The 257,662-nt window shown below is 37.6% G+C and overlaps 1 protein-coding gene and 1 long non-coding RNA gene across 5 annotated transcripts; one reads left to right on the top strand and one right to left on the bottom strand.

The window, feature by feature from the left end:
• Positions 1–44,072: 44,072 nt before the first annotated feature.
• LOC148093266 (uncharacterized) lies at positions 44,073–47,296 on the bottom strand. The gene is made up of 2 exons (XR_015714365.1): positions 47,096–47,296; positions 44,073–46,784 (listed from the first exon to the last, which is right to left on the bottom strand). It is a non-coding gene; the product is annotated as an uncharacterized LOC148093266 (long non-coding RNA).
• Positions 47,297–48,473: 1,177 nt separating this feature from the next.
• FBXW7 (F-box and WD repeat domain containing 7) lies at positions 48,474–202,733 on the top strand. 4 transcript variants are annotated; one of them, XM_016197789.2, is made up of 14 exons: positions 48,474–48,656; positions 82,038–82,085; positions 120,249–120,298; positions 120,916–121,476; positions 175,773–175,855; positions 178,787–178,928; positions 187,558–187,692; positions 192,387–192,510; positions 194,289–194,425; positions 195,366–195,479; positions 196,651–196,832; positions 198,794–199,019; positions 200,572–200,782; positions 201,890–202,733. In XM_016197789.2, the coding sequence occupies exons 4-14, from the start codon at positions 120,985–120,987 to the stop codon at positions 202,156–202,158; spliced, it is 2,115 nt and encodes a 704-aa protein (XP_016053275.1). In that variant the 5' UTR covers positions 48,474–48,656; positions 82,038–82,085; positions 120,249–120,298; positions 120,916–120,984; the 3' UTR covers positions 202,159–202,733. The 4 variants fall into 4 exon arrangements, with proteins under 4 accessions (XP_016053275.1, XP_016053279.1, XP_016053278.1 ...); XM_016197792.2 differs by lacking the exon at positions 120,249–120,298 and having other exon boundaries at positions 48,477–48,656; XM_016197793.2 differs by lacking the exons at positions 82,038–82,085; positions 120,249–120,298.
• Positions 202,734–257,662: the final 54,929 nt, after the last annotated feature.

Genomic DNA, 257,662 nt, shown 5'->3' with positions numbered 1-257,662 from the left:
CTTTGAAGGAATATTGCTAAACGATGAAATTCTATCTCCTGCAAGAAATTATTTCTGCTGGCTGTGCAAACGTCAGGCTGGAGCCTGCCCTTGGAGAGGTGGCTGCATTACTACGCATTTGTAAAATCAGCAGAGCCTATGCATGAACAGTCACAGTGGTTGGTTTTACAAGCTACTCATGACAGGCATCTGCACATGGAAAATCATAGCTCTGAGTAGGTTTAACCTATTGTGATTCCTTCTTATTTCGTGTTTTGCCATTTTGAAAGGGTGTTGTTTTACCTAAGAGAAAATGTTCTTTGTGTAAAATGAGTTCATAGACACACAAAATGACAATATATTAACATAACTTGGTACAATCTGGCCTACCTGTGATACCTTGTTGAACCACTCCTCCCCCTTGGGCCACTCACACTCCGGGGCAACCAGCGACCTGCTCATCAGGAATATCAGGTGTGTGCAGGAATGTGTGTTTCCAGGAGGAACTGAGCGGTGCTTAGAATGACAGCTTTGGAAGGCCTGCTCTTTGAATGTTGACCACAATTCTCTCAAGGCTTCAGGAGTCCTCCCTAGAAAAGGGACTCCTGCACAGGTCAGAGACCCTGCTGAGTCTGCTCAGTGCTAGGCCTCTACACTTAAGACAGCATGTTAGTGACAAGGGTCAAGCCAGTATTGGGTGACACAGAAGCACCTGTCTGCTGCTGGCTTCACAACATGTTATTGCATAAAGTCAGCAGATGGTAGGAGTTTTTAACCCATACAGACTGTGCTCCCTTCAAATTGAAACTTGGTGAAGTCTCCAAACTTTTCATTCCATCTGCCTTTCCCCAAGTATCATTTACTGTCAGCTTTATTCTTCAAATCATCTGCGGCAGTTGTGATGTTTTAACCAGGGAAATTAGTTTTGCCATTAGTGAAATCAATACAACCTTACAAAAAATGACGAGAGTGCTTGAAATTCCTAAAAATTAGAATACAGCCTTGGCCAGTGTGGCTCAGTTGGTTGGGCATTGTCCCGTGCACTCAAAGGTTGCCAGTTCAATTCCTAATCGGGGCACATGCCCGAGTTCAATGTCTTGCTCTCACATCAATGTTTCTCTCTATCTCTCTCTCCCTTCCTCTCTCTAAAAATCTTCACAGCTACATAGTACTCCATGGTGTAAATGTGCCACAGCTTTTTTATACATTCATCTACTGATGGACACTTGGGCTGTTTCCAAATCTTAGCTATTGTGAATTGTGTTGCAATGAACATAGGGGTGCATAAGTTCTTTTGCTTTTGGCACAGCATGGAGGGAACTAGAGAGTATTATGCTAAGTGAAATAAGCCAGTCAGAGAAGGACAAGTACCAAATGACCTCACTTATATGTGGAATATAATAAACAAAGTAAACTGATGAACAAAGTAGATCCAGTAACATAGACTCTTGGAACAAACTGAGGGATCTCAGAGGGAAGGCGGGGAGGGGTGTGTGGGTGAGGAGAGATTAATCAGGAAACTTGCATGTTTATGGGCATGGCCCATGGATGGGGACATTGGTGTGGGGTGGGCCTGGGGGTGGGATGGATGTGGGGTGGAGGGGATCAGTGGGGTTAAAAGGGGGACATCTGTAATGGTCTCAACAATAAAGATAAAGAAACATTAAAAAAATAAAAAATTATAAAAAAGAATGAAATAATTTAAACTGAAAAAAAATCAATTTAAAATCTTTTTAAAAATTAGAATACAAATATGAACCATAGGGAGAAGTCATTCTTCACCAATTAGGATAGACACAGCAGAAGAACCTGTGCAGCCTTTCAACACACTGCTTGGTCACATCCCAAAAGATTCTGACCTAGTAGGTCTTGGGTAGAGACTGTACATCTGTATACTGAAAATGCTCCACTTAAGAGTGATTGCATTAGGAAAATTACTGGATAAATGAGACAATTCTAATGGCACTAATTGTAAGTATATTTTTTTCTTTTATACTTGGTTGCATTCACTCAAGGAGATATTTACCGACTGTGTATTCTTGTCCAGGACTACCGACTTAAGATTTGAGTGAGATTGAAGAAGACAGCCACCTTAATGTAAAGCAGAAGGATTACTGTCCTGTATTAACAATGTCTTTCACAACTGAGCGGTTCACTTTCCCCACAGCTTTCCAAGTTATGCCTGAGAGCTCCCTGGTCTGAAGCCAGACTGAGAAGGAATGCATATTTCTTAATGACTAATATGACATTATTTCTAGAGAGAAATTAAGTGAGAGCATATATAACTTGGCCAAGTGTACAAAAGATGAAGGCAGACATATCTGCAGATGCCCAAAAATGAAGAACATAATACTGTGGTTGCATTTGACTCTAAATCCCATAGAGGAAGATGGATTTTTTTAATCAGTATTGGCCAAAAACTTCATTATTCTTTCTGCTTCTTCCTCTCCTTCTCCTTCTCCTTCTCCTTCTCCTTCTCCTTCTCCTTCTCCTTCTCCTTCTCCTTCTCCTTCTCCTTCTCCTTCTCCTTCTCCTTCTCCTTCCCCTACATAAATGTATCACTCTATTGAAGTTATCAAAACAAGTGTCAGGCAAGGCCAGAAAGGGAGGCAAGGCTGTCTAGGCCTTTTATGGGTGTGACCAGAGTTCTTAAAAAGCTGTTAAACTGCCACACCAGGTAGTCAGCGTTCAATGAACACAAAGGAAAGTGTTGCAATCAAAGAATCATTTCTTTATTAGCTTAAAAACACAGAGTGGTAATTGTATGTTACTATTACTTCATGGCCAATTATTCCATCAGTCTGGTTTGAGCCCTCAGAAAAGGTCTTGATAGTGCTGCCGCGAAGGAAAGGACACAGATTCACTTTCAAGGAAAGGACACAGGCTCGTTTTCAAGCGGCAATGCTCTAAAAAACAATGACTCTTTGTGGGCTTTCTGCAAATACAAAGTGATCCATACAAAAGGAGCTGGATATTGATTTATACTCCCAGAAAAAGAGATATTACCAGCTTGAATGAACCCTTCAGAATTTCTCAGATGGTTTAGGATTTCTGTCCCCTCAGTTATTAGGCATAAGTTAGAAGGACAAACATCCAAACACTATCTGGGATGAAATAATAATAATAGCTGGACAAGAAATGTCCTTGGAGATGACACTGAGATGGATTTGTGAGCGGAGCTCCCCTGCAGCCCTGATTTGGAGGGCTCCCCTGTAAGCATGCCGCTGTTATCTGGGATTTTATGCTTGAAGCTCTGCAGCGTCTGCCCTAAATCTTTCCAGAGAAAGGATTGTTAAGCAGGAGCCGAATGATCACATCATTCACACTTGAACTCCATGCGATGAGCACATTTGTTTGTCCTCATTAAGTGTGGCGCAGCAGGCACTAGCCGACATGCCAAGGCAGCGAGCTGGGCAGGGCCAGGGAGCCGGGCGCTGGGCAGGAGAGCCGGGCTCTGCCCACAGCCTGTCCACGATGAGCTCTGCAACCTGGGGACATCAGCTGCTTCTCTGAGGTCTGGGGTAACTGTCAATCAGAAGAGGCACTTAGGCAGAGGTTTCTCAGAAGCCCCTGGGGTCCCAGGAAATGCCTACGGCCACCTCAGGGGTTCAGAGGAAGGCCAAACAGGTGCAATGCCTACAGGCCCTTGTCCCCATTTTGAGCAGGTCTTCTCTGATTGGCTCTTTTTTTTATATGAGTTCTAAGTAAGACTGATTTTTAAAGGTGTGAAAGCCACAGAACTAGCTGACCCTCACATAAAAAGGCAGTGAGAGCCTGATGCCTTTCCTCATGGTTGGGCATAACAGTGCTTAGAAGCATAGATCTGGAGCCAGCTTGCTGAGTTCAGCCCTCATCTCTTCTGTCTAGAGTTGTGTGGCCTTGGGTAAGTTTCTTAACTTTGCCTCAGTTTCCTCATCTGTAACTTAAGTATAATAACAGTACTTACCTTCTAGTGAGGATTAGATGAGGTAATACAGATGAATCCCTCAGAACAGTGCCTGGCACATGAACAACTGTTTCTTATTATTATTGGCGCCAGCGAGCAGTGAGCTTCTGGGCCAGCATCGTTAATAAAGCCACAAAAGGAAATGCAGAAGAGTTCACTCATTCCCTATAAAGGTGCTTGGGGAGCATAATTGGATTGGTTGAAAGTACCTTTTTAAACGGTCCTGTTGATTTCTGATTCACATTTGGGAAGAAAAGCAGAACAGAAGGTGATAAATTCCTTTATGGGAGAGCTTGGCAGGCAAGGCAGATGCAACTGTAACGTTAATTGGTGAACGGGAGGTGGGATTCCTGGGCCAAGGCAGGCTGGCGGCCTGAGCACATTCCCCTCTCCGCTCGGGTTTATGGTGATTAATTCATTAGGGATTCTGAAAGGCCAGTCTTGGGTGGCTGCTGGCCCTGTTTTTGCCCAGACAGGGATGATGTCAGCATATAGTTTATGGAGTTCTGCAATCCTCCGGAGGATTCCAGGAGCTTATAGAGCGTCTCCAGGCTGCTGGCCAGCACGATGAAATCTGAATCCCACTTGAGTCTTGTGTATCCCAACTCGCTTATCTCTATCATGATTTTTGTTGCTCTCTGTATAAGCACTGGGGCATGAGAAGTAACCTCAAACGTTCCTTGTGTAAGACTCATTTTTCTAGCCTTGCTGGCTCAAATCTCTGAGAATTCGGGTGCATTTTTCAGCCCCTTTTCCAATTCACAAAGGACGTGGAATGAGATACACCAGGGATATGCCAAATTTAAGATGTAGAATTTGAGGTTGTAAAATGTATCATGATTTAATTACCACTAAGAAAGAAACAAATGCCTGCTAATTAAACTCTAACACAAGATTTCCTTAAAAAAAAAATCAGTTTGAAAATGCTCCTTCAGATTTTGACACAGATTTTTAAAAATCACATATTCCTCTTGTGCAAACATAAAGAGGAACGTATCAGCTTATGACCTTCTTAAAATGTTTTTGCATGCAGAGTCTGAGTCTTCAGGATTACTTTTTAACCCTCAGTCAACAATATCTGTGTTTCTTCACATATCATCTTTTGTGCCATCAGGAGCAATGGGCATGTAGAATGTCGATGTCAAATCATAACGTAAGTTTCTGAAGACATTGTAAGTGGCCTGGGGACTCAGCACAGGTGGTGTCAACCAGGCACACATCTCAACTGAAATACCCTATGAACAGCTATGATGGTTTATGCTTGTTCCAGCAATGACAACTCCTCTGTGACAGCCACCAGGTCAGCAGTGACTGTAAAAAGTATCCCTATTGAGGGAACATTCACATGTGAAAAAAATGTGCATTTTAGAATCCATGAAGCTGGTAATGAGAGGATGAATTTAATTCTCAGGGCACTTTTCAAGAATTGCTGAAAAATAATAGCACCTCATCCTATCAGTGAGAGGATACATAGCAAATCTTTGGCCTTTACCAAGAACTTGGTCATTTCTCCCATCAGGGTCTGCTGCCTCCAGCAGATGCTAGAGGGGAGAGCCAGCCTTGGGAGGGAACAACTGCTCCCTGACATGTTTTACACTCTTCCAAAATGTCCTCCCCTGAAGTAAGAGTCATTTATTTGTATGATAGAATTGTTATTTACTGGGAAAATACCCTTAAAAAGGTCACTCAGTGTTCCTCCTGTCTGATGAACGATTTCCCCCTTCCAGAGTGGATTTTGCAAGAGGTTTATTTAAAGGAGCTAACCTTTTAAAAAGAAAAATCTCTGAATGTCTCAATAGCATAAAGCTTAGATCACAAAAGACCACATATTGTACAATTTCATTTACGTAGATGTCCATAATTGGTAAATCTATAGAACAGAAAGTACATTAGTAGTTGCCAGGGGCTTAGGGGGGGCTGGTAGAATGGGAATGACTGTTAATGGGGACAGGGTTTGCTTTTGGAAGGACAACATTGTTCTAAAATTAGACTGTAGTGATGGTTGCACAACCTTCACGAAAAACATTGAATTTTCCACTGGGCAAATTGTATAGCATGTGAATTCTCTCTCAACAAAAGAGTTTTAAGAGACACATAACTATGAGTTGCACGTGTACTAAGTAACCTAAACAGAAGTTCTTTTGCACTTATCCTGGTAATATTTATTCAATAAGAACTTAGAAGTATTTTGTTCAAAGCGATTCAACAGACTCAACAAAGCAAAAAGCAGGAGTTGTGACAAAGAAGAGTTGATCCCTCCTTTGAGTTCTCCACAATCGAGGAGGAACAGGAGGGACATATACATAAATAACGATGGAGGAAGAGGAAATATTTTGAAAGACTTTGAGGATGGCTCTTGAGTGGAGCAGAGAATGTCTCAGATCTTCTGCAACCTCAGTGAGCAGTGCTGGTGCTGACTTTTAATCCCTCCTCACTGAGTATTAATGTGATTCTTAACCAGATTTCACTGAAGTCAGTGTGTCAGTGTTGGCCTGTCAGGATCTTCTGCTTTTTTTGCATGGACAAGTAATTCCCCACTAGACTGCATGCTGTTCCTCACCGATGCCTGTTGTCATCCAAAGGGTTATTTCTTTATATGCAGGCTTTTCATTAATTTTCCTTCTCCACCAGCAGTTGCCCAAAGTGCTCCTTTTAGGAACAGAAGTGCTCCTTTTCATCAACTGTATTGCTGTTGTGGGTCAGAAATGTGGGTGGAGTAGAAGGCAAGTGTTTCCCCCATCAAAACACACGCTCAAGGGCCTGCTGTGGCCACCTGTTATCCAGAAAAGTCTCCTTCCCCTCGCACCCCCCTCCATTGATTCTTTGCTCTGGGTTGAGCTGTTCCTATTAGCTCTCTGAGAGGATGTTTATAACTTCTAGTTTTAGAACTATTTTTAGAAAGTCTCCTATCCTGCCTAGAAGTCATTCGCTGATATAAACACTCTGGTTTCTGCCGTTCAACCTTCTCCATGTAAGCTCTGCTCAGCTTCTGTTCTTAGTATGGGCATCTTTGCTCCCTGGGGTGGTAACCTTGCACACACACACAAACACGCACACAGGCAAACAGGCACACATGCCACCTGCTGCGGGGGTTAGTCCATTTAAAGGAAAAGCTGGGAGGCTCTGGAAAGGTCCGCTTGGCCTCTCAGTTTAGCTCTTCTTAGCCATGACTTTGCATCTGAACCATTTCCTTTCTTCATCAATTGATACAGGCCAGTATAATGCTATACCCAAAGATACAGAATTCATTCAAACAATAAATATTTCTACCCCTCTCTACCATCAATAATTCACACTTATTTTATAGGTAAAAATTAAAAAAAAAGAATAGTATGAAATTAACTTGCTTTCTAGTTCCATAATGCCCCTCACTGAAGTGTGCTTTCCTTAAAATATTTGAATACACTGGCTAGTTCAGACTGTGATATTTTAAACTGCTCACCAAATTAACAAGTGAAAGGAATCCAAGCCAGATGTTTTTTAAAATGCATTTTTTCATAAGCCAGGAAAGGATCCCAGACTCTGAGGGAATCCTACATGTTTGAATGTTTCAATGAACCAGTTCCATGATGATAAAACCCTCTTGTCACTTTTTAAAAAACATTTATCTTTATTGTTGAAAGTATTACAGATATCCCCCTTTTTCCCCCATTGATCCTCTCCACCCTGCATCCACACCACTCCCCTCCCACCCCACCCCAGGCCTTCACCACACTATTGTCTGTGTCCATGGGTTATGCACATATGCATATAAATTCTTTGGTTAATCTCTCCCCACCCCCGCCTTCCCACTGAGATTCGTCACTCTGTTCCATGTCTCTATGTCTCCGGATCTATTTTGTTCCTCAGTCTATTTTGTTTATTTGTTTCCACATATGAGTGAGATCATATAAAACTGAATCAGGAAGAATCAGAAAAGATAAATAGGCTAAAAACAACTGATGAAATCAAAACAGTAATAAAAAAAAAACTCCCAGCAAACAAAGGCCCTGGTCTGGATGGCTTCACAGTGGAGCTTTCTAATTTTTTAAATTATAGGGTTAGATAGTTTGCTAAAAATTTTTCTTGCTTTTTGAGGTAGGCCTGTAGTGCTATGAACTTCCCTCTTAGGACTGCTTTTGCTGTGTCCCATAGATTTTCGGTTGTTGTGTGTTCATTTTCATTTGTTTCCAGGAAGTTTTTTATTTCTTTCTTGATCTTATTGGTAACCCATGCATTGTTTAATAACATGCTATTTAGCCTCCATGTGTTTGAATGTTTTAGAGTGTTTTTACTGTAGTTGATTTCTAATTTCATGCCATTGTGATCTGTGATGCTTGATATGATTTCAATCTTCTTGAACTTGTGGAGACTTGTTTTGTGTCCTAACATGTGGTCTATCTTTGAGCATGACCCATGTGCACTTGAGAGGAATGTATATTCTGCAGCTTTGGGGTGAAATGTTCTGTAAATATCAATAAAATCCATCTGGTCTAGTGTACCATTTAGAGTCTCTGTTTCTGGGTTGACTTTTTGTCTAGAAGATCTATCCAGTGAAGTCAGTGGGATGTTAAAATTCATGACTATGACTGTATTGCTGTTGCCCTTTCCCTTAAAATCCTTAAGGTTATTATTGATAGGTCTTTATTTATTGCCATTTTAATTCTTTATGTCTATGTCTCTCTCTCTCTCTGTTTCTTCTTATTATTACAGCACTCCCTTTAACATTTCCTGCAATGCTGGTTCGGTGGTGATAAATTTCTTTAGCCTTTTTTTGTCTTTGAAGCTCTTTATTTCACCAGGTATTCTGAATGATACCCTTGCTGGATAGAGTCGTCTTGGTTTCAGATTCTTGTTTTGCATTACCTTGAATACTTCATGCCATTCCCTTCTGGCCTGTAGAGTTTCTGATGAGAAGTCAGCTGACACAGCCTTATGGGGGCTCCTTTGTAGCTAACAGTTTGCTTTTTACTTGCTGCCTTTAATATTCTCTGTCTTGAATTTGGGGCATTTTAATTATGATGTGTCTGGGTGTGGGCCTCTTTGGATTCTTCTTGCTTAGGACTTTCTGTGCCTCCTGAATTTGAGTGACTTTTTCCTTGACAAGGTTAGGAAAGTTTTCTAACATTATTTCTTCAAACAGGTTCTCTAGCCCTTGCTTACTTTTGAGCTCTTCTGGCATTCCTATGATGTGAGTATTATTATGTTTCATGTTGTCCCACAGCTACCTTAGACTGTCCTGTTTTTTAATTATTTTTTCTTTTTGGGTCTCTGATTGAGTGATTTTTTTCTACCCTGTCTTCTAATTTGCTGATCTAATCCTCAGATTTCTCTAATCTGCTATTTATTCCTTCTAATGTATTCTTTATTTCTGTTATGTCATTCGTCATTTCTCACTGGTCATTTTTAATAGTTTCCATATCTTTTTCATGCTGTTGAGCATCTTTACAATCAGTATTCTGAACTCTGTATCTGATAGATTGCTTATCTCCATTTCATTTAGCTCTGTTTCTGGAGACTTCTCTTGTTCTTTCATTTGGGGCTTGTTTTTTGTCTCCCTATTATGGCTGCCTGTTTGGGTTTGTTTCTATGTATTAAGTAGGCCTGCTAGGACTCTCAGTCTTTTTGGATGGTCTCTGGTGCAGGCCAATGTCAGACACTGTTTGTGACTGGCCTTGAGTACCCTGTTTGGGGCTATCAACAACCCACGGCTTGAGATCCCCTCTGTTGGGGCTGGGTGCATTTGGACAGGACCAGGATGCACACCAAAGTCTGCTTTTCCAAGGCCTGGGTCCAGAAGCAAATCAGAGACTCAAAGCACTCTGAGGTCTGCCTCTGCCTGCAGGCTGATTAATCTTATTCTATTAATGAGCCTCAGGCTTTAGAAACTCCACAGGGTAGGGCGAGAAGTTTTCCAGAAGAGTGGGGCAATTGCTTCCCCTCAGGTAAAAGCTACTTGGAAGGTAAATGTATGCCTCTGCTTTATGGGGGAATGACACAGCACAGAAATCCAGAGAGGTGCTCTCTGAGCTCTATCACCAGAACCCACAACCCTAGATTCTCCTCACACAGCTCCAGTCCACTCTGCCCTCCTTCTGCTGGAGCCAAGGGTGAGAGGCTGCACACAAAACTTTGTGTGTTGACCCTTTAAGAGGGTGCTTGCATTTCCAGCCATCTCTCCCTGGCAGACAGAAACCCAGCTGCTTTTCACAGCCAGATGTTATGTGGGCACCTTTCAGGTCCTGCATTCTTTCATTCCATTCCTCAGGTTCTCAGGAGAGCAGTTCTGGACTGCAGAAGGTGAATGTTTTCATTCCAACCATCCATGATTTTCTTTTGAAGGTGTTGAACGTTGTTCTTAGATGTCTTCAAGATGTGTTCTGCATTGGTTACTTGTGATTGGTGGTGGTCTGATGTCTCCTTGTGACCATATCCTTTGTTGAAGGCTAGCCATCATCAACCCATGAAATGAAGGTCTAGGGGGCCCACTTTTCTGTCCTTTCTCAAGGAAGCCTTCCATGGCAAGTCACAACCTCTTCAGGTTTTTATTCAATGTCACCAAGCACACGGTTTGTAACCAAGGAGCACTGGCCTCCACCATAGGAGCCTTGAGGGCTTTGTATGAGTCCAATCTTCTCCCTGACTTTTCCATAGAGTTCACCTGGTCAGAGCACCTCACCAGCTCTCTTTCTCGTCTTACTATAAAAAAAGAGCCCACTTTTTTATAGTAAAATTATGTTGGTTCTCTGCTATAAAAACCACCAAAACAGCACAGAACAGGATCTTCTAGGGAAATCCCAAGAGACCTGGGCCTTGTCTTAAAGTTTTGGACACCAACAGGAGGACATCTCATAGCTGCCCCAGGACCAGTGGTGAAGGCGTTTTGGTGGCAAGCAGCAAGCCCTCCCTGGCTCCACAAGCAACACAGCTCTGCCCCGACCACCAGTGTCCTCTGGACCACAACTGACCACACAGAACCCTGCAGAGTGTTCCGTCGCTAACACAAACAAGTACCAGGTCTTCCTCAGTAGTGTGTAAAATTCTTTTCTCATTGTTTCTTTAGAATTAGAAAATAATCATTCCCTGTAACTCTAAAATCCGTTTCTTATCTTACTCCCTAACTTTGTGACAAGACTAGAGTTGGCCATCGAAGCAACATTATTTATCTGCAGTTTTCCACTTTGATTTTTACACCTAAACACGGTTCTGTGGGTTTGTTTCTCTGGGGGCTGGATCACCATGGTTTCCTTGGCAGCTGTCCAAACCCCAGATGTACTGGCTGCAGACGGAAATCAAGGGGGTAGTTGCCTTAATGTTGTCAGCTAATTGTTTGTTACCTAACTATTGGCACCTTCCCACCATGAGCCAGCAAAAAGAATCTCAATCTAGTTCCTGAGGTCAAAGATGGGACTGGGCAAGGGAAGAGAATGGGCAGCAGGAAGTAGAAGAGGTAACAGGTTATGTTCACTGACCTCTCGGGATTGGCTTGCTGAGGTCAGTCTTCACACCAGTTTTTACTGACTAAGCACCTATTGAGTGCTTTGGGTGGTCACTGTGTTTGCTGCTGGCCAGATTTTTAAAGGAGCTCACTTTGATGATCAATTATGAGATTTTTTTAAAAATTAGAATATGTGTCTTTTTGATATTCAAGTAATTCTGAGAAAAGTAAAAAAAAAAAAAAAAAAAAAAAAAAAGCCATTGCTTTTGTATAATTCAGAGAACTCAGGCCGTGATCCTTGGAACCTCTTTTAACACCTTTTGCGCATTCTACCTGCTCAAGTAGAGGAAAGCGACAAGATGAGAGGCATAGGACTTTCAGATTAAAATAAATCTCAAGAACTCTTTCCAAGTTCCAGAGAAGAAATTATTCATAGGATTACAGATGAACAAAATCTCCCTTTTAATTTAAAAAACTATTTAGAGCACCTTGAAAACTATACCCAAATTATTATTTTTTATTCCTCATTTTTAAATGTGTTTTATTTTTAAAACTTCTCCTTCACTCGGTTACTGACACATCCACTTATAATTTAAAGACTATGAACTAAAATCAGGCAATAGTAGTGCTACTTGAAAGGTTGGTCATTTACTTGCATTGAGAAAAGACGGATTTTTTAAATGGCTTGTTCAAAATGTGTGTAAACATCTTTAAGGAGCCACCCCATTATGACGTTACACATTCTTTTTTGGAATAACCTGATTTTAAAGTTCATTCATTCTTCTATAACATTTCTTAATGATCCCTTCCTACAGAAGATCCAGGAATGGAGAGAAAATACACTTTTTAAGAAAGATAACAAGATGTTTCTGTTGTGAGCGAGAGGGTATCCCCAAAAGAAGTCACATGCGCACGTTTGTGTCTCTCCACAAGGCCGGGTTTATTAGGGGAGACCTCCCCAACAGGCCAGTAGAGCCACACGTAGGTCACACCCAGAGAAGGAGAGCTTACTTCACAGAAGCAAGCAAAGTGAGCATCCAGTGTGAAGCCCTGGTCACTGGCAACTTCCACAGGTGGAGAGGGAGGTGTCAGTCCCAACCCCGGCGGCTGCAGCAGCAACACCCCTGTGGAGGGGTGCAAGTCCAGCAGGGCTCCCAGCATGACCATGGCACGGCCAAGCTCAAGTGTTGGGTGGTCAGAGCTCTGAGCTCTTATAGCCCATCAGGGGCGGAGGCCCTGCTCATATCAGTGTCCAGATGGAGTCCCTTTCCAAGTGTCCAGACTTGTAGTTTTGGGAGTTCCAGGCCCCTCCTAAGGGCATTCCTATTATACCCTATTACCCCACTCTTGACATAATTATCCTGGTTGACAGTGACTCCATATTGGTTTTCAAAGGTGTGCAGAGTCTGCTCTGCTCTTGCTCTATACAGTTTCATGAAAAGGTAGCATGAAAGCAAAATGGCATAGAATCTAAAGACCTAGATTAAGCCTTTTTGAGCCTCAGTGTCTTCTTCTGTATAATGCGGAATAATAATAGTACCCACTTCCTAGAGTTATTGTGAGGTGTTCAATAGATGGCAGCTATTAGGATTAGAAAGCTACCTTTGGGGCTAGTTGCTGATCTGTATTGAGAGTATTATACCCCAATTGGAATCCTAAAGATAACTCAAGCCCGTAGAGCTGTATGTCTATTTTTTTGATTCAGTGACCAATTCGCATTCACTGTTCTGGTTTATAAGACATGAGAGAAAGTTCAAAGCCTTTGTGGGAAAAAAGAAATCTTACCAAGTCTTCTTAAAGGAAACATTCATTTACTCATTCAGCAAATATTTATTGAAACCTGCTATATACTGAGCACTACAGTTTCTCATAGAACTTGTAATTAATCAAATAACCACAAATAAATAATACAAATTATAATCAAAGCGAAGAAGAAAAATTCTGATGGTTTTTAAATATTGAAGAATAAAATAGCCATTGAAAAATATTAAAATATACTTGGGAAGTGTAATTTTGCCATTTCTCAATCTCAGCCTCTTTCATAATTGACAATGATGTTAGTACTTGGGCTCAGTTGTTTGTGTGTGGCGCTATTTATTAAGACAAACTGTACCAAATACTTCTTGAATGTTCAAAATTGGATTCAGACCTAGAATCATTAAAGTGGAAAACTGATGAATCATTGAAGCTACAACTTTATATCATGGCCATGCCCACATTTTCAAGGAGCAGGAAACTCTGGGCAGGAAGCCTGGGGTGGAGCTGGGAAGGGTTGGCCTAAAGAAGGCAAGGACAAGGTTCCCAAAGCAGCTGTCAAGGTCCTCGATCAGAAAACCCTGAGTCAGAACAACAAAAGGAGTAAGTCAGGACCAGAAAAACCAGGTCATGGCACCTGGGAAAGCAAGCCTCAGGAGGGCCCATTTTTACGTTTTCATTTGTATTAGAAGAATTGATTGAGAAATCTTCTCTGAGAAATACTTTTCAAAGAGTGGGTCATGACCCATTCGTGGCTCACAAAATAAATGTAGTGAGTACCCACGGGCTTTTTTCTTGTTTTTAAATATGTTTTTATTGATTTCAGAGAGAGGAAGGGAGAGGGAGAGAGAGATAGAAACATCAATGATGAGGGAGAGTCATTGCTCGGCTGCCTCCTGCACGCCCCCCGCCGGGAATCAAGCCAGCAAGCTGGGCACGTACCCTGACCAGGAACCGAACCACCATCTCCTGGATCTTAGGTCAATGTTCAACTGCTGAGACAAGCCAGCTGGGCATACCCACAGGCATTTTTTAATAAAATAGAAAAATTAAAATAGAAAACGTCACCTATGCTTTGGGGTGTGTCTATGTGTGCATTAAGTGAGCCTGTGGGGCCCAGAGCCTGTTCCATTGTGGGAATTCTTCAAGGTACATCCTGTACCTGACTTTTGTCAGGATTTGGTCCTTCTAAAGTAAACCCCTCTTCCTAGCAAGTAAGGCAGGGACAGGGGCCACAGAGCAGAGCTCATAACCAGGCTGAAGTTCAAGGATCTGATGATGTCTGGATGTGGGGGCAGGCACTGCAAAGGAACAATCTAGAAGAGATGTCCCTTAAAAGTGAATGAGGTGAAGACCAAGTTCAAAGCAGAAGTGTCACCTCCTATGATGGGAGAGAAATGGACAGGTTAGAATTGCTGGTATTTGGCCATTTTTGACTTGCAGAAATGGCATTCTCATATATTGAAACTAATAGAGGGATTAGCCCAGCCCTAGAAGTGTCTCCTGAGGACTGCGGCTTCCTTTAGGGCTTCAGTGTGAGTGTGAAAGGTGCTGATAAGCAGAAACAATTGAGAGTGGGATTTAACCTAGAGTTTCCATTCACATCTTCTTTGCTCGTCTCTTTGCCCCTGAGCAACTGCTCTGAGCACCTGTCAGCTGTCTGAAACTAAAGCGATTGTGTTTTAAACAAGGCCTGCTTAGAGGTAGCTTCCTTCTGTCCTTAGCACCTTTATGACTAAGACTGCATTTCAAATACTGTAAACGCTTTCAGCTTTATTTCTTCACTTAATAAGATACTTTTTTTACTGCATTAAAAAAATTAAGTTAATTTATATAAGAACTTTTCAGAAGACCAGCAGTTGATCATTTTATTTGCAGATATAATTTCTAACTTCTCACATTCTGACTTCCCGCATTGTTTTTGGATCACAGAATTCTCAAGGAGAATGGTAGTTTGTCTTCCTTAGAGCTTTTAGAGCATTCCAAAGAGGACGCCTGGATGATAAAAGGGGAATAAAGGCAGGGGTGACTTTGTCCAAGTTTGGCAAACAGCATGGTCACTTTTGCTGAGAGTTAAGAGTTGATGGAGAGGTTAGTGAGAGAACAGGCTCTTAGCTGGGGCTGTGGACAGATAAGCTGTGGGGAAAAGTAGTGAAAGATGCCAGCTCTGGGCATGCGTGGTAAGGGCCAGGGGTGGATACCTGCAGAGGCAGAGGAAGCATCTCGATCCAGGGACCCCAAGAATTCGGCATAAACTGTTAAGACAAATATGACAATCTCTAGGATAACCATTTATTTCTTAGAAATGGTCCACACTGTAGTTACTACCTTAGCTCAAGTCTCTGGCCTACTCTTTAAGAATTGGAGTTCTTCCATCGTTTTTCTTGGTCAACTCTGAAGGCCTCTTTATTTCACATGTAGGAAGAGAGAGATGTTTCTTTAAAACTCTAACCTAGCCCGGCCGGGCGTGGCTCAGCCGTTGAGCGTCGACCTAGGATCCAGGCGATCGGGGTTCGATTCCCGGTCAGGGCACATGCCCGGGTTGTGGGCATGATCCCCAGCGGGAGGCATGTGGGAGGCGGCCAATCAATGACTCTCTCATCATTGATGTTTCTGTCTCTCTCTCCCTCTCCCTTCCTCTTCCTGAAATCAATAAAGATATATTTAAAAATAAATAAATAAATAAAATAAAATAAAAAATAAATAAAACTCTAACATAAACTTTTATGTTGTAGGAAAAATGTGTGCTTAGAAATGAGAAAGACCTGGATAACAATTTTTTTTTTTTTTTAAATGCTTACCACAGACTAACTGTGAGCCCTTGGGTAAGATAGTTAGCAAGTTAGGAAACGCAAAAAGCTGCAGTTTCTTAACCTGAAAATAGGGGAAATAATACCTGTCTTTTAGGTTGTTTGAGGATAACATAAGATACAGTTTATCAAGTGCAAGACCATTTCTGGGCACTCAATAAATGAAGTTAACATGTGTGTTACTATCTTTCCATTCCAACAAGCAGTTGAAGGACAAGAGCCACAGAATTTGCAACTCTTTTAGAACAACAGTGTTGGTCATAATATAAACACGTGGGGCCCATTTACAGAGTTTATCATTCAAGATGGGTTTTTTAAAGGCTTTTGTGAAAGTGCTGCATGAGGTTGCTTAGACAGTTAGGTGAAAATTCGACGTCAAAATCAAAGGAAATGTATTCGATTTTAATTCTTGAGTGATTATCAAGCCTAAGAATTATCCAAACACTTTGCTTTACTTTCTTTGCTCTTCTGCTGTTTAACCTTCCTCAGTTTTATTCTATTTTGGCTTCTCTATTATGGTTAATATGAGCAAGATTTGGAACAAAGGCTTAAAAATTATAGACATTTTAGACTTAGAGCTAAAACATACTTTAGGGATTATCCAGTCTAATAGTTTGCAGATATTACTCATTCAAAAATATGTCACTATTTTGTCATATCCTCATATCATTTACTTAATACTTTATGTTGACTGGCTTTTAAAAAAACAGTACTCACTTTACTTCTAAGCAGTAGTATTCATAAACATGCATGGGCTAGTGAAATAAATGCATAACTTAAAACAGTTGTCCACGTATCACCTAAAATCATCTCATGGACTACGAAGGGCGTGGGTGGCAAACTAATCACATACACCTCTCATTTTATACATGAGAACACAGACCCAAGAAAGTGAGTGCTTTGCCCTGTCTGAGTCTCTCTGTGATTGTATCTCCAGTAAGTTTTCATATATATTGAAGAACTGGTCATTTAAAAATATACAGATATTTCAGTTGTACCAACTCTCCCTTTCCATGTTCCCCATATACTTCCTAAGATCCAAATTAATAAGCAAAATAGGGATTGGCCTTATTGAGAGATAAAACACTCCTTATATACAGCTCCTTCAAAAACAGCAACAACAGAAAACACACTTCGAGATGGGTCAAAGGACGGAAAACTATTTGTTGCTCTCTTAAAACAATCTTTAACAATCATCTGAACACATCCAGAAGTTGAAACACATTTACTTTTTTTGCTTATACAAAAAGGAGTTGACTCTTACTGACCAGACTTAGGTGGGCACTATTGGCCTTCTCCTGACCCTAAAGGCCTTGCTCATTGAAACCCAAGTGCTAGGTCCTGTTTGTTCCATTGTACCTTGTTAGAGAAGGTGTTTCTAGTCTCTAGAGAGTGAACAATAAGCTACTGTATGTTTGGTCATTTCTTCATTTCTTTATGTTTTCATTAGTTTTTTTCATAAGTTTATTCATAAGATTCTATTAAGGTCAATTGTTAAATTGCTGGAAATGTTCCCAACAAAGGACAAAAAGTTCTTCTATAAAATAAGGACAGCCTATCCCCTGCTCAGACTTGAAGGACCATAGATTAGTGTAATAAACTGCAGAGTATAAGCAAGTAACTTTTTTCCTACTCTCCTAGGAGCTGGGATTTGTGAGTCCACATCTGAAACTAGGTCAGTAGCATAGAAAAAAAAAAAAATCTTACTAAATACAAGTTGGAGTTCACTGCCTTGAAAAGTTAGAGTCCCATCTAGTTAAATCAGAGCCCAGATATTTTCAGATTATCATACAAAGTCTGATATAATTGAAATAATTTTTATAGTTGTTAAAAACATCTCATTTGAAGCACTTCTCTTTTTAAAAAAATTCTCCTTCCACTTCTAGAGTTTATGGTGAGAAGAACATTCTTCAGTTTACTCTGGCAGTTTCCTTTGACACAGTTCCATTGCCGAGTCACATTTCCCTAGTGTTTTGAAGATCCTAGAATTCCTTTCTCTCTATTTTGAATTTAAGGAAGCATTTGAATATAAATCTATTTTGACTCACTATTACAAAAAGCACATTATCCAAAAAGGTGCAAAATTTGAGAGTGTGCCCAGTCGTGGAATTTCTAGCCAAGAACACAAAAGCAAATACATCACTTAATATTCATTAAGAATTAAGTACGCAGAGGGGGTTAGTCACTAACAAAGACAGAAGCACATACAATTCTGTGTCAAATGAGAATTGAGCATATTCATTGGAGCAAGCCCTTAATCTTCTATGAATTGTGCAATTTTAAATAAAGCAACATGGGAGGAAATTACAATAGAGTGATGAAAAGAGGCAATTTGGGGGAATTATAATGTATTGAAAAAACATTCCAAATATTCTCTCAATACTTATGAGTGGGATCAAGCCATATTCTATCTGAGCTTCACATTGTTTTTCGATCCTACTTTCTAGCAAAGTCTGAGAACAGAAATGTAAGGAGTCAAGGATAGAAATGTTGCAAAACTATTTGTTTTATAGTACAATGGCTGTTTATCTTATTTTGAATTAAATGTTCCCTAATGACAGCTGCTTCCTGGCCCTCACGCGCTCCTCTTCTCCCTCCTCTTCTATAATTTTTGCCCACAGCTTTCCCCCAAAACTACCAGAGTGGCTTTTGATATTCTTTGAATTCTTTAAAACAAATGGCCAACCACCTCTCTAACACACTGGAAGTGTTCCCAGAACAGTTATAAGTCCCTCTATTACACATTAATGGCTTGTTCATTCTATGAACTCCAAGACAATTTCCCAACTACTTATTTGCTTTTAGCACTTTTTCCTGCAAACTCAGAAACCAGCTGCCATCCCCTTTGTATGCTTAAAATTGGGTGGGAGTGTGTAAAACAATGAAAGATATAAGGAAAGGCCCTCTTTCCTCCCCGCGTACCTGTGGAGCAGCTCCTTTAGGAACCGAGGAGCCCTCCAGGGGACACTTGCCCTGACGGGGCTGCAGCCCCAGCCGGTGACACCTGCACAGTCTCAACGTGCTGTGGCCCAGAGCACACCCGCCCGGTTATGCCAGCCCTCATCGCCTACCTTTAAAAATAAAGCAGAGGGTGAGAACTTGACTTAGAGTCAAGAGTCACGCTCTGACAGTGCTTTTGTGAATTGTACAATTTTAAATAAGCAACATGGGACTTTACAATACAGTGAAGAAAAAAACGGCAATTTGGGGAATTATAATTGAAATTATAATTGAAAACATAGAAAATGCTGTCCTCAATGCTGCTGTACGGAATCAGGTCTCTCTGGCTGTCCTTCTGGTTCCTTGAGCTGAGCATGTTTATCCTCTGCTCCTTGGACCTTGGCCTTGGACCCCAAGCCTCCCTTTGCCTTCTTGCCCAATCAGGACCCTTATTTTCAGGAGCTAGTTTGCCAGCTCCGAGGCCACACTTGCCCGTTTCCTCCCGGTCGGTCAGATGCCCCATCGCATCCTGGCTGGTTCCTCGCTCTCTCTTCCTGCATGTGGCCTCTTTCAGGGTCTACTGCGCTAGGTCCCCCAGCACATAGTCGCCCTGGGGCATCCTCCCCCGGTTCCCTCCAGCCAGCGCTTCCTCCACTGCCTTCGACGTTGTACTGAATTCTGCCAATTCCCAAACACATGAGCTGAGGAATCCAGAGGCAGAGTAAAATTCTGGCCCCAAGTGAAAAAGAGCAATGTAATTTTGTTAGAAATGTTGAAAATGTAAAATACTTAAGTGATCAACATCCTTGAAAGTTATCATTGACTCAAAGGGATCAATAGTTTAAACCGATGATGTTATAGAAATAGTTTATTCAAGTTAGAAACATAAGACTGAAGTGTGTATTCGACTTGACATAAGGAACTCCATTTTGAATCATAGGCTTCATTTGGTGTGACTGAGTGTAACTTTGAAGTAAACAGCCTGCACCCTGGCCTGCGAGTCCCCGATAAGATGAACACCTTGTACCCCCGGCTCTCAGCCAAGGCGCCCTGCGGGACCCCGATAAGACACACTGCAGACGACAACGCCCTGCTCGCACCACATAAGAGCAGGAGCTCCCGGCCACATCTTCAGACGCTCGTCTGCCCTCCACGGACCTCGTCCCCAGCTCCGGGAAAGCTGACCCCTGCTCTGTCCTGCATCCCCGCAGAAGGACTGCAGTGACCACGCCGTCGGGGCCGCATCCCTGGGCCCCGTGCGTGTCTTTCGGCGGATCCTCCGGGTGGCCCGCTGGCGCCGAGAACCATCGGAAGCCGGTAATAAACCCTGTGTGATTTGCTCTATGTTTGTCTCTGTCTCTTTCCTGAAATATTAAGTTATTGGCTCTGTCTCATTAAAGCGTCTCTCGCCCCTCACGGTGGTATATCCAGGTGTTGGGAGTTAGGCCACTGCGTCTACGTCCCCAGAGAAACTGGGACAGATGAGTACTCCTTAGTGCTGTAGTCTGGAGGGCAAGTGTTCAGATCCTAAACCTGTGACAAGGGTTGGAAAATGGGAGGATGTGGGGTATTTATTTGTGAGAAGACATAAATCTGCTACTTAATTAACTCTCTTAAGAATGTGATGTCACTGCGTAAGCATTGGATTGGATTGTCCTCTCATTTCCTCTGCTCAGTAAATACTGAAAAGAAAGAAAAAAGAAAGAAAACAGAAAGGAGAGAAAAAAGGAATGCAAAGAGAGTGTATTCATTCTAGTGCTTTCCTAGGGTGAAAACAGGCAATGACTTCAAAGGCATGGCATGGAGATAAGGGAGAGTTTCTTCAGAGTTGCCAGACCAGTATTTCCCAACGCCCTTATTTCCTCTCCTGTCCTCAGCGTGGGACAGCTCACGTTGTCCAAGGATAAGTCAGGAACTCTTCCTACTCTGAGACCCAGTAATTCCACATTGAAGAACATACCCCAAAGACAAAGAAAAAAAGCCATTTCCACAAACCTGTTCATAGTAGCATTATTCAAATTGTAGTGACCTCTTTTAGGGGTCAGCCCAACCCATGAGCCACCACCCCCCCCCCCCCCCCCCCCGTCACCCACAGGGATGAGGCGCTGGCAGCCAGGTTGATGCTGGATAATCTCACCTCCTGAACTACGGGTCAACCAGAGATGGATCTAATGCAAGCTAGGGTGTGGAACTGGGACAGAGAACTGCAGGTTGCTCTTTTGTATATGATTAGGGTGGTAAGATAAACTAGTGCTGTGGGGTAACTCTATTCCCCGACAAGGAGAGACCATCAGGTTCAAGAAAAGAGGAAGGAAGCAGATTCACCAAGAAAAACAGAAATAAACAAAAAATGGACCAATAGCTTTCTGGCTCCTTCCAGATGCAACTGCATTTCTGCTTATCGACTTCATGGCACATCCCTCTATCTTAAAGTAACCTGAATCACTTTTTGTTGCTTATAATGAGAGTCTTCACTGAGACGCAATAATAAAAAATCAGAAACAACTCAACCCAAGATAAGAAAATAATCAAATAATTATTATTTTAGCATGATTGAACATCTTTTAAAGTGATGAGGTTTCAAACTGTCTGCATGAAAAATGCAGGCCATAAAGCAGAATGAACATACAGTTTGCAACTTTTAAATTGTAGATTTAGTCAACAAGGACTGGAAGAGTATACAAAGTCATATAAACAGTTACTAGGTGCTTGGGATTTTTTGAAACGTTGTTTATACAATAACTTTAAATTTCAGAATACTGGTATTTTGAAATAGAGATTTAATATCCCACTTCAGATCTTTCTGAGAATATTCCTTATTCTGATATTGATATTCCCCATCAGCCTTCACCCTAACTTGTAAGTTGTTCTTTAGTCTTTTTTTCTCTCCAAGGAGCCTTTTATTGGGAGATGGTATTTTGAAGTTACAATTCTGGGTGTGATTTAAAATCATCTTTGCTTTTATAGAGAGAATGGAATAAGAGCAAGTGGATTGGAACTGAAGAAGCAGATTAGGAGATGGTGTGGTAGTCCACCTACCTGGACTACAAATGAAAGGAGTCAGGGCTCCTTGGAAAATAAGCTGATTACAGGCCTGGGGTAAGAAATGTAAAAGACTGGCCTGGAAAGTCCTGCCACACTAGATAGCAGTGAAGGAATCCAGAACCACTGAGGATATTTCAGAAGTTCTCAAGAATCTACTTCAAGAGACTCCCAAAGGCTCCATATGGGATAGTTATATATTGATAAAAATGATCATTGCAAGAGATTGAAACAAATTAAAATGTTTAAATCCACGAAGTCATAATGGTGTATATATTTCAAAACCTTTGAAGGATACTAAATTATTATCTATGTAGAAAATCCCAAAGAATCATTTAAACTCCTAAAACTAGTTAGCAATTATAGAAAAGTTATAGGACACAAGGTTAATATACAAAAGTCAGTTGCTTTCTTATATATTGGCAATGAATTTGAAATTAAAAACACAATGCCATTTACATTAATACCAAAAGAAACTCTTAGGTATAAATCTACAAAATATGTTCAAGATCTATATAAGGAAAAGTACAGGACTCTGAATGAAAGACATCAAAGATCCAAATACAAGGAGGGGTATTCCACCTTCACGAATGAGAAGACTCAATATTGTTAAGATATCAGTTCATCTCAACTTAGTCTATAGATTTAACATGGTCTCAATCAAAATCTCAAGCCAGTTATTTTGTGAATATCAACAAACTTATTATAAAGTTTATGTCCTTTAGATACTAAAGAACCTACTCATTATTTTGAAAACAAGTAAATAAAGGGAAAGAATGAAGCAAAAACAAAAGTAAATCAGATATGTCACTTTTTGGATTAAAACCTTTCAACTGTTTCAAATTTCATTTTAAATAAAAGCCAATCTATTAGGCCATGCTTGATTCTAACCACACTCCTTTTATTTTATGGTGCTTCACCCCTCGCTTATGATATTCCAGCCATATAAACCTTCAAATAAACCATGTTTTTTCCTACCCTAGGCTGACTTCCTCCTCATGCTTGAGATCTCAATTTACCTTTTCAGAAGGACTCTCCCTGACCATCTTTGCAGGAGATCCTATGTGTTTCCTCCCTACAACTTAACCAAATTTTGTATACATTTTGTTTGTTCACTTGTCTTTGCTTGTTTCTCCCAGAAAACTGTAAGTTTCAATGGGATAAAATGTCTCGTCTCTGCCCAAGATCTACAACATGTGGGTATTTCATAACTATTTGTTAAAAAAAAAAAAAAGAGTGAATGAAGTTATCCGTCAAGTAGAGACTTAGGTGGTTGAAAAATAGCTGAAACTCTCATATAAACCAGTGAGGGCAATTGTGGGATTGTGGGACCTCTGGGAGGGCAGAAGAGCCAAGGTCCCTGTGTGTGAAAGAGCCAGGAGAGGACTGAGGAAAAAGAGAAATGTGATTTCAAAGAGGAAGAAGAAGGTCACTGTGGATTTTAAGACACAGATGTGACCACCTTAGGCTTTGGGGTATTTTCATAAAGAGTTAAATTTTTAAAAATCATACATACCACTTTAAACATAAAGTTTGTAGAATTTCTAGGCCTTAGCCTTTTTATTCACAATTAACTACTCCCATGTTGCAGATAATAAATAATGGATCCTTTTCATTATGCGCTTGACCATGGTATTGGGACAAATGAGTCTAAGAACTTTTATTATTGTGTCTGATTTTTGTGTGTCTTGATATGAGCTTATGTGTACATACAGAAAACCCATCATGGTTATATTTTGTGCTTTGGCGTTTTAAATAATGAGCCAATACAAGTTTATCCTTTGTGATTTGAAGCACTCATACCAAATGCTCCTTTTCGTGTCCTTCTTTTGTTAACCAAGAGATTTTTCTGAGGATAGTTGTTGGCAGGACCTGCCATTATAGTTTCTAAAGATTAAGGCTGGGGTAACTAAAAACGCCAAGAAACTAGTGTTTTCTGAAGAGCGTATGACTTCTTCTATTTGTATCTTAATTGATTAAGCATGTAATACATTATAGAAAATATGGAAAAAAAATTTAAAAATACGAAATAAATCAGACATAATCAATCAGTCCCCATCCCCCCAGTGTTATAAATATATCTTTTCTCATATGCTTGCTTACTCTTTCCTAGTCGTAATCTCAGTGTACATACATGTTTTTATCCTAAATTTTTTCTTTGTTCTAAAACAAAAAGAAACAATTAAGATAATTTAAGATAGACATAGGTAAGGTGAAGTAAATCAAGGAGAGTAATGTAGAGAGATCTTGCAGAACTGCTATTTGAGATGAAACCTGACCGACAAGAAAGAATCAGACTTGTGAAGGTCTGGGCCAGGGCATTCCTCATACATGAGACAGGAAGCCCAAGGACCCAGGACACCAGGACAGGAATGGCCTTTGTTTGAGGAACAGAAAGGTGGCCAATGTGATAGAGTAAATGAGCAAGAGGAGCATGGAGGGAGCTAAGTTGAGAGAGGGAGGGTGTGTGGGGGGGAGGGAGACACTGTGTGACCTCATAGGGCATGGTAAGGGATTCTTTCTGGTCCAACAGCAATGTGAAGCTATTGTAAGATTTTAAGCATGGCGGTGACATGTCTGATCTAGATTTTTAAGAACACTCTGGTCACCATAACCACTGTATAGGAATTATTTCTGCACAAGTAAGGACCCAGATACTAAGGATGGAATCCCAACTCATACTGGCTTAACTATTCCAAACACGTGCTCATGCAAGGGAGAGGTGTAGGGAATTTAGGTAGAGCTCTGTGCAGGGGTCCAGGGAACGTCCTGGGATTTTTCATCTCTTTCACTCTCTTCCCACGTTGCCTCCATCTTCTTTTTCTGCACTTCTGAACCCAACCAGCAGGGGGCACAGCTGCCAATAGCCCAACGTCATCCTAAAGGAAGAGAGAACATCTGTCTACTTTCACTATGGAAAAATCTGTGAAAGGACTCAAATTAATTAGCCCCCCTGCCCCCCAAAAAAGTATTCTTCCTTTGACCAATTACCATGCACAAGAGTGTGTTTCATTGTCACTAGTCCAATCTGAGTCATATGCTCACCAGTTAACAGAACAGAGATGAGGTTGGGCCACCCGGATAACACAAGGTTGGGAGAGATTCTCCAAAGGAAAGGGATGTTGTTATCAGAAGGAAATTGGTAAGCATGCTGGACAAAGGAGGGGAAAAACTCAAAACAATAGCTGTACTGTGTGGTCATTTGATTTACGCAGTGATCTTATTTTTTTGCTCAATAATATTCCACCACATGTGTTCCATTCTTTCATTAATTTTTGTTCAAGCCACCATTTGACAAGTTCTGAACCAATTCCTTATTGTTATATAATTGGTTGCTTCCGATCTTTTATAATTATACATAATATTCTATCAGTGTCCTAGTGCATGTGGCTTTTTCCTTGTACTTTCCTCATCTCCACAGTAAGGACTCTAGATAAAAGGGCATGAGATATTTTTTCTTCTTGATATAGATTATCAAATTTATTACTCTCTAAAAACTTGTGTCACTACAGCATATTTACTTTTTTTGTCCCTTCCAAATTAATTATATCAAAACTCTTTAATATTGCCAATTTAATAGGTGAAAATGATATATTTTGTTTTATTTGTTGCTTTTAAAAATCACAACTGCAGGTGAAAATTTTTGTTTAAACCTGGTTATAGTGGGTCTTCTGTAAACGTCCTAAACATGTCCTTCATTGATTTATCTATAAGGATCTTAGTTGTTTTTATATCTATTTATCTGAACTCTTTAGAGGCAATAGTTCCTTCCCTTCAATGACTATTTCTTAACTTGCTTTTTGCTTTTATAATTTAATTTTCAAAATTATGGTTGTTCTTATGTTGTCAGATTTTTATTTCTTCTCTTGTTCTCAAGCTTAGAAATTCATACTTTCCCAGAGGCTTGAGAAATATTTAATTCTCTCTCCTTTTAGCTCATCTAAAACTTGGTTTTTCTCTTTCATCTCTTCACATATTCTAAAATTTATTTTTTATTCATGATGTGAGGTGAAGATATGAATTGACTTTTCTCCCAATGGCTAGCTCCTCAGCCCATTACAATTTATGGAATGAGCCTTCCTTCCCAATTGTTGTGTGATATGACTCTTGACCCATATTTTACAAATCCTAGAATCCATTTGCAGACAGGTGTTCCATTGAGAGGTTTGTCCATTCAATCCCCTTACTAGTACCACAGACTTTTAACTCTTGTTGCTTTATAATGTATCTGGCAGGGTTAGCTCCCTACCTCATTTCTCTTTAGACTATCCATGTTGTTTTCATTTGTTCATTCTTTCAGATGAAAATTAGGATAACTTCCAAGTTTAAAAAAAAAAAAAAAAGATCTTATTGAGCTGTTGATTGGAACTGTATAAACTTTGAAAATTTTTCTGGAAAATACACAAAGCCTAGGACCATGGTTCCCCACCGTCAAGTAGATCAGGGTTCTAGTACCTGTTCTCTGTCCAGTTCACTCTCTCTCGTTTTGAAAGCAAACTTTATTTGCACAGGGAAGAAACTTCCTGTTCTCATAGAGGTGTTTAAAATCTGTATTTTAGGAGACACTTCTTTTGTGGCTGATCTCAGAATTGAAGGTAAGACTTAAATACGTGAGGTTTGGGGAAGCTTTAATTCTTACACATTCTGTTGTCCCTTTTTAGTTTTAGTATTTGTATATATCTTTTATCACTGAAAAAAAAAAAAGACTTAGAGCTTCAGGGTGGAAATTCCTTTCATTCGTTAAGTGTATTAAACTTCTCAAATTTATTTGAAAATGTGAGGTCCATGTGCCACTTGTTTGAATAGGTAGCTATCTGGTTTGCTGACTCAGCTGTGAGTGTGTTATAGAGTGGGATCTGAAATCTTTACCTACTAATCCTTAGTTTTCAGCTACAGGTCATGAATTATATAAGTGGTGCCCCCTGGAGTTGTGCAGTGCATAACTCACATGGCCATATGGTACAGCCCTGGTGATAACAGTCCGCTGAACTTGAAAGTGTATAATTGCTCGTCTTCCAGGGTCACACCAAGGGTTAAATTATACCCTAAAAGCTTTGGGGCACTTTCCTGGTTACCTTTTGGGCAAACTATAACTTTCCAAAGAAGTAAGGAATAATGACAATGATAACTTTTGCTTTCATTATCTCATTTTATCTTAATTGTCTGTCATGAGGGAACTTTTACAGTCTCTGCAGTCTTCCCTTTTCCAGAATGACATACAGTTGGAATCATGCAGTATGTACCCTTTTCAAACTGTCTTCTTTCACTTAACAAAATCCATTTAAGATTCCTCCATATATTTTCAGGGCTATAGACTTTTATTTTTTATTAAATTTATTGGGGTGACATTGGTTAATAAAATTATATAGGTTTCAAGTATACAATTCTATGATACCTCATCCGTATATTGTATTGTGCATTTACCACTTGAAGTCAAACCTTCAAGGTTATAGACTTTTAAAAATTCATCAACAATATGCATTAAATACCTACTACATGCCTGGCCTGGTACTAGGTGCTGTGTGTACTGCGGTAGACAAGACAGGCAAGATCACAGTCCTTGATCAAAGCTTCGAAACTGTCGGGTGCTCAGTACCCAGCAACGACAGCTTTCCCTAGGCAACAGGTACGACTGTGCCTATTATTTTGAAGGTCTTTTCTTTCTTCCCTGAGGAAATCATTTGCTTATGCATCAACTATGAGGAGACCAATGTACCCAAAAGTGATTTACCCTGTTCCTGATCGAGGTCCTTCTCCTTAGTGTAACAGCAATGAGCACTTCTGGTTCACAGTGCAGGTCCTCTTTCAGCTCTTCATGATAAAACCTGATGAAGCCAGAGAAAGGCAGCTGCCCCCAAAGGTGGTCTCCACCTGTGTTTCCAACCTGGAGCATATCTGGATCTTCCTCCCTGCCAAATGACTAGCATGTATACATTTATTCCTGCCCATGATCAGTAGTAAAATGTAAAATTGTAAACTTTCAAAAGATAACTTATGAATCATCAGTGATATTGATGCAAATGAAAATATAAGGCATCCTCCAAGCCATTAGCTGCTCTCTTTCCCTGATATAGGCAAGATACATTTCTCTATGTGTTAGTGTTGTTTTTTTAAAATATGTTTTTATTGATTTCAGAGAGAGGAAGGGAAAGGGAGAGAGAGTGAGAAACATCAGTAATGAAAGAGAATCATTGATCAGCTGCCTCCTGCACACCCCCTGTGGGGATCGAGCCCCCAACCCCAGCATGTGCCCTGACCAGGAATTGAACCTCGATCTCCTGGATCCTAGGTCGATGCTCAACTGCTGAGCCTCGCTGGCTGGGCTGTATGTGTTAGTTTTAATTGGATTAACAAAATGGAGAAATCTAGTTCCATGCTCAAATGAGTTCTGTGTCATTAAACAATATTTCACATTTTAAGGGTTTTTGTTGTTGTGTAATGTCTATTCTTAAGGTGGAACTAAATCCTCATTATAGTAGTACTTTTAAGTTTTAAGTGAATATGGATCATAATTTACCCTAATTTAAGAAGCAAGAATTTATTCTTTTACACAGGGAGTAACACAATGATAGTACTGAGATACCCTGCTGGTCACCTAATACTTTCATAGATTTTATTTTAAAGTCATCGGCCCACAAAAGCGGAATGTCAAAATGACTTTCCAATTACAAAGAACGTGAATGCCTACAAACATACAATTCTTTCATGCCTAGGGTAAGAAAGAAATCTAGAACTGAGAGCTAAGACAATCGGGAAAGGGGCTTTATGTAATATATTAATCTTATATCAAGAATGTGCATCTGTTTATGACAAAAAAATCTACGTGAAGGACAGGAAGGGGCTGATGATTTTGATTATTCAGGATGATTTACTATTGGTATAAAAAGAGAATCTTACAATGAGAACTACCTAAGGTAACTTGGTTTTGCAGTTGTGGCCCATTTTCACATGGGAATGCAGCTGAAGTTCTTTGACTTTGGAGCCAATCTGTACTCTCTTTGATTACAAACCTGTCATATTTTTTCTTTCATTAGTCTTCTATCCATAGACGTCTTAGTCATGGCTGCTGTTTGTTTTTTGTTTTTCCCCTTCCTTTAATGAGGGAAGCAATACATGGAAGAAGCAGAAAACTGTGGTCAGATGACTGGGTGCCTAGGACTTGCCAAGCCCTAGGATAGGTGCTGCGGAGGGTGCAGGATGAGTGAGTCCTTTCGTTCAGGCAGGTGGGAACCAGCCAGTGCAGCCTAGAGCCTAAGCCTGAGGCTCAGGGAAAGTCAGTCATACTAATCTTGTCTTGATTTAAAATTTTGATTTCATCAAATGTCATCATGTGTATTTTGCACTAATTTCGACTTTTAAAAATGTTAATTTAAGATATTATATAAATATAAAATGGAGCTATTCAATATGTACTGGATATGGTATGATCGGTAAGCTACATTCTTTAAAAGATAGTGGGAATATTCTAAATTTAAAAAGACTAAGAAGACCTAGCTGGTTTGTCTCAGTGGTTAGAGTGTCGGCCTGCAGACTGAAGGGTCCCAGGTTCGATTCCAGCCAAGGGCACATACCTCAGTTGCAGGCTCCATCCCTGGCCCCAGGTTGGGGACCGTGCAGGAGGTGGCCAATCAGTATGTCTCTCTTACATTGATGTTTCTCTCTCTCTTTCTCCTTTCTACACTCTGAAAAGCCATGGAAAAAATATCCTTAGGTGAGGATTAAAAAAAAAAAATTAAAAATAAATAATAATAAAAAAACTAAGAAAACATAATCAAATGCAGAGTGTGCAACTTGATCAGGTGCTGATTTGAAAACTCATTTGAAAGTGAGTTCATTTGGTACTCCTTAAAATTTGCATGTCAGGCGAGTGCCTCCCTGGCCCTACCCTAGTCCCTGCCCTGGAAAGGGCAACAGGGACAGTATAAACCAAGGGCTCCGTAGTCTCACCCATCTGGTTAAGGCAAAGTTTCTAGAAGGAGCTTTAAAGGATGAGGGAGGTTTCTGCCCATCAGAAGCAGTCAGAGAAGGGGCACAAGTGAAAAGCAGGCGTCTCGAGCAGAAAGAACAACAGGTACGAGAGCAGGTGCGAGGCCTGCAAATAGCAGGCAGGCCAGCCAACCCTGGAGTGGGAATCAGGTGAGAACAAGCCGAAGGAGAGAGGTAGAGCCTCTATGCTTAATTCAGGAGGCAAGGAGGAGCTAAAGTTTTGTTGTTGTTTTTTTAATTAAAATGCATTCTCAATGTTTCCCTAAATTATTCTCAAGCACTTTCATAGAAGTAGTTTAAAACTTAAAATGTATTTTTGCTATTGTTTTAGATATATGCCTCCTCTAAATTTAGAAGTAAGTAGGATAAAGACTTGGTGATTAATAATAAGCACAATTACTACGCAACCTGCATTTTCCAGGACAATCCCAGTTTAAAGTTTTCTGTCCTCTTATTTTCCTTTTAAAAAATATATCTTTATTGATTTCAGAGAGAGGAAAGGAGAGGGAGAGAGAGAGATAGAAACATCAATGAGGAGAGAGTCACTGATCCGCTGCAGCCCGCAACCCGGGCATGTGCCCTGACCGGGAATCGAACCCCGATCGCCTGGATCCTAGGTCGATGCTCAACCGCTGGGCCACGGCCAGCCGGGCGTGTCCTCTTATTTTCATTAGTACATTTTGCCCCCTCTTCAATCTTTTACAGCATTGTTGAATTGTAATTGATGTACAATAAATAGCACATGCTTAAAATGTACAGTTTATCGGGGGCTTTTAAATCCTCATCTGAGGACAGTAGAGAGAGAAAGGGTGTGAGAGAGAGAGAAACGTCAATCTACATGTGCTCCGACCAAGTATGTGCCCTGATGGGAAATCGAACCAGCAACCTTTCAGCTGGGCCGGTTTATCAGTTTTGACATATTTTTACAACTGTGAAGCCATCACCACAATCAAAGGTTGCACATACAATCACCCTGAAAGTTTCCTCAGAGTCTTTTGCAATCCGTCCCTCCTTCCTTTCACCCTCTGCCCTACCCCCAGGTAATGACTGACCTGCTTCCCATCACCATAAATTAGTTTGCACTTTCAGAATTTTATACTAGTAGAATTATGCAATATGAATTGAATACGGTACATTCTATAAGACTCATTTTAGAAAGGTGGAGTAATGTTCTACATTAAAAGAGACCAAAGAGACATAACAACCAAATGCAATGAGTAAAACCTGTTTGGATACTGGTTTGAAAACACTAGAGACAACACTAGGGAAAATTGAAATAGGACTGGATACTACAAAACAATGGGAAAACTTAATTTTCTTAGGTGTGAAAATATTATTTTCATGTAGAATATTGTAACATTGTATGTTGTAGCATTTAGGTGTAAAGTGCCATGGCTTCTGCAATTTTCATTAAAGTGATTCAGAAAGAGATTAAGTAAAGCAGTATGAAACGCTTAACAATTGTTTTATCTACGTGGTAGATACATATGGGTACTTATAAAAGTTCTTTTCAACTTCTCTACATATTCAAATTTTTTAATAATAAAACTTAGAGGGTAAGGGGAAGTACAGAAAATTAAAAATTGGGGCTCTCCCAGAAAATCTAGGCTACTTCCTACTTCTAAATCTCTTACCGATATCCTCTCATAGTTAATCTCATGACCCATACCTGATTTAGAATAAGCATACATCTTAACCAAGAGCAACAGTGAATCTTTTTTTTTAATTAAAAATTTTTTTGTTTTCAATTACAGTTTGCATTCAATATTATTTTGTATTAGTTTCAGGTGTACAGTATAGTGGTTAGACAATCATATACTTTGCAAAGTGCCCCCCTTGATATTTCCAGTACCCATCTGGCACCATACATAGTTATTACAATATTATTGACTGTATTTCCTATGCTGTACTTTACATCCCCACGAATATTTTGTAACTCCCAATTGCAACAGTGATCTTAACCTTCACCTCACATCATTTATAAAAACTATCTTAAATTTGATCATAGGCCTAAATGGAAGAGCTAAAACTATAACATTTCTAGGAGAAAATGGAAAATCATAGTACCCTTGGGTTTAGCAAATATTTCTTAAATACAACACAAAACCCCTAACTTACAAAAGAAATAAATTAATAAATTAGGCTTTATAAAAATTAAAATGCAAATTAAAACCACAATGAAATAATATTACACACCTGATAGAATGGATAAGATTAAAAAGACTAATGATGCCAAGTTTTAAAGAGGGTGTGGAGCAACTGGAACTCTCATGTACTGATAGTGGGAATGTTAAATGATATAACCATTTTGGAAAACAGTTAAGCTGTTTCTTAAAAAGTTAAACATATACCAACTAAATGACCCAGCCATTCAACCCTTAGATATTGACCCCACAGAAAATTGAAAACATATACATTAGCAGCAAGTGAATATCTTGTCTGCTGCCATTAACTTTCTACTAATAGTTTTAGCAACCATTGATAATCCTGGCCTGAGTTGATTATTTCAGTAGGCTTTTTAAAAAGCTGGTTTTTAAAAATCTAATCATCTTTCTCAATGAATTAGCTGGCTTTCTTCTTAATCAACTGAGAAAGAAAAGGTTTTGAATGGAACAACTTATCCATGCTCGTTTCCGTGGACAAACTCACACTCATCCTTCAGGGCTCTGCTCAATGAGCCCCTCTTCTGAAACCCAAACCTCCTTCTCCTTCCTAACTTCCTAACCACTGAGGCTGTTTTCAACCCATATTGCAAATATTACCTTTTTTTCATTTAATCTTTTATCCAGAAATAATTATTGTGTCCATGCCATGTTTTAGGTACTGTTTTGGGCATGGGGTACATAGGCGTGGATAAATCAGATGAAGTCTTCGGCCTATATTCTAGTGCATGTGTGGGAAGGAGATATGAATACAGGAATACATGTAAGTAAACTTAGAATGCCAGGTAGAACTACTACCGTGAAGAAAACAGAAAGCCATGGAAGAGAAAAGGGTGGTGATGGGGTATGTGTTACTTGAGACAGGAAGTCAAGGAAGGAATAGCTGAAAGTCACTGGTGACCTGCCCACATCCCCTAGACATTCTGGAATGATCCAGTACAAGCCAACCTTACTGGAAACACCTGTGACTCCCTGCCTGCGCCTTAGGGCTTCTCTCTATCTGCATGTGGGCAGGCCCACCCTTGGGAACAGCCTCAGCCAATGGCAAATGGCAGTGGAAGGACAAGCATCCCGGCTTCCCTGCTTCCTTGGGTGGGACAACTTTGATGCCTTCTGCTTGTCTCCCAGAGGTCCCCGGTGGGATTGAGCCCCAGTTGTCCTCAGCGATATCCTGCTCATGAAAGTCTCTTTCCTTCTGTATTGTTTCCTGCTCTGTGTTGTCTCCTTCCCTTTGCTGGCTCACTTCTCCCTTCCTCTAGTACTTCCTGGTATCACATTTTACATTTCAAATGCAACACTCATTCTCACATCCTGTTCTGGAGGAACCCAGCCTAAGTCAGTAGGTCCTAGAAGTGATGCCAGGAAGGAGACCCTTAGAATGGGATTCTAGAACTGGATCACTTGCTGGTCAGATGGCAACAAAGACTCCATTGTAATTGGTCAGGGAGGCCGTGATCATCTCGGGCAGGCTGAGAGTCTTACCCGTGGTGAATTGGGTTGGGTGCCTAGGGTAGAGTCTTACCCGTGGTGAATTGGGTTGGGGTGCCTAGGGTAGAGTCTTACCTGTGGTGAATTGGGTTGCGTGCCTAGGGTAGAGTCTTACCCGTGGTGAATTGGGTTGGGGTGCCTAGGGTAGAGTCTTACCCGTGGTGAATTGGGTTGGGGTGCCTAGGGTAGAGTCTTACCCGTGGTGAATTGGGTTGCGTGCCTAGGGTAGAGTCTTACCTGTGGTGAATTGGGTTGCGTGCCTAGGGTAGAGTCTTACCCGTGGTGAATTGGGTTGGGGTGCAGGTGCAAGAAAACGCTCTGGCCTAGGGTAGTAGCTCTTGAACTGAAAGATACGGGAAGTGGGGGCAGTGGTAATTATTAGAATTTTGGAGTTGTTTTGTTGTTGTTAGCTGTTAGAGGAGCCGTGAAGGAAGAAAATGACAGGCTCAGCTCAGGTAGCCATTAATTTAGAACATGGGTTGAAAAAAAGCCAGAAATCTTCCATTGCATCTTTTAAAAGGAGTCTCATCTCCTGTAGACGGAGACTGGGTTAGATCTTAAGTACAGCAGACTTAAAAAAGAGGTTGAATTCACAGCGCAGAAGGTTTCTTACGATGAAGCCACAGAACTGAAAGGGAAGGAGAGGAGCCCCGCTACCTCCGATGGAGATGTTTGGGTGGTGGGATTGAGGACTTAACTCCCCTGATCCTTCTGCATACTCCGGGCCAGCACTCTCTGGAGCTCTTCCTCTTGCTAGAGGAAACCAGTCTCCAGTTGCCTGGAGATGGTGCAAAGGCCTTAGCAAGGGCAGATGCCACGCAAGATGATGCTTGTCTGTGAGATTTTTCCCTGCCTCTCTTTATTGCCTCTAGACCAGTAATTAAAAGCCTTATTATGAGCCAGGCAGAGAAATACTGCTATGTGAAGAAAGGGATTATTCACCAAAGCACCACAGAACCTGGCAAATAGGTGCCAGCAGGAACTGGAAGAATTTGCCTGGATCTTGGAGGTGCTAGATTATGGAGGACAGACTATAAGGCTGGGTCAGGGAGAGTTTATTAATATGGGTGCATTGTCCAGTGACTTAAGACTTAATATCCTGGTAGAATGCCTAGAACTGTACTTAGTTCACTCTAGGAATGGCTCCTTGAAACTTGAAAATGACAATGAGAGGGAGATGCTGGAATTACTTAGAAGAAAAAGGAGGGAGGGGATTAAAAAGTTCAAAGAGTTTAGAATCAAGAATGCATTTATTATGAAATATAAGAGAAACTACCAGCTAAGAATGTTCCTTGGTAGGGCTCAGAGGACACTCTCTTCACTGAAGTGATAAGGAATGTCTAGTACATTCTGAGAAACTCAGAACTGCTTGTCCTCTAGATAGAGACTGATAGTAAGAGATGCCCCCGAGTCAGTGGGAATAATAGGATTCCAGAGGCCAGACTGGCAGCAATAGACCATCCGAGGAAATGAGGTGTAATTATGGCCACTTACATCAACCTGAATACATCTTAAGGACCTATTGTTGATGGGGGGGAAATGAGTCCCAGAAGAACACATGATTTATTTAGATTTTTAAACATGCAAAATAAAAATGTGTGGGTGTGTGTGTGCAAATATTCCCTAGTTCTGTCCGTCAAGAGCTGAGAGCTGTGGACTCAAATGGCAACCAGCAGGCATACCCAGATTGTGGCTTCTACATACCATTTGCCACTTAAAGGTACAAGGGCTCCTCCGTAGGATGCCAGACATATAAAAATACAGCAAATAATTAGCAAATAAAAAACTGCATGGGACATATTTATACTTCAGTTTTTTTTGTTTTTGTTTTTTAGCTTTTATTTTTAGGTAAAATTTACATTTAATAAAATGCATAAGTGTTAATTTAATGAGTCTCCACAAGTGCATACACCTGTGTAAACCAAGCCTTTATCAAGAGATGCAACTCTACAAGGCCTATTTACAATTCATATCGTATCACTACACATAAAATGTAAAAACTTTGTAAACACATAGGCATGTTTACCTCATTACCCTATCTGTTATCTTATAGTTGTCATGTCTTACAAAAAGCATATGTTATAAACTCCACAATAAAATGGTATAGTTTGCTTTGTACAGGCATATACATATTTTAAGTAAATTAAGAAAAAATACTCTTATATTTACCCAGTCTGTCACTTCTAATGCTATTATTCCTTTCTCTTCAGTAGTATCAGTCATTTCAGCCTGTAAACTTTAATATCTATTCCAGTTCAGGTTTTCTGGCAATTGTTAAGTGTTATAGTTTTCCTTTATATAAAAATGTCTTTATTTTGTTTTCCTTCTTGAATAATACTTCTGGTGAATATATTTCTGTGTCGACAGTTCCCCCCCCTTGGCACTTTAAAGACATTGTTCCATTGTTTCTGACCCCTATTGTTTTTTTCTTTTAATTTTGTTCAAAATATTACAGATGTCCCCTTTTCTCCCCAATGACCCATTCCACCCTGCGTCACCCCCTTCCCCAGTCCCTCTCCACACCATTGTCCCTCTCTTTGGGTTGTGCATTGATGCACATAAATTCTTTGGTTACTCTCTCCCCCTCCCCCCACCCACCCTCCTCCATCCCTCTGACATTCGTCAATCTGATCTATGCTTCCATGTCATTGAATCTATTCCATTCATCAGTTTATTAAGTTCTTTAGATTTCACATATAAGCAAGATCATGTGATGTTTGTCTTTCTCTGCCTGGCTTATTTCACTTAGCATAATATTCTCCAGGTCCATCCATACTGTACCAAAGGGTACGAGATCCTTATTCTTTACGGCGGCGTAGTATTCCATGGTGTAAATGTCCCACAGCTTTTTTATCCACTCAGCTACTGATGGGCACTTGGGCTGTTTCCAGATCTTAGCTATTGTAAACTGTGCTGCTATGAACATAGGGGTGCGTATATTCTTTCTGATTAGTGTTTCAGGTTTCTTAGGATATAGTCCTAGAAGTGGGATCACTGGGTCAAAAGGCAGCTCCATTTTTAATATTTTGAGGAACCTCCACACTGTTTTCCATAGTGGCTGCCCCAGTCTGCATTCCCACCAGCAGTGTACTAGGGTTCCCCTTTCTCCACACCCCCAGCACATGTCGTTTGTTGATTTGTTGATGGAGCCATTCTGACAGCTGTGAAGTGACACCTCATTGTGGTTTTAATTTGCATCTCTCTGATGATTAGTGACCTCGAGCATTTTCTCATGTGTCTCTTGGCCATCTGTGTGTCCTCTTTGGAGAAGTGTCTATTCAGGTCCTTTGCCCATTTCTTAATTGGGTTGTTTGTCTTCCTCTTGCTGAGTGCTATGAGTTCTTTGTACACTTTGGAAATTAGCCTCTTATCAGATTCATCCTTGGCAAATATGTTTTCCCAGACCGTGGGGTTCCTTTGTATTTTGAGGCTGCTTTCTTTTGCTATGCAGAAGCTTTTTAGTTTGACGTAGTCCCATATGTTTATTTTTTCTTTTGTTTCTCTTGCCCTAGGAGATGTATCAGTGAAAATTCCACTACGTGGATGTCTGTGACTTTACTGCCTTTTTTTTCTTCTAGGATTTTTATAGTTTCGCGACTTATATTTAAGGCTTTTATCCGTTTTGAGTTTATTTTTGTGTATGGTGAAAGTTGGTGGTCTAGTTTCATTTTTTTTTTTTTGCATGTACCTGTCTAATTTTTATACCTCAGTGTTAATCTGAAATTCAAATTTAACTGCTTAACCTCTGTTTTATTTGGTAACACTATTCCTTGGAGAAATGGCCGATTTTAACACTGAGGCAAGGAAAGTGCAACATCAGCTCGGAACATTTCATTGTGCTGGAGAAAAAACTCGAAGAATGACGAGACAAAATGACATAGAAGCCACTGTGGCCTCCTGCCAAATATGAGACAACTTAAGCATCAAAATAAATAATAGTAAGAGATTATAACCCATCGAACAAAATAGGAAACCAGGAGCTCACCGAATTAAAGTTTGATGAGAAATGATTTTTATTTAGATTTAAAGTATCTCCTCACAAAATTAATACTTATTAATTTTAAATAGAAAAAAAATCATAACTTCATTTTGGATTTACCTCATTGTGAAGCTGCCTGGCAGACACCACTTTAACCAAGAGATTAAAGTGAACATCAGCACTAACAGGACAAACTGAAAGTGAGCACCACCTGATGAGACACAAGGAACACAGAATCAGTTTGGTGATACTCCTGCTAAACACAAACACACCAAAATTGAGGGATAGTCCATAGAATAACTAGCTGTCATCTTCAAAAGTATCAGGGTCATGAAAGTTAAAGATTGAGGAAGCATTTCCGACTGAAGAGATGTGACAATTCAGTGCAACACACATTCTTAAGTGTATCCTTTATTTTGCTATAGAGGATATCATTGAGACAATTGATGAAATTTAATGGGGGGCCTCAGGATTAGGTAGTATGGATTATCAATGTTAATTTCTTGATTTTGATAGTTGTACTGTGATTTTGTGGGAGAATGTCCTACATATACCCCCTTAAGTATTTGAGGGTGATGGGCCATCAGGTTGGCAACATACTCTCAAATAGTTCAAGACAAAAGGAGTTCTTTAATACTATCTTTGCAAATTTTCTGTAAGTTTCAGATTGTTTTAAAAATAAATAAAAATAATACTTATTTTTGTTTTAAAGAGGAAATGAGTATTTAATCATTCGTATACAGGGGTCTATAAACGAGCTTAAAATACCACAAATAAGATGTGTTTTGCAATGATAACATAAGAGACTAACACCAATCATCTGGAGATCACACATTTATATATTAAAAAATGTTCCTGAAATTAAGTTGCTAGAACTTTTAAACTACAAGAAGCAAAAAAGAGGCTTCTATATATTACTGATATTTGTATGCAAAACAATGGGGAAAATTGTAACTTGAAACAAAAACCAATGGTAGCTATTTTTGGGATTTAGACAGCGACATTTTATCTCTGGGGTAGATGGTCATTTTAAGAAAAATATCCTTAAGGGTATTATGGTCTGAATGTTCATATGTTGAAATCCTATCTCCACCCCCACCCCCATGTGATGGCACTAAGAGGTGAGGCCTTTGGGAGGTGATTAGGCTTCGATGAGGTCATGAGGGTGGAGTTCTCACCAGTGAGATTAGTGCCCTTATGAATTAGGAGGTTGCTAGTTTTTGCTCTCTATCATGTGAGGATACAAAAAACAGTCAGCAGTCTGACTCAGACCCAGACTCGACCCTGCTGGCATCCTGATGTCAGACTTCCAGCCTCCAGAACTGTGAAAAATTAATTTCTGTTGTTTGTAAGCCACCCAGTCTATGGTATTTTCTTATAGCTGTCACACAAGACTGAGACACTGTATCAGATACTGCTGATATCCTGCTCCTTATATATTTTCCCACTCACTTTGAGCAACAGTGGCCAGCTAAAATACTTCTCATCCTTCTATAGATCTTAGTGTGTCCCCAAGGCACCACTCCATAAATAAGACCTAAACAGAAGTGCCTGGAAACATTGGGAAAGGAACCTGCTTTTCCTCCTACGGGCACTGCCCTTTCCCCTTCCTTCTAGTCTGCATTGTGGATGTGACTCCTGAGGATCAGCAGCCTATTTGTGACTCATTAGGCCACAAGCTTGATGATAAAAGTCAGCATGGCATGGATGGTAATAAGGGTGGCAAAGAAAGAAAAGTAGCCTGGGCACTTGATGGTCTAACTGAGCTGCTGTGCCAATCTTGGGCTCCCTGCTAGTGTATTCTTTTTTTAACCTTCACCTGAGGATATTTTTTCCATTGCTTTTCAGAGTGAATGGAGGTAGGGGGAGAGACACACACCCTGACAGGGGCTGGGATTGAGCCTACAATCGAGGTATGTGACCTTGGCTGGAATTGAACCAGGGAGCCCTCAGTCCATGGGCTGATGCTCTAACCACTGAACCAAACTGGCTAGGGCCCTACTAGTGTTTTCTTTATTAAGGGAAATAGTGAGGCCGCCACATGTTTATGCCACTTGGATTATCTGTTATTTGCACCTGTATACATTATTAACAACAAATTTGATGAGCTTTTTTCGTAAAAGGTTGAGAACCGAGGGAGTTGAATTAAGCAATAAAGTAAAAGGAATCTGGAGCTTAAGGAGGTTGCTCTGGAGATGCGTGAGGCTGTCAGGCTGAGAAGCAATTAGAGAGCGACAGGGAGAGACTTAAGACATAATCAGTGAGAAATTCCCTAAGGCTGCAACTGGCCAACAATTTTAGCAAAAGTAACATCTGACATTGAATTTAGTTTCCTCTGATATAAATTGGTTCTTATACTATAACAATTTGTAACCTCTCTACCTAAAAGTCCACTACATAGAACAGTTTTATGTTGGTGAAATGAAATCATAGTGTCTAGTGTGGGGCAAGGTATTACAATTATTTGAGGATGCCAGCCACAGTGGAGAGAGCTGGCTTTGAACTTTGTATAACATATAAGATGGTAGGTCATGACATTTTATTTGCTTATTAAAAGAAATGTCAACCCTGGAATGAAAGGCTGGAGAACCTGAGGATATCTTCGTCTTTGAAATGGAAGCCTATTTGTTGAAAAGGAAGCCTTAAACAAAACCCCGGAGGGTGCTGATGCTCTAACGGGTGGTAATTCTTCCATAGAAGAGTTTGTCCCTAGAAGTTCTTATATCATTTCGATTAGAACCCAGAACTTATGTGTCTATAAAACCAGTATAACAAAAAGGGGTTGCATTCTCATATCTAGTCACAACAGCTTATATAACCCAACCTTACTAGATTAGAAAACTGACATAATGACTTGCTATTCTTTATGTTTCTAAATGCAAACTTGGTACTAAACTCAACAATTTAACACACTACAACTTTATATATTTCGCTCCGGTCACTGTCTGATGGAGGTCGGATAGCATTCCTTCAAGCAGCAACTGAGGAATCTGGACTCCTAGCATGTGATCCAATTATCTTAGCATCTTTGCTTCTGAGCATTGTTGACAGGTTAGAAATCACAAGCTGATTATCTCATGGGAGACTTTAGGGATCAAGCCTGGGAGTGACACACATTATTTTCTGCCCACATTCTAAGAATCACATGGCCCTGGCCTCACTGCAAGGAAGGCTGTGAAATACAGTCTTCCTACGTGTCCAGGAAGAAGAAAAAGCAATGTGGGCATCTTGCACCTACTCTGCAAGGTTTTGTGGAGATGAAATAACTGCACATTCTAGGTTCTTGACAGATGGTATGTTCTTTCCTTCCTTTGGGCTCAGCTAAATACACTGTAGTGGTGGCAGGGTGCAGTGGTGGTGGGTTCTGGTGCAAAGGACTCCTAGAGAAAAGGTTTTGGTAAAGGAAATCAAGTGCAGATTCTGGTGGGGCTCAGCCGAGGTCGTGGGTAGAGAATAAGAGAAGATAAGAAATGCAAAGTTGGATGCTCTTGAATGGGTTCCTAGAAAGTTAGGAGAGGGGAAAGAGGTAACAGGGATTTGCCTGGGAGAAAGGTGATGGCATGGTGGGGCAAAGGTGGAAGGAGGCAGTGTCTAAGAAAATGCACAGGTTGCTTTTGGAAAATAGTGGAATGATGAGTATCTCAGTCAGTGACTCCCCCAACTACTAAAGCTGCATTAAGGGATGTCAAAGGTGAGTGGAAAAGCTACAGAAGAAGAGAGACCATTCTTTACTAAAAAACACGTGATGTTCTTAGTAGACTTAAAATATAACATTTTTTAAAAGAGAGAAAGGATATCATGTAAAGCAATTACTTTCAAATATTGGAGAGTCCAGTTTTTCGTTTCTCTAAAAATATTTACATTTAAATATGATTGAAGAATACAATATGTGAACCTTGACTGGATCCAGGTTGGGGTTGGGGGAACAGATATCAAGAATATTCTTGGTATTTTATACTTGAAATTTGCTGAGAGAGTAGATCTTAAATGTCATCAAATAACAACAAAAAAAGTAACTATGTTAACTACCCTAATTGTGGTAATCATCATGTGGTATACCTTAAACTTATCCAATGTTGTTTGCAAATTTTATACCAATAAAGATGGAAAGTAATAATTTAAATATGAGCTATATTTACATAAAGATTTTTGTTGATTTTCTTAAGCTGATTAAAGATTAATCAGGGTTAGGCATATCCTTTTTCTTAGGTTATACCTGCTAAAGCACTTGGAAGTAAAGTATCATGATGCCTGCAACTTAGTTTCAAATAGCTCAGAAAAATTTCAGAGCAAATATAGCAAAATCTAGGTGAAAGCTGTATGGACACACATCATACTACTCTTTGAATGTTTCTGTATTTTTCAAAATGATCATGATAATCTGACAAATGGCAATAGGGTTGAAGGTTTCTAGCATGTGATCATTTATTTGCTTATCAAGAGAGTAAAAGCAGTCACTCATTTATTCATTGACTATACCACCAGATATATTCAAATAGTTCTAGATGACAGTAACTGGTGTGAAGCATCAAGCCCGGCATGTACTAGGCTCTACATGATAAGCTCCATGAAGCTAGGGACAGGTCTGTTGTCTTTTCACCATTATATGTCCAGCAAGCACTTAGTTGGGTGATAAGATTTTGTTCACTGAATGGTGAAGTAAATGTGAAAATTCTGTGCTTATGATAGATATTCTAATCCTTTTTATGTTTCCTATAGATCATTGCTTTTTGGAAGTTAGCACAAAAAACATACAATTAATATTTATGTATTTGGTACCTTTGGCAACTCTCTGTTCTTAATGCAATAACTCAACTTTAAAAGTCAAGCCAGAACATTGTAAAGCCTTTGCTCTTCAGTTAAGTTACACCCAAACATACCTTAATATTTTTATGAAGTTATTTCTTTAAGGCTGTTTTTACTCAATATTTAATTTAAAATGTAATAGCTAGATTTTATTAGATAAAAAATACTTTGTGACTACTAATACTTTGTGACAAAACCAAATGAAAGATTCTTCTGAAAACTTTAAGTTTAAATTATCAAAGATTTCATGTGATTCAGTTATTTATTTTCTGTTAAACTAGAAGTCATCTATCATTCATTTTTAGAATCAATATTTTTACAAACCTGGATGATAATAAAGGTAACACAGGGGCAATCTCATCAAACAGTTGGTAAGTTTTCTAGGTTGACTTGTCCTTGTATTTAAAAATGTTCTGGTATCCTCCAGTATAATTAATCACATTATGAAATTATTGGGAGCTGATCATTATCATCAAGGGCCTTTCCCACATCATTTGACATTGATAACCACAATCTTTTTTGTAACTCTTTTCTCAGATAGCGAGGAAGTATGGTAATTCTTTGTACAGGCAACAGGGCCTAGTGACAGATAGGCTATAAAGGGGAGTAAAGAAACCTTATTTTTTTAAAGCAAGTTTCCATGAAATACCTTTAAGCACCATCATTTATATTAACCTTTAAAATATTTAGTTTATCAATCTTAATCTGATCCTAAACTGTTAGGCTTCACATAACCTTATTCAATTGTAGACTAAGAGGCTTGCCACGTGGAAGTGAGCAATATTCTGTAGACCATGGGAACTGATTTACCTTACTGCTCCAGGAGACTGAGAGTGGTGTGAGACAATGGCATGCATACTCTATTTGAAGACTTGGGGTGGAGTATAGGCTTCCTATTTACTTGCTCTTTTGACCTGGGTAAGTCATTTAATTTCTCTGCGTCTCACCTTCCTTCAGTTTTAAAGTATCACTGACTGTAAACCAAGAATTGACTGATAAGAAAATGATAAAAACAATCTAACAATATGTTGGGACAATTTGCCAGGTAGAAACATGGGTGGTGTGTATTTGATATTAATGAGTGAAATTAAAAAATAAATACCCAAACAAACCATGTATTTTAGCAAGAAGTTTAGGAAGAAAAAGAAAAGCCATTGTGACTTTTATAAAATGAATGAAACTTGGAAATGAAAAAAAGCCTGTGCCGGGGGAAACAAGTTGTTACATAGTTGCCTATAAAATACAAAGCAGCAAAGAATAGGGTTTAGTTACATAGATTTAAGGAAGCTAAATCACAACAAATAACTATATTCCATTGGGCATCTCAGAGATTAGGCATGAAAAGGCAGTAACACACTTGATAAAAGAAATCCAAATGGCTAGTTTATATATGAAAAGGTCCTCGACAGCATCAGTAATCGGGGGATGCATGTTAAAACCACAATGACATACGCCCTAGCTGGTGTGGCTCAGTGGTTAGTGTTCAATTCCTCATCAAGGGTCCGTAGCTGGGTTGCAGGTTCCATCCTGGCCCCAGTTGGGGCACATATGGGAGGCAACCAATTGATGTGTCTCTCTCACATTGATGTTTCTCTCTCTTCCCCCTCCCTCCCCCTCTCTCTAAAAATCAATAAAATAAAAGCACAGTAGCATAGTACAACACACGCACCAAACGGGCAGAACTGAAAAGAACTACCAATACCCAGTGTGGCTGAGGATGTGCAGCAATGGGGCTCAAACATGGCTGGTGTGATTACAACACTTTAAAAACAGCTTGACATTATTTATTCAAGTTTATGACACACATATCCACTTCCAGGTATATACCATACAGAAACTGATATAGACAGGATGGAATACATATGAAGAATGTTCACAGCAGCATTTTTAACAGCTCCAAACTAGAAACAAGCCAGATACCCATCAACAAAAGAATCACTAATTATGGCATATGCTAAAATGGAACACTGTAATATTCAGCAATTAAAATGAACAAATTAAAGCTAGTATATAAACAACCCAAACAACATATGGATTAAAAACAATGTTGAGCTACAGTGGTAAATATAATAGATTATGTATTATAATTGTTTCATTTAATGAAGTTCAAAAGAAAGGGCAAAACCAAACAATATATTGTTTAGGGATACATACTTGTGATAAAACAACTGAGAAAAGCAAGGAAATAATTATCACAAAAGATAGAATAATGTTACCTCTAAAAAAGAGGGAAAGAGTTGTGTTCAGGAAGGTCAGCAGGGGGAATTTTGGGGTGCTGGCAATGTTCCATTTCTTGACCTGGTTGGTCACATGGAAGTTTCTTTTATAATTACTCATTATACTGAATAACTGCTTTATGCATTTCAATGTATTTTTCACAATAAAAATTCTAAAAGTAATTGAATACTGTAAAATGGTATTTGTAGAAAGAAATTTTGCCAGATAATTTACCTTATAAAATCTTTAATAGTAAAAAACCCCTGATGTGGGATAATAAAACACTGATTAGTTTCCCATAAGTGCTCACTTTCAAGTGTAGGAGAATAGAGCCCTATACAAATATCCCTTTGTTATATTTTAACATGCAAATCTCTATCAGAAAAAAATTGACAAACCAGGGAAAAAACTGTTACCTAAAACTTCAAAGATTTTTGAATTTTGAATGAACTGTTTTCTCCAGTGGATAAAAAAAGAAAAAAAAAAAAGAAAAACAGAAACAACTAAAAAGTTGCAGGCCAAGTTGGACATGTATGAACTTCCTCTTCTCCAGTTGCCAGTTCCAGCTGTTTCCTCCAGTTATCATGCTGGGTGGTGAGGTGGGTGGATCTTGCCCAGTAAGTTTAGTGCAGCTGTTACTTCTTATTTAGGTGGTGGAGCACTCTCTGGGGTGCCATTCTGTCTTCAGCATTAAGGTTTTAAGGTGGAGCCACAGATAAGGCTGCTGAAAAAGTCTGTCTGGTACACACTTTCCTTGAGGCATCCTTTGTTGGGCTGCACTCTTTTTATTCAAAACCCAAAGAACTGCCCTGGCCAGTGTGGTTCAGTTGGTTGGAGCGTCCTCTGTCCGGTACGCCAGAAGGTGGCGGGTTTGATTCCCAGGAGGGCACATAAGTAAGTTTCTGGTTCAGTCATGGCAACGGATTGATGTTTCTCTCTAAAATTAATGAAAAAAAAAATTATGCCCGGCCGGGTGTGGCTCAGCGGTTGAGTGTCGACCTAGGATCCAGGCGACCGTGGTTCGATTCCTGGTCAGGGCACATGCCTGGGTTGCGGGCTCGATCAATGACTTTCTCATCATTGATGTTTCTATCTCTCTCTCCTTCTCCTTTCCTCTCTCTCAAATCAATAAAGATATATTTAAAAAAAAATTAAAAAAAATAAAATGAAAAAATTAAATATTATAAAATCCCCACAGAACTTAAAATCTAAGGTTCTCAGTTTCACAAAATCCCCTAAATCTGTGTACTTTACTCCTTCAACTTCTTTCAGGAAATCAGGAAGACAGGCAAAACCTAAAAAGATTTGTTTTGTAACCATATGGGGCCATCACTTGATGGTCTGATTCCCTGTGAGTCTTATTTGGAAGAACATAGACATGTCAGGTTATGAAGAGGCGGTCAAATCCAGGGTAGTTTAAGCAGGATAGTTAGCCTGGCTCTTGGAATTTAGGATCCAGGGTGGTTAGGCAGGTGCTACTTTGTGTCTTCTTGCTTCTGCAACGTCCCATCCCCCCTTCCATCACCTTTTCTGCAGCATGTTAATAAAAATAAGCCTTTGGGTTTATCTAGTTAGAAGTTTCCTTGGTCTGCTGTTTGCATATGGTGGTGGCAGTAGTGGCAGAAACCCAAGCTTCCCAAGCCTGCCTATAAAAAACGTGCTCTTTATCCCCTGAGGTGGAGACTTGCAATACCCAGTGCTGCCCCTTCCAGATGAGGCGGGGATGCCAGGTCCCACCACAGAACTGTAGAATCTGCTTCCTTTCATCATTGCTTCTGCTTTTACCTCATTCTCACACTATTCACCAGGACAGGTGCAATCTGGGGATTCTGGTCCTTTTTCCTTTTATTGTAAAAAATTTTTTTTTTCCCCTAGAGAACTACACTTGCAACTTTGTAAGTTTTTTTCTTGAATTTACTTTCCAGGATAACATCGGTAGGAAAAGCTGCACAACAGTAATGCTATTTATTTTAGAAAGGAAATAGCCTTTGAGTCAGACTTGAAACACAGGCTACAATTTCTTGATGACGGTAATGTACACCGATTCACAACCAAGGTCAGGTCCCCAAAGCTTCAAACTACAAGCACGAATGATTACCAGGAGTGAAGCACTATTAAATTCTCCCACTAAAAAACTGTCAAAAAATCCTTCCGCAATCTCCGGGAGGACGGCTCCTCTCCCTCGCCCGGGGAATGCGCCTCCTTTTCCACTAGGAAGACTCGGGGTGTGACTGTACTCCAGGCGCGTTCTTATTTCCTTTGGGGGGGGGGGAAGAGGGGAAAGAAGGGATGTATTTTACATCTCTCATCTTTGCAAGGCTATGCAGTTTACAAAGCGCTAGCACTTCATCCACTCCGAGCTCCGCGAGTGTTCATTCATTCCCTCACTCATTCACTCAACATTTACTGGGTGCGACGACACTTTACCCCGCGCTGGGTCTCGCCCCGCAACACGGGAAGGGTGGGGCGCTCGCTCCCTGGAACAGGTGCGGCGAGCGGACCCGGCTGTAGGACAACTTCTCGCTCAGTACAGCTTTTCAAAGGCCTGTCTGGGGCCAAATGCCTCACCTTCAGGTGGTGCGCGCCCGAGCATGGCCGCGCGGCCCGGGCCTCCTCCTTGCTCCCAAAGGAGCAGTCACCACCTGCCTGAAGGAAACCACTAATGGGCAAAGCCCTCTCCGCCGCCCTCGGGTCGTGGGTAAGACGAGGCGGCAGCTTAGGCTCCACTCGGCTCCTCCCCTTCCTCTCTTCAGTTCTGACGCGGCCGCAGAGGCGGCGGAGGCGGCGGCGGCGGCGAGTCCCGCGGCCCTAGGCGCACCCACCCGCTCGCCGAGCCGCGACTTCCTCTTCCTTTGGGGCGTCATCAGAGCGCGCCAGAGTCGCCCAGGGCGGGGTGGTTGGAAAGGGGAGAAAAAGGCCAGCAGAGGAAGCCTCGGAGCGGAAAGCGCAGGGAGGGGGGAGGAGAGCGGTTGCTAGGTGACTTGCGTCATCGCTCCGCGACGCTTTCCTCCCGCCCCTCTCTCTGGAGTGAGGCGAGAGCCCCGCACAGAGCGAGCGAGACAGCGAGCTGAGCTCCGGGCGCTGCCGCCGCTGCCGCCGCTGCCGCCGGGAGCGTGAGAGACTGGGAGCATCCGAAAGACCCCGCCCCCGTGCGCTGGCTGCCGCCACGACCTCCGCCCTAACCTGGGCCAGCGGGAGCCGCGGCCACCGCTTTTCTCCCCCCCTCACCTTCCCGGCCGGCAGCAGCGGCTGCACACGCCGGAGCCGGAGCCCGAGCCGGAGCCGGCGGCAGGGGGGCAGGGAGGCGGCTACCTCGGGCCGGGGCTAGTCAGCAGCTCCGCGGTGAGAGGACGCCGAGGAGGGGCCGGAGCTTCTATCTGGCCCCGGGGCGCGGGCGAGGGACCCCCAAGGTGTAGGGAGGGGGTCCCAGCCGCAGCGACACATGCAGGAGCCGGGAGCGGGGGCGGCGCCTTGCGGAGCCGGCCGGGTCCCCCACCTCGCGGCCGCCTCGGCCACCCGCCCGGGGCCTTAGCATCTCGCCCCGGAGTGTATGATCCGGGGTCCCAAGCTCAGCAATCACCCCCGGCCGGGGGGCGGGGACCCCGATGTGAAGCGGCGGCCCGGGCGGCGGGGAGAGCAGGACCGGCGCCGCTGCCCCTTCCTTACCTTCCCCCTGCCCTTAGCCCCCTCGGGGGTCTTTTCCCTCGGCCAGTCGCCGGCCCCCCGGCTCCTCGGCTGGACTCCGGGAGGAGTTCTTAGAGCCCCCTCCCCCGCCCCAGCCCCGAGGGCGGCGGGGCCGGGGGGACTCGGGGGGCCGGCCGCTGCCTCCGCCCAGAGGAAACTTTATAAAAACAAAACCCGGAGCCTCCGGAACGAGACTGTCCCGGTAGAAGTGGCCTAGGACGGGCAGGAGACAGCCTGAAGAGACCCAGGAAGAGGAGAAGAGGAGATAAGCGGGCCGAAGCCGCCTCTGCTCCGGCGGCGCGGAAGAGACCCGGGGGGCCGCCGGGTTGAGCGACACGAGCGCCGCTGCCCTGCGACGCGCGGTCGGAGCCTCGCAGCTGCAGCCTCAGCCCGGAGCAGGAAGGGAACCAGCCCACTTTCTCCGCGCCACGGCTCTTCTCTGAGTGTGAGTGGCCCGGGGAAAGGGATGGAGGGGTCGGGAGTGGGAAGATGCCGGTGCGACCTCCTGGAGTTGGGTGATGTTTTCCGGGAGTGTTGGGAGTGAGCGCATGGGTGAGAGGAGGTACCTTTATTCCTCCCGGCGGGAGAAGGTGTTAGGTAGTTCTGTGCTTTAAGCTTTCAGCTCTTTACGTGGAATACGCAAGCTTCCAGGCTTCTCTTAGAGGAGTTCTGTCTTTCTCCAGAGTGGACGCTTGCACCTTTCTGGACAGTAATTGACCAGAGGAAATTGAGGAAGCCGGAGCGTTTGTGCATACAAAGGACATCTCTGTAATATACCTTTTCCTGGTACACCAGGTGTGAAAAACTGCGGTGTAGTTTTTGTTTCTGGTGCGACTCTTATTTGGGTTCTCAAGTGGGAACCTCTTACCCTGTGGATCCTTGAAAGTAACCCCCCCCCCCTTCCTTGAAGAGATTTTCATTTGAGTACCTCTCGGTGCAGGAGGAGTTTTTACCTTCTCATTTTCTGGGTCCAATTCCTGTGTATCAGGAGGACACTAACATTTCAATTACTCAGGAAATTCTGAGTTTTTATGAATCACAAGTTAACTGGGGGAGAGCATTCAGTACTTTTCTTTAACCAGTTTATAGACGTTGTTATTCTTCACCCAAATGTTTTTTTGGGGGGAAGTAGCGTGTGTCTTAATTGCCAGCCCCTTTTTATTTCGCAGAGTGACTCGAGAGGCTTTGCTTATTTGAGTTTCTTCACTTCTCTATCTAATGAGAAACTTTTGATATTTAATATTTTGCAGGATGATTTTTTTCCTTCCATTATTTTAGAGGTGAAGTCTTTAAAATCTTTGATTTGTATTTTAGGTATCCTCTGAGAGTGCCAAATTTAGGTGCAGGAAAGTAATTTGTACAGACCTTAAGGCTTCAGCGTAGGGTGGAATTTTATATGACAACATAAGGGAGTACTGTACCAAGAATTATGGTCCCTCCAGACAGCTGTGTGGTCTTACTCTCTCTGAAGCCACTGCTGAGAGAAGCTTTGTGGGAATGGATATGTCTGAGGTTATCTGTGGTAACTTCTCCATTCAGGATCTTGGTTAAATTTATTTAAAACTTTCACAAACAATGTTTCCATCCCATACTTTTTGCCTTTTGAAGTAATGAGTTGCAGTTTGTTAGCTCCTGAATTATGTATCAATTCATTCATTTATTCCAAACCTGTCTCTTTAATGTTCCAGGACACCTGCAGAGTTTGTGTTTTGAGAAATGCTATAATAAGCTGGAGTTCTTTTTCTGGTTTTACAGATTTTGATTGTTTCTCTTTACCATTTTTCCTGACTCTTTGTATGTCTTAGACTAATTTCTTTAATTGCTTTGATCACTTTGCTCACCTCTGGAATGTCTCCACCCGTTTTGTTTTTCTTTATATGCCTTGTTCTTGTTATGCTTTTTAAAGGAACTTTAAATTCCATCTATTTTAAATGGGTACTGACATGAAAATATTGAGTAGTGGATGTAATGTTAGATGCGAAATCAGAAATAACTGTCTCTGGTTCTGTTATCTTATTTTGTGACCTTGAGGAATTCATGTATCCCATGTTTTACAGAAATAGGAGGAAGAGAAGTCTAGTTTTTCATAGCTGTTTTTGGGGGGAGGAAGGAAGGACAAACCAACAAACTGTAGCTTAAGTGTAGATTGTACTCCATCAAAGTTGTTTACTTACTTTAAAACTTACTTTTTATTGCTTTGACTATGGTGATGTTTTATTGCATATTTGGGTATCAAAGAAACAACAAAGTATTTGGGATCCCTGCCTTTGAGATGCTTTTACTTGCGGGTGGCAAAGGCAATGAATTACAAATTGCACAAAATAGTAGGACAGTGAGAATGGACCACTGTTTATCTTCTGCCACCAGATGTCAGATACTGTGTTTGGTACCTTGTAGATCCAAATGTATTTGCACATTTTTCTTAGGGAAATGATGGTGTTGAACTATGCAGGACTAACTGGAATGTCCGAACCAAATCTGGGAAGTCTTTTTTTGGGAAGAAAAGTGTTTAAGACTTTTGGAATTGGAGGGTGTGAGGGATCAATGTAATTAGGAAGTTAGCTTGATGGGAATACAGTAGGAAGTTGTTGAATAGGCTTAGAGTCAGTCCCTGTTTGTCTAGATACATGTTTACACATCCAAGAAGCAATTGAGAACAATGTTCCTGAGACAGTAGTTTCAGATGATTGAGGAGAAACTGTATTTTAGGCCAAGAGGCATTATACCTTTTTCTAGGTAACCAACATTTTTGTATACTATGATCCCTGAAGAGCTGTAAAGATAGAGTGAAAAAGAAGGCCTTCCAGTGTTGTGGTATGGTGCTAGTGGTTTCTTGTAAAAAATAATTCAGAAATGAGGCATTGTTTTGGACCTTAAATTTTAGGGTAAACGTTGGATACAGATGCAAACTCAAGACAATAAAATAGTTAAATTAGTGCTGAAAATGTAGAGCTGGGAGTCATTTTCAAAGTATTAAGGTTTCTTGAGAGTGCTGATATAGAATGAAAAATGGGTATTTTTACTTGAGGTCAGGGGGAGGAAAATCTGTTAAAGTTAGCAAAGATATAGTAAGAACAGAGAATGGATGACCTTTCCCTAAAATAAATGTTTTACAACTGGATGAGAGTTGAAGTTGAAAAGAGAGGAACAGCCTTAAAACATGGCATCCATTCAGTCTTAGGGCATATGATTCTATATTTTTGAAATAGCTATGTAGAGTATATAGGCCCCCTGAGGTTAAGTTTGGAAGAATATATAGGATTTTACTGTTAAGGAACTTTTACATAAGAGGACAGATTTCTTTCACCATATTTGTGTTTTTAAAGTTTGCCCAGAGTTATTATCCTAAGTTTGGTCTTTAACATGACGAAGTGGGGCTAAAAATAGCTGGCAGAGATGGCTGCTTCCCTTGCTCGCAGTTGGTGTGTGTCTTTGTGTCCTGTACAATGGAGGGGAATATCCCTGTGTTGGCACACAAGTCCTGAAAATTCTTATTTGAAAAAACCCTTTTATTAAAAAAGAAACACAAAGCAACTTGGCACTTAAAAAAATACAGACATCTTTGAGGTATGAGACACTGGAATTTTTTTTTTTCTTGTGAAACCTGCAGCTAGTGTGGCTCTAGCATTTAGTGTTGACTATATCAAGGATTAAGGATTGTGAGGGAGGGAATACATATATTCCCTCTTTTGCGATGCTTAGTTTGAATTCTCCACCTTCCTAGTAGCTTCTTTGGCCTTCTTCTAACGAGTGATCATTGCCCAGCTGGGGGTGGCTCAGCAGTTGAGCTTTGACCTAGGATCCAGGTGATCGAGCTTCGAGCTTCGACTCCTGGTTAGGGCGCATGCTTGGGTTGCAGGCTGGATTGCCAGTGGGGACCGTGCAGGAGGCGGCCGATCAATGACTCATCATTGATGTTTCTGTCTCTCTCTCTCCCTCTCCTTTCCTCTCTCTGAAATCAATAAAGATATATTTAAAAAAAAATAATAAAGAGTGATCATTGAAATGGCAGAACCCTCTGGGGAAGAGAGGTTTAGACAAGAAGCTTAAATCTGGGATGATTCCAGGATGAGAGTACAGGGACAAGCATATGCCATATGGATGCCTGCTCTCTTGACCCCTACTTTCCACTTATGCAGATGAAACCGTGTTGTGATGAACTTAAAGGGCAGCTTTTTTAGGTTAATACGGTTTACTAGTAAAGACAGTGGGAAAGGTGTGACTCTGGTTGTCGGGAGTCCTCACCCCATGTGCTTTGCTTCAGCAACTTTGTGATTGGTATGGGAACAGTGAAGAGCCTTGTGGGTGTTCATTGTGTGATTTAGCACCAGATAACTGACTGCAAAGCCCACACTTAGGCTAGCAGCAGCCCAATTCATGTATTTTGGAGATGGTTCTTGGAAAAGCCTTCTGTTTCCTCTGCTATCTCATTGTGTAGAGGAGGGGTTGACTAACTTCTCTTTGTAAAGGGTCAATAAATATTTTAGATTTTATGGACCACATAGTCTCTGGCTCAGTGATTCAGTTCTGTTCTTGAAGCGTGAAAGCAGCCATAGACAATATGTAAGTGAATGAGTGTAACTGTTCATTATACATAAAAAACCTTATACATAAAAACAGGAGGTAGGTTGGGTTTGGCATGCAGTTTATGGACCCTTGGTATAGACATCTGCCAAATCTACCAACAATACAGTATGAGCTTCATCTGTTGCAGATCTGGATTGGCTATTTTAGGTGGTCTGTTTTCTAAATGTGTTCTAGATGTGTTCCTTGGGAGTTGTCTTAATATGATTCTGCATAAAAGCGTAGAGTCTACTGTACAAGATAGTGGTGAAAACTGTGGATTAAGGAGCAGTGGCAGTGCCATCTCTAAACGGATGCAGCAAAAAGTGGGGACTACTTTTGTTTCTTATCTGTAGATGACCATAGTTGGCATATCCTGGCTATGTGTTGTGGCCACAAGATTAAGGAAATTATGGATATAATTTTGAAAGGTTGTGAAAATAAATTATAAATCATTTTCTTTAGATATAAAATTAGAAGTGTTTATGGTTGACTTGAATCATATGAAAGTATTAGCCAAATTATAAGAACATTACGACTTGATACTTGTCTCATAAAGTCTTAATCTCTTCTAGTTACCAATTCAGTGTGTACATTTATTGGCTCCACAATTTTTGTTTTGTTAATTTCAAGTATTAAATCTTAAAAAATCACTTAAATCATTTAAAAGTATACTTTAAAAAGCTTTGCTGTATTTTTAACAGTAAATGCCCCATGGTCTAATTTCTTGAGTCTGTCTCCAATGTGTTGTTTAGAAAGGATAATTCATCCTGTGTAGTTTTACATTGTAGCTAATATGAAAACATTTGTTTCATATGTCAACAAATACCTGCATTTGATAATGGTATGTTTTTGCCCTGGTTTCATAAATCTTATTTATTTCAGGATTCTCCTGTTTACAGTAGGGAAGGGTGTTACTATTACAATAGTGATCAGCTTTTAGTTAGTTTCAAACATGCTTTTATTTTATGTAGTTTTTGTACACTTGTAATTGGTTCTTCAATCCCTCTTCCTTAAAAAAAAAAAAGAGTTTATATAATCTGACAGTTTCAGTATACCTTTTACAGGGTCACTGTAAAACTGCTTTCATATTCATTAGGAGAGGCCTCTTTATTCTTTTAAAAAATCTTCAGTTTAATTTTTGCCTTTTCAAGTAATTTTTATCATTTTCTCAAGCTTTAGGATGGGTGGCAATTTAAGAGATACCAGGTATTCATCTCATATCTGCAAATATTCCAAATAGAAATAGTCTATATTGATGACACTTTCTGTGGACCAGAGAAAAGAGTGGTGTGTTTTGTTTTTTTTTAAGTGTAGCTGAATTGTCATTACAAACAGATATCTAAAGTAACTTTCAAATTATGAACTCTTGCTGTTAAACCTTTCTGCTTTGAGACTTTTTCCCACTATGTATAAAGTCACTCTGTCTTATGCCTTAATGAGCTTTTAGATTTTTGTCATTTTCTTCTGATACATCACTGATACTTTCTCACTATACCTTTCACAATGAGTTTAGAGTATATTTTCTAAATATATATGACATTTCCTGAACGCTAGGGGATATATATTTTCTAATAATTATACTTTTGCACACAAGTATATTTACTGTTTCCTCCTATTCCACTTTCAGAATTGTGAAATATTTGAGGAAACATCTGTACTTGATCTGGATAGTGAACGACAAATTAATAAATATATAACAATTTTTCTAAAATGTTCATTTAAAATTTTTGAGTAACACTTGATTTCTTTAAAGCAGAAAGCTAATACAAGAAAATATGAGAGCCTACATTTGTGTTGCAGCTGCAATGCAGATAGCGGAAAGATAATAAACAAGAATGCACAAGAGACCTAATTTGCTGGAGTATCTTATCTTTTGCTCTTTCCCCATCATCAGGGATAGTGTGTGGATCAGTCAGCTATCATGCAGTTTTTGTTGCTATGCTGTGTCTCTTATGCTCTTTCCAGCTGAAAGATAGCTATTGGAAACCTGGGCGGAGTTGGGAAGGAGGTAGCATGTTGTGAGTGTGTCTGTGTGTGCATGTACCTGGTGTATTGTGCCAAGTGCTCCTTTGTGCGTGACCGCTCTGGAATTTAGGAAATACTAAAACATACAGTGCAGAGTATTTTTAATGTCACTTAGCCTTTCCTCTGAGAGGCTCACCATTGGATAAGATACTGTTTTCTTTTGGTATATTCATCATCACACAGCACCTTGAATGAACCCATCAATAAACAGGCAGTCCCTGCCTCACAGCGGTTTGTCTTAGACCTTTTTACTTTACGATGGTGCAAAAACGATATGCATTCAGCAGTGGTCAGTTTTCAAATTTTGAATTTTGATATTTTTCTGGGCTAACTAGCGATAAGTAATGGTATGATGCTCTCTTACTGCGCTGGACAGCGGCAACAAGATGATTTTGCCACACTGTGGGCTGATGTAAGTAAGTGTTCTGAGCATGTTTAAGGTAGGCTAGGCTAAGTTGCGATGTTTGGTAGGTTAGGTGTAGTAAATGCATTTCTGACTTAATGATAAGTTTATTGGGACATAACCCCACCATAAGTCAAGGAGCATCTGTATGTTAGTGCCAAATGTCAAATCCCACGGCAAATTGCTTGTTTGATTTTGGAAGAATGTATTTATCTTATCAGACTTGTAGGATTGCATTTTTTTTTAGGGCAGTTTAAGGGGCAATAAATAATGGCCCTTTGAATGATGTTCTCTATATCTGAGAAGGAGTTGCTTCACTAATAATAATGACATAACTATCTAATGGTTGACAATATTGTCCATACCTGCAGCCAGCAACATCCTGCTAATCCATTTCTCGTTTACCTAATAATATGTAGTCATACTATGGAGGCAGAAGACTCCTTTGTTAGGCAGTTCATTTCTTAGCTACATGGCTTTGGACATGCTATTTATCCTTCTAATATTAGCTTTATCACCTATTGATGGGGGAATACCATGTCCTTCATATGGTTATTGTTAGGATTAAATGAGATGATATAAAACATATGGAAAGCTCCTAGTCCAGTGCCTGGCATATAGTAATGTGACCAATCACTGTTAACTTGTTAAGTTAAACATCTTTCAAAGTGTGACATAGACAGAAGGCTAAAGTCAGGCTTTATGTTGCCAAACGTTTAAATTCAACCCTTGAGTTTGACATATAATACCGAAGTAATCCTGCAGTGTTTTCAAAAGCATCTAAACCAGTGTATGATTCATTAACATTTTATTTAACATTAAAAAAAAAAAAAACAACTAGAGAAATAGAACTACTGTGGTTATTATTTATAGAAAATAAAGACTGATAGAAACATAACTGGAATTTGAATTCATTTCCAAAGACCTCAGTAGTGTTTAGATCAGAAGGGACTTTTAAAAATAATTTGCTGATTATCTCTGAAAGTGGCTGTGGTTTAAATTGTAAATTTAGAAATGTCAGGATGTAATTCAGTTATCAAGTCTTTTAACTGTCCATCTCCTTAACTGTTGGGAATGCAAAGCTTTAAAGAAATCATGAAGTTTAATAAGTTTTATTTGTATTATTACATCTCATCTCAAAATAAGATGGAAGGAATTTTATTTAGGTGATTCTATTTTAATTAAATTTTAGTTTTTCCCTTTTCTGAAAATGATTAGAGGGAGAGTGTTAGCTGTGTTAGTGTTTGATATTTCCCTTTCATGCTTAGTATTTATTAAATATAAGATCAGTTTCAGAAATAACATTTCCTTCAAGCTTGGCATAATCAGTGTCCTATTGGCTAATACAAGAAATAAATGCTTCTGGGTCATTTTTGTATTTGGAAAGTATTTCTATTTTGAGAACAATTTGGCTATGCCTTCATAGTCTGTTTATTTAATAGCACTGTATAAGATAAGTGTATGAAAAAAATCAAAAGCAGAAAGGCAAGATTGAGATATGTTTCTTAGCACTGATTTTCTTGCCAGCTCTTGTCCTCACTCTCTAACTTCTTCTTTTAAGGCAAATTTGCTTTAGATTTTGGTGTAAGTTCAGAAATTAGATTGATGTAAATATTAGTGGATATCTGGTTAAGCAGTTAATTTAGTGAATATTCTAGTTTTTAAAAAATTCAGTATTTTAAGTATTTTTCTTTGTTGGTAGTGATTGGAGTTACACTTCTTTCCATTTTAGAGATTTTCAAAAAAGAGTTTTATAATTATGTCTAGGTTACTGGATAGATGGGAGAAGAACATAGTCTCTCTAATGAGTTTAATTTCTTCCTGTTTATTTAGTATGTGGGCAATAATATCAGAAGGCTAGATAAGTATGTGTGTCATTAGTTTTCTTTTGCATGATTGGTGGTTCTAAATTGACTACTGTGAATTTGGTAATAGAAACGTTGGAATGCTGCTATAATGAGTGGGGAACCTTTTTTCTATTGAGTATTACACAGGTAGAATTTTTTCATTAGAGAAACATTCAAATTTTAATTTACTAGATTAGAAAATTAGCAGGAAACACAAAATTTCAGGTTTTTTGTGAAGGCCATTTAGTAGCAGAGATGGGGTGTACAGAGGAGGGGAGAGACACACAGCAAAAGAGGGAGGGGAGAGGCAGACACCTAGGAGAGTGCTTCCGGAAGTTTTGAGGTCAGTCTTAGTCAGAGGTCACACCCTGTTATTTCTTTGGGTTGTGGACGTGGGGTGTTACCACTTGTTATCTACCACCCTTTGAAATGTTGATTAGATGATTGACTCTAGTTCTTAGCTTTTCAGCATCTGGATTCTTTAAAACCATTGAAATTTTAATCTGTGTGGGATAGTCAATGTGTGGGAAAATTTCCACAATACTTGCTAGGAGAAGGAACCCACAAAGGATTTTTAACTACATTGGAGTTTTGTTTTTTTGTCTTGTTTTATTGTCTTTTTTCCTCCTTGGCCACATTTCTCAGCTTTGCCTAAGAGATGTTTGTAATTCTCTGTATGCGACATAGCTGTTGAGAGGAAAGCTTTGGGGTTGATAGACTACGGTTCCAGCTGTGCTGCTTTGTGAGGTTGGACTAGTTGTTTATTCTATGTGTGTTTCCTGTGAAACTGGGATGATAATGTACCTCATCACAGAGTCTGGCTGAGGATTAGTGCTCAATAAGTGTTAGCTGGTGCAATAATAATAAATACTACGATATTCAATTATTGTTACTTCTCGTTAGGTTGCTGTTTTTTTGTTTTGTTTTGTTTTGTTTTTTAATGCTGAGGGCATCTGTGGTCTTTGCTTCTGAGTATGTCACTAGACTACTACTGCCTTTATTCAGCAGCAGATATTAACTGAGCACCTGCTGTGCCAGGCACTGATCTAACTGAATACTACATAAAAATCTCTGCCCTCTTCAGACTTACTGTCTGGTTGGGGGAGATAAAATAAACCAAACCAAATAGGTGACCCATGACTGATGGAATTTGGTGTTTGACTTCTTATGTCTAAGCCTGTGTTAACCACCCTATCAGTCTTCATCTTCACATCTTTTATATTTTTCCCTCTTGCCCTGCTTGAGTGTGTTTGGTGGCAGGAGCACTCTAAAATCATTGAACCAGTTTCATTGTCTCCAGCTAAGCTTGATCTTAATTTTAGGGTAGCCTTATACTCCTCATCATTTCCATGATTTACCACTTAAATTGGCGATCACAGAACTTTCCTTTCAGTCCCCAGACTTCTGTTTTACGTAGTTTACAGAAGTGTGGCTCCTCCCCAGCTTATCACCTTTTGCTCATCAGTGTAATTTCTTAAGAGAGGGGATACAAGAAACCTCTTTTAAGAAGTATTCCCTGACTAACTGTGTACTTTCCCATCACCTATTTTCTATTTTGCATGTTCTGTGTATTGCTAAATGAGGTATTTAACTTGCTTATTCTTTCTTTTTTTAAAAAAATCCTTTTTCTGGTCTCTTTAATGAAATTGTAACCCCTTTTAGGTCAGGGACCACTTTTCTATTCCAAGCCTTAGTTTCCTCACTTGAAAAGAAGATAATGCCGACCTCACAGGAATGTTGTAAGATTTCAGAGAGATAATGTATGAAAAAGGTTCTGAGCCAAATCCTTAATAAATGGCACTTTCCTTTTCTTTGAACCACCCTGGTTCTTAAAGTTGGTACTGGGCATATAGTTAGTACTTAAAAATTAAGTACTTGTTAATTTATCCTGAATTGAGGTTGGGAGCCTTTTAACTTCCACTTGTGTTGATAATTTTAGTTTTTATTTCCAGATAAGATTAAAAATGCTACTTTCCAATATCAGATGATAAAGGCTGAGGCATTAATAAGAAATGGCATAATAGTGATTAGAGCAGGAGCTCAAGCCACCATTGTGTGGGTTCAAATACAGACTACTGCACTTATGGGTTGTATGACTTTTGGCAAGTTTTTGTCTCTTTTGGCTTCACTTTCTTAATTTGTAAGATGGGGAAAACAACTACTACCTGTGGATACTATGTTGTTAGGTTAAATGAAATAATAAATAAGAAGCACAAAGCAGCGCCTGTCGCATAATGGCCCTAGGGAACATTTGGCAATATCTGGAGATGTTTTTGAGGGTCACAACTTGGGGGAGGTATATTTGGGGGGTACTACTAGTATCTAGTGGGTAGAGGCCAGGCAAAAACAATGTACAGGACAGCACCCCACAACAAAGGATTGTCTGGTCCAAAATGTCAATAGTGCCAGGGTTGGGAGACCCTGCTCTCAGTTTCTTATTTGAATATTTTCTTTGTGTTGGAACTTTTCCAGTTAGATTCTGTATAAATACTGATGATTGATAAAAATAAGTCATAGATATGGAATAGGCCTCATTTAATGTTCATTTTAAAAGACAGACATAGGAAATTAATAGATTTCATGATTTTAAAAAAAAGTTATATCACAGTTACTCCAAATGTAACCTAAGAGTGCTTACACTTACTCAGACTAGGAAAGGTTTCCAGGTGGGTTTCCCTGGATTTTTTAAATGTATTTTTTTACAGTGGCAAACTATTCATGTAAAAGTATATCAAGGGTAGGGGGCTGAAGAGATGTGAGTGCCATAGTGTAAATATTCATAAAGTCAAATATATGTAAATGGAAAAAGCAAGAACGTTTGGATTATGTCTTATTTCCCTCACACCTTTTATGTTTTATTACTCACCAAGTCCAGTGCTCTTTAACTTAGGACCTTTTCCCCCTCTCCTCAGTGTTTAAAATTGGACCCTTCCCATTCCCTGTCCATTTTAGGAGCTTCTAAATTGATTTCTTTGCTACTATCTTTTATATTCCTACCTGAAGTGACACTGCTTAAGGGAGAGCCTTCATAATCCAGGATTTCTTCTACCATTCAAACCTCCCTGCACTAGCCCTTTATTTATGAGAGAAAATTAAATGCTGTTAGTTGTACACCATCTTTGGGAGAAATGGGAAAATAGTCAATCACATTATTTTCTGTATTGTATAGTTCAGATGACTTCCTTCACTTGCATTGAAACACTGTATATCCATGTATATGCAGCATGTAGATACTTTAATGTATATTTGTGTGTGTGTGTATGTTCATATATATACCTTCATGTATAATTTGTCTCTACACCTTGTTATTTCCCCTGTCTGGAATATTTTTTTCCTTTCATTTGTGAAATATTTATCTCTTAAGACCATACTTAAATACCATTTCCTCTAGGAAGACTCTCCTGATTTATGTAAGTGGAGTGTATTTTCCTCTGGTTACCCACAGTATCTGTGTGGCTTTTATAACACTTAACATAATTATTTGTATTTTTCTCTTACACTGGTCTGTCAGTTCTTTGAGGACAAGGGTTATGTCTTATTTATCTTTTCAGTTAATATCTCCACCCTCCAAGTGCCTAACATTTCCTGCTACACAGTAGGCATGTACTATGGTAACAAGTGAATGGAAAAGAGGAAAAAACCAAAAAAAACTGGGAAGGTTTTTTTAATAGGCTCTATAAGAGGAGGATATTATCTTTTTTTAAAAATTGATTTTTAGAGAGGAGGGGGAGAGAAAGAAGCATCAGTTTATTGTTCCACTTATTTATGCATTCACTGGTTGATTCTTGATGTGCCCTGACCAGGGATTGAACCTTGGCATATCAGGACAATGGTCCAACAAACAACTACAGGGTCAGGGCGAGGAGAATATTATCTTGTCACCTTTGTTTCCAAGTGCTTAGTGTACTGCCTCGCCGTAATTGAATGAATTAGAAGCCAGTTCCAGTAGTTGACAGAGATTCCATGTGAACTTTTCCCCTTCTGCATTCCTAGAAAGCACATCCTAGAAGTAAAACAGCCTAGATGTTTGGTACATCTGATGCATTAGGTAGACCTTTTTCTTGATTCAGTAATGAGACTTTTGATCCAATGATACTTTTTGAAAGATGTTTTTTCACTTATGGGCCCATTCTAGTATTGAGCTTATTGGAAAGATGAATGTTTAGTATTAGTCTTACATCTTGGATGAGCTGTCATTAAGTAAAATTGTTAAGTAAAGCCTCTGTACATTTGGGCCCAAACAGAGTGAGTATGTATTTACTCTCAAGTGTGGATAATGACTGATGCTATTGAAGCATGGGAGAAAAGGGGGCAATTGAAGGTGAGGAAGATGCCTGCTAGGTTAGGTCTCTTTTTCTTTTGATGATAATTGGTTTTATCGGAGAGCTGCCCCAGTTATTTTATTTTATTTTTTAAATCCTCACCCAAGGACATGCATTGATTTGAGAGAAAGAGAGAGAGAGAAACTTTGATAAGAAACATGGATTGGTTGCCTCCCTTATATGCCCTGACTGAGGATCAAACCTGCAACCTAGGTATGTGCCCCAGCCAGGAATCAAACCCAAAACCTTCCAGTGCACGGAACAATGCTCTAACCAACTGAGCCACACTGGCCAGGGCTGCCCCAGTTATTAATAAAGAATTATCTAGGAGGGAGAGGGATGTGAATCTAGAGGATAAGAATATTGATTTGATAATTGATAAATTAATAATTTGATAATTATTGTTTTGATCAGGGTCGTCTTCTTCCAGGCTCACTGGTGGTTTGCAGAATTCAGTTCCTGTGTTTGTAGGAATGGTGTCCTTGTTTTTCTTGCTGGCTCTAAGTCAGGGACCACTCTCTTAGAGGCTCCAAGGGGCCACCCTTGGGTTCTCACCGTGTTATCCTCCCTGTGGGCAGACCAACATGGTCGTTTGTTACTTCAAAGATAGTAGGAGAGTTGCCCTTGGAATCTCTCTGTCTTCTTTTAAGAACTTATCTCTCTGGATCAGGCCTACCCACAGTAATCTCCCTCATTTAAAGTAAATTGATTAGGGATTTTAAGTATATCTATAAAGTATTCCTTTCTTTATTAGGTCTTAGGTTTATTCCTTCAGCGTGGGGGTAAAATGATTCTCCTTGAAGCTTTCTAAACACAGTTCTGTAATGTTCTTGACCTCTATTTTGTCTATATACATTTTTCTATCATATTCAAAGTTGGCTCTCCTAACCCTTTTATATACTTGTATAATTTCCTATCTACTTTTCTACTTACTGTCTTTGTAGGGTCATAAACAGAAATAATTTTCAACTAGAAATTCCAAGCTCCTAAAAAATTTCATGTTGTTATTATGAGACTTTTCACCTTTCACTTAAGATAGTTGTAACCTCTAAGACAATCTCAAAATGTACTCATCTCAGGTTTTCTTGTTAAGATCCACAGTACAGTTTGAATTTTAGGAAACATGAAAGATCTCCCTCCTAGTCACTTCCTATGGTTATTGCTTGGTGTGTGCAGGAAACACTCTGGGAAAAGCCTTCCTGGAGCATAAGAAAAAGGGGACCATGGGAGGACTCAAGTGGAGCTCTCAAAAGACTCATCTAGCTGCCATTTAATGCAGCATAGTCCAATAGAAATACAATGCAAGCCAGATAGCTAAATTTAAGTGATTTTGTAGCTACATTAAAAAACTAAAAGAGAACAGGTGAAAAAATTTTAATAGTATATTATATTTAACACAATATATCCAAAATATTATTTCAACGTGAAATCAGTTTGAAAACTGAAAATTTATTAATGAGGTTTTATATTCTTATTTTAGCACTAATTTTGAGATCTGATGCACACTTTATACTTAATAGCACATCTCAATGTGGACTTGGCCATATTGCAAGTGTTTGCTAGCTAGTGGTTACCATATTTGGACAGTGCAAAGGTAGACTATGAACTTTTTAAAAAAAATTAGGGACAGTAGTATATGAACTCCTCCAGAAATTGGCTTTAACAATGTTTGCCTCTTTAATAGTTTAGGGTATTGGTGTTTTTGAATGGTTTCTGTGGTTGAGATATAAAGTTTTTTGTTTATAAAGTTAAATACATTTTTATACATTTTCCTCATTATATAAATAATGTCATTGTTGAAAATTTGGAAAAGTCTGGAAAAGAAACTACACATTAACCTTATTTCCTCAGCCCCAAGGTAACAAATGTTAACTTCTGTTGAATTTCTGCTTTGTGAATGTTTCATTTTCAAAGAGAAAATAGATTTCTATTTTTGGTCTTAATTCCTTCCTCTTTATATTCAGATACTTATTAAGTATTATTGGCATTCCTTTTTGCCTCTCTTAAATTTATTGTTTCTGTTTGCCAGGCTATATCCAGTCTACAGGGTATCTGTGAGGGTGCTCTCTGGAGCACAATACTCTGAATGGTGCTTCCTGGATTGGGATTAACAGTAGAAGCCTTGATAGCTTTTATGTACTCATTGCTAAACCAATATAGTTGCTTTTTATTTTTCCTGCCTGCAGTCTTTTATAAGTACCCTCAACTTTCTTTGTTATTGACATAATTTGCATACCAGAAAAGTTACCCTTTTGAAGTAAACAATTTAGTGGGTTTTAGTATATTCACGACATTTTGCAAGCATCACTGCTGTCTAATTCTATATTATTTTCATCACCCCAGGAAGAAACCCATATCCATTAACAGTCACTTCCCATTTCTCCTCCATTGAGTTCTCAGGCAACCGCCAATCTACTTTCTATCTTTATGGATTTGCCTATTTTGAACATTTTATATAAATGGAATCACGCAATATATGACCTTTTGTGTTTGGTTTATTTCACTTAGCATAATGTTTTCAAGATTCTTCCTTGTTATGCCATGTACCAGTACTGCATTCTTTTTTATGGCTGAATAGTATTCCATTGTATAGAGATGCCACATTTTGTATACCTATTCATCACTTGATGGACTTTTGGATTGCTTCCAATTTTTGGCTAGTATAAACATTCTTTCTTCATATCATGCCTCATTGTTGTTCAAATTTTCAGTGGCTACCTATTGCTGATACAACATAATAGAAAATACTTAGTTTGCATTAAAAGTCTTACAAAGTGTAGCCTCAAGCTATTTTTCTTTACACTCTTCTTTTCCATTGTGTTGTTTCTTAGTATTTCTAAAATATGTGCTATATATGAATAATAAATTATGTAGACAATATAGATAAAATTTGTGAATTCAATTCATTTTAAAATGATCTACAATTTAAAAAAATGTATCTTTGTTGTTGAAAGTATTACAGATATCCCCTTTTTCCCCCCATTGGTCCCCTCTATGCCCCTCCCCCCAAGCCTTCACCCCCCTATTGTTTGTGTCTATGGGTTATGCATATGTGCATGTAAGTTCTTTGATTAATCTCCCCCCCACACTCCTCCTGTCCCTCTGAGATCCCTCATTCTGTTCCATGCTTCTATGTCTCTGGATCTATTTTGTTCATCAGTTTATTTTGTTCATTAGATTCCATATATGAGTGAGCTCATGTGATACTTGTCTTTCTCTGACTGGCTTATTTCCCTCAACATAATACTCTCTAGGTTCTTCCATGCTGTCTCAAAAGGTAATGAATATGTATAAATATTGTATATGTATGTATTCTGGAGACTTTTAGAAAGGCAAGTATTAGAACAGATTAAAGAGAAACACTGTAGTAGAACAAAGAGGATTTTTTTTTCTGGACTTGTTCATTATGTCAAACAGAGACCTATTCATTTTTTTTCCATATAATGTGAAAAAACACCTTATTTGAATCACCCTTTGATACATGGGACTCATTCATATCATTCATTTTCTGGTTAACACTATTAGCAGTTTGTTTATTCTGGGGCTTCAGTTTTATTTTTCCTCTTATCCAGATAGAGTCGGTCTTTTTCTCCTTTTAACATGCCTGAAATAGTAAAAATGAAATATTTTAATACATACAGTACTTAAAATTTTTTCCAGAATGTCTTTATGTGCGCACACACGCGCTTTCTCTCTCACACACACACTCACAGAAATATATAGTGATATTCTCTTCCATTTTACAGAAAAGAGAGCATAGTATACAGATGTTTTTTATTTCACAGTATATCTTAAAGATCTTTTCATAATAATAGCACATTGAGAACTTTCTTATTTATTTTCTGCAGGATACTTTCTCCAAAGTGAAATTACTGGATCAAAAGGTATATCCACTTGAAATTTGATTACCTATACTGGTAAGCATAAAAAAAAGAGATAAGGGAATATAAACAGGAAAAAGGAAACTAGCTTTTTGGACTTCGTTATAGATAAAAAATGTGGAGGATCAGAAATTTTGAGTAATTGCCCATGGTCATGCTACCAGTGTAGGGTCAGGATGCTAATCCAGGTATTTCTGATTTTGAATAAGCTCCTGTTCTTTCTGTTATATCCATCTATATTGCATTTGATGAACAAAAGGGAAGAGAAGGCATGCCAACTTCTTTATGGAGAGAAATAATAAAGAATTTCAAACTTTATGTTCTGTATTAGTACTTTAGGAAGCTTTGTGTTTTTCTAATAATGAATGATGTTAAGCATTTTTCATGTGCTTATTGGCCATTTATATATCTTTGGAGAAATGTTTATCCAGTTCTTTGGCCATTTTTAAATTGGGTTTATCTTTTTATTCTTGTGTTGTAGGAATTTTTTATATATTCTGAATATTAAGCCCTTATCAGATATATGGTTTACAAATACTTTCACCCATTTGATAGGTTGTCTTACTTTCTTGGTAATGTCTCAGTGCACAAAAGTTTTAAATTTTGATAAAGTCCAATTTATCTGTTTTTTCTTTGATTGCTCATACTTTGGTGTCATATCCAAGAATCCATTGCCATGATCACGGCAACCCAAAATCGTGAAGATTTACCCCTGTGTTTTTTGTGGAAGAGGTTTGTGATTTTAGCTCATATTTAGATAGCTTATTCAGTTTGAATTTACTTTTGTATATGGTGTATTCCTTCCTTTGTATGTGGAATTGCAGTAATCCCAGAATTATTTGAAAAACTATTTTTTCTTCATTGAGTGGACTTGGCACTTCGCTTAAAGTCAGTTGGCCACAGATGTATGGTTTAATGTCTGTACTTTCAGTACTATTCCATTGGTGTGTATGTCTATCCTTATGTGTCATGGTGTTTAAAATATACATTTCTTATGTTTATTTACTTTAAAAACTCTTTAGGCACTTTATGTGCTATTTTTACTCTTTGTTCTTAATAAAACCAAAATTATAAGTTACTTTAAGCATTTAACATACTACACTTAGTAAATTCTAAAGAAACAAATTTAGTACGTGACGGGTGCTCTCTACGGTTTCTGTGGAAAGCATGAGGATGCACAAGACTTGGTTCTGTTTTCCGACAAATTATAATTCACTAACTTTAAAAAGTGCTATTTTTTTGCTATGCCATTCTAATTTTTGTGTGAGATGCCTATCCTTGTTGCAGCAAAATTGGAATGTTTAGCTGTTATAGTATCACTGCTTTTTGCTTTCATATGGTTTGCGTTTTTACTCTTAGTAAGCACCCAATTTTACCACTCTTCTTGTCTTTATATAATTTGCTGCTGTTATATTCTGCAACTAGTTTCCTAGAGAATGGGTTTCCTCTGTTTTAGTTTTTATAAAAGACCAAGCTATTGTAACACCGAGGTTGCATATGCTGCAAAACATAGTATATCATTGAATCTTCCTTTGGCAAATTTATATTCTGCTGCTGAGTCTTGTTCACTGTGTGTTGTGCGTTATAATATGATGGGCAATCGTAATGTGAACTTTCAAGGTGATTTTTTTTGTAGTTGATAGCAATGTTCTAAAGAAATGTGCTCTTCTCATAAGAACTTAATTATGTTCATCCTTAGTTAATCTTGCCCAGAACATCACTGTGTGACAGAAATATAATTTGAGCCACATATGTAATTAAAAAATTTCCAGTAGCCTTATTAAAAAAGCAAAAAATGGCTAAATTAGTTTGAATATTTTTTACCAATATTCAAAATACATCATTCTAACTGATAAACAATATAAGAATATTGAGATATTTTAGATTTCTTTTTTTGTACCAATTCTTCAAAACCTGGTAGATACTTTACATCTCAATTTGGTCACTAAATTTTCATCAGAAATACTTGATCCTCATTTAGATTTCATAATTTATGGTTGAAAACATAGATTCACGTACCTAAGTTGTTTCTAACATACTTAGGATTTTCAGTATTTGAATTAAATACCAAAAAATAATTTTCTTTTAATATTTGCACTCAAATTGATAAAACTGGTTCATGTTTTTTTTAGTAGAATTTACTAGACTCTGAAGTAAAAGCTTATCAGTTTCAAAATTGCGCTACTCAAATTAAACAAATTCACTAACTCTTGTGTCAACTCAGTATTATTAACAACAAATTCCAGAGGATATTGCTTAAGTTGAAAAGCAACTCTAAATTTTATCAACTATTTCTTGTCATTTTTGCAGCCAATTTGCATAACACTGTCCATTATAATTAAATTCTTCTGTGTGTTGCTTTATGTTAGGGAAAGGTATAAAATTTTTGTTACTGATTTATATTATGAAATCTTCTATTTTCAACATAAATTTCCATAACTGTGTTGCTAGGTCATAAATAAACTTTTCCTTTCTTAGATGCTTCAGATTAAGCTTGTTTACATGTAGTGAGATACCAGTGAGAAATGTAAAGAATACTGCCTTTTCTGTCTTTGATTACTGAATATTGAAAAGAAACCCTTGCTTGAATCAGAGTTAACAGTACAGTAAATCTTTGTGAAATTCTTGCACTATTTAACCAATGAGCAAAAACACAAAATTATGAAATGTATTGTCTTCTCTTTTTTTCCAACAGTTTCATGAAATGCCTAGGATTCGTAAAATTTGCTGTACATGCTTGACAATTTAAACAACTTAATCCATGATGTTTTGTTGTTGTGTTTTGAAAGGGAGACCCTTTCTTTTTTCTTTTTTAAATATATCTTTATTGATTTCAGAGAGAGAAAGGGAGAGGGAGAGGGAGAGAGAGAGATAGAAACATCAATAATGAAACAATCGTCATTGATCTGCTGCTTCCTGCACTCCCCAGACTGGGGATGGAGCCTGCGACCTCAGTGATGTGCCCTGACCTGAATCGAACCTCATTCTCCTGAATCCTAGGTCGGTGCTCAACCACTGAGCCACACCCGGCTGGGCCATGATGTTTTTCATAGTTTGCTTTAGAATTTTGACCACAAACCTTTTTAATGTGTGTCATAGAGTGGAACAAAACAGTAAGAGAAATATCACTTCTTTCTTTAAAACTCCATTATGTGTGGATTTTTTACCTAACACAGCTGGATCTCTCTGTTGTGATAAAAAAAAAAAAAAAAAAGAATTTTAAATATGTATAGCTGAAATTCTTTGACAGATGTAAAAGATGAAAACATATCTATGTCATCATTTTGATCTTTAAGCTACATATTGACATTTCTTCTTAAATTTGGAAGTTTTTGTCAAACAAAATGTTCCTAAATTTTTAATTTGGGAGCGTCTCTTGAATCACATGGCTATTTAAAGCTAAAAGAAAGTAGTAATTTCTCAAATTTTTAATCTCTTGATTTTTGATACTGTTAGTGTTCATATGATGGGCAATTGTTTGGTGGCTTAACTAAAGGTCGTCTACTTTTTGCAAAATAGCCTTATAAAATTCACTGTGTTTGCCAAAAATGTCTCTAAATATTGTCTACATTTTTATTTGAAAAAAATTTTTACGTAAGAAAGAGCTTTTTAATTTTGCTCTGCCACAGCTAATTGTAATTGCCGTTAATAGTAAAATTTGTGGAATACCTTCTTCCAGGTTCACTTCACTGTTCCGGTGGTAGTACTACTAGTTTCTCTATCTCCACTTGATGCTGCATAGATAGAATACTTTCATTTTAATTTTTAAAATTTGTCTACCACCCTCTTTGTCCATTTATTTTTATAGTTAAAGGAAGTAACTTAATTATATTCAAAATAATAAAATATAAAAAGCAAGTGAAAATTATAATGAAAAACTAGTTACCAATTTTGATTTACATAGACATCACTGCAACTTATTTGCAAAAAAGAAATTTAAGTAAACATTGCACCATTATTACATTGTTGTGTAGAAAAAAAAGCATTTCAGCCGAATAGTTAATTGGTAGTGACTAGATCAGTTTTATTTCTATGTGTAATACTAGAAATGATTCACTGTAATACTACATGCACAGTGTAGTATGCAGTGCAGTAGTTACAGTGAAATGTAGTATTACCAGTAAGTAAAATTATCTTTAGTAGAAGGACATTTTACACTGTTTCAGTTTTTATGTTTAGATAAAATTAATTATAATTAAATAAAAATTCAATTTTCTTTTAACACTAGCCACATTTAAAGGGTTCACTAGTCACATGCAGCTACTGGTGTGAATGTATTGGAAATTAAACCTTTGATTGTTAGTTACGTACTGTACTTCCAGGTCTGGAAATTAAAAGTTTGAGAGTTAGTTATATACTTTCTTAAAGTATTTTGATGACTTGATACTAGGGATTAGAGTCTTTTTTTGATAATGCTAATGCCATAGGCAGAGTACTAAGAAGACTTCTGAATCAAGAACTCTGGAAAGAGCTACTTAGAATGACATGCATTTCCTTTGTGGTGTGCCTCATAATCCTGAAGCATTAAAAAGAAACATTTCAAACATTGTTTATGGGTAAAGTGGTATTTAGTAATAAAAACACATTTGGACACACGTTTTATTTGAATACATGGTTTGATCTCCTGTTATTAGAATACTTGGAGGCTGGAAAAATGTCTATATTTTAAAAACTTTTTATCATTTTGGTGAAAGACCAAAAATAAAGGGGTGGGGAGTAATTTCGCTTAAATTTTCTCGCAAATAAAATTAAGAATTTTATCTATAGAGATCTATAGAGATCTTATCAGGTTTACAATAGATCTTTAGATTTGGAAACTGTATTTCAGTTGACATGAATTGTGGAAAGATTGTTAATATGCTCAAATATTTAATATTCTGAGTTTGGATAAATATGAAAATGTTTTATTAAGTATACTTCAACTCCATTTTAGTTTTTAAGTTTAAGAGGGTCCATATCTCAACTATTTATAACACCAAACTTTTATTTACAGGATTGGGCAAAAGTAGATAAATACAGTTACTCATATGGAAAAATGTGTAATACAAGAATAAATAATACAAGAATAAACTCTGTGTTTTTTGTACTCACAAATGTAAAACTACTTTTGCCAACCCCTGTATTTGCTGTTGTCCTTTGAGTAAGCCAAGCAATAAGTTCTCTATGTTTCTGATTTCCACAAAATAAATGAATGCCCTTGCCAGGTTTTGGTGCATCCCCAGTCATGATCTGTGACTACAGGGAGATGTCTGAAGACCTGTTTTAAAAATTAGAAGAGTAAGTCCATGAATAAAGAAGGAAGTAAAACTTGTTTTGAGAAAATGTGTCCACTACATTGTTTTCAAAATGCATTCTGTAGAAGTAGTCACTAGAGATGGTCCTTGATGAAGGGGTTCTGTGATTAAATAAATTTGAAGGAACGCTATGCTGTAATAATGGCCTATTAAAGATTCACCGTGCACAATGATGTATTAAAGACAGGCATCTTACAAGAAAGAAATTTGCTAAAACTTGCTTATCCTATATTTCTTAAATGTCTTGGACAGTAGAGTTCCTTTTTTATGAAAATCAGACCTGTCTCTCCTATGAGAAATGCTGCCCTCTAGAGGCTTAAATTTAATTGCTCTTGCGTTTGAGTACCATCATGCTGCGTCATTTTAGTGTGTAGAAGTTCTGAGAGTTAATATTACATAACATATTAACCAAACAGAAAAATCTTGTATTGTCTAATTTTAAGAAAATTTGGGGAGATGCAAAGCAATGTAATAAATGCCCCTCCTTATGGGACATAGGCCGTATTTATGGCTGCTAATAACCTTTTGAATAAATTTACTTTATATAGGACATTATGGAAACATAGTACAAGTCTGCAAACTCTGTGAAGTCTCTTCATGGTAGAAACTGTCTTTCCTTGTTTTCTTTGAGGACCTGTAACAATCTTGCTATGGCAGTTACCATTCAAGGGAAGCTAGTTTCCTGATACCCCTTCCCACAATCCTCATTGTTTCCAGATCTGTAAATGGACTCATATTGGAGCATGCTTTACCTTTGCATTGTCAAAGTAGGAAGAAATGCATCATCTATCAACATTAAAAGATTTTTGCTAACATCTTAGCAAAAACTTTAGGAATATGTGGAGAAATGGGTTCTGATGAGGAGAGGGAAACATGCTTTTTGCATTTGGTTTAGTATATTGGCACAGTGCAGTTCCCGGAGATTCTGGATTCAGTATTCTTTCTCAGGCAACTAGGAGAAGTTGTATTGTTTGCTCCTTTGATGGGTTTCAGCATGAATCTGGACTAAATGAAGCTGGATGCCTACAAACTCGTGGTATAGTTAGTGCAAGAAGTCAAAAGACTAAGGGAAATGGGACTGATGGGATGGATTTTTCATTGAGACCATTCCCACTTCCCCTATTTCCTGTCTACCATTATCCACAAAGAGGTCTAGAACATACTTCACTCACCAAGGTAATGAGAAGTACTTTGATAACAGTTCCAACATCTATGGAAAGCAGTACACAGTAGTCCCCCTTTATTCCTGGTTTTACTTTTTTGCAGTTTCAGTTATCCACACTCAACTGAGATTTGAAAATATAAATCAAAAATTCTGGAAATAAAAAATTCAGAAATTTTAAATTGTGCACCATTTTGAGTAGCATGATGAAATCATGGGTTATCCTGCTCTGTCCACTGGGGGCGTGAATCATCCCTTTGTCCAGCATATCCATGTTGTATACACTACCCTTCTGTTAGGCACTTAGTAGGATTAAGTTATCCAGTCGACTGTTGTGGTATCACAGTGCTTGTCTTCCAGTAACTCATTTTACTTAATAATGGCCCCAAAGCCCAAGAGTAGTAATGCTGGCAATTTGGTTATGCCAAGAGAAGCTGTAAAGTGCTTCCTTAAGTGAAAGGGTGAAAGTTCCTGACTAAAGGAAAGGACAACAAATTGTATGCTGAAGTTGCTAAAGTCTATGGTTAGAAAGAATTTTCTGTCTGTGAAATGACAAAGAAGATAAAAGAAATTCTTGCTAGTTTTGCTGTTGTACCTCAAACTCTAAAAGTTACGGCTACAGTGGCTGTTAAGTACTTTATAAATTAGGCACAGTATGAGATTAACAACAATAACTAATAATAAAATAAAACAATTATAAAAATATACTGTAATAAAAGTTATGTGTGTCCTCCCCTGTGAACCACATCTTAATTCCACAACCCCTTCCCCTTCTGAATCACTCTCCTGAATCCCTCCTCACTTTTAAACATTCTTCAAATATCATTCTAAAGGTCATTTCCTTGAAAGAAAGCCTTTTCTGACTCAAAACACTCACTAGGTTAAATGCCTCTCTTATGTGCATTCATGGTTTTTATCACATTTGTGATTTATTTGTTTGATTATTTCATATCAGTCTCTCCAGTAGACTGAGTTTTCAGAGGGCAAGGTGTGTGACCTGCTGTGTGATTGATCAAGTGACTTAGCTGCTTTGTGGATATGAAATTATTGAAAATGGAAGCTTTTGGACATTCAGGTACTTCAGGAGTGACTTTTCTTAAAAAACAAACAAAAAACAAAAACAGACCTGAACACCACATACCTTTTCTTATAAGTTTTTCATGAGTTACCATTGCATGGAATAAAGTCCAAATTCTAGAGCAATGCAAATGTGGCTTTTCAAGAACCCACATTTTCTATTGATTACTTACATGCATGATACATTCCAGCCTTACTAAATTAATTTAAAAAATTTTGAATTTACCATGGTGTTTTATGTATCTTGTTTTGTCTATAAGCTATTCTCTAAGCCTAAAATATACTTTCCTTTATTTAGCTTCACAAAAAATCTCCTCATTGAAGATTTTTAATCTTGTCTCAGTTCAATTAATTATATCCTCATGCCGACTATTATATTAATTAGTTAACACTATTAAAAGCTACCTTATAGTCATTTTTTTAAGATGCCCATCTTTTTTCTTAAATTGAGTTGGTTGAGGGCAAGGACTATGTATTAATCTTCACAGTATCTTCCATGACTTGCTTACTGTAGTTGATCGATTAATGCTGATTGGGTAAATGAACATTTTTGATTTTCATTTTGAGAATATTATAGGGGTTGCTCCTTTAGTAGTTTATTTGAAGATGGCCCAGATTTCTAGACAGATTGGCTCTATGGAAAAACAGAAGAGAATAATAAAGTAAAATATAAGTAGTTTTATCTAGAAACAGTTTTCTGAAGTTGGAACTAATGTGTTAGGTTATTAAATTACCTAGAGTGAAAGGTCAAATTTCTAGAATGATTCTGTTTTAGTTGTTAAAGTAAATGGCACGTAAGAGAACTTTTAAGTTCATATGGCAAAAACAAGGAAAAATTTCAAAGTTAGAGTCTCTGAGGTTTCTGATGTTTCATAGACTAACAAAAGGTTGCTTTATTAGCAGTATTAATGAACGAATCGCTTTATTGGCTTAGACATACTGGTAGCTTTGTGAGTCTAAAGAGCTAAGAGTTCTTATTTCAATTCATGATTATGTTAGAGTAGTGAAGTGAAAGCCGTTGACCTTCTCTTAAGCAGAAAATAGAAAGTTTTTACAAATAGATTAAAGCATTAAAGGGAATGTGATAAAGAACTAATTTATTATCAAATCACTTAAAATCTGAGTTTTTAAAAAATATTTTTGTGTACCAATTTTACATCAGTAGTAGGTTTTCAAAATAGACTTATTAATTGGAATTAAAATAATAACTTTAATAGGATGGTTTTGTAGAGTTAGGTCTAAATGATTGAAAAACCTGAATTATTAGAATGGATGAACTTTTAATTCTCCAAATGGTGATATATTAACAATATGAGATACAGGAAATATTAAACTTTAGGGAAGGTGTAATGCCACGCACTCGTATGGCATACCTTCCAAGTTATTTTTTTACTTAAGTAAATGAAATGCATTTTGCTTATCAGAATCATTTTGGAAGTGTTGATTAGCTTCTGCTCATTTACATTAGAGATTAAAGTAGATGAGGTTACTGGCAGTCTGCTTCTAAATTAAAGTTCTTCAAAGCAATAGTTTTAAACACCAGGAATTAAGGTTTATATAGCAGCAATTCACTTTAAAAATTAAATTCTAAATGATGGAATATTTAAAAATATAAAAAATACAAAGAATATAAGATGCTCATGTATCCATACTGTCAAAATGAGCAATTATGAACATTTTGCTATACTTGTTTCAGAACTTTTAAACTAAATTAAAAATATACTTTAATATTACTAATCTAATTCTTTTGCCTCCTGAGAGATAGGAGGTATCCTTTACGTTTTTATATTTTTATGCACACATCTGTAAAAAGAGTAAATAATATTGATTTGGTTTTAAAATGTAAATAAATAGTATTATATTGTTTACATACCTTTGTAACTTGCTTTTGTCACTCAGAGTTCATTTCAAGATTTATCTATATTGATACATGTTTGTACTTAAAATTTTGGTTATTTTAATCTCTGTATTACTAATTGGTTCAATTATTTGTGATGTTAAGTTGGATTTTTTGGTTTAGCTGGTGCTGCCAAATTTCTTCATTGTAAGGTATCTTTTTCCCTTTGGTAATTAATCCATGCCTTGAGGCTGAATAAATAGTTTCTCAGCAGCGTTTCACTCAGTGATTGTAACACTTATTGTTGATTTTTGCCTGAATCATTGGTTACAGTGATGCTTGCAAAGTGATGATTTTATAGTTCTAATACTTTTCACACATATTAGCTGGCATTCTTCTGTAAGGAAGAGCTTCGTCTCCCTTCCTTTTTTCATTATCATTGTGGGCTGACGGATTCTTCTACTATTCAGTGGGCTAAGATCCATTATTGTTATATTTCTTTTGAAGGCTCAAATTATTAAAATTTAGCCAGTAGGAACTCTTTCAATCTGGTTTTTATGTATCTTTGATATATATCCCATAATTTTTAGAGCACTTACTTGCTTTTGGCACAGCAGATGTTCCATTCTCACGGTGTGCTTCGCCTACCCTGCACCAGGAAATGGCCATTTCTCTATATTGGATGTGTTCTGTATTACTGTATGTTGTTGCCTCTGTAGGGGTTCTTTACCTTGGATAGAGCAAGGAAATCTACTTAAAAACCCCCACTATCTGTAATTCCAGTCCAGTACCGCAGGTCTTTTCAGTGTTCTTCTCTCCTCCCGTTGTATGTTTGGATCTCTGTTCTTCCACAGTGAGGATCCTGGTTAAGAGTAACATCAATATATGTTTATTCATTTGCTTTGTCCTACAATATACATGACATAATATTGGAATTGCCACACTAATACCACTGCAAATAATAAGCACAATAAGTAACAAAAGTTTAAGATTTCTGAGTAGTTTTTTCACGTAATATATCTCAGTGAAGGTATGTAGTAAGAGTACTATGCTCATAAGTTATTTTAATTATATTTTTTTATGTCACCACTTTGATAAACACTTAGGTTCACTTGATTTTGTTTGTATTTTAACTGCCCCCATTATTGATTTTGTTTTATTTCTTTTTTAGTATTGTAAAACAGTAAAATGGTTAAAAGTCAAAACTATATGAAAAGGCATTCTCAAAAGTCTTACTCCCTTCTTTTCTATTTGTAATGTAGGCATTTAATGCTATAAAATTTCCTTCTAAACACTACTTTGCATCCTACTAATTTTGATATATTGTATTTATTTTTAGTTCAAAATATTTTCTTATTTCTTTTGAGCCTTCTTTGATCCATAGGGTATTTAGATGTACTGTTGAATTTCTATATTTGGGATTTTGGGGTATCTTTCTGTTACTCATTTCTAGCTTAGTTCTATTATGTAATATATTTTATATTATGTTATTTTAATTCTTTTAAATTTGTTAAGGTTTGTTTTATTTTGGTGAATGTTTCATGTACACTTGAAACATATGGTTGGTTGGAATAATGTGTTTTTGAATGAAAAGGGAAAATGTTTTAACCTTCTTGTAAGATTAAACCTTAAGTCCTAATTACTTTGTATTCAGTGGGGTAATAGAAAAGGAGATTGGGATTCTGAACACTTTGTTCTAGATAGGCCTGCCTTTACTATCTATATTTTTTCAAATCTTTTGGGCTTTTGTTTTCCCCATTTGTTAAATAGTATTGATAGATTTGATTTTGTGGAAGCGTTCTTTTCTTTAGACTAGAATGCGTTAGATTTTATAGCATAGGTTTAAGAGTTAATATGTTTACTTTTCTCTGTTATTGTAACATTATTCCCCCCCCCTTTTTTAAAAAACCCCACAAAACTCAGTTTGAATAGTATCAGGAATTATGTGATATCTTAGGACTCCATAAAGTTCCAATTTATTGCAGAATCTGCCAGTTGCAGATATCAAGGTAGGTAGCAGTTTACGTTTCTAGATAAAGTTTATTTTTTGGAAGGGGATTAGTATTCTCACAGTGGTTGTATGTCACTAATAAACTGATAATTGGGGCTTGTATTGACTTAAGGAGTGTGAAGATGGCAGTGAAAGATATATAAGGCCTAGGCATCATAAGAAGTATGTTGTAAAATTGGCAAATGACAAGAACTGTGAGAAATTTAGAAATACTTTTAAGATTTGTGGAAATGTTGAAGAAAACGGTGAGGGTATAACTTGATGAAGATGTAATTGTGTAGTGAAAAGGATTGTAAAAGTACATGAAGTTGTACTGAAACTTACATTTGCAGTCTTTTGACAACTGGGACAATCAGGTGTTTGAAAAGTACCATGAATTTATTTTTCATATTTGTTGGTAGTGTCTATGAGAATGTCATCAGAACATTGAGGGATTCCTTTCAAACTGTTGGAGGTATTGTGTAAGCATTCCTTTGCAGTGTTGTAGCAATCAGGCAAGATGCTTGAAAATATAAAAACCGAGTGCTGTGCCTTCTTTGTTAAGGAAATAGAAATGCAATATGAGATTTTTAGAGTAAAAATTTACATCTTCTAAAAATTATTATGGTGCGAGGTTCTTTGAAGACATTTGAAAGATACAATAGGATTCAGTTATGTAGAAGGTGGAGATAACCTCTTGCTTTGCACTGGGTTGGTTTGTGAAATACTGTAATTTGGCCAAGTGAATGGGTCATGAGTAATTTGAGAAATTATTTCTAATGCTTAGTTCCAGGTAATTCAAAATCTGATATCTATGCAACTACTTAAAACTTTTGACTGAGGCCCTGATTTTTTATATTCTTCACCAGTCTAGTTTTAACTTTTTTTTTTACCTCCAAAATTGAAATAGAAAACAACAAAATAACAGTATCCTAGGAAAGTATATTATCAGCACTATTTTAAGATGCTAGATTTTGAAATGCCAGTATTTATATGGTTATAATTTATGAACAATCTTCATTACATTCAGTGCTTGAATGAATAGTGTGTGGTCACTAAATTTACTGTGCATCTTTTGTTTTGGGGGTAGGGTAGACTGTTCTTCCTTTTCTTCCTCTCTGGGATCTTTAGTATTACTAGAAATCATAAAGTTAGGTAACTGTCCTAATAAACCCGTGTCTAGTTCTGTAGACTATAGATTTGGGATGGGATCTGCTGGCTCTCAGCTTCATAGTGGACCCTAGACTAGATCCTGGTCCTTCTTCTAGTATTTGTCTGTCTTGTCTTGCTGAAGTGTTTGAACTCTGAGGAGGTCTCCCTTAGGTTTACTAAAGTTGATCTTTCTCTTTTAGGAAGATAAGACAAACTTCTCTTGATAGGTGGGTTGGGAGGGGGTGTCCCTTTTTTGTTCTGAGGTGCCTCTTAAATTAACAGTTGTGTTTATATCAAAAATTACCCAAAGAGGGAACTGTAAGTTTTAAGCATTCTTGGTGAAAATACACCATTTAGAAAGATAAGTGCCAAAAAAAAAAAAGAAAAAAAAGAAAAGTGCCAGAATTAGGAGAAGCAGGTGTCTGGCTTGAGGGCCGGGAGTGGGGTGGAGTGGTTAGACTGATTAAAAAAATAAGTTTTGTGAAAGTGTTGCTTGTGAGCCTTATATCTCAGAACTACAACCCAGTAGTTGGCTAACTTCAAGTAGAAACTGGGCGGCCAAGGTTCCTGGCCGATTGAAGGTTTGGACAGATCTGTACCAGGGCAGGATCTTAGAGATAAAACAACTCAAAACTGAGGTAAGTTATTGTGTAAGGTATTGATGAGTTGTCTAAAGTAAAGTTTGTCCAAAGGATGCTCAGCCTCTGGGAGTTGTTCTGGGAACTGGCTTTTTGGGGCCTATGCCATCCTGTTCCTCTGACTGTTGTCTTAGAGACTCATACAACAAAAAAGTCCCACAGCTCAAGACAAATAGGTTGTGTAAGTAACAAGACGGGTTTCCATCAGGATAAAAGTTTTCAAATCTGATCAAATAATGATGTTATTTAATTTAGAGAGAGGAAAAAGAAGTTGGTTAGTTTAAAAAAACATAGTTTTTAGGTACATATAACAGATAAAATAGGATAAAAGGAAATACAGATAGAACTGTTTATATTTCGAATAAAGGTACCATTGTAAATATTAACCTAAAAGTTTTTCAGATATATAAGAATATTTATTGGCAAGGTTTTTCTTCAAAAGGTTATTGGTTTTAAAAAGTCTAAGATTTTCTAAGCAACAGGGCCAAGTAGTTTGCCTTAAAATTTTTATGAATGCCTGACTTGCCATCTGATTGCTTTTGAAATCAATTTCTGAGTTAGTTATCAATACTTTTAATATGTGTATGAAATTACACATTTGTAAACCTAACTTGAGCCTTTGAAGATCAGGTATTAGCAAGATTTCATGTAAAACATTCTCTGCTGTTAAAGAAAATCATAAGAAACCTCTTGCTGGTAAAATTTATATTTATATTGAAACTATTCTTAAAACTTTAATGCAAAATGACCAGACATATTTAATTTACCTTTATACAGTCAGTAGAAATAAATTAAAATATATTATTAGGAAATTTAGATTTTCAAATTAGTGAGCTTTGTATCATTAGCATGGTAACCTGAAGTTATTTCACTGAGAAGTACTTTTTTATCTGGATTGACTCCATAAAAGAAGTCATAGGCATGAGTCTATAGGAGCTGAGCAGGGCTTTTGAGGACAGGACATTGTAGACATCACTCATTCATAGGGTTGCCAGGAGTTGGAACTGAGTCAGTGGCACATAACATAATTTTTCATCTATTCTATTAAAACTTTTTTTAAATAAAATTTTAGAGTAATTGAAGTAAAATTTACTTACAAAAACTGATTGATAAACTTTTCTATATTGATGAACTTTTACACATTGAAGGTACATTTAACTATAGCCTAGATCAACATATCAACTCCTCCGAGGCCTCCCTGTGTCCTGTGCTAGTCAAATAATCCCTTCATCCCAAAGGTAACTGCTGTTCTGACTTTGTGATCAGACATTAGTTTGGCTTGTTTTTGAATTTAATTAAAAAAAAAAAAAATTCACGTCATCCCCTCCGGCTTCTTTCACACAGTACTGTGTTTGTGAGATGTGTCCTATTTTGTGTGTCACATCAGTTTTCTCATTTTCACTGAGATTTAGGAAGCCATTGTATGAATATACTAGCTTATTTCTCCCTTCTACTGCTGATGGACATTTAGGTTCTGTTCAGTTCTGGGCTCTTTACGTACTGCTGCTATGATAAATCTTGTACATACCATTTTGTGCACATGTGTGTACATAACTATTGATTGCATACACAGGGGTAGTAGTACTTAGTCATAGGCTATATGTATTTTCACCTTTAGTAGATACTTCCAAATAGTTGTCTATAATGGTTATACCAATTTACATTTCTACTGCAGTGTATGATTATGCCAGTTACTGCAGATTCTTACTTACACTTGATATTATCTGTTTTTGTTTTTTTTCCAGTAAAAAGTTGCCATTTTGGTGGGTAATAGTACCTAATTATGTTTTTATCTGTATTTTCCTTATGATTAGAGGCATTGAGCACCTTGTCAATATGTTTTGAAATTATCTTTTGTGAATTTTTGTTTGGTCTTTAGTCTATCTTAAAAATTAGGTTGTCTTTTTCCTAGTAATATAAGGTTTTTAAAAAATATTTTGCATACGAATTCTTTGTTGGACATGTGCATTGATATTTTTTCTATTCTGTAGTTTTCATTTTTACTTTTTACAGAACAACTTTTTATGCTAATAAAGTCCAGTTTTTTTCTTTTGATATTTCTGTCTTTAAAAACCTGTGCCTACCTCAAAATTTTGATGATACTTTCCTCTCATCTTATAGAAACTTTGTCTTAAACTTTATTGTTTTAAACTATTGTTTAGGTCTCTAATATACTTTTTCTTCCCCCCTTTTCCATGGCTTGTGGATATAGATATAATTCATTTGACTGGTTTTGATTTTAGCAGTAGTGGTGATAGAAATCTTATTGGTGTGGTTTACTCATTAGAAAATGTTTTTATTTTAATTTTACATATGCCATTGTAATTTTGAGTATGGTAGCATTTTATGCTAGTTAAGATAGGTGATTTTTTTTCTTTTCTAAAAATATATCTTTATTGAGGGCGAGAGCGATAGAAACATCAATGATGAGAGAGTCATTGATTGGCCTCCTCATGCATGTCCCCCACTGGGGATCATGCTGGCAGCCGGGCATGTGCCCTGGCCGGAAATCGAACCCTGATCTCGTGGATCATAGATCAGTGCTCAACCACTGAGCCATGCCTGGTCGGGCCAGATAGATGACTTTTTATTCTGAAGATTCTTTAAAAGGAATTTAAAAACATCTGTTTTGTTTTTTTCTGACTTTAAAAAAGGCACTCAGTTTTACTTCTCATTATTTCATGTTCTGTTTTACTTGTTTGTTTTTGAGGAGTCATAGTATAGTGCCTTAAAGACATGGGATTTGCAGTCAAAGGCAGCTGCTATATTTAAGCAGATGACTTAATCTCTATAAGGCTTGGCTTTTTTGTCTATAATATGGCGAGTTAAATGAGTTGATTTAAAAAATGTGTATAAGTATTTTTCCAGTCCTGAGGAACGTGCCTGACAAAGAATAAGACCTCTAAAATATTTAGGGCTTTATTACTGAATTTTTGAACTTTATTTTGAAGGTTGTTTTGACTTGAGACTTGTACTGTGTTTATTATAAAATTATTTATAGCTAACTTTGGTAAATAGTAAAATTAATTTGTCAGTTTATACATTTCTTTTTATTGTGGTTAAAATATTTTAATTTTTTTTTTTAGTACTCACATAGGGTGGATTTTAAAATGCTTTCTCATGTTAATTTTTAAATGAAAATAAACACTTTGTAAAATATCTTTCCAAGACATTGGCTCTGCTTTAACTCTGTAGATGTTAGTTAGATTGTGTGGGTACCACTTCAAAGGTGGTAACTAATACTGGAATGTAGACTATAACATTGTATATTGATAGCCAAGAATTCAGCATATGAATGCTTCTCTAAGACATTGTTAGGATGCTGTTATCTTGGTTTGTAATTTTTAAAATCTGGTTTATTATAGCAATCACTGTTTTGGTAATCTAGTAAATTCTACTAACATCTTAATAATTTGTTAGTTTTTTTTATATTATACTATTAAATCTCAATTATTTACAAGATTAGAAAAACATTTTATATTTATCATGTGTCAAAGTTTCAGCATGTGATTTGGGTTTTAAAGTGTTGTGAAAAAGACTTTGCTCTCATAAATGGGATTCTTGGCTAGATTTTACAGAGTAGGGTTAACTTTTGAAGTTGAAAAATTGTTTCTTCTTATTTTTTTATTTAGGGAGTTTCAACCATCAGCGGGATTTTTACAAGGCTATTTAAATATTTGGTAAGTACATACTTTTCATATTAAATAGTTTGCATGTTACTTAAGTTTACATGTGTGTAACATTAATGACACTTTCAATAGCCACTGTAAATGATAATTATAATTTATATTTTTAAAATTTTTACCTGGCACTGGGAATTTCTTCTCTTTATATTTATTCTGCTCTCCTTCTGATTCTTTCTACACATTGTATTCAGAAAATTCTTTTAGTGTGCAGCCTATGTATTTAAAAGAGTTCAGAGAAAGAAATAGTCTTATTAGCAGAAATGCTAATACTTTGTGAATGAAACAGGATTTTTCCTGCCTAAGATTTTTGTAGCAGTTTTCTGTTAGCTGTTGATACTAGTATACATTTCTTCTATAGCTCTGCAGTACTTCAGTCCTCCTTACGTTAGGTTCTGTTCACCACAATAAGCCAGTATGAAGACCAGTACTCTTGTCAAGTCCTATGCTGTTTCCTATCTGGACTAGTCCAGTTTCTTTGTGATAACATTATAATATGATAAATTTGATAGATGTCTGTAGTTAAGAATATCAAAAGCTTATGATTTTACTAGATAAGGTTTTTACTTTTTTATTTTTGAGTAAAAGTAGGAGAGTTGATCTCAATGTGTTCTGCTTCAACTATATAGTATTTATGTAGATACAACAATGCCTTGGTTAATCATGATAGATGTTAAAATTATTAAATATACTCCAACAGTGGGGGAGAGGTGCAAGTATTGAGGCATTGGTTAATCAAATGTTATAATAAAGTTTTTTGATTGTTTTAATGTCAATAAAATATTTTAAAAGATGACTACACCTGTTTGATTAGCTGAAGGAAATTTCCTAGCTACATGAAAAAATATTTAAAAATAAACATTGATTTCTTTTATTATACTTTTTAATGTGTTTGAAACAATAAATATTCAACCAAATGATGTTTCTAAAGTTCTGTAATAATCATAGTTGATGCTTAAATATTCAACAGTTATATTACTCTGCTTACTGTATATTTATAATAAATGTAACAAGTTTAGGAGCAAATGATGTTACAAGAATTTTTTAAACAAATTTTTACTACTTTAAAATTTGGTAACTGATATCTGGAGATGTGTATTAAGTAAAAAAGAGTAACTTAATGACATTTCCCTCCTCAGTCGATACATATATTCGAATTAGTCTGAGGGAAGAAACCACCTTTGCGTTGTATATGTTTGTGACATATATTTCCCTTTTGCAGATTTATTCATTTATGTTTAGTGACTGCTGCCCTGAAATAAGCTCACATACCAGAAAAGTCATCCCTAAGTGTACAGTTCAATGATTTTTAGTGTATTCAGTGTTGTATAATAATCCTTACAATCTAATTTTAAGATACTTTTATAATCCCCCAACCCCTTTATCTTTTAGCAATAACTGTTTTCCGTAAACCCTCTTTCCCTATTGCCCTAGACAATGTACTCTCAGTTTTTATGGGTTTGTCTATTCTGGGCATTTCATATTAATTGGAATCATACAATATTTGTTCTTTTGTATCGATTTTTTTCATTTAGCAAAGTATTTTCAAGATTTATTCATGTTTTAGCATGTATCATTCATTTTTATGGCCAAAAACTATTCCATTGTATATTACATTTTGACTATCCATTCATCAGTTGATGGCTTGTATCTACTTTTTGTCTATTTAGGAATGTTGCTGCAGTGAGCATTTTTGTATAAGTTTTTGTGTTGGCATACGTTTTCATTCTTTTAGGTGTGTACTTATAGGAGTGGAATTGCAGGGTAATATAGTAACTGTGTTTAGCTCTGTGGAACTGTTAAAAATGGCTGCAATATTTTCCCGTCCTACCGACAGTGTATGAGGATTGCAGTTACTTCACACCCTCACAGGGACTTGTTCTTGTCAGTCGTCTTTGGATTTTCACCATCCTAATAGATGTGAAGTGGTATTTCATTGTGGTTTTGATTTTCATTTCCATAATAACTAATCATTAGCATTATTTCATGTGTTTATTGACCATTTACGTAAGTTCTTAGAAGAATTGTCTGTTCAGATCTTTTGCCCATTTTTTAATTTGGTTGTCTTTTTATTGTTGAATTGTAATCATTCTTTATATATTCTGGAAACTTAGTCTCTTATGAAATACATAATTTGTAAACACTTTCTCCCCTTTTGTGGATTGTCTTTTCACTTTCTGGTATATTTTGAAGCACAAAAGTTTTTTTTCTTTTGTTGCTGTGCTTCTGGTGTCATATTGAAAATTTATGTTTAAATAAATATTTGTTGATAGTTTAGGTCTGTGACAAGGTTTAATTATCACAGGACTATAAAGCATTGGCATTTCCTGTGTTTGACAGCCAAAGCCCAAAGGAAGCAATTATTCTTGTATTTGTACTTAGATTCCTCAGCTAATTGTTTTAAGCAAAATGTTATGTTTTGATCCCCTGTGTTACCATGAAAATGTTAGCTGTATATGGCATATTTATTTAGTCTTGTGAATTCTTATTTTTTTGGACTGGAGAAGAATTTAATACTTTATCGTGGCACTTACTGTATATTAGCTTTTTAGGCTAAGCATAGTAACAGTTCTTTTAACTCTTTCCTATAAAGAGACAATAGATTTTGAGAATCTTAATGATTTTAATCTTGTATAGGTTATTTGTAGGCAATAAAATTTCAATGTTTTTAATAAGCCTATTTTCCTCTGCTTTATTTAGTATATGTCTTTTAAATTTTTATGGGACCATTTTAGTTTATCATAATGTGGCTTTTTTTAATCAATTGAAGGTGTATTTCAGGATATATTGGTCTATAATGTTGTCTAATTTAGTTTTTTAGATAAATGGCATTTAACAGTAGCATGTGACCACTCTTAGTAGCATTGGCTTTCTGTGTAAGGGCAGAAGGGTTGTAATATAGTGTAGTAAATGTATTTTTATTAGGAAAATTTACTTTTGTGTCTTTCTTTTGTATTGTTTAACAGTATTCTGTGTTAACTTATAATAACCAAAATCTATTTTAATGAAATTTTACAGAGCTAAGATTATTGCTGTTCTTCTTGTTAGTTGATTTTAAATCATGGTGTCCATTGGTTAACAGTCACTTAAGTGCCCCTTTTATAGGCAACTTTGCTCTTCATGTTGATGTTCTTGTAATTTGTATTATACTCTCCATGGACATTTTGCAATAGAAAAGGAAATGAAAATTGATGTTATTGCCATTCATTTTGGTGTTAAATTTCCATTGTGATAAAAAATAAGATAAGTAAAAGATTTAGTTGAGCGAGTTATGTCCTTGTCTGGTGTGTGTCAGATGTGGAAGTTACCAGGATCTTGGTGACCTATTTAAGGCTGAATTAAGGCAAAAGGGCGTTTGTGCATTCTTTCCGTTTTCCCTTCTCTTGTTCTCTATGCTTATTAACATAATTACTGAGTATATATTCATTCTCTTTGAGTATTTATATTTGAAATGGGGGTTTAATATTAGTGGAGGCCCCTTTTTCTGACAAGGTAAGGATTACTCTTCAGTTAAACCACTGATTTCATTAAAGTCAATAAGGGCTGCCTTAGACTCTAGGTAGCAGCTTCTCAGCACGTGCTCCAGAGTTTGCTACTCTGCTGATCAATTAGAGATGTTGGTCAGGGTTGGTGAGGGTTGTGCGGATAGAAATAGTCTTCCTCAGAAGCATCTTTCAGTATTCACTAATCTTTATTGTAAATGTCGCACTGTGTTTGCACAAATGTCTGAAAACCATTGAAAAGTGGTATTGATGCCCTTTACTCCCAGTATAGTTACTGTAGTAACCACATCATGCAATGAAGTTTTCCTAAAAGCTTTTTTCTTCTGAAATCACTTTTTAAGTGAAAAACTTAATCCAGAATAACCCACATTCAATCTAGTAGCCATTTAATGTTATTCTTGTTCATTCCCAGGATTTCCTTCTCCTGATTGTCACAAATTTCCCAGGCTATTAATCTAAATAATTACAGCTGCCCATTTCTTCTGTGCTGTTCCCTTCCCTGTGCATGGACTAGCTTTGCTAGAGTTGTGTCAGTTCACTCTCTGAGAGGGTCCCAATGCAGATTCACGTTGCCCCCCACGGCTCGGCCTCAGTGCTTCCTGGTGAGCCGCATCTCTTTTTGATCTATTTCATTCTGAATATTAGTTATTTGGAACCTTTTCTCTGTCCTCAAACAATTAGTCCTGTACCTGTTTACCTTTCTCCTTTTTCATTTCATATTCTGTCCTGTCTCTTTCTTTAGTCTATCTTTACTCAAAGAACAGAATGTTTTTATTTCCTTAGAGAGGGAACGTCTGTATTCTTCATCTGACCTTTCTTCCCGTCTCTCGAACTTGGCTATTTTCCGTATATTCCTCCTTATGCTGTGTACTGGGTGGTTTGCCTTATCGCACGTAATCTTGAAAAACACCTTCTACTCTTATCCTCCCCAGCATCACCAAGCTTGTTTGATTTACAGCCTGAGTGTCCAATTTCTTAACTCGTATGTAACCACCTTCTGTCCTTTGACTATTGTTTCTGCTGGAGTTCTGCTTTCTCGAGTGAAAGTAAACCACTTTTCTCACAATACCAGGTAGATAGGCATTGGTTAAGCTGTTGAAATGCTCTGTATCACCCCTAAGATAAGATTGACCCCCAAGTTGCTAAATGTGTGTCTTTTCATTTCTCATCCTACCTTACCCTTTTCAGCACTTGGTATTTTGCTTCTTAACAGCCACTTCTCCCTTGTCTTTTGTGATACTGTACTTCAGTGACTTTCTACCACCTCTCGGACTACACGTTTGCTTTCTTTGTTATTGCTTTTCATTCACATATCCCTTAAGTGTACACTGGGTTGAAGCTTTGCTCTTTGCCCCTGCTAGTTATATAGTATATTGCTAGGATATGGTCTCTGTTTTCATTATGTGAATTAACACAAATATTGATGACTCACAGATGCCACATTTTCCTTCATTACTTGTTTTACCTCAGTCATTAAGTTCTCAGCTCCCCCAAATTATTATTTCTTAACCTGAAAAATTTGCTTTGTACAATACTTGATATGTTGTTGGAACTCAGTCAATGCTTGTTGAATCAGTGAATGAATTCATTATCTGAGTTCCCCAGTCTGTTCATTTTGTTCTTTTTCAGATAACGATGTTAACCATTCTCCTAGTCTCATGTCACAAGCCCTGTAACATCTGTGGCAGACTCTTGTCTACACTTGTTAACATTAGTCACAATATTTTGGCCCTAAGCTTAACTAATGAGGCAGATGATATTCTTATTTGCAGAGAGTAGAAATAAGGGTCAGAGAGATTGTGATTTGCTTATGGTTTAACAGGTAGTGGTGGAGTTGAAAATTAAAATGAAGTTTCTCATGACATGTTTCCTGGTTTTCACAGAAAACACTCTTTCTAAGGACAGGAGGAGTATACTGGCAAGAAACCACCTTCTGTGTACTGACTGTATGTAAGGCAGAGAAGACCGGAAGGTGCTGGTACTTTAAATTCTTGTGTGATGAGATGAAGGCCCTAATTCAGTGGGAGGAATGGAAATCAAGACTTAGTTTTTCAATTCACATTAATAGAATTTTGAGACCCTGTAATGATGCAGGGATGCCAGTAAAGTAGTTTATCATATAACAGTGATAAAATCTGGATAAAATATTGGAAGAAAACTTCCAACTATTTAAAAGCAGTGGAAAATGATCAAAAGGAGGCAGAAGCCAGATGAGGTTATTCTTTAAAGCCTGCAACTGCAATATGTAAGAATTGGATATTTGTGGCTTTCTTGTCTTAGGGGGCACCCCAGCCTCCTATAGTTGCAGTGGCATATGACAGAATGTAGGGTTAGCCAAGCAGCTGGAAATTTACTGAGGGAAATCCTGGAAGCAACAGAACCATCAAAGAGGTAAACAAAAACATGGAATTATTTGTCAGTTCACTATTATTACTATTATTATAAGAAGTTCTAAAGGAAGTAACATTTCATTTGGAAAGAGTTCTGTTGGGGGAAAATGGTTGAATATCACTATCTTACACTATTAATAATATAAACTAAAAGCTTTCTGTTTGTTTGGTATTGTTACTTGCCATGGATGACTGGCTATTTCTTTAACTCAGAGTGAGTATAGTACATCTTTATTTATACAGTAATGTATATTTATATATAGTACATCCCCAGACCTTGCTTTTGAGAATTTCTGACTTGTCTGAATCCATTTGTTATGGAAATTAGCAATTCTAGCTCCAATATGATTAAAAACATTATGATAAAATATAAACTCTATAGAATATATACTGGATAGTAAAATAAATTGAAAATATTTTTTGATGTAACCATTTAAAAAAAAATAAGTTTTTATTGATTTTAGAGATAGAAGAAGGGAGAGGAATAGACAGATAGGAACATCAGTGATGAGAGAGAAACATTGACTGGCTGCCTCCTGCACGCCCCTTAATGGGGATCGAGCCCGCAACCTGGGCATGTGCCCCGACTGGGAATCAAACCAGTGACTTCTTTGTTCATGGGTTGATGCTAAACCATTTAGCCACACCAGCTGGGCTGTTGTAACTGTTTTAATAATGTATCATATACTTGGACCTGGAGCCCAGATGTGTTGATTTCCTAATAGTGTCCCTGTGGTATGCTGGATCACTCACATCTGGATCATTCTTCTTAGCTGACTTAAGTTGATATATATATCTTTTACCTTTGAGAGTTAAAAATGTCAAAATGCTTGTGAAAAATTTATTAGAAACTCTCTTAGAAGAGAAAGTAAATGTACCTTATCACTCGTATAGTTTATTTTTGACTACTCTGTCAGTCTGCTTAGAAAGTTTATCTTAAACATCAAATTACAAGTTTCCTGAACTTTCTCTTTCTTATTGCATTGGGGAGGATAGATGTGGTGAAATCCATTGGAAACTGAGTAACACCACCCTTTACCTTATAACCAGAAATCTTTCCTGAATTGCACAGTTAATATCTATGTTCCTACAGCACATCCCTTACAACAACTGGGTGCCTACAATTCAGTTCAGTGCAATGCAATTTGGACACTAACTCTACCCGTAGTTAGTGTGATATCCTACAAGTTAAAGGGCAAGGTGCCCAGTAAGAGTGCCTTTACTTTGGATGCCAGCCACAAGTGGGGTCTCCCAGAAACCTCTACTTCTGTCTGACTTGGCTACAAATTTAGAGGTTTCTACAAGTACCCTTCACGTTGGATAATTTGCTTGAATGACTCACAGAACTCACAGAAATCTCTATACTTACAATTACACTTTTATTATAAAGGATACAACTTAGGCACAGACAAATGCAAGAGAGGAATAGGGTGAGGTGCGGGGTGGGGCCACACAGGTTCCATCCCCTCTCCTCCTGGTATCCATGCATGCCACCCTCCCATCATCAGTGCAGAAAGAAAGACATGGGAGACTGAAGTAGAGGTTAGAGTGATGGCACTTTGAGGATTGAGGAAAGGACCCGAGCTAAGGAATTCAGGCAGCTTTCTAAAAGTTGGAAAAGACACGGAAACAGATTCTCTTCTAGTGCCTCTGAAAAGAACACTGGCCTGCCAACACCTTGATTTTAGCCCAGTGAAACTGATTTTGGACTTCACTTCAAGAACTATAAGATAATAAATTCATGTTGTATGCCACCAAGTTTACAGTATTATTATTGCAGCTTTAGGAAGAGAATACAGATTTTGGTTTCTTGGAAATGGGGTTGCTGCTGTAACAAATACCAAAAAACATAGAAGTGGCTTTGAAATTAGGTAATGGGTAAAATTTTGAGGAGCGTGATAGAAAAACTCTAGATTGCCCTGAATGTACTGTTGGTAGAAATATAGATGTAAAGACTGCTGGTGAGGTCCCAGAAGGAAGTGAGGAGCACAGCAGAGAGAACATATCATCTTAGAGAATACTTAAATCATTATAAATAAAATTGGTAGAAATGGGTGCTAAAGATGCTGAAGATGACAACTCAGAAGAAAGTAAGGAGCATGGTAAAGAAAGCCTATAGCTTCTTAGAAAAATACCCAAATGGTCATAAGTAGAATTTTGGTGGAAATTTGAATGTTAAAGTGCTGCTGGTGAGGACTCCAAAAGAAATGAAGAACATGTTATGGGAAACTGGAGTAAAGGAGATCCTTCTTAGATAGTAACAGAAAGCTTACCTGAATTCTGTCCTATAGTTACATGGTAACTCTTCCATCTTGCCTTGGTATAGTCATTTGTGTACTGCAGACTTGCTCTTCTATTATGTCCTTGCATAAAATACTTTAGTTTTAATTAAAGTGGTAGGTTTGCATTTCTATATAAATTAAGTTTATGCTTAAAAAATGTCAGTATTCTCCAGAACAGAAACCTTAGTAGACTATGTATACTTATCCCTGAGATGTCATTATTACTAAAATCTTTTTGTAGTTTACCTTAGAAAAAATGAGTATGTAAAAACAATTTGCTATACATTTTCCTGATGACTTTTTTAAAAAAACATTGTAAACAAAAATAGTTATTTAAAAAACACATACATTGGTTTTATTTGGGTATCCTTATTTATTATTGATTATTGAAGAAATTATTTAGAAAAGGGAAGTGCATTGTTAGATTATAGTTGACCCTTGAACAACATGGGTTTGAACTGCGTGGGTCCCCTTACACATGGAGTTTTTTTTTTTTGATAAATGCCTGCACTGTTTTCAGTCAGCAGGTGTGGATGTGAAGGGCCAACTTTATGCATTGATCCATGCCGTTTTATATAGGGCACTTAAACATGCTTGGATTTTGGTATCCACCTGGGGTCCTGAAACCAATCCCCTATGGATACTGGAAGACAACTTAAGTTTTTTGGACTCAGAAGTTATATGCAGATTTTCAGGTGCACAAGGGTTGCAACCCCTAACCCCTGCATTGTTCAAGGGTCAACTGGAACTTTAAGTGATGGCTTTTGTTAGTGGTTATAATTTATTAGTGTGATACAACTTATAAATATCTGTGTATTCTTCCAAATCTTTTTCTTTGTTCTAGGATTTTTGTTTGTATTTTTAGGAGAAAAAAGTATATAAAACAATCATTACTATATTTTTAACCACTGCAAAGTTGAAAATCATTGTTTAAATTTAAAACAAAATTTAGTGCTATTTAAGTGTGGAATTCCTAAATATTATAGTTCCCTCTTCTGTCTTTTCAGAGCTATTGCACCATGTTAAAATTTTCAAATTAATTTCAACAGGTGTTCAAAAATTTCCAGTAGACTTGAATTGCTATTTGATTATTTGGAGTTAGAGGGATTTTTATGTAGGCTATCTACCTCTAGTATTTCTTGTAGGAAATAGGAGAGATTAGGGTGCAAAGTGGGTAACAATGAAGAAGCATGCAGTTTCAGAATGTAGGACAGCTAACATGGATTCTGTAAGTCAATGGCATAAAAAGAGCATGTAAGTAAGAAAGAAAGGAAACATAATAGCTACATACAAAGAGTGGTTCTTGTTTGGATTCTGTTTAGATCAAATTTCCTAGAAAAGACACAATCTTGGAAATTCAAATATTGACTGGTATTAGTAAATACCAGGAACACTGTTATTTAAAAAAATGTAGTAGTGTCAGTTATGGATAAGTTTCTATTTGATACATTTTACTTTAGGGAAACTGTTGAAGTTAGCTTGTGCTTATGCATATAAATTTGAGCGTTGTGTTTGTAGATTACACATCTTTTAGACTATAGTGTAATAGAATGGTTATCTTATTTCTTAGAGAAGTAGAAATTAATTCAATAGAAATAGGTTGTTAACTTAAAAAAAAGTTTTTGATATTTAGAGTAACATGCAATTAAGGAGTAAGGTACAACTTTAAAATGCAGTTTATTTTTAAAATAATCATGATTCTTAATTGTCATTAGTGAGCAAATATTAATGTTGTATCTTTTTAAACATATCTGTAGCTAGACAATTAAAGATAAATATTATCTGTTTTTCCTAAACAGCACTATGGGTGTGTTGTTTTTTTTTAGTGTGTGTTTTTCTCCCTGATAGTTTTTAAAGCTTTATCTTTGTTGGTTTACCTTCTTCCTCCATCTGTATGCAACCTAAGAATCAATAGTCCATTAAATTAGCTGACATGGAAGGAAAAATAATAAATAATGAAGATAGCCCTTATTGCTTACTTTCTATTTTAGTTATAACTAATATAAGATCCAGAGACTATTGGTGGGGGAATGAGGGGGATAAAGCGTTACATGTCAAATTATTTCATAAGTAATCTATACTTTGGATATTTTATTTCATGGTTTTGTTTAAAAACAACATTGATTTTGAGTAGCTAGTAAAATAACTTTCATTAATAGCATTAATACCATTTTTATTGATGCTTGCCAATAGTATTAGACACAATGGTTTAGTTGCAGGTTTTTCTTAATTATAAAGCTAATCAAAATCTCAAATTACTATGGGTATGTTATATATTTGTTGATAATATAAATCATATGGGTTTTAATGCACAGTACGTTAGAATGTTGTATTAATATTTTCATTCCTCTCTTGGCTTTCTGGTCTTGCACATTTGCTAGGAGCAGTACATCAGCAGCAATAAGACCTTTCCCCAGTGTGTCTGACATGCATCTGAAAATGTGACCGAGCAAGAGCTACAGCTAGATTTTAGAAGTTCTTTTGTTAAATCATATAAGAAACTTAAACTGGTAATACTTCATATTTTCCACATAATGTGCTCTTTCGATGAATAGCTGTAGCAAGCAGCACACAGGAAAGGCAGAGTTTCTCAATTGCATCTGCAGAGAGGATTTAAAATCCTGTGCAGCAGGCAGTACCTCCAGCAGGCGAGTAAAAGGTTACTGCGTTATTTTGCTTGTTTCCATAGCCTGAATCTACAAAAGATGTTTTTGTGTTTTTTAATTCAATGTGAAGTGCATGCCTGTTTTTAGATATTCTAGAAATTGATTTATGTATAATATGACTATCAAAAGGGCAGTGCAAGGTGAAGGAAGAGACAATCCTGCCTCTTTTTAGCTTTAAACCGAGGAAGAAATTGAGCATGAGGCACACACAAATAAAGAACCTTTCAGTGCCACAGAAAGGAGGAAGTTTTAAAAATACACGTTTTAATTCAAGGTTTCTTACAACATTTAATTTTTAGACTATCTTCCTCAAAAAGGGTGCTGTTTGAAGAGATTGATAATCACTGGTCTGTGTATGTTTCTATTTGAAGTATTATTTGTGAAGACTATAAAGTATTTGTATTAATGTATCTTCTCTTGTCCTGGAAATAATAACGTGGATTATAACTACATGCTATACTTAAATATCTTTATAGGCAAAATAGGATGCTTAAGTATAAAAGGTACTAGAGTATGGCTAACATACTTAATACTATTGCTTATGTTTTTAGGGTGGTTTGTGTTTTTTGACTCTCTTTAATGAGATGCAAATAACTGGGAGAAGATTTAGTATCAAAACAACCAGGTTTTTGATGGCTTTTTACTTATTGTCAATACCTGCCTATAGCCACATACTCTTTTCTTCTCATTAAAACTCCTCTAACATTTATGATAGCAGTGCCTCCCTAGATTATCTTGCTTATTTAGCCCATCATTATCTATACCACTGTTTTTGCTATAGAGTTTTATTGCCACATATTTCTCAAGTTTAAGTACAATATTTAGAGGTAATATTTTACTTTGCACACCAGCCACCATCCTGCCCCCTCCCAGCAATACTCAAAGATTGTTTTAATAGCTAGTCTAAATTTTGTTAAAAAATACTTATGCTTGTTTCCATATTTTAGGTTGAATAAGATTGAAAATCATCCAGTAAATTAATCTCTAAAATACAAGTAAAATCAGTTGATTATTCTTACTTGTGAGGGTTTGGCAGGCTTCTTGAATCGTAGAGTCATGAAAGGTCAGCAGTTCTGATTGGTAAGTTAAAGAATCCGTCCAGTAATTTGCTCCCTGTTGTTTCTCAAAGCAATGCAGCAGCAGTTCTTTTCCAGATATTGAGCGGTTCTTGCACAGTGTGTATGGGGACAGGGAGGGGTGGGGCTCTTTCCTGTTGGTTGCTGAAATAGTGTGCATTTACAGAGGGAACAGGTTGGATAGGCTGAGCTGAGGAGTAGGCAAACAGATCTAAACTGATGGAGGACAGAAAGAGTGGTTAGTATAATTTTGGGGTGTATTATCTTGAGTTTGCTCCTTTGCTAAGTACTTGGGTTTTAATATAAAACAGTTGGAAATATTAAAGCACCTTACCTTCTTTCTAAAGAGTAGCCGGGAGACTTCTGTTTTTAATATCGAGTTTTTCTTGGAGATGAGTTTGTGGCTGGTATCTTCTGTAGGGAAGCTGTTGTTTTATTTTTTTTTAACAGTGTTTCTTTCAGCCAGAAAGCTGCAGAATGAGGCATTTAGCCAATTTTGAGCATATATGGGACATTACCAGTTCTGATCTTTTTAGTTAAATTCTCATCTAATGAGCAAGTCAATGTGTGGCTGTGGCTGCAGCATTATTTCTTCTTTAATGAAGAGGTTGAGCCGTTCGACCTGCTGCTCCGATCTGTTCTCTTGTAGTCATACATCAGACCAGTTGCAGAGATTATCCATCGAATGTCCCAGGCAACCAAAGGTAACTACAGAGATTTATTTCAAATAAAAATATACAATTAAAATGGATGCATTATAACTAGGACCAAATGATTAAAAATAAAAGTCCAATTAAAGATGTTCTTAGCAGTTTTCTTGACCTTGCAGTAGCTATCCAATATCATTTTGTCATCATCAGATTGTGTAGCAATGGAAATGCACTGCAGTAATTGATTTTGTAATAGGATCAGGTGATTTACTAGCTGTGCTGACAACCACTTGCTTGCTCGCTCTGAGCTGTGGAGCACTCTAATGGATGTTGTGATTGCAGCCTGGAGTTGATGTGAGGCCGCTGGCCACTTAAAGCAGCAGCACTTATTTTTAAAATTAGAATACTAGGTTTCTCTTTTGTTTTCTTCGCTTGAAGTTTTGGGTAGCCTCAGTAATTTTAGTTAATTTGAGTACCCTCATGAAATTTTAGAGACTGTATATTATTTCATTCATCAATTCATAAAAAACTCCATTGGTACTACTAGCCTTGAATTTAATGAAATATAATCTCTCTGCTCCCTACTCTCAGCTCAGTATCAACATATGTATCAGCATACTCTGGTATTGATCACAGAACATATCTTGAAAATATAAGAATTTATTTAACTATTCTATGTTATCTAAATGAAACAGAATATTCTTAACATTTCCAAATTTCATCAGTTTCAAACTCTAGCTGTAATTATAATAATGGAATTATGCTAAGTTCTTGCACTAGTGAATTAATTTCGCAAGAGTTGTTTTATATCCTTTTTTGGTCCTTTGCTTTTTTATGGTTTCATAGATATAACAAGATTTAGGAAATCTGAGTTGGACCAATGCTAGGGATTATTGATGAAAACATAGTAGCTATTTTAAAGTAATGTTTAAGGATATAGAAAATTAAAACCTTAATATCCCAGATTATGAATTTCCAGTGATTATATTTTAATAATCTTTGTTTTCATCTTTATGTCTTTTAAACAAATAATTGGTTACAAATATAGAAGCATAGGACTAAAGTTTAAAGTAGAATAGAATAGTGTTGCAGAAACAAAAGTGAGACTCAGATGCTCAAGACTTTGTCTACATTCAAGTTTTGCTGAGTGCTTTGCATTAAGGAAGCAAAATTATCTCCCTCTCTCCCTTCCTCACTAGCTCTTCTGCCTCTTTAACTACCTAGTGTATAGAGTGTTTAGTACAGAACTGACATATAAAAATACTGTTCTTCCCTAATTTATGTTCTTTAATCAAGTTTCTGTTCTTGCCATGATACAGTTTCTTCCAATGACATTCAAAAACATTTATATTAATTAAATGTTAATAATCTGCTATAGAAGAAATTGAGCATAAAATTACCATTATAAATACTATTCAAACCACTGTGTGAAGAAAGCTTTTCTTTTTGGGGTAAACACTTGCCCTTAGTGTTTGAAGCCTTAGTGTTTCTTGAAAGATGTAAGTATTACCAATATCATTTTGTACTTTATCCTGAATTCCAATACTTAAAACATTAATTAAGGAAAACTGTAATATCATAAATACTGGTGTTTGTAATATTTTATTATTCATTAGGTAACAGGTTTATTCCCTCACTCCCCACCCCAAAAAACCCTCTGTGAACACTGATAATATAAACATAAATATATTAATAGCATTTGAGACTTGGTCAGGGATGTGTCTAAATTTCATGTATATTGAAGTGTTAATGGTGGATAACCAACAAGTCTTAGTGGAGTGGGGTGCATTAAAGCTTTTTTGCAGCACGCTGAGCAAGTAGGAGGAAAGGGGCATTCCAGAAATATCGATTGCTTTTGAAAAAGGACTGGTTATAAAAGATAGAAGATACTATGATTATTCTGTATTTAGACAATATTTTGTGTAAAAAAAATAGGCAATATACTTTGTGAAGTTCTAGCCCCAGTGGAACTGCCTGTTCTTTTTTTAAAAAGCCTACTTGTACTTGATTTAATCAGGCTCTGCCACTAATCTACTTGATGACTTTGATCAAATTTATGTATAAACATTTTTAAGGTTCCTTAAACGCAGCCTTAAAATTTCCATTAAAAAGAAATCAATTTGTTCATGCTGCTGTGAGATGTTATAATAGTTGGTGTAGAAGCTATAGAAGTTGGAGATAGGAGGAAAGAGGAAATTGCTTAAAAAATCAGTTTCTAGGTAGTAATGAAATGTCTCCTTTCACTTTTCATGTCTTTTTCTTTTTCTGTGCGTGTGTGTGTGCACGTGCGCATGATTTTGCCAAGAGCACTGCTTTATCTTTTTGATATCCAATATTCTCTAAATAGCCTAGTTATTCTGGATAATTATCCTAGTTCTTAAGAGAACAAATTTGGGATTAAATTCTGGCACTGCCATTTTTTCCTATGCTCTGTATGAAAGATAATGTTAAAGAATTTATTTCCGTACCTAGCATATTTTGTGGTAACATTTCTTTTTAAGGTAGCCTTTATGTTAGTAGTGCTCATGTCCATGGCCTGTTATAAGCTGAATATAGTACTTTTTTGTTGCCTAGGCAAAGTGGTTTGTGGGTTGATTGAATTAGGTGCTTTTGAGGTGATGATCATGTCAGAATAATTATAACAAACATTTATAGAACCCTTAATTGGACCAGATGCTATACTAAGTGCTTCTATATTCATTATGTCATTTATGAGATGAGCATTCTTATTGTCATTTTTCAAGATGAGGGAACTGAGGCTCAGATTATGTGACTTACCTTCAATCACACAGCTAGGAAATAGAACCAATTTTCAAACTTTTACTTTAAAAAATTATATATATATACATATATATGTATATATGTATATATATATATGTATATATATGTATACACACACACAGTGTTCCAAAAGTATACACACTCTTTGAATAATTATGAAGGCAATGTTTATTAAAATACATTTTATTTTAAAAATTGAGCTATCGGCTGTTAAAGTATGTATACATTTTTTTGGGACACCCTGTATATTTTAAAAATTGTAGTAAAATGCTGTACTTTAATATACTTTTAAAGTATTCGCAGTTTTAATTAAGCAGCGACTATAGATATGAAGCCAAGTTTTGGTCTGAAGACCTTATATGATTACCTAATTTTTGTGTCTTGAATAAAAAGTAACTGATTCATTCACCTCTTACTCAGCTATTTGGAATATGCTTTTCATTGTTGCAGTAATTATTCATATAAAATGCTTGTTCTCTGCCGTAATGTTTCTCAAAGTGTGGTTCAGAGATCACTTGCATCTGTGTCATTCAGGGTGGTAGTTGAAAGCACAAATCTGTATCAGAACCTATTGACAGAGTCACTGAAATGGGAGGCAGGGAGTTTCATTTTTAACAAACCTCTCAGATGATTCTTATACATAACAAATTTTGAGAACCATCAGTGTTGATAATGGGCTCCTAGTTTACCTTTTGGTATACATTGTCTGCCAGCTTCCTCTTCTCTAAGAATTGATTTATAAACCACAGTTGATTTGTAAAGTCACCTATCAGACTGTTAAAGTTAAGGAGTTTTGAGATGGAATGAGCAGTTTCATACACTAAGGGTGAAATGTAAATTGGTACTGTAAATTCTTTTTTGGTAGGCATTTTAAGAACATGTTTGAATAGTATTTAAAGTGTTTATCAACTTTGACCTAGTAAGCCTTCTTCTAGTAAGTAATTCTAAGGAAGGAAATCTGAGATTTACTTAGGTACAAGGATGTTCCATACCAGCATCATTTGTAATGGCGAAAAACTGGAAATAATTCAGTGTCAAACATCAGGGAAATGGTTAAATGAGTTTATTATATCCATTTGTTTGAGCCACTATCCAGCCTTAAAACGTCATATTGGGAAGAATATTGAAGACCAGGGAAATGCTCATGATTTAATGTAAAGTCTCAGAAGAAGAGTGTAAAATTGTACTTGTACATACACCTGTAGTGATTATGGTATTAGGTTGAACTATATGAAATTGCTGTTTTTGTAGGTCAGTGGAGTGGTTGAATACCACATTTTCATGGAGTATAACCTAAAATGACTTTAGTTTTGAATAGCACACAGTAGAGAGGGAGACTGAAAGGAGATAGAGCACATTTACTAAGTGATTATAATGGATGATGAGATTTTAGATAATTTAAAATATTTCTTTTTATATATCTATATTCTTCAAAATTTCTAAGTCTACTGTAATGCAGCTTTGTCATTGGATCAAGATACCATGAGAGCAGATTAATGTGACTGTTAAAATTAGTATATAATAAGTGATCTCTTTTAGAGCTTATGGATAGAATTGGACATGACTTAGAGTTTGTGTAAGTTCAAAATAATTGGGAAAGTAATTGGGGAAAAAGCGATTTAAGCTGGAATAAGAAGAGAGTGACAGTGAAGGAAAGTTATGAGTTATAGGTGTATCCTTTTCGCTTTTCTCGTGCTTAAACATTTATAAATTTCTTAATTTTATAAACTTTTCCACCAATCTGTATAAGTTGTAAACCTGTAAAATCACACACTTTGCAGGAAAAGCCTCCGAATTCTGATTGAGATTACAGTATTTAGGGGGGAAATGTTACTCTTTACCCCCAAACCTATGATTACTAGTAAATAAAAATCACAATGGTAACTTTTCAAACATAATGTTTAAGAATCCTATTTGTTTAATTTTTAAAAGCAAGAGCAAAATTTTGTAATATTTTGTTTTTATATAGGAAATTAATTCCTACCTTTTGGAGTTGACTTGTTGAAAGTCATAGCAGTTCATCCTCTAAAGAAACCTTTTAAAATTTATTTCTTAGAATTGTGTCTGTGATAATTTTTATATATATTTATCATAACAAAGAAGCCCTTAGTGCTGAAAAATAAAGATGAGAAGTCATTGCCATGTAGCCTTTGCTTATGACATATTTTATGATAATGACTTTTGCTTCCTCCTTTATTTTCATTCTATAACCAGAGCTTTATTAAAGAGTGAAATGAAAAAAATACTGAACTTCATTATTTTTTAAATCTGTCGAGTTGGATTAGGACGACTCCCTTCCTATTTATAAGGTTTCACCTCATTTACATCGTTTTGCACCCGAGGATGAATGTCATACTTGTGAATGTTCACAGAAAGAGAGACAAGAACGAGACTGAAGAAAGTGAATCCTTAAGTAGGAGGGGGGTGATCAAGGTGTAGGGACAGAATTTTAGAAATGAGAGGAATCACTTGTTATTTTCATCCCCACCCGAGGTCATTGATTTTTCCTCATGTGCCCCTACTGGGGATTGAACCCACAACTAGGTATGCGGCCTGACTAGGAATTGATCCCGGGACCTTTTGGTGTACAGGACAGCACTCCTAACAAATGAGCTACCCCTGCCAGGGCCGGAGCACTTTTTTCTTAAGAGACGAGTGAGAAGGAAGGAGGAGGAAAGAAACAGAACCTTTGAGATTGAGATGTTGAAAATTCACACAGCAAAGTTCTGAAAGCTTCACTCCTCTCGATAAGGAAAGGAAAGTACTTATTAGGAAGTATATAAACTCTATTTGTTTATAAACATTTTATGTGGGACTGTGTAGTTTTGATACATGTTTTCTGTCTTATCATAGTGGAAATTGTTTTTGATCAGTATTTTTATTTTAGTAAGATAAACTTGCCATTTCCGTCTTGAAAATTTTGCACAGAGGAGACATGTTCCGTAGTGAAACTTTTAGAGAACAACTCATCTAACCTTAGGCAATGAAGAAAGAAAAATAGACTTTCAGAGCTGTTACTGACCTTTTGATAAATCCCTGAGCCAGAATTTGATTCAGAATGTTATAGTAATAGGCACTAATTGGTAGAAAGAATAGAAGGTGGTGTGAACCATCAAGGACCAAATGACGTTTGATATAAAGTGGATAGGATGTGATTTGGGGTTGTGGAGATCACTTAGGTTACATTTACCAGGTTGGTATCCTTGTTCTGTTCAAGATACCATTTTCTCCCCTTTTCTGCCAGCTCCTATATTCTTTCCTCCCATTTTTAAAGTGGTACAAGGCATACTCTCCTGGTATTTCTAATTTTAGTGAGTTGATATTTCTGGATGCACCTATTTCAAAACATCATAAAAAGTGCTTTAAATAATGTAACAACATTTCAGGTAAAACATTTAATAACTTTCCATTTTTAATAACTTATATTACCAAAAATTAAATTTTGATTAGGATTTGACATTCTTAAAATGTTAGAAATATCTTAGACGCATATTGCAAAGATTTAAATGCTGAAGTCATTTTTTGTAGTTTTTCAACTTAGAAAAGAAATGTATTCTGTATGACCAAGGTAGGTAGAGATTGCTTTCTCTGTAATAATAAAGAAAATAATTTCAAGTGTGCTAGGCTGTAAACTGAAACAATCTGTCCTAAGGGAAAAGCCTGTATCATTCTAATGAATGTCGTCCTTCTTGTGGCATTAATATAAAATTAAAGAAACTGACTCACAATATTGGTTTTTAAAAATACATAGTATATTCTACAATTTAAATTTAATTTAGCATAATTTTGAGGTGATATGTTTTACCTCTATTATAACCTGTATTTTTAAATGTTATTATCTAATTTTTATTTATTTCCAGTATTTCATGTCAACTTTTAGAATTAGTATTTCTTTTTTTTATTTATTAATATATCTTTATTGGTTTCAGAGAGAGGAAGGGAGAGGGAGAGAGAGAGAGATAGAAAAATCAATGATGAGAGAGTCATTGATCGGCTGCAGCCCGCAACCCGGGCATGTGCCCCGACCGGGAATCGAACCCCAATCGCCTGGATCCTAGGTCGATGCTCAACTGCTGAGCCATGCTCGGCTGGGCTAAAATTAGTATTTCTTAAAACAAAAACAAAAATAGGTAGTGTTTCAGTTTAACACAGTAATTCTTAAGTGTTGAGCAGCAATAAAGTTTAACCTCTCAGTGCAGATTGGTTTTACCCCATAATATGAAACACTGAAGAAGTTAGGCTGGGTCTAAATGAAGCAGGTTGATGCTGGATTTCCTTCACTACCCTAACACAGGCAGTTCTGTTATAAAGCAATACATATATCTCTGGGAAAAACCTAAAGTTCTGCAAAATCACTCTAAAAATAGAGACAATCCATTCAGAACCTATGCAGCTTTGTAATCTATGTACTAACAAAACCAGTAACAATTCTAATAAAAATATTGGTACAGCTTAAACATTTGTACCCAACATCAGTCAGCCAATTCTAAGTCCTAGGGTTTATGCTTGCCTTCTTCTTTGAGATGTAGGTCCATGAGAGTATTCAGTTTCACTTAAGATAAATTGTCAAAATTAAAAATTTTGTTTTAGGGTGTAGCCTTCTTTATTAGTCTTCCCTACCTTTAACCCCTTGAGTAAAATAAACATGGAGGAAATATTTCCATGGCTTCTTTATCTGTACTCCCAGCTTGACCAGATAGTGGAAACAATGTGGAAAGCCACAGGATTTTCAGTTTTTTTCTTAGGGCCATCACGTATTACTAAGCACTTCCCGTGAGAAAGCTTGTCCCTGATGGCTTTAAAGCATTACTGGGATGGAGAAAATGCTTTGTGGACCAATGTGACTTTCACATTATACTGACCTCATCCTTTAGGATGAACAAATGAACTAATTGCCATTACAGAGAAGTGTTTTGTAGAAAAGTAGACTGTTGTCTCATTGTTTTGTCATTAATACTTCATGCATTGAGCTGTATTTGTGTGCAGGGATGTGTCTTGTTTTTGGCCATATAAGATTTCTTCCTTCTTGGAACTTCATCTAGACCATAACACCAAACCAAGTAATTGTACGATAATACAAAGTACTTATATCTTCAACTAGATTTCAAGCTATCTTAGGGCAAGAGTGTTGTTTTTTATATGTCATGTTATCTGCTTCATTGACTAGCACATAGTTGGTAATTCATTGTGATTTCTTGGTTAATTAACTTTTGTTCAAAGTGGTAGGAAAAAGAAGTAGAGCATATACCTCAAGAGAATCTATATGAGTATGCTATAATGTAGTAGGAGTTTTGAATTTCAGAAAAATACAATTGAATTTGTAATTCTAAAATGAGATATCAAAGAGTTCTTCAGATTGCTGATTGAAATTAGGTGACTTTGCAAGTATGGTCTAGTATTTATGTATGCACACATACTTATCTTAATTTTTAAAGAGATATGAAAGTCTTGTGTTTATATAGTGAAAGTGACATCCTGGTACCTTATAGTTTGAATTCTTATGGCATCTTTGACCTTAGAAGAAATCCAGAGAAGATTGTTTTGCAGCTACACACGCGAATTACTATTTTGAACACTGGTTGTGTAATAGTGGAATGAAGAAGTGTCCAAAAGTGAATATTAACTGGCTTCAAGCTATGTGTTGTATTCCTAAATTTGTGGAATTTGCCATATTTGGTGAAAGCAATGAGTCTGAATATTGTACTGAATAGTTTCATCAGAACCATTAAGACATGTATCAGGCATTTTAAAATACTTTCTGAAATTGTGTATCTCTTTCTGCTTTATTTTGAGATGATACTGTGATTGGAATGAAAATGATTTTTGAAAATAACCCAGATGACACTGGTCCATTGCTAAGGACTCTTTCGGGGAGTTCTTGGATTAGTAGATCTTATCTATAATTTCTTAATTTTTAATACTATTTTTTTTTATCCTCAACAGAGGATATTTTTTCCAGTGCTTTTCAGAGAAAATGGAAAGAGGTGGGGGTGGGAGGAGAGAAACATGGAAGTGAGAGAGACACATCAATTGGTTGCCTCCCACTCGCGCACTGACCCTGGCCGGGCATTGAACCTGCAACCTACGTGTCCTTGGCCAGAATCAAACCCCGGATGCTTCAGTCTGCCAGCCGATGCTCTACCCACTGAGCCAAACTGGCTAGGGCTAACTGTTTTCTTTTTTTTATAAAATAAACTGCAGATACAGAAACTATACGCAATAAATGTTGATCTTAGTGTATTAAGGTGAACATTCTTGTAACCACCACGCAGCTCAATACATAGAAGTTTGCCAACTATCCCAGAAGCTCCTCCATGTGTCCTGACTCAATTATATTCCCTTCGCTTCCTTTAAGTAACTTCCTTTCTCTAGGGTACTCGTGCAGTCATCACTTCCTTGTGTTTATGATCCTCTCAGCCAAGTAAGTCTCTCTAAATAGTTTTGTTAATCTGAACCATTTTAAAAGAAGAGTTGGTATTTCTTATGTCTCCTAATCTACAGATTTATTTTCCATACCTTTCTTTTCCTTAAAATGTATTTGTTTGACTTGTTTTTCATAGTCTGGATTTGGCTAGTTGCATACACATAATGCAGTTGAACACAGTCATCTGTCCCTTTTACTTCCTCAAACTGGCAGCTGGATCTAGAGGCTTTATTAGACCTGTTTGACCTCTCTGTCCTGGGAGTGGTGTGTTATACCATTAGGAGTCAGCTATGTCTGGTGCCCCTCGTTTTGTGATGTTAGCAGTTGTTGCTATTCAGTGCCTCCACCCATTAAGTTATCGGAGGTTACAAAATGGTGATGTTTTAATTCTCTCATTTCTTTTTCATTTACTAACAGAAATAATGTTATAAAGAAATGGCTTTTCTTATTTGCTATTTGATTCCTTAGTGTTGTAGCTCATTTAGGGAAGGTAGTATAAACTAATTGAGCTATTAGGATCATATTTGAAAACCAAAATCCTGTAAATTATCAATGGTAATTAAACAACTGTAATTTTTAAATTAGAGAAATAAAAACTTCCCAAACATATCAGGAGTACAGATTTTCCCAAATAAATTGTTAGAACATATAACAAATTTGACTGTTAGAACATATAAGTGGTATTTTTACCATTGGTATTTTTACACAATAGAAACTATATAGCGTTAAGAATGAAAATGAACCAGTACAGATAACAGTATAGAGAAATTTTAAAGTTATAATGCTGAGGGAAAAAAATACTCCCAAACAGACACAAGAGCATCGTTTCATTTGTATAGAGTTTAAAAACAGGCAAAATTAACCTGTTGTGTTAAGTAATGATGGTGGTTACCCTTGTGGATGAAGAGGGCTAGTTTCTAGAAAGAGTCACTAGAAGGGTTCTGACGTATCAGAATATTCTCTCTCTTTTTAAAAATCCTAGCTTTACTGAGGTATAATTAACATAAAATTATAAGATATTTGAAGTGTACACATGGTATTATATAGGTATACATTGTGAAAGGATTCCCCCCCCATCTAGTTAATTAACACATCTTTCACCTCATTTATCTTTTTTGGGGGTGGGCATTGAGTACATTTAACTTTTATTCTCGTAGCAAATTTCAGTTATATAATACAGTGATATCACCATGTTTCACATTAAATCCTCAGACACTATTCATTTTATAGCTGAAAGTTTGTACCCTCTTACTAACCTCTCCCTGCCTCCCCCACCCAGCTCCTGGCTACCACTTTTCTACTTTGTTTCTATGAATTTGATTTTTTTTTTTTTTTTTTTAAGATTCCATGTATAAGTGATACCATACAGTATTTGTCATCTTCTGTCTGGTGTATTTCACTTAGCATAATGCCCTCAAGGTCCATTCATATTGTCATAAATAGCAGGATTCCTTCTTTCTCATGGCTGAATAATATTTCATTGTGTATATATTTATACCATGTCTTCTTTATCAATTCATCCATTGGTAGACACATATGTTGTTTCCATATCTTGGCTATTGTGAGTAATGCTGCAATGAACATGAGAGTGCAGATATCTCTTTGAGATCCTGTTTTCATTTCCATTGAATGTATAGCCCTTTGCGGTCATTTGTCTACTCTCAGCCACCAAAGCTTTTTTACCGTTCTGGTCGTATGTCTGCGCTCAGCCACCACAGCAAGGAACCGTACGAATCTTAACTCTATTCATTCATGTATCAGTTCATAATTTCTCTGAAAGCTCTTAATTCCGACCAGTACGACACCCATGTCCAAATTTAATATGACCGCAAAGGGTTAAACCCAGAAGTGGGATTGCTATATCATATGATAATTCTATTTTTAATATTTTGAGGAACCCCCATACTATTTCCCATAGTGGCTTGTACCAGTTTACATTCCCACCGACAGTGCACAAGGGTTCCCTTTTCTCCACATCCTCACTAACACTATCTTTTGTCTTTTCATCAAAAGACAAGATATTCTATCTGTTATTCTAACAGATATACAGTGATATCTCATTGTAGTTTTGATTTGTGTTTTCATAATGATTAGTGATGTTGAGCGCCTTTTCATGCTCCTGTTTGCCATTTGTATATTGTCTGTGGAAAAAAGTATATTCAGTTCTCTTTCCATTTTTAATTGGACTTTTTTTTTTTTTTTGCTTTGAGTTATATGAGTTCTTTATATATTTTGGGTATTAACTCACAGATATATGATTTATAAATATTTTATCCCATTCTGTAGGTTGCCTTTTCATTTTGTTGATGGTTTTCTTCGCTATGTGGAAGCTTTTTAGTTAGACGCTGTCTCACTTCTTTATTTTTGCTTTTGTTGCTTTTACTTTTGGTGTCAAATCCAAAAAAAGTCATTGCTAAGACATGTCAAGGCGCTTACGCCCAGTGTTTTCTTTTAGGAGTTTTAGCTCTTATGGTCAAGTCTTTAATTCATTTTGAGTTGATTTTTGTATGTGGTATAAGGTAGGGGTCCAGTTTCATTGTTTTGCATGTGGCTTTCCAGTTTTAGTGAAGAGACTGTATTTTCCCCATTGTATATTCTAATTCCTAGAATTAGAATGTTCTATTTTTTTTAACTGGGTGCTGGCACTTTTGTGTGTGTGCATATTATATTCAAATAAAAAGGTAAAAAAGAGGAACAATAATGGTTTCCAGATTTGAAAACAACATACATGTGCACATAATTACATGGAAGCTGGTTATTAAAAAATGTGGATTGTGATTCTATGGATCTAGGGTAGACTACAGCCCAGTTTCTGCTTTTAACACCTCTTTCCTCACCCCCTGCAATAACTTTGATGCAGTGTTCTTTGAGAAAACACTGTTTTAAAGAAGCATCCTCTGAAACTTAGACTCATATAACAATATTTGTTAAATTTAATAAATAAAATGGTTCAAATATGTTATGCACTTGACATTAACAGGAACATAGCTAGAACATTAAATGAAACATCCAAAATACAGAATAGCTCTACAGCTTAGAACTCTCTCTATCCCTTATAATTTTTTATTTAAAAGCATCAGATTCTTAGACCTTTTCACTTCTATCACTAAATAGGAAGGGTTTCCCTACCCAACTTTTTTAACCTAGAGAGTTACCACGTATGAACAGTGCATGGAGAACTAAAAACCTGCTCTGATGCTGATTAGTCTCCTGGGCTTACTAAACAGTTTGCTCTTAGACAGCAGCATGTTAATGGACTCAAATTTATGTCACAACTAAATAACAAATCACTATATAGCATAGGTCTTAGTGCCAGTGCCAAAGCCTCAAAATATTAAATCTAACAATGTTAACAGTCAGTTCATGTTAACAGGCAAACAAAGCAAGTTTAAACCACCAAATGAATGTCATGTATTCTAGAATAATTCAATTTTTTTTTTTAAATTTAAAATAAAGCTAATGTTCATTGACTTCGCAGATCATTGTTTTGGCATCAGTTGACTGTGTAGATGATTTACCTAGTGTTCTTGTTTAAAATGAGCATTATGATCAGGTAGATCTGGAGTGGGATTTTGTATTTCTAACAAACTCCTGGGTGATGCCAGTATTGCTGGTGGAAGACCAAATTTTGAATAGCAAGACTGTACTCCCTTGTCTCTTCTAATTGCTTTTTTTCATTTCTGCCAGAATAATCTTTTTAATGCATTGATATGACAGTGTCAGCTGTCTGCTTATAGCCCTGTGGTGGTGACTCTCAGTCTCAAGTTCATGTTTCTTATCATGACACATCAAGATTTTCAAGAGTTGGACCCTCTCTGTCTTTAGCCTGATCTTATAGTCCATCATCAGTCTTATTTCTAGCAATTCTATATCCTAAAAATAATTTAAGCCCAGCAAAACAATGATCTGAATCTTAACTATTTCTTTAATTTGCTACTTTTGTAATGTGTTTTCCTACTCCACCCCAGGTTGCCACCTAATAGTACTTCAATACTCATTTAAACTATTCTTTGTAAAATTATCCAAGGCCTCACTGCAAAGAGTTAATTATGACGTTTGTTCCATCAGTATGGTGGAATACCAAATAGGTACTATGTAAAACCCTCTCAAATGAAACAACTAAAATGTCAGGTAAAATAAAGAAATAAATGGCTTGCTACCTAGCTGGATAGATTTATTTAACCACGGTGTTAAAATGAAAAGAAAAAACTCACAGTGACTAAGGAGAAGAGACCCTGGAAGCTAAGAGTGGGGAAAGCCAACTTTTGCATGATACATGGTGGGGTGGGATGGGAGAGACAAAACTTGGGAGACCTAGGGTTTTTAATTTAAGGGCTGCCTCAAGTGCTGGAGAAAAAGAAGTTAGAAGGCCACACACCATAAGGTATCTAATATGAGATCCCTACATGAAGTTGGGAGTCCAAAGCTTATCTCTCTAATCCTCACAATAATCCTGCAAGATAGAGGTATCATTTAAAATCCCCTTTTGCAGATGAGGTAACAAGATTTAAAGACACTGAGTAATTTGCCCCAGGGTACATAACTAGGTAGCGATAGAATTAGAATTTGTACTGTTATCTAGCTACTGAACCTGGGCTCTTAACCACTGGTTTTTATGCTCTTAATTTTTTATTCTCAGTTTGACTTTGATATTGTGCTGAAATGGTCTATTTCCTAATGTGCTTCATTGATATTATTCCTTATTCTTACCTTGGATATAAAACCATTGGCTTTGCTGGAGCCATCAGGAATGGTTTGTCTTAGATCGCAGTGCTATGGGATTTCTGCTGCCCTGGGAGTATGATTCAGAAGTAAAAGTTCAGAGGGACAATTACTTTGTAAAGATGTGTGGTGCTTGAGAAGCAATTTAGCACAGTTTCTGAACCGCATTTCTTCATCTATAAAACAGAATCTATATCATAACTTTGTTTTGACAGTGAAATCAGGTTTCATATGTAAAACATTTAGCAAGGCCTGGCACAAAGTAAGATTCAATAAATATATAATACTTATTATTTTGCAGTTGTGTTGAGAATTGATAAAGAAGCAAGATGATAAACTTGGATAATTTCTTTGGGTTAGAGTCTGTAGAATTCAACTTCATTGTTTTGCCTAAAATCAGTTATCAGTTGAAACCATCAAAATACTTGTAATCATATGTAAGTACAGAGCTACATTTACAGATTTGGATATAGCTTTAAGAGCGCTTTGTAACTAGTAAGCAAAAGCAATTTAGAGTATGTGCATGAGTTGTTGGGTATGGGGTACTGGCACAAATTACTGAGGACAGATCTCATAATTTCTTTTCTTTTTTTAAATTTTCCTTGTCAATCTTTTTTTTTCTTCATATAATTTTTTACTTTGCTAGGGGGAACCTAAAAGCTCCCACCCTCGACCCCTGCCCTGAGGGCGTACACCCCTATTTTCTGTGGCCCCAGTGGGAAGAAAGCAGTATTTAGTGGTCTGAGGAACGAGAGTGGTCTCTTTCTTAAGAAGGGGATTTTATATGAAAAAGATAGTTGCAGTGGTGTCATGTTACTGTCACCTGTGCCTTTCATTTCTCTTGCTGCTGCAAGATCCTTATGCCGTGTTAGAAGACAGGTTGGCTTGGTGGAATGAACTTAAACCTTGGCTAAGACATATCTGAATTTCAGACGTGTTACTAAATCTTACTAACTATAAACTTTGAGCAAGTGACCTCAATCCAAGCCTGTTTCCTGTTTTGTAAAATGGGAATAATGATCTCAGAGTTCTGGATTGAATGAATATGCTGTAACTATCATAGTGTTGGTCTCTAGTGGGCACTCTGTGTTTGCTGGCTACATGAATGCAGTGGAAGCATCTTACTTAACCTATAAGATTGTCTGCTCATATTTTGGTTTTTGTATCTTGAGTCTGGTTTCTGAATTCCTGCAGTAGAAGGCATATTTTTTATAACCTCCAGTTCATTATTATTATTCTTTTGAGTTAGCACTCTGTTTTTTCTGGGTAAGAGAAATAACTTCAGAATGAAGGAATCCTCTCCAGAAACTTGAAGATCTAGGAAGTATTTCTTCTAACAAATCTAGAAACCAGGAGTTTCGGAGAACAGTGAGCATCGTTGCTGTCTTCCCATTTATTTGAATGGCTGAGTTCAGTGGTAAGATCCTAGGCAGTCCTCATTGTGATAAGGAATTTGAGTTGTGACCAACCCACAATGCTTCCTCTTAGTGTTAGATTGAGTGTACAACACAGCATTGTTTGTACTGAAATTGAGGGTGTTTAGAAGTTTGAGAGTGTTTTACAACTACTGCCTTGTTAGGTTTGTCCAGAAATACTGTTCTATAACCTGAAAAATTTTAAAAATTTCTTGTCTGAAAAATGACAGATCATTACATAAGGGATCTAGTTAAATGATTTAATCATTGTGACAGTGTTGCTTTATTTTTACATATATAGAGATCTTTGTCAGAAAAATCATGATACTTCTTACCATTTAAAAAATAATAACTCTCAGTCTTTACTAAGAAAGAAAGAGTAAAAGACAGAAAGAAAAAAATTGTTTTAAGTGGATTATAAATGTTTCTTGGTATTAGAATTATGTTTTAGATGGTTTGTTTTGGGGGATTTTCTTGGTGGTGGTGATGGTGTGTGTGTGTGTGCACGTGTGTTTGTCAGTTACCATAGTATTGACAGATAAGGGTATTGGTAGGCAGTAATGGAGCCAGGCTAGAATGAAATTTATTTTACCTGGATTCTACTATAATTATATAACTTATACAGTGGTACCTTGGTTTTCAAACTTCTCCATTGATGAACATTTCGGTTTACGAACGCCATAAACCTGGAAGTAAATGTGTCGATTTTCGAACACACCTCAGAAATTAAGCATGCCACACGGCTTCCGCTGAGGGCAAGATGCTGAGGCCTAGCTGTCAGCTGTTGATCCCTCGGTTTTCGAACATTTCAGAACTAGAACAGTCTTCCGGAGCAGATTACATTAAAAAACCAAGGTACCACTGTAATTGCATATTTAAAGATTTTTTTCTCATAATTTTTTAGGATACAGGACTATGTCTTTGGTCAGCATTGTATTCCCAGTGCCTGGCACATCGTATTTCTCTTTTGCCGTTTAAATACATATTTTCTGAAATCACACTGAGTGCAGTACAGTGAGGCAGTATCTTCCCCCAGTGTGTCCACTCGGCCTTCTTGCCAGGAATTTGAAGAGGAAGATGGAAGTCTGTCTGTGCATATTGATTCTCTGGCATATTCATCTAAATGAGGTAATTGTTTTGCCTCCGAGAACAAGAAGGGAAATCTGGGCAGGTGTTACCTGAATTCTAGTAGCACACATACTGACTGAAACCTCCCAGGAACCCAGGCAAGAGGGCATCAGCAGTAGCAAATGAGAATAGGATTCCTAAATTTAAAAAGCAGGTAGCAAGAAGACAGTTTTTTCCCATGCGCTTTACAGTGGTTGCCTTGCTAAAATATGCTTATTAAGATGGGAACCCTATTTTTAAATAAAGACTCACTAGTTTTCTACAAATAGTAATTTTCTATATTACAGTAGTGTGCCTTTTCTGAAGCTCAAAACCTTTTTGTAAAATGATAGAATAGAGGCCAAAGCTGAAGGTATTTGAGTCAGTACTTGCTCATTGTGATGGTGTTCAGGCTTTCCTTAAAGATGCTAAATTATTCCTGAAATTTATCAGATTCTGTTTTCTTTGGGCCTGTGGTTATCGGCTCCTTATTAAGGTAGTAGCTGCAGATATTGTTCCTTCTAGTGCAGCTGTTTATGTGGCCCTGCCATATTCTTCATTCAAAATTCTACCTGCTATGGAACGTTTCACAGGGCTGACTCCTCAGTACCAAGAGTTGTGGGCTCTGGGAAAACTGCCCCCTTGTCTGTTGAAGTGGAAAAATCAGTATTTCTGGGCTTTTATCCTAGCTCTCTGATGTGATTGTATCTGGTGTTTTCTACTTTTTTGGTAAGCAGAAGGGGGAAGTCCTTGTATTCAAGACCTGTACTTGCCAATTTCAGCAAGTTCTGTGACACAAAGGAATAGAAGAGTGAGGGAAGGTTACTTACATAGCCAGATAGGGTTACTAAATGGTGAATAAAGAAATATGTCAAAGAGAAGGAAGCATCATTTGCAAAGGTATAGACATATGAGAGCATATAGCATATTGGTAGAATACAAGTAGATCAATATTGTTGGGTAATGTACAGTTTTAGATAAACCAGTGGGTATTGAGGAAGGATAGAGGTGAGACCAGGTTAGGAACATCTTTTGTGTGCTGTGTTTAGGAGTTTAGGCTTTATCCTGTAAAATACTAGTTTTCTAAAGTTCTGCAGAGTCACTCAGGGGTTGCCAGTTCTCTGTGCAAACTGTCTTTCTTCTCTGTGCCTCCCTCCCTCTCTCTCTTTAACTGCTTGGTATTTTGTTTTCATTGAGCAAATGGGTCAGCATGTAAAAAGTTTGGAAATTGCCACTGAGGTGTTGATATTTCGTGTTCTTGCAGCAGTATAGAGAGTAGATGAGAGTGTGGGGAACAAAAATAGGGGAAATACTAGGGATGCAAATAGTTTGGCTGAGAGACTGATGGTATCTGCTTATTAAAGATTACCAGAGAAGTGAGATTGGTTGTAGAGCTACGTAAGATTTAGGAGCATTAGTGATGATATGAGTGACTGACAGAAGTGTGGGAACAAGGCAGAGGTAGTTTGATGGGAACAGATGATGGGAACCAGAACAACTCCTGATTTCTTCCTCTCCTTCCTTTTCTAACTTTCAGAAAAGTTCCAAGTATAGTACTAAGAAATTATATTGCCCCAGAACCATTTGATAAGTTGCTAACATGATGCACTATCTTTCTCAAACACTTGAGTATGCATTTCTTGTAAACAAGGACATTCTCCTGCATAATCATAATATAGCCATTAAAATCAGGACATTGGCATTGATATATTAGATTATTTATCCTCAGGCTCCATATGAATTTCACCAGTTGTTCAAATAATATTTCATATATCAATGATCTCATTCATGGGTTGCATTTAGTTATGTATCTGGAACAGTTCCTTGATCTTTAATTCCTTTTCACACCTTTGAAGATTATAGGCTGGTCATTTTGAATAAGGAACCTTAATTTGGGTTTGTCTGATGTTTCCTTATTAGTGGATTAAGGTTAGCCATTGTTCGCAGGAATATCACAGAAGTGGTGCTATGTTACTCTCATTGTTTACTGTTGGGTAAACATAATTTCAGTGATCCCATCACCGATGTTTACTTTCAGCCTCTATCAGTCTTTTTATACTGGGGGAACACTTAAAATAATTTTTGATCTTGAGAAGCCATACGTAAAAATTATATCTACAGCTCATGCTACCTTAGCTCTATCAGTAAATTGTAGATATAATAATTCATTGATAATTGTCAGTGCTCTTTTGAGTAGAGAATACTCTTTTTCTGTGGATCTGTTTATGTTGGCAAATTCATTAGCCTCGTTTTTAAAAAAAATATATTTTTATTGATTTTTAGAGAGAGAGAGGAAGAGAGAGGGATAGAGAGAGAAACATCTATGAGAAAGAAGCATGGATTTGCTTCCTCCTGCGCCGCCCCCCCCCCCCCCCCCCCCCATCAAGCCTGCAACCTGGGCATGTGCCCTGATCAGGAATCGAACCTTGACCCCTTGGTTACTAAGTTGATGTCCAACCACTAAGCCACACCAGCTGGGCTAGCCTCATTTTTTGCCTGGTTCCCCTTCCCATAAAGGATGCCAGCTGTAATATAAGTTAGTAGAGCAAGTAGAGGAAACTCCAGTTCTTTTTTTCTTACTTTACTACTTGATCTCTTTTGCCTTTTCCAAATAGACCTTACCACAAATTTCTACTATATGAGATCCAAGTGAGATACGATAAATGTAAGAGTAGTTTCCCCCCAATATTTAAAACTAAAAATGACATTTTAGCCAACTTTTCTTGGGGGAAAATATAGTCCCCTGGTAATTAAGCTAGACTTACTTCTCTTGAAATTAATCTTTGTGATATTTTCATAAATTTTGCAAACTCATGAGAAATGTAACAAGTTTGCATAACTAGCTCCAGCCAAACAGAACTTAACTTTTCTTAATGTAGCCTCAGCAGATTTAATTTAAATAAAGATTTGAATTGATTTTAATTAATGTTATTTATATAAAAAATTTATTGACACTACCAAAACCATAATCCAAAGCAATATGAATAAAAATATTACCTAGGTATCGTTTTATGCAAGATTTTGAAAAAATATTTTCTAATATAGTCAATAATATTGTAATAACTATGTATGGTACCAGGTGGGGACTAGAATTATCAGGGGATCAGTTTGTAAATTATATAATTGTCTAACCTCTATGCTATACTCCTGAAACTAATATAAAATGATATTGAATGCCAACTGTAATTTAAAAATAAAAGAAAACCATTTTCTTACTCGATACGATCAGGCTCAAATGTAGTCCTAGCAATTAGAAGATTACTTCTTTTATAGGCTCATATATACATAACATGTTTTTGAACCTTAATAAAACAATTGTATTTACCTCATTAGTGCAAATTTACCTCTTTAATATAAATATTATATTTACCTCCCGTGCTTGTTCTTTACTTTACAAATATCAATTCAGGGTCAAACATGAGATAAGGGAACAAGTACAAATTTCCTTTTCTATTGAGACCATTTCTTAGCTTGCTCTTGATGTTCATTGAATAAGAGAAAGATTGCTCAAATGTGTGAGGAGTTAAAAATTGCAGCATACTGTTCATTGTTTTCCTATGAATAGCAGGATATTCTTTTCTTCACAGAAATCCAGAACTTGTCTGGGGCAGATCAGTAAAACTCATCTTGACTGTATAAGACTGCAGCTCTTCTTCCTTTTTTCTGACGTCCAGTTCTTACAATCAGAAGATTCAGAAAGAGTTCACTGGTGATACACTTGTATTGAAAGGGAAGGAAAATCTGTCCATTTCTGTTCTGCAACTTCTCCAGGTGGTTTCCAATAAGATTTGAGACTTGCTGATGTCTTTCTACACTCAAGCCCAAGCAGCAGAGGACACATTCCAAGATTTCTTTTTGTAACATCTTGTTTTCCAAAAGTGCATTTTCCTTTTAAATCCAAGAATCTTGTCCCTTGAAGTCAAAAACATTTTCTTCATACTTTACAGGGACAGAAGAGTAAGTGCTACACTGGCTAGTTTCTGCAGCCATTCTTCATCTTCAAAGTAGTCTACAAAAATCTAGCCTTCTACTGTCTTAAAAGGACCCCGTATCAGCTCAGATACCCTGTTGAGAACTTTTCCTCTGCTAAGCCCCAGGATTTCTTTATGTAGTAGGAGATGTTCTTTAAACATTCTGGAATGAAATGACCTTTGTTTAATGAAGTTAACCATTTTGTAGCATCTTCCAGAACTTTTTTATTTTATCCCAAGAGTTTTTGACACCATAGTACATGGATGCCTTCTGAGTCAGTTCAGGTCCCCAGAGAAACATGTCAACTTAAGATTCGATGTGCAGAAAGCCCCCCATCCGGAGTTGGCTATTGTAGTATTATCACCACGTTCAGTCATTTGCTGGGTGAAGCCTAGAGGAAGCATGGCAAGGTGTGAATGTTGCAGTGGATTCCAAGGTGAGGGAGCTGGGGCCTGTCAAGCAGCTCTGCTCCTCAGCAGGTTCTGTCAAAGGGATATTGAGCAGGACACTATTATGGCAAACCATACCTTCCTCATCCCACTTGGGCTTTGACATCTCATACTGTGGACACCTTTCTTACCCTGCTCACGTTTGACACCCCAACTTGAACAGACATTTTTCATTCTTCTCTGCCTTTGACCCACTGGACTTGTCCACTATATGAACCACTTCTCTCATGGTGAGGCTTTGTTACCCCATGCTGGCCTACCTTTTCTTCCCCCATCCCCCACATACATGAAGTCGTCCTCACTCTTTTTGGACTGACTTCCCTCTGCTGGACTGTTACCCTACTTCCCACACATATATCTAACTTGCTTGGCTTCACCTAATGGCTTTAGCACTAAATTGTTGAGGGAGGGCATAGTAGGAGGGAATGGAAGAGCCATCTGGGTTTTTAGAATCTGTAACTTGCTAGAATATGGTTTTATTTAGTGATGTAGAGAAAATAGTAGGAGGATCTAAGAAAAAATTTGGGAGGGGCGAGAGAGAGAGAGAGCCTGTGTGTGTAAACAGGAGTTTGGATTTTACAATAGTGAATTTAGGGTGACTATGGGACATGCTGGCAAAAGTAATAGGCTCAATAGAGGAGTTTGTCTGGAGATAATAGAATTGGTTGTCATTAGCTTCTATGTGATAGTTGAAACTGTTGGTTTGAAAGAAACTGCAGAGAAGGAAAGGAGCTGGCACTGGAGAACCACAACACTGCCTGAGGGGATGGTACATGAAAAGGATGATATCAAGGAAACTCTGGGACCAAGAGAGTTGTAAAGAAGAGAGGGTGCTTGTTCAACAATGTAAAAAGCTACAAAAATGGTGAAAGATCCATTGGGATTTAGCAACCAGTTAAAATTCAGTTATAGTGGAGTAAACCCCGATTGCAGTTAGTGAAGTTGAATGGAAATGAAGAATTAAATTTGGCCAATACAAAAATATGTACTATAAGTAAAAAATAGGTACTGTCATGTGGACTGAGAAATAGTGTTGTTTTGTGTCCTTTCTAGCAAAGATAGATGTATATGATGGATGAGGCATGTGAATTTAAAATTTTCAGTTCAAACTCTCAAAACTTGAATACTTGCTGTTTGTATGACAGTATTCTCCATATTGTTCATTTTGTGTTGATTTTGTAAATGCATTTCTAAGGATTTGTTCATCCAATTTTGCAGTCTCTGGAAGATTTTCACCATAAGTTACATATATGACTTCCCAGTTATCTACAGTATAGGAACTGTGGAACTAGAATTACTCAAAGTATGTGCTTTAAAAGTGTTAAATTTTAAAATCACATATTTTTTTTATAGCCTGTGCTGAAAATACCAAGATAAAAATGCTTTTAATGACTTAGAAGATAATTTATAAATAAATGTTGATATATTTATACCTTATTCGTTTCAAACGTACTACAAATGACTTGTTTAGTGCAGATTCTAACTTTTAAAAATGTGTTTTAAGTAATTGATATATTTGTGGCGTGCTTTGAAGTTCTTCTTTGGTAGAGAAAGAATGCTCAGCACATGGCTGACTTTAAAAAGATTTAATTATTATTTACTCACTAAACAAATGTTTTGAGGACCTACTGAGCCAAGCATTTTTGTAGGTACTGAAGTTAACAGTGGTGAAAAGGAGTCTTTCTTTATGGAGCTTAAATTCTAGTGGGAAGAGGCCTCCCGTAAGCACCCTGACTGGGGGATACAGGAGGACTTTCCAGCCAACTGAGCCACACAGCCAGGGCCTAGAAATACTGTTTTTGTTTAATTTTAAATTTATGAATATCAACAGAAAATGAAAATTTATATATTCATTTCCACTGCCAAAATAGGTTAGAGAAATTCAACCCAATATATATACTACTTGAAAAAATTTTTATATGCTTTTCGATTAGATATATTCAGCCTCTTCTAATATTCCGGAATTCCTGTCTCCTGACTTTTAGCTGTGTTATTTATTTTACATTAGCTATGATTTAAATTTGTTTTTTCTGCTTGGATTTACGAGTTTTGACCAGGTTTATTTATAAGAATCTGTATTATTTTGAAAGATATTTACATGTCATACTGTAAATATGAGAGTCAGTTTAATGGCTTAAATTAAGGCACTTTATTTTCTGTTCCCCCCAATATAACACTAAGGTTACACAGTGATAAAGCTTTGAATTTTTATTATTTATAATTGGTAACAGAATTATTCATTGATGACCAGTTCTGGTACTATTTTAGAAATGCCAATAATAAATTTTCTGTTTGTTGATAGGCTAACTGCTATTCTTTATGACTTGTTTTATGACCTTTGTTCTTTCATCTTTTCACTTTGTAAATTACTCTTAATATGTCATTAAACCTGTTTCAGTCTTGTAAAAATATGCCTGTTAGATTGGGCACACAAAGGGCAATTTGTTTGGGGCCTGCATAATCCCAGGCATCCCTGATTTCATATTTCTACGCATAAACGTGCAAATGAAAATGTCCTTGTCAGTGTTAGGAAAGCTAGCTTTAGATATAGTTACTAAAGCAAGATTTTGATTCTCTCTTTGAAAAAAACCTGTGTACAAGAGATTTACCTTTACATAATTGGGATATTATATATATTTCCTTGTGATTTAGGCCAGTGTTTTTCAATATCTTATTTTTAACCTACTCTCCTGTGATGGTTTTCAGTTTGTCTTTGACATATATTAGCTAGTAAGATTTTGATGACCTTTATTTTCTGGAGTTTATCTTCTGAACACAGTGGATATATTTAATGTACTTTTTCTAAGGAACTCTGCTTCTAACCCTTGTTCAAAACTGATATAGTTATTTACATTTGATGGTTTCAGTCTCTGTCAAATAGAAGTTTTATATTGTGCTAGCCTGAGTTGTAAATAAGAACCACTTGACTTTTAAAAGCCACATTTAATGTATATTGCATCATGGTTTATTGATTACATTTGATCATCAAAGTCACATGCACCAAGGAAGGTTCCCTTGCTCTCTTCCTAGAGGACTATTTCATATCTCCCTCTTCAAATTTTGAATACCTCCTCTCCCAAGATCACTCTCAGCTGATGACCTTGCTTCCTACTTTAACACTTAAAAAAAAGAAGGAATGAGAAAGGAACTTCCAAAGACTCCCACCTATTTTTAACTGTTTCCATATTGAGAAATATAGTAACAAAATAAATTTAAAGTACCTGTAATACCACTCTGCTTTTTCATCTGGTACCATAAATGATGTATCTATTTTCCTAACTAAAACTAGTTCTTCCAGTTTTGAATTCTTTCTCATCCCCTTTTAACAACTAAATATCACCATTTCTTCTCTTTCTTGCTTACATTATCAACTTTTTGTTTTGTATGGGGCCATTCTTGTCATTATACAGATATGCTACTAATTCTTCAATCTTAAAGAATCAAAAATCTTCCCTAACAATTAATTACCTGTTCCCCCTACCAATTACCACTCCCTTGTTTGTTCCCTTTTGCAGCAGACTTCTCACTTGTCCGTATCCACCATTTCTATTCTTTTTTCCCAGTATCTTTACTCTAACAAAACTTCAACTATCAAAAATTGCTCCCATTACTAGTAACTTCTGAGTTGCTAAATCCAGTGTTCAGCACTTTGTCTTCATTCCATTGACCTATCACAGTGGTTGTTATTATTTACTTTCTCCTCTTGGATATGCTTTATGTGGTTTCAAGGATACCACTTGTTCCTGATTTTCTTTCTTAATTATCTTTGTTGGTTACTCTTCTTTCAGAATGTTGAGTGCCTCAGGGATCAATTTTTGGAACTCTTCTTTTTCTACACTTATCTTTTCTAGTAATAATTAGAATTCAGAATTTCCCCTGCCCCACACTATAGCTTAATTCTTGGAAAGTGTAGATTATAGAAAATAAAATGAAATATCGCTATTTTCAAACTATCTTTCAGACTTTCTTGACCCTGTTTCAAAGCTTGCAATGAGAATTGGACCTTTGGGGGATCAACCATCTAGTGCCAAGGGTTGGAAAAGTAAATAAGACTGTTTTATCCAAATACCATTATGATTTGATTAGTTACCCTTAAGGTGTGATAGAAATGGATATTTATTTCTTATATCTTACAAACTTTAAAGATATTTAAAGTAATTTTATATGAACTTGTGTAATGTGTTGTCATTATTTGAACATGTCCACATACCTTCAAAGAATGAAATTTAAGAATAAACATTATGGAAAGTTTCTGTCAGATCAAATTTTAGAATCTATGTTAAATATAAAGTAAATATGCTTGATATATAAAATTTGAGAAATAGGTAAAAAATAAATTTAAAGCACCTATAACCACTGCCTGAATGCAGTTTACATTTTGAAATATTGTCTTCTAATCTTTCTGTAGTTTAAAAATCGTGCTGTGATCATATAATTTCCTGCATTTTGCTCTTAGCATAATATAATATTATAATTATATTATAATATAATATAATTATAATATGATATGATATGATGTAATATAATATGCATTCATGTTTTCACAGTTTTTAAAATGAACATTATGTTTAGGAATTGCACTCTATCCTATCTCATGGATTCCTTTGTCTTGAACATTGAGGTTTTGCTTATTTTTATTGACATTTATTATTATTATTTTTTTTTGCTTTTGTGGATAAAGCTGCAGTGAGTATCCTATGCATAATTTTTTTTTCTGTTTTAGGATTACTTCCTTAGGATAGATTGCCAGAAGTGGAGTTACTGGGTCAGAGGGTATGGTCTTATGAACTTTTTTCCTTTTTTAAAAATAATTTTTTTTAGTTTATTTGCTATCCATTTGATTTGTATTCATTGTGAAAAGTAAAACTCATAATGACTGTATTTGGTACCTGGCAGAAAATTGTGTCTAAAGGCAAGGTTCTGTAATCAGAGAAGTTTGGGAAATTCCTAGGGTGAAAAAGCCTTTTTAACTTGGCTTACCTCAGCATTTCCTGAACTTAACTGAGCATTGGATGGTTTTTTTGCGATATACTTTGTAACATTTTGTGGAAGTTTTACAAAAGATAAAGTTTATGAACCACTGATCCAGAATTTCAAATTGCTTTTAGTGATCAAAGCAACCCAATCTTCATTCTAAAATTATTTTTAGAAAGGAGATTAAAATAAAGCTGTTTACTATGTGATTTTTGGGTATGTCTTTATAAAGTCTCATAAGTTTTTACAATTTAAATTTTCTATATCGGTTCCTAAGCAATACGTTAATGCCTCAGTAGAATCCAATACTTTTTATAATATTTAATAAAATTTGTAATATAGACATAAAACATAAAAGTAGAAGATAAAGTATATTGTACAAACCTTTTTTTGTCCCCCTTCGTTTTCCCCTACAGAATGTGAAAACCTTTGCATCTTCTGATAGTCTAGCCAAGGTCCAAGAAGTAGCAAGCTGGCTTTTGGAAATGAATCAGGAACTGCTCTCTGTGGGCAGCAAAAGACGACGAACTGCAGGCTCTCTGAGAGGTAACCCTTCCTCAAGCCAGGCGGATGAGGAGCAGATGAATCGCGTGGTGGAGGAGCAGCAGCTAAGGCAGCAGGAGGAGGAGCACGCCGCGAGGAACGGCGAGGTCGTCGGAGCAGAGCCTAGGCCTGGAGACCAGAATGATTCCCATCAAGGACCATTGGAAGAGAACAATAACCGCTTTATTTCAGTAGATGAGGACTCCTCAGGAAACCAGGAAGAACCAGAGGAAGATGAAGAGCACGCTGGGGAGCAAGAGGAGGAGGAGGAGGAGGAGGAGGAGATGGACCAGGAGAGTGATGATTTTGATCAGTCTGATGACAGTAGCAGGGAAGAAGAACATACGCACAGTAACAGCGTCACAAACTCCAGTAGTATCGTGGACCTGCCTATTCACCAACTCTCCTCCCCATTCTATACAAAGACAACAAAAGTGAGTATATTTAGTCTGCTGTGCACTCAAGAAATTTTACATATCTATACTAATTGTAATAAAACTTCTCAACCTTTGTATTATTGCAAAATTATTCTTCAGATGTGTAATAATAAAATGAACTAATTCTTATTTTACAGAAGGTATTAGAAAATATGAGAAATAGAAATACTGATAATGGGACAGTCTTATTACAAATGGAGGGAAGGTAATTGATCATTTATTATGATGAAAAATCATCAATATCAAATTTTACTACAAATTTTTTTCCTGGGACAGAGGTTAGTAGGTTGTGTGCAGTGGAGAGGGTTGGGGTGAAACATGATTTGTGTAAATCAAGTAGTAAGAATCTTTTTTTATCTGCAAAATGCAGCCCGTGAGGTGGCTGTATATTCACAGGTGTTACTCCAAGGCACGAGTTACTGGAAGTTACCTCAAATTCACTTTCTTATTATGATGATTAAAACTTATCCTTTGTAAATAGTCTTCTCTTTATTATCTATTAAGCAAAGTGAGACTACAGCCTGAATATAAATATTCAGTTGTTGGTGAAACCTGAGTTGGCATTTATAAAAGTTATAAAGTACTAGACACCAACATTTAAGGTTAATCATTTTTGCTACGTTATGAAACGACAAGAATTCATGGTGCTATCTTCACTGCTTGCTTCCCTCCAGATTTTATTATAATTTCATGATTCAGGAACACCAGAATCACTGGTTTTTCTTTCTGCCTCCATTTCAGTGGAACACTTTTTATTTCTCAAAGGGATTTGAATATTGACCATTGGGTAACAAATCATTTTGGTTGATATTTGACCGTGAGAGGTAGGAGGAGATGATTTGAAGAGGTTGAGATTTCCAACTTCCTGTCGAGTTTCTGCCACTCCTTCCCTTGCCTGCAGTGTTACTTTCCCTTCCCATTCCTGGGAGTTAGTCTCTGTTGTATCTGCCTCATCTCATTTAGCTAGTGGTAGCACCTGGAGTTAACCGTAGACATATATCAAAAGATGGACAGTTAGACTCCGCACTAAACTGGAGGAATCTTATCAACTCAGGGACCTGGTGATTAGTCTAGGCTGAGAAAAACAGTTCCATTGGATACAGTCCTTTGAGGCTCTGCCAGAGATCAGGGCCTGGAATACACTAACCAGTCATATTGTCACTGCTACTGGATAGGTAGGGAGGTGCTGAAATGTTGAAGTCTGTCTGAGCTGGAGGGAGGAAGTGATTGGGCGGCTGCAGTAAATTTGGTCTTCCCAGTGCTTGTTCTTTGGGGTTCTTTCCTCAGAACATTTCCAGATACTGTATCACTTAAAATTGTGGTTATGACCAGGGGTGGGAGTTGTGGAAAGAAAGCAGCAGCATTATTTGTCTCACCACCCAGTCTTTCTGTTGTACCCTCCCTTCCCATCCCCATCAACATACAGTCAAAATGAAATTGCATGGTGTCTGGGCTTTGCTTCAGAGTAGTACTGAAGGGGGGAGAAAAAGGGGAGAGGTTTAGATTGGTTGTGAGTTGCTGGTTGTTGGAGAGGGATTACAGGGACAGGAGGGTTCATGGGTATTATTCTCTGTAGTTTTTCAAGTTTGTTTAAAGTTTCCCATAATAATAAAATATGTTTGTTGTAAAGAAAGTGAATACACAGACACACAGACACACACACACACCCCCCAATCATAACCAAAACTGAAATGGGAGTTTTCTTTATATACCTTGGTCTTACTGACTAGCTCTTAAGTAAGTGCTGACTTTACCTCTGCATTGAATTTTATTTTCTCTGAATTTTGATGTTGTTGAGATTATAGGAAATTTAATAAGACATTGTGTATTTTTCGCTGGAGTTAGAATTTATTTATTTTCTGTTTTTTGAAATCTATCTTTATTGTTGAAAGTATTACACATATTCCCTCTTTTCCCCCCATTGATCCCCTCCACCCCACATCTGCCTCCCCCCCCCTGACCTTCCCCATACTGTTGTCAGTATTTTAGGCAGTGTTGTTATCTATCTAATGGTTTATTCAAAGAGGAGAGAAAGTAAAATGAATTATACTCAATGAATGAGGTATGTAACAACTTCTGTCCTACCTCCGCCCCGCTGGCCTTCAGTGCCCATAGATCTTTATGTTTGCATGCTTTCTGGTTCTTTTATCATTTGAAAATTAGATAAAAATCATGAATATCCATGTAGAGTAGACTTATGAGTTAAACAATTCTTTGGAAAGGAACATTATAACTTGAATAATAGCTTACTTATTTTATAGACATTAAAATAAGTAACATCGGTAGTAGTTTCTCCATTTTTTAAAAAATCCTCAGCCTAGGATATGTTTATTGATTTTTTTAGAGAGAGAGAAACATTAATGTAAGAGAGAAACATTGATCACCTGCCTCCCACATGTGCCCTGACTGGGATCAAACCCTTAACCTAGGTATGTGCCCTGACCAGGAGTCTAACCCACAACCTTTTTGGTGTAAGAGATGACGCTCCAAGCAACTAAGCCTCCCGGCCAGGGCTGTAGTTTATCTCCTATTTGCTTATCTTTAAATTTTACAGTGAACCATTGTTTTAGCCCATAAACAATATACAAACAGATTTAACATCATCTCTTTTAACCTTACTTGACCTGGAATGATATATCTTAGACACTTAATTTAATACTTTGAATTGCTATGTCATTTTTTCATCAGCATGTGAAACTAAAACTTCTAAAACATGTTTATCCCCAATTTCCCTAGCCTTTCTGCAAGTTCAGATATTATTTAGATGGTTTGATCTAAGAAGGAACTACCTGAAGGCATTTTATCATCCCCCTCTCCAGGTGTTGAAGCAGTGCTTTGAATCTCAGCCCCACGGCTCTAACACTAACAGCTGTAGCCCTGCTTTGTTGGTAAGGTTCAGACCTTTCATAGTGCAGATTGCCCAGCTTTTAGCCCCAACTCTTGATCTCTCTCCTTCAAGGTTACTATGCCAAAGAGGGAGTTTATATCGTTCCTCTTTTTTCTGAGGGTTCAGTTGAAGGAATGGGGGTTTAGTATTTAATTGCATTATCTTATTTAAGAAAAATTTAATGAAAACTAAGCCTTGTTGAACAGTGCAAAGCCACCAATGATTTCTGCTACATTTTAAATTACAAACAAGAAAGCCAGCTAGACAAAATAGATCTTTTTCTAAATGGAGAAGTTGTCATAGAGTTCAGTGGGAAAACTTCAAGCACACAGGTTTGACAGATGCTTTCTTTATTTTTCCCCCTGAAACTGTAAATGGAACTTTTAGATATGTATTAGAACCTCCTTAAAAACAAACTGTGCTGAACTTAAGTCATTTTGGTGACTCTTGAGTTGTGAATACAAATTATTGTTTTATACATACAAGCTCACAGGCGTATACTGAATACTGAGAGCAGAGATAGATGTGTGTATGCATTTATATGTCGTGTACATATACACATACACATGAACGTGTGTATATATGCTTTTGATTTATTGTGTATCTTGAGGTCATTTGCCTCCACAAATATGGCAAGAAGAATATAAAAACTATTTGATTGTTAAGGCAGCAGTGCCCTTCTATGTAGGTAGGATTTTCATCTGAAATTGGCCTGTTTTTGTCCATTCCCGAAACTTCTTCATATCATTCCTAGAGTACTTTATTTTTTTTAACAACATTTAAAAAATAATACTTATGATTGTGTTGCTTAAAAAGAAAATGTTAGTCACCCATGTGTATAAATATGTTTAATATAGTAAATAGGGAAAAGCTCACTCTATTTCAAATGCTTTATTTTGAAGCAGCTTTAAATTCTTGATCATTATATACATAAGACACTTCTACAAACAGTACCCTAAGCCAGTTTTAAGGCTTTAAACTGACTTTTGAGAAGAGTACATGTATAATAATTATTTTTTAAATCCCATTTTTAAGGTTACTATGGGATTGGCCTTCTACTGTTTCACCCAGTGTTCCTTTCAAATTTTATTTTTTGGCAGTTTTCTAAACATACCCTGTGGACAGCTAGACTGATTTGTCATTCCTGAACATGCCATATATGCAAATATGATATTAATGAAAAAATCATTTTTGGTTCTTCTTTGCATTGTCTGTTTCTTTGAAAACTATCAAAACTCTTAGGACAATCTTTTTTTCCTTAGTCACCAAAGATTTGTTCTTATGGGAGCTTATGGTAATAATATACATTAGAAAGTTCAGACTGTCTTAATGTTAAAAGTCAAGGGTAGTATCAGTCAAGAATTGGTGTTTATTAAGCCCATACTGTTTGAAAGTTCCTATGACAGGTAAGGAAGTAGAAGTTATAGAGGGACCAAATTATTTACCCCCAAATCACAGTGACAAGAGATTTAATCTAGATCTGCTTAATTTTTTAAAACACACACCCTTTCTTTCCATGTGCTATGCTGCCCCCTAGGTAGAATTTGGCAAACATTACTAAGATTTTCAGCAGAACTACAAGTAAGTCTATATAGGCTCTAGATTCTGGAGTACAGTGGCTTTCTAATATGTCACACTTGAAATCACCAAGCTACCCTCTAGAAAATACAGAGCTCAGTTAAGTGCTTTTCTTTGTGTACTGGACAAACAGTATTGAAGATATGAGGGCTCAAGGCTCAAGTTGTAACAGGAAGATATGATAATGGAATTTGAGACTGGATAACAGATATCACTCTCTCTAGAGTTTATCAAATGTGCTTTTTAACTAGGGGTTGTATGCTGGCTTTTTCTGTCATTTGATTAGTCTGCCTATAAATTCTAAAGTCAATTTGCTTCCCCAGATAGGAAGGCCCATCTCATCAGTTTTAACTCCCTCTGTCAACAGCCTTATCACATTAAAGAATAAATAAATAAATAAAACTTGTTTTCTGAAGAGATGCCTAGCCCATACTAAAGACTCATTTTATATGTTTAATGCAGAGTAACAATTCATTTTCACTAAAATGAAAAGCAAATGAGATTACCATTATACTAGGCCTTCTTATCCTTCTGATCTTTTCATGAAGAGAACCCCGTGTTTGAGCACTGATTTTTGCTTCTTCCATAACTGCCTTAGTGCCTTCCATCTGTCCCTTACACAACTTCATCCCTGATCTTGAATCAGTCTGTTTTTCCCCCAGCCTAAAACTAATCAGTTTTTAAATATTTTTTGCCTCAAATAAGAAATAAATGTTTAGTGTTTCTTGTCCACCAACCTCCAATCACTCCCTTGAACCACAGCTACTGGGAAACTTTGTAGGACAATGTGGCTAACTTCTGAAATCTAACAGGGCACTAAAATCTACTCTGTTAGCAGTAGAAACCTAGAGAGTGTTGGCTGCTCCAGGACGTCCCTGGTCTTGTCTTGTTCTTGTGAGAGAAAGAACTTAAGTTCAAATTCTGTTTGGTGTAGCTCTGCCGGTATGACTCAGTGGTGAGCATTGACCCATGAACCTGGAGGTCACAGGTTCAATTCCTGGTCAGGGCACATCCCAGGTTGTGGGCTCAGTCCCCAGTAGGAGGTGTGCAGAAGGCAGCTGATCGATGTTTCTCTCTCTAAAGTCAATTAAAAAAATTCTGTTAGGTGTAGATATGTCCAGAGAACAAAAAGTGCTATGTAAGGCAGTCATCTTGAATAATATCCATTGATAAACATAGCCCAACTAATAACCATGCCTCCTACTTTTGTGTGAAGGAGGAAAAACTGGAAACATTCACTCAGCTTAGTTTAACCTAATTTTAAATATGTGAGGAGGACAGAAGTGGAGGAAAGGGGGTACACTGGAGACGGTAGATTTTCCCCCTAATGTAGTAGAGTGATAAGAGCTTTTCAGATTTGAGCTTGAATTCTGATTTTGCCACTCATTGTATGACCCTAAGTATGTAATCTCATTGAACTGTTTATTTATCTACAAAATAAGAGACAGTATCTACTTCCCAGAGTTTTGTAAGGATTAAGTGAAATAACATGTAAAGCAAGTAGTGTAGTGCCTGGGACACTGGTAGTTTACAGATGTAGGCTTGCATCCTCATTTAGTCTGTCTTTCTCTTATCCCTCACCCCTAATCTTCATTCCCCACAGCAGATATCAGTTTATCTACATGTTTTTTATGATCTTTACAGTTAAGTCATTATATCACCCTCTAGTGGAAAAAGATATAGATAGAGGAATAGATAAATACTTTTAAAAGGATATACAGAAGAATTGGGAATACTAAAATAAGCCAGGCCCGTATCTAATAAAAATAAAATATGATGTAAATTTTTAAGGGGATGCTATTCACAGATCTTCCCAGTTGACAGGTATGTATCATTCCCTTTCATTAGAATTTAAGTCAGTTTCTTTATACTTTCTTCTTCTAAAACATCTGTAGATTTAAAATGCTTGAATCTTACAGTTGAATGCCAACATGAATTTTACTTTATGGTCAATTTCTTTTTCTTGTTAATGCAGTTTAAAAAATATTTGTTAACGTTATTTTAAACCATAATAGCTCTAAATGTTGATTGTGTTTAAATCTGTATCTGTTCCACTGCAAACAATTAAAGGTTACTTTGATTATGGGTTTTCATCCTAAAAAAAAAGAAGTTTCCCCACAGAATGGAGCATTAAACAAAATTTTAAGTGTTTCATTGGTTTGTGCACAGAGAAGATAAACATCTCTGACGTATCCACAAATACCACAAATAGCTATCCTCAGAATGTTCCTGAGGCAGATTGTTTCGTGTGTGTATAATTTCAGTGACCTGATCTGTGTCAGTGTTGTTCTTGGTGCAGGGAAGATGGTAGAAAAGGGTAAAGAGTATGTCATAGTGGGCTCTGTTTCCCACTTTGGTAGACAACTTCAAAATGATGTCGCAAGCTCCCAGCATTCACCCAGGCCCCAGTGCTGCACTTCTGTCGTTACTGGGCATCATCACCTGAGTAGTCCACTTAAAACGCCTGTTTTGTTCTTCATACCAATTTTTTATTTTCCTCCCCAGATTTACAGTCTTTGTTAATATCCTGGTCGTCTGGTCATATGGTGGAAAAATAGTTTGACTTTGTCTTATCATCTAATCCTATGGGACTGCTGAAAATTTAACAAAGTTGAACATTTGAACTTCCTTTTTCTTACCCCCAGGTACTTACAAAAAAAAAAAAATTGGAGCGTCAATGTTTAAAAATGTTAGGAGCATCTTTGCTTAGGTTTCTGTTTGCATTAGGCCGTAATGTCATGTCCTTGATGATAAGTTGGCAGTGTGGATGATTGGATGCATTTTTAAAAATGGATTTTTACCTCCATATAGATCTGTAACCTCAGTCTAAATATCCTGATGAAGCCATATCCCTAAGTGAGCATTTGAAGTCTTATAATCTTACCGCAGTTTCTTGCAAGCTGATTTCATCTCCATGCCTCCACTTGCTTTTAATGACTTTGCTCCCCTCCAGTTAGCCAGATGCTTTAAAACCCAGGCCAAATTCCATCTCTATCTTTGCACCTTCCTAGAATTAGTAATTTTAATTCTTTGAACCCATCGTTGGTTTTCTATGCTGCGCAGTTCATTTGGTATTACCTTGTGATTTTTTATAAGTTTTGTTTTGGGTTACTGAATTCTTTTATTTTTTTTGAACAGAAGAAATTTGATATATTTTTCTCTAGTGCTGATTCAGGTTGAGAGTTGAAGATTTACAAATTGTAATGTGAACAATTCTCATTTCAGCTGTTACAATGTACTCAAGCTAGGCTATAAATTATAAATAGGCATGCCATTTATGTCTAGTTTAAAATTCAAGTATTCAGTATAAAGATGGTTATATTAAAGAGTATTATAATGCAATTAGTACTTCCAAAGTAAGAGTCCCCAAGAAGTTAAAATTGCAATTTAAGAACCGTGTGGCTAAGGTGCAGAAATCAATTGCAGGTAACTCATACAGCCATTAAAAACCATATTCTAAAAGAAAATTTAATAACAGAAAAATGTATAAACAATGTTTACTAAAAATGTAGAACTCAAAAACTGTATACAGTATGATCCTAATTATGAAGCAGACATGCATTAATCTATATATATGCATGGGAAAAGATCAGAAATAATTAAACCAAATGTTAGGAATTATCTCTGAGTATGGTTGAATTATTTCTATTTTTTCTTATCTAGGGTCAACTTACCACATTTTAATTTCTATTTTTTCTTACATAAGGCCCACATACCACATGCTATAGTAATAGTATAGCATGGTATCCTTCCTTGTTTTTAAGTCATTTATTTAATATATGGTTTCTTACAAGAGTTACTTAGAGTAGTCTTGATCACACTTTTGGCTGTCCATGAAACATGAATATCTTTCATTTTAAAATCTTTCTGTGAGCAGTTCAGAGTCTGTCATTTAAAATACAATTCTAGAATGCTTTACCAGAAAGTCACCAGTGCTTTTCCTCCCCTCCCCTATTCCCAATGCCCCATTTCTTCACACTAATTAATAAATTTAAACTGCTTAGGTTTTCCATCCTAATTTTAAGTCTCCTGAGATAGAATCTAAGTCCAACCTGTGCCCAGCAGCGTTGGCAATAGACTTGGACTTGAAAATGAAATCATCTCTAGAGAATACTATAGTATAAAGTAACATTATATTTTTACATAGTTGTTGACATTATTACTCTTCTTTGGTCCTTGTTCTTCCATTTAGAGATGATAGCCCTTCTTCTAGGAGAACACTGCTGTCATACTCATCGGTAATCTCTCCAGACTAAATACCATCAGCGTGTTTTCCAGGATCACCATCCTGGTTGCTCCTCTGGACAAATTACTCTTGAAGTGTTGTGTCCTGTAGTCAACATTGTGCTGCTGAGGTGCAGTAGAGCCAGACTATCACTCGTTTCTATTCTGAACCTCATCAGTGCAATTGAAAAAGCATTGACAATGATGATATTAGTAATATAATAAGCCATTGAACACTATAATTCATCTATGGTCAGAGAGCTGGTAAGTGGTAAAGCTAGGATTTGAACCCAGATCTCATTCTAGGTCCTGGTTGCATTTTTGTTAAAATTTGTTAGTAATTTTGAGTAGAGGTGGCCTGTGGAATAACCCATAAAGCCACCAGTTTAACCTCTGTTCTCATGTCCTTCCCAACTTAATCTTTGTTCCCATGATATATTTACTGTGATTCATACTACATTGTATTAAAATTGTTTTTCTGCCTCTCATTCAAGTCCTGTGATTTCTTATCTTGCCTAATAATATTTATTGTGTATAAAGCACCCCAATGCCTAATAGATTGTCAATAAATAGTGAATTCATTTTTACATATTACTAGCCAGTCTATGACCACATGGATATTATTTTGCATAGCTAGGATCAACGCATATACTATTTTGCATCCTGTTTGTAACATCCATGTGCAGATTTTTGTGTAGGCAGAAATTTTCAACTTCTTTTTGTAAATACCAACAAGTGCAGTTGTTGGGTTGAAAGTTAAGAGCATGCTTAATTTTGTAAGAAACTGCCAAACTGTCTTCTAGACGGTTTCTTCTAGAGTGCCTATACCATTCTGCATTCCCACGAGCAATGGAGGAGAGTTCTTGTTGCCAGCATTTGATGATGTCAGTGTTTTTGGCTTTTGACTACTTTAATAGGTATGTAGTGGCATCTTGTTTTCATATGAAATTCCCTAATGACATATGATGTTCAGTATCTTTTTATATGCTTACTTCCCATCTGTATATCTTTTTTGCTGAGATGTCTGTTCAGATCTTTTGCCTCATTTTTTCATCCGGTTGGTTATTTTTTATTGTTGCGTTTTAAGAGTTCTTCATCTGTTTTGGATAACAGGCCTCTATGATATTGCCTCTGGCGAATATTTTCTCCCAGCCAGTCTCGTATCTTCGTATTCTTTTGACATTGTCTTTTATAGAGTAGAAGTTTTTAATTTTAATGTTCAGATTATCAGTTATTTCTTCTATAGATTATACCTTTGGTGTTATATCTAAAAAGTCATTGCCATACCCAAGATATTTTAGATTTTCTTCTATGTTATCTTCTAGGAGTTTTATATTTTATATTTAGGTGTATAATCCATTTTGAGTTAATTTTTGAATGTGCATGTTCAGTTTTTCCAGGATCATTTGTTGAATAGACAATCTTCGCTCCATTGTATTGCCTTTGCTCCTTTGTTTCTTTGTCAAAGATTAGTTGACTATATTCATGTAGGTTTATTTCTGGCTCTTTATTTTGTTCCTTTTTTTCCTTTGTATTCACATTTTCCCCCCTAGGGTGACCTGTGGAAGTCATTGTGGGATACCTTTTTTCCTGTTGAATCATAACCCTGTTGTTATAGATTGGGCAGATAATATTAGGTAGAATTGTGGTAGTTGTACTAAGCTTTTTAGTTTTAGTTTTCCCCCAAATTTAGATTGCCGACACACCTGCTTCTCTAAGATTCTACTGTGTCTTACAGGACCTTGTACTTTATGCATACAAAAAATGCTTAAAAAACTGAATTGAACTTTTAGGAAACAAAATCTTTAAGTATTTTTATAAACACTGTCTGGTTTAATCCTGTTCTGCTTAAATGTGAACGTTCATAGGTTTTTGAAACTAAATACAAAACTTTAAATTTTTCCCTATTGGATTTTCTGTTGTTATTTGACAAGGTGCCTCTATCCTCACCCAGTTTCCATTTTGGCTCCTTCCTTACCAGGCTCCTCCTTACTAAGGTGAGCTTCTATCAAGATTCTGTCTTCCAGCATTTTCACTGTCCCCCCAGTTTTGTAGTTTTCAGTGCATATGTATCCACATCCAAATAATTAAATCAGTGATATCTTCATTGAGGAGATGGAAGCCTTGTTGAGACCTAAAGGATAAATAGGATTAGACAGTGTTGGGAAGCCGTAAAGAAAGTAAAGTAAAGAGTAGAACTTTTTTCAGTAGTGACAGAATTTTTAGAAATAAGTACATAGCCTCCCTAGGTGAGTATTTGAATATATTCTAGATATCTATATATGTTTATATTAGGCAGATTTGTTTAAATTTTCTGTTTATATCCTATCTCTTTCTTAATGGTTTGCTGATGGCTAAGTGGTACTTTGAAGGGTTGTTTGCAGAGTTTCCATGCCATAGGTACTTACCTTTCCTTGACATTCCAATGATTAATCTTAATGCCAAGTATAGGAACTTCACAAAATCTTGTAGTTTCTAAAGTTTTAACTTAGTAATATTATTAGCTTCAGATTACAGAAAATGAATGACAACTGGAAGTGTAATTTAGATCTTGCGCATATACCACTCCCCCCTATCATGGTCTAAAATATAACAAATATATTTCACCAACTTTAATTAAATGGTAATATTGATTTTTAAACCTTTTCACCAGTGATTACAATCTTAGGAATCTTCCTAACAAGATTCTTTTCTGTTTGTGAGTATACTGTTTACTTGACTCCTGTCCTAAAGTCTCAGTCCCATCTTTTATCTTCCTTCTGGGGGAACACAATTTTTATGTAGTTTATTGCTTTGGTTGCAGTAATGAATCTTTATTATCTATAAGTTATGATAAAGAGAAAAAACAAGTTGAATGAATTACAGAAGTAGAACACAGAGAAAAGAAAATATGCTTGGAGAATTTAAGTGTATTTTAAATACCTAATTTCCTTAAATTCAATATAGTTTTAATTGAAAACTGCTGTTCCTTTTCCCTTTAGTATAAGGATTAAAAAATTTTTAATTGAATTTATTGGGGTGACATTGGTTAATAAAATTATATAGGTTCCAGGTATACAATTCTACAGACATCATGTCTATATTGTATTGTGTGTTTACCATCCCAAGTCAAGTCTCCTTCCATCACCGTTTATTCCCCCATACCTTCTTCTACCTCCCCCCACATCCCCTTCCCTCTGGCAGTCACCATTCTGTTGTCTGTGCCCATGAGTCTTTCTTTTCTTTGCTTAATCCTTTCACCCTTCTCACCCAGCCACTTTTTAATGGGAAAACTTTAAAAGCATTTTAGAATTCTCTAAGTAGATACTCTAAATATGGGTAGTAGTTCAAAAGAAGGCATAGAGAAATAAAGTCACAGGAGCTACAACATATTTAGATTTTTGTAGAAGTCATACATGAGCTTGTTTAGCATATTTAGTAAATCAGGAAGTATTATTTTCACTATGAAGTGTCATATGTCAGACTCATTTAAGAATTCATCTATTTCTTCATTGAACACTAGAGGGCCATATAGTACTTTACTGCTTTTGATAGAGCTGCTTTTAATGTATTTAAATAGATTTAGTAACTGCTTGTCTCTCTTCTTTGTGTTCCAGTACACTATTTTTTGCTCGGAATTTGAAATTAATATTTGGAGTAGTTATGTGTATTGCCATATAATATATGAGATACCTGGGGTTTTTTAAAAACCAGAAATGAGCATATCTTCATTTTGCTATTTTAAAGCAGCAGTGCAACAAAAGTCAAGAAAGAGAGCTTAAGAATAAATGTACACATCTGCACAAACTTACTGTGCTTTGGGAATATAAGTATGCTTTTTGAAACTTCTTCAAGTATTTGCATATAAACTCGTTAAAACAAAAGTTCTTTTCATTGTTAGTTGCTCTGGGCTTCCTCGGCATGTATGTGAGAAAAGAATGATCCCTCTAAATTCGTGTTTAAATTTTCTCTTGTGTTATTAGCATAGAAGGTAATATTGCAGGTTGTTACTGCCTCACCATCCTGAACTAAAGAATATTTGAACAGATGATTCTTCATCCTTAATTTCTTTTGGTTGCTTGGGGTAAAGAATTGAGATACATAACCGACAGGGCCTAAATAGGTAGTGTGGGTGAGTGAAGAAAGTCATGATTACCCGGTAAGATTATGAACTTCAGGGTAATAGATCTTTCCTAAAAGGTGTTAGTTAGCATTCAGTTAAAAAAGAAAAAGAAAAACATTGTTCAGGCTCCAAAAAACTGTCTTTGAGGGCTACATTTGACCTATGGGTTACTATTGATTTTTCTAAAGACGAAGTTCAACATCGTAAGTACAGTCTTAGTTAAATTTTTATTCTCCCTTAGACATACTTCAGAGAGCACTTTGCATTATTAATTTCTGTATTATGTTTTGGGGGGAAATGACATTTTCTCTTCAGCTAGTGTTTATGTTTCACTTTTTGTGAAAGAAGATTGGGATGAATGTAGGGAAACACATTGTTTACACCTGGAGGAGAGCATGAAAGGATCTTGTAACAGAAAGAGCAATAATACATATGAAGACTTAAAAGAACCTTATCTTTTGAGTTTTTCTTCCTTAGATTTGTTTATTTTAGTATCTTAAGTTATTTCTTCAAATTAATTCCTATAATGAAGTGACAAAACTTTGATCTTTAGTTCTAAATTTTACTGTGGACTTAGCCCTCTTGTTACTGGGGAGATGATGAGGAGACCTCAGTTCTTGTCTTCTTGAGGGAAAGATTTCAATCAAGAGACAAAGTGTAGAAAAGAAAGCAAGGATTTATTGGCTGCAGCAAAAATATACTTGGGACAATGAAACAAGGAGAAGGGAATAAAAGAAACAACAGGAGAGCCCAGACTGGGCTGCTTTGGCTCCCTGAGAAGTCAGAGAGAGAAGGGGCCTTGGAGACAGGTTCAGGAGGTAAGCCTGGGACAAGCTGCTGCTGCCTATTGCTCCCCTGGTTGCAAGTCTCGTGGGTTCCCCTCAGAGGGGAGGAAGGTGAAGGAGATAGCGCTGATGTGCTCCCCTGGGGGGAGGGGTACACCCTGGGTCCTCTGTAGTGAGTGCATTTATCTCTTTCTAGCAGGTGGGAAATCTTAGGGGAGGTCTCAGGGGAGTGTCTAATAGAATATTCATCAGCTTTATGCTGATATACCAAAATGAGGTTCATTCCTAATTTGTCCTCAGGTGGGGTTGGCAAATGGCACTAACTGGATTTTCTGTTATGTGTCTCCCTGAGTAGGGTGATTTAAGCTGTCTACCCTCTGGCTGGGGAGGAGAAATGCAAACCATTCACTCTTAAGTGTCCTTGAGTTAGGGAAGATAGGATTAACTAGGTGTCTGAAAACTACAGTTTAACATCTGTCTCAGGTTCCCTATTCCACTTGTCCTGGAATTTTCCTAGCTTCATACTATACTATAACGTTCTTGAATATTGATGAACTTCTTAATTTAAAGTCATTGCTATAATAAGTGGTATTCTCTAACTGATAGTTACATTTTGTGTGTGTGTGTTTTCGTGTCACTACCATTTGCTGTATTTTGACAGATTAACATGAGTTTAAGTGATTAAACACTGAGCTTGAATTCTGATCTTTTTGTGCAGGTAGTGAGATTAGCTATTAATGGCACAGTCTATTTGGTGAGTGAATGTTAAATGGTCAAGTGTAAAACAACTAAAAGAGATCAGTATTGGATATGGTGAAAAATACTGTAAGTGCTCTTTTCTCAAGGAGAGATATTAGATGCTTTTGATGGATTGAAGACATTAAAAGTGTTGTCTTTTTAACATGTATCTGGAGAAAACATTAACTTACTAGTTAAAATTTGGTTCAGTTTAGCAATATCATTGAGTGCTGAAAGAATGGCCATTCTCTTTTAAGATGCGCCACAATTTAATACTAGCTTCTTTGGGAGCAGGAGGAAGAAGGGTGTGGAGCACATTACTCTGCTAAATGCATACATCTACTCTAAGGGCATTTCATTTCAGAAAGGTTAACGGGGGGAGGTGCGAGAGCAGAATTGAGGGCATGTGGTATTTTACAGAGGTAGAAAGATCACTTAGCTTCCCTCAAAAGTCAGAGGATTTGGGGAAATCAGGTTAGTATGAGTACTAGAGATATTTCTAAAATACTACTTGTATTGTAACTAATTTCTATCAGTGATTCCTTTTGTACACTGAAATGATTTTCAACCAGAAAAACTTCTTAACCTCACTTCTTCGTATCACAGATTATAGGAGAAACAAACTCAGTAGGCAATGCATGAATGAAGTGGACTAAACATAAGACCCAGGGAGCCAAAGCCTCGCTAAAGGAGGTGACTGAACATTGTGATCCTGATATTGCCATATTTTCTAATTTCTCAAAAGTAACTGGGATTCCTGATTTTTAGATAATAATTTCTCAGTTTTTTATATGTTTCTCTCCAAATTTTTCAAAAGCATTTCTGTGGGCTGGTTTGACCTATGGACCACCCATTTTCACTAGACATCATCTATAGAAGAAAAGTGTCCAATTCATTACTCATTGCAAAATGAAAATAGTTTGTATCCAGTACAGATCCAAGAAGGGCACTGAGTTGTTTGGAGTGTAAGTGCAGCATATACATGGCATACAAAGTGTCTTAAAGACTTCCATGACCTAAGGACTTTTTTCTTTATGAATTTAATATATTGATTTTAGGTGCTGAACTGCCACATGAATTGGCCTCATTTGAAAGAAATGTGTCTCATAACTCCCACAAGGAATTTGAGGTGGCATATATGTAGGAGAAACAAATTTAGTAAAATGATCAAGTGTATCTGAAAATCAGAACCAGGGAAAATACTGGAGTAGACTATGAAGACAAGGCCATGAGAACAGTAAAGAGTTGAGTTATGATGAGTTGGAGTAAGGTGTTAGTAGGATACAGGTTGGCCACTCCTAAGGGCCTACACCAGTATTCTTCAAAGTGTGACCCTAGACCAGATGCATCAGAAACATCTGGCGTGCTTATTAAAAATGCAAGTTTCAGGGTTGTGCCTAACCAAATCTCTAGGGTTGGGATGTACATTTTTATTAAGCTCCCACATGCTTCTGATATAAAGTTTGCAAAATATTGGCCTATTATTTTGTCTCTGCTTCCTTGTGAAGATGTGCCAACTCCTCTCAGAAAGAGAAAACACATCAGTCACACAGATCCACATACACACACACAACCCCCTTTTCTAATTTATATAAAAGGAATTTCTCACATGGGGCTTCATAAGTGATCCAATAGGCTGTGCTCCCAGTAGCATAACAGCTATAATGAATGCACCAATGCTTATAAACAGTGGTAAGTAGAGGGTATGATCTCTGAAGTCGCTGAGGTTTTCAGATACTAGCAGCTCTATCCCTTGACCTTGGGCAAACTATTAACCTTTCTTGTAGAGTTATCTTAAGGATGGTAGTAGTATCAACAATAGTACTATTGAGAGGATTCACTGAGATAATATATGTAAAGTACTTAGAAAAGTGAATGGCAGATAGTAAATCCTTAATAAGTGTTAGCTATTACAGTTCATAAGATTTATTATTATAATGTTACAAGACTGTACTGAAATTAGCTTAACTAACTATTCCAGGCTAGACAATATGCTGTGCAAAATATTTTTAGTTCCAAAGATACCTACTTTCTTAGATGGGTTGAAACAATTCCATTGATTCTTTTGTCCTAAATTATTGTGATTTTCAGCATCAAGTTCAGTTATTTGATATTGTAAATTTTGTTAGTGCTAACCTTGAAGCACTTTTGCTTTCTGACAGGCATTTCCTCCCTAATTGGTTATTAATGCTGAACCTAGGAATTTCAAAGAGAACCTAAAAGTAAATTTTGGTAGTCTTGGGGCTTTGAGTTCTCACATGAATGTGTTCAGAAGAGGTGAAAATGCTAGTTCTGTTCTATAATGATACTTGAGTGTTCTTGACCTAAATAGCTGGAACTAGGATACATGCAAGGGAAGATTCTCTTTGGTACTCCTGTAGAAATTCTAGAATTGCTGCTTGATACTATAGAAAATACTTAAATTTTTCACAGTTAAGAGATGGTTATAAACAAATAAAAACAGTCATTACAAATGAAAAGAATACGTTTCAGTCGGGTTGAAATTATGTCTATTTAGGATGTATTTTAGAGAACATGTTTTGAAGAATGTTGATATAGCTACTAGCTGTGTATCTGATCTAGAATATTAGCCTGATTCCTACTAGTAGAGAATTGTCAGGGTAGCATCTTGCTTGCAAACTTAAACCTCTAATTATATGAAATGTAAATAATGATGATTGTTTTCATAGATCTCTGGGGCTAAAAATAATATATAAGATTTTTTTGTGTCTAGAAAATGATTTACTTTGTTCAAATGTATCATGTCCTTTTCAGTTGGTCTTTGCTGATGATGTTATTAAGGATAGCGTCTCTGTTTTCGAAATAATGGCTGCTTTTAAGAGATGCTTTATTTTCAAAGTGAAAATGCTTCAATTTTTTATGTTTCTGGTTGGTCTTAAGTGGCAATTTCTGGTTATTGAAATTAGATGCAATGAGGAATTAAAGTATGAAGAAAGTACTGGTGAATTTGGGAAGTAAATGTAGAGAGTTATTCATTTCCTTAGCTACAGATGTTGGTTTTATGTCTACATTATACATTTAATTTTCTAGAAGGAATTACTTGTACTTTACCAATATGCTGCCATCTGTCTTAGGGTCTAATGAGTGAAAATTGTAAATATGCTGAGGTACTTCTGTAATGTTTATGACAGTTTTAGTTTTTTGGGTTTATTTCTTATTACTGTTTCACTCTGTTAATTGGTATATAAGATTAAAACTTTTAGAATCGTTATTCTGTATCATTTAGGTGTCAATAATCGTATATTTTATTTAGACCTTATTTTTATGCTTCTTTACTCCAGAAAGAAACAAAGCAGAGCTTACAGACTGATGTCTTATATAGTATTTTTAAAAACACATTTAAATTTGTTTTTAAAAACACATTAAAAATTTGGAAAGTTCACATAAAAATATGGATTTTTTTTCACCTTCTTTTGCAAATGTGGAATATCTGGCCTTATTGGGCTCATGTGCTTCCATGACAATAATCAATTGCATCTTTTAAATGGACTTTTCCAGGTGTTAAACTTGATATGTTTCTCTCTTTTATTTTACTTGCCTGCTCCTCTAGTCATTTGAGTTAGCTTGGAATAAAAACAAAATTGTAGGAAATCCAAAAGTTGATTTTTCTTTTGTTTATCACATATCAAACTAGTTTGAATATAAATCCAAGTCAATGTAATATGTGTTTGTCAAGTTGATTATTAAAATAGCCAGAGACTTGCTAAACACGTCATTTCCAGTGGGTATTTTACTTTTTAACATTGTCAACACTTAAATATTGTATATTTTCATAGTGAAGTTTAGCTTTGTATTTTTCATAGGATAAATTCCTATAAGGTGTTAAACCATCACTTTGGTGAACTTCCTGCATTATAACTTAATTTTTTTTTTAAGCTATATAGGAAAACCACCTGCTGTACTTTAAAAGAAGTATTAGTATTATACCCTTATTTATGATTCACTGGCCTGTAAACACTCTTTAGAATTTTTACAGGAGAAATAAATAATTGATAAGTAACATTTAGTTTAAGTGAAGTTAATGACCCTTTTATGCTTAAACTTGCACATAAAAGTAACTTAGATGAAGAAACTTAAAAAGCTGATATTAAAGAAGTTTTTGTGTTCTTTTTTACACTTAAATTATATTTTGAGAATTGTGGAAAATTAAATTGCTTTAAATCACTTACTCCGTCATCACATAAGGCTTTTGCATGACTGAAATACTTATAATTACTATGTCATTTTTGTCATAGTTGACTTAAAGGTGTAACTATAATAATCATCAACTAAATTCTTGGTGAGCAGCTGTGTAAGACCAATTAACAGCTGGGGTAACCCAGCACAGACTGTAAGAGTTAAACTTATGTTACAGTTATTGAGACTCTATACTGGGCATTTCTGAAATACTTAAAAAAAAATTCAGTCCAATAGTTAGATTTTTGTTTTATCTCAAATATTTCTTTAAATGCTTAATGAAAGAATGAGGAAAAATGTCTTTTAATGTTAACAAGTTCTTAGGCACAAATATGGGAATAGAATCCAAAGTTTACTAAAAAAGAACTTAAATGTACTCTGTATGTCACTGTTTGGGTGACTGTGGTAGGTAGGAAAGGAAATACATGTAATGATATAGTATGGAATAAAAAATTGTGAGTTTTTACAATTTTCATCTTTTAAAATTATTAAAAAAATCATTTATGTCTATAACTTTTTTCCAAATAAAAATGTTTTCTTATTAAATAACAATAATATTCACAACAGAGGAATAGAGGCCTATTTTTAGAAGTTATACACAAATGAATTGAAGCAGTGAATTTTCTTTACACTTTGTAAAACTATACTATTAACAACTATAATAAAGGAAGGCTCACCCAATTGACAATCCAACACGTTAAAACAAGGCTCTATAATTGGAACTATTAGAACTGTAATATACTTTTTAAAAATTTATCTTTATTGTTAAAAGTATTACAGATGTCTCCTTTTTTTTCCCCATTGATCCCCTCCACCCTCTACAACCATCTGGCCCAGACTCCTTATTCTAGAAATCTGAAACCTGACGCAAGTTAAGAGACTTATCTAAGGTCACTGGTTAGTGGAGGAGCTGAAACTAGAACTTAAAATTCACCTAGTATTTTTTGAATACTGATAAGTTTATCTGGAGTGTGAACTCCAGGTAATTTGGTTGAAAACGGATTGAGGCAACAGTTCAATCAAGACTAGTTTTGTTGTAAATAAACTTGTAAGTATGCAAATAGTTGGTTTTGGTGTTTTTTTTGAATCATGGAATTTCTAGTGCACCATATGGTGTTTTTGTTATTTTTAAGGACTTTTTTGGTTGATTTTTCTATATTTTACTTTTTGACTCAACCTTATTCTTAGCCAATTACTTAGAAATAGCTGGAAATTATCAGGAGAATTCAGAAACAATCTAAATGTCCAGCAGCCAGACCTGGATTATATATCACAGCAATGATAATACTTGATTAACCTGGCATTGTGGCAGTTTTATTTTGAAAATGCTATATATACATGTATATGTGTAATACTTTTATTTGCAAATATCTAATTACCAGCTCGCATTTTTATAGCACTTACATAAACTGTTTGTGCTGTTTCAGCACCCAAGCTTATTTCTCTTATGTAGTTAGGGGCAACCTTTTTGCCTGGAAAAAGAAAATTACCAGGGAAATACAATACTATGTTCCACCCATTAAATACTTACATGGATGTAATAAATATTTCAAATACACTATAATTGAAGGTTGTAATCCTTCTTAGTGAACACTCTGAGTGTTTAAATGTCTTTTAGAACTTTTTAAGGAATCATTTTGAATATGATTTTAATTTTTATCAAAGATTTCTATTTTTTTGCCTTAAGCCTTTTATGAATAATAAAACTTTAAATGGAATGTCATATTTTCACTTTTCTTTTGATACTAAGTCTAATTTTTCTTTTGTTTCTACAATTCAAGTAATGATGTAGTGTTTGCAACTTGTTACTAATGCAAACTTGACAGTTCATTTATCATTAAGCAAAGAACTTAACTTCTTGATTTATATTGTTTTCCTGTGTTTAATTGCTCTGTCTTTGTACATGAATTGCTTAGACTTAGGGAGATACTTTAACACTCTGGTATCTTAGGTGTTAGCAAAGACTGAAACAATGACTTAGGTGTAGAGAATAATCTGTTTCACTCTGTATTCCTGAATAAATGAGTAGTATGCTTTATAATACCATATTCTCATCTCAAAAAGATATTGACTCTAATTAATTTCTTTTAGTAGTAGTGTAATTTTAGCATCTGGATTTTTCTTTTTTTCTTTTTCTATAAAAGAGTAAATTGAGCACTGCTTAAATTCAGTCATAATGAATAATACCGAGTTTAACTGGCATATGCTGGTATTCTCCCTGACATAAGTTTTTGATGTGAGCCTTTGAAATCTCTTGACTTAAAGTCATTCATACTTGTTGGTAAACTTGTGCCTTCCAAGTGATTTGTTTTAGCTGATTCAAAAATAGTTTATGAAAAATAGAAAATCTTTATGTCATTCATATGCTGTGGCCTTTGGACAGGAGCAGTTAAATCTTAGCTTTCTGTATAATAATGAATGAAAGTGAAGGTCAAGATCTGGAATAAACTGCTGTAAATCTTGTTGTTGTTGTTGTTGTTGTAAGAGAATTGGAATGTATGGGACTGTAATATATTTTAGAAATACCATTCTGATGATGTTTTATTGCATGTAGCATTTATATATAATCGCCTTTGACCAATGCAAATTTTTAGAAGAAAAATCAGAAAGCAGTAAGTGAGCAAAATACCTCTTCACCATAAGGCCTCCAGTGTTGAGTTCTTGGATGGATAGTCAGTGATGTTTGGCATCTTAAAATTTCAAGACACTGCAGCTAAGATACTACAGCTTCTTTTAGGTAAAAATTTTGACAGAATTGTGGAAATCTTTCTAAAAGTTGCTAATGATTATGTGTTAAAATATTCTGCTGTCAGTTATTACAGGTAGATTTAAAAATCTCTGCTTGTTTTCTTGTGACTTTTAAGTTGAAATGTAATCTATAAAGCACTTAACTACATGTGAAGCGTTATTCTAGGCACTTCACTTATATTAACTGATTTAATCCCAAAATCCTGTGAGGTGGGTTCTGTGTAGATGAAATTGAGGGACAGAGGCATCAATTTAAGGTCATACCATTGGTAAGTGGTAGAACCAGGCTTTGGACTAAGGCAGTTGGGCCCAGCTGTCGCTGCTCCTACCTACTATATTATACTTCCTCAGTATTTGTTGGCATCATCTCAAAAAGAGCTTGTCTGTTTTGAAGAGTCTTAGTTTGGGATGACGGTTTAATAATTAAGACTATTTTAAATGTTTTTAAAAGTATAATTAAAACCACAACTTTGTTTTTTCTTGAATACATGGAACTAGCTGCATTTTAAAGTACTAACAATTGGGGTTCTCTGTGATTTCCCTCACTGACTAAGGTTTTCTTCTGTGTTTGAAGATTTGGTATTTTGAATGTTTCCATGCTGATTGAGAACACTTCTTTAGAAGTACTGAACGTTCCAAAAAAGATGAGACATGATAGTACAGACATTTGGAAATTAGCATGCACTTTGTACAATCACTCATAATGTCTCCTTTTTACAAAAATATATTGTTGTAGGCATAGTTTGATTTAGTGTTTGGTTTGCTAGAGTTGCAATGCTCTGTACTCTCCAGTTGAGGGCAGCTATTTACTGATTTTTAAAAAATGATGTTGAATTAGAGTGTCACCGCTTTGTGTTTGCCAGAATTTGGCATCTAGAGTAAAACACAGCATTTGATATACAGACAGCCTTAGTTTTCACTACTGTTATCATTGTAAACAATTTCTTGACAATGAAAAACTTATTTTACTTTTTAATAATATCTGCCTTCTTATAAGCAGAAAAACGAACACTTGATTTTAGTTTCAATTTTCCCAGTCCACACCCTTGCCAACACTTTTTATTTTCTCTCCTCCCCTCCCTCCCCATTTGTTTGCTTTTTAATACTAGCCATCCTAATGGGTGTTCTTTGGTGGTTTATTGGGGTTCATTAATGGGTGGGCATTGGTGGTTTATTCTGGTTTTGATTTTAAATTTTCCTAATGATTAGTGACACTAAAAATCTTTTACATGTGCTTATTGGTCATTTGTATATCTTTGGAGAAATTCAATTGTTTATTTTTGTGTAGCTAAAAAAATGTCATCTCTGCTAATGGTTTTGCATTTTTAACTACATTTTAAATTGTGGTATAAGAGAAAGTAGTATCATGGTAGGATTGGGAGTAATTCTTGTTTATGTATTGACCTCCTAGCAGCACACTTTATATTTAGTAAGACAGATCTCTCCAAAGTTAGAAAGGAAATCACCCACTCTGACATTCTCCTTTTTAATTCTCTTCATATCACTTTCTAAATGCCCACTATAAAGATCCATAAAAGCTCTTAGAAGGAGAGATAAATGAGATGAGTGGCTATTGAAAGAAGAACATAGAATAGAAGGAGAAAACAAACTGTTAACAGCATTCTGAAAGATGGTTTACATCTGTTATCTGCCATCTATTAAAACTATGTATTCTCACACGGAGCTTTTATTCTTATCATCTTTGTAGCTGTTTAGTTCATGGGTTTGAATATGAAATGTAGTATAAAGGTTAATTAACACTGACATAAGTGATTAATTTAGGTAAATATTTGAAATAATGCTGGAAAGATTCATTTGGGGCCATTTAGAGGAGAGTCTTCATATCCAGATTCTATATTAGGCATTGGGAACCGCTGAAAGTTCTTGAGGAGCAGATTCCCTCTCTATGTTTTAGCAAGGTTTACATGGAGAAACTAGGCACTAAGGATTGGCAATTAACTGGTTAGTTATTATTCATTTTACTACATTTACTTCTCATCACAGGTTACATTTATAAATATTTGTTTTTTAAATATTCTTAATGAATCACAACACATGCCTGTTATACTTTCAAGTTGAATCACTGAGTTTTTCAGAATTATAGAGTTTGAACTGAAATTTGCAAACAACTAAGATATCTGCTGTTAAGATTAACCTGAAATGCATATTAATAATTATAGAGAGCTTGTGTCGATTTCATGTCTTAGTGAGTATGAGAGAGAATGGTATGTATGAGAAAGGAAAAGAGCATGCTTAAGACAAACACTTGAAAATATAGGGCTCATTCTGAATATATCTAGGATAGAACAAATGTGTATATATATATTTTGAGCATGCATAAGCACTGTCCTTTCATTTGAAGCATAATCCAAAACATTCCTAAAATATTAATATTGATATTTCGGTAAGGAAGACTTAGATATTCATGAGAAAAGACAATGTTTATTTTTTAATTTTTGTAAAGAAAACTTTACTTTCACTTTCTAGGGAATGAATACCTACATTAGTAGTTGGAGAACTTTTAAAAGGGCCTTTACAGCATAGCCCTGCTTCGGTGGTATTCACATTACTGACTTTGTATGGGAGGTTCACCAGCTGTTTGACTGGCAGGAGCAGGAGCTTTCACTTCAGTAGTTTATAATTCCTGGCTATTCTAGGATAGTTTGCACTTCACCAAGCCTCAGACAGGTCAGGACATTTGCTAGGAGAAGGTTGAAAGACAAAAGCAGCAGGCCTTGGGTTCTCAGCCTTTCTTTTTTTAAATAAAAAATTAATATTTGAATTTGGTAGTAAGAGTTTTTAGTAATGTGCCTGTATTACATGTAGAGAGTATTCATCAACAAAGAAGAGCTTTAAAATGTCTAAACTGGGGAAAGCTACTGTAAACCATGGCTTGGTTCCTGTTGATTTTAAAAGTGCAAAGGAGCCTCTACCACACCAAACTGTGATGAAGATATTTAGCATTAGCATCATTGCCCAAGGCCTCCCCTTTTGTCGAAGACGGGTAAGTCTTACACATTTGAAACATAGGAATATTTATTTAAATGAAGTATTTCTGTCTCCTTTAGTAAAGAAATGCCTCAATTTTCAATTTATTTTTATAACTAAAACTCTCAGTGCATTATGTAGCCAGCAAAAACCTATATAAGTGTTAGTTTTAATTATGATAGAGAGCTTTGAGGGCCAGGTTGCCCAATCCACCTTTTTCTCTCTTTTGTTTATATTTTATGATATTAAAATCCTTATTTTAAATTGTTTAATATAAAAAGTACATTTTTGAAATATGTTGGTAAATATTAAAATCCAAAATTTGCAGTTTTTATTTTGTGGGGAAAGCAAAAAGCTGGTGGTGTTCTCCTTATAGGTGGAAATTACCATATTTAGCTCTTGTAAAGAGTATTCCAAGTTCCCAAGATTTATCTGACACGTTAAACTGCATTATTTTTAAATTGCTATTTTTTAAACTCAAACTTAACATAACAGAGATAGTACTTTTTGCTGTTATGTAAAATAAAAATAACATGCCATTGTGTGGCAGTTACGATAACAGTTTATATATAGACGATCCTGAACTAACAATGATCTTGTAGAACTTATGCTAATATATAATCAACTTTTGGATGTTTTTCAGGATGTTTTGCCCACTCTCCTCCCCCAAATTTTGATCCTGTTAATATTAGCAGTTTTGTTGTATTTTCTGAGTTACTTGGTATTGCCATGTTGAATTATTAACTAGAGTGATGTATTTTTAGATCTAAAATATGTTTATGATTCTGAACACATTAAGCCAAAGAAGAAACAACCCCAAAAAACCTGTCTGAGATTAAATGAGTGTTTGCATATATCAGTGCTATTAGTGTTTTAATACCCTTTTTAACCTTTTTTTAAAATTAAAGGGAAAATATTCTATTAAACAAGTAGATTAACTCATAACACCTGAAAAATATTTTTTCTCCTTAGTAAGGAGGATCTTCTATCTGCTGGGACTTAAATAACCTTTGTAAAATATGTTTTTTATTGTCTTAGTTCCTTTTGATTAGTTTCCACTTCTACTCCAAACAAGTAGTAGCCATGTTGAAAAACATTTCAAGTGGCGTTTAAATGTAATATACTTTTAAACATTGAAAATGGAATACAAATATCTCCATCACTCTTTTATCTTCTCTACTGTTTGCAGAAAGTGTTTCTTTTATTTTCTCTTCTTTCACTTTGTCACATTTGTAACTTTTGAATGAGGTCACTGCTTTGATTTAAGCATTTCCACAGAGTCCTCTAATAGCTTTAAAGTCATTAATAAATTAGCTTCTTACTTTAATACTCTGTAAAAGAAAATAACAACACAAGTAAGTTTTTTAATTGAGGAAAAGAAGTGTGGGTTTTCTTTAAAGGATTAAGGTATTAACAATCAAGATATATTGTTCTAAAAATTAATAGAGAACTTCAAGGCTTTCCCTGAGGGCTTCCTAGGGTCACTATTCAGTTTGACTTTTCTAGGTTACTATGTTATGTTAAATTATAGTCTTTGCTTTTTAATAATAGAAGGGGACTAACTTTGAAAAATAAAGTTTATACTAGAACATTTTTCAGAAATAGTTAAAAAACAGAATTAACACATTCAGTTTTAGACTGCCTGCCTGCCAATAACTTACTATTGCATAACTCATTGACTCTGACTATTAGAAATATTAGAGGGTAGTGTAATCATATCCTCCCTCCTTTTTGCAGTGGGTTTATTTAGGTAGCTTTAAATTGATTCTCATGCTCTTTGTTACTTAATTTACTAACTCTCTGTTGGTAAAGGTAATGATAAATATTTTTAAACTGTATTTTTCTTTATCAGATTTAAAAAAGACTTTTGGCATGATATGTAATTAATCATATTTTGTGTCTAGCATCCAGTTTATCTTTTACAAAATAAGGAGTAGCTTCTTTCAAGCAAATAGTTATACATAAAATACACAAAGCAGATAGATTACTGCATCTTGTAAGCCATTATTTCCCTTCTAAGTAGTGAACTAATGGAAAGTACGGTGACCTCGTATAAGACTGTATGCAGCCTTGACCTATGAAAATTTGAAAAACATGATATTTTCCTTCCATCATAGACATTGGTCCTCTTAATGTTTGCACAATAATATAACTTTGAAAATTGTGAAAAATCTTTAAAGTAGTTTTTATAAGTACAACTTCAGTTTATATCTCTTGTTTTCAGGAAATTTATTAGTCTCATTATTAAGTATAATATTAGTACTGGTAGTCTAATTATTATTGTTTGAATTATTCTAGTTTCTTATGAGAGGCACTTTGGACTTAATACTAACAGTAATAAAGAAATAGCAGTCTAGCTGTTAATCAGTTAACCTAAAATCAAAATGTTTTTAGTATTAAGATCCTCATTTATATTTGCTCAGAAGTTTTTGATTATAAGTATCACCTAGAATACTTGTTAAAAACACTGAATCTAGGGTTCCCTCTTTTGGATAGTCTTATTTAAAAGATCTGGATTAAGGCTCAGGGTTCTGTATATTTTTTGAAGTCCTATAGGTAAGTCTCAGATTCAGGAAAATTGGAGAATACTGGTTCAGTACATAACTTTTTATTCTAAAAAGAATTGATTGTCCTTTAAGGAAGAGAAATTTTACAGGAAAAACTTATTTAGTCTATAAAATCTCTGAAAAATTATTACTTTTGAAATTGGAATGCCTAATTGTGGTAATAGTGTATTTCTTAAATCTTAAGACACATTATTTTTCTACATTTTAAACATATATAAGGATACAGCTTGATGGAATTTAATAGCTTATCGGGCAGCAGTTTTTTTAAGTAATAAGAGAAATAATGCTGTCTTATAATTAAAAATAGTATGTTGAATGCAAATGCACTCCAATGCTTAAATCTCATTTCTTAACTCATTTTGTTTTTGTTTGGAGACTTTAAAGCATTTAGGATATTCTCGTAAGGTTATTCTTCAATGTCACTATTTTGGTGGAAATTTCTAAGTGACATGCACTTGTTGGTTTATACAAGACTTTTTAAGATACCTGGTTGACTATGCTGTTTTATAGACAAATACTGTTTTTAGAGTGCCTTACACAGTCTTGGGTTTGAACCACGTACTGATTGTGTGTCCCATAAGCATCCGCAACACAGCTGACTAAGAGAACAGGGTAGAGCTGCTGCTGGAGTAGCAGGGAGGTGAGGTGGGGACAATGTGGGACAAGGACTTGTTCACCTGAAACCCAAGAGCTCAGGCAGTAATGAAATATATGACTGGAATTTCTATTAGTTGGAAATCATTTTGTAATAATTGTATTCCATAACAAATACCTATTTAAATTTTTTCTTTAAATGAAAATAGGAATAAAATTAAAATCAGATATTTGTGTCATTTCAAGAAATGTTAATCTCATTCCTGTGTGTTGTCATCATTGGGGATTAACTTAAATCGAGTCCACAAACTTTTTCTGCAAAGGGCCATTAAATATTTTTAGGCTTTATGAACCTCATAAGTTACTATTAAAACTACTACTCAGCTCTGCCATTGTAGCATGAAAGCAGCTGTAGACAAATTGGTGAATGGACGTGACTGTTTTAATAAAACTTTATTTACAGAACAGGGACACAGGTTTTTACAAATACAGTAATACTGCAGTAACTCTTGTGCATATGTCCTTTTGCTTGTATGTAAGTTTCAGCTTATGGTAAATTTTTTAGAATGAGATTGATAGGGTCTTAAGCCTTTCATTTCCTTTAAAACCCTCATCTGCTCTTCTTATTCTTTTGTAGTTAAGTAGAGAAAAATCTTTGTCTTATCACTAGGATTTGAACATTTGCTTATTATTTCTCTTCTTAATGTACAGTATTAGTATAATAATGCTATTAATATTGCTGTCATTTAAAAAGAACCTACTATGTATCCTACCCACTGTCCCAGCTATTTTGTATATTTTAACTCACTTAATCCTTAAATAATTTAAATGTTTGTTAAGTAGTGTAAGTTAGGTAATATCTCTCTTTATTAGACCAAAAAACTGAGGCTCAAACAAATTAACTTTCCCCAGTGTTCTTGGTAGATAATAAAGCCTTTATTTAACCCCAGGATTTTCTAATACTGCAGGTAATAGTCATTCTCTTTCTACTGTATAACCTTTATACATTTTTTTCTTGTAAACTTAATACTTTTTAACCACTGTTACATTAGTATTTGGGAGGGTAATCCTGGGAGCCTATCACTGTTGACATTGCTTCTATGAGAAAATACATTCAAAAATTCGAACAGTTGACTGACAAATAACTTTTAGTAGCATAGTCCATTATAAATTTAGGGTTTTTGTGTCTGTGTGTGTATAATCTCTTTTAAGATATTTCACTTAAAAAGTTACTCCATGGATTATGCAATAATTATAGTCATAAAAAATTGGAAATATTTAACAGTATGCATGTTTATTGTCTTTTTTTAAGCTGAGGAATGATACCAGTTAAACAAAAAATGATTCATGACACTTGTTAAAACAGTAAGACAGACTTTATTTGGGGGACTATTGCCATAGGTATAGTGATTATTACAAGGAGTTTTGGTGGTGGGGTGGTGGGGAAGAGAGATTGGACTCAACTCCAAATACAATGAGCAAAAGTGAGAATTTATAGCCAAGGAACAGGGTGAGAGTTAGTGGATAAAAAATCACCTGGAGAAGGATGGCGGAGGAGGAGCCCTGTGGATGCGGAGGGCGACCCCGTATGGAGGGTGGTCAGATACCAAGGTTGGGGATTCTGGTTAAACTGACTTACAGGATTCTTGCTAAAATTTGGCTCTTGAGAACATGCCCAAGGACAGGGCCTCATTGAAAAAGAAATCAGAGGAGCCTCACTGGAGTTTGGTCAAGGAATGAATCTGTCATACTTCAGGGTCTGTGCTTGGCAGGCAACAGCTGAGAACAGGGTGTCTGACAGATTAATCATTAAGCGTGCAGTGAGGTCTCATTTTCATCAGTTATCAGTTAGTACTTTTGATAATGGTGACGAAAGGTAAAAACAGTATTATACCTCTCTTAGCTTCAGTACTCTTTTGGGTTCAAGATTTTTCTTCATTGTTTATTTAGTGATGGTGACAGTAGACAAACCTGTAGTCAAAATTTTAATCTCACTATATGTATAATCTAATTTGTTTTTGTATGTATAATCTTCAGTTAGTTTGAGCTATATATAATTTTAATCTGTTATGCTCCTTTAATAGATTGTTGTTGAGCCCATTAGTATCTTTCAACAAAGGTGCCAGTTTTATCAAAGTTGTATTGTCTTTGTTTCAGAAAACAGCATCTCTATTTAAAGTGTGTATTTGTATGAAGATTTTGTATGTGGCCCAAAAATAGATTATAAACTCAGTTGGTAAAGCAAATTTGTGAGTTATTACCCTCCTGAATTTAATAAATTTTAATTCCCCAACTTCTCTGAGTTGCATGGTGATATAGGGAATTTTTATTTTCTTCCAGTAGTTAATATCTTTTCCTTCTTGATAAAATAAATGCTCACTATGTAAATTTAGAAGAAAATATTTTCTTTACAATTTTCTAAATTGTCAGTAATTCCACTGCTCAGAAATAACCACCATAATAATTTTAAGTAAATAATTTGTTTAAAAACAAAATTGGTACTTTAATCCATTTTTAATATATTACTGATAGTTCCCCATGGCAGTTACTCATATGTGCATAATCTGCCATGTAAATGTATCATAATTTTCCTACTGTGGTTGATTTGGACAGTGACCTGCTTTGAACTCTTCTATACATAAATCTTTAACATCTCTGTACACAGATTCCTATAAGTAGAATTATTGGGTCAAGAAGTATGAACTTTTTTATTCTAGCTAAAGGCTGATAAATTGTTTTCCAGAAAGATTGTACCAATTAAAAACCAGTATGAGGGACTTCTAATGTTGCTTAAAGAGAAAGAGATCATATTCTAGGCCAGTTTATTCCTACCATGGCAAAGTTCTGTGGATTTTGCTTAGTGGATACTTTATTGTTGTATTTCCTTTATTATTCTAGGTTTTCTATCAGAGGAATGTTTTTCATTGTAAGAGAATAATATGTGTTTATACTTAAAGTTTCATGAGGAAAATATGTAAACAGATAAGAAATTATTTGTTGCTCATGGTGATTTTATTTTTTATTCTTTATAGAAAATAATATTTATCATAGACTTGTCACCTGTATTAGTTTTAACTATAATTTTCTTCTCTTCCTATAGTTTTAAAACTATTTCTTTGTTTTCATCTAAAAAGATGATCCACGATTTATCATTTATTTAACATTATTTTTACTGCAAGTCTTATGATTATCTCAAATTTTATTTGTCACCTTAGTTTATCCTTTTACATTTCTAGGTTTTAGTGTCATATTTGTAAGTACAAATGACAGCCTCTCTCAAAGTATATTGCTATTAATAATCTCTACTACAAGAGTACTTTTCATGCTAGCAAGAGCAGCTGCCAGAAATACTTGCCTTTTCTTATAGCACTACTACTTAGTCTTACATTTCTGACATAGCTTTGCCTTTAGCCCCAATCCAGGTTTGCCTTTTTTTTTAAAAAAAAAAATTCTGGTCTAGCCATGATTAATTCTCATTTAAAGTGGTTGTAGCAAGTCTGCTCTTCTAAAATGTCTTAATGCCTGAAAGACATTTCATGAAACTCACTATCCATTTCATGGAACTCTTAGCCAAGTAGAAATATTAGATGGATATTTTTTTTAACGTACAGAAATATGAAACCTTTAAAAAGCCAGCATCATGCTCTCCTTCCTCACACTAGTCTGTTCAATATCCACGTTACATTTGTGCCTCTGTCTCTCCAGACTTTTTCCATGACTTCACAGTCTAGCTTCCTTCTCTGGTTGGAACCTTTCTCCTGACACTGATTGCATCCATCATTGTTGTCATCCTTTAATGGAACATTCTGTCATCTTTGGCCCTTAGACATATATGTACTGCTAGGTGGTATTATTTGACAGCCTCAAACCTGTCTCAATTAGGCTGTAAACTCAGAGAGTTTAATATCTTTTAATGCTCACAGTGATATGAAGGGAAACGTGAGTTAAATATTTATGTGATCAGTTCATTGAAGCATGTGTTAAACTTGGAAAATTTTTTAAGGAGTTTTTGGTACTATAAAACTTATGGTGTGTTTTTGTTTACTAAATGTTTTTAAATGACTGTGCAGCTGTGATTTTGAATATTTCACTTTCTAAATTTAACTAAACTCAGATACAGTTTGACATTTAATTTTAAAAGTAATTACTAACCAATTTTGAAAACGGAGAAACAAACATAGGATATAGTCATTTAGGTGATACTTTTGAGCGTCGACAATAGCCCCAAATGTCAGAAAATGCTGAAGTAAAGCAGAATTATGATAGTACTACGGCAAGTAAGAAGAACAGTGTGGTGATGTGAGCAAGTTTGCAGAGAAACTGCAGTGGGGTACCAGATTTGTTTTTTAAATGCGACTTCCTAAGTTTTCCCCCCTACACATATATTCCATCAGAACTTGAGGGAAAATTGGCATTTTCAGACCATTTAATATCCTTTATTGTCACTACTTATTTATCAATAAAGGAATTAATTAATTAGATACTATCAATCTTTTTCTTCTTAAGAATGTTTCATGCCTCGCCCTGCCGGGTGTGGCTCAGGGATTGAGCGTCGACCTAGGATCCAGGCGATCAGGGTTCAATCCCTGGTCAGGGCACATGCCCGGTTTGTGGGCTCAATCAATGACTCTCTCATCACTGATGTTTCTATCTCTCTCTCCCTCTCCTTTCCTCTCTCTAAAATCAATAAAGATATATTTTAAAAAAAGAATAAAGAATGTTTCACGCCTCAAGCAGGAATATGAGTAAACAGAATATAAACTGTACGTTTCTTACCGTCTTATTCTCTGCACTGTGGAAGTTAATGCTTATAAATAAAAGGTGATAATCCTTCATCTCATCTATCTGTGGATTTGCAAAAAATCAAAAAATCACAATGCATTTTATAGCCTAGTGGTAAAACCATAAAAAAACCTTATAGTACAAAAGGATACTTGCTTAAATGGGCCCATGTACAAAGTACTGGCGGGAGCATGAGCAGGTCATCCAAGTCTCAATGCAAATGGTTCAGGAAAGCCTTCACTCTTAACATGAAGGAAGTTTGCTAAGCAGATGATCAGAGAAATGATGGACAAAAGGAACTTGGGCTCATATCTTTTTTTTCATGTTAATTGTACTGCTGCAAATTATTCACTTATTTCTTCACATGAAATGTATTAATTTTAATACCAGTCCCAAAATATGTATCGAGCACTTAGAACAGTTAGGAATTTTTCTAGAACCTGTGAACTTATATCATGGTGAGCTTGGATTCTAATTTAGGGGAACAGAAAAGTAACTGTTAATGTTTTGTTGACAATAAAATAGGGTAATAGCATAGTCTAACTTGGGATGTAAGGGAGGCACTATTCTAAGTACTTTATACATATGAACTCATTTAATCCTTAAAATAACCTATTTTACAGATGAGGAATATGAGGCATAGGAAGGTTAAATAACTTGTCCAAAGCTAGTAAGTGATGGAGTTGAGATTCTAAGTCGGGCATCTGGCTCCAGCATCATGAACACTGCTATACTGACCTGGGTAAGCATTTGTTGAGTAAATGGATCCTTAGTTTCCAGATGTTTTAAGGGTTAACTTTTGCCATGTAATCCTGTGTTTTTAAATATGGAATTCTCACTTTGTTCCCACACTTTATGATGGCCTCAGTATCTAATTACTGAAAACACTGCTTTCTAGTTGTTTTTGTCATCAGATAATTAGGTTGTGCCTCAGTTGTCAGATATGAATGTAAAACAAATTATAACATGATTTATAAATCTACAACTACATCATAGAAATAACTGCCATGAATTGTTATCCCTTTTGTTGATAGATAACAATCTGTACAAATGGCTTAGTAATTTTAACATCACAGGGCAAGGCTATTTAAATTTGTAGATTATGCTTAACAGAAACTAACTTAATATTAAGATTTGTAGTATGGGAGACAGGTGAAAAATATGTTAAATAGACTACTAAGCTCCTGGCAAGGTAGACAAGTATGAAATAATAAATTCAGTTACTTGTCTGCAGACCACAAATTCAAAAGCCCTGAAAACTAAAAAAAAAAACCCTCACACCAAAAACAAAAAAACGTTTAAAGTTAGCCAAATCTGACCGTAGAACAAGAAAGTCCCTTTTATTATTTACCTTAACATTCTTATATTTTGCTATAAAAATATTGATGTGTAATGTACTGAGAATGTTCTATAATACGCTCTATATGCACCATATTACTTTTCTAAACTCCAAAAAGTTCTGAAGTCAGAAACGCAGTTTTCTCTAAAGTTGTGGAAATAACTCCACAGACCTTTGAGTGTTACAGCTATCACCCACATGAAAAATGGAATACACTTTGAAATGTCAGAGTAGTCTAAGCCTTATCTTAAGTCTCTGAGCATGCATATTTAAATGCTTTAAAACATACATTATATAAATGAATTCCTAAATTTGATTGACCTAGTTATAGACAGCTCCATGTAATATAATGATAGTTTGGAGCTCATATATTATTTTTTTCAGTGATTAACTGCAACTCCTGCTAGCATATTTACACTTAAAATGAGGGATGGGAACCCTGACCACATTTTACTTCTCCCAGTATTTCGATGGAAAATTAACAGCACTAAATTAATTATAATTCTGCTAATATATATTAGGCATACTCCCTGTGTGTGTTGCTAGTGTAACAAAGGTGAGTAAGGCAGAGACCTTCCCTTAAGAAGGCCACGGATGCTTTTCTGTCTCTGAGAGACTTATCTCATTGCCCCCATTCTGTAGTCACATATCAAAATCAGAGGAACATTGATTACTTAATTAATTCAACAAATAAGTATCTACTAATTGCCAGGCACAGGTCTAGGTGCTTGAGTTGCATTAGTGAACAAAGCAGAAAAAAATCCTACTTTTTATAATTCAACATTTTAGTGATTCAGAATTCTGCTGAGGCATGGGCAGCATGTTTGGTCTGCTCCAGTATAGTGTGTCACCAGGCTCCTTTATTAAATTATTCACATTTCATTTCTAAACCAGTGGATGATCATTTGTGTTATAGTTTCTCCACATGTATATACGGATACTAAGTACACGTGCATAAATACACAGGCACACTCTTACCCTGACTTGATAGGATTATGTTGGTATGGTATGTAGAATCCACTGGCCTTCAAATACTGTTAGATAGTATCTAGTATAGAATATTATTTTGAGGCTCTGAAAGATTAAGTATTATTCCATCTTATTCCATTTTTCATGTTCTTGCAAAGAAACTTCAGGCTCACAATTGTCATTTCTTTCTGGGTTGTTCCTGGACCACACTTGTAGTTCTTGGTCTTCCCTGGCTTGTAGAAAGTTGTATAACTAAATCTGTGTCTCACATATAAACCAATTCTGTAGTGATAGATATAACTTATGGTAGATATAAATAATGATAGATCTAATTTAAGATTTTTTTAATATGTAAATTTTACTGTAGGAGTAATACTAGTAGGACTACCATTTGTGGTAAAGCCAGTGACACTCCTAATGTTAGAAATTACAATTCAGTTATTTCCTTTTACCAGTACCTACTCATGCAGCACATCTCTTTATTTGCATATACAGTATTTTATTCATAAATGTGAAAGATAAAATAATTAAAATTTTTAAAGTAAATCTGGTATTACTTTAATAAAGGTTTGTGACTTTCATAGTGTCTATATATGTAAGTGTTTATGTATATATTTATAAACTTGATTGACATTTATTTAGGTCTAGAGGGGAAACGATCAACAGTAAGTATTTCTCAAACATTAATACATTAATATTAACCCCAAAAGACATGGCTAGTTAGCCATTTATTTATGGTTATTTTATGTTATCTTCATGTAATGATGAGGAAATCTGTTTTTGAGAGAAAAAAATATATAATAATGTTGGGTGAAGTCCTCTTAAATTTCTTCTTCATGAGAGTATTGAAAATGAAAATTGAAACTTATAGGTTATTCCTATATTTAATTATATTTTTATGTGTGGATGATTTCATATAGTTCACTTGGGAACAATTTAAGCTTAAACAGTTTTTCAGTAATCCACAGAAATCTCTGCATTATCACTTCAGATTTTAAAATGCCATTGTTACTACGAGTTTGAACATGTAGGGGCAGTATAGTACTGTTTTTGTAAATCTCTTCTGAATTTGTTGGTGTGTTTTTTTTAACCTGTAAGTGTTAAAAGTTTGCTGTTCTCTGAGAAAATGCGACTGTACATCTTTTTAAAGGATAACTGACACTATTCCATTAAGTTGGAACTATTATTCTCATATATATATTATATAAAAGATTTCATATTATGGAAACTCATGGCCTTGATTTGTATTTGAAGTCAAGGACTACATTAAACTAATTTACAGGAAAACTGCATTTTTATATTTTAATAGTAAAAATGAGGACAAGTGAATTCATGAAAATATGCAAAATACTAAAATTAGTGCAATTTTGTTCTTATTCAATCTGTACTAACCTTTCAAAATGAATGTTTAATTATGATAATTTTTTAAAATAAAGTCTTAATTTTTCAAACTGACAAGTGAACAAAATTTAGGTTACTAAACAGCCAATTTTAAGACTCTTTAGTCAGTAAGTGCTGTTTTCAATATCAAAACAATGAGAGTTACTACAAAATTTATAGCAGAATTTTTTCACTTAAAGTGATTTACACTTAAAAGAAAACAACTGAGTAGATCTCTTCCATCTATTCATTCAGTCTCTTCAACTCCTGTGAATCAAGAATGGCTTTAGGCATGTGGAGCACAACCTGAAGAAACAGACCCAAATCCGTGTCCTGCTGGAGTTTATCTCAGAAGCAGAGTGCTTAAGAGCATAGGCGCTAGAACCAGTTAGACCTGGGCTTAGGTTCTTAGCCCCACCACTTTAGTTCCATCTGTCAAGTGGAGATAATAGTATCTGCTTCATAGGGTTGTTGTAAGGATAAAATGAAATAGCCTATAGATAGTATGGTTATGTAATAAGGACTTATTAATAACTGTTATGAAGTCCACGTAATACTTCTTTTCTGTGTTGGTAAAAATTATAATTAATTGTCCTGATATATTTGTACTTATTTCTTTTACCTACCTACGATTCGTATTTTCAATATTTTTTCATTTTTAGTTTCTTCAAATTGTGAAGAAATGCACAGCATCAATTTTGAATAGTCATTTTTCTCAGACTGTTTCCTTAATGATTGTTAATCTCTAAATGGAAAGATACTGAACATAAAAAATTAATGTGATTTTTGTTCTACTTACATTATGTAGATTCATTCATTGTGAATATCATATATGTAAAATTAACCCCATTTTGTCTTCCTCAATTAAGAAGGTAACAGGTGCCACTTTAGTATTTTGTTTAGAGTTTCTCATATGTTCAGAATAAATGTGCTGGCTTCAAATACCATTAAATTAAGACATTTAAATGGCTGTATAAGAATTAAAAACATAGAATTTATTGATTCACACATTATGTTAGCTGCTAAGACGTCTAGCAAGTAGTTGCCATTATGATTTTAAGTTCTGACTCCATTTCTTTCCCTAAAGGCCCCAAATAAGTTAATTAGGAAATGGAACATACTTGTTAACATCTTTGAAAACTAGCTTGTCAAAATGGTACCTGATATATCATCACTATAAAACAATTGAGACTTGAAAAACATTTAAAGAATTGATTCACAAGTCTTAACAAAAGTATTTAGAAATTTAGATTTTTTTTTGTACCCTGTGCTACTCTTGCTTTTTTTTATTTTTAATTATGTGGAAACCCCATATTTAACATACACACATGAACAAATACCCTACCCCCAGTACACACAAATAAAATTCTCACCCCCCACCTCTTTTTATTAGCTTATCTGCTATGTTCATGCTGCAAGTGCTTCATTGAGGGGAAGTGTTGTTCTGCTGTTTTCATATTAGCTTTGTTATCAGGCAGTATTTTCAGCTGCTCATACTCATTACCATACAGCTGGTATGTAGAGAAGAGAAGGAAACAGGCAGAAGTTGTACTGTCTACAAGAATAAGAAGCTCTCTTGCAGATGGGGTGCTGGCAGATGGGGCATGTGTTTGAACAGGTTTTACTAATAACAGAGTACATTAAAAATCATTCTGAGAAAGTCTAAGGTCAGTGCCATGAATTCAGAGCTTGAGAGGTTGTTCAGCCTTTTGTAGACCTTTTTAGAATATTAATTAACTGTAATACAGAAAAAGTAATAAATGGCCAACCACAGCCTCTTCCAAAATTTTTTATCAGTTTTTCTTTTAGTGTATTTTGTTTCTCTTTAATTTCGAAAGCATTGATACAGTTAGCTTGCATCTTTCATAATCTTGCACTGCATTTTGTAGTCTTCAATATATTTACCTAAAATTTCCAACTATGTTTATATACAAAAATGTATATGCTTTTAGCAATGTAACATTCTTCAGTTTGGATATATAACATTAGAATGTTTATTAGAAGTTGAAAGCCAAAGAGGATTTTGAAACCCATATGTATAGTGTTGACTACTTTGAAGGTTAAGATGAGGCATGTTCTGTCTACATTCAGAGCTGGAAGTGAATGGTATGTCCAAAGTATATCTATTGTTAAAATTATTACTTGCATATTTTTCATATTCCCCAAAACAAAATGGTTATAAACAAAATTGAAATAACATTTTTTTTTTTTTAAAAAGGTAGTTCAGTGGGATATTAACCCTTTGGCCCTTTTCATTAAGTGTAGTGTTTCTTGATATGCTCGGTCTCAGTGAAACATGGTGATAAAAAGCAGCTGAAGTAAAATAAAGCCAGGCAAGTACATGTAAGCTTATGTAGTGTTCATTTTAATGGAAATGGAACTCAGCCTGTTACTCTGTTCATAGAGATTAAAATGTATATTGCCAAAGGTGTTTCTGTTTAGCTAAAATTAGTTATAATACTTTTGGTAATTTTCAGAAACTTTCTTGTCAGTAAAATGGAGGTGCAAAAAAATGCTATTTTTTAGATTAATACCTGCAAATAAATAATACTTTAAGATCTGTGGGAAGTGGTGTGCATTAAGTGTTGTTAAAACTGTATATTTCTTTTAATAGAAAAGTTTATATTCTGTTGGGCGTTTTTAAAGATACAGGAAGAGCTAAATGAGGTTGTCTTTTAATAACAAAATTACATTTTCATCGCATATCAAACTGTGTTTTCTTCCAGTTTAATTTATGCTTAAATTGCATAACTGATAAATATCTAGAAAATTTTACTACTTTTCCCAAGGGGGTGGGAAATATATAAATATATAAAATATTATAAATACTATATATAAGACATTAATACTAAATGATAAAAATATAAAATGTATTTTTCTACAATTTCTACCTACATTGCCTTACCTTATTCTGAAAATAATGAGTCAAATTATGCTGAAAATAATATTTCAGTTATTATTTCTGTAGTTCTGTCATTGTTGATTAGAGTATGTCTTACATTGCTAATTATAAGTGTTATTTTTGATATCCTAATATGTGCAGAAACTGTGAGGAGCTGAGGCATGACAAGGATCAAAATGGAAGTGGTCGCTGTGTTTATGGAGCTTCTAGTCTAATGGGGAAGATAGGCTTATAACTAATGTGCCCACACTGTGACAAGGTGGGCTTGCATGTGATTAACACCTTAAGAATGGGGAGGACTGCTAAGTGAAATAAGCCAGGCAGCAAAAGACAAATATCACATGATCTCGCTTATATGTGGAATCTAAAGAACTTAATAAGCTGATGAACAGAATAGATTCAATGACATGGAAGCATGGAGGAGACTGACGAATGTCAGAGGGATGGAGGAGGGCGGGGGGTGGAGGGGGAGAGAGTAACTAAAGAATTTATGTGCATATATGCACAACCCAAGGACATGGACAATGGTGGGGAGAGGGACTGGGGAGGGGGAAGGAGCGGGGTGGAATGGGTCATTGGGGAGAAAAAGGGACATCTGTATTATTTTAAACAATAATAAAATTAAAAAAAAAAAAAGAATAGGGAGGAGGTGATTCTGTGAAGGAAATTGGAGACTGCCTATGCACAGATGATTCCTGTGTTTTCATCTCCAATTTAGACCCTTCTTCTGAGCTCCAGAGCTAGTTGGAGTGTAATATCCTCGCCTGGATATCTCTAACCAAATATGGCCAAAAAAAGGAACTTGTGATCCTCCCATCCCCAGAAAACAATCACAGGCGCCGCTCTTGTCCAGTATCTTCTGTCATCGTCCATACAGTTACATAGGAAAATCATTGTCATCTTTGATAAACTCCCTCTCCTTTACTTCCCATGACTAATCTATCAGCAAGTCTCATCAGTTTTATGTTTTAAATATCTCTTAACTGTTCACTTCTATCCATCTCTGTTGCACCTCACTAGTCCAAGCCAGCATTATCTCTTGCCTGGTCTAGTGAAATAACTTCTTCACACAGTTGCTCCACACCCACTGTCACTTCCATTCTGTTTTTAATACTACACTCATAATGATTTTTCAAGAGGTTTATCCGATCGTGTCCTTCCCTTCGCCTGCATTAGCTTTTCATTGCTCTCAATGGTAAAGACCAAAAATCCCTTATGAGGTTTTGCAAAATCTGGCTCTTGTCTACTTCTCTAGCCTCATCTTACACTTACCTGTCAAAGTACCTGTGTTCTGAGCACTGCAGCCATAGAGAAGCCCCCTCTCCCACCACAACACAGCTTAGCCAGCCATTCCTTTAAAGAAGAGAAGGCTTCTGTACTTGCAGAGTAAGTCAACACTTTAACTGTGCACTTTTCTAACACTATAGCATTTACCATAGTTTCAGTTTTGCTTTGTCTTGTTTCATTATCTTTCTCCCCTACTACACTGTAAACTCCAGCCAAGAAGCTGAGACCATACTTAATTTAGCTTATGTATTATAGGCACCCAAATAAATGTTGTTGACTGAATGAGTGTCTGTGGGAGATTAAAATAACCATATAAATCTATATTTGTTGTAATTATGTATCCTAGGTAGAATAAAAATAATTAAAGATAGTTGAAACAATAAAGTGTAAGACAGAATCACTTAGATAAGCATGTATCAACACTGATGTTTACTGCTAGGAAGTGACAATCACACATGGATCAAATTGACATGTATTAAAGATGGATTGGCTCTTAGAAAAGGTCATATGTGGTGAAATTAAGGAACAGCGCCAAGTGATAACTACACATTGAAGAGCATGTTCTGTATGTACCTATGTGTGTGTGTGTATATATATATACCTAGGTACATATATACCTAGGTATATATATATGTGAATATATATACACAAACATATACACATATACATATACACACACTACTTGGTTAATAAGTCAAGTATTTTTAGGCTGTCTACTAAACTAAAAAATTTAAAATCAAATAGAAGTCATAATTCCCTATTAAGTGTATTTGGGTTGGAGTAACCGATAAAGAACATTTGAGATAGTTTCTTGAGTAAATGTTATTTTTTATATATATATATATAAAACTTTTGGCAGTTTTCTATAGCGTTCAGATCATTTCAGTAGTGGTGAAAGAGCTAGTAGTTCCTTCAAAAGGAGCTATTTTGGTGTATTCTCTTCTCAGCTTTTTTCATCATTTTATGTCTTAGGGAAATAAAGCATAGTGCATGAAGGAGTAATGGTGGGATAAAGAAATTCTTAGGGAGTTTAGGAAAAGGAAGCAAAATCCATATATTGTTGTGAGCACCTTTCATCAACTCTCTTTCACTGTGCCTGCTGATCACTGCCTAACCTTGTGATATGTCAAAGATGATGGGCTCAGTTCTTCACCAAGGCAGTATTGGCAGCAGTGTATTCTTTGTCAGGCTATTATTGATAAATTCCCAGAAGTGTATCAGAGTACACCGTTAGCTGCCTAGTTTATCTCTTCCTTGTGTCAGCTGTGACTCTAATACATATTTCGTCCATACATCACACATTTGCACATTGAAATAGCTCAGGAAACATCCTAGAGATTTCTTAACTACCAATACTTCTTGCTATGTATGTGGAAAAACCCCATTTCATTTTCTGTCAACTAGAGACAAAGATCTGCCTGTGTTCAAATTCTAGTTCCCTTACTTAATAGTTATGTGGCCTTGGAGACTTAAATTGTCTGTGACTGTTTCCTCATCTGTAAAGTGGGGTTACAATAGTACCCACTTCACAGGGTTTCAGTGAGTTTCAATGAGTTAATATAATACAGTTTTAATGAGTTAATATAAGTGAAGCACATAAAAGAGTCCCTGGCACATCCTAAGTTTTCTTGAGTTGCTTAACAGACTTAAATAGTTTATAGTAGGTACTGAAGGAGCACTCAAGTCAGATTAAAATCTAGTATTTACTTCTCCTTTATTCTTTTGGCTTAAAATATTGCCATGTGTATTTCCTGAAAATAGTTCTCTCTTCCTCTTACTAGCTTTATGCATTGTCATAAAAATTGAGCAGTTTCCTATATCAATTGTACTGATTTTTCATTTTTTGTTGACTTGCCTGTTCTTTCCCCTGAATTTGGAGTCCTTCCGGGATGGAGACTACGTCTTGCTCAATTTTACATCGTTTTTTTTCTTCTTATCCTTTTTTTGGCTTAGTGTTTGGTTTTCAGTAACCCTGGCTAAATATTTCTTGAATGTGATGGATCTAGATCTATAAAAATCAAATGTTTGAGCCACTGTTTAGTACCCCCCCCCCCTTTTTATTGCTTAGAAAATAGAGAACCATTATATTACTCATAGGATTCATTTGGATGAGACTGATAATGTTACGGTGGAAGCTGGGGTTAGAGGCTCACTATAATTTTTTCTCATAATAATCTCTTCTTTCTAAGCTACCTATCTATAAACAAATACAGTGAATTTGTAAAGTTAAACTCTTAGAGATCCAAGTTGGCGGCAGACTGAGTGGAAGCTACATTGACACTCTCCCTGGACCAATCTGGATTACAACTAAAACACAGAAAAACCATAGAATTTAAATAAAGTTAAATTCTTAGAAATAAATGAATTGGTGGGGAGTAAATTACATCTTGGTCTAACAAAATCTTTTATTGCAATTGTTTAATAAAAGCTAGTTGAATAAAAATATCTTATAAATTTCATTTAATTTTAACCTTTGCTGTTTGCATTATGATCCTAATGACTAACATGTCTTCATTTAACATCTCTTAAAAAATATTTTATGTTTTTAATATGTTATTTTGTCTCTTGATAGAATAACTTTAAAGGAAAGGCTTAAAATGAAGAAGTTTGTGTGTGTGTATGTTTATCCCAAAGGCTAACAAAATATTACAAATTTAAGAATATTCTAAAGTTCAACGCCTTGATGCTAGCTTTGACTTTATATCCTTTGGTAGAGTTAAGTAAACTGTTCCTCATAGGGTTTTTTTGTAGTTATAGAAGTTTAAATATTCATTGACTCAGTAAAAGTATTTTAAGATTTAATTTTTAAAAGTGTTCTCCAGTCACCGTGTTGTGCCTCTTGGCAGGCCCGGTGTGCGCACAGAGCTGTCCTTCACTGAGCTGCACTGCGCGTGTGTCTAGCAGCCACCGTGTTGCCCCTGCAGGCCATGCTCTCAGTCAGCTGGCGGAAGCCCGTGGGAGTCATCCTGTGCAAAGAACTTGCTAGGGTCATGTGTAAAGTGTGACAAACTTTCCAAGTTATTTTTTTAAACATTTGGAGTCCTTGAATATTTATATATAAATATTTTTAAATTATATACTAAAATATTAAAGAACATTTTAGTAGAGAAAATGAACTTATAAATAAAATATTTTTATTACAGTAATTTCTCCAAGATACGAAGGTGCTTCTAACCATTAGTCTCATAGTTCACTGGAAATAAAAGACTAGTGCAGATCAGATACCTTTTCAAATTAATAGTTATTTTGAAAATATTTCCATGACAGGCAGATTATGAAACCCTACCTTGACCCACATATTTCCAGCAATATTTCCTTGTATTCAGATTTTATTTACTAAGTCTTCACAGTCTTTTGGAATGCCCTGAAAAGGTGGGGGGTTCATGTTAGCGTTATACTACTCTTATAGTTCTTCATTCTTTTGAAACAAGGAATGCAGTTTCTTAAACTATATATGCTGTAATTACTTTAAAATGTAAATTGATACTTCTGAAATGAATATTTAGAATCCTTTTGTAATGTAGTGGGGGCATGACTGCTAGGTTCTTTCCTACTCACTTGACAGCTACATCAAACTCTTGAATACTTAAAGAGCAGACAAGCTACTCTAAAATAAGTAAAGAATTGATTGAAAATCACTCTGATGTACACTTTCTAAAGCAAGACTGGTGTGATTCATACTTCTTACTGGCCCCACACCAATATGGAATAGCTGCTTGATAAATGTTTTTGAATATGTGAAATAAGCTCAAGTCCATAGACTTTGATTCACACCTATAATTTTAAAAGATTGGTTAAAGTTATTCTTTCTTATTTTGAATCTTCTGGTACATATGTAAGATGTTTGAGATGAGAAGAGATGTTGTATTTTTAAAAGTACAGTAAGTTTAAATCTGGGCTTTATGTATCTGCTAGTCAGATATTTATAATTGGACATAATTATCAAAATCAGTAAGCCAAATAGCAGAGGTTCAAAGAGTTGACAATAACATGTATTTTAGATTAGGCAGATCCTGGATGATGATATGCTCGTGAGAGTGAACCTGAGAGTTGTACCTGAGGCTGTACTAAATTTTAGTTGAAGACTTTTTCCAACCTTAAGATTCGGTGATTATGTTCTGGGTACCTTTACGGTCACAGAGAAGCAGTTGAAAAAGTGTACCATAAGTAAAATCCTTTCACCTCCAATAACTGAGGGTAACCATGTCTTTCACTATCACAGATATTTGCTAAAGTAAGCCTGACAGATGCATTGACAGTCTATAGAGATCTGAGCCCAATCTTTTTCAAAAAGAGTAAATTATCAAACAGAAAGATAAAATTGGAACATAGAAAGTTTAAGAGCTAAGAATTAGAGATATGTTCTGGTAGATACGCCTTCCTTACAGAATTGAATGACTAGATAAAAACAGTTTAGAATAGTGCTTGGCATATGTTATAGGTTAATTATTATCTGCTATTCCAATTCTCTTCCTTTTCCAAGTTTAGGAATCTTTCGGGATTTGTGCTGAGTTTGAGAGTTAGTATGATGTGATAAGTGATGAAGGAAATGGAAGAGTAATTGCTACATGAAAGAGTTGAAAAGAGTTCAAATACAGTTATGTATTCTTTGTATCTCTAATTTTAGCAAGTGAGAATTTCTTTGTGAGCAGTCTTCAATTTTTTATAATTTAGGAAAATATAAAAAATAATATAAACAAAGATATATATAGAAGTTGTGTTAAATAACACCCCTGGAAATCCTCTCATGACTTCACAGTGTACTTAGAATTAAGTCCAGGCTCTGGACCATGGCTTCCAGGATCCTACATGATTTGCACTATTTCCCCCCATATTCAAGAATACAACCTGCTTGTATGTATGATTTCTAGCATTAGTGCCTCTTGAAACATAAGGACCCCTTATTAGTAGTGTTTGTAGTTAAAATAAAAAGTCAACAGTGTTCACACCCACATAGTAAAGTTCTGGTACAAAGAGACCCATATGAGCCTCAAAATGGAAGAATGAGTAATGGCACGAAGTACTTCTGGAGAAACTATTACTTGTAAGTTATTCTGACTGTAATATTAAGTGTTTGAATTTGGAGACAGAGCTAGATAGGTTATACCCTAATGAACCTTGTAAGACCAGTGACTACCAGAAATCTTACAGACGTCGTTAATCCAGCAAGGTAATGGTAGTGGCATTTCCACATACATCTTGCTTAGGTCTGTGATGATAATGTCCTTTCTCTTCAACATCTACCAAATTTCTGTCTTTTAAACTTAGAAGCAAGACCATATCTTCTATGAAATCTCAGACTATTTAAATTATTTCCCCATTTTCTGACCTCCTACAGTACCCAGTTTGGCCCTTGATATCTAGTCAGATATTGTTCTCAATTAGTTCCTTGTCTTGCTAGTTGGATTTTAAGAATCTTGGGGGAGGAGGGTTATTGTAATGTTTTTATTTGCCCCCAGTACCATCTTAGAGATATTAGGATATAGTAGGTGATTATTTCTTATTTGATTGACTTATTTTAACCTAAATCTGTTTCTGTCACCTTTGCCCCAATCATGTCTTTGCCTCAGATTTCCCACATGTAGCAGAAGCATAGTTATATGGACCTAGATAATCATTCCATGAACGGAATTATCAAGATTTAGTTGTTGTTTAGTTGTATGTAATTGCTTTTTGCAAAATTTAAAACATTTTACTTCTTTAGCAATGTCTAATCTTGTTTAGCTCAACTTTTACAATCACATATCTAATGGAAATCTATTAAAAGTAGTGAACTTGGGACCGTAGTCTAAGGTTCTAATATAGCTGCATAACCCTGAGCCAGACACTTAATTCTCTACCTCACCTTTCTCATCTATTAATAACAGTTATTGTTTTATATGGTATTTATAAGATATCTTTTATGTGCTGGGTATCTGCTATGTCCTTACAGGGACTCTGGGTTAGGTTGGTAACTCAAAGTCAAATAACCCCTACTAGGGCACACTAAAAATGGCAAAGCTGGTTTTAAACTCAGGTTTCTCTGATTCCAAAGCTCATGTTCATTTCACACACCAAGGGAAATTAGATAAGGTGATTTCCAAGATCCCTTCTAGTTCTGAACCCTATAGCTTTCTGCTGTTGATGTTTTTCTGTTGATTGAGGGTATGCAGTTTTTTTTACTTCATAATCTTTAGCTCTTTTCTCAAACCTTTTTGGTCATGACTAATAACTGATTTAAGAAATGAATTACAGAATCTTAAACAGTCCTTGAAATGAAAGGTTATTTTAATACTAAAATATAAGATTGATATACCACACCTATAGAATATTTTTCTCAAGTTAGGTAAATATATTTGAACATGACAAAAAGCAACAGTAAATAAGGAACTGGATAAAGAAAGTAGAAGAGTTAGTATTAAGTTCTTTCCTGGGTTATGTTTGTTGTTTTATTTTTCTTAAATCCACCTTATTTTTTATAGTTTCCCATGATATTTTTCTTATTTTACTAAAGGGATTACTATTATATTAAATTTTATAATAAAACTTTGAGAGAAAATTTTTTGATATGAATTCAGTATGCTTACTGGTAGTTTATTTTGGATTTGAAGCATGAGATGTAAAGATTAATTGCTTTCTAAACTTCAGACTGACTTACTAACTTGGTTAAATTATTGCAGGATTGCAGGTGTTGCCTGTTTAAAGTATAGTGAGGAATGTTCTGATACATGTATTAAGTCTCTCTGGCAGCTCTATAACAATATAAATTTTAGAAAACAAGCAAGAAAAACTACCATAGTCATTGTTTTCTTCTGTAACTGTGATAAATAGAACTCTTAACTTGCGTTCTTGTGCCAAACTTAATATGTGTGAATATTTATATATTGGTAGATGTATACATTGGTGCTGTGTTTATCAGATCACAAATTTGGCCCAATCGGAAGGGATGGAAAAATACTTCTACTGCTTGAATTAATGTTGCAATTTATTTGTGTCAAATCCTCAGGTGCTGCATTTTTGTAAAAAGAGTTATAAAATACCTTAAACTTTAAGAAAAAATTCAAATTTGTACCATTTCTACAATTATAGTTATTGTAAAAAAAAATTTAAAACCACTCTGAACTATGAAATTCTGACTTGCGTTTTGCTTTTCAGAGATTAGGATTTTGTTATATTATTTGCTTGTAATATTATAAACATTCCCCCTCTCCCAAACAAGTTTATGTTAAACAAAGTTAAATTAGATATTTACAATATTTAGTGTTTGGCATTTTTTTCTAATCCAGTAATATTTCAATATTTGTTTACTTGGATGGTAACTTCAAACAAAATCTGGCTCACCTTGTTCATCTTACCTATTCTCAAAAAGTATTTAGAACTTATTTCATTGTGAATCCTAAGAGTCAAATGTATGTGTTTGTGTGTGTGTGTGTGTGTATTACCCTATTCTGTCTTAAATTGACCATAAATTCAGTAGAGGAAGAAAAAAATTTTTAAATTATATATGTTCCTATGCCTGACACATAATAGCTGTTAAGTAAGTGCTTCATGAATGACTATAGCTTATTGATCAGTGCACCACCTACTTGCATTAGAGGAAATATAGATGCTGGGCATGTGTACTATTTTAATTGATAATCCCTGTGATAAGACAAGTTTCTTAACTGGCCAGTTTCAGTCATGAACCTTTCAATGAGAACTTGCATCTCAGAAAGTTAATGCCAGTGCGCTAGTGAGATTTTAAAAAGTTTCTCAGCCTCAACATGCGTGGCATTCCTTTCTTTGATGTTGAAATATTGAACTCTCTCTAATAAATCTAAATTCTATGCTCAGGGCAAGAAATCTAACTGTAGTAGGTGATTTTCCTGGTGTAATATCAGAGTAAAGAATGTTTCCATGATAATAGTAAAGAAAATCACTGACATAAGACTATAAACACATTCTCCTATTCTTAAAAATGTTAGCAAGGTAATAAAAAGAGAACCAGTAGTATTCATAGTATCATCAATTAATTACAATAGATAAACTTTAAGTATAACATACTATATTTATGCTTTAGAAAAATGATGCCGTGGTTGCTAGTGTTTTCTTAATGGCTGATGATTCAAAAATAATAATTTTATTTATGAATCATTTTCTAGTGTGTCTTAGAGTAAGCTGTGACCCTCCAAGGAGTGGACAGTAGGGGAGAATACTTCTCTACTTCCGATGTATAAAAAGGACAATAACATATGATAAGTGCAATAATAGAAAAGTATATTTTTAATGAAAATAATGAATTCTGAGGGTCCAAGTGAGGAGGAGAACTCTTATTAATTACTCCTTTCTCTATTATTACCATGTACAAAACTGCATACTTTTCTGAAGATACAAGACTTTTACTGTTTATATTTTTCTCACTATTTGTATGTAGATTAGTTTCATTTCTGCCCATAACCACAGCTCACTCTTGTAAAAACTTACTGCCTAACCCATTGCTCAGAAAGCCATTTCTCTGGTATTAGCTCAAAGGTTAGTAATTCTGCAGCTGTTATTTCCCAGCGGCTTAGACTCTGGGCAGTACATCTTCATATCTTTGTGCCTTTTTTTTTCTTTTAAGTTACCGCTCTCATCTATTCTTCTTGTACACCTGGCTCAGTGGAGTTGTGATGTGAGGAGCACCGGGTCTAAGTTACCTGTAGGCTATATTCCAGGACCTCATTGTTAGTCATTCTCCTTGCTAATAGATTTTCAGGAAGGCTTATAAGTTGTTAGTCACCACAAGAAATAATTTTTATAGAATGGGAAACGTGTTGCTTACCTGAAATTACATGAAGATTTAGTGTATTGTAGTGAAAATATATTTAATACATTGAGATATTAATTCTAAAAATTTGGGTGATAAACAAGTATTTTCTTAGCTATCATGGTTGACTAGCCAACCTTTTTAGTGAACTTACTAGTTAACAGTCTAACATAAAGCATAAATACTTTTTTCCTTTTTGGGTAAACTTACTTAACATAGATATAGGCTGGTCTCAGTTTTAAAGGATTTTTCAATCATTCTACTAAAAAATTTAAATCTCTGCATTAAGTTTTAAGCATCTGTATTGTAGCCAAGACTTCCAGAAATAGGAATATGAGAATGATTTCATTTGCTATGTTCATATAAAGATTAGGATGAAAATAATATGATAGATCACAATTTTTGTTAATAGTACTTCAGAGAATATTGAAAATCATTCATTTTTATTCTGTTCATTTGAAATCTTGTTAGAGACTTGGTTGACTAGCTTTGCTTGGCAAATTGTTTCTTCACAGTTCAAATTAACATTGTAAACAAGATATTAGGGAAAATTATTTAAATACTTGGGAAAATAAAGTTGTCATGAGTACTTATATACATTTCACTTAAAGGATAAAGCTAATAAAAAGTCATTACCAAGTGAGAATCATGGTAGATGGGAATTGTGGGGTGGTGGAAAGTCTTTTCAGTGTATACTTTTTTATGTATCTTCTTGATTTTTGAACTTTGTAAATATTTTGCCTATTCAAAAATAAAACATGAATATACATACCTTCATATAAACATACATTTGTGGGGATCAGGTTTTCCTGTAATTTCATAGCCATTTATAGAAGCCATGTAACCCCAAGAGCATTCTTTGAATATACAAAATTAAGATATATATATTTAAATATCCTTGGTTTTGAGACAGTGTCCCTGGTTTACTAAAGTTGGTCCATGTCTTCAACCAACTAGACTTAATTAGAAAAGGATAGTGCAACTAGAGAGAGGAAATTATTTCAATTGAAGTCAAGGTATATACTATTATGTGACTGGTAAGTAGTCTATTTATTCTCTGACAAGCTGGGTACCACTGATTTTAGAGGAAATTTCAGGTATTCATTTTACAGTTAGTTTCTTCAGATAGTCCAGAAAGGGTGAGAGGAGTGGGGAGATCTCCTTTCTTTTTTAGGTTCTGAGTTCTCTGAGGCTTCTAATAAAAGGGTTTATGGGTCCATTTTTAGCAGTTGGATATTATTTTTCTTAGAGCAGGAGATTTCTTTTTAAAAGAAACTTTCCTTTGAAGTAAGCTAATTTTTTATTTCAAAAACTAACTTCTGGGTACATGTGTGTATTGTTTCTGAAGACAAGAATTAATTTAAGAGGCAGGTAGGAGATTGTTTAAAAAGATAATATACTATAGAATATAATTTGCAGGAGAAGACCCAAGATGTGCATCTTTATAGAATTTTAGATTATCGACATTATACTGAATGTTTTAGTTATGAATGTGAGTAGTTATTATACTGAATGTCTTAGTCATTTATTTTTTAAGTTATAGTGCTACTTTATGCAGTATTTAGAATCATTTCCTAGCAAAAGCCGTTTATTACCATAGCAGAGAATATTAAAATGTGATAAGTCTAAATAGTATTTCATTTTTCTGAAGAATTTCTAAGTACTTAAATAACTACAGGCACACAGTTTACTTGTAATAAAGAATGTTAATGGGGAGGGTAGGAGTTAATTAACTAGACCCTTAATAATGGGCCTTTCTAGTCCAAGGAATCTTATAATTGCCTCCAAAGCTAGTTGTGTAGCAAGTTGCAAGATGAAATATCCAGATTTGTGTAGTAGCCATTTTAAGAAAAACGTTGCCTTCAGGCAAACTTGGGTACCTTTATTATTATGTAAAATGCTTTTGTAATGATAAGCAATACATATTGTCAAAATAATTTTGGAGATAGAAGTCCAGTGCCTCCTGTTTACTCAAGATTAAATTAATAAGGATAAGATTCTCCAATGAGCACAATTTTTGCTCCCTTTGGAGAAATAGAACCTTTAGGCAAACTTTATACATTTAGTAGTATTTTGTTAATCTTAAAAAGATACTCCTATAATTAATAAGGGTTGTTAAAGTGTGTGGTAATTTTCTTGAAAACTGTTTAAAAGGAATGAAGTGGAAAAGTATAGGGGATATTTTCATTAAGTCTTAATATAAGAAATATACAGGTTGAAAAATAACTTAGCACATATTTTCTGCAAATGCTACACGTCCCAAACTGGTTTACTTTATTGTAAATGCCCCCAAAGAATATTTATTCCCTTAGGGATTGCCCATTTTGTACCATCCAGCTACTTGAAAAATCTGGTCAGTCTGTGCCAGGACTGCAATAGGATAAGTTAGTGAAAATAGCCTGCTTGGCTTCTGTTGGGAGGACCCAATGCAACTATATTCCATTTTCAGAATGTTTCTGAAAGGACTTATTTGTGGAAATAATGCTTGCCATTTCAAACTCTTCAAAAAGGCAGGTTTTACAAAATGCAAATATAACCTGAAAGTTTGCGAGGCCGGGGGGCTGCCGTGCGGGGGCGGTCCGGCCCCCCCTCCCCCCGCGCGGCGCGGCGCTCACGGGTTCCCTGGAGCGGATCGCCGTGTAATTGATGTGCAGTCTGCATTGCTGAATCCTGGACTGCACCATTCTGTGTTCCAGGGAAGATGTAATCTGATCCCTCTGCTGCTGAGGGAGGAATCTGCTCAGTCAAGGCTTTGACAGGGCAGAGTCTCCTCCAATAATCGGCTCGCTTCTCTCTCATTATTCCCTCGAGTTCTCCTCAGTCAAGCTGCATGTATGTATGTGTGTCCCGAGGAGCGGTTTGGATACTGAGCTGCATTTGCCTTTACTGTGGAGTTTTGTTGCCGGTTCTGCTCCCTAATCTTCCTTTTCTGACGTGCCTGAGCATGTCCACATTAGAATCTGTGACATACCTACCTGAAAAAGGTCTATATTGTCAGAGGCTGCCAAGCGGCCGGACACACGGGGGCACAGAATCACTGAAGGGGAAAAATACAGAAAATATGGGTTTCTACGGCACACTAAAAATGATTTTTTACAAAGTAAGTAATCTGTTTTCTTCCTGTGTTGTATGATTGTGTGTGTGTCTGTGTGTGTGTGTGTCTGCCTGAGAAGGAAAATCTGTATCATCAGAGATGGCTGCAGTATCCTCTAATTTTGGTGGGTGGCTGGATGTCTGGTATTCTGTTTTATATTGTGAATGTAAGCAAATAAGGCAAAGACGTGAGCTGTAAAAAAGCTTTAAATTGAAAAGAAAATGGATATTGGAATCGGAGAATTTTTCACTAAAAATATATTCAGACTTTGGAAATGTGGCTCCGTTAAATGCTGACCTGGAAATACTCTACCCTTAGTTGGCTTTTAGTGAACCTTTTGCCTTTAATTTTTCTATACCTTATATCTATATATTTTTCTATTTTTTTCTTTAGCTGACTCTTTTAAACTGTAAAATTGCTAGGATATTGGGATTTATATTTAAAGGGATCATATTTACTTTCTGCACCCCTTAAAAATTGCAGAATTAATTTTTGGTTCTAAACTCAGTATTTTCAGTAAACAGTATAATATTTAAAAGACTTCTAGAGTGCTACAGAAAATGCTTTATTTTATAAAATATTTTAAAGGTAAAAATCCTCTCTCAGGGGTTCCCTTGATACGTGTATAGAGCATTTTTATTCATTGAAGGTTTTCTAAGATGGAAATAAAGTTTGCTTTTAGTGGCAGATGGCATTTGCACCGAGGTATTTACAAGATACCCAGGGAAGTTTCTGAAAGCCAGCATTCCAGACTTAATTAGGATGAATATCAAAGTTTTTCATCATGATTTTGAAAATAAGAATCTGTGGAAATTATTTAAAAAGCTAGAATTTTAAGGTAGTCTGTACTTACTGACCTTCCTGGTGGGTACATTTGTGTGTATATGTACGTGTCTATAATTTATATACATGCAAGCACGTGGCTACCTATGTATTAAAATCTTTTATTTTTTATTAAAATTATTTGGAGAAAGAAAATAATGGTTTTTGAGAGGAATCACATTAAAACAATGTAATGAGTACAGAAAGTTCTAAAGGGGTGAAATAAGACCACCTCCATTTATTTCCAGTAGGTATTTCATGAACTAAGATATACATTGTAGGTGAGCATATATCCTCATCTCTAGCCCTTAATATTGTAAGATTGTCCCTGTATTTTGGAAGACTTCCTTCATGATGATAAAAACGTAGTCTTTATTATTCAGAGTGTGGTTCAAAAACATTTTTAGAATCTTGTTGGCCCTCTTTAGTATTTATAGTATAGCATAATATGTTATGATGTCCCCACGTGAGGCAATAGGTAAGAAAATAAGGCTGCTGCAAAGCAAGTGTTTTCAGCTTGTTATAAAAATGAAGATAGCTATCTATCACTCTGGGGTTTTTTCCCCCCTCTGATTTTCAGTAATATAGTAATTAATTAGCAGACACACATCTGAGAGGGGTTGTTGAAATAGAAAAAGTTGAATCCTATCATATCTTATTTTCCGGTTTTATGATATATGTATAATTTGATGACCCAAGTTAATCGATAGTGAAATATAAAAAATAAATATTTCAGTATTGATGTTGACAAAATGCAATTCTGAATATGTTTACAGTACTACACAAATATTGCATAATGAAATACTTTAAAGCTGTGAATGTTGGATATAGCTTACAAGGATGGATAACTCACTCTTTCGTAGTCTTTTTGTTGTTGCTTTTCAAGTTAGAATGTACATCCTAAGTATCTGTCAGTAGAACTATATTCTATGTGAATATCAGTTGATGGTTTTTCCTACCTTCTAACATCTCCAGATTTCTCTCTTACTATGGACTTTTTTGCTGTCGTCATTGCCCATATTCATTGCTTTATGTCTTATTAGAATTACTTTTCAAGATCATTTTATTTGCATTGCTCTCTTTACCTTTTATAATAATATGTGTTTTAAATTCAGGTACTGTTACTTTCATTCTAAAATTTTGAATTTTATTTATTTTATCTTATATCAGTAAGAGGGGCATGTTAAATATGGTTCTTTTCTGTGTGGCTTAACATGACATTTTCCCCTATGTTGGTTCTTAAGCTGGAAAACGTGAAAGGTATATTACTCTCAAGGAATATGTGTGATGGATATCAATTTTTAAATGCCCATACACTGTTCTCTGGACAAAATATTAGGGGGGAAATTCACTTTTCTAGTCTTGTAAAGAGTAGAACCATATAATGAAACATGTATTTTCTATATTATTTAACTATTCCTAATTACCATTGTAGACATATGAACATTTAAGATTTTTTTCAATATTACCAATGATAATGTTAAAATTTGATAGTTGGACAGGTGATTTAAAAAAACAACCATATCTTATTTGTTTTACCTTATAGATGAAAAGAAAGTTGGACCATGGTTCTGAGGTCCGCTCTTTTTCTTTGGGAAAGAAACCATGCAAAGTCTCAGAATATACAAGGTAATATTAAGTATAATAATTGATTCTCTCATGATTCTTATGTTTCTTTAAAGAGTTGATTGTAAAAGCATTTCTTTTTATTCACATAGAATTATAATGTCACTAGTACTGTTGACTGTTTAACACATTTTGAGATGACTGAAAATTGGGAAATAACCTCATTTTAAATGAGAAGAATGTTTACCACTATAGCTTTATATTTTTTTACAGATACATTGAAGTAAGACACAAGCAGAAGTTTCATGTCAACCAAATTTTTAAATTACAACTTTTCAGGAATTCTAAAAAGTAAATCCAAAAATAAAATATGAGCAAATGTATCTTGTTACTATAGCAACAGCTGTTCTAAGGAGTATATTTACATATGCAAAATTAAAGATACGTTTATTAGCAGTGAAATAAGCCTCACAATTACTAACTAAATCATATTTCATGAAATTACTGTGTTAGAAATCCCCTTTTATTTGCTTGGTAGGTCTTGTGTTTTTAATACATACATTTCTACACCAGTAGAATAGTTTCCATAACAACTAAATACAATTGTAGTCTTGTTTCCTGCACTATTCCATCATTTTTGGATTTTGCATCAGTATAAAACTTCCCACTCACGCTAATTAGGCTAAATTAAGGACAATATCTATTACCCAGCCAATTAAAAATGCCTTTGGATGTCACTTGGAATGTGGTATTTTAAAATTTAAATGACAAAAGTAGCTTAAAAACTTTTTTTGCGTAATTGTCACTTCTTCACGTAACTGATTGAAAGTTAGCTGTAGAAACTGTAAAAACTCGTGACGGTGACATTTCTTTTTCCCAAAATATTTTGATTTACAGTTATTTTTATTCTATAAGATGCAGTAAAATTAACATTGCTCAGACATAAATTTTTGTGACTGAACATTGTACAGATTGTATCTTTTTTTTTCCCCCCAGAGAATACAGTTTATATTTTTATTTCATTCAGTTGTGGAAAATATTTTTTAAATACTCCTTTATGAAATTTAGAAACTATAATAATTAGAATAGTTTTATGTACAAAAAATGCAGGGATGATACTGAAAAGTAAAGCTCTCTCTCAGTTATTCAGGAAATACTTTTTGTGTCATTTTCTCACATTAACTGTCCCTCTCCCTTTTACTTAACCCTTTGCCTTTTGACAGTTTCACTGTGTTTTGATAGTTCTACCAGAGGGTGCGGCGTGATGTAGAGACAAGTGAAGCTACTCACTTCATTTTTGCTTTTTCCTCCTAGTCTTGATAAAATATTTCTTGGATGAGAAAGTTGAATATAATGTTAAAAATGTGCTATTTGAAAAAAAATTATGTAGATTCCAGTTAATTATACAATTTTTGTTCTTTTATTAATATTGCTGATAACCATGACAAAGATATTAAGTTGTTCAGTTATTTTTAAGGCAGCTTATAAATGAATGCTGAATTTTTACTATAGAACACATTTTAGTAAAATTTGTCTTTAGTTGCTTATTTTTATATTGAGAAAGCACCTGAAAAGGTGAAAGTTTTATTTTTAGCCTTTTAACTTATAATATTATTAAAGCAAACCAAACAGCATACTCTGTCTTTTTGGAGATGTCAGTATATATTTGATGTTTTTAAATTTTTTGACAGATTTTCTAGTAATAAGATGGAATTATAACTTCCATCGTTTTTATTAGAAAATTTAAGTTATAATCACTGTTTAAAAATTGTTCTATTTCAGAGAAAAAAATAGAGCATACCTTTGAAATTTGATAGAAGGAAAAATAGATTTAATTGTTAAATGTTAGAAATTGTCATAGATGTATAATGTTAAAAGATTTAAAGGTGGTAGATATGAAGATTTTTCTGTAAAAAAAATGAAATACATATTTTAACAAAATAATGACATACGCTGCTAGAAAAGAATTGGAAGTTGTTTCAGTAGTAATTTATCAGAGCTTGATATTCAACTAATAGGGTACAATTTGTATGTTCTTTGGATTTAAAATACTTTATTATCATGACTCAATAAATTGAAGATTATTGTACAAATGTAAATAGTTAACTAAATCTTTCTGATCCTTTCTTTAACTGTCTCTGAAATAAGAGATGTTTAGTGTTTAACTTGAGTTTAAATAATTTAGTTATTCAAGTTAGAAAGTAACATTTAATATATTATAACTATACTTTTTCTGATTAGTCATTTTTAGGAGAGTTGGACAATTTTGGAGATAATCTAGTTTTAATCCTCTTATTATACTAGTGGCAGAATTGAATTTCAGGTTTTTGAAAAACTGTCTCAGAGTTTAAATTATTGCACAAAACTGTTTGGATGATCTCGTTTAATTTTGCACATAGTATATTTTCAATGCTTATCTGTTTCACGTAAATACATTTTTAATCAGGGTTTGCTCCTGTCAAATATCTAGACTAAGCTTTATCGATAACAAAAATTGAGCGAAATATTATAAACAATTTAGAAGGCATCTGGGGCACACTCAAGGAACAATGTGACTAGTGAAATGTCCAAAACATTTGAACATACTATTTCTACATTTGAATTTTTTAAAGCATTTATAAGTCTCACATCTCTTTTTATAAAGAAAAATTTAACTTTTATTGAATTATGCCACTGAAGACCAGTCAAAAAAGAAGTGAAACTTACATCTTATAAGGAAATATTTTAACATTATTTGTGTGTATCAACAACTTGTAGTTTTATCATAGAGATTCTGTCATTTGGTTGCAATTAGCATTGCTGGGGTAATAACAGGTGGTTATGTAGGAGGGAGGAAACTTGCTCTAAGAATAGCTGAATAGGTTTTATGAATCCTTGTTCTCTGGGAATAAGCAAATAAAAATAATTTGATTGATGTTTGAAATATACATTCTTATTAAATTTGAGCCTGTTATTCTTAATAAATATCTTTGCTTTCGTTTGTATTTTTTGTAGTACCACTGGGCTTGTACCATGTTCAGCAACACCAACAACTTTTGGAGATCTGAGAGCAGCCAATGGCCAAGGGCAACAACGTCGCCGAATTACATCTGTCCAACCACCTACAGGCCTCCAGGAATGGCTGAAAATGTTTCAGGTGACATGTCTAAACACAGTACTTGAAATGCTTCACTTAATTGCTGCAAAAAAATAAGAGATTATTCAGCCATGAAAAGGAATTGTTACAGGCTACACCCTAGAGGAACCTTGAAAACATTATGCTTTTAGTAAAAGAAGTCAGACACAGAAGGCCACATATTGTACGATTATACCCCAGAACAGGCAAATTCATAGAGACAGGAAGTAGATTAAGTGATTGCTAGGCTATGGTGGTAGGGGAGGTTGAGACTGACTGCTAATTGGTACGGGATTTCTTTTGGGGGGATGGAAGTGTTCTGGAATTGAATAGTAGTGATGGTTGAACAGCAAGATGGCTGTGCTGGGAACCACCAAAGTGTGCATTTAAAATAGTGGATTTTATGTTATGTGAAGTGTATCTCAATTTGAAAATGCTATTAAAATAGGGGAGCTCATTTTAATTTTTAAGTGAATTAATCAGGAGAGTCCAATGCTTATTTTATCAAAGTGTGCGTTTGCATTTCTTTGATTGCTTTTTAGATAATAAGACCTTTCTTCCTTCTCCCTTTATGTTTGAGTTTCTGGGGTCGCTAAATGTATTTGTGTTCTAAACTGCATTGCTTGGAAGTAAAGCATTTATGAGTAATGTTAAGAACTTCTTTAAATTAGTCACTGGTGGTAACTTACCCACCACTATTACTCCTCCTAGTAGCCTCCTAGAGTTGATGCAGCTTCTTTTCATTACACCATGCTTGTGTATGGCTTATTGTGCTCACATTCTGATTACTCTATTTTAGTGGCGTTTAAATTCTTCAAAAGTTGACTGGGATGATTAGCTACCACCAACCCTTGAAAATTATGAATTTTATAACTCACAACAGTGGTATTAAATTGATTTCTCTCTTCTTCCAGTGAGACTATGCATATAAACCATGTATTTAGCAAAATAGTTGGCATGGATTAAACACTTGCTTAATTATTCTTTGTAGATAGTAATATAAATTATGTAAAGTGAAGCTATCTGTGATATTAGCCACCATTCTAATGTAAAATGAATATATTTCTTACCTCCCAATGCTTGATTGGTGATATTTTATGAATGCATAAGGGAATAATGGTTGAAAAGAGGATATTTAATTTGACATTTTAGATTTTTAAGTTGTCCATTTATGTAAATCCTAATATTTTAAATACGTGGGAAAAAACTAAATAAATGTCCCAGTTTTTTCCTTCAATAACTAGAAAACTCACTTGAATCAATATTGCTTTTAAATGGATTTTAAAAATTGTTTCTACCCTTCAGGTTATTTCAGAAAAACTAGGATATCCTTTTTTTTCTTCTTTTTTCTTTCCAGTTGGTAACTGAAAGGTTAGAGCAGTGATTCTTGACAGGGGGCAGGTTTTCCTTGGCTGAAACATTTTCAGTTGTTACAGCTTTAGGCATGGGGGAGGGTGGGCACGACATTGCTGGCATCTAGTGGGTAGAGGCAATGTAAGGGACAGCCTCCCACAACAGTTATCCAGCCCAAAATGTCTGTGGTGCTGAGGTTGAGAATCTGTGGTTAGAGGAGTGAAAAATGTATTTTACTGTTTTTTACAATGCTGTGAATCACTATAGTTACAAAGAATTGTGGGTGATTTTTTTTCATAGTCATTAATTAAATTTGTCCTCTCCCCTCCTCCCAGGTTCATGATTTAAAAATATATTTTTAATTAAATTTTTTCATATCCATGCCCTCAGTGTCTAATTTTTTGTTGCATCCTTTTCGAAAGAAGGTTATCCATCAATAAGAGGTGAAAATAGAACTCAAACATTAATACAATATTAAAGAAATACTGTAAAGATTTTTACCGTCTCTGATTAAACCAAGGAAATGGGAATATGGTGTGTGTTGTTATACCTGCACACACATCCAGTGTGAGCAACACAGCACGTGAGGGTAGTGCAGAAACTGATTTTACCTCATTTCTGTAGGAAAGTACCACCATGATTGAAAATCACACTATTAGTAATAGTTTTATCATCATTGCATCAGCCTCTAAAATACTTATTTTATACGAAAAGCTTTATTTTTTACCAGAAGGTAGTCCAGAATGAGATTTAAAATGAGCATGGGACCATTTTTTCCAATATCCCAAAATAGTCCTTGTTAGCCATTTAGGTTTCTCCCCCAATTTTTAGTGGAAATTTCTCAAATACTGATCTATATACTAGGGAACATTTGTGCATTATTTTGCACTGAGGGTGTTTTAGGGAGTCCTTTGTACAATGTTGGCTTGTTTAGGTAGCTCAGGCTTTTCTTAATGAAATGTCCATGTTAGCACATACTGTGTGATCAAATCTGAGATACAATAGACTGTTAGATGCATCGCAACTTCAAAAATGTTAATGTATTTTTTAAAAAGCTTGTTTCTTAGGCTTAATGAGATTCAGTAAACTAAAGAATATTAGGCTTTTAAAGGCCCATTTGATCGCTTTCCACATGAGAAGTAGATGCAGTGAAGAAAACTTGTTTTTAGTTAATAGGAATAACATGTAGAATTGTCCCTGGAAGTATAGTACTATTTTTTCTTTCTTTCAGGTAAATATTCTGTAGCAAAGAAATCGACTAGCAACAAAAGGTCAACTAGACAGATAGATCAGTACCTTAATCCTTTGAGTACCCTGTCTGTCTCTGACACACCCAGGGCCTTGTTGTTCACTGCCCTTTATTTTCAAGGCTGATGCCAAAGTAACTAGAACTGAATCACTTGCCTAAGGGCTTACAATGCTTTAATGCCTAACTTGCAGAGAGATACAATTTCATAGTAAGGTGGGGAGTCATGGGTTGACCTATGTTGGATAGTTGAGGGATAATTAAACTGGCATGATTTCTACAGATATGCTGTAGGGGCATTTAATGATGTCTTTTCTGTTGCGTAACAAGCAAAGTGGGAGAGTTTGTCCCCTTACTGTTCTGCTATTGCTCCTACGGCAGTGATACAGCATTGTTTTGGTCCAGTTCCATCTATTCTGACAAAGTGCCCTGCTCTCAATTTATAAATTGAATGAGAACAAATGACACACCATTTTGGATAAAGGGAAATTGAAACAGAAATGCCACTGCAAAATGGAAGTACAAATTAAAAACAAAACAAAACCCCCCAGAAATTTTGTACTGTTTGAATTTTCAGTAGCCATTGATTCTGCTTGTTTTGGCAGCCAGATTGATGCTTTAGAATGTTAATTTTGGGGAAGAGAGAAAAATTTTTGTTGTTGTTTATGTCATTTGGGTTTTAGTAAATGATTTTTCACTTTAAAATTTTAGACTAGGTAAAGACACCAATAACATTAACATTTTCTTATGTTCAAATTTATATTCAGAGGCATCGTGATATAATGAGAAACCCATATGATTTAGAAGAAAAGCTCTTAGTACAAATTTTTGCTTTGCCTCTTAATAACTGAGTCACTTTGTTGATATTATATAACCACTCTTGCCTTTATTTTCATCTTCTGTAAAATAGATACAACACTAAAAAGTTGTTGAAAGGGAGAAAACACATAAATGTGCTTAAGCTATACTTGGAAATGCAGTGGAGACTCAGTAAAAATACTAGTTTTCTCTCTTTGTGAGCCTCAGTTTTCTCAGGTCTAAAAAAGGGCTATTAATACTAGCTTAACATTACTAGCATTATTTTAATCAAAGCATATTTGCATTGCATTAAAACTGCGAATGTACTTTGAAAATACCTGTTATACTCAAAATGCTGTTTAAAATGATAAAGTAGAAAACACTTCTGTGTTTTGAAATTAAAAGTGGAGTAAAAACTACTTTTTTGAAGGGTTTAATCAAGTTTCATGGAAACACTTAAAACTTGTACATAAGTTTTCTAACTTCTTTGTTTAGATCTTTTTTGACAGTCAACAAAATCTTAAATAGGAAATGAATTCAGTACTACTTTGCAATTGTATTTGAAATAGTTTGGTCAAGAAACCTTATTGTGTGAAGAGGAGCTGAAGAAAGCCAGAGGAGACTAAGGAAAAACACTGTGTCTAACATTTTGAAGACTTTACTATAAAAATATGATCAGGCCGATTCTCGTTTTTTGTTTTTTTGTTTTTTTTCAGAAAACAAAACCAGGATCATATTCTTTGAGTCAGACTTTGATGTAATGTAGATTGGAGTTAACAATTAGAACTGACCCACAGTAGAATGGGTGATAGTAAGTACTCCACCCCTGGAACTGTTAGACTGGGTACCATTTGCTGGAGGTACTAGAGAAGTGAGTTCCCTAGGACTGTCCAAAGTCATAAAATACATATCTGACTGGGATACTAAGGATCACCCAGGTGTTATTAGTCCGTTTCACTGCTGGTGTGTGAATCATCTGTATCAATCCTGGATGAGTTGTTTATTTAAAACAAAATGTCCTCAGCCTCACCTTGACCACTGAATCAGACTCTTTGATGGTGGGTTGTAGGACTCTATGATTCTTGCATTTTTCAACCAGCATTTGGGAACCACTGGTCTGGACCAAGCCCCTCATTATATAGGCGGGGTCTCTGCTACTCAGACTAATTATGGGACTTACAAGTAGTTCCACGGTGAGTTTACTGGTGAAACCCAGGCCCCTGATTACAGTTCAGTGCTGCTTCTGCACTACCTGGATTCTCTAGTACCTGTATTCTCTAATTCCCTGCAATAAAATATCACTTTCATGGGGAATTTTCAAGTTGGCATTTGCAGTTTAGTTCATAAATTAAATTTTGTTTCTCATGATTCTTTCTCAATTTGGGAATGTTTTTCCTGTCCCCTCTAATATGTTCCCATATGACTTTATCATGAAAGACCAAAGGAAGATATTTTTTTCTTTTTCAGGATAACTACTTTTCAGAACAAAAATAAAATAATTATTATCAGACTTATCCAACACTTTTGCAGATAAAGAAACTAAGGCTGCAGAGGTTAAATTGTAACCTAATTAGGGGCAGTATCTCCTCCAAAAGTTGGGTTTCCTGATGCCCAGTTCATTGCTCTTTCCACTATTCCTCATTAAAGGTTGGTGTGGGTTGTTATTTTGTTTTAGTATAGTTATTAACTGGAAAGTTTTTAAGTTAATACATACTCCCTTGCCTTAACCATGTATATGTACAAGATTTGCATCCAGTCTTGGAACTAGAGTAAGCAAGCAAGTTCTAGTGATACCATCAAATATAAAGGATAGAAATACTCCAGAGAGTGTTGAGAGAGTATTGGCACAGTATTTCCTGACTCTGGGAATTCATTCATTGATTCAACAAATACTTATTGAGCACCTGTTGGTGCTAGGCCCTACTTTGGATCTGGGCTAAAATAGTTAACGAAAAAGACCCCCTCGACTCCACCCCCCACCCAAAAAAAGAAAACACTTTTGCAGAATTTACATTCTAGTCAGGAGGGCCATGGGGTTGGAGGCTTGGAACTGGTTTGCAGTTTCAAAGAGGTTGCCCAGAGAAGAACCTATGGAAGCAAGCCATGTGGGTATCTAGGGAAATAATGTTCTAGGGAACAACATGGGGAAAAGCTCTGAAGCAGAGCATGCTTGGTACATTTGAGGCACAGAAGGAGTGTCTGTGACTAAAGGTAATGAGTGAATGAGGCAGAGGAATAGGAAATTGCAACCTGGTAGGATAACCTAAAGACTCCGGTTTTTACTTCGAGTGAAGTGGGTCTGGAGGGTTTTAAGCAGAAGAGTGAGTTTTAGCAGTATCGCTCTGTCTGCTTTGTAGACAATAGAACAAGGAGGGCAAAGGTGGAGGTGGGAAGCTGGGAGGCGGGTAAGAGGTTGTAGGAATAATCCAGATGACAAGTAATAGCTTAGACCAGTGCAGTAATAGTCAGATTGTGGTATAATTGGAAATTCAAGCCATAGATTTCATTGATGGATCAGAAACATGCGCCAGTGAGAGTGAGGGAGCAAGGGAAGAGATGGCACCAGAGCAACTAACAGAGTTCTGAAATAGGGAAGATTGTGGATGTGCACATTTAAGAGAAAGACCATGGACATGTTAGGTTTCTATTACATATCCGAGAATACATGTTGAGTAAACAATTTTATGTACAGGTCTGGAGTTCAGGGAAGAAAATCTAGGCTGGATAGAGGAGATCTGCCTCTGTGATCCAGACCTTTACTGGAACCATCTAAGATATGTGAATTTAAGCAATTAGACTGTTGAATATGTATGGTCCGTGGAAACAGTCTCTTTACTATGTAGTTTATAGCTTACATTACTAATCCTTATCTGGTATATTTTTCAGTAAAATGTCACAAAGTAACACCTGATAAATGTATGTATAATTTTTAAATGAGATATAATTTAGATTTTATTTGACTTGTTAAATATTATTTAACACAAAATAAAAACATCATTTAAAGTCTTAGAAACATTTTGCTATACACGCCTAATTTTTGTCATGGACTCTGCCTTAAATACATAGAAATTTCTGACACAGTTCCTAACATTTACCTGAGATATGAATTATTTATGCTCTATTTTGGCTTTTTTCATTCTATACTCCATCTCCTAAAATCCTTGATAAAATGTATTTTTCTGTCTTTTAGCAGTTGTGTACTGTGGTTGATAGTGCTTTTCTATTCCTTTCTTTTTAAAAATGAGTAGTAATACATTAACTGAAAAAAGAAAACATTAAGCATATATAGTATACTACTTTAAATTAGAAATATTCATATAGCTATAAATGTAGTTAAATAGTATATAAAGCAGTAATACAGTGAAATAATATCACTGTCTCTTTACTGTAGAGGATTACATAGGATATCTTTATTTTTATATCAAAAATTAACCATAAACACTACCAAACATATTTTTAAAGCAGGTGTTAATATATGTAAAGATTAAGAATTTTATATTAAAATTATTCTATTTTCAAATGATTTAATTAAAGCTGCATTTTAATGAAGTCAACATAGTTATCCTTTACCCAAAATGGGTATTTCCTTATACTAGTGTCCATGAATCTTTATAATGTAGACAGAGAGGAACAATATATTATAAAAAGCCACCTCAAATCTAGTGAGGAATGTAAACCAATAAATCAGAGTTTATAGTATTAATACCAGTTGATCAGAGATGAGTGGAGATTGGTCAGTGTAAGTTTGATCAAAGGAGTTAGTTTTGAATCAGGATTTGAATCTGTGTGAGGGAAACTGAACAAAATAATCAAACTTCAAATTAACTACTTTTAATTGGTCATGTGTGTGCACATATATGCATGTGAGTATTTTTAATTTTATGTATGAATTCTTACCTTAACCAAAAATGCTACAAGGTGAGTGCTCTAGGATAGTGGTTTGGGGGTATGTGTATAGAATTAAAAGGAAAGGACACACCTTATTCGATAGAGCCTGTGTTTTCTCATATTCCGTGATAAAATGGGGGCAGTTCCCAGGTTTTTATAATGGTTAAATGAGATGTTTGTAACAGGTACTCTGGAAGCACTGCTGAAATGTTTGATAGTATTACCATAATCTGCACCTTATGATAGGAAAAAGAGATGAAGTTTATTGTAGTTTATTGAAGTTTTAAATACTTTTAAAAATAAAATGTGTTCTAAATAAGACTTCCTGTGTCTTCAGTACATCTCAGTTTTCAATTATTTTCTATTTCACATATTACAAAATGCAGATTCCTATTTTAAGCAAGAAATGGAGTCAAAGTCCAGATATTTCTGGCTCCAAACCTCATCTCATTCCCCTTCACCCATTCCCAAATGGATGTAATAACTCATGAAAGCACTTAGAGCCTCCCCATCAAGGGTGTTCTTCACTTAAGAATTCCAGGGTTGTTCAGGCGTTTTACATGATTGTTGTGAGGGGAAATTCTTAACATTTTAAATTATTCACATGCTTTTTAGTTTTTCCTTTTATGAATCATGGCTTTTCTGTGCAAGTTCCTTACTAGAAAAAAAAATTTTTTTTAAAGAATTCCCTAGTATAGCTTAAAGGAGTTCATATTTTTGAAGTATAATTATGTGTTTTTGTTTTTCCAGAATGCAGTACTTTTACTTCTTACCCTCCTTTAGTCTTTGTTCATATTCTGATTTTACTACTAAGTTAGCTACTATTTTCTACTGTTTGCTGTTTTTTATCTGAAATTATTCTCACTCAGCAATGTCCTTTTGTTTGTGGAAGGCGCTTGTCAGATGTGCAGTATTTGCAGTTATTAATTTTTCTCTATATGATGCTGCCAGTGTCCTCAGATGAGTGCTTCATTCAAACCATCAAGTTTTATGGCACCCACTTGAAAGATGCAGAGAAAGAAAAATCATCTATCAAAACTCCCTGTTTACTCAGTAACCCAAATTGATGTTTCTGAACAAAATTTTGGTTTCTAAACCAGTATCTTTGTGGTAGATGAATATATAACAATTATAATAATGTAATGCAAAAATATTTTCCCATCAAAACCATGATATTTTTTTAAAGCTTTTTATAAAATTAAGGTGTCTAGTAAATTTGATGAGACTAAATGATTATTACTTCTTTGCCTTCTGGAGAAAATGTCACTATAAGCAGTTCCTTTTGATGTTGTATGTAGATAAGGATTTTTCTTTAATTTGAGACATCTATGAAAATAATAAAATTTTTGAATTCCTGTTTAATAGAGCTGGAGTGGACCAGAGAAATTGCTTGCTTTAGATGAACTTATTGATAGTTGTGAACCAACCCAAGTAAAACATATGATGCAAGTGATAGAACCCCAGTTTCAACGAGACTTCATTTCGTTGCTCCCTAAAGAGGTAAGGATGATCAATTATATTCTTCATTTTGTGCTATTTGAGAACACAACTCAACAGCTACCACTTCTAAACATTGTCATCCTGTGGTATTCAGTATTGCCAGTTTAACACTTTTAATTAGTGCTAAAGAGGGCTATAAATGATAACCTGCCATGAATTAATAATGTAATTTTCATATTAAAGTGTGCTTATGGACTGAGTGACTTCTTTCTACCACTGGAATAAGTCGTATATGGGAGTAAGCTGTTGAGTTTTGTTAGATTGTTTCTTTACTAAGATTTCTTTCCCCAGGTTATTTGAAACCTAATCTTTAGTTGCACTGATATGTTCATTATAGTAGCAGATTTTAAAAAATATCTTGATTTTATTAAAACAACAGTTTTTTTCTTTTGTTGTTTGTTAATCCTAAATTCCTTTGAAAGTGATAATTTTATGATTCTATTGAATTATAGTTCTCTGTTACTTACATTGTGTAATTTTGAAATATATGGAATTTCACGTGTCTTTTTCTACTAATCATCCTACTTTTCACCCCCATCACTCTCTCACACACACACACACACACACACAATTACAGATTTCCTATACCAGTTGCATTCTTACAGCATTTCTGTTGGAAGTTTTTGTGCCCATTTGTTTTTGTATCTTTACGTCAGCTGACACTATTTTTTAATCGTAGATTGATTATGATCATATGGGCATTCTTGACTGTATAAATGAGGCATAATTTAGTTACAGTTTTTTATTGTTATAGGCTACATAGTTTCATTTTTGTCAGCAAACAGAAATAGTATAACATTAAATAATCAATGTCACCATATTTTCAAAAAGTATGTATGTGTCAGCTAAGAAGACCAATATACCTTTGCAAATGATCCTGAAACTTCAAATTTGAAGAGAAAAGGAATCAGTTTTTTTCAGATAACCAGTCTAAATATCCTCAAGGCATTTAAGATAGTCCCAATAATAATTTCACATTAGATATGAACAAGATAATTTCATTGTATTTAGTGTATGAAACTAATCATAATTTAAGGAAAAAGCAAAGTAGAAAAACTACCTCATTCCTGAAATGTTTCTTCTTTGGAGTGATTTTTTTAAAAATGATACTGTCCCAGAAAAAAACTTCTATTCTTGCTGGCTCATTCTAAAACTGAATCCTTTGAATAGATTTGGCTTATGAAAGTGATATAAGCTCTTTTTGCCTCTAGAAGGATATTAATAATAGGAAATACTTTTTTTTAAAGTATTTGACTGAAAGTAAATTTATTCACCTCTGATATGTGTCATAGTTTTCCTTGATAGCCTTCTTATTTTAGAAGGTAGTATTTTTGTTAAAAGAGACTTTCTCTTAGTCCTGTTTGCCCCTTATCTCTGAGAATGGTGAGTTTTTTGTTTTGTTTTACCTTTTTTTGTATTTTACTTTTTAACACACAAAAATGTGATTTTAAGTAAGAAGAATATAGAAGTATTTTTAAGAGACTGAGAATTAAGCCCAAATGAAAAATTTTTTGGATTAAGTGTTCTTTTCAAGATTGCCTGAGGAAAAAGAAGTGAGGCTAGGTTGGAGAATGAGTGAGCCCTGGCTTAGAATATCATCTCTGTTACCCCCCCCACACCTCCTTTTTTTCCAACTACTAGAAAAAAATTTTCCTGTTTTGAAAAATGCTTTATTTTATACATGGAGAAACAATGGCACAGATCTTAGTCCTTAAGGAAATGAATATTATTTTATCAGAGACTAAGTACTATAATTATTTAAAATATTTTCTTCATGTCAGGAAATGGACATATAATAATTTTCTTATAATTCCTTTCAATAGATCTCAAAGCTCTTTACCAACATTTATTTATTAATCTCAAAAACCTTGCCTAAAATCTCACTAGTCTCGCTTGGGAGGCTTGTGATGAACAGCATTGCCCTTATTGTGTAAGTAAATACCAAGAAAAGCATAGTGTAGAGCAGATGATTTAGAACAAAACCTATATTCTTAACATAGGATCTTATATTCTTTATTCTTTCAGTAATTGAACCCACTGAAGTATAGCAATTCTGGAAAAATATTAGCTACTTTTAAGTATAATATGGTGATCTTTTATATAGGTTATAGAGAAAAACAAAAAAATAGCAACTCACTGAAATTAAAAGTTGGGGCAAAAAGGTAATTATCTGAAATAGATTTTCAATTTAAGAACATCTGTCTGGTGGAAGTGTTACTTAGGAAGAATTACTAATCTAGATTTTACTTTTAAGACATGAAGAGAAAGCTGTATTAGTTAGACCATTTGACTTGGCTACAATAACCGTGTAACTCCCTACTGTGGTGTTACAGGGGTATAGTTTGGTACAGTGCCCTTTCTCTGTCCCCTGTAAGGAACCCCACATAACAAGCCCTTGCTTACTTTGAGGAACTGGTTCACTTCCCCATAATACCTAAGAATTGTGTAAGGAATTGCTGTTCTCTTTTTGCTTGGCAATTTAACTTAAAAACCATGTAAAATATTGTTGCCAGCATATTTGTGTTCTACTCTTTCCCTGATTTAAACCTTCTTTTCTGACTTATATTTTCCTGGTTCTGATTTTTTAATGTGTATTTTCCCATTTTGCTGTGTGCATTTTCTATAATGCCTAGATGTTTTCATGGAACTGGCTAGGTATAAATAGACAAACGTTTAATACATTGAAGTTCATGGTTAAGTTCTTTGCTATTTTCAAGGAAAGTGTGCCCATTATCTACGGAGTTAGCACTGCAACTTTCCTTAGTATCTGAGTGTTTCTTTATATTTCTCTGTACTATATTCAGACATGGGACTAGATGATCTCTTAATCTCACTAGTAACAAATGAACTTCTACCTGTTGACTTTGGGATATACCAGCGATTTTCAACCTTTTTCATGTCATGGCACACATAAACTAATTACTAAAATTCTGCAGCACATCAAAAAAATATGTTTTTTGCTGATCTGACAAAAAAAAAGATCATAATTTTGATTCATTCACACTGGAAGGCTGTTATTGTGTTAGGTGTTGTCATTTTTTTAAATTTGACAGTCTAAGGGAAAAGAAGTCAGTGCCTCTGACTAAATAGTCAGGTATTGCATGATTTAAAAATTTTTGCAGCACACCAGGTGCCTGCCATGGCACATCCATTGAAAATCGCTGGACTATACCTTTGAAATCTGAGCTGCTCTGGATTTGTTTCCTAGCCTTTAAAATTGAATATTTCTATAAATTACCTGATTTCTACTTCAACTAAAGCAAAGACTAGACTTTTTCATATGGCCATTCTAAAAATCTTGGGCATAAAATAGCATCTCTTACACAAATACAATTTTGTTCCTAATAATTTCTGTGTTAAATATCAATTTCACATGGAAGATTAATAATATAGTGGTATCATATTACTGTTATATTGACTCTAAGCAAGGTTGCCTAGGCTTTGATTGATTGATAATTTCAAAATTAAGTGGCTTATGAAATATCTGTTTAAAAACTACAAATACATACATTGTTGTATATAGTTATGCCTTATTATTTTAGATGAGTCAGTTTCTATATATGGTACTGAAAATCTTTCCCGACAGACCAAAAGTAATTATTCCACAGAGTTTTCTACTGCCATTTGTCAACAGTAGTATTAAAGTGAGTACTGACTAGTTAAAGTACTCTCTATATAGAATGTACTCAATAAATTTGTGATTAATGATGAACTCCATATATACAAAGTCATTGGGAAAGTTTAACTTATATCATGTAATTTTTATCTTAGCATTAAAAATTAATTCAAATTGTACTTTTACTCCCTTATATGGCCCTTGGCCTTTTAAATGATAGTTTGTTTTAATCTTTGTAATTTAATTTATATGAAAACTAAATTTTCTTGCTCTGTTTATTTTTTTTATTTGATCTGTTTAGATAATTTTTGTCCTATCATAATTTAAATTATTTTGAATTGCCTTTACATAATGGAAAAGAAATTGATGGTTTGCAAGTATTGGAAACAAAATTTTTAAATCAATGCTATACCAAAGAGCTGGCTCCAATATATAACTACCTGGCCCATCAAGAAAATCCCCTTAAGCAATGTAATTAGCATCCAATTACTCTTATATGTCTATGGAGAGGTTTAGTAATTGTCCCCTTTTGTCATTTACTGTAAAGGGTATAAATGTTTGAAAAGTTCATCATTGTGGTAATAAACACTTTGATTTGGTAAAGAACTATTAACCATATCTATCAGAATTTATCTCAAACCATACTACACAGAATATAAATAAGTCTTATTTACCTTAAGTCCTGTCTTGGATAAATTTACTTTGTACTAAGAAGAGAAAAAAGACAAAATTTAAACAACTGATAAAGTAAAATAGGTAGGTAGGTAGGTAGGTAAGTAGGTAGAATTCTTGAGTTGAGACTCAGCAGAGGTAGGAGCAGAGGCTGGGCGGTTTAATAAGTATTCCTTGAAGAGGTGAGTGGAGTGAAGTTCATAAAAGCAAACTGAGTGGGTTTTTTAAATCTGGTATATATCTTTTAAGCTTGAATATTAGAAAGTACTGCCTTTCATAATTTTAGGAATTAGAATGTAGAATTATATTACATTTATTTATAAGTGCTTTGTCCCATAGAGAATAATTAACTTATTATTTTTATATATGTTAAAATATGGGTATACTGTGCTTTTTCTTTTCATAGCTGGCACTTTATGTGCTTTCATTCCTGGAACCCAAAGACCTGCTACAAGCGGCTCAGACATGTCGCTACTGGAGAATTTTGGCTGAAGACAACCTTCTCTGGAGAGAGAAATGCAAAGAAGAAGGTAAGGCTTACGTAGAGAAAATGTTCATACTTTGAAAAAGCAAAGTGATTCTGAAAACAAATAGAAAAAAATAAAAATAAGTTTTATGTGCAAGTAGAATAAAGTGGTGGATAAAAGGAAAAGAGAACTTTAGGCAGCCTATCAGAGAATCAAGAACGAGTGTTCATTAGCATTCACCTACTTCACACAAAGTCTACAGGTTATTCCACACGTTCAAATGAGCCAAATCTTGCAGCTGATGCCTTTAATGAACACTGTAACTAATAGCAAGGATATCTGATTTTCTTCCCAGTAGAATTAGTAAACAATGAAAAAGTCAAGATGAGGATGACTTAAAGGAAATCCAAAGTTACATTAGCAATTAAATATTCAAATATTCCGTATTTTATTCATTCCTCCACAAATATTTTTTGGACATCTCTTAAGAACTGGGGATTCTTAAATGCTGGGGACATAGTAATAAACTCCCATTTTCCTCCTGTCACAGAGCTTATGTTCTTGAAACCTGTAAAAAAAAAAAGAATTCCCTTTCTTAGTAGAAGAGTAGGTATCCTCCATATTAATTAAAGAAAGAACTTTATTTTCCAGCAGTCATCTAGAAAAAGAATATTTTTGAAAAAATATGTAAAAATATTATTTGCTTCTGACAAGCAACATTTTTGAGAAAGGATCTTAGAACATGAGACAGATCCTCCATAGGTTACCCTCCCCTCGGTGGAGGTTATAGTGGGGTGGGGAGCACTGAGGTTAGGAAAGCTTGGCCGTGAGACCCAGGGCTCCTGGTTTCCAGTCCTGCCTCTGCCCTGTCTGTGGCTTGGACTCAGCAGTGATACCTTCTCTTCTCAGGTGTCTATATACATAAAGTGGGGTTAACCATCCCTGCCTTACCTTCTCAGTATCATTACTTTAATGACTTTTAAAAAATAATGGTAACATTTACATAAAACTGTCACCATGTTCAGGTGCACAGTTCATGACATTAAGTACATTCACGTTATTGTGCAGCCACCCCCACCACCCGTCTCCAGTGCTTGGCCTCCCAGCTGAAACGCCATTCCCACGTAGCGCTAACTCCGTCTCCCTGCAGCCCCTGGCAGCCACCATTCTACTTTCTGTCTCTGAATCTGACCGCTCTACGTACCTTGTATAAGTGGAACCATGTGGTATTTGTCTTTTTGTGACTGGCTTCTTTCACTTAGCATAATGTCTTCAAGTCCATCCACGCGGTAGCATGTTAGGTTTTTTTAAGGCTGAATGATATTCCATCTTATGCACATACACATTTTCTTTACCATTTATCCATCAGTGGACACTAGGGTTGCTTCTCCTTTTTGCCTGTTTTGAATAATGCTGTTATGAACATGGGTGTACAAATATCTGTTTAAGGCCCTGTTTTCCCTCCTTTAGGGTCTATATCGAGAAGGGGAATTGCTGGATCATATGGTCATTCTGTGTTTAGTGTTTTTGAGGAACCACCATACTGTTTTCCATAACAGCTGCATTTTATATTCCTACAAGCATTGCATAAAGGTTCCAGTTTCTGCACATCCTCCCCAATATTTCATAGAATCATTTTGAGAAAGAAAATGAAATGGTTAATATAAAATAACTTCATATAAAATTTAAACTTTACATTATTTTGTTTTGTAGTAATTGTTAGAAATCAGTGTTCTGCATTTTGGTAGTTTTCAGCATAGGAGAAAATGAGATACATTATAAAATGTGTAATATTTATTATTGGTGAAGACAGTTATACTCTTTTAATTCTTTGAAACTAGGTATTGATGAACCATTGCACATCAAGAGAAGAAAAGTAATAAAACCAGGTTTTATACACAGTCCATGGAAAAGTGCGTACATCAGACAGCATAGAATTGATACTAACTGGAGGCGAGGAGAACTCAAGTCTCCTAAGGTAACTGAACTCGTGCAGTGTAGCAGAATCTATTAACTAGTGTTAGTATCTGGTGTGTTTTTCCACTTCTTGGCAACCAGTATAACTTGACACCTATCTCCAGTAGAAAGAAAACAATATATTTTTAAATAACTGACATTATCCTTCTATTGTGAATTTCTCTAGTCTGACAACTCATTGTCTTAAATCAAAGACAAGTTGGTTGGCATGTATCTCTATCTTACGTAAATGAAATTTTTTCTGAATATCCTGTTGAATTTTGTGTCATATATATTCTGCCTAAGAATTTGCTCCCTCTCTGACCACATAGTCCAAATATGATTTTTGAGGAGTGCCTGTGTTTTGTTTTGGTGGCCTTTGTGTGTTTTATTTTATAAATTTAACTATTGTGACTTTTTGTCTTATAACATTTCAAGTATATAAAAAATATCAAAAATGCTTGAAATTTTTAAATATATGTTTATAATTGGAAAAAGGCAATTTGGGGAGACACAGTTCTATTCCTGTGTATATATTATGGCAGATTTTTTTTGTTTTAAGTTAAAAAGCTGATAATTATGTTGCTCTTGTCTTTCTAGTTAATAGGTGCTTTTGTTTTCGTGTGTCAAATTGTAAAACTTAGATGCATATTCCTTGGTTTGAACAGATAAAATAGATGACTTTAAAATGCATCTGTGCTTGAACCGTCTTTATGAGGTCTTGACTCGGTAAAATTATAACAGTTAATTTCTCAAGTATAAATAATAGAATATGGAAACAGTAAAATGTTTAATACTTGATTCATCAGCCAGGAATGATGATGCTTCATATTTCATATAAATTTTAATTCTAGAAATAGACTACAGGTTGCTGTTCCTATTTATGGTTTCATTTTTCTTTTCACCAGTATTTTAAAAAACATAATTCAGTCACATTTCTAATCCTTATATCTACCTCGTAGGTGCTGAAAGGACACGATGATCATGTGATTACATGCTTACAGTTTTGTGGTAACCGAATAGTTAGTGGTTCTGATGACAACACTTTAAAAGTCTGGTCAGCAGTCACAGGCAAAGTAAGTTTATTTCTTTGTGCACTTCATGAGGTCATCATTTTGTGTATGTCTTTGCAAGGATCGGCCAGTGAAAGGAAAACAAGGATTCATTTTTGACTCTAGCTTATTTTGATAGCAAATAGCAGAGCTTCTAATTTAGCTTCTTCCTTGGCATGAAGATGATGTTTCTCATGATAGGAATATCGGTAGTTTCTTCCTTATTTAAATAGTTTGTCTGTCTATGTGATGTACCTATTAAGATTTTACAGATGTGCTTTATCTTTTTCTTGTCTTAATTTTCCCCACTTTTTTAACCATCTAAATTATATTTTATTCCTTTTTAATCTTTTTCAAAAATATGAGTGAAGGATATTTGTTTTTCCTTGTAAAGTGCTTTGTTGATAACCTACTTACAGTTTAGAAGTTAAATAAATCATGTCAATTTAGACTTATCTCAAACTCTGTGAGGTGGAAGTTAGAGAGACTAGGTATTTAAATAGGAGTTTGAAGCAAAAAGCGGCCAAGCAATCGGTTTCACTGCATATAGTATTATACCTTAATGGTCCAATGGAGGATATTTTCATCAATTAACCACCTAAAAAAAAATGGAAGAAAGCATGAGGGCAAAAATCTGTCTTATAAAATGTTGATTCTTGGGCAAGAATCTTCTAAATATTCCAAGTTAGATGTTAGAATTTTTAAAAGCAGCTTTATCTTTCCATAGTTTAATGTTAGTTTTGGATTGACTTCAGGGCTGTAATGTCTGTCTTTACTTGTCTAGAAGTACCTTACCTGGCTCCTAACTACTGCCTTGTGGCAGATTGAGATGAAATGTGGTATGTAGCCACACCCAGCGCTGTCGGCCTTCTTTCATTGAATCCACTCCCATGGGCGAAACCAAGTTGCAATTTTAGTAGTATTTCATCAGAGAGGCCAGACTGGAGCTTTCATACTTTAATGATAAATTTTAGTTCTTCAGCTGTGTGCATGTATATAACATGTGATGCTATTGAATAAGCTAAACAATGAATAGCTATGGGGTCACATTACAGTGATGTGAGAAATTACTTTCTGATATGCCAGATAATCAAATTGAGTAACTATGACTTTACTCCAAATTTTAATGAGCTACTGAAATGTTATTTAAATCATTTTTTCTGCCCAAAAGTAATCATCTTGAGTGTTTTTCCAGTGTCTGAGGACATTAGTGGGACACACAGGTGGAGTGTGGTCATCGCAGATGAGAGACAACATCATTATCAGTGGATCTACAGATCGGACGCTCAAAGTGTGGAATGCAGAGACTGGAGAATGTATACACACCTTATATGGGCATACTTCCACGGTCCGCTGTATGCACCTCCATGAAAAAAGGTGAGGGCAGAGCCCAGCCTGGTTGGGAATTCTTGTCTGTCACTTGTGAGACAAGTTGGGGTCTTCTGTGTAGAGTTCAATTTGTGTAATACTTAAACAGTGTCTAATAAAGAGATAGCGATAATGTGCTCTTAAATTAGTCTTTAATTATTAGATTTTGGATGTTTCTGTACTGGGAAAGCAGTAGTGTATTAGCTTACAGTTGGGGGGGGTTATCTTTAAATTTTCTTTCTCGTTTATTAGTGTTGTTGGCTTTCTCCTTGAAACTCTCTACTCCCTAAATTCAAACAACATCTTACTTTATATCTCTACATCTTTGATGACTCATCATCTTCCAATAATTTTTTTTTTTGCTATTCATATTTCTGCTAGTGGACACATTCAGTTATTCAGGCTTCAAGTCTCCAACTCTTTTAAATTATGTACTCATCCTACCCCACTCTGTCATATTCCCTATATCTAGGTGAAAGCTGAGGCCTGTGTTTCTTAATTTATTCTCTCATTGCCTGTCACCTGAACTATTGACACAGCTTTCATACCTGGTCTTCTCACCTTTTACACAGCTCTCCTCTAATAATGACAGTATCACTGCCTTTGGGAGCCTTCTCTTGTCTACCAATTTAAGGACAAAATTCTCAGTCCCAGTTTTTAGAATGGTTTCAGACAAACCAGACTGCTTGGTTTTTTCCCTCAGTGCCTTTACTGTTGGTTTTATCTCATCCTACAAAGCCCTCCTATTTAAAGTCCTTTATATCTCCCATTGGCATGTCTTCATGGTACACCCATTAAACAAATGTGGTTTCTACTTCATCTTTCTGAAATGGTCTTTGTGAAGGGTCCTCATAGTGACTCCACTCCAATCTTTACCTTTAACTCTGCCCATAGCATCTTCTTTATTAAGAACCAGTACATTAAGCGGATTTCACACTAGATTGGTAATATGTCAAGAAAAAGTACCTTTTCAATTTTAATTTGAATCTCCTTTGAACAGTGTGCTCTACTATTAAAAGTTGGGGGATTGGTATCAAGAGACCTTGCATTTCAGTTTCTATTAGTTCTGACTTAAATCTCTCAGTGCTTCCATTTTCTACTCTTCCAAATGTGGAAACTATGGCTTTTCTTTATCTCTGAGGAATGACATAAAGATACCTGCATGTTCAGCTCTCCTTTGTAATCCAGAGATGAATGCAGTATTTGTATCATTCTGGTCTTCAGAAGAGTGTAACTTCAATAATGTTGGGCCAGATTTTGAAGGAATTTCTCTTGCCTCAATGTATGTGTCTTCTGAAATCTGTGTATCATAATGCCCTATAGCCTGTTGAATGTTTATATTTATAAATATTTGAGACATGTCTAAAACTGGTTAATTTTACCAGAATATATGGGGTAAAGCATGTATCTCTAGCTGTTTAAATTCCAAATTCTTATTTGTTTTGTTGAGTAACCTTTATTGAATTCTTCCCTAACCACAAAGGGAATATGTATGTTTTCATCATCAGAATTTGGGGAAATGGCAGAAAGAATAAAGAAGAAAATTTTATTTTTTTCAAAATACTGCCACCCACAGATTTCCCAGTAACATTTTATATGTGCACATTAGCATTTTATTTCTAAATTTAAGATCTTACTGTATATATTTAGAATGGGCTGCTTTTGCTGCCCATTTGTAAATATAGTACAGTAGTTTTCAGACCGTTCCACACAACCCCAAGCAGCTACTCGACCTCTCACAGGTGGGGAACTAAATAGGCCAATTCTAGGCTTCTCAGCGTCCCATCCCAATGAGAGTAACTCACCTTTTGTATGATTAAATATCAGGGTTTTACATAAGCGTTCTTTAAAACAGGTGTTCCTTCCTACTTAAGAAAAAAAAGGTTTAATTATCACTGACTTTATATATCATGCTTTCTTATGTTATTAAAAATTGTAATACTTTTTTTTTTCTGTTTTCCTCCCTACAGAGTTGTTAGCGGTTCTCGAGATGCCACTCTTAGGGTTTGGGATATTGAGACAGGCCAGTGTTTACATGTATTGATGGGTCACGTAGCAGCAGTTCGCTGTGTTCAATATGATGGCAGGAGGGTTGTTAGTGGAGCATATGATTTTATGGTGAAGGTGTGGGATCCAGAGACTGAGACCTGTCTACACACGTTGCAGGGGCATACTAATAGAGTCTATTCATTACAGGTAAGAGATCCTATCTTTCCTACCCTTTAGATGCTCTACTGGTGAATCACAAGATAGTTTTACTCAGATAACGACTGTCAAATTGTTGATCCAATGCAGTCTAAAAAAAGATGAATCAGATTACCTGTTGTTTACATATACTTTAAAATTAGCATGAAGGAAGCATAAATTTTGAAATTATTTATATGATTTGTTTTGGTTTTTCTGTGATCCATTTTCCCTCCAAAATACAAATATTTATCTTGGAACCCTAAGTTTTGCAATATTAATTAACAGGTAGATAGTCTCATAGGAGAATAACCCGGGTTTTAATAAACTCCTTAGCAGAGGATTAATTTGGCCAAAAGCTGCCCCTTTGCCTTGATAGCTGGAAGTTGATGGACCATGTAATTGTGATTCCATCCCCATTCAGCAAGAAAACGGAGCCCTTCTGCATAAAGCTGCTCGACTCTCTCAGGGCTGATCCCTAATCATAAAGAAAGAAATTTGACTAACCTAATTTTTTGTTTACATTTGAATCTGATGTACTTGGGTAGAGTGCCATATTTTGAGATAAATAAATTAATAGCAAGTTTAGAAAATGGGTCTCATTTTATTTGCTGAAAGACAGCATTTCCATTCAAAAATATTTCCAATTACTTATATAGGTTCATTTACCAGTTATTGCCCATTAGTGATCAGCAAATTAGAACATAGTCTCAGTGCTGACAGATCTGTTCTTGGGGTATTTGTTTCTTAATTGATGGAATACTAACTATGCCACAAAAATATTGACACCTAATAAAGATGTTTGTTAACTTAGAAAAGGTTATGAATTTGGAGGAGAGGGGATTGGCTGTAACTGTTTTTATGTTTTGTGATATGCTCAGAACCTTAATGAATATAATATTCTTATTTAACCATTAGATTTAGAAAAGAGATAGCAAGATCTCTTGCTATCTGGGAATTAATAGATACTGACTTTTGGTATAACTGGGAAGCAGGAACAGAGGTGCTGTATGGCTTGCTTTGTTATCAAAACACCAGCTTTTCTAATTCAGGATATAACTATCTATTGGCACATTTCCTAATTAGCATTTAGGTTATTGTAAATGCAATTTTTATTTTACATACAATTTTTAGTGGAACTAACTTTTAAACATCATGAAAGTTATCTCTAGCCCTTTCCATGCGTGAGGTGTTGACGAGCACACCCTTTATTACAACCTGTATTGGGAGTTTCAACTTCCTTTTGGGAGGTAAAACTCAAATGGCAGTCCTTATTACATTGTCCATAGAATGTAGCTACTATGTGTGGCCAGATGACCTGAAAATAATGTGTTCATTTTAATTGTTTTGTTTTCTTTTTAATTGTTTCTGCATCTTTCAGATAGAAGTTTCTGAGAACATGCACTGTAGAGTTGCTTATTACATGCAGTTTATCCTAGTACCTCATTTTGTTCCTGGAGTTCCTGTTCTCCATGCCCTACTCCCCTCCCCCATTAAGATTAAGGTCAATAAATAATATCAAGAATATCCACATGTCTAGTCTAATAAACTTTGTCTTTTGTAGTTTGATGGCATCCATGTGGTGAGTGGATCTCTTGATACATCCATCCGAGTTTGGGATGTGGAGACAGGGAATTGCATTCACACGTTAACAGGACACCAGTCGTTAACAAGTGGAATGGAACTCAAAGACAACATTCTCGTCTCTGGGAATGCAGACTCTACAGTTAAAATCTGGGATATCAAAACGGGACAGTGTTTACAAACATTGCAAGGTAAGAGTTGGTTACCCCCCCCTTTACTTGTGTTTGTTAAAAATTAGGTTGTTAGTCAAAAGAGAAATATGGAGCTTTTGTGTTATGAAAAGAATTAACATCATACAAAATGAAAATGTTTATTTTGGATAAGTTAATGAGAATTTCCACTTTGACTTAACAAAATTAGGCTGTTTTTGAGAAAGTATGCTAAATTGTGTTTTTAATATAAAATGTAAATTGTGTTTTTGATATAAAACTATTTAATCACTGTTTGCATGGACAGTCAACTCTATCTGACCTTAAAGAGCATTGTGAAGAAAGATCTTGGCTATATCACAGAAGCAACATGCTAATTTTATTAATTGAGTGATCATTTCATTTAGAATTTGTAGTCCAATTTTAAATTAAAGAGCTGTCTTGCTGGGGGGAAAAAGGTTCTCTAATCTGATAGAAAATTGCTTTGGCTCAACTTAGACCCTTGACCATCTGCTTAACCAGGATAGGAGGGAATGATAGTGCCCACTCCCACTGCAGAAAGAAAACTGTGACAGCCACCATTATTAAATGAGGCACAACAGTGTTATCTTAAGTCATGATTAACTTCTTTTTATTGGTCACAGCCCTTAGAAAGTGTTTTGTGTGTGTGTGTGTTTTGTTTTTTTTAGTGAGGCCGTCTGGTGGGCCATATTACAGCTTTTTACTCATTGATTTTGTATCTTTCTTGGAGTTTTAGAATAGTGTCCATTCAGCCTTTGCCCTTGACTGGTCAATTCAGAGCAGTAGGGCAGATCTCTTATGCCCATTTGTCCATCAGCAGAACCCCTGAAGCTGGGCCATCTACATCAGCACTGAGAAAAGCTCTCATTTCTATAGCCAGCAAACATGTGTGCTGGTAGCTAACCAAACTTCTTGGAAACGGAAAGTTAACGTTTCAGTTACAAACACCTACCAGATTTTCTTACATCCCTGCTGATCCTAAAATACTCAGAACACAGTTTCTAAATACGCAGCATTTTAAATATTTTGTGTATTGTATGTTCTAATGTAGAAGTCTACAAATTACAAGGTAACTAACTCATAGCCGTGATTTCTAACCAGTAATTAAATCCCTTTGGTTTTGCCTAGGTCCCAACAAGCATCAGAGTGCTGTGACCTGTTTACAGTTCAACAAGAACTTTGTAATTACCAGCTCAGATGACGGAACTGTCAAACTATGGGACTTGAAAACGGGTGAATTTATTCGAAACCTAGTCACATTGGAGAGTGGGGGGAGTGGGGGAGTTGTGTGGCGGATCAGAGCCTCGAACACAAAGCTGGTGTGTGCGGTCGGGAGTCGGAATGGGACTGAGGAAACCAAGCTGCTGGTGCTGGACTTTGATGTGGACATGAAGTGAAGAGCAGAAAAGATGAATTTGTCCAAATGTGTAGACGATATACTCCCTGCCCTTCCCCCTGCAAAAAGAGAAAAAAAAGAAAAAAAAAGAAAAAGAAAAAAAACCCCTTGTTCTCAGTGGTGCAGGATGTTGGCTTGGGGCAACAGAATGACAAGACCTACAGACTAAGAGGGAAAGAGGAAGAGATGACAAACCGTAACTGACAAGAGGCGTCCGCGGTCTCATCACGTAAAGGCTTCACTTCTGACTGAGGGCAGCTTTGCAAAGCGAGACTTTCTAAATCAAACCAGGTGCAATTATTTACTTTATTTTCTTCTCCAGCGGTCATCGGGCAGTGTCAATGCCGAACCATCGTCTCAGATTCTGCGAGTCCGTTCTCTCAGCACTGAGACCTAGGACGGAGCTGCAGTAGCATCGGAATCAGTATGGTTGACTTTCTAATCAGAGAGCATCTGCAACAAAAGTCATTTTTCTGGAGTGGAAAAGCTAAAAAGATATATTACTGTGAATTGTTTTTGTACAGTTATCATGAAAAGCTTTTTTTTTTCTTTTTTCTTTTTCTTTTTTTTTTTTTTTTTTTTTGCCAACCATTGCCAATGTCAATCAATCACAGTATTAGCCTCTGTTAATCTATTTACTGTCGCTTCCACATACACTCTTCAGTGCATATGTTGCTCAAAGGTGGCAAGTTGTCCTGGGTTCTGTGAGTCCCGAGAGATGGATTTAATTCTTGATGCTGGTGCTAGAAGTAGGTCTTCAAATATGGGATTGTTGTCCCACCCCTGTACTGTACTCCCAGTGGCCAAACTTATTTATGCTGCTAAATGAAAGAAAGAAAAAGCAAAATATTTTTTTTTATTTTTTTTCTGCTGTGACGTTTTAGTCCCAGACTGAATTCCAAATTTGCTCTAGTTTGGTTACAGAAAAAAAGACTTTTTGCCACTGAAACTTGAACCATCTGTGCCTCTAAGAGGCTGAGAATGGGAGAGTTTCAGATAATAAAGAGTGAAGTTTGCCTGCAAGTAAAGAATTGAGAGTGTGTGCAAAGCTTATTTTCTTTTATCTGGGCAAAAATTAAAACACATTCCTTGGAACAGAGCTGTTGCTGCCTGTTCTGTGGAGAAACTTTTCTTTTTGAGGGCTGTGGTGAATGGATGAACGTACATAGTAAAACTGACAAAATATTTTAAAAATATATAAAACACAAAAGTAAAATAAAGTTGCTGGTCAGTCTTAGTGTTTTACAGTATTTGGGAAAACAACTGTTACAGTTTTATTGCTCTGAGTAACTGACAAAGCAGAAACGATTCAGTTTTTGTAGTAAAGGCGTCACTTGCAAACAAATGAAATGAATGAAAAAGTCAGATGGTTTGCCTCATTCTCCAAGAGCCACAACTCAAGCTGAACTGTGAAAGTGGTTTAACACTGTATCCTAGGCGATCTTTTTTTTTCCTCCTGTTTATTTTTTTTTTTTTGTTTTATTTATAGTCTGATTTAAAACAATCAGATTCAAGTTGGTTAATTTTAGTTATGTAACAACCTGACATGATGGAGGAAAACAACCTTTAAAGGGATTGTGTCTATGGTTTGATTCACTTAGAAATTTTATTTTCTTATAACTTAAGTGCAATAAAATGTGTTTTTTCATGTTAGTATGCCTGTTTCTTCCACTGAGGTCATAATACTTCCTTATAAATATTTAGGGCTGTCTGTAATACTTAAAAGAGCAAAGTCTTGGTTTCTGTGCCTTCTTAGTAGGACTTGGAAATCAGTACTTCCCGGCCTATGTTATACAGCTCAAGTCAGAATAATGTGCTGTGAGTGCAGGTTTTCTTTCTCTCCTTACCCTCTGAGGGATACTCCACTGGGCGTGTCTCTGTTATATTGGGGTGTGTAAATATGAGACCCGAGTCCCCCAAAGAGGGACAAAAGTTAACTTTTGTCACTGTTATAACTGGAATTCCTATAAAAAGTTCATTTAAAAAGTTTGACCACCTCTTGCATACTTACCAGGAACTTTCTGTGCGTGATCCGTGGGGCTCCCCCCACCCCCATGAAGCAGGTACAGTAAGTCCCACTTAACGTCAATCATTCTGCAACTTGAAACGAAATGGCATGCAACGAAACCACTTTTACCGCAGGTTAATTGGTATAAACAAGAGTTAAGTTCCTATGGCATCTCATCAGTGTTAAAACGAACCAGCATTGAACAAAGCAGTGCTATTCAAGGACCCGCTGGACTTTGTCTTCATCCTACAGGTGAGGGCACAACTGCGGCTCAGGCTGCTTCAGTGATTTGTTGGAAGTCAGGTAACTAGCAGAGCGCCGGAGCTTCAGGAAGAAAGAAATCTAGAATTTTGACCAACCAAAGCAGGGTTTTGGAAAAAATGAGTCATTTTTGTGGTACTTTCAGGCTCTTCCCCCATGATTTTATGTAGTACATCTAATATAAATGAAAAAAATGAAGTCAGTTAATCAAATTATGCAGACTCTCAAATAGCAGGTTCTCTCTTCCCCATACATGCATATATATGAATTTATGTGTGTGTATATAAATGTAAAATCTCCAGTAATCTCAGCTATCTAAGTCATAGATGAAAATCTAAAAAATGCACACTACTTAATGAATTCATTTCTCACAGAGTATGAGTTCGTTACTCATAGGGCCTCATTTTCCCAAAACTACTAAATCAGAACATCTAGGAGTGCGACCCAAGTCTCTGCATTTAGACTAGCTCACCGGGTGAGTTACGGGCACAGCTTCGAGAACCACTGCCTTAGATACCATCCCAGTACCTGTGGTTATTTGGTTTACTAGTCCACAGCGCACTACAAGCGCTAGAATGCCAGGCAGGAGTGACAAGTTACAGGAAAAGACCCGAAAACCACATGATCACAAGGCAAAAATCCTATCAGGCGTGAAGTGCAAGAGCAAGCAGCCCTGCCCACTTTAGGGAAAGCACTGACTACTCCTGAATGGTCAAGAAAAAATTGTAATTCTGTTCGGTAGTCTTGAAACGACTTGATGTTTCATAATACAAATGTGGTTAGCTGTGATGTAATTGAAGAGAAGCATCATCTCCATTATAAAATACAATGAGCTCACAGGCTTTGCAGACAAATATTCAAATCCCAGTTCTTCTAATACAACTTTCTAATTATGGGACCTCCATCAGATTTTTCGATCTCACGTCGCTTCATCTAGAATGTAGAGGACCCCGTTCTAAGGTTACATAGGGATGAAATGAAGTGTTACAAAGCATATAGCACACGGATGGTACTTAGAGTTCAAAAAATGGTAACTGCTCTTAGAACTTCAGGGAAATTGACCCAGATAATGGTAACTTCTGTATTCAGGAATGTATTAAAAATAGCTTTTCTATATGTAGCAATTTACATTTTTTTAGAGTGGAGTCACATGTCTCATTTGACTCTTACAGAAACCTTGTGAGATAGACTGGTATGCAGCACCTAACGGCGATTTTGTATATACTGAAGTGTTCATTTTTATTCATAAGTGAGTAGCCTTTATTATTGTTTCCAAAAGGGAAAATGTTAACCTTATTCTAAAGAAATTATTGTCATTATAGTAAGAGAGGTCATTAAGGGAACCCTGCTTTATGGCCTCCTAATGAAGATATTCACCACCTTCTATACCTGAATTTTTAAATCTTCATATTGGAATACAAGCTGTCCCCACATTTAGATGTCACCAGTTCCCAAGATCAGACATTGCCTGAAACTAAAGCTAAAACTGGGTCACAAAGGTAACCCATAAAAGCCCATAGCAAGTGCTTAGTGAATACTTGTTGAATAGAGCAAAGGATGATGTCTCTCTATATCTCTCTGTCTCTCTCATTGGAAGTGTTTATGACACTTTGAAACTCTCTTACCGAGATTCAATAACTGCAGCTATTTCATTAATTTGCAACAGCAACTGCATACCAAATGGTTAATGTTTCAACCTACCTATTGGTTTAATTTCAAAAAGTAATTGACAGTTATTTGTATTAATTGTTTTTAAGCAGTTTTCTTTATGCCTTTTGAGCTAGTCTGTTATAAAGTCGTCTTTCTATTTCTCAGAATTGATAAGAGTCTGCAAACAACAAAAAAAGACCTCTGTGCTTTGCCCTGAGGAGAACCGAGATCAAGGGCAGCCTCCCCGCCACCCAGCGGTGCCTTGCTTTCGCACGCTTCTCCCTGGCGCACTCGCTGCACGTGGTGGAACAAAGGGACGGGGGGTGGGGGGGGGAGAAAAGATACTCCAAGGAGCCTGCTCTGCTCCTGGGCCTCCATCCCGCACCTCCTTCCAGTCTGCGCTGGAACCAGAAACAGGCAGCTAGGCACCGCAGGAGCAGATTCACGATACGTTTTTCTAATTCCTCCCCTCAGACACGTCTCCATTCCTTTTCCGTGTTAGTCATCCCCACCCCCCAAGTCAGGATGTAACCTATACTCCATCGGATTCTTCAGCCAGTCATGTGCCATGCCTACTGCATTTTGAAGGTAGAGTGTGTGTGTGTGTGTGTGCGCGCGTGTGCACACGCAGATACAAGAATGTATTGGAACCTGGGAATAAACCTCTTGTTCTCAGTGAACCGTAACATCATTTCCCTTAAACTTTTCTCTTTTTCATCCATGAAAAAAGGAATGGATCATAGAAAGGGAAGGTGTTGCTGGCCAAGGAGACATCCTAAGTCTTCTCCATGGGTAGATCAGTGGCCTGTGTGTCTGAAGATGATGATGATGATTGTGTGTGTGTGTGTGCGCGCGCATGCATGTTCACACAATGCTCTTGGAGTCCTGCATGTGGTAATCTGAAAGTGATTCTGGCATTTTCTACTGTCCAGGAGAGAGATTTTAAGTTAGATCCACAGTGGCTGTGCCCAGGTCCCTTTTAGTGAGAGAGCTGAGTCACCGATTTGAATTACAGACAAACTGAGCATGGCGTTGTTCATTAGCCTATGTGTCCCCTTTGCCGCTCTATTCGTACTAATACTAGTGATGCCCAAATGAGGGAGGTTCTTGCCAACTTCGTCCCTCTGCCACCTTCTCTTTGTAGGTGGAGGAGACCAAAAATATCAAAAGGTAATGTCAAAGGTCCTTCAAGGAAATGAAAAGCACCGAAAGCTGAAAGGACTCAGGATGCACCTTTCCCCAAAGCGTAGAGTATAAATAAAGTCCAGATCCAGTCCCTAAGAAAACTCGTTGCTGAGACGAAAGGCTGGCGGCTTCCCAATTTGCAATTGGGTATAAAAATAGCAGAGCTTCTATTTCGGATGATCCGATTCTCCTCGAGATTTTTAAGGACAAGGAACCCCCGAGTGGACGTTTTGATGTTTCATTCTTTCCTTCTGAAAATCTGTCGCGGCAACACCTGCGAAGGCTGTTTATCTTTGGGTTTTGTGTCGCTCCGGCCGTCACGCTCTGCAAAAGACAAATTATGTTGAAATCACTCTTGCAAATCAGAGGTTCAAATGTAATAGGCCACAAAAATATATTGCTAGTATACCCTTTTATAAGGAGGTTCGTAGATGATAAAAGAGACATCAAACCACTACTCTCAGCAAAAGGAAGGTTGTTTGTGAGGCCTTTAAACGTATGTTGATGAAGCCCGGGAAGACTGTTTGCCACGCCCGACGCCTCACTGCAACCAGCAAGGCCATGCAGCCCCGGCCCGGGAGCCTTCCGGTGAGGACGCTGCTGTCCAGCCCTGCAGGGCGAGTGCGAGCAGCTCCCACAAACCCAGCAAGGATATAAGAAGGTATAGAGATGAAACATAAAACCGCCTGCAACTCTGGGTAAGGGTTTGGGGGACCTGCAGCTTATAAAGGACCCTATTTAAAAAGGCTAGGCCCAAACCCGAACAATTAACAATGATAAAGATTTTAGCAATTACTGAAGCCTTGGGTGCGGATCCCTTTTTTCCTGAGGTCATATAGGCAAATGAGCAGGTTTTTGCATTCTTACCGTTATCAGGAGAGGAAGGGCCATGCAGAAGTTATATTGGTACATAGTACATACTCGATAAATGTTAGCAACCATTATTATTAATAATAATGAGAAATGCAGCTGTGTTCCAATTCCACCTCAGCCACTTGTGTGACTCTGGGACATTTTTAAATCTTTCTGAACCTCCTTCCTCATCTGTAAGGAGAAGGTAATTGTTGTGGTTGTTAGATGTGAAGACATACAGCACCTGGTACAGGGCTTGGCTAACTGTGCTCAATGAGTGGGCCCTGGCTTGACTGTTATGAGTGCCACTAACAATAAAGAAGCTGGTGGTGACCTTTCAGGCCGTCGTTTCAAGCTTAATCTGGAAGCAGAGATCCATAGGACCTCCAGATCACAATGTCCAAACTGCCTTCCAAGTGTGCCAGGAACCCAGGAGAGCAGTCTCCTGTGTTAGAAAGTAACATGCAATCCATTTAAAATGACAAATGATCTCTTCCTCTCCAAAGACCTACTTAAGTAATAGTAGAGAAATTTAATAGGCAGAATAACCCCAAAAGAGGAACAGGAGAGAAAAAAAAAAAAAAAAACTGTAACAGGTATCAACAACTTTGGATGAAGGAAAGCAGATAGTAGATGAGAAAAACTACAACCCAAGTGCCCAGAAAGGAGGGGATACAAGTGAGAAGTGGGCTAATTTCTTTTTTGTGCAAGGCAAGGGCAAGACATGAGGCTGAGAACTGGGGGGCTGATTGAAAGTAACAACACAAGGAGTGGGTGGTGCCCATTTCCCTTCCTTCTCTTCTTGCAGCTAGGGCACCACCTACACAATTCTCCCTCCCTCCACAACACCCCCCCCGCCATCATTTACAAGAACTCTGAAGAGGATGTGATCCCAACTGAGGACCACAGGATAAGGCTCAGAAATGAAAATGGAGATTAAGATACAGTCTGCAGCTCTCCCTCTCCTTCTGCCAGAATGCCAACAGGCTGGAATACCGGGGGATTCCTCCCCAGAGAAATAATCAACACAGGAGAAAGTCTCCATATACTGGCCTTGGGCAGAGAGGTGAGAGTTCTTCCAAATAAACTGTCGGCTCCCCACTCCATCAAAGGAGAAACTCCTCATTCAGTGAGTCCCCGCCATGTAGAGGGAGCTTCCGACCCGATTTTGAGTGTCTCTTAAGTATGAAAAAATACTCAAGAACCATCAAACATCTGAGAAAGACATCCACTAAGTAAGCTAAAAGATCCATGAAGTAAACTTTGACAAAGAACTATAATTAATACCCTCAACAAGACCAGATGCCACATCTTACAATGCAGGGACAAGAATGCAATTTTTATAAGGCTTCATGGATAGTAAAATGTGATAGAAATTTAAAGAGAAAAAGAAAACCTTCAAATAGAGAATAAAAAGGAAATCAAAAGTAAAAAGAAGAGATAGAAATTAGTAAAACTATAAAAGACTTAGAGGATCAGCCTGAGACATCTAACATCTAAATAATAGGAGTTTCAAAAAGGAAAATAGCACAGAATAAGTTATTCAAAAATTGATACAAGAAAACAGAATTGAAGGACAGAATTCCCTAGATTGAAAGGGCCCACTGAATGTCCTTTGAATAAATGAATGGAGAAAAAGTCCATACCACGATTCATAATTGTGAAATTTCGGAGCACATGGGCTAAAAAGAAGCCCTAAAATCTTGTGGAGAGAAAAATCAGGTTAACAATTGAGAATCAGAACTTCAGACTTCTCAGTCTTAACATCAGATGCTAGAACACAAAGGTCTTCAAAACTCAGCAGGCAAATTATTTTCAATTTAGGATTGTACACCTGGCCAAATTACTGATCAAATCAGAGAGAATAAAGACATTTCCAGACATATAAGGACTCTAAACATTATCTCTCACAAACTTTCTTAAGGAGCTTGTGGACTGCTTCCAAATCTTCCAGTCCACAAGCTTCTTTAGACAGAGTTTGTCGATAGGTGAGTGGCTAAAAAAGCTGTGGTACATTTACACAGTGGAACACTACTGGGCCGTAAAAAAGAAGGAAATCTTACCTTTTCAACAACATGGATGGACATGGAGAGTATTATGCTAAGTGAAATAAGCCAGTCAGAGAAAGACAAATACCATAAGATACCACTCATATGTGGAATCTAATGAACAAAACAAATAAAAAAGAAACAGACTTATAGAGACAGAGAACAGACTGACAGCTGTCAGAAGGGAGGAGAGTTGGGGGACTGGTGAAAAAGGTAAAGGGATTAAGGAAAAAAAAATACACCTAGACGCAGGCAACAGTATGGTGATTACCAGAGGGAAAGGGAACGGGGAGGTAGAAAAGGGTAAAGGGGGGCTCAGTGGTGACAGAAAGAGACTTGACCTTCTATGGTGAATACACAATACAATCTACAGATGATGTGTTATAGAATTGTACGCCTGGACCCTATATGATTTTATTAACCATTGTCACACCAATAAAAAAACTTTGTTTAAAAAGCTTGTGGAAAATGTGGTCCAATGAAATAAATCAAAAGAGGAAAACATGGTATACAGAAAACAGGGATGTCAGCCCGGGAGAGGCGTGAAGGGAATTCTAAGGTGATAGATGGGCCTTTGGACTCAGGAGCTACCAGTTGAGGAGTGAGCAGAAGAGCCTTAGGAGAAAGGCCCCAAGAGGACAAAAGGAAGTGATAAATCATCTCACCGTCGTGACAGACCACTTAGAGAAAAAACTCCTCAGCACTCAGGACGTCTAATGATGCATTTAGAAAAAATTCTAAGTTTCAGTACATTAAAAGCTATGCAACCGATAAAAATGAGGCGATTATTAATTCAAAATAGTGTGTGAAAGAAAAACAAGCATAGTGTACTATTTAGCCCTGCAGTAAACCGTATTTATGTAGCCATAAAAATGTAAATGCTGATTAACACTGTTGCTAAAAGATATACAGGGGAGGGGAGGGAAGAGGTGTGGAGGTACAGAGAGTTAAATCTTCATCTACCATGATTAGAAATTATTAATATATAAAATGAAAAAAAACTGTAAAAGAGGATACGCATATTATAAAAGCATAGAGTATACACATCAGAAAAATCAGCTGAAAAGTTATGCGTTTGCCTTTGTGGTTGGGGAAGGAGATGGGAGCTGCATTTCAATATGCTTTACATTTTTTTGCATTACTTTGCTAAAAATATGTATTTTAAAGCAAAGCCAAAAATAATCAGTTTTTCAGAAATAATGACATTTCTTGACTCATTCTAGTCAGTATCCATCACAAGGCATTGCCTTAGCTAGTCACCATGTCTACGGCATTACAGGACTTCTCCATCCTAGACGACCAGAGCAAAGGGGACGCTAGGGTGGGAGCTGTGTGGGGCAGGTTACCTAGGTCCTCTTTGTCTTTGTTTTTTTCTGTAAAAGGGGCCCAATAAAAATCCCCTCTCATTGGGCTGCTGGAAGACTGGCTAGATGGTGTTCAGCACAGCCTCTGGCTCAGGAGCTCTTACTAAAGGGCTCTTTATTATTTCCACCCTCCTTCAGTCTCAGGGTGAAAACTAACTTGCATTAAGGCCTGGAACTAGCAGGACCCAGAACTCTGGACTTCAGGCTCTGATTTGAGCATGGGCGATGAATAAACGGAGTTGTAGCCCTGTGAAGCTTCGGTCAAGAGGATGAGCCGCTTCTGAGGCCCAAGGATATCGTTCCTTCTCCACCCCATCCCCAAGCCTGTTTTTCTGTCATCTCCCACCGGGCATCTACCCCGTTGTGTCTAGTTGGATAGACTTCTCAGCAGGATGAAACTGACTGAACTGTTTGTAAAATGAACAAATAGTTTCCTTTTGGAAACTATTTTTCCCTTGAAATTCCAGATCAGAATTCCAAAAAGGCCAGAGTGGGGCCATAGGAGCAGAAGCAATGGGTTGGCAGGAACTCCCTTTGGGCCTGTATTCGGGCTGCGAAATGCAGCCCTGAGGGCGAGCGCGTGGTTCTCTTGATGCCAGAGGCCGCTTCATACCTGGGAGGCGTGGGCGGGATTTAGCCTGGTGCGTATTGGTACCCAGCCCAGCTGTGGCAGGGTGCATGTCCCTGGGAGCCACTCCTGACCCTCCAAACCTGCCACCATAGTCACCGGGGTGGCCTGGGGGGTTTTCATGTGCCCTGGCTGCTCTCTCTACAGGGTCCAGCACCAGTGTAAGCCCCAGGGGCCCACAGGCTGGGGGCGGGGGCGAGGCGGCAGGGGAGGGCTGCTGCTGTCAGCGCAGCTCTGCAGGCTGAGTCCTAAGCTCTAAATGACAGACAGGCTGATCCTAGGTTGCCCCAGAGCCCCAAAGCACAGTTCCCGCGTCTGCATTTGGTGGTGTGCGGTGTTGGGTCTGGTCGCCAAGGCTATTTATTCATTTCTGTGTGTTTCACTTGGCTTTCCGCTTGGTGGTCTAGACTCTTACCCAGTGAGACTCCTGAAGGTTTCAAAGCAACAAGAGGGATCATACACAAGTTTTTCTCTTTTGAAAACTATTTAACCATCACTTGTCAACTGAAGTCAGTTGTTTATTGAATTGGGCAGCTTCTTACAATCCTGAAGTCATTGGTGACTGTTCATAAGATGGATCCTTGAATTTTAGTATGTGTGACACACCAGGCAGTATCACTACCCTCAGTGTACTATTATTATTATTATCATTATTATTATTATCTTAAGCAGCCAGCAGAGGCCCAGTTCTAATTAAGCAACTGCTTCCTGGCCAGGTAACCAGGGCTCCACCGAAAGGATCTCTTATGCGGTGATTTCCCGCCTCTGGAGACGGGCGGAGGTCCCACACAGGTGTGCCGCGTTGGAGCAGAGACACCAACGAGAGAAAGGCTGCGAATTGCCTCTTCTCTCAGCGTCCAAGTCCCCTGCTCTAGTGAGTGTCATTCTCTCCATGTCCTGGGAGAGGGATTCTGGTCCTGTGCTCACCAACCCTCTCAGCCCTGACTGCACACCCCCTCCAACCCCAGAGCCTGAGCCCACACACACCCTAGGGTTTCTGTTCACTCCTACTCAGCTAAAGAGTTGCAGCGATGGGGAAAATAAATCAGAACTAAATTAGACTGAGACTCACAGTCCTGGAAGCATGACCGCCAATGAGCCTTTCTGGTGGTTTTATGTCTCCACGGCCCGGGGGGTGGGGGAAGGGTGCCTCCCCCCCAGTAAGGGGCAATCTGGCGAATCGCTGCACGGGGCAGGCGTTGATCTCCAGAGGCCTGAGTCTGCTAGGCCAGACAGCCCCTTCCCTCAAGCTGCGTCCACCTCTAAGGGGAAAAAATCACTTACCCACAGAATACCCTCAAGTTGTTAAAAAGCTCTTTCTTCACTCTTTCCCCTTCTCACCCTGAAGAAAGTCAAATTAGAAAACTGAAGATAAATCAACAGAGGAGAACTACAGGTCGACTTGGGGCTCATGTCAGCAGCGGGGAAGACCAATTAACAAATTCGTGAATTGTGCTGTTTACACTCCTATTCCTAAGGTTAATTATGCGATCAAGTGATAGCTTTCGCCTTGATTACAGGGCCCTCAGGAAATAAAAGTGCGTTTCCACGTCACAAATATGTTTGCATTTCGGTCCTGCATTCATAGCAGGTGCGGGGCTCAGCAAATACCACCGTACACACGCTCACCATCAAAGGACAGGTAAGGAGAGGGCTTAACTGAAAGGGCTTCAAGACTAGATGTGTAAACAAAAGCATAGTTCGAACAAGTGCTAACACTCACCTATATGTTTGTATCTCTCTCTGCTTTGGACCTACCGTTGATTCTTTCCAGGTGTTGTGGCCTGGAGAGCGTGAGAAGCAGGTCTCTCCTGGTGATTTCCTATTGGGAAGAATCCGTAAAATTAGCTACTGGGCTACGCATATGTAAAGAAAAAAAAATGTCACCTGCATTGTCAGAGAACATTCTCGGAAAGGTTTTTCCAGCTCCCTGCTAATAGTGGCAGCTTACATTTTTTGACGGGTTTTCTCATGGCAGTCACCTCACATGAATTAGTTCATAAAATTTTCACCATAGAGGCAGATACTATCATTATCGTTGACTCTTCTTTACAGGTGAGGAAACTGAGGCATAGGGAGATTATGAGATTATGCAAATTGCCCCAGCTCATAACACCAGTCAGAGTGGGATTTGAACCCAGCTGTCTGGCTCCAAAGGCTACTCCCTTACCCCTGGGTGTTGTTGGTTCTCCCTTCGGGCCCGACTTGGGTGCACGGTGTTAGGTAGTGATTTACTTGAACGCATTGGAGAAGCACCTAGAGGTATACTGTGCCATTTGTAATCTTTAATGCAGTGCAAAAGCTACCTCTTCTGCCCACAATTACTTCTGAGTTACCTGACTGTAAGCAATGAAAAAGAATTTGTATCGGTGCCCTGTCCCGTGTGGCTCAGTTGGTTGGGTGTCGTCCCAGGCACCGAAAGGCTGCCGCTTTGATTCCAGGTCAGGGCACATGCCCGGGTTTCAGACTCAATCCCCTGCAGGAGGTAGCTGATTGATGTTTCACTCTCATGTTGATGTTTACCTGTCTCGTCTCTCTCCCTCTCCCTTCCTCTCACTCTAAAAAAAAAAAAAAATCAATTAAACATCTTTGAAAAATTAAAAGAGTATGTGTTGGTTTCTTCGGGGGTTGCTGAAAGTGTTCCAGAGATGTGACCAGAGATCTCCGTCAGGCTGAGTGCAATCCTTGCCCCTCTGGGAGCCCCGGGCTAGGGCAGGTCAGGCACCAGTGAGTGCTCATTGAGGCCGGGTCCTCCTTATGGCAACACAGCCATGCCTGGATGGATGCCCATCTTGCCTGACAACATGGATAAATGAAGAGATGGGTTCTTGGCTATAACAAGGACTCATCACAGAATTCTCTGAATTAAGATCAGTGTATGAAATTCAGAGAATGGGAAGCAGCGTGTACAGCAGCTGTGTGTTCCGGATGCGGAGACTGGGCTAAATCAAGTCCCCGATCTGCTGCTTACAGCCAGGCCACCTCAGGCCTGTGTCTCAGATCCTTGCACCTCAGTGGCCTCATCTGTAGAAGAGTATCTACCTTGTACATTGTAATGAAGATGAAACTGGATAATCCAGGTAAAGGGGCGCTAAGTGTGGGCCTCGAACTGGCAGCCTCATCAGAGAGCTCCTGGGAGATGCAGAATCTCAGGTCCCGCCCAGACCTGCCGAATCGGAGTCGGCAGTCAGTGCTCCAGGCCATTCACCTGAATCATCCTTCCTCTCAAATGCTGCACGTTAAGAAGTCACGGTTAAGTGAAACGCATTATCACCACTGGCTCTGAGATCACCCGCCATCAAAGTAACTAACCTCCTGTCAAAATAATATAAGCAGAGCCACTTAAAAATGGAGCCAGAGCTGCCATCCCAGAGGGACTACCCTGCCTCGATCTGGACGGGGACCAGCACCACGTTGTGCCCCAAAGATCTGTTTGCAGAGACAACGAGAAAGCAGATATAAATGATCACTACTGGACTGAAAATTAACAACATCGTTTAGAATTAGCACCACCATGTTAGCTTATCTGTACCAATAGAAATGCTTTCCTTCTTTTGATAGAACTGTTCCCTTCCCCTTTTGCACAAATTCCCACTGCCTTTATTTCCTATCGGAACACTGTCTGGGCTTTTGCCTGAATCAGTGCGTCCTGAATAGCTCTTCTTATTGACCTCAAATAATTGCTTGTTGCCTCTCACTTTGAAAGGCCTTGAATTTTTAGGTTAACACTCAGCATCACCCTTCCAGGAGGAACGTGTTACCAGGGGAGAGAACCTGGAACTGAAGGCCAGGCCCAGGTTGGATTCTCCAACCCTGTCTCCACTGTCCCTCGTTTTTTAAGTTCTCAGAGAGGAAGGAAGGGCATCTGGAGAAAGGAAAAAAGGCTGTCTGGGGAAACCAAAGTTGGGGGAACAAACCCATAAAATGTGCAGTGTTTGCAACAGGCAGTGATGGGAGCTGGCCAGTCATGCCTGGTACCTACACTAGGAAAACCTTTAAAAAATTATTATTATTGTTACTAGCACATCGCACGCCGGCTGCCAGATTGTGGCATTTCAGTGAAGTGTGCAGGCACCGCTCGGGGGATTCGGGGCCTCTGAAGGGCCCTCTCCTGCAGGAGCCTGTCTGGAACGCACAGGGTTGAGGATGAGAGTCGGGAGCGAGAGCCTTCGGCTGGCTGAGTATTCAACCTCGCAGCTCCTTCCATGCTTCGCAGCGAGCCCTGGTGTTCACTCAGCTGTAAGCAAACGAGAGTTCAAGCTAAAGGTGTAAAGGAAGACTCGCCCAGTGCACAGCCGCCACGGCCCACTCGTGACATCGGCAGGTCTTACACGTCAGGATCGGTTCCTCCGCAAAGGCAGACAGACTACGCAGCGGCTGTGCGGGCTGCCCGGCCTGGGCTCTGTCGCACTCAATTTACAAGGAAATGAGGCGGAAGTCTGCAAGACCACATTCAAGCTTTAATTTTCCTTTTGGGTTTTCCCTCCACTGTATCTTTAGAGGACCCTGATAAGTAGAGATTTTGCCAGGCGGTCAATAAGAAAGCTATCCCTCACCGGGGGACGCTGAGTTGCTGTGGCACACGCCACGAGCTTCCTGGGAACTCAGAGGGCGGGAGGGCACAGGCCCTTCAGCTGAACCGATCTGGGAAAAACAATGCTCCCTGTCCCCCATCCAGCTACCCTGACATAACGTGGTTCCCAGTGACTTCTGACGCTACAGCCTGGGGCCTGCCATGCGGGGCCAGCGTTCCAGGCACAGCTGTCAGGAGACCAAGCAACTGAACGCCCAGAGAAAGATAAATTGCGTAAGATGAGCTGCGGTGGTGCTGACCCTGCAGCTCCACCGGGGGATCTGTAAGGGAGGAAATCCCGGTGCCCCCTCCCCGGCCCTGTAAAACTTTACTTTCCAGCAGTTGAACTAGAAATCCCGAGGGAGCCCTGTTGAGTCTGTAAAACTATTGCAAGCCCTGCCCCATAGCCCTCCAACCATCCCTCCCCAGGCATCATGAGCTGAACTAGGAAGGAGCTCGGGAAAGACCCTTCTCATAGCTGGAAGGCAGTGGTAGACCAGCAAGGGCAGGTGGGCGGGCTATGGACGGGCCCCCTGGTTCCCCGGGTCTGCAGAGCAGGTGAGGGCCTCCTAGGTCTGCACTGAAAGGAAAAGCTGTGGATGGCACACGTGGCCTAATAGATCTTTGAAAGAGGAGCGGCATCCTGAAGGGGCCCAGAGAGGAACCTGAAAGCAGGCTGAGAAGCTGGGGCTCTGCAGGCACATCCCATCCAGGGCACCCTGCAGCCCTGAGGTCTGACTTGTAGGAAAGAGGCTGCTGCAGTTGAACGGGCTGGGAACACGGCTCTGGGAGCTAAAATAATGACGGTGATCATGGCCACCTCTCAGAGAGGGCATTTTACAGTGAGTTGGAGAAATGGGTGCATTTGATCAATGAACAAACAAGCTAAGTGCGTGTCTGCCAAACACGTGATGGAGGCTGGAGATTGGCCTCCACTTAGGAAACCAAAGCTGGCCTCCCCTCTGCCCAGTTTTGGGAGGTTCTGGAAGAAGAGACTTGGGACAAGATTTCTGAGGGAGGGAGCAGAATGTGGGAGGGATGCAGGCAGTGGCATTTTGGGAAAGCAGGAAAGGAATCACAGGAGAGGAGGATCCCAAGAAAGAAAGAGGGTGTTAGGAGTGGAAGTTCATGGTCACCCCAAGTTCTGGGCAGTGAGGAGTGCGGGAGGCTCTCCTCTTCTCACCCTGTTGGAGTCAAGAATCTCAGAAATTCCTAGCACCTTGAGCATGGGGGCCGTGGCCAAGGTGGGACCTGGAGGGACATGGCACACACCAGTCCCGAAATTGCTCCATCATCGAATATGGGGCCGTGGGGTGGCCGCTGGCCTGGTGATTTCACACCCGTCTTCCATCCAGGCCCCTTCCTAAAAGTACCATAAAGTGTTTTTTTGTGTGGTGTGTTTGTTTTATAAAGTGTACATTTTAAATTTAATTTGCTCAGTGGCTCTTAAGATACTTGCACCAAGACTTCGGAATTTCTTATTGAAACATTGATGGGGAAGGGGTGGAGGGAATGAAACAGAGACATCGAGGAAAGGAAAAGCCCTTTCCCCCAGCGCTGTGAATGAATCACGACAGACCTCCCCAAGAGGCGTCTCTCCGCCGTTCTGCCGAGATCAGCAGCACCCGCAAGCAGGGCTGTTCAGGGGAAGGTGCGCAAAGCCCGGTCCTGGGCACCAGTCCGGCAGCTGATCCATAATATTTTGTAGAAGAACCTGGCTCTGGTCCTGCTTGAGGTTGAGGGAGGGTGCCTGCGGGAGTAAACAAAGCAGAACCAGGAGACTGAGGAGAGGCTAGAAACACAGGCCAGGCCCTGCCGGGAGGGGCACAGGGTTCCTTCTAAGGGACCCCCGGGGAAGCCACTGACCCAGGAGTCCCTCGAGAGCCTGTCAGCAGCTGCAGAGTGGCAACAGGATCGGGGGCAGGGCTGGGACCTAGAGACACCAAATGCCCTGAGATTTCCGGGGATGGCCCGATTCTTCTCCATAAGGATGTACCGGCGTTTCTGCTCTAGCGTCTTACGTACATTGCTAAAACCCTGAGTCCTGCAAAACGGCGTGCTAAAAAATAATAGGGCTTATGGGGAAAATAGAATTGTGCAGTCCATAAAACCCGTGGAACTTGGTAACCAGAGCACGAGCAAGAACAGTCACAACCCCAATAAAACCCGAGCCTGGTTATGTCTGTCTTGGCATCTGCACTGGCATCAGCTGCTGTGAGCTTTTTGAAACCTTAAAGCTACCTCACCTCCCCTTCCCCTGGGGCCTCACTTTTTCCTTCTAAATGTGGGTCCTAGAGATAAGTTCTATCAAAAGGAAGGGTCTGATTCAGGGTGTGGGCTTCCTTATGAGTGTTTTTAACTTTGGGGGGAAATACAGTCAAGCTCCCAGGTCTAACTTAGTTTATCAGAAATATTACGATAGATGAACATCTTAAATAGCACCATGGCCATACAATTAGCAAAACCCATTGTAACCTGATGTTAACAAACCAACTGTCAAAATACTTAAAACAAAACAAAAACAAACAAACAAACAAACAAAAAACACGGGAAATTAAGCACTGACTTGTAATAGATGATATTCAGACATCAATATTCATTTTGTTGGGTGTGATAGTGATACTCTGGTTATGTTTTTAAATTCTTTACCTATTAGACATAAAAACAAAACCAGGTCTGAGGTAGCTATGTCAAAAATGTTAACAGTAGTGAACTCTAAGCAATGAGTATGTGAGGTTTCTTTATGCTATTCTCTCTACTTTTGTTCGATTGGCATTTTTATGCAATAAAAAAAATAGGATCTCATCTTGTTCTGCCAGAAAGTAAAGAAGGTTCAAAAAAAAAAAAAAGCACAAAACAAAACACCCACAATTATGGGAGCAGGCCAATTGAACGGGCTCCCAGTGGCCAAAGTTGGAGCAAGTTGAGAAAACAAAAAAGAACTTTATAACCGAAAATATAAAATAATCATTCACACTAATATTAAAATGATTGAATAGATAAATAAATGGAAGAGAAAAGACAACTCTTCGCTGCAGAAGAATTCCAACTAATCTATGGGTTTCTGTGTACTCTGCCCTCAAGGAGGTGGAGCGAACTCCCCACCCCCAGTGTGGGCTGTGGGTGGTGACTTCCTGCCCAGGAGTCGAGAATGGAAACGGAGGGGAAAGGAGTAACTTTACAAGTGGAGAAACCTGACACATATTAACCTCAGCCTGGTGGTGATCAAGGTCAACGTCAACAAGGGTAAGTCACGTTGATGATATGTACCCTTGATATATGATAAAAATGGCACTTTACCTCTGAGATCTTCCTCAAAGATCCTATAACCACAGTCTAATTATGAGGAAAACATCAGCTAAATCCCAACAGAAGGACAATCTACAAAATGCCTGACCAATACTCTTCAAAACTGTCAAGGTCATCAAAAACAAGAAAGTCTGAGAAACTGTCACAGCCAAGAGGGGCCTTAGGAGACTGGACTTCTAAATGAAATGCGGCTTCCTGGGGGGACCCCAGAACAGAGAAAGGACACCGGGTAAGGACAGCTGAATAGAGTGTGGACTTCAGTGAACAGTCATGTATCAATATTGGTTCGTTGATTGTGACAAATGTATCGTACTAATGTAAGATGTTACCAGTAGAGGAAACTGGGTGCGGGGAGTGCAGGAACTCTCTGTACTATCTTCACAATTTTTCTGTAAATCTAAAATTGTTCTAGAATATAAAGTTTATCTTTAAAAATAGGAGCAGATGAATGAGCAAGATATAACTGGTTCCTCAATGAGCTTTTGATTTTAAAAATGTTCCAGAACCCTATGACAGCTGAAAGAATTCAGACCAGTGAGATGGGCTGAACTCAGGGGGGCCCCCCAATCTCTCATCTCTGCTCATTTTTGTATTCTTTCCCAGCACTTCCCATAGTTCCAATCTCAGCATCTCTGAAAACACCCCCAGTTCACTCTCACATTCTTTTACCACTGACTTCCTTGCTTATTGATTTGTGTTGTTTTTTAATAACAGCTTAATTGTGATATAATTCCATACCAAAAAGTTCACCCTTTTAAAAATGTACAATTCAGTTGTTTTTAGTGTGTTTACAGAATTACACAGGATTGCACAACCATCACCACTATCTAATTTTAAAACATTTTCATCACCCTGGAAAGAAATCCCATCCCCCTTCCCAGTCATGATCCCTCCACTCCCCACAGCCTGCCAACTACTAATCTATTTTCTGTCTCTGTAGATTTGACTTTCTGAACATTTCACCTGCATGGATTCATATAATATGTGATTTTTTGTGATGGGCTTCTTTCACTAAGAATAGTTTTCAAGCTCCATTCATGCTATAGTTTATATCAGTACTCCATTCCTTGTTTATAGCTAAGTAATATCCCGTTGTCCGGATACACCACATTTCGTGTAGCCATTCGTCAGCTGATGGGCTTTTGGGCCTCTATGAATTATTACTATGACTGTTCATGTACAAGCTTTGTGTGGGCATATGTTTCTGTTTCTTTTGGGTATATATCTAAGAATGAAATCGTTGGGTCATATGGTAACTCTGTGTTTAACTTTTGGAGGAACTGCCAAAGTGTTTTCCAGAGTGGCTGAAACATTTATAATCCCACCAAGAATGTATCAAGGTTCAAATTCCTTCTCACTAACACTTGTCATGGTTTGTCTTTTGGATGTGAAGGCAGGCGTCCCATTGTGATTTTTATTTCCTTAATGACTATTAATGTTGAGTGCCTTTCCTGTTTTCTTTCTTACAATTTTATTGCAATATGACTGACAAATAAAAACTGTATACATTTAAGGTGTTCAACTTGAGGTTTCATATATGTATTCATTGAAAAGTAATCACCACAATCAAGCTAATGAACACCCATCATGCCAGATGTTGAGCACCTTTTCATGTACCCATTGGCCATTTGTCTATCTTCTTTTTAGAAACCACTTGCCATTTTAAAGTTGTATTATTTGTCTTTTTATTGTTATCATAAGAATTCCTTATGTATTCTGGATACAAGTCTCTGGAATTCTCTCCAATCCCATGGGTTGCATTTTCACTTTTTGAATGTGCTTTGAAGCACAAACGTTTGAAATTTTGTTGAGGTACAATATATCTTATTACTATTATTTTTTGTTTCTTGTGCTATTTGTGTTGTTTCTAAGAAACCGTTGCTTAACCCAAGGTGATGAAGATTTAAGCTTATGTGTTCTACTAAGAGTTTTATAGTTTTAGTTCTTACATTTAGGTGTATAAGCCATCTTAATTGCTATGTATGGTGTGAGGTAAGTGTCCAGCTCCCTTCTTTGGCATGTGGAAATCTAGTTCCCAGCATCATTGTGAAAGGACTGTTCCTTCCCCTATTGAATTATCTCACCACCCTTGCTGATGTAAATGTAAGGGCTTATTTCTACTACCTTGCTTTTTAATCACTTATATTCTTGTTACAAAAGAGATATTTGTTCATTGCAGAAGTTTTAGAAAATATAACAAGGAACAAAAGACGATATATTAAAACCTGCTGTAATCTCATTATCCAGAGCAAACAAGGTTTTGGAAACCTGGTTTCACAGTATTTTTGAAATATTTTTTCTTGTAGATCAAAAGCCTGTGGCTAGGGGCGGAGATGTGCGGCTGGTCTGTATATCCTAGAGCTGCCTGGCTGATCCCGACGTGCCTGCAGCCAGGGTGAGACCCGCGCCGAGAGGGGCCGTCTGGCCTGTGCAGACGAGCTCAGACGCGCTGTGCGGCGAGGGCTGGGATTATCCTCACAATCCCCCCCCCACTGCTGCCCTCGTTGGAGAAGCAGACCCCTGCCCCCCACTGCTCCTACTCGGTGGCCCACCAGCCTCAGGACCCAGCCTCCCTCCGTCTCCACCACTGCTGCTCCTGCTTCACTGTTTTGGTTTTTTCCTAGTGTCTCTTTTTCTAAGTCTCAGATTCACAACCCTCAAGGGAAGATCCGATTGGGTCAATGACTCAATTCAACAGAGCAACAGGAAGTCCTCAGCACAGGTCACTGGAGGTGACCATATAATTTGTCATTAAAATTGGGATCCTTTTGAGAGTGAGTGTGAGATCTGATCGTAATCATACCATAATTCATACCTGAAATAACATATAGGCACTGACCTTCCTTATGTTTACTCTAGCGTTTTCCCATGTGAAATTATATTCTATTCTCCCTCTTCCCACCCCTTTTCGGGTGGTTTATAGTGCACATTAGCATAGTAAAGGCTGAGACAAAATCTGAGTAACTTATTTAATTTAACATTTTCCATATTTATTGGACTGCCGTTTCTTTATGTAATATGTGTTTGGTTGGTTCCTTTCCAGCATGGATTCCTTCTTTCACCGCTCGTGACCAAGCTGCAGCCAATTTGGGCATCCCACCCCACCCTACCCCATCCCATCCCCTCAAATTCGTTGATGGGTCAGGGGTCATATGAAAGAATTTGGGCAACTGAGAGCACTGATCCCAGCACTTGCACAAAAGCTACCCGACATTTTCTCTTTCCTCCTCTGAAAGATCTGAGGTGAAGATGAAATTACTGCAGCCATAAGTGAAAATAAGCCTAAATCTGCCACCAGCTCGCTGGAGGGCAGAGAAGAAAGCCCTGCACTCTGCTCCATCTCGGGGGGGGTGGGGGGGGGGGTGGGGGGGGGGTGGGTAATAAAATGAAGGACTTGGCAGGCAGCTTCCGTGCAGAGATCAAAAACTGGCAATTATCCCATCAATGACCAAGTCAGAGGCCATTCATAAGGAAAAAATAGGGGGAGAGATAAACAACCTCCCCAGGAAGAAACTGGGCCCTTGGTGACAATGTTGAACTGATGGTTTCTCAGCCAAATCCAGCCCTGACTTCAGGTTATTAGTCAATTAAATGCCTTTGTTCCTAAGCCTGTTTGCTTTGGGTTCTTTCACTTACAAATTTTAGAAAAGAAAAGTTGATTTGATCTTAATCTTCCAGATCACAGACCTCTTGACCAGAGTAGTAGGGGCAGGAGGAGGTGTGTCACTTGTCACAAATGCTAGTGTCTCTCGATGAATACCTGCTCAGGAAAGGACTGTGGCAATGGCAGGCTGGCTGGACTATTCAGTATTTTATTTGGCAATTTAGCACAGTTTCTTATGGAATCAAATATACCTCTGCAACATGGTTTCTCATCGCTGCCAAGCACTCTGTTGAATGCAGCTATTACCCATTTACTTAACCCCTTTTTTTGTCTTCTAAAAATAATGTAAATAATGCTTTGATGAGTATCTTGTGCCTAACTGTTCATGGCCATCCCTTATTATTTCTTTATGATTAATTACAAGGAGTGGAATTGCTAGGCCAAGTGGTACGGCATGGCCTTAAAGGCTTGTACATTCATTGCCAAATTGCCCTCCAGGAAGGGTGCCTCAACGTCTACTCCCAGCGATGGCAGAAGAGGGCGTGTATCCTGCGACTCCACGTGTGACCGTCTAAAAATCTTTGCCAGCTGATAGGTAGGAAATGAGATCCCACCATTCTAACGTGCCTTCATTTTATTGTTCATTGGCCGTCGTTGACTTGTTAGGTTACTTCTAGTCCAAGAATCTAAGAAAGATCCAGAGAACGCTGACAACAAACGGATGGGGGAGGACGGACGATCCCCAGCCGTGAGGTCCGCAGGGCAGCGAGACGCACCCTGTGAGCTGAGAAGGTGACTCGGGTAAGCGTCGTTTCCCAGAGGTCTTGGGGCATGAAGGGAAAGAGCTGAGTCACGCAGGTGACGAGAAACGGGCAGGACACAAAGGAAGGGCAGACTTTACAGGACCCGTCCGCATCAGGTATGACTCCTCCCTACAAAGGGACTCGGAGAGGAAAGGAGGAAGGGAAGGGAGAGAGCGGGCAGGGGCTCAGGTCCTTCCAGGGCCGGGCTCGAGCGGCACAGTCGCGAAGCCCAGGGCCGAGGCTCTTCACGCCATTTCGGAGGCGCTCCCCGAGGAAGGTGAGGGCCCCGTGGCCCATGGATGAGGGGCCTGTGGGGATGGAGGACACCAGGGCAGCCGTGGGACAGCAGGCACCGCAGGCATCGCACCCCTGCCTTCCCTAAATGGCACACTCAGCGTCTTCCTCTTCTCTCTCTTGAAATTAAATGCCAGTCTTCATGTCAGAAATACAATTACATACATTTCCCTTTCCTGCGTGAGGAGCAGACCCCTCAGGGACCTGCTGACCCCGTTTCTCCTGGGCTTCTCTGCCCTGGCCTGCAGACCTGCGTCTCCTACTTGAACGCTTCTCTCTGGTCACCATTTGCCTGTGCGTTTGGGCTCCTGCACACCCCCCACACCCCAAAGGCAATGGGACCTAAGACTGATTTTAAAAATACATGGTGTTTTTTTTCTCTGACTGCAAAATACCACAGGAGCAAAGAATAAATAAAAACCACACATAATTCTACCACCAAAGATAACAACTATTAACATGATATTCTACATATCTGGTAGCTTTTTCTTGGAATAGACAGAGAAGTAATCTTTCAAAATATGATATTTTTAAAATCCTCACCCGAGGTTATTTTTTCCATTGCTTTTCAGAGAGAGTGGAAGGGAGAGAGAGAGAGAGAAAAAAAAAAAACACATCGATGTGAGAGAAACACATTGATTGGTTGCCTCCTGCACATGCCTGCAACCGAGGTACATGCCCTTGGCCAGAGCCAACCCAGACCCTTCAGTCCGCAGGCTGACGCTCTAACCACTGAGCAACCAGCTGGTGCTCAAAATATGATTTTAAAGGACTCTTCTTCCCAAATCCTCCCCTCCCACCCTTTACCCACTTGTTCCAAGAGAAATGCATGCTGCAGACTTATGAGCTTATTGGAGAAAGAGAGAAACATTCATGCTTTAGAAATTCTCTGTGATAAACGTGAAGGAAATTACTACCTTAACATTCATTTCAAAGATTTTCTCTCTGTACAGATATGACCTGTCAGATGGCTCCCTCTTCTTAAGCTTCCAGGAGGTTATTATTTCTTTAACAATCATAATTGGAAAATAAGATCTGAGCCGGGTAGTTCCAGAGGCTGAGCAATTGCTGGGAGGATGAGATGCCAAAGGGAGCAAGGAGATGGAGATGCGGAGTCTCCCCTCTGCAGGGAGCAAGTGGGGAGGTTTCCACCTGGGCTCAGGAGGCCTGTCTTGAGGACCCAGCACAGCCTTGGATCCCAGATGCAGCAACTTGTTCTGGTAACTTCTTTGGTGCTTCCTGCCTTGGCCACCTGGGTGCCAGAGGTGTTTAAGTGCATGGTTACTGGTGATGCCCTCAGGACAGGTGAGGGAGTTCCCGGGTTAGGATCTTCTGCAGAGCTGCCGTGGACCAGGGCTCCCCACATCCCGGCCCCGTGTGGCTCAAAGAGTCCTGCCAACAGGCATTTCCTACCTAGTAGCACGTGATCTGCATCTAACATGGTCATTTGAAACCCCAGGATTTGGGGGTGGGGGAATCATGAAGCTATATTTGGCTCATCTCACTTGATGAGATTTCCTTACAAAGGATAATAAAGTTGTTATCCTGACAAAAGCAAGGGTAGTTTTTACTCCGGTGCTTAACTGGTTTTAGAACCTCTGCAAAAATACTTGAGAGCAGCGTTTCTCAAAGTGTGGTCCCAGCTGGCACCATCTGCTTGTCAGAAATGCAAAGTATGGCTGAGTCCGAAAATCAGAACATGCTGTGTGGGCCCAAAAGCCTGAGATGCGACAAGGAGCAATGCTCAAAGTGAAATGCGTCCTCATGGAGCTTTGTTTTGGGAGGACTTGGGAGAAAGGCCTTGCTATCACCTCCTTCCCCAGGTGCACAATCAGAATACAGTGGTCCCCCCTTCTCCTCGGTTTTGTTTGCTGAGGTTTCGGTTACCCTCGGCCAACCGATGTATGGAAACATTAAACGGAAAATTCCAGAAATAAACAATTCATAAATTTTCAATTGCCTGCTGTTCTGAGCATCGTGATGAAACCTCGTGCCATCCCGCTCCATCCTGCCAGGGACGCGAACCATCCCCTGTCCAACGTCTCTGAGCTCCGGACGCTCCGGACGCTCCGGCCTATGAGCCGCTCAGTAGCCGTCTTGGTTATCAGATCGGCTGTCACGGCATCGCAGTGCTTGTGTTCAAGTCACCCTTATTTTACTTACTATGGCTTCAAAGGCATTCATGTAACTTTTACTACAGTATATTGTTATAATTGTGCTATTTGATTATTAGTTATTTTCATTAAGCTCTTCCCGTGCTTGTTTACAAATTAAACTTTACCATAGCTATGCACATAACTGTATAGGAGCAAACACAGTGTACATAGGGTTCAGTGCTGCCCACGGGTCAGGCATCACTGGGGGTCTTGGAACGTGCCCCCCATGGCTGAGGGACTACTGTGCAATGGCCAGAGCCAGTGGCAGCTTTAATGGGCTCATCTTAGTAAAACTAACTCATCCTGCCCTGGCTCCTGTCTCCCTCTCTCCCAGACCCCCACTCACTTCTTTCCCCGCTCCTCCGGCCTTAACATTTGCTTCTTTTGCCCCTGGGCATCCTCCCCTTGACTGAAGAACGCCGCCTGACAGAGACCGGCTAACCTCCGCGAGGCTGACCCTGATTCTCCCCAGCGGGAAGGAGCGCTCTCTCTGCTGAACTCCCGCGGCATTCTCTCTGAACTCTTTCAAAACTCTTGGAGCACAAGGAAAGCAAGATCTGGGCTGGCCTCACCCTTGCCACCCCCACAGTCGTGCCTGCCGAGGACGGATTGAATGCAGGGGCAGTGAGTAAAAAAATGACAGTGAAGGGGGCTGGGGAGGGCTGTGAGGGAAGAATGAAAGGCCACAGAAATAAATCAGCATTTAAATAGTGACGTGATCAAGACGAATTGCCCCCCTAATTTCCAGTTTAAAGATTGATTATCACATTAATGTTATATTTTATTTAAATGAGCCAGTTTCTTCACAGTGGACATTCGATAAAATATGCCTATGGAACAGAATACTAGGACAAAAGAACAGAGCTCAAAGAAGACAGGAATCCTAAAGGTAAAACCAGTGACATCCATAAGAAACGTCTCTTGAAGACTTCTTTCCCGAGCCTCAGAGACATTCATCCCTGTTTTTCTTTTTGCGGCCTGTACAGTTGCCCCTTTGTGTGATTAACAGTGAGCCCTTCAATTTTCTCCCACTTGACCGTGCTCCATTCAGCAAGGTTCATCCTTATTTCCCCAGCCTTCTCTGACAATTTCACCTTATTTCAGGAATGTAACCTGAATTTCTCAAATCTAGAACAACCGTTATTATTCTAACCTCTGCCTCACCCTTTTTGTGGTGTCAATCCACTGAACTTAGCTCCACATCCATAGAGTCTTGCAGAGACTGTCGGAGGGAGGGGAGGCCCCTGAGAACCAGCTCACCCCTCACCCTACCAATGTGGGAACCATCCGATCTTCCTGTCTGAGCCCAAGGTGCCCTTGATCCTAGGACTATGAAAACAGCACATTCAATTTCCAGTGATTGCTTCCACCAGAGCAAGTGGGGTCAGGACCGGCTGTGTTTCTAGATACCTGTGTGCCTAGATGTGAACAGAGCCCTGAGGGTCCGCAGGAGCAGCCGCGGAGCTAGCCTGGGTTGGATCCCTGCCCTAGCATTTGCCAGCTGGGTGACAGTGACTTGTAGCTTCACCTCCCTTGGCTCAGTGTCCCTCCCCTGAGAAATCCCTATCTCATAGGGTGATTGTGAGGATTTAAGGAGAAAGACAGAGAGAGTGCTTGGCACATAGCAGTAAGTGCTCAATAAAAGGTAGCTCTTAGATAACAGCAGACATCCTAACTGACACTCTGCCTGGGATCCAGGGTACTGATTTTTTTGTTATTGTTGTTTGTCAGTCGCCTCTCTCTACCCTGCTCCTGACAGATGACACCGAAGCCTATACATGAGCACAGCTGGCCCCCTGGGTTTCATCCCATCATGCTTGTCCCAGTCCATTTCACAAGGCTGGCCTTTCCTCTCTATCACCTGTATATGTCACCTCATAGAGATCACCCTGATGGCTGGACTCCCTAGCTTGTAACAACCTGAGAACAGAGACTAAGTCTTCTAGTTCTGTCTTCACTCTCTATAAATCTTTGCTGAATTAATGAATGAATGTAAAAATGACCCAACCTAACACCACTCATATCTCAACATTTGCTCTAAGTTCTGCTGGGTCACCACTTGGTCTGGCCCTCACCTGTCCCTGGGGCTCTGGTTCCTCTGCTCTTGCTTTCTGGTTGCCCATCTGCACCTCTTAGTCTTGCACCTAGACCTGCATGCCCTTCCTCCCCAGGACCAATGGAAGCTGAGATAGAGGGGGCTGAGGCCCAGTGATGGCAGAAGATCAATAAACTCCCTCTGCTAAGGAAAAAGTTCCAGCAATGGGATAAGGTTTCAGCATTTCAGACAGTAACCCAGAGCCTTTCTCTCTCCAATCTAACTTCACACAGAAGCAAAAACTTTTTTGAACGTCTTTTGATTATAAACATTATCAATCAATGTGCATTTAAGAACATCAGATATGTGTTTAGCATTTTACCGCACGCAGAGGCTAAGAAAGGACTGTATTGTTCTGAATGTCAAGTAGGTTTCCTTTGCAATTATCAAATAAAACATGCATTCTTGCTCTCTGCTCTCCTGGTGACCCCAGCTCCCTTAAGCACCAAACCCCATCTCTGGGAAGGAAGCCAGAGGGTCAAAGGGCATTGGGGTGGGAGGGCATGATCATGGCACATGTTATTTTACTCATTGTTAGTAACATTTTCATAGCAAATCAATAAACAAGATGTAGCATTTTGGTAAGAATAGATATAAATTTGCTACATATAGATATAAATTAAATATAATTCAATCTAAAATTTAAAGTTATCAATTAGCGTTTAACTCTGCTTTCCCTTTTCATTTTAAGAAAAATATGTTCACTCTTCCACATTGGTTGGGCCTAATTCCAGGCCTTTCAAGCTCCAGCGTGTTCGCTAATGCATGGAGCAGAGATGCCAGGCAGCGCCTCGCAGGCTGGCCAGGGAAGGCTGCAGGTGGGAACTGAAGAGACAGGGCCAGAAGCACAGGCCCCGCCACAGAACCAGGCCTCGCAGAGTCTGGAGCAGAGCCCAGGAAGCTCCTGGGGCTGGGTTCTCTCACTGCCTCCTTCGCAGGTGGTTCTAGATCTTCTTCCGTCACTGAGCTTCTGCCCACACTGCCTCAGCTTCTGCTGCTGCTGCTTCTCCAATGACCTCCTCTCCGATGTGTCCTCTGGCATCACCCCGGCATCACCCTGGCCGAGGACACATTGGAGAGCAGTTCATTGGAAATCACATAGATTTTGTGTCCTCTGTTTACACGTAACTCAAGGTCTCCCTTGGCCCCCTTAGCTCCTGCTATCTGATGAGTCTTTTCTGCTTCTGGTTCCATTAATCAACTGATGGACTTTCTCACTTTCCCCCCAGTTCAGTCCTTAGAGAATCAAATTTCAGCAGCCGATCACCATTGTCTCTGTTTGGGAGGCGTGTTGCTCCTCGCCAACTTAGAGGTCACTAGGCTGGCACGGATTAGCCGTCCTCAGGCTGGTGGAGGACAGCTGATGGAGGACAGAGACAATAAGCCGTGTTTGGCATCCCCCCGAGCACAGCGCCGGGATGCTGGGCACACATCAGGACACTCAGCCTTCCAGCAAAATTCTGCAGCTCCTCCCGGCTGCCCTGGACTGTGAGCTCCATCCCGGCAGGGCTCGGGGTCTTTTTGTTCACAACTGTCTGCTCAGTGCCTAGCACAAAGCCAGTCGGTTCACATTTACTTGAATATTTTTTGGAATGTTGACTGTCACTGGAATGTTTTCCTTGCCTGGCTAAACCCTACTCAGTCAAGGTCGAAATAAGTAAATTAACTTCTAGGATGCCTCCCTCATGCAGGGTTATTTCAACCTTCTCGGGGTATATATCAGCCGCATCCTCTCCCTTCATCCTGCAGTTATTTATCTAATTTTTGTACGAACCACTGTCATTCACAATGGCCCAAACTCTTTCAAATAGCTTCTCCGTGTTCTGATAGGTTCCCGGGTATAAATCTCTAATTCCCACCAAAGAATGCCCACGTTTCCCAGCCTTGTGTGCTATGGAGCAGATAGTGATTTATATTCTGCCAGTCAGGCAGGACTCTTGTGCAAGACTTGGATTCAGATCTAAGTTTCAGAACATGGACCATTCATCCTGCTCGTTTGATAACGGCGGGCATGGTGTGGTTAAGGAGCCAGAGCTTGTGGTGATGGTGACTAACTCAGGTTCCTGTCCGTGGCAATGACAGCTCGTCCATTGGCCACCTATTTTGGTGGAGTCCTGGAAGTTCAACCTAGAGCCTCTTTCTTCCCAATGATTTTGTGAGATATTTATAAGCCTTAAGTAATCCCTCTCAGTTTAAATGATCTAGAGTGGGTCATATTGTCTGCAACCAAGAACCTTGACCCATACCTGCCTTTTTCCCGTCAGGCTGAATCTCAGGAAGGCAGAAACCATCCACGCTTATATCTCTAGCCCTTTGACAGTGTGTAGCACATAGTAGGCTCTCAGTAACTGTTTATGGAAGATATGGAGTAGTGAGTTAGTTATCTATGTTACCTATGTGCAACTCTTGCTAACCAATTAGGATTTTTGTTGAAGACAAGCTTTTCTTTTGAGAAATCTTACATTTATCTACTTATACAGATTATTATTCATTCCAGCAACTGTGCTGGGCACTGTGCATATAAAGTTGAATAAGATACAGTCCTTATTTCTTCTTCAAACCAGTGGGGGATCCATCATTTCACTATATAAATATGATTGTGGCCCATGGCTGGAGTGAGAAAGAAAGCAGCGAGGTAATAGTTGGCCATCCTATGATGAGCTATGACCAAACACTATAATTACTGTTTATGGTGTTTCTAAAAGATTCCGCATTTCGCCAGCATCAACCTGTGGCTCTTTGTACTGAAGGTGAGGAAAACAGCTTTGGCCATCTTCAAGAGGCTGATCAGCAAAAAAAAATTTTACAGGGCTTTGGAATTTTATTTTATTTTTTTTGAAAATGGCAGACTCTTATGTTCTGGGAATTTATTTGCAATTACATGATGAAGCAGAACTGGAAAGACCTAACTGGGTTGGATCTGGGGATCCATTCAGTCTCCCTCGCCTGCCCCTCTGTTCAAGCCTCTCCGCTCACACTCTCGGTGCTGGGAATGGGCCCTTCATCCACAGAATCAATGCAAACATCACCAGGAACAAGGCTGCCCCTACTGAAAACTTCCTGTACGTTGGAAATATCATTAAGTGTTTCATTTCCACAGGGTTGCCCTCTTGGGATACAGGACTTACAGACAATCCGAACAACGTGCAGTTGAGGCGACAATGAAGGGGAGAGGAAATAATAACATGAAAGCAGAAAGGATACAGCTTAATCTGCTGACAAACCCTGGGTGGTTTTTATATGTCTCTATTTTCTCTCTTGCCTCATAAAAAAATACTTTTCTTTAGCTCTCCCGGAATCCCAAGTTCCCTCAAATAATAGCATTCTTGGCATTCGCTTCTTTCCAGGCATGGGGCTAAAAGCCTTCCCTGCATTATCTCATTTAATCCTCACACTAACGCGCTCTGGTATGCACCCTCAGTCTCACGCTACTGCTCAGAGGCATTAAGGAAGGAAACGACGGTAAGGCCACAGGCAAGGACCCAAACTCTGCTTGTTCTGGCTGCAAAAATTGTGTGCTCACTACTTTTCTACAGTTGTCCAATCCCAGGGAACCAGTTCCAGAAACTTCCTCCTGGTTTGCTTAGCATTTTGAGTGACACAAAACCAAGCATCCTTACTGTCCTTCAAAATAGGATCCCGTCTGATTATTTTCAATGGCTAAACCCCAAAGTATAAAAGTACCCATTTTTTACTAAACTTATTCCATAGTAGAAAATCACATTCTCCCCACATATGGTTGATCTTATAGAGAGAGAGTGCGTGTGTGTGTGTGTGAGTGTACGTACTGTGTGGCTAGAACATGGCCTTAGGAGTTTGCAAAATAACATCTTAAGTGTTTCTAGTGTTTTTTTGTTTACAAAGGGAACATAAATCTCTTATCTATTTTTAACCTTTACCACAAAGCTCTGAAGTAGGTATTAGTATGATATTTTACATGTAAGAAAACCAAAGCTCAAAAAGGATAAGCAATGAATGCGTCATGATTCCACATCTATCAGGGCAGTGCTGAGCTGGGCACAGTTGTCCTCTGACCTTGGGCCCCACACTGCTTCTAAGAAGCAACAATTGAGGAGAAAGACCCTGCTGAACTGACCAGCTGTTGAAAACAAGGCTCTGAAAGCTCAACTGTAATTTCCCACAAAAGGATACGTCTTCAGAACAGGCCACAATTAAGTTTCCAGTGGCATACACGTTCCTTACACAACGTTCCTTAAATTTCAAAAACACAATAGCAGCCAAATGGCTGCCCTTTAGATCAAGCAGAACGAACTGCAATTTAGACCTCTCTTCTGACATTTTTTTAAGGCGCTTCCTGGGCAGATCTATGCATTTTGGGGGTGGCTGGTGCTAACATGTTCTGGCACTTAACGGCCTCCCCAACTGTGCTTTCCTGTCCTCGGCTAATTGCTGCCTCACTTCCCACTCTCTGTAAATGGCAGATGACAAAGACCCAAGGAACTTCTCGTGGCTGTATCTGTCCATATCAAGGGAAATTAAAATACCCACATTCACATGCTCCAAAGTTTGAGACTTCATTTGCATATTTTTATTGATCCCGCACACGTGGTTTTCTCTCGAGAAGGAAAACGCATCAATCTGTTGGCAGGTACCAGCAGAACCAGGTGAACTCTCAGGCTGGCTTGAAACCCCTGGGAGCAAAACAACACTGCGAAAGCCTGAGAGCTGCGTTCGTTTTATAGCTTTCTCTGCAGCCTTCGCAGTCACTGGACTCAGAACTTACCCAGGAAATCAGTCTTACAATCATAAGCTGTCAGCAAAGGAGATTTTTTTCAGATTTGACAGTTCTCTCACAAGTTTGGGAAAACTCACCAAAGTAAAGGGCAAGAAGAGAATTTATTCCATGTTCTTGGGCTTTTATTTGCTGACTTTTTTAGGTAGACAGTTTCTGAACAGGACTTAGGTAGATGGGGAAAAAAAATACACACACACTCACACACATACATGTTTGTCTATGTGTGTATGTCCCTCTCTATGTACTTATTTTCATTTAAATTTTGGGAAGAGGGGAACCATCACCACCTTCCTTTAAGTACCCTGTCTAGCATTGGGTATTAAAGTAAATCATGACTCAAACACTTTTAGGAACAAGTGCCGGAAACCCAATTCAAACCAGTTAATGCAACAATAAGAAATTAGAATTCTTAGCTCATTTAGCTGGAGAGTGCAAAAGTAGTGACACTTTGGGCATGGATCAATCCAGGAGATCATTCAATGTCAAGGTTTGGTCTCTTAGCTCCATCTTTTAGTGCTGATTTTTTTCTCAGCCAGACTTCCTTTTCTGGTGGCCCCCAGAAGATCCAAGCTTATATGTAACTTACCAGCTTAGCCACACAGGTGAAAAGAGGACCTTTTTATCAATAGAATTAGTAAAAAGTCCTGGAACCAGATTGGCTCATGTGTCCATCTCTGAACCAATGCCTGCAGCCAGGCAGATCGTGCAGGTGGCAAGGCCAGGCCTGAGCCAGGTACTCACCCTCAAAGCTCAGAATGTGGCCAACTCCCCTGCTCATGTGGCCCGAGAGCGGGGGAGGGATGGTTTCCCAAAGCAAAATACAAGTTCTGTCACCAGAAGGGGGCCTGGATGCTGGTAGGCCAGACCTACAAATGTCCACTTCATTTAGAGGCTCCTCAGGATAGATTTAAAAACTCTCATTTTCTCTGCTTTAGTCCCACCATTCTCCATAAACTAATGTTTCAAACACAAGAATCCTATTGAGAAGTGTGGTTTTCAGCCTTACTTCTCCAGTTAAACTGTCCTAGCCCTTTACCTAGTGCAGTTGGCTGGATTACTATGCAAAAATATTTGCTGTGTGATAAAACTGCATAGAACTAAATGCGCACCTTCAGGCACCATTACTCACCAGAGAACCAGGCCCAGATCCAAACCACCATGGGTCCTGATGGGGCCTGTGTGGAAGCCCTCAAAAAAGGAGGGTCAGCTCTGCCTTCTGCCCTCTGCCCTTAGGAGGAGTGTGCAGATACCAGAGATGACCACAGTCAAGAACTCAACAATGGAGACAAGCTACTCTTAGGAGCCCTACAAGAGATGGAAGAAAAGAAGCTTGATTGCGCACTTACTGTGTGCGAGGCCCTGCCCAGAGAGGGCTTTTACAGAGGCCTTCCCATGTCATCTTCCCAATCCTCACGTGAGCTAGCTTTTAGACTTTTTAGTTGAAGGAACTGAGAGTCTGTGAGGTTCAGGTACTATTCGTGACTTAAATAAAGGGGAGGAAAATCTTGGTTAATTCCCAGGGTTTGAACTTTTACACTAGGATAGACTGATTTGCTCACACTTTCCAGCCTCAAAAGTCTGAGAGAGGATATGTTTAACCATTCTAACATGAAAGAAAAGTTTGTGCTTGGCCATAAACTGGTTCATCCAACCCCACATCTGCATAACAGAAGGAGGAGACCCCACATACCCTAGATGGTCAGGGGGGGTAGTGGTTAGACAATCAGCCTCCGGAGCCCAACTTCTCAAGTTCAGATCCTCATCTCGTGAACTCTGTATCCTTCAGTAAGCCATCTGACCTCAGCCTCAGTTTCCTCATCTGCTTAAGAAAGGATGGTAATGATAGTTTAAGGATTAAAAGAAATAAGGTATGTAAAACACCTTGCAGAGTCCCTGGGATCAGAGTAAGGATTCAATAAATATTAGCTTGTATAATAATTAGAGAGCATGTTGTACAGCTGAAAAGAGGTAACTGTAGATCAAAAGAAAGCTGACTTTACAGGGTGGGAGTAAACTTGCTAAACTGATTAGCCCCAAAGGTGGTACAAACTGAAAGTATAAATAGAATGGAAAAGAGTTAGATCGTGAGTAGGTAACCATTTCTCTACCATAAGCCAATGACACAAAGGCGAAAAACAAATCCATTTCTGGCCGTATATGAGTCAGAGAGGCCCTCCTGGGTGGTGAGGGGAATTCAATTAGTCACTGGTTGCCATGCCAATGCAAACATCACCCTTCCATCTACTCCCCCATCAACACATTTGAATAAGTACCAATGATAATAGCATGCACTGAAAATGCTATTTTTAAAAAAATTAAGTGTACTTCTGTAAAAAAGTCTGGTTTTCAGAAACAATTGCTGTAGGCCAGATAAAGATTTGCATAGAATCCTTAAAATGGGTTGAGCAAAATCACAGAAGAGAAATCTTAGAGACCCTTAGGGATTTTTTGGCAGGGGGTGGGGCAGAGGGAAAGGGATACTCCTAACACTCCCAATTTGACCACATGCCCCTCTGTGGTGTCCGAACTTGAATCTGGGTTAGACATTCCTCGGTTGGCACTGCCTTGCCCACACCCTGAGGCCTGTGGGTTCCTGGCCTTCATCACGCCTTCTTTATCAAGCCACCTTCAACATCTACAATATCTTCAATATCTACTTGAATATCTACAGTTTGGTGACATATATCTAAAACAACAAGCAAAAAAGCTTTGACCTATGAATTTACTTCTCATAACCAATCTTAAGAAAAACCATAACTGACATGCAGCAAGAATGATCATAGCAAAGTAAAATAAATAGAAACAAAAAAATAGAAATAGCCTAAATGTCCAAACTAAACTGCTGTACATTCATAGGATAGACTATGCTTAGCTACTAAATATGTGATGGTAAAGTCCGTTTGCTGCTGTGGGAAATGGTTATAAATGGTTAAGTGAAGCAAGCAGGTTACAGAGCAGGAGATTAGGTAAAATCCAAATGTGATATATGCAAGTTTATGCAAATATATGCATAGGAAAAACTAGTAGTGTGTTACTCTAAAATGTGAATGGTTATTTCTGGATGATAGAATTACAGGTGGCTTTTCTTTTTCTTTTGTGCTTTTCTATATCTTCAAAAAACACTGTTTAATGATGATTATATATGTCTTTTGCAATCAGGAAAAAAATCCAATCAATATTACATGTAGAGAACCGAGGACCTGCTCTGTGTCCAGTGCGTGAGAAGGAAAGACTTCAGGGAGGGCTGCTCTTGGGTCATCTGAGGCTAGGCCGTGGCCTCACCCAGGGCTCCAAAAGTCACATCTGAGATGGCAGCCAAGATGACTAGATTCAAGTCTGAGACAACCTGGGCTCTCAAAGGATCTGTCAGCTCCCTGAAGAAGCATTTCACACCTCCTGAGCCTGGCCTCACCCAGCCCCACTATTAATAGTGTTTCGGTGTCTCCAATGGGTCTGCACTTTCTGGTCCCAGCGACGACCACAGATGCCGCCCAAATGGCGAGCCAGTTCTCTAATGGAAGTTTGAGGGGGCGAGGTCATTATGGGCTTGTGGATGCTCCAAATAAGCTTTTAGGACCAATTGACCCCCATCATCACCTCACCCTCTTTGCCACAACGCCTTTCCATCCCCCATGCTCCAGGAACAACACATAAAAAGTAACAAGAGAAGCTGTATTCTTAGGGGCATGATGTTGACCATTGTGTAAGAACATGATTGTGTGGATGAGAAGACCGCCTGAGAGGGCAAGCTTCCCTTTCTGCAGGATTTCTCAAAGCTCGGCCCTTCAACCACCGGCCCCAAATTTCCTGGCAAGAAAATGCATAGTTCTGGGTCCATTCTAGGCCTACCAAAACCAGAATCTGGGGGGAGGGGAGGGGGTGACTCTATGCCTTCTGGAATTGGAGAACCACTTCCCCAAGAACTGGAAAAGGGGAAGAAAGTGTCCCTGAGCTTCTGGACTGAGCAGTACGCAGGAACAGCTCACTGGCCTGGGCACTCCATTTTGTGCACTCAAATCTAAACATGCTTACCATTTATTGAGTGCCTACTGTGTGCTAGACACACCCTTGGTGCTTTATACCTGTTACCTCAAATAATCTTTCCTACTGCCCCTCCAGAGAGTAAGCAGCAGGTTACAGAGCAGGGGATTAGGTAAAACCTTTATCTAGATGAGCATACTGAGAGTAAGAGGGTTTCCTGGAAACTCTGGTAAGAGTCCTTGCACATGAACTTGACCACTGTAAACCCTCCCTTGACCTCTCTCCTGTGTGGGTTTCTCTTCTCTCCATACCAAACCTGAACCTAAAATACTTTCCTTGGCTCAAATAGATAGAGTGGTTTCTCTGAGATGGAACTCCCAAGACTCTCCCACATTGCTCACCCCTTGGGTGCCTTATCTCCTAGTCCCATCACTAAATGTTCACCCTCAATTCTTCTACAAATGGGACGTCTACTGCATAACTTTGCGTAGTGGGTAGTTTAGGGCTGAGGATGGATTCTGGGTTGGGTAGACTTGTATGAGCAAGTGCTGTTTCCCCGCTCTCTTTCCTGGACTCTGCTGCAGTCTGTGCCCAGCCTACCACATTTTCACAATTTGGCCCCCTCTCAGTCTTCCCTCCCTCCCACTAAAGCTAACTGACCTGTGTGTGCCAGAGATGGCTGCCTGCCCCCCGGCTGACCGCCTAGCAAAGAGACATTTTCTGGGCAACTTTGAAGCTAGGCTTAGTCATGCGGATAGATTCTGGCCCTGGGAGTGGAAGTGATGAGCACAATTTCAGGGCCACACCTTTCCTCCTGCCGTGTGGTATGGTGGGGAGCCATCCTGGACCATATGGGCAAAGTCATCACCCCAAGAGTGATGACAGAAATAAGATGGAAGAAACCTAGATCTCAGACAGCTTTGCAGAGAAGAGCTGTCGTGGCAGCACAGACTTTCACGAAAGAGAACCAAATGCTATTATTTAAGCCAACTGTTATTTCAGGGTCTCCCTGCTGCAGTAGTCAAACTGATATCTAAACAAATGCACTGAGCCATCAAAACTCTTTCCCAGGAACTTAAAATTAATACACTGGGAACTAGCAGGGGAGGGGAGGAGAGGGCAAAGGTCATGGCCAGAGTCAGAGCCCTCGAGTAAGCAGAGGAAGCTGGAGAGAGAGGGGAGCAGGAAGCAAGCCTGCAGCCAGCAGGGAGGAGGAAGATCCTGGAGAGTGGCCGCTGCCATTCTGGATGACATGCCAGATCCCAGCACCGTTCCTGTAGGGCCCAGATAGGTCTCTTGCTGTTGAATGTCATAAAATTGCTCTGTGTTCTTTTTACTTGAGCTGCTGTGATCATTTCTATTCTTTGCAACCAGCTGAGTTGTAATTAAAATAACATTCTCTTTACATTATATTACTTCACTATACTTATTACTACACATTACTATTATTATATTACTACAAATTATATTATTATAATTCTTTCAACCTCATTATTTTATGTTTAATTATTTGATGCAATAAATGCTTTGTTTTGCTTTTTCCCCTCTCAGAGCTGTTGGTCAATCAGGGCTTTGTCTTACAAACACCCTATTCCATCGTTATGGAAGGTCTCTAAGGGAAAGGCTTTGTTTCAGTGCCTGGACAGTGCTGGGCACACGGATACTCACTAAATATTCAGTGGAATGAGTGACCCAATGAGTCATGGGTGTCAATGAATCAAGAAATTGTCACATAGGAGCGAATGGGAGGAGCTTCCCGAGACACAGCTCCTAAGACCCAGCTTATTGTCCTCCAGACCTCAAGCCCCACTTTCCATGGCCACCTTGATACTTTGTTCCAAGCTGTTTACAAACCCTGAACACATTCTCTCTTCTTTTATTTTAAACTCCAGCTCCAACTTCTAAGCCTCCAAGCCAGCTCTCCCTCCTCTGGGAGCTTTCTTGGAGAAACCCACCTTCATGCATCAACATCACAGCTGCCTCAGTCCCTGACCTCCCTGTCACTGAATCACCCACCGGGAAAGGCCAGTCCTGCATAACTCAGCAATGGGACCATCAGTCCCTGTTGGGGGCAGCATCAGAAGTTTTCTTGGCAGTCCAGCAGGGCACACAGGCTGGGGGCTCCCTTGTCTCACTATCCACTTTTTCCATCCACCCATCCTGTCCTGGGCATGGTGAGGCGGTGATGCTGGCCCAGAGCCTCCCAACACATTGCTCTAGGCTGTGGGAATGCAGTGGAGGAAAGACATTTTAACATTTATTGTCAAGGGCAGTTAGCACTAATTAGGTGTTGATCACCGGCAAGTATTGAAGAATTTGAAGGCTCTGCTCTCCACATACAGTTTGACCTTTGAACAATATGGGATTGGGCCACCTACCCACCTTGCCCAGTGGAAAACCCGAATATCACTTTTGACTCTCCCAAAACTTAACTGTAGTAGGCCCTTTGCATCTGCAGATACAACCAATTGTGAATCAAAAACAGTATTTTCCATGCTGGGTTAGAAATCCATGCTGGGAATCTGCTGTTGGGAATGTGAAAATAGTTTTCCAGCCAGGGTTGGGAATCCACTCAATTTTGATTATACTGGTAATACCCAATGAATGGCTGTGACCCAGGTAGGCTGGCCTGACCACCGGTTACTCTTATCTCCTGCTGGACCACCTCATTCTGGGTAGGAGGTGGATGGCTTAACCTACAGATCCTGGAGTCTGCCTGTCTTCATATCTGCCTCGTAAGCACTATTTGGGTAGCAGCAGCAATGGTCTTTATTTCTTTTGGCTTCCCATGTAGATCTGAGACTTGAATTGTCCTTGGGGCTCCCATATCCATCGAGATGCCTTCCTTTTCTGCAGAGATCCCTTTGACACCTGTCACTCCCAGGCAGGCACCTCAGTCCCTTTCTGACAAGGGCACCAATTTCTGCCCACTCACAAGCTCCAACCTGGATTTGCCCTCCCCTATCCACATTATCATCACAAAATCTGCTCACACACACTCCATCTCAGGCCAGCCTTGAGCTAAGAGCCTTCAGCTGCCCAGATGCTGAGGCCCTGAGGTCCCAGAAAAATGGGGTTTCCAGAAAGCTCTCTGGGTTGGGTGGTCCAAGAGTTCCTCTATGACAAAGAACCAAGGTACCACTTAAGCTGGTTAGAGCGTCTCTGATGACCATGACCTTATTGAAGCTGCAACTAAATGTTGTATTCTTGTTAAGCTCAGCAGAAAAGTCTGGAGATTTCTGCAAAATTCAGCCATGTACCAATATACTTACAGAGGAGGAATATCATTAGGAAAATGGTTAACAAAGTTATTTTATTCACATCTCCAAGGAAACAGCTCTGGAGTAGGTTTCTTATAGAAAACTTGAGGAGGCTATAAAGTATTAGGAAGCTCACTCAATTCTGACTGTATTGATAATACCCAATGAATGGCTGAATCTTTACTTTGTAAATCTAAGAGATGGCCCCTGGGAAGAGTAGAGCACTATTCACTTTCTTATTTACCTGGACAGGGCACAGCTACCGACTGGTGGGACTGCTGGAAGGGGGTGGGGCATTGGAAGTTCAAAGATCACCCCTTCAAGTGCTGTCTGCATCCCATCAGGAGGAATCCAGGGACAGCATGGGACTACAGAGACCTGGCTTCAGCTTTATCTCTCTTCAACATCCCCTCTCCAGTCTCCAGTCTCTGCAAAATAAAGAGGTTGGCCTAGATCCTCAGTTTCCAAACTTTAAAAATTATAGTCCCTTCTCTTAAAAAAAAAAAAAAATCTGTTCTGAATGTCCAAAGTGTAAGGCAGACAAAAGGGGAGCTGCTCTGGCTGGCTTTTCTGGGGCTGGTTTGCTCAGAGCCCTAGGAATTCAGACAGGTCATTTGGGGAACCTCTCCTACTCGATGCCTAGATAGCATCCATCAGTTCCAGGGGAACCAAAGGAGACTCGATCTTGGGACTTGGATTTAGTTCTCAGAACCTGGACTTAGCCCTGAATGAGTGAGGCAGACAGAGTGCACTGTTGATAGAATTTTGTGGCACCTGGAGACAGGGCTCAGCACCGGCTGTGGTTTTCAGTGTGGAGCCTGAGAGCTGCCTCTAAGTCTTAACCTGGGAAGATCCCCTACACCTACCTGCTCAGAAGACTAAACAGCATTCTCCAATGACATCCCCAGCCAGTGGTCCCCAGTAACTGGAGAATGACCACAGTGGGGACCATCACAAAATAGGGGGCAGGGTTGCCACAAACAAGGCATTATTTCTTGAACTTATTGCCTCCTTTACCTGAGGTACAGTGCCAATGTCACTGGGAGAAGTGTCTTTTAATGCCCTGGATCATTAAAACCCAATAATCTCTTTGAAATGGCTTAACTGCTTCCTTCAAGGAGATAAAGTAAATAAAACTGTCATCTCTGTGTCTGCCGTCACTGTATGGATGCACCATTTCTTTCCTTTTTCTAATAACCACATTCATTTCAGTTCAGGCCAGTGTGTTTGTGCCATGCTCGTGGTGTATAAATTTGGTAATTAAATCCTGTTATCTTGATGCCACAGGCCGAATGAAAAGCAGTTGTGATGCTTCAGAGAGGAGAAACACTGAGGAGAGAGAAAAAGGTTTGTTTTGTGTTTTTTTAAAAAAACCATTTTCACGGAGTCTTTTTTTAGCACTAGAAAGTTAACAGATGCCTGACTAACAGAGAGATTCTGGTGTGGGGAAGGATCCTAAGGAGTCCTGTGAAATCACTCCTCACACAGTTGTACACCCCAGCAAAGCAGAGAGTATATACTCCTTGTAATTCCACAGACCTGGACTCTCAGCCAAACCCCACTTCTTTCTAGCTGTGTGACCTCAGGCAAGTTACTCACCTTCTGTATCTATCAGGGTGCTTTGGGCTGTAGATAAGAAAAGTCCCAACCCAGAGCGACTGCATAATTAGAGAGAATGTTTTATATCCAATAATAAAAAGTCCTGATGTAAGGTAACTCCAGGGATGTGCAATGCTGCAGCTCATCAGTGCAAATGTAGAGCCTAGATTCTTTCCATCATTTCCCTCTGCGATCCGTACGGCCCAGCCCAGGCTCCTAACCCAGCTCTATGACTGCAGGAGGCTGCTTCAGTTCCAGGAGCCTCACGCAGACCCAACAAAGGGCAGCTGCAGAAGAGGGCTCGTCTCTTTTATGAGAAAGCAAGCAGTTCCTGGAAGCTATCTAGGAGACGCACTATCACGTTCTATTTCCTGAAGTTTGTCTCATGCCCACCTTCTAACCAATCACTGGCAAAGGGAATAGAATCATCATGGTTGACCCAGATAAACCACCGTTTCCTCCTGTTCCCTCCTAGGCTGGTGATGGGACCCCTGAAGTTCAAGGCATGCAGAGAAGTCTAGATACCTAAGTTAAACCAGCTCTATTACAAAGGAGAACAGGGGTGAGCCATTGTTGGGTTGGCAACCGATAGCATCAGCGACAACCTCTTTGATACTTTCTTCATCTGTAAAACTGGGATCATAAATACGTACCTTAATAATCCCCTTGTGAGGATTTAAAGAGATGAATCCAGACCTTTCTGTCACAGGCAAAGTGTTAGCAGGATAGAGAGCTGATCTGAGGTTGGCCAGCTTCTCTAGAAGGGGCTGATTAATAGGCCTGAGTGTGCTTCCCATTCAGTTCCAAGACGGCCAGAGAGCCGAGCTTCCACTGACCACGGAACCTCGTGCTGGAATGCTCCCCCCAGGCATGTGGCTGGCCTTGGCCAGTCCTCCAAGTGGCCTGGTGGCTTGCCTCCTGTGGTGTAACTTTGACTTTTTCTATTATGTTCGTGACTCATGTAATTGTATATGGTGGGACTTATTTTCTGCCTCAGAGGATGTTTCCAGCCAATGAATGGTGCAGTCTGGGCTCATTCCAGTGTTGAGTCTGCCTTATGATCCTTAGAAAGAGTGATGCAGGTGGGGTCCATGCCATCTTGGAGTCACCCTGTCTCACCACCCCCATAGACCAGATGAACAGGAACATCAGGGAGGTAGAAAAGAAGTTCTCTCCTGAACTGTTAGGAAGTTCTCAGATTAGTACATAGTGTGGATGCCAGAGGTTGGGACCTTCATCAGTTTAATCAACACCCTTGCACAATATAAGGGGAGGTCCTTCGAGACCTGAATCTTGGAAAAGGGATAGCCACTATGCATGTTCCTTCCCTTCCAACCTCTCTCTCCCTCTTTCAAGTCCCTGGGTTCCCCACCTTCACCCTCTTCGCTGGGAGACCCCATGTCTCCTCCTAGGAGCTGGAAGGTCTAGCCCTGTCTCTTCTCATGTCTTGCTGGCTGCACCAGGGAAGAGAACTGATTCCAGTAGCACAGGTGAGAGTCATGGGAGGGTCTGCCACTGCTCACTGGGCCTCAGTGGCTGCTTCCTTGCTAGTTTGCCTAAGAGCTAGCACACTTCACCTGTGCAAGGTTGAGCTTCTCTTGAAGACTACACAATCTTGATAAAAGAAATAGCTTTGCTCTTATTAGGAGAGCTTTGTTCTTGCCCTTTCCATAACCTAAGTCCCTGCCTTTATTGTGCTAAGAAGCATCTGGGTTTTTTCTTGAATCTGCTCTTGTATTACATTACAAGAGCCACACACTGACAATAAAATAGCTCTCTCTGTGGTCCCAGGAGGGATGGCACCCTCTTAGATTATATTCTTTTTTCCTGATGAAAGAAGGGAGAGGTTTCCAATTTATTCTACTACGTGTGTTTTTGCTTTTAGACTGCGAATAAATTGCCTGTTTCATGAAAGGTAGAAGCTGGATGAAGATGGGCCTGCTCACATTACGGGATGCCACAACTAGTGGGCAAGTCATGAGGTTTGTACATTTAGGAAAAATAGAAGGAAAGACCATACTATCTGGCAGAAAATAAGACTTTTCAAATTTCTTCCCCTAAGAGGTAGAAAAAAATTAAAGTTATAGTCTTAAAAAGATTAGATTTGCATATAAAATGATTATTTACTAGGAAAACCCAAAGTAATTAATTTAAAAACTATTAGAATGAATAAAATAATTTTATATAAACAAAAGAGAATATAAAAATCAATAATATTCAATTATATTCCTATATACTTAGAATATTCAAGAAAAATACAAGAGGCAAATAAACAAACATAAAAGTGTTTGGCCTGGAACTGCCTTCCTTCTCCATGGGGTTTTGCCAGGCTACCTCCTACCTGTTAATCAGATGCAACCATAAATATTAAGCCCTAAGAAAGGGCTCCCCGGACCCTTAGACTGGTTAGGTACCCCCTGCTGTGTTTTCACAGCGCTCCATACTTATCTTGTTCATTGGAATTACCAGACTAGATGGTAGGGAAGAGGGTGTCTTGCTTCCTACTAAATTCCCAGTGCCTTGTACCATATTGTTGAATGAATTTAAGAATTTGCAAAACAAAACATTACTTAGAAAAGTCTCCCTTGAGGGAAATGTGTGTGCCCTATATGAAGAAAAATGACAAACTTTATGAAAGATCAAAGAAGACTTGAGAAGGAGTGGCCAGGCTGCCTGGTCTTAGATGGGACAATTATGTGTTGTACAGCTATCTTTTCTGCCCGGACCAAGGTATAGGCCTAATGTCATATAGTGTCAGCTAAAGTCCTCACAGAATTATTAGGGAAAATATTATTAAAATGATTCTGGAAGACAAAAATCATAAAAGAAAATTCTGGAAAACAAAACTATGAGTTTTCTACTGGTAGCCTCCTGTGCCTATCCCCTTTTTCTTGGCGTAGTCTCTCATACACATCATAGTGCAAACACTCCCCACCCCCACTTCCCTGCCTGCTGGGTTGTCAGTGGGCAGACCCTCAAAGATAGAGAAGACTCAAGCTGAAAGTTCCAGGGCAAATGAATCTCTGTCCAGTCTTTCATTGCAGAAAGCAGTGAGAGCTCAGCGCAGACAGAGACAAGGTAAGTTTGTGAATGCTCCTTGGAGTTTGGCACTGACGTGGCAGCTGCGATGGGACATTCACAGTCTGGGACCTGCCCAGGGCGGACCAGGAGCTCATAAAGTTCTGTACAAGCAATGATGTGCCTCCCATGCCCCTCCCCTGAAAAGCCCCTCTCCAGTGGCTCCGCTGGCTGTATCAGTCCCCTCACAGTCCTGCCTCTGCTTGTTGTTTCCCTGATCATTGCCCCCTTACAGAACACGCCAGGGCAGAGTCTCCCGGCAAGGGGTGATTCTGTGCCTTGGTTCTCTGGGATGTCTCCACGGGGGTCTTGTTGACTTTGGCAACGAGTGTCTGAAATTCAAGACCATCTCATTCCGGATGGGGACATCTTCATCTCCCATTGATACATCTGGCTCCATTGACTTAGCTGTAGTTCTCAATACAATGAGTAAAAAAGAGCAACGGGAAGCATTAGGCAATCAAGCATTTAAATATCCCCATTCCTGAACCAACCAAGCAAAGTTTAACTCCATGCTCCCTCACCTTAATCCTCATCAAATCAAATTAGACTCAACTCCCTGTAAAAATATACCCACCATGTCACTTTACTTTGCTCCTGAAGTTGGAACATAGATTATAACTTACAATATCTAACTTCATCCTTTCAAACCCACTAGAAGAACTCTTATAATTATTATAAAGTCCCACCAGACAATTCCAGCAAATTTCCCACTGGACAAGGAACCACAGATACTCCCACTGGCTGTAGTTTTAGTGATATTTTTGGACTGGGCTAGGAAAATAATTTTTCTCTTTCCCATTTTTGCAGCACAGCAAGAAAGCAAGTGGGGGAAATCTAAGTTCCAAGAAGCAGAAGAGGAGGGTCCAGCGCTTTCCAAAACAAAGGGGCCCAAGGAAGTTGCTGGAGTTTGAAATCCAGGAAGAAAATGCAGGGAGCAGTGGGTGAGATGTGCCGAGAGAGCAGGCCAGGGCAGTGGCCAGCTGCTACTGCGAGTACCAGTCACAGGTGGGCTTGGGTGGGCCTGGGACAGCATAAACAAGACTCTGGAGCGTAATTCCATTGTTTTCCCTGTACCTTCTCGGGCAGTTGTGCACTGAGAAGCACGGCCTCTTGCCTTGCCTTGCATACTTCGTTCTCCGGAGGTTGCCTTGATTTCTGTTCTCCTGTGTGTTCAGTTTGAATAGATCCCCCTGCAGACAATCCAGGACCCCATTGTTCATGGAGAACCTCCACTGTCCAGAATTCCTCACGCTGGGCTCTGTGTCAACTACCTTGGACACTGTGGGGACTTGAACTATTCTCTTTGTGAGGTTCTGCTGGTTCCTTCCTAAGGAAAAGGGGTTTACCAGCTGCCCTAGTCAATTTCCTCCAGCCACTGCCACATACTAGTCACATGCTTGACCTCAGCTTCTCTCCTTCTCTCCACCTGAAGCTCTCAGAACACTGCCTGGATGGGGCTGTGCATAAATCAATGATGGGTAGTGGCAAGAATGGGCTTAGGAGCCCTAGAATTCTGGGTTTAAATCCAAGATATGCCTTCTACTCTCTGGGTGCCTTTGAGCAAGACATGTAGCCCCTCTGAGCTTGGGTTCTCCCATTGACAAAGATGGAACTAGTAATGCCTACCTCCTGGGGTTGCCATGTGAGGAATAAATGAGTCGATGTACATGGATACACCTTGCACTCGATCAATAAATCTTTAACCACATTCACAAATCTTGTAGGGCAGGGTACAATTTATCACTCCCTCTAGAAAAGTCATCCTAGTTCAATCCCGTGGGAGGTGACTGTATTCTCTCTTCCCCATTCATTCCCTGTGAGTAAGCTAGCTACTTGCAGGTAGAAATTGATTGAAACCCACAAAATCAATCTCAGAGTACCTGGTTTGGGGCCTCAGATTCCATGAGAGCCCAGCCACCGCTGCCCATGTGAGAGCTCATTCAAATACCCACACAGAACAGATGAAGAGATATAGCAGGCTCTGTGTTCACACTTGTGCACACAGAGTCACACTGCCAGCAGGTTCATCTTTGGGCGAGAAAACGACTGCATAAATATGATCTGTACACACCCCCACATGGATTAAAAATATAGTCCACTATGTACTTGCCAAGGAAAGGACTGAGCTGTTTGCTTAAAAGAATCTATTTAGACCTGACAGCAAATCTCAGTATTTGCCAAGAGAAGGGGCCTGGGTCTGCATCACCACTTTCCCACCTGTGAGGGGCTTGTCCTCCACAGCACCTTTGGGCTCCGTGCTCAGCAGAGTGTTGGTTTTGATAGGTGAGGGAGCAGCCTCCAGAAAGCCTTGTTAATTTCAGAGGTGAACTAGCAGGATTGACCCTTGTGGTGATTCCCCACAGTAAGGCCATTGAAAGTGCCCATGAAGGGGGTAAAGAGAAATGGGTTCTGACGTCTTCTGTACACGGTGATGATGGGTCACATTTAATAACCATTCGGTGCCTGTCTCTCTGGGCCTTTTAGTGGCTTATTCTTCTCTTGATTTCAGGACATGCCTCTTGTTAAACTCAGGGAGAGAAAGGAGAGATTTATGGGGAGCTTGGCCTCCAAAATGGGGGCTTTCACCTTGGCTTGAACTTTCCGTGCATCCAGTGGTTGACCAGGGTTTCCTAGGAATAAAAACGACTAGGTAGGCATTTGAAATGGACTCAGTCTCACATCCCCCTGACTCTTAATCCCATTCTCTGCAGCACAGGATATTCAGAAGTGGACGTCGTGAAAGGAGGTTAAGGAGATAGAAGTGGCCTAGCTGAGAGCCCACACCAAGCCGTCTTACAAGAGGGAAGACTTAACTGCGCATTTCTTGCAATGGTTTGTTTGGTTGTTGTTGTTTTCTGGCAGAGGGGAAGTTTTTCTACTTGATTTTTTCTCTCTTGGCACAGATGGTTGGGTTGGATTAACGACCACATTCAGACTCGAGTTCATTCTCAGTTACTTGGCTTGATTTCTCATGAGTCATGGCTTGCCAGGAAGCTCAGAGATGCTGGGCCAAGCACACGGACTATTGGGTCTGTCCTCATTTCCTCATCAGCTTACTTTTTAGGAGGCCATGCAGTAGCTTCATCTCTACTGGTAGCCACCTCCTCACCCCACCCCCCACTGCAGGGCCCTTAGGGGAAAACCCCTCTTGGGACTCAGGGCAGGGTCCCCTGTTCTCAAGGTCATCATTCTCCAAACCTTCCTTGGAGAACCCTGGGACCCAGCCTCTGCAAGGATCTCAGACCTACTCTCTTTCTCTCTCAGGAACTGAGGCAACTTTGCTGTAAGGAACATATCCTCACACCTATCCAGGGCTTGGATTTGGTTAGAAATGGATGACCTGAGGCCATCCTGCTACTTTTTAGTACACATGACTAACCCTGGGCATATGGGTGCCTGTCTTCGTTTCCCTTTGCTGAAAGCGTTCACAGACTGTCCTTTTTTCCCTCTAGCTACAAACAGTAAAAGTGAGGAGCCCTTGCTTTTAAAAAACCTTTAAAGCCCTGCCACTGTCTACTGGAAAGTGCTAATTCCTGAGTCTCCCGATGATTCTCACCTCTTTGTGGATCACTCAGAGCTTTGGTGCCTCGGGCTATAATCAGTCTTCCTTTTCATCTTTCATCCATTTCCTGCCTGCGACACATGGTGTTCCCTGCCAGTTTCCACTTCCTCTGTCATCCATCTCTCTCTATCTACTGGCCTATCTATATATATCTACCTGTCTGTCTCTCTATATATATCTCCATCCCTATGCTCAGAGTTGACAAATGCTGGCGAGACCCATAAAGAAAGAGCTCCTGCAAGTTTCATGTACAGTAAATATACCTCAGTATATGCCTGAAATGACACCTGTTTCTCCATCACACCTCCTCGAGAGAATATAATTATCTTTTCTATCCTCTGAGAAGAGATCAGGGGGAGAAGACGATGCCAATTTCTGGAAAGCTTCTTCGGGGTGGGGGGGCTCTCTTCTTTTGAAAAGCTAATATCTTCTTAAGTTCATTATTTATTGAGTGCTTTTCAGGTGATGGTCCTATGCCAGGCCAGAGAGTCCAAGATGAAATAGGTATATCCTCTGAGCTCCAGAGCTGGCCAATAAGTCCAGTGGGTGAAAACTCAAGCTGAAGACATGGCTAATTACTGAACTTTTACGAGCCATTGCAAACTGGTCTAGAGAAAAAACTCAGTGGAAAGCAGACACTCAGCTTGGGTGATCCTACAGGGGGAATAGAAGAAGACCAGGTGGCCAGAGAGGAAGAAAAGCTGGCAAAACGGGATTAGAAAATAGGAACCATCACCAGGGCATGAGCTGAGGGAATTTGTCTCTCTTGTTCATCTTTGTATTCCTAGGATCTAGAATAATGGCTGGCACATGTCAGGTGTTCACACAATTATTTGTTAAATAAAAGAATGAATCCCAGTGGCTCATTTCCCTTTCCTTTTTGGCTGCACCATTTGCTGGAAGGAATCCCCGTTCCTCCCCGAGATAGGACAATGCCATTAGGCAGGTATATCTTGGGAATTTGTACCATCTGTTTGGGGCCCCATGGAAAGGGTGTACCAGATGGACCCAAAGTCTATTTTGGTCTTTACTTCGCATGTTTCTTGTTTTTCTGCATCCAGTGCAGATGGATACTGTCAGGTTATTTATAGCAGGGGTTTGCACACAATAATAGAACAGTTGCTCTAATTCCAATGCCAATTGAATTACTTTGGCTTTGCATTCTTCAGAGGACCTGTAGCAAACACAGTGTTAAATAGCTGTGGTACAAGACTGGTCCCAGTTTTAAGCCTCATCCCCAAGGCAGTTCTCTCCGAAACACGGGATACAGTGATTTTGTTTGTATGCATTTCTCACAAGTTTTAGAAATAGCCCACTAATAGATGCAAAACTTCTAAATAAAATACAGTGCTGGAAAATGTAATAGTATGTTAAATAATTAATACCCATAACTAAGAATGCAAAGATGGTTCTTAGATGGTACAAAGATCTTCACCATTTTAGGACTTATAACAGTAGAATAATTGAAAATAATTTTATGTTCAACAATAGGGGCTCACCTAGAAAATTGTGATACATTCATAGGACATGATACTGTCAAAAAGTAAATTCCACGATAATACTTAATAATATGATAAACTGGTTATGACACATTAAGTGAAAACTTGCAGATCATATTATATACATACACACACCTATGTATGGTCCAGGCTTATAAAACTATGTATGCCTAGAAAAAAAGACTGAAAGGATATAGTGGTAATTTCTCAGCAGGAAGATCTGCTTTTCTGTTTTTAACAGTATTCTTACCAGGAACATTTATTACTTTTGTAGTATAGAAAAAATACTATGATTGCTATTTCAAAGGACAGTTCCTTTGGTTTCTTCCAGTTGGGGTTTTCTATCTGAAGTTTATATTAAAGACTAGCTCAGGGCATCTGTATTAGGACATATAAAGTGTGCAGTCATGGTCTTTAAAGTAGGCATTTAAAAGGGTGCTTTTAATTTAATCTCAAAAGGAAGAGGTATATGGTGTCTCCTCTGCAGAGATTTATCAATACTGGTTTGTACAGTATCTGAACATCTTGAACTTCCCCGATAGCGCATCTATAAAGAACCAGGATGTGTGAGCAGCACATGAGTCTTCCATGTCCATAAACCGTGTGTTGCTTGAAGCCAAGTTGCCTGTCAAGCTGGCCCTGAGACGAAGACCAACCTGTGGAAGCTCAGCCTTAAATAGACAGCAGAAAATCTTTGTGGGGAGGAGGCTTTTGAAGAGAGGATCGATGCACCCTGCTTGGCTTTTTTTCTCTTGCTTTCCAGTGCCCTGTCTTGGAGCTTGGAGCAAGCTCCTCATGCACAACCCAAAGAGTGAACCCCTCTCGGTTAAAGACACGGGTTTTCTGAAGCCCGAGGGAGGAACAGTCTGACTCATAGCCACTATTTAACTTGAACAGTCAAGCTATAATAGCTACACAGCGGGCTCCAATGATTAGCTGCAGGATTTATCTTCCCTAGTTTGCCTTTGCAGTGACACACTCAGCGTTATCTGCCCAGATACAGCATCTACAGAGTCAGCTGCATCACGCACACTCTTTCTAACGTTCAGAAGGGGAGCCATATCCAATGTAATCTGTGATAGCACTGTAATTAAAATGTTCTGCATAATGAAGAAATCTAATAAATAAGGAAAAGTGAGTATTATGCTTCAGAACAAACAAATGCTGGGATGTAGTTGGCCTTATAATTCAGCTACTACTATATGGCCTCAAAACTTGTCCCCGCAATTGAGAAATGAATAACAGCCTTTGATGACAGAAAACAAGATCAGGGGCAACTTTTCCAGCGTGGGATTTAGACAATTTATGGTGAGAAATTCAAAACACAATTTCCCTGACAAGACCTGGGAACCTGGGACAACCTGGAAAGATAAAAAGAAATGGACTAGAGATGGACCTTATCCTGATTCTACTGTGGAACCTGATCATGCTTTTAAAAAAACAACAACACACAACAATAAAATCTAATGTACTCTGTTCAGCTCTTTAAACTCAACTTAATTACCATTGCTCTTTGTATCATATTGTTCTGTCACTGCCAATGTGAGGAAACCCTGGAGGCTATTGTCCTTTCATTTCCATTTGAGATTTGCTCCTGGGAAACCCATAGATCCCCCCCCCCCCCTTATGTCTCCTACACAACCTTTGAAATAGCTTCTAGAGGGGAAAAAATATCTATCCTTTAGTCCCAGGAGATTTTTTATTTTAGGGTGGAGAGAATATGGAGGAAAGCGTTACTGTCAAAAGAGAGAATGGGAAATACAGTAAATGAGGTAGAAAGTCAAGAAGACAAGAACGTATCCAGGGATGCTCTGTATCACCCTTTGGTTTGAAAAGTTCCACTATCTGTAGTCTGTCTGAACATGAGACTATCATCATCAATGCCTCTGACTATTAGCAGAACAGCCATGGGGAATTTATAGCCTGTGGTGTCCTGATTTTGAGAGAATCTAAGTTCCAGGCAACTCTTGCAGATCAGCAACTGGAGTGCAGACCAGGCAGCACAGGATTTTCACTTTGGAGCTATTAGCAACTACAGCTGTTAACAGGAGCTGAGGGCTGTGCAGCCTCCATCCACATGACTTCCACAATTCCAGATTAAGCATTTATTGAATGAATACATAAATCAATGAACTGAGTAATTGAAGAAATGAAGGAAAGTTCCACTCAGCCCTGAAGCTACAGAATTCCCTCTAAGTACCTCTAGCCACATCCTATAAGTTTTAACACAGTGTTATCATTGTGGGTCATAACAGTTTTATTATAGTTTCATGATTATTACATTTTTGACACACTAATAATCGAGGTATAAAATTTTAATTTTAAAATAAATGTGTTTAAAAAGTATCTTATTTATTTTTAAGTTAATTGCATTTAGTTATAAAATATGGTCTGTAAATATACAGATTCTTTGAAATATGCTGTGACTTGTTTATTGGCCTCTATAATGAAGTTAATTTTACACATGTACCATTTAACACATATTCTGAAATAAATTTCTTTCATGTGTTTTCTGGTCTTTAATCCAGGACTTTCTATATGTCTATGAAATCAAGCTGTTGTGTTGTCAAATCTTCTATACTTTTATTAATTTTTGTTTGCCTAATATATCAGAGAGAGGTATGTTAAAATCTCCCACCGCTTTTGGATTTTTTAGTTGCTCCTTGTAATTCTATCAATATTTAATGCTAGGTTATTAGTTTACACAAGACTAAAATTGCTATTTTTTTCTAGTGAATTTAACATTTTATTATTATGAATTTGCTCCCTAATATTTAAAAAGGGTAATGTCTATTTTATCTATATTAATATAACTATATATGTTTTCTTTTAGTTAATATTTGTATAATATTCCTTATTTATTGGTTACTTTCAATATTTCCATTCCTTATATGTTAGATATCTCTTATGAACAGCATAGAGCTGATATTAAAAACATAATTTGTTGACAATCTCCATCTTTAACTGGCAACTTTAGTTCATTTACATTTATCGTGATTGTTTATATATTTAAACTTACTTTTACCATTCTGTGCTGCTTACTTAAATTTTTTGAATACTCTTTTTCTTTATTTTGTAACTTTTTTTTATTGAGATTTTTTAAATAAAGCATTTTCCCCATTACTTTTTGGAAATTATAAACTCTATTTTCATTATTATTGGTGAGTCTTAAAAGTTTAATTGTATTTAACAAAGCTTAAAGCTACTTAGTATCCTACTCTTTTTTAAACTTTTAGTGCATTTTACATCTGACCACTCCCTCATATCTTATACATTATTGTTGGCTGCTTTTTTGAAATTCCTAAATTACATACTATTGTTGTAGCTCTATACAGTAACTATTTATTTAGACTTATTTGCATATTTGCCTATTCTTGGCTTGCATTTTCTCTTGCATCTTAGATCTTCCCTCAGAGATAATTTTCTTCTAAAACTCTTATCTTTCATGAAAGTTTGTTGGTGATAAAGTCTCAGTTTTTATATATCTGATGGAATTTGATATACCTTGGAATGGAGTTGGTAGGATTTTCTGATGACTGGAATAGAAGGTGATAATAGGGGAAGGAGGGTAGCCAAGAGAGTTTTCAGCAGAGTACTCCCCATAACAGGCACATGAAAAACACAGATGGTGCAGTGAGAGCAATGAGGAGTGATGTTGCTTACTACAATAAGTGCTCCCCAGCAGACATGTAGGTCCAAGGATTAGATCCTGGGTCCCTTAGACCTTTAGAAGCAATTCTAGGCATTCATTCATTCCCCCATTACTTTTTGAACTTACCAAGTCATTATTCATTTATTTGTTCATTATTTAATTTGTCGTCTAAACATGTTTTTAAGGTACTGTACACTACCCATAATGTTAGACGATGAAGACGTGAAAATGAACACATCCTTCCACGGTCATGCAGTCTCCTGGAAGAACAAATAGCAATCAAGTAATCAGTCGCATTTGGCTGTTCTTGATTAATTCCACCATTGTGGATATAATTGTAAATATAACTTTAAACTGTGACAAGTACTGTGAGGAAAGGCTCCTTGGTGCTCTGAGAACCTATAAGAGAAGCTTTGACTGTTGGGGGGTGAGAGTCAGCTTGTCTGAGGAAAGGAGGTTTGAGCTGAGAGCTAAAAGATGCTGAGGAGCACATGAGGCCATGCGCGTGAGGGGCCTTCCAGGCTGAGGACAGGGCAGGCACAAAGCCCTGTGGCAGGGAGAGGGGAGCAGAGGGTGTCAGTCTGGCTGGAGTGGAGAGAGGAAAGGGGGGTGTACGTAGAGTCTGGAACAACAAGGAGGGGACAGCCTTGGGCCTTGAGAGCCACGTCAGGGAGGTGGCCTTATGCTGGGAACAATGAGAGCTGCTGATGTAATTGAGGCAGGGGGAGTGACCAGACCAGATTTGTGGGGTTTTTTGCTTTGTTTTGTTTTTTAAATATATCTTTATTGATTTCAGGGAGAAGAAGGGAGAAGGAGAGAGAGATAGAAACATCAATGATGAGAGTCATTGATGGGCCGGCTCCCGCATGCCTCCCGCTGGGGATCGTGCCCACAACCCAGGCATGTGCCCCAATCGGGAATCGAACCTCGATCTCCTGGATCCTAGGTCGATGCCCAACTGCTGAACCACACCCGGCCAGGCCAGATTTGTGTTTTGAAGAGAAACCACACAAGCTTCTAGCTTTTTCCCTGCACTGGCTGGCTCAGGGAACTGCAGAATGATTCTGGCTTTTTCGAAACAGCAACTCTTCAGCTTTGTGGAAGGGAAGAGTGGGCACTGTCCCCTCAAGGGACGCTGCTGGAGATGCCTGGAAAACCCACACAGGTGGAAATGGTCAGTGTCAGGCTTTCCCGGGACAGGTACTGGGCACTGGGACTGTGGGCTTTCCTTTCTGTGCTCTAAGCTATTGCTCAGAAATATGTTGTAAATGTCTCCAGAAAGCAAAGGTATAATTAATCAAGGCCAGCTAAAAAGCCCTCATAAACCTTTGATCCCGGAGGAAGGAGACGCTGTAGCAGTTAAGGATCAGGCCAGGGCTGCGTAGTGTGTTGTTTCCTGTGACCCACTCTCCCGGCGGGGCTGTCTCTCTCCTCTCTCCATTCTGCCTCCGAGCCCTCTGGAGCCCTAATGGGGTTAGGAGTGGGGCCAAGATGGGATAAAGGAGGAGCAGTCAGTGAAACTGGGAAGAGGAAAGAGGGGGATAGGAAGAGAGAGGGGGTCAGAGTGTCAAAAGCAGGGCCCGTGAGAAGAGAGGGTCCAAGGATAGCTTAGTGCTGGTTCCAGGCTTCACTCCATACCTAACCTGCTGTGTGACCTCAGGCAGATAGTGTGACCTCTCTGTTGCTCTCTGTGTTCCTCTACTGTAAATGAGGCATTTTCTAAGGGTGTTCACACACCTGGGGGTGTGGTGTCTGTGAATAAAGATGATGCAACTTCCCATGGAGAATCAACCTTCCTAGAAGATTTTTGAGGAGAAATTGTATATTTACGTTAAAACAAATACAGACATTTTGGCTCAGAATGCAAAATTTACACTAAAAAAAAAAAAAAAAAAAAATAGAATATAATAGGCAATGTCAAAAGAATTGGTCCATATTCCTTATAACTCAGGGTATTTGGGTGGGGAGGGTTGAGAAGCACTGGATTAGATGTGTCCTAAAATGCCCTTCGACCCTTTGGAATTAGGATTCCTTCGTTTTATGACAAAGATCAAGGAGGATTAAGCACTGTGTGTCTATAAAAGGATTTAGGCGACCCTTCTAGGTTTTAAAAGGAGTGAGTGTTAGCGTAGGTGTTCAGCTGTGCCCCGCACTCGCTCAGCTCCGGCTCTGAAACCTCCTGTCCCTCTCCCAGGAAACCCTGGTCCTTCCTGCCGGCCTGGCTTCCTCTTTGTTCTTTCAAGGTTGTCTTAGTGTCCCTTCCTAGGGGATGCTTTGTCACCGCCTCTTCCTTCCTGCCCCAGTCCTGTAAACTGCCTGCTTAGGCTCTACCTCTGCCCCCTGTGTCCACAGAACTCAGCGCACAGCTCTAATTTTGCACTCGCTGGGTTTATTGTACTACTGTTTTCTTGCCTCATTGTGTTTAGTCTGTTGCTTAACAAGCCTTTGTATTGTTTGGAAAATGAAGACCCAATGTGCCAACAAGCCCTTGGTGATATTTGCTGACCTCTCTTGCTTTATGTCTCGCGGCTCTCTGGTGTTTGATTTGGACCGCGGCATGCCTGACAACTTGTAGTCCCTCTAAGTGCCCTGCTGTCTCCTGTCTTTTGTTCCTGTTTCCCCGAATGGTATTTTCTGGAATGCTTCTAATTTTGTCCATATGAAGAATTCCTCTTTATCTTCTAGACTTGGTTCAGTTGCTTCCCCTTGGAGAAGTCCTTCCTGGCCTCCCATAGTTTCCCTGTGTGGAGTTCACTGCTCCTTATGTACAGCTCTCCATAGCACTTACCTCATTTCTAAGGTCATATATTTGCATATCTTCTGGGTAAACTAACTCATGGAAGATCTTGAGTATATTCCCCATATGTAGCACAGCGCAAGCCCACATCAGTGCATGCCAGTTGAATGAATACAGGTCTAGATGAGAGAAAAGGAGGGGGGAATGATCATGATCTACTTCCATAAGTTCCCCCTTCTCTTCACATGAGCCCAAGCAAAGAGAGTTCTGGGTTCCCAGGGTTGTACGTACTTCAGGCATGCAAGCACCAACTGATTTCATCATTCACTCATCTTTGACCCACCTATGGAACGCCTTCTATTCATTTGTTAATTTATTCAAAACTATTTGTACTGCCTTATCTGTTGAGAATTCAGCCTAAACAAAACAAAGTTCCTGTCTTCAAGACCCTTATATTCTAGTGGAAACAAATAATAAAAGAAACATTTACTATGCCAAGTTTTGCGAAAGAAAAAACAGCAAAGGCCAGACTTGTAGGATATCTTAGG

The sequence above is a fragment of the Miniopterus natalensis genome, chromosome 4 (genome assembly GCF_054644295.1).
Source record: "Miniopterus natalensis isolate mMinNat1 chromosome 4, mMinNat1.hap1, whole genome shotgun sequence".
Taxonomy (NCBI): Eukaryota; Metazoa; Chordata; class Mammalia; order Chiroptera; family Miniopteridae; genus Miniopterus; species Miniopterus natalensis.
The sequence above is the reverse complement of the archived record's forward strand: the minus strand, read 5'-3'. Positions and strand labels throughout refer to the sequence as shown.

Bases quoted from the DNA above. Each gene is read 5' to 3' on its own strand.
- FBXW7 (XM_016197793.2), top strand. From the start codon at position 120,985: ATGAATCAGGAACTGCTCTCTGTGGGCAGCAAAAGACGACGAACTGCA. The intron at 175,856-178,786 runs GTAATATTAAGT...TATTTTTTGTAG, and splicing joins AAAGTCTCAGAATATACAAG to TACCACTGGGCTTGTACCAT. The intron at 200,783-201,889 runs GTAAGAGTTGGT...GGTTTTGCCTAG, and splicing joins GTGTTTACAAACATTGCAAG to GTCCCAACAAGCATCAGAGT.